This window comes from Vulpes lagopus, chromosome 3 (assembly GCF_018345385.1).
Source record: "Vulpes lagopus strain Blue_001 chromosome 3, ASM1834538v1, whole genome shotgun sequence".
Lineage (NCBI taxonomy): Eukaryota > Metazoa > Chordata > Mammalia > Carnivora > Canidae > Vulpes > Vulpes lagopus.
In genome coordinates, this window is record NC_054826.1 from 53760555 (window position 1) to 54044301 (window position 283747).

Here is a 283747-nt window from a genome sequence, read left to right on the forward strand (position 1 = left end):
CGCCAGAGCGCAGGCAGCGGGGCAGCTGCTTAGTTCCGAATAGTCGCCCTTCTCCTCTGGAGACCATAGGGAGGAGAAGGAGGAGGAGGAGGTTGAAGGCCACTGCCAGCCCCACACACATCCAAGCCAGGAGCCAGGACACAAGCAGGGGAGCCTGGCGGGAGCAAGGAGGGAAGGCAAGGAAGTGCGGTGGGTGCGGGGACAGGCCTGCAGCTCTGGGACTAGACGGCCCTCCAGCCAGAGCTCCTTGAACTGAGGACATGGAGAAAGAAGGAAGGTGAGGCCCAGGACCTGGGGGGGGGGGGGGACTGCGGAGGAGCCCCGCGTTCCCAGAGAAAACTCGCCCCTGAGAGGGCAGGGGCTGAAGCCTGGAGGCTGGGACTCCTCGAGGCCGGCTTGGCTCTAAGAGGCCGCGGGGCCAGGGCTGCACACGTGGGTCCAACTCTGCGGGGAGGAGCGTGGGGACCTCGGGCCCTAGCCCCCTCCCAGACAATATCCCACCAATACTTCAGATGTGGACTTGGGATTCCCAACAGCCTCCCACGTCGGGAAGACAGGGGCTTCCCGATGAACGCCGCGGGTTCCCTCTTCCTCCTCAGTGCCTGCCGGGCTGCAGAGGGCTACCGCGTCACCCTGCCCCGGCAGCCGGCCCTCTGTCTCTATAGTGAATAAATCATTAAAGAGAGAAAGTGGAAAACAGAAAATCCTGCTCCTTGTCTCTTATATACTTTGTAATTTGACAATAATCAGAGCTGAGAAGTCAAGGGGAACTGAAATGTAATGTTTTGTTTTTCAAGAAGACTTTATTTATTCCTGAGAGACACAGAGAGAGGCAGAGCTCCAGGCCGAGGGAGAAGCAGGCTCCTGGCGGGGAGCCTGATACAGGACTCGATCCCAGGACCCCAGGGTCACGCCCTGGGCCCAAGGCAGCTGCTCAACCTCTGAGGCACCCAGGCACCCCCCACAACGTAATGTTAGTGACCCTGTGTTTGGCTCCATGAGGGACTGGAATCTGGAGAATCAGGAATTATTTGGGGGAATCGCTAATGGAAGGGTTGATCAAGACCAGGTGCAGTGGCAGCAGCCTTCTCCCCCGCAGCAGTCCTCCGGGGGGAGGGAGCTGCACGCGCCAAGTCCTGGGGGGCAGGAGCAGGGTCAGGCCCAGGCCCAGGGGGCAGGGGGCAGGGAAGCAGGGGGCAGGGGGCGGGGAGTGAGAGGAAGCTTCAGGGCTGAACACGGGGGAACCACATCCTCTTGTGGGTGCAAGGATGTGCCCCGGGACTGACTGAAGGAATTGCCCCCCCCCCCCTTCCTTTCCCTTCCCGCTCTGCGCTCCCAGCACCTTGGCTTGTCCTGGGGCTTGTTCCCTGGTTACAAGTGGCCGCCAAGGTTGCAAGCATCACCTCCAGCCACAGAAATTCTCTTTTTTTTTTTTGGATGGAAAGCTCTTTCCTGAGGCACCCTGGCCCCCAGGTGCGCTCCCCCCCCCCCCGTCTCCTTGGTCGCAGCTGGGCCCCCCCAAACCTGGGGCAGTTTTCAAGGAGCCCTGGGTCAGGAGGGATCTGGGTCACCAGGGGAGGGACGCCCCCGGAGCGATGCCACCCAGCCCCCCTCGTGGCCCCAGGACCTCTCCCGACCCTGCACCACCGGGGGCGGGCCCCGCAGGCGCTGGACGGGCCCCAGCCTCGCAGACCCGCGGCCTCCCCGTGGGCCGCGGGGAGCAGCCTCGGGAGCACACTAGGCGGGGAGCAGGGACCCAGGGGTGGGGCCGGGCTGGCCCTGGGGGAGACCTGGGCAGGCTGCCTCGCCGATGGGGACCCGCCACCGCCTGGGGTCCCGGGAGCGGGGACGGGGGCCCGCAGAGCAGGGCTGCGGCCGAGGGCGGCCACCGGGCAGCCCCGAGCCAGGGGGGCGGGCGCCCCGGGCCGGCGTCGCCTGCGTGGGCAGGTGCTGCGGGGGGACCAACCTGAGGGGCCGAGGCCCCAGGGCGCTGCGGGACCCACGGAGGGCCTGGCGGCGTCGGGCAGGGGCGCTGGGCCCGGGTCGCGCCCCGCGGACCTCTCCCGCTGTGGGGACCGCGGCCCCTCCCCAAGGCGTGTGGTGGGCGGGGCTACGGGGTTGTGGGCGGGGCTCCAGAGGGCTCCCGGGGCGTGTCACGGGCGGGGCTACGGGTTTGTGGGCGGGGCTCTAGTGGGCCTCCCTGGGGCGTGTGGTGGGCGGGGCTCCGGGGTTGTGGGCGGGCCCGGGTGTAATGGGCGGGGCTCCGGGTCGTGTCGTAGGCGGGGCTCCGGAGGCCCCTCCCCAGGGCGTGTCGTGGGCGGGGCTCCCTCATCCTGTTCCCCCCACCGGGGCGCGGCTGCTCGGGCGGGCGCAGCTTCCCGGCCTGGCGGTGACTCACCGCCGGGTGGGGTCGGCGCGTAAACACCCCGCGGGGTGTGGGGGGTGAAGTCCTGCTCCTGGGACTCCGCGTCGTCCCCAGGGCCCCGCCACCGGAGGTCCTCCCAGCCTGTGCTCCCAGCCTCCAGGCCCAGGTCCGGGGAGCAGTTCCCGAAGCCCCTGCCCTTGCAGCCCCTCGCCCCCCTCCCCCCTGAGCTGAGCCCTTCGAGCCCGGGGGGCCCTGGTGTCCCCTCCTAGGAGGGTGGGGTTCCCGGAGTGGGGGGAGCCGTTGGGGAATGGGGGACAGGGTGGCCCCGAATGGCAGCGGGACGCACGCCTACCTCTGGATTTGCAGTTGAGACCTTGGGCAAAGACCCTTGGACACTGTCGGCCTGAACTCTGGCTGTCCGGTCGGGGTTTCTGGATATGGGGGCTCAGCTCTAGGCACAGAGGGCTGGGCCCAGCTTGTGGAGAGGCATGAAGCGGACACAAGGTAGGAACCAGGGCTTTAATAGGGCAGCAGGCCAAAGGCTCACTGCAGCTCAGGGCCTGGAGGCCAGTCATCCATGTCTCCCTCTGGCATTACTTGAAGCCTAATTTTTTCCCAAAACCTGAGAAAGTCTCAGAGGCCTGGTTAGCAGTCTTGTCGATGGTTTCCTGGGTGGACTTGGCCACCTGGTCCATGGCTGGGGAAGGATAGGAGAAAGCAGATGAGAGCCAGGCCCTGGGAACCAGAGCCCTGGAGGGTTGGGCTGGCCTTGGTCACCATCCCCAGGAAGCAGTGTGGGCAGAGGGCCTTCAGGGCAGAGGGGTGTCCGGGCGAGGGCTGCACAGGGTGGGGATTGTGCTGGGGCGCCCACCCTCCTGCCCACCAGCCCACCAGACCTTTCTGTCCTGCTTCTGTGGCCTGATCCACCACTTGCTGGGCCGACGCTCCTGCCGCAGTCACTGGAACAGAGAGATGAGGCCTTTAGCCCCTGTCGCTGACCACAGGGCCCCACCCCTGCTCCCCCACATCTGTTCTTTCTCTAGAGTAGCCTGTCCTACAGGCCCAAGGGTCCGATGCCATCGAAGTAAAGTCCTTTGACTAAGGCTATCCAGCCCGTGAGGCACAGGCACCCTTTCCATTGCCTCTGGGGTGTTGGTGGTTATTTATAACTCTGGGCTCCTCCCCTCTGCCCTGCTTCTCTTCCCAAATCCAGGACTGCAGAGAAAAGTATCCCAAGGGAGGCTGGAGCTGGAATCTGGGCTGGCGCTGCTCCTGGGCATGGCGCAGGAAGGACCCTGTCCCCTTTTCCACAGTTTCTCCCCAGAAGTCTAATGCAGATGCCTCAGTTGCCACCTTCCGTGCTTGGGGACTTGACTTCTGCGAGGCCCTCTCCCCCTGTCTCTGTGCCTTGCCCCAGAGGGCACACAAGCAATGATGCTAGTGCCTCGGTGGGCAGGCAACTGGAGGCATTAGGAGATGAAGTCCGGAGAAGAGGTGACGCTTCCAAGGTCAGGCCATCTCCTCCGAGTTCCTGCCTGTGGTGAACAGGGTTTCCAGGGGCTCAAGTGGGTCCCACCTGCTGGGTGAGCAGACAAGTGACTCCGGCCTCCAGAGCTCTGACTCATCCTTTTTGCTGAACAGGAAAGAACCTGCTTTACTCAGACTCTGGGCCAGGGGGGGGGGGCGGGGTTGCGTCAGGCAGGCCCTGGGTCTGGCTCCCAAAGCCTCCCCACCTGGCCTATGTGACAGAACCAGTCTGGGCCACAGATGGGGAAGGTGAGGCTGGGAAGGAAGGGCCTTGTACACAGGCTTCCTGGTAGCACTTTGGTTCCAGGGGAGCGACTGTGGGGTTCCCTCAGTGCTGAGGTGGCCCCTCAGCGACTGGGGCCCTGGTGAAGGAGGGAGTTAGTTTGGGTGTCGTCTGTTGACTGGGACATGGGCCGGACACACTGGGAGCTGGAGTCCAGAGGGAGGCTGACCTGGGACTGGAAGAGCAGCTGGGGGGGGGGCGCTCCTCACCTTCCCTACCCCCAGCCTGCCCCCCCCATCCACCTGCAGCCGTGGAACCTCAGGCCTGAGGAGGAAAGAGCTGGAGGTGGAGAAACAAGGCTGGGGACCTGCCCTCTGGGGCGAGGGGAGGAAGGCTCTCGGGGTGAGGACATGGAAGGAAACGGGTGGGGGACAGGACAAGGCTGGGGTTGGGCCCCTTCCACCACCCCATCAGGTCCAGTGCGCCTCGCAGAGCCCAGGGCAGAGATGGTTCTGGGGTGTCGGGCGCTCTCCCCGGGCCTTCGCCCTCCCCTAGGGATGGGGGGCTGCTCCGGATGGGGTGGGCCAGTGCCCCGTGCAGCCTCCACCGCTGCTCCGGGCGATGCCCGGTCCCCCGAACTCCTGGGGCACCCTGTTTCCCCAGGAAGGCACCCCGTCCCGCCCGGGCCCCTGGGCAGGACCGCCTTGGGCCCGCAGCCGGGCATCCTCACCCGCCTCCTGGGCCGCCCCCTGCACGTGCTGCTTCAGGTCCTGCAGGCCCTTGCCGGCCATGGCCAGGGCTCCGCTCCGGGAGGGCGCTGGGTGCTGGAGCCAGTTGCCCTGGGCCCCGCTCAGTGCCGCTTTATAAGGTGCTCGAGGGCCCGCCCCGCGCGGGGGGGCGGTAGTGGGGGGGCAGGGGGGAGCAGGGGTACGGGGCGGTTCCCAGCAGACCCGCCCTGGACGACTGGGCCGCGCTCCAGCCCCCCCCAACCCCCCCCCTGCGCATCCTGCCGGGCGGCGGCCCCACCGGGTCTGGAGGGGCCGAGGGGTGCAGGGGTGGGGCGGGGGTGCAGAGAGGGGCTGGGGTAGCGGGGCGCCCGCGGCCTGACCCCCAGGATGCGGTGGCCGCAGCCTCGAGGCTGGGATCCCGCAGGAGCGGCTGCTGAGCGCGGCCCCGGCTCCACGGCAACCTCGGGGAAGTGGGCGGCGCTGGTGTGTAGGGAGAAACTGAGGCACGGGGGCGAGCGCGGCCCCACCCAACGTCCCAAGGCGGGGCCTGGAATCTGGTCGCTGGGTGTGGACCCAAAGCCGGGCAGCGGCCCAGCCGCGATGCGCACAGCCCGCAGGGACCCCGCAGCGCCGCCCGGAGACACCCCCCCACCCGCCCGCAGACCTCCCCCCCGCAGACACCCCCGCAGACCCGCCGCAGCAGGCAGGGCGGGGAGGGGGCAGGTCCCGGTGGCGCCCGGAGCCCTGGCCGGGGCCTCCATCGCGGGTCCCCAGGGGCCTGCCAGCTGGACGGGACGGAGCCTCGGGCACCTGAGGTCCCCTCCCCCGGGCACGCTGCAGAAGCGGTGACCCCCCTGTGCGGAAGCCGCAGAGCCCCGCGGAGCTCGCTCCCGACGCTCCCCCCGCCTCCGCCCCCCCCCCCCCCCCCGTCTGCAGGCCCCGCCTACCGTCGGCTCCCGAGGGCTCTAACGCGGGGGAGGAGGGGGCGGGAATAGGGCCGGCCCAGCGGCTCTCAGGCGATAGGCACCTTAGTCACACTACTTGGGTTCACATACCCCCCACGGCAAGTCCCTCTCTCCCAGCCTCAGTGTACCCCATCCTGGATGGGCAGACAGGGGAGACAGTCTCCCCAAAGTGCTACTGGGAGGGTTAAAGGGGCGGTGGGGGGGGTCCTTCCACTGGGGCCATTCACCTCGGGCTTCTCATGTAAGAAGAGGGGTACGGGGAGACCAGGTGTTCCTCGAGGAAAGTCGGGCACAGCCCCAGGAGCCCACAGCACATAGTAGGGGTCCTTTTTTTTTTAAACGTAGGCTCCATGCCCATGGTGGAAGCCAACCCATGGCTCAACCACTGAGGCACCCAGGCCCCACACCTACGGGTTTTTAAAGGCTAAGAGTACTGCAGGTGCCATGGGGTGGGTTACAGGCTTCCAAGACGGTGCACACCTAGATGGTTGGCATTTGAGCCCAGGAACGGGCCCTGAGTAGGTGTGCAGGGGAGGAGTCAATCATCACCAGGCACCCTTCTAGGTTCCTTCAGCAGAGGCAGATGGCCCTGGGAGCCTAGTGGTGCACTGTCCACAGGGACTGGGTCTAGGTGTCCCCCCCCCCCCACCAGTCTTCTGGTCTTGCCTCTCCTCTCTTCTTCTTACAGTCCAAAGAACTCTCAGGCACACCCAGGCCCCAGGTGGACGCTCCCAGGCATGCATGGGCCTGCTTGTGTGCTCACCTAGGAGCAGTAACCACCCCGACTGCCCTGAACCTCTTCCAGACCCTTCACTCCTCCCACGGTGGGATTTGGGGGCCTGGGGGGGCAGCAGCCCTCTGCTCCTTTCTGCCTCCTCAGCCGCAGGTGCCTGTGGCCAGCAGGCTGGGAGACAACCCTGCTCAGCTGTGCTTGCCTGGCTTCTAGCCACCAGAGCTGGCCTTGACCCCTGCTTGCCACCACTGAGGCAGGATGACAAAGGGGTGGTCTCCCTAGTGGCTGAATGCAGGCGTGAATTCAGCTCTGGCTGGAGGCTTGGGGCAAGTCACCCAGATGAGCCCAGAGCATCTGGGTGCCAAAGGGGAAGGAGCCCCTCGGCTGCCTCTGAACAGGACCCCGGGCACGATGCCCATAGCACTTCATATAGGGCACCTGCCAGCCTGGTCCCCAGGTTGTTTTGAAACCCTGGCAGGGGTGGCATCTGCCATAAGCACACCAGTCCACACCGTCGGGGTGGCTGTAGCAGAGCATGGAGTTAACTGGGCAGCTCTGGAAGCAGGCAACCTTGGCGTCTGCCCAGGCCCAGGCTGCCTCGCTCTGTGCTCTCAAACAAGTTATTTAACCTCTCTGTTCCTCCGTTCCTCAGTTCATTCTTGGGGAAATTGGGGTCATACCAACAGTTTGTCCTGAGGATTAAATTAGGTGAAGTGCTCAGACCTGGGAGGGGCTCATTTTTACTACTTTCAAGGTGGAGGCTTGCGCTCCTGCATCCCAGAGGTCCTCTCTTCTAATGATCCTGGACACGACTTCTGGTGACGGATGAGGAAGCCCAGCTCAGGCTGGCTGGGGCCCGGCAGGAGGAGCCATGGGGTCACGCGTGCGCCAGGAGCGCTCAGAGGCCTTGCCACGGGCCTAGCGGAGCAGCTCTGGTTACCGTGGGCTCCGGGCACGGCGCTGGGCTGTCTGCGGGAGCCACAGGGGGCCACTCCCTCCACGTAAAAACACAACTGTGTGGGCATCCCGTTGTCTCTAGGGTGCCTATTCTCAGGAGGTTCCCGAAATGCCCAGGGTCTGCCTGCGGGGCACCTGGCCCCAGGCCTGCTTTCCAGAGCCCCGGCAGGCTGCCCAGCTCCCGATCCGGGTGCGGCCGCACCGAGGGGGCCCGGGCCCGGGAGGCCGGCGCGGAGGGCTTGAGTTCTAGTTGGAATTTATTTGAATTCACAGCAGCATCTGTGGGGTCCGAGGGGCCGGGGGTCGGAGGCCTCGAGGGAGGGAGGGGGCGGAGGGGAAGGCGTCAGAGGCAGCTTGGGCGGACAGGCCTGTGGGGCGCTGGGTGTGGGCGCAGGGACACGGGCACCCAGGTCTCGCTCCAGGGCTGGGCGCTCCGAGGGAGGTTGGCCCGAGGCGGAGGCCTGCTCCCTGGGGCCTCCACGGCTGACTTGCGTGCCTTAGTCTCCTCCACTCTTGGCCTGGGGGGAAAAAGTGACCCTCACACACAGCCCGACGTGGCCACCCCGCATGGACAGGGCCAGGGGTCATTCCTGGGGGGACCTCACGCGGCTGCCCTGAGCGCTCTGGGGCCCGGCGGGGAAGCAGGCCCAGGGCCCTCTGGGAGCCCAGCACTTGCCTCCTCAACCACTTCCTCTTGCACTCTGGCTGCCTTGTCCTCCTGGGGGGCCGCGGGTTGTTCTAGGTCCTCCTGCGGGGGGCAAAGGGGAGCATGTGGGCTGTGCGGAGGCCGGCCACAACCAGGGCTCGAACCCCGCAGCTAGTGGAGGGCGGGAGGTGACGGAGTGTGAGACCCGTCTGACCCCGGGAGCGACAGCGCCTCATGGAGGGCCTCCGCAGGGGCGCCAGGTGCCCTGCAGCCCAGCTTCGCTCCCCGCAGGCTCCTGGGCAGCGCACGGTCCTGTGGAGTGGGTGCGGTGGGGTGGGGTGTGGTGCAGTGGGGTGCGGTGGGCGGGCATAGCCCTGAAACCCTAGCTCGGCCTGCCTGGCCCCATCCTCAGCATCGCTGAGTCACAGGATCGTACACCCTTGTCTGACTGCCCCCTAAGTGACCCTCGGAGGAGGGGTATGTCATCTCTGTTCATGGGGCCAGGGAGGCTGAGCACCTGGCTCAAGGCCTTGGAGCCCAGACGATGGGGCCGGCAGGGATCAGGTTTGGCTTGCTCCAGGCGCATCCCTAGCCCGACAGCACCCTTCTCTCTCCCTGCCTCCTAGATGGGCTCTGGGTTCAGCAGGGCCGCAGGGGGCCAGCTGGGGTTACCCAGTCCTCCCACTGCCTGCGTCCTGCTCCCTTGCCCCAGCCCCATACTCACCTAAGGTGGGCTGCCCCGGGGGGCGGTAGAGCACAGCTGCACCCAGCGCCAGCCGGGGTAATCAGCCTGGATCCCAGTCTTAGCCCCCAAGGGGCTTTAAAGGGCACCAGACTGTGCCAGCCGTGGGGCAGGCCTTTGGGCAAAGGGTGGCGGCCACCTGCCTTGTCCCGCTGTCCCGCGGCACCTGAGGCCGGCCGGTGGAGAGCTGTCAGGCGGTGCTGCACCCCCGAGGCTCACTGGGTGGGCATCCGACTGGTTTTTAGGTGTCACCAGGGAATGTCTCCCTCGGGGCGCCCCCCAGTGCTCACCAGCCCTCGTTCCAGGCCCTTGCCACACTCCAGGGCCTCCCTAGCTTGGGGCTGGGGGTCGGACAGGCCTGGGTCCCAGAGCACCTTTGGGTGGTGCCCAGAGGCACAGATGATGGTCACCAGCCCGCTGGGTGCTCAGGGCCATCCAGGAGGAAGTTTCCTGGGGGGCGCTCCCACCCCCCATGTAGGCACAGGGTCACCGGGGCCATGGGGGTCACCAGGGTGCAAGGGGCGGGCCACTCAGAGGACATGGGGCCCTGGGCTGGTCCTGAGGGTGGGCGCCCAGGGCCCCGCACTCCCCGAAGCGGGGGTCGCCAATGCTCGGTCACTGGAGCTCCCCGCCCCGCACCCAGGCCCTCGCCCGCCTCACTGCCACGCCCTGTCCCCGGGGATTTTTTTGGATTAAACGAGTTAATAAGTGTAAAGTGCTCCAAGCTGAGCCTGCTTGGCCAGCTGGCCACCCACCCCAGGCTGCCCTGCACCGCCCCCACCCCCGCCCCCACAGTGCCCCTGTGCACCTGTGCAGGGTGGGGTCCCCAGGGGGCGCTCCCCCCTCCCCCCTGCAGCCTGGTGGCCTGGGAAGTGCCGCCCAGGAGGCCGGGGGACCTTGCTTGCCCTGGTGAGCTGTGCCCCATCACCCCATCGAGGAGGCCAGGAGCATGTGGGAGGAGCCTCACTTTGCAGCAGCCACACCCAGGGGCCTGGAGGTCCCGTGGTGCCCCCACCCGCGCTTCCCTGGAGGTGGTGGGGGGGTGCTGTGGGGCTGCTCCTGAGCCTCCCGGGAGGGGCCCGCTGGGGCGGGGACCCACCTTTCGCACCACGCCAGAGGTGATGGCGATGTTCTCCGCTTCCTCCACCGTCTTGACGGCCACCGTGTTGACGCTGGTGACCACGGCCTCACTCACAGCGTTGGCCTGCTCCTTGGTCTTCTCAGCCACTGCAAGGGGACGTGGCTGCGGCTGGGCCCCGTCCTCCTGTGCCCCCCCCTTCCCCCAGTTGGGCCTGGCCAGCTAAGTGCTCAGAACTGGAGGCCCTGGGCCACCCCCGCTGACCCCAGAGAAACCCTGAGGCAGCAGGAGGCCCTGCAGGGCTCTGGGTCCCAGCTGCGGGTAAGGACCCTGGGCCGGGGGCTTCAGGACCAGCCGGGGCCCCTGGAGGTCCTGGCCCTGCGGCCCCTGTCCCAGGCTCCTCACCTGAGGTCACGCTCTGCACCACATTCTCCTTGGTCTTGGCTCCTGGGGAGGAAACGGGGGCGTCAGGGCAAACAGAACAGCTGGGCAAGCTGTGGGGTCAGCGGCAGTCCCTTCAAAGGCTGCTTCCTGCCGCATCTGGAGGAAGGGGATGGATGGGAAGTGGCCGCCGGGCAGGGGCGACGGGCAGGGGGCTGCCAGAGGCCAAGCTTGCCAGGAAGTGGCGCAGGACAGAGCTGAGTCACCGGCTTCCGAGTGGCTGGGGGGCTGCCCAGGACCCCGGGGCTCGGGCTCCTCCCCCTGCCCTCCCACAGGGTGGGTCCCTGGGTGCTGAGCACCTGCTGGCTCAGCCCATGGAGGCTTCTCATGGAGCCTGAAGGGGGTGCTGGGGTGGGGACCTGGGTTGCATCCGTGCCCCCTTGCACGTGTGGGTGTACAGACAGGCATGTCTGCGGGCTGCCTGCCCTCTCGCTGTCCTGCCCCAGGGACCCTGGGGGGCAGAGGGGCAGAGCAGAGACGGGGGACACTAGGGCTGGGGTACAGGGGACGGGGGCTCCAGGGCCTGGCACCCTGCTTCAACAGCCGGGTCCCCCCCATGCCTCCCTGGGGCTGGGGGCTCAGGCTGGGCCCCAGGGCTGGCCTGCCACGCCTTGCCTCGGCCGCACTCACCCACATACAGGACCCCCTCCTTGGTCTTCTCGGCCGCCTCCGTCACCCCCTGCTTGGTCTTCTCCACGGCGCCCACCACGCCCTCCTTGGCGATGGAGAAGCCTTTCTTGAAGACGTCCATGGTGTGGGCAGGGCAGGAGGCTGAGTGTCGCGGGGAGCGGTGGCCGGAGCTGGTGCCAGCACTGCTGCAGCCGCCTCCCCGCCACCGCCTCTTATTGACGCCCGTGAAATATTGATGATGCAGCGGCGGCGGGGCTGCTGGGAGCAGGGGGGGAGGGGGAGGGGGGCTGGGCGGCTCGTCCCTCACCAGCCCTTATGCATCCCCCACCCACCCCCCTGCCTGGAGCTGGCAGGCCCGGGGCCAGTGTCTGCCCCCCAGGGACAGAGGCGCTCAGAGGGGAGGTGGCTTTGCTACCAGTGTCCCAGGTAGGGCGGGGTCAGGGTCCTCGGGCCGGTCAGGCAACACTGGTCAACCTCCCGCAGGACCAGCCTGGGCTGCCCGGTGAGTCACCAGCGCCGGGGTCACCCCCCACAGGATCCAGCAGAGGGTGCAAGGAGGGCTCCCCGTGGCCCAGCCTCCAGCCCCCAGTGCCACCCCCGACGCCCACCCCGGACACCCCATCCCTGTCTGTCTCCACCACCTGCTGGCTCCCACAGCCCGGGGCAAAGGGCACGGAGTAGGCCTGAGGTGCCCCCCGTATCCCGGCCACCAGCGGGGACGGGCAGCAGGCTCCCGGGCACGGACCCCCTTCCTGTGGCCCCGCTCTGCCCCGCACTCCTCTCCTGGCTCCCGGGGACGCACGTGCTGTAGCCGCCTCCTGCGCCCCACACCTCCCGTGTCCCTGACCCGAGTCCTGTCGAGGCACAGGAACCAGCCTGGGTAGTTGGCTGCCGTGGGGGGGCGGGGGGGGGGCCGGACGGGGCTCGCCTGGTGGGCCGGCCCAGGCCACTTCCTCTCTTTGTTGTCTCTCTGCTTTCTTTTCCTTCTGAGACTTAAGTCGAAGACGACGTCACCGTCAGCAGCAGTTGGTGCAACTGCCGCCGCCCGGATGATCCTGACGCTGCTGCTCGGCCTCGGGGGGCCCCTGGGCTGGGGGCTGCTGGGGGCCTCGGCGCAGGCCGCAGGGAGCCGGGGCTCAGATCCGCCCAGCCCTCGGCCGCCTGGGGCCTGGACGGCAGAGGCTGAGGACCCCGGCGGGGACCCTGGCAGACGGTAAGGGCCACCTGACCTCGGGGCGGTCACGTGCGGGAGCCGAGTCCCAGCCCCGCCGGACAGGGTCTCCTGGGACCCTGGTCGCCCATCCACAGCATCCTCCCACGTCCTCACCTGCTGGGCCGCCAGTGAGGCTCAACAGGACCACATGCCAGGCTCCCTCGGGAGCCCCTCCCCCCCAGCCCGGACCGGGCGCCGCAGGACGCTCCGGGCCTGGCCCGTGGCAGGCGGGAGACCCGGGGCTTGGCAGGAGCATTTCTTGCCATCGACCCCTTAGCATGAGAGGGGCGATAGGGGCAGTCCTTTCGGAAGTTTCCCGCCGGCCCAGCAGTGGCTGCAGTTCTTGGGAGCAGGTGAACTGACAGTGGAGCCTACGTGAGGCTGACCTGGCCCAAGTCACAGAAGACGGACGCCCCTGGGCCTGGACTCTCGCCTGAGGGGGGCCGGTGCTGGTCCTCAGGCTGGCCCTGGGGTAGGCGGCCAGCACGCAGGGCGCCCTGCTCCGGTCCGAGCCCAGGGGGCCCGCGGCAGCCAGGGAGCACCCCTCCGGGGCCCCGCTGGACACGGGCGGTGGCGTCAGAACCGGACCCCCAGTCTGGGCCCAGGGCCGGAGCTGGAGGTCCCTCCCCGGGCCCATCTCAGCTGTCCCCTTCCCAATGTTGGCGACGCTCCCGACAGCCCGCGTGGCGGAGGAGCCCGAGGCTCAGCAGCTGCCCCCTCACACAGCCGAGGGCACACAGAGCCACCCCCATGGCTCCTGGCGTTCATACGGATCTGGAGTGAGCGGCGTGACCTACCCCCCACCCAGTGTCCGTCAGGCCCGCTCAGGGTCACACCGGCTCAGTGCAGGGCGGGGGTGGGGAGTGGGATGGGTTGGGGACGGGGGCAGGTGGCCGGTGGGCTGGGGACACAGGTGACTCAGGTCTGCTCTCAGGCCGCCAAGCCCAGTCCCCCCAGCCCTGTCTCCTCCGACTGGGCTCCGACCCCCCAGCCCTCGTGGGCACTGCGGGACGGGGTGCGAGGAGGGCGCGGGCCAGGACGGCCGCTCCCAGGGGCCGAGGGGCTGGCGTGAAAGGAAGGAAATGCTGCTCAGCTTCCCACCGATTGCTTCCTCTGTGAAGGGAGAGGCGGAAGGGCCTTCGGCCTCCTCCTGTCCCAGGGCCGTGGGGAGGTTGTCAGGGACCAGGCCTCCGCGTTCCCCCCACCTGTTCCTCGTACGCACTGGGGGCCCTGGACACGGGCCCAGGTCACACTATTTGCAAGGACAGGTTCAAAGGGAACAAGTGGGTGCTGGGTGCCGGGTGCGGGGTGCCGGGCCGCAGGGTGGGGGCGGGACGTAGCTGTGTGCTTCCCACAGCCCGGGCCCCCGGCGCCGGGTGCATCTGGACTCTTGCGATGCTCTGTGGTTCCGGTGGGAGTGGGACCGGGCAGCAGTTAGGATGGGGGCCCGTCAGTGCCTGCGTGGGGGCCCAGCAAGCCCAGGGCAGGGTGCTCCCCTCCAGGTGCTCGGGGCTGCGCTGCCCTCTCCACGGGCCGTGAGGCTCAGAGGGATGGGGACGCCACCCCGGGCCACCAGCTCTTGGGGAGGTCCGAGCGGGGCCCACACCCAGGTGGGGGTAGCGCAGGGCAGGGCCCTGATGGCCGGCATCCGTCTGGCCCCACGCAGGCAGCACCTGCGATGCTCTGCGGCTGAGAACTCGGGCCCGGAGGCGTCAGGCCGGAGGCAGGGGTGGCACTGGAGCGCAGGCCACAGCCACCTCCAGGGCTGCAGCTCCTGCCCGGGGCCACCGGGAAGCAGGGCCAGGCACCCCCATGGGATCCCGGCCCATGGAGGGCCGCAGGCCCCTGCCCCAGCCCCTTCCCAACCCACAGACAGAGCCGGTGAAGTGCTGTGACCAGGGCTGTGCTGTGTGGGCGCTCGGCGTCCACCGCCCCCCCAGACGGTGGCACCTGCACGTCCACCCACGACACTTTCCCTGGAGCTGGAGCTCGCTCCCCCTGGCCTCCGTCCCCTCCCTCTGCCCCCATGGAGGCCGGAAGTGGGAATCATCTCACATATCCTGGGGGGTGGGGCGGCCTTGCTCAAGGCCACCCTGGGTCCAGGAAGGGGGACAGGAAGGGCTCCGGCAGATGCTCTCCTGATGGGGCGCAGCCTGGGGGGGCTGCAGGGGGCCCCAGAAAATGAGGGCACACGGGGGTGGGAGGGTGGGGGGGGAGTGCACTGAGAACAATGGGGCTCAGGCTCTGGGGCCATCGCGAAGCTGCCAGGAGCCAGAGGAAACCAAAGCAAAGGTCAGGAATGTTCCCAGGGCCCATGGGCCAGCAGCCTGCATGGTGCCAAGGGGACGGGCTGCCAAGGGAGGGGGAGCGCGGGCGGGTCGACAGTTGGAGCTCGAGGTTTGGGCAGGTCAGGAGAGAAAGTTCCTGGGCAGGAAGGGTGGGCGGCACCGCCTCCGGTCCCAGGAGCCTGGGGTGGAAAGTCCCAGCGCCCCCCCCAGGGCAGGCTGGCACGCACCCACGGTCCGGCAGGGCCTCCTGCAACCTGCGCCCCGGGAGGGGGAGCCCAGAACGTGGCCTGGTTGCCCGCGGGTATTTCTCAGCAGGCATCCTGGCCTTCGGACTGCGGGGGGCCGGCTGCTACCATCCTTGGCCTGCGGCCCCTACGCACAGGTCGCACACTCCCCCAGAACCACTGGCCCCGGCCCCGGCCCCGCACGTCCCCGGCACCTGGGCGGGAGTTTTGGGTCCTGGACTGGCCTGTGCAGGGGGCCGCCCCGCCTGTGGCCCCGAAGCTGTGGGTCCAGCTCCTGACGTGCTGAGTAAACATTCTTTGCCTGAAGTCCGGCGGGTTCCATGGGCATGTGACCCGAGCGGCTGCAGAGGGCACCCACGGAAGGGCCCCCCACTGGGTTTGACACCTGTTGTCCACAGTCTCGCCTGGCGCTGGGCGCTGCAGGTTATACAGTCAGCCTCGTGTGAGGTGTTTGCTCTCTGCCCCTTTATGGAAGAACTGCGCTGACATCAGGGTCAGGGTCAGCTGTGGCTAGGGGCTAAGTTGACACAGTCAGAAGCCCCTGTCCTCACGGGTCCCCAGAGGCAGGACCTTTGGCTCCCCAGGTGAATCCTTTGCCGTTGACCTGCGTCTCTAACTGTCGTGTTTAGATTGCTGCTTCTTGGGAAGTAGCAGCCCCCATGATTCAGCTTTCATTCCCATCCCACACCCAAACCCCATTGTGCACACGTAGGTATGCAAGGACACGTGCATGTGCGTAAGTGCATGCACACACGCACCACCTGCCCCTCCTCCTCCCATACTGTCATTTTGAGTATCTACATCTACGTGACTGTTCGCTCCTCCAAGTGGAGACTTGAGAAGAAACACCCCGCGAGTCCTCCCAGCACCCCCGCAGCTTCCTACCTTCTGTCTTCCCTGGAATAAACAACTACCTCCATTGGTTTTTGTTTCTTTGGCTTAGTGTCTCTGTCACTACACAGCCCCAAATTCTTGGCCCATTCGTTGTCCACACCTGCTCTCCCCCTTCGTCCGTGTCAGGTGCTTGACCGCCAGGGTCTCTCGGTGGCGTGGCTCTCGGAGCCCTAGCTGTGCTCCGGTCTGGACACTGGCCTACACCGCCTGCCCGTGGCTGCACGGGGCGCTCCCTGTGCCATCTTCCTGGGGACTCCCTTCCCCTCTATTCCCTGCTGGAGCTCCTGTCTCCTGACACCCTGCTTTCCTCTGTCTGGGTGCTCTGGCTTGTGCAGCTGGGGCACCTCTGGCAAAGTGGAGCACCTCCTGGGCTCTGACTTGGAACTCTCAGGCCGCTTGAGAACGCTGAGGCCCAGCTCCAGCCCCAGACACTTGCCCCACTGACCTACTGCAGCCCAGAGACTCTTCTTTATGAAGTGCCACACGGTGGCTTTGACGCGAAGATCTGACGGCAAGATTCCAAAGCACTGCTCTAGTAGCTCCCTGATGACGAAGGGCCCTGGGGTGGGCGGTGTTGTGAGACCCGATCGGTTGAAAATGTGTTTATTCTGCTCCCTTGACTTTGATAGTTAGGCTGGGTATAGGATTCTAAATTGGAGATATTTTCCTTTCAGATTTTTATTTTTATCTTTTTTTTATTATTTTTTTCAGAGCAGAACAAAATAAACTTTAATGGTCTTAAATGCAAAAGTAAAAACAAACAAAAAACACAAAAAAGCAAAAGAAAATTAACAGAACAACCCAAAATGTCAAGGCAGTTATGCAGAGAACTTGGGAGGGTTAATCTTTAAAACTACAAATCAAAAAAATTTTTTTTTTTTGTTAATAGATAACTGGCAAGAAGTGAGTACTTTTCTGCTGAGTGTTCAAATGAAAGCAAAGTTTCAAAACAAAATCTGACTAAAATGGAAACAAGTCTAGCGCTCACGAGAAGGGATGTAAGAAATACAATGCTCTAATGTTTCTGTGTTTTTTTTAAAATATTTTATTTATTGATTAATGAGAGACACACACACAGAGAGGCAGAGACACAGGCAGAGGGAGAAGCAGGCTTCCTGCAGGGAGCCCGACGTGGGACTCGATCCCGGGTCCCCAGGATCAGGCCCTGGGCTGAAGGCGGCGCTAAACCGCTGAGCTACCTGGGCTGCCCTGTTTCTGTATTCTTAAAATATAGAGCAATCTTAGGCATTCGAGCTATGTGAACTGCTCTTGGAAAGTGGAGAAATGGTTGGGAACACCAGCACCTGGTGTGCGGGGCACCGTGCATGCAACGTGTGCACAGAAATCCGGGATGTCAGAGAAGCAGCATGTCTTCAGGCATGCCCTGGAGTTAGATCTGACTCTGGAATATACTGGAGTTTCCCTGAAACTCTTTGGTCCGTTCCCACTGGCGCCTGAGCTTATGAAACCCGTGCGTGCCCTTCTCTGGAGGGCCTGGCATACAGCCCCCCTCCCTGGTGGCAGCCCCCCGTTGGACGGCCTTCTGCCACTGCCAGGACCCCTGCAGAGCCCCGGGGCTGAGTGAGCAGGAGGTGGCAATGGCACCTGCTTGGGAAAGCAATTTCCTGTCAACCAAAGCTGAAATCGCTTAAAATGTTGAAGCGGTTGAGAAAACGCACACTCAGCATCTAACATCTTTCGTTTGAAAACTAAAACTAAAAGGTCATGCCTTTTTTGTTGTTTTTTTTTTTGTTGTTGTTTGTTTTTTTTTGTGTTTTTTATCCAGTGTGTGGAAACACCAAATGAAACGAGTGTTAGTCTTAGAAGTTAAAGCATGCTTCAGGTTCACCACCGTCCCGAGGGACTGGTTAGTCAATGCGGTCTACTTAGATTTCTGTTTAATATATATTTTAAAGGAAATAACGTAAGAAACTTACATTGGTTTAACATGGTGGGATTTCAAACATTTGAACATGTCGGTTGCATCCCCGAGTATAAAAACCTTTTCACTTCTCATTTAAACTAAGATAAACACTTGTGAAAATTGGTGCAAAATGAGTTGCACACTAACAAAAAAGTTTCAACTTCTTCACTCTTAATTATCTATTCCATACAAAAAAAAAAAAAAAGCATGAGCAAGTTATTGTGGGACTTGTTGGTTTTGCAGGAAAGCTATAGGATTTTGTCTCCCAGGTGGGAGCTGTTCAGACTTGCTATGGCCATGGCAGCTTCTTCATGGTTTGTCATGGTCACAAAGCCAAAGCCTTTGTGCTTGTTGGTGTTGAAGTCGCGAATCACTTTCACATTGGTGACCGCCCCAAAGGGGCCAAAATCTGCCAGAGGATCCCCTCATCAGCATCCCGCCCGAGGTTGTAAATGAAGATGCACCAGCCTGAAGACGCATCGCCTGGGACACTGACACCAGAAAGCCCACTCGTGATCTACACCCACAGGGGAGAACCTGAATCTCTGCACCTGGCGGCGAACCGGGCCTCCGAACCGCCTGGCGGGCGAGCAGTACCGCTGGGAGAGCAGCGCCACGGGTTGGTTCCCATTGGGGTTGGCCCAAACCTCACTGTAGTGGGCTCAGAGGAACCTGGGAGTTTATGACCATTGAGACTGGTAATTGCCCCTTCCGCCTCCAACCGTGTGTCGAACCGGATAAACGCAACCCCTCTGGACAAACCTGTGGTCTGATCCGCAAGGCCCCGGGAGTTGGTGGCTCCCCCGAAATGAGAGAGCACGCCCTCCCCGTCCGGGTCACGGTCTGCGGGAGCCCACCGCTGCGCAGGTTGGCGTCTTTGATGACTTCTGAGCTTGGGGTACGGACGACACCTTGATGGCTTTCGGCTGGAGCCGCAGGCCATTCGCGTGTGGTTGCTCTCGGCCCCTTCGGTCACGTGGCTCATGGCGCGGTGGCCTGGCTGTGCCCTCTGCCTTACCCCGAGTGGGTTCTGCAGGGTCATGTCACCAATGCTGCTGAACAGACTCCGTGCTTCATCCTGGGTCACGCCTCGAGGGCAGTAGTTGACGGTTAAATTCGTTCTCCCGATATCATCCCCGTGGGGTTTGGCCACGTGGTCTTCATAACCATTAGACGTTGGATTTTTTAAAAATCTGGACGTGGGTGGGCGGGCCCGGGGCTGCTCCGGGGCGGGTGGCAGCTCCTCCTCAGCGCACTCCCCTTTCAGATTTTTAAAAGCATTTTATTTATTTATTCATGAGAGACCCAGAGACAGAGGCAGAGACACAGGAGGAGGGAGAAGCAGGCTCCACGCAGGCAGTCCGACGTGGGACTCGATCCCGGGACCCCAGGGTCATGCCCTGGGCCGACGGCAGACGCTCCACCATGGAGCCCCTGGGTGCCCCAGTAGCTTCCTATTCTTGTTTCTTGGATGCAGTCATTTCCTTTATCGATCTGGGGCTATCAGTACACATTTGGGGGATTTCTCTGCGCAGTGCTGGCTTTTTCCAAGTTCATTCTTCCCCCCAGTTGCTTTTTCCAACCTCCCCCCTTTTGTACGGAGATCTTTCTCAGGAGTCGTCTCAGATGTCTGCCCCCTTGAGAGCAGACTACGAAGCTGGTTGGACCTGGGCGTGCGGATGCGGCTTCCTGACCTCCTTCGTCACACTATGCCCTGCTGGGCCATTGCACGGGGAGCCCCTGATGTTGTCGTGTTTTCGGTCCGTCCTCTTGAGTGGGGTCATTTTCCTAACATGCTTTTTCAGTCTGCTGCCAGGGGGGGAAGGCTGGCTGCCAGGCTTTGAGAACCGAGTGGGAACTCAGGCTGGGGGCCCAGGCCTCGTAACGGGTGCCGTCACTCGGTCCCCCTCACTCCTTCCCCGCTCCACCCCCGTAGAATCCCTGTGCGGTGGCACCCGGTGGCCCCAGGTCGGAGGCCGGCCCCAGAGAATACACCCCCAGCCCGAGAGCCGTGCCGCTCCACCTGCAAGGCCCCCGACACTGCCTCCTGATATCTGACAAGTGTGCCCCTTCTCTCTGCGTCCGCCGCTGTCACCCATGGGACCTGCCAACATCTCCCACCTACATCCCTGACACAGCCGCCTATAGCTCGCCCCTTCCTGTCTGTTCTGTCCCCAGGAGCCAGGGTGGCTTTTTCACAGCACTTCCCTGCTCAGACCCCTTCATAGCTTTCCGTGCTCTAGGACACGTGCCGGGTCCCCAGCGGGCACTCAAGGACCCCACGGCCTGGCCTCTCAGCATCTCTGGGCCCCTTGCCTGCCCAACCCCTGCACTGCAGGCGGTACGCCTGTCACAGCTCCTGGTTCTTGGTTACCACCTCCCGGATGGCTCCCTGGGTCCTAGCAGCTTCCACGCCACCTGCGATTGCCTGCTTCCCCTTGGGACCCTGCAGGGAAGGTCTGTGTGTCTGTATTGGCACTGGGTGCTGCTCAGCTCAGTGGCCATGAGCTGAGCGATGCGGGTCGTTGCCTCTTGCAACCCCGGAGAGCCCTGGGAGCTGATTACCAGGCGAAGGAGCCTGGTGAAGGGGTGAAGGGCAGAGACCAAGAGGCTGCACGCGACCTCCAGCCCTGCAGAACTTCCTGGAGTGGGGACTACTCTCAGCTGTCCACTTCCATGACTCTTTGCAAGTCCGTTTCCATGACACGGGGAATGGCCAGGGTGCAGGCGCCCTCCCCACAGCCCGGTCTGCAGTCAGGAAAGAGGTGGCAGTGACGGGGCAGCAGTGTTGTCAGGAGCCAGGCCCCGGGTCCTCACCTGCACGCTTGGAGGAGCGGAGCAGCGCCTCCATCCGAGACATGGGCGAGGGGGAAAGTCCTAAGTGCCTCGCTCCAGCTCACATGGACTGGGCAGCAAGGATTTGAACTCAGGCCTCTTTCCAGCCCCAGCAGCACTGTGCTGCCTCCCTGGCCCCAAGAGAAACCCCCGAGAGCACATCCTGGCCCCATGGGTAATTCTGCTGTGTGATTTTGGGGGTGCTCTCAAGCCTCTCTGGGTTGGCCGCTGGTTCAGGGGCCGTGGTCAGATGCTCCTGCAGGGTGAGTTTCCTGGAGCTTTTGTCCTGAGTGGAAGGAGGGATGAATAATGCAAGAGTGCTCTCTTCTCAGGCTAATGGGTTCTGGAATCCCAGGCATCGGGTGTGGGTGGGCGGGGAGGCAGGGGTGGGGCTGGCACCACTGCTGACCTCCAGGCCAGATCGCAGGGCGGGGGAGGGGGGGGCTGGGGTGCTCAGGAGGCCTCTCTCCTGGCTTGTCTTCCAGTAACTGGTGCCCTTACCAGGAGTCCAGGCTGGTGACCTTTGTAGCCGCTTGCAAAACAGAGAAATTCCTCGTCCACTCGCAGCAGCCATGCCCGCAGGGGGCTCCGGACTGCCAGAGAGTCCGAGTCATGTGAGTGGGGGCCGGATGGGGCAGGGCGGGCCACCCTCTCGCGTCCCCGCTGGCTGCCCTGGCGTCACCGAGCTGGCCGTTTCTCCCCAGGTATCGCGTGGCCCACAAGCCGGTGTACCAGGTCAAGCAGAAGGTGCTGGCTTCCGTGGCCTGGAAGTGCTGCCCTGGCTTTGCGGGCCCTGACTGCCAGCACCATGGTAGGGCTCCCCGGGGCTCCCCACCCAAGTCCGGTGGGTGCTCTGACCTGTGGGCTCACCGTCGGCCGCCTCCCGTCTGCAGATCCCACGGCCACCCCTGAGCCCGAGGACCCAGGTGACGGCCTGCAGGAGCCTTGGGACGGGCCCGTCGCCTTGGAACCTGGTATGCTGCTTGCCTAGAAGGTGCAGGAGGGGTAGGCAGGCGCGGAGAAGCGCTCCCAGGCCCTTTCTCCTGGGCTAGGGCAGGGCCAGCTCGGGAAGTCTCTGTGCCCCGAGCGGCAGAGGCCCTTCTGTGGCTCTGGGGCAGCTTGCCCCCACACCGAGCAGGCCAGAGTTACAGGGGCCTCGGTTGCCACCCACTGCCTAAGCACATGCACCCCCTTCCCTGACTCCCTGTCCTGGGAAGGACAGTTTCCTCTGGCATCTTCCTTGGCCCTTGAACAGTGCGAGATCCCATGGCCTGCAGGATGCTTTCCCACACGCGCCCTCCCAGGACCAGGAAGTCATGCCACCCTTGGTGTAGAGTCCGCACAGAACCACCCAGAGGCACCACTCGTGAGGCCTCTCCAGGCTGGGCCACGTCTGGGATGGTGAGCGAGTCTCGTCATGCGGTGAACGCCTATCTCTTGGCAAGGGCTGCCCGAGTGGCGCAGAGAGGCCGCGTCCACACAGCCAAGGAGCAAAGTGTGCCGAGATCAATTAGTCATGTCTGCTGCGGGTCCTGGGTGAGGGTGACGGTGAGGGCTCGTGGGTGGGCATTCCCCCCTCTGGAGCTGAGCTGCTGAGCTCCTGCTCAGAGGACATCACCATTCCCCTACCGCCCCCCCGGAGATTTCCGTCTGAACCTGGAACTTTCCTTCTGTGTACCCCGTGGTCTGGCCAGGCCCGGGGAGGCAGGCCTGGACGCTTGTCTCCATGTCTCCAGGCCAGCGGGCTGCAGAGCTGAGCCACGTCCTGGGGCGGCAGGGGCGCCTGCTGGAGGACCTCCAGAATGACCTTCACCAGGTGGCAGACGGCCTCCCAGGCCTGTGGAAGGCCCTGGAAAGCAACCTCACAGCCGCCGCGATGGAGGCGAATCAGACGGAGCCCGGTGAGGCCCGAGGGCAAGAGAGGAGGGAGGCCAGAGGGCCCGGATCTCAGAGGACGCACCCTGGTCCCTGCTGGGGGAGGGCAGCATGGGTAAGAGCGGGTCTCTGTTGCAGAGGTTCCCGGCACATCCTTGGAGCAGGTGCTGCCGCTGCACCTGGACACCTTCCTGCAGATGCATTTCAGCCCCACCTGGAGGAGCCTCAACCAGAGCCTGCACGGCCTCTCCCAAGCCCTGAGAAACCTGTCCCTGGACGTGGAGGCCAACCGACAGGCCATTAGGGGAGTCCGGGAGAGCGCGGTGGCTAGGGCTGACTTCCAGGAGCTCGGCGCAAAATTTGAGAGCAAGGTCCAGGAGAATGCGCAGAGGGTGGCGCAGCTGCGGCAGGACGTGGAGGAGCGGATGCACGCCCAGCAGCTCTCCCTGCAGCAGTCGCTCTCCGAGGTCCAGGCAGATGTGGACGCCAAGGTCAAGAGGGCCCTCAGGGCCCAGGAGCCCATGGGGGCAGCGGCCAGGCCCGAGCCCGAGAGCCTGCAGGCCAGGCTGGGCCAGCTGCAGAGGAACGTGTCGGCGCTGCACGCGGCGGCTGGCCGCAGGGATGCAGAGCTGCAGGCCACCCTGGCGGACATGGGGGCCACCCTGGCACAGCATGCCGACGAGATCAAGGAGCTGTACTCCGAGTCCGACGAGACCTTCGAGCAGATCAGCAGGGTGGAGCGGCGGCTCGGGGAGCTGCAGGTGAACCACACGGCGCTGCGTGAGCTGCGCATCGCCCTCATGGAGAAGTCGCTGATCCTGGAGGAGAACAGGGAGGAGGTGGAACGGCAGCTGCTGGAGCTCAACCTCACCGTCCAGCAGCTGCAGGGCGGCCACGCCGACCTCGCCAGGTATGCCAAGGACTGCACCTGCCAGGAGCTCCCCACGGGCCTGGACGGCATCCCCGACGACCTGGGCGAGCGGCCCCAGCCCGACGGCTCGGAGCTGCGGGCCCTGAGCAGCTCGGTGGCGGCGCTGGCCCGCGCGGTGGCCGTGCAGCAGGAGGAGGGTGAGCGAGCGCGGGCAGATGGGGCGCGGCTGCGGAGCGCGCTGCGGGCCCTGGACGGCGAGGTGCGGGCGCTGCAGGAGGCGCAGGCTGAGGCGCGGCAGGAGCTGGGCCGGCTGCGCAGCCACTTCGCGGCCCTGCTGGACGACGCGCTGCGCCATGAGGCCGCGCTGGCCGCGCTCCTGGGGGACGACATGGCCGAGCGGCTGGCCGAGGACCCGGCTGCGCTGCCCCTGCGCTACGAGCATATCGTGGCCGCCCTGCGCGACGCCGCCGCCGGGCTGCAGGAGCAGGCGCTGGCCTGGGGCGCCCTGGCCGCGCGGGTGGATGCGCTGGAGGCCGTTGGGGCGGCGGGGCTGGCGCGAGAGCTGCAGCGCCTGGACGCCGACCTGGGCCGCGTGGCCGGCTGCTGCGGGCCCGCCGGAAACACCAGCCTCCGTGCCACCGTTGACGGCCTGGGCCAGGCGCTGGCCGCCACCGGGAGTGACCTGCAGCGGCACCAGCGCCTCTTCCACGGCCTCTTTGGCAACTTCCAAGGGCTCCTGGCGGCCAACGTCAGCCTGGACCTGGGGCAGCTGCAGGCCATGCTGAGCCGGAAGGGGAAGAGGCAGAAAGGGCTGGACAGCACCCGCAGGAGGGACAGGAAGCAAGTGGAGCCCGGGACAGACGAGCCCGCCAGAGGGCCGGTGCTGGGGCAGGCAGGTGAGTGCACGAGGTCGGGGCGTCGGGGAGGCCAGGGGGACCCGGGGGACTGGGGGGACCAGGGGGGCTGGGGGGACCGGGAAGGCATATGAGTGCACAAAGTTGGAGCATCGGGGAGGCCGGGGGGACCCGGGGAACCAGGGAGGCCGGGAGGCCAAGGAGGCAGGTGAGTGCCTGAGGCCAGGGGTCGGGGATGCTGGGGGACCAGGGGGACGGGGGGGAACCCGGGGGACCAGGGGACCAGGGAGGCCGGGAGGCTGGGGAGGCAGGTAAGTGCCCAAGGCTGGGGCCTTGGAGAGGCTGGGGAGGCTGGGGCATCAGGGAGGCCAGGGAGGCAGGGAGGCAAGTGAGTGCCCGAGGCCAGGGCATCAGGGAGGCTGGGGGGACCAAGGAGGCCGGGAGGCCAGGGTGTTGGGGAGGCCGGGGCGTCAGGGCACAGGGCTGCCTGCGTGGGAGAGGTTGGGGAGGCTGCGCCCCAGGAGCACTGAGGGCCAGCTTGGCCCTGACCCGTTTGCTCAGGCCGGGGCCTCTCATGCTGCCTCACGGGCAGGAGGCAGAGGTCGCGGGGCGGAGGCTGGGGAGCCCGCGGGGGCCCCCACTAAATGTTTGAGGCTCGTGTCCACACTGCTGGCCAACCGTCATTGGAGCTGGGGTAGCCCCAGGCCCGGCCTCAGATCCTCCCGCCTCCCCGCCATGCCCCGCAGTCTCTAACCTGCTCCCCTACAGACACATGCACAGGGGCTGGGGTCACCTGCCGCGGCAGCCCCCTAGGAGGGGCTGGGAGGCCTTGTGGCCCTGTGGTTGGCGCTTCCCGCTGCCCCGCCGGGTCCCCGTGCGTGGCCATATGGAGTCGCTAACGGTCAGGGCCCAGGGCCTGGTCACACGGCCGTAGGTGGCACAGGGAGCCCTGCACCCTGCCCGGCGGTCTCTAGGGTGCTGGCCCTTCCTGTGCGACAGGCCCTTGACGACTGGTCCCTGCAGGGCCCCAGGGCCTGGGTCGCCAGCTCGGAGGCTGATGTGCGTGCTGCCCCCCTTCCTGGCCCCCCCATTCCTGCGTGTGGCCTTGGGAAGGGGACCCTAGACACAGGTGACCGTCCCCTGCCCAGGGAGGCTGGCCCCGGGGCTGTGGCCACTCCTCCTCCGGACACAGGACTGGGGACAGGGCCGCCTTCGGGCTGTCTACACTGCGGGTAGCCCGGTGTGTGGGAAGTAGCGGCCTGGCTGCGGGGCCCGTCCCAAGGTCGCCTGCCCTGTGGACAGCGCACAGCCCCTCGCGGCCAGTGCACCTGCCGGCCTCAGTTTCCTGCTGCCTGCAGGCGGCTGTGGAGGGCTCGGGCGGGGGCCCTGTGGGGTCCCTGTGGCCGGGCGAGCGCCCAGCTCCTGTTGGGGTGCTGCAGGGCTGCCCCCTGCCCGCTCCGGAGCCTTCCAGGATGAGGCGCGCGGTCCCCACCACGGGCCTGCTGCTGGGCTGGGAGCCAGGCACTGGGGCTGTGGGGGGCCAGGTCTCTACACACTTGGCGGGGCCCTCCCATGGCAGAGCTTGGCTTCATCCCCTTGGGCACTCGGAGTTTGGTCTCAGCGAGGAGACGGACAGACAGCGGGGGGAGTGCCCAGGGGACGTGGCTCATCGGTGCCAAGGCCAGGGTCATGGCCAGAGCCCGGGGTACGGCACTTCCCCTCCCGTGGCCCTGTCCTGCCCCCCGTCGGCCCAGGCAGCCGGGAGGCTGTGGCTCAACGAACACTCGCCCCACGAGGTCCCGGTGATGGCCTGCGTGCTTGGGGGCGCAGGCTCGCCCTCTGGGCCCGTCTGGGTCCCTCAGCCCAGGCTCCGGGTGGGTGCCCCAGCGTGGGGGGCCGGCCGTCTCGCCCTGGCAAAGCCGTGCAGCTTCAGGCAGCCGTCGAGCGCCCGCGGCCCCGGTTTCCCCAGAGGAGGGAGGCCTGGCTCTCGGGGCGTCAGGAGGGGAAGGGGGTGCTCAGGGGGCAGAGACCAGGCGCTGGTGTTCCCGTCTTGCTGGCCTGGCGGGGGCTCTGCGGCCCGAGGGTGCCACTGGGGCATGGGCCGTCAGCCAGGGTGTCCGGTGCCCCTGCTGGCAGGGGATGGGCAGGCATGGGGGTGCGATGTGCAGGTGGGGAGGCGGGCACTGAGCGGCACCCTGCGTTCCAGGCTCCCCCGCGGCCTTCTACGCCAGCTGCTCAGGAGGCACCGCGGCCCCGCAGACCGTCAAGTTCAACACCACACACGTCAACGTGGGCGGCAGCTACTTCCCGGATCACGGCTACTTCCTGGCCCCCGAGCGCGGTGTCTACCTGTTCGCCGTGAGCGTGGAGTTCGGCCCCGGGCCGGGCAGCGGGCAGCTGGTGTTTGGGGGCCGCCGCCAGACCCCTGTGGGCTCCCCGGAGGACGGCAGGGCAGCTGGCACGGCGACGGCCTTCGCGCTGGCTGAGCTGCAGCGCGGCGAGAGGGTGTGGTTCGAGCTGACCCGGGGGTCGCTGAGGAGCAGGAGCCCCGCGGCCTCGGCCTTTGGGGGGCTCCTGGTGCTCAGGACCTGAAGGCTGCCCGCCCAGGGCGCCGCATGGGGCCTGCTGAGCTGCAGGGCCTGGAGGTGACTGTGCGGAGAGGAGCCCGAGCGCTTGCCCGGCGGCCCCGGGTGCGGGGAGCATGGACCCGCGCGACGCCCACTCGGGGGGTCCTGCCCGCCCTCGGCTGCTCTCCTGTGGCTGCGACCTCTAAACCCCCTGCCGCCGCCTCCCCCTCATCCTCCCCAGGAGAAGTACGTTATGCTGGAGGTGACACTGGGGACGACGCCAGGAGCCCGTCCCCCCACCTCGGAGCAGCGGGGCAGCGGGGCAGCGGCCAGCGGCGCCTCTGCTGGGAACGGGCCTGAGGCCTGCTCGAGTTACCAGGGAAGAGAATCCCCCCGTTCCCCTTAGTTCTGGTCCTTCCCTAGTTTCTCTGTGACCTTTGCTTCCCGTCTTGTCCTCCCTGGTCCACAGGGTGGAGGCTGCCACCTGCCCAGCATGACCCGGAGCAAGCACAGCCGTGCCCTGGTGGCCCTCCCGAGCCTCGTGAGCGCCTGTCACCGGGAGGGGGGCCGAGGGGGGAAGTGAAGGCCGCGTGTCCAGATCTCCCCGTCACGACCCGCCTAGAATAAAGCACTGCCCTCCGAATGCCTGCCTGCTGACCTTGCGGAGAGCAAAGGGACCCGGGAAAGGGGGTGCACACGCAGGACACAAAGCAGCTATTTGGGGCAAACGCGACTCCCCTAATTCCGGCCGCTCTTGGTCTAGGGAGTTCCCCGTAGAGGCCTCGTGGGGCAGTGGCGGGAGCACTGGGAGCTGCACCGGCCCCGTAGCATCGGGCCCTGTGAGCGACAAACAGGCTGGAGAAGCCAGCCCGGCCCCAGGGGCGTCCGCGCTCTGGCAGTGGGCGTGGGGCACGGCTCAGCAGACCCTTCTTGGGCCGGCAGCTGCTGCTCAGCCCTCCTCCCGGTTTTCTAAGGCCCATGGTTCAAGCACGTGTCCCTGGAATGGACCGGCCACGCTTCGTGCGCTGCACTGGCGGGAACACGGGTGCTAAGGGGACGGAGGGCCTGGCCACCGGCCCCGACCTCAGATCCCCCCTTGGGAGCTTCCCCGTCGGAGCGAGGTGCCTGGTGCCCGTCGGCCGACTTCATTGTGGATTTCAGGGCTTTATGATGTGCGTACCAGGTCACACTGCCTCCTGCCACTCCCCCTGGCCACGGCCTCTGGCCCAGCGTGGCCCTCAGTGGCCAAGGCCAGTCCCAACCTGAGGCGTGACCTGCCGGGGCCATTCCTGGCCCATGACTGGACTGCTGCTCGCAGGGCGTCCGCCCCCCCCCCGAGGGACCCTCTGCACCACCTCTGCGCCTCATGCCCATCACCCCGGGCCAGGCTGGCTGACCACCGGGGAGGCCCCAGCGTGGTGCGCTCTCAGCATCTAAGATTTCATCGGGGGTGTTCTGCCCCCCAGCAGGGCCACTTGACCCCCCAAGGGTTCACGGGGCTGGCCCCCTGCATCCGGGTTACAGGTGCAGGCGCTACTGCTGAATCGGGCCCGTGGGTCACTCCGGAAGCTTCTGGGACGAGAACTTGAGAGGCAATGGCTGTGACATAGGAAGCTTTCTAGTAAACGAGACCTTAACCACCAGGCGAAGTGCACATTTCCTGTTAAACACATCTATAGGGCCGCCTGGGGGGCCAGCGGCGCAGCGCCTGCCTTCAGGCCCGGCCGTGACCCCGGGGCCTGAGATCGAGTCCCGTGTCAGGCTCCCTGCGTGGAGCCTGCTTCTCCCTCGGCCTGGGTCTCTGCCTCTCTCCCTGTGTCTCATGAGTAAATAAATAAAATCTTAAAAACAAAAAAAACCTTCTGTAATGAGGACACCAGATTGACACGAATTCTAAGGTTCAGTTGACAGGTTCATATCTCCACTACGGCATTCAATAGCTCTGGGTGCAGATTCCTTCCCGGGGCTCCCCAGGTTCCCCCTGCTGGGTGCAGACTCCTTCTTAGGGATCCCCAGACCCCCCCAGGGTGCAGGCTCCTTCTTGGGGCTCCCCAGCCCCCCTGGATGCAGACTCCTTCCCGGGGCTCCCCAGACCCCCCAGGGTGCAGACTCCTTCCCGGGTCTCCCCAGCCCCCCAGGGTTAGCGCCCTTCCCTGAAGCTGCAGCGCAGGCCCCGGGCTGAGCACGAAGCTCCGCAGCTCAGATCTGGCGGGGAAGCGTCTTCAAGGGTCATATTGACCAACAAGGTGCAGGAAGCGGATCTGAGGAGTTCCGCGGTTTCTGAAAAACGGGAGGTAGGAAGATTGGAGGACGGGAAGCGGCAGAGGGACCGAAGCCCAGACCTTGGGGGACGCGGAACCAGGGGCGGTTTTGGGGGTGCGGAGGGTGCAGTGCAGCGGGGGCCAGCGCCTGGCCGGGCGGGGAGCTTGGCGCAGCGGTATGGGGAGCAGCGGTGGGTCCCCCAACTGGCGACGGCCCGACTAGGAGCACAAGGACACCTGACCTCCCACACTTCAGACACAACTGTCCCTGGATTTCCGGTCCTTGAAGAATGTTTTTGAAACATTTCGGAAACTGCCAATGTCCCTGGGACGTTCATCTCAAAAACGTCGGAAACTGCAGGCCACGTGTCGCCTGAGTGCCCCCCCCCCCGGTCCCCCCCCCCCCCGTCCCTCCCATCCCCCCCGGCCCGACCACGGGCGGCGATGGGTGGAAAGGAGGTGAGTGGGAAAGGCCAGACCAGGCAAGAAGGAAGGAGCACTTTTTTTTTTTATAAAGATCTTATTTATTCATGAGACAGAGAGAGGCAGAGACCCAGGCAGAGGGAGGAGCAGGCTCCACGCGGGGAGCCCGACGCAGGACTCGATCCCAGGACCCGGAGTCACGGCCTGGGCTGAAGGTGGTGCTGAACCGCTGGGCCCCCGGGGACCCGGCAGGAGCGCGTCCTAACGTTCGGCTGTTGCCTCGTCGCTTCTTGATAAAAACAGGCAGGCGAGGAGCAGGGCCTCACGGGTGCCAAGAGGGGCACCCATGCCGCGGCCTGTGGAAACCACGGTTGCGCTTGACAGGACCCAACACTCAAAACACTGAAGGTTTTGGAATATACAGGTGTCTAGATAGAAACGACACGGGAAAGTGGAAATCTTTTTTTTTTTTTTTAAGATTTTTTTATTTGAGAGAGAGCGACAGAGACAGAGACAGAGGGACAGAGACAGACAGAGAGACAGAGACAGAGGGACAGAGAGAGACACAGAGAGACAGAGCATGCATGAGCAGAGGCAGAGGCAGAGGCAGAGCCTCCGCTGAGCCGGGAGCCCACGCGGGACCACGCGGGATCTGACCCCGGGACCCCGAGATTGTGAGCTGAGCCGCAGGCAGACGCTCGACCAGCGAGGCCCCCAAGGCCCCGGGGAGCTGGAAATCTTGTTTGTCGCCCAGGTGCCGGCCTCCGATCGGCGTCCTCCACGAGGGTGTTGGGTCCTTGGCGACGTGGCCGGGACACGCAAAGTACTGGTGACCGGGGAGCGTGTCGCAAGCGCCGACAGGTACAACGAGCCAAGAAAGGCTGGCACGTGGCCCGAGGGCTCCAGGGCCAGTGGCCCAACCACCAGGGCTCAAGTCTGGATCCATCTGAGCATCAAAACCCACGATGGCCTGAGACTAGAACTTGCGGAGTTGGAGGGGAGCCTGCGGGCTCCTCCGACCAGGACTCAGGGCTCCATAGTCAGCAGCGCGGCTGTGCCAATGCCAGCAGGGTCCCCGCCATCGCCACGGCCGCACTGCGTGCCCATCGGCACAGCAAGGCTCCAAGTGTCTCCTCACACGTCACCACGAAGGGAAAACCAGCACCCGACGGTGAAGCAGCCAGGTCTCACCCCAACGGGGGTCGACAGTCCCCTCAGGAACGGGACCCATGGTGCGGTCTCCCGCTGGGACGCCCTGGCAGGGACAGACGTACGTGCGCAGAGATGCTGGCCTCTGGCTCTGGAACATGTATCACAGAGGACAGACCCCAGCTCTCCAGACCTGCTTCCAGATTAAAGAGACGAGGGGCCCCGGGTGGCTCAGAGGTTAGGGTCTGCCTCTGGCCCAGGCCGTGGCCCCGGGGTCCCAGGATTGAGTCCCCCATAGGGTCCCCGCAGGGAGCCTGCTTCTCCCTCTGCCTGTGTCTCTGCCTCTCTCTGGGTCTCTCACGGATAAATAAAATCTTTTAAAAAAAATAAAGAGACGTGACACTTAGTAACGCAGGACTCTAGACAGACTCCAGCCCTGGGAAATGTGCTCAAGGGACCATAGCAGGAGCGGCAAAGGTCTGCAGGTTGTGGTTCTGCTGAGAATTACGAGGGTGTCGGTGTCCACTTGCCCGATTTCGGGAGTTGCACGTAAGTGGTTTTGTAATAGAACAGAGAGGGCACAAGCTCTTGATCTGACCCAAGCGGCTCAGCAAGGGTCACGGGCGACTGTGCGTGTGTGCATGAACATCCCAGCACGGGCCGGTACCATCCTGTACCCACACACTAGCAAGGCCGTTGTAGCAAAATGTGGGGGTTGACGAGTCCGGTTGATGTGTAAATGCCATTCCTCATATTCCCAACTTTTCGGGAATTTTGGAATTATTTCCAAATAAAAAAAATTTGGTTGAAATAAAAAAAAATGTAGGGACACCTGGGTGGCTCAGTGGGTTAGGCGTCTGCCTTCGGTTCAGGTCATGACCCTGGGGCCCTTGGATAGAGCCTATCAGGCCCCTGCTCATCGGGGACCTTCTCCTCCCCACTGGTTCTGTCACTCTCTCTCTCTCAAATAAATAAAATCTTTAAAAAATTTAGATGGGCTGCAAAGTGGAAGGTAAGATGGGTCATGTGACAGACACGTTAAGAAAAGTGGAAGAAACATCCAGGGGACCTGACATCTGTCAACAGGAGTCCCAGAAAGAGCAGAATAAAAGGAGGGAAATAAAAGGTGGAAGCTCCACGGTGTGAGGAAAGGTCGAAAGCACCACATCAGTACTCACACAACCAAGGTACCTACACAAGTTCAAACTTCAAAACATCAAAAAAGAAAAAAAAAGAAAAAGAAAATTCTGTTTAAGAAAGTATTTATTTTAGAGACACGGGGAGGGGTGGAGAGAGAGGGAGAGGGTCTCACGCAAAGTCTATGCTTAGCATGGAGCCCATGGGGGGCTCGATCACACAACCTGAGCTGAAACTAAGGCGGATGCTCAACCGACTATGCCATCCAGGTGCCCAAAAATTCTGTTTCTTGAATGGAAAACTAAATTACAAAGGCCTGAATTAGACACATCAGACTTACTGACAATGGGGATGCTGGAAATGTTGTCGGTTAGGTCCCATCTCCCGCCAGTGCTAGCCAAGGATGAGGACAGAATCCAGTTATTATACATCTTGGTTTTTTATTTTATTCATTTATTATTATTTTTTTATTTTTATTTTTTAAAAGATTTTTATTTATTCATGAGAGACAGAGAGGCAGAAACACAGGTAGAGGGAGAAGCAGGCTCCATGCAGGGAGCCCGACGCGGAACTTGATTCCAGGACCTTGGGATCAGGCCCTGAGCTGAACGAAGGCCGACGCTCAGCCGCTGAGCCCCCTGGGCCCCCCCTGAAAGGATTTTCGGCGGGAGCATTTATACTGATGTTGGACTTTCGACAAGGCAGCACTTCAGGGTTCCTATATAAAACTTCGGCTGAGAAGTGAGGAGGAGGATGCAGCCCCGGGGATCTGGAATCGCCCTGAACGACACTGAGCCACTGAGCACACAGGACAAAGTGCAAGCAACTGGACAAGGACCGGCCCAGGAGGGGTGCGGGGGAGCAGGTGGGCGTGCACACACCTGCCACCCAGAGGACAACTCCCACTTCAGAGGGTGACTGTGGCCCCACCTCCCGGCCTCCTGTGCTCTCTGCGCCTGGACCAAGCCTCCGAGGTCCAGCGGCGACTGGCCCGTCCTGCTCTTGCCCGGAGCTCACGCACGGACCCTGCGGGACCAGGGCAGTGCCACTGCCCTCCCCACCCAGCGGGCCTGCTCCCGGGCCCAAGCCAGGCTCCTTAGGGCCTTGCCTCTGGGTTCGCTGCCAGAAGGGCGCAAGCATGAGCCCCAAGGAGCGAACCAGTCCCCCGAGTGAATGAAGACCTAGTGTCTGCTTGGGGCACCCGGGGGCTCACGGTGCAGCATCTGCCTCCAGCTCAGGGCGTGACCCCGGGGTCCCGGGATCGAGTCCCCATTGGGTCCCCGCAGGGAGCCTGCTTCTCTCTGTCTGGGTCTCTGCCTCTCTCTGTCTCTCCTGAATAAATAAATACAATTTAAAAAAAAAAGAATTACTTAAAAAAAAAACATTTTTTTTTGAATTAGCATCTGCTTGATGTTACCTGCCAGGGTTGTATTATTCTGGAAGAACAGGGTCCTCATTTCCTACCCTCTTCTCCACTAGGGCTGCTGCTAATGGTACAGAAACCCTGGAAGCTGTCACTGTTGCAAGTCCTCCCTCCGTGAGAGTGAGATTAGGGGGCAGGGAATCGAGCGTAGTGGACCGGGGTGCAGGCCACGCGCAGCATCGGGCGGCTCGGGAAGCCCGGGTGCCCGGGCCGCAGGGCCACGCGGTTGTTCCAAGAAAGCATCGCACAGGGACAGCAAGCGGGGCTCCCAGGAGGGCCCTGCAATAAGCGACCCCAACACACACTTCTGGGGCGACGCCACCTAGTCCCAGATCCCTCCTGAGCCACCACCACCCGGGGTGGGGGTGGGGGGCCAGGAACAGCGCTGTTCAGGGTCCCTGGGTCCTGGGAAGCCGCCCACCAGTGCTACGGCAACACTGACCAAGACCCTTAGATGCATGGGCATTTCTCCCATCTTACGCAATCCTTTCAAAGTTCGTTACCACTAGTCCCACTTTCAGGAATCTAAGAATTAATGTATGATTTAAAAGATTTATGAACAAGGATGTTCAATACATTTGTTATATTTTTGAAAACAATGGAAATAACCCAAGTATTCAACAGGGAATTACAAAAATAAATTATTCCATCTACTTGTTAGAATCTTATGTAGTCAATTTTTTTAAGGTTACATTTTCAACGCGTATTAATGACATACTATGATCTCAATTTTGTAAAAAAAAATATGCAGCAGAAAAAAAAAGACTGAAAAGCAACATTCAAGTGTAAATAGGGTCACATGTGGCAATAGGGTTGTGGGCGATTTTATTTGCTTCTTTATTCTTTTTGTTTCCCAAAATTTCTGCGATGAGTACATACTTTGAGTTAGAATTTTTTTTTTTTTTAAAGCGAAGCGACCCTTCCGTGTAGCAGGTTTATAACTGCTCAATGTACACCAGGGAGAGAGTGCGGCCACCTACCTGCCATGCACTCGACACCAGATTCCTGGTAGCCGAGGCGGACACCTCAGGGACGCGTGTATGAACATCCTGACTTCCATCAGAAAGGCTCACCAAATGCGTGACCTCTGATACACAATACAGTCCGAGTTACCACAAAACACATCACTAAAGTATACTAAAATAAGGTTATTTACTTAAAAATGATACACTGGATGTAATCTATATATAGAACAAAGCAATTAATGGTAAACTTAATAAGGCACCTTTTAAACCAGATGCTGTACAAAATACATTTAGTGTGTTACATATCAAAGATGAATCTGTATTTTTGGTGTTTTACAATTGCATAATAAAACCGTTTTTAACCCTTCTTTCAATGTCTATGTACAACTTCCCTAATGAAGCTATAATGGTATTTTCATTTTATACAATATATACTACATTTTAGTTTCTTAATGGGCAAGGACAACGGTCACTAAAAGGGCTTAAATGATTCCACGGAAAGCATAGTACAGAACACGAGCTAAAATTACAATAATACATTTAATCCTTTGCAAAAGCAGCATTCACATAGTTTCCTTATGGGATTGATCATTGCATGTGGCTTCCTTCGCAGGCTGCTGCCCGAGACTTAACTCAGCTTTTACGAACATGTCAGCTTTCTGCAGTTTCCACTGTGACTCTCCTAAGAGCACTGAGGTTGCTGAACTGCTCCCCTATGTTAACAGCTGACCCAAGCAAATAGTAAATACCACTCCTTTAAGCAGAATAAGAGCTGCAACAGTCTTTAAGAAAAAAAATCAATTAGTATTTCTGTTGGGATTATTTTAAGTATCTGTAACATTTCCAAACAACGTGTATGAAAAGAAACTCAAGAGATTTAGTTTATAAAATCTTGCCTGGAATAAATTATTCAATATCAAATTTGATCTTGGGCCAGTTTAAGAGATACAGTATTCTTTCAACGTTATATTACATTTTTGTTCTAAATAGAAGCACAGCATATGAAAGAACACGGTACTGAGTAGTTTAGAGTGAACAAATAAAAGATCCGGCCCATTCTAGGAAAACGTAATTTTCAGAAACCATAGGCTGCTTTCTAACTTTAGGGACACTTCTAGACGATCGGAAATGCAACATAAAAGGTTGACCGAAAGATCTTTCGTGAAAACATTTCCAGAGAAATTGGATTCAAATTCTGTACTTCAGAAACTTGCTTTGGGTTTTTGCTTGTTCTTATGTTTTACTCATTTAAAAGGATGACAGACAGAAGCCACACATTTTTAAAATACTAAATTGTGAGTGGGGCCCAATAATGCCTTCTAGGGTTTTATAAAGTATTAACTACATGGTATCAGGTAATACTTCCTCTTAGTCTCTAAGTGTTTCCCTTATTGGATGAACTTAGAAATTTAACAGTGAGAGTAAAGAGAGAAGAAAGTAAGTTTCGAGCATATTTTTTGGACTTTAGGATTTCAAACATGGCATCATTTGCTTTTTAAATAACATGCTACCTTAGAAAATATTTTTATTGAACAAGTTGCTGAGGTTAATTCTTGATACCACTTTTAATAGATCAATTTATTTTAAAAAATCAACATAGTGACCTTGTACGTATATACTATCAGTAATGGTCTGCTTCTACACGCTATTTCAACATTTGTAAGAGAGCTTGCCTTTCTTTACATACGTTCTTTGTTATTAAGATGACAAATAATGTTCAAGATTTATAGGTTAGCCCATAAAAAATAAACCACGATTAACCTTAGATTAAGGTCAGAGCTCACAAGTGTTCTTAAATCACAAGGCAACATGGGTCAGAATCTCTCTCAGTATAGGGGAGAACATTCTGGAAGAGCACGTTATTCGGTACTATCTACACGTACATTTACTCATCTTCATCAACACTTCAAACTTCAATGATGTTAGATGAAAATTACTAAACTTGGTTAAAACGGTTAAAGCAGATTCCAAATTTATGAAGTCTGACGTACGTATAGATAAATACGTAAGAGTTTCATCCTTAAATGCCAGTCATATTTTTGGTAATGGACGGATTCATGCTCTGATTCCTCCCCTTTAAAGATTTTTAACTGGATTGTGATATAATTGTGTTTATTTTGTTACATTCAAAGAAAATGATTTCACTTTATGCCCCCATGAGTGGTTTGCTCAGGATAAGACAGTATTTAAAAAGGCATTGCAGAAGTGTAAGTTTAAGTAAAGCAGAATTATTCCTTGCGATAACAAGGCATCCATAAAATACGTAGCATTTTATTGAATAACAGCTATATGGTATAGATACAGGTAATGAGTAGATATTGAACTTTTGCCTGACTCTTCATTGTCTTCACAAGTTATGGAACAGAAATCATAAAACCAAAAATCTCAAATGATTCAAATGCCCAAAATAGTCGTTAAGTTTATATCAGCTCTGAAATAGAAAATTCTAATTGGAGGATCCTTTCATAAAGAAAAATTGAGATGACAGCATCTTGATAAAAGTCTATGCCGGAATAACAAAGTCCTAGATTTTGAATGCATGAATTCTGAAAATTTATATGTAGTTCTACTTTATAACATTTTTTTTTTCCTGATGATCTTTTAATTTTCTTCCCTTAAGGATGGGATCTGAGGTACACATGAGAGCTGGTTTCTACAGTCTGAATGTATGTACATATATAAAATATTGTCGTAAAGGAGGTGTTTTGCAAATAAAGCATATTACACACAAAATATAAATAACTTCCCTTTTAAAAGTTACTGAGAATAAAGAATATAGAACAAGGTTATAGGCACTTACATTGCTATCAAATGCAGTAATTAGTAATTCACTTCAAAAAGAAGTGTTTTATTTAGAAGTTTCATGGCATTGGAAGTTCCAACTTTGGAGAAGATGCTTTTCATGACAAAAGTGAGGATTACCAAAAAGAAAGAAAGAGAAGAAAGGAAGGAGGGAAGGAAGGAGGGGAGGGGAGGGGAGGGAGGAAAAGATGGTGATGAAAGGAAAATAGTCCAAATCTATAGACACTTTAAACTTCTTTTGGCTTTTATATCAACTTTTATGTTAAAAAATAAAGTTGGCAGAGAAGCTAGCTCACTTGCAAGGTAAATAAATGGCTTTTGTGTGATTGGAGAATCTTGGTCAGATAATGCATTTTTTTTTTAAAGCACAAAACCAACAGCCACCAACATCTTCCTGTGCATTCATAAATTATTTTCTTCTAATCCAAATGGCAGCAGAGGAATCCTGGTGTGTGCGGTGTGTATACACACACACCAATATCAAAGCATGACACACTATCCTAAACTAAGTAGTGTCCCAAACAGATCGTAACCCATAGGCTGTTTACAAAGGTGGAATACAAATAGATTAATTTTCCTCAGGTAGAAGGCAAAAGTGTATATTTCTCCATCTCTGCTGAATTCCTTTATCTTCTTAGTAAGGCTTTCACAGAAAGCACCATTTTATGAACAGAGAATTCAGTACCCAGAGTCTGACTGGAGACTTATTAAATCAGGATTGAAGTCTCGATGCAGTTCATAAAAACCCAATAAAAAAAAAAGTCATCAAAAACCACATTTAAAATAAAGCTGTCCATATATAAAGAACGAAGTGTTTCGAAGTTCCCAGCTTGTATTCTACAGAGTACTGAAAGGTTTAATATTAGCAGCCTGTGAAGGTGTAGTGAGGAGAGGGTCTGAGAACCAAGTCAGCATCCTTACTCTAGCCTAACGCCACCTGTCCCTTGGGTGAAAACAGTTCCTGCAGTCCAGAGTTCGTCCTCATGACTGTTTCACCGTCAAATCTTGACATCCTGGGACTCAACCATCTTGGCGAGGGTCTTCTTGATCCTCAGAGCCGTGAGTCTGGAGGCCGGGTTGTGCGCCCAGCATTCCGACATGAGCTTCAGAACTGCTCGGAGACACTGAAAAGCAAAGAGAATGGAGTGAGCACATACAGGTCTCTGACGACAGTTACCAATCACCTCCTCAGGGCACGGAGCTCCACTTACTTCATCGCTGTTCCATCTATTGGACACAATTGGCCGCAAACGTTTGACACACACGACCTCACGCATATCTTCATATGATGGATCGTTGGGCACCATATTGTAATATGGCAACTGGTACTCTTCCACGATCCCTGCAGGCAGAGAGGAAACGCAGTGAGCACAAAAGTGACTCAACAGAATAGATCAACCTACTCAGCACCTCTCTCTGGACTTTGGGAGTAAAAATGGATTCCTACATGAAGAAAAGAATTATAGGCTGAGTGATTCACTTTTAATGGTAAATGTGTGTTCTCTTTTCCTATGCCTCCATGTTTCCTCAATCTCCATCAGTCCCCGTCATACCTGTGGACATACCGATATCCCTTAAGAAAGTAAGGTGAAGCACTCATTTACCTTTAATTTTTTATTTTATTGAGAGAGAGACCGAGCGAGCTGCAAGTGCTCGCCAGGGAGGGGCAGAGGGAAAGGGAGACTCCATGCTCAGCGTGGAACCCAACGAGGGGCTTGATCTCCCAACCCTGAGATCATGACCTGAGCACCAACCAAGAGTCGGCTGCTTACGTGACTGAGCCACCCAAGTAAGTGCACCTTCAATTTTTAATTTAATTATTTATATACGTGATTGTTCTTACTGACGAATGTGGTTTTTGTTTTACAGTTTGCCTTGTTTCCTCCTGCAGTAGAAAGACAACGTGATACACGGAAAAGAGTTAACACAGCAGGCCCGAGACTGCTAGCCTTCGAAAAGGCCTGCTTGCAGGGCTGGCGCGGGGCCGCTGTCTGGGAACTGGTTGCATAAACGATTCCCTCCACACTCATACAAAACTTTCCCTAAATGATAAGGGCCACTTACCGTGTGTCTAGACTGTCTGTACAAACAATATGGTTTACACTGAATACCTGCTCTCTTTCTAGGAGTCTGGAATTCTGGTACGTGCTAGGCGCAGGGTACCCACATGACCAGCCTCCAAAAATATCTTTGGCTACTAGGTCTCTAATGAACTTTCCTAGATGACAATATTTCACATGTTGTCATTAACTCACTGCTGGAGGAATTAGGCACATCCTGTGTGACTCCACTGGGGGAGGCCTTCTGGAAGCTTGTGCCTGACTTCCTTTGAACTTTGCACCATGCACCGTTTCCCTCGGCTGATTTTATCTGTATCCTTGCACTGTAATAAATCCCAGCTATGTGGACAACTATATGCGGAGTCCTGTGTGTCCTGGTTGTGAAATCACAGACCTGGGAGTGGCCTTGGGATCCCGGACATATATGACACCTAAACTATATGAATGGAGCTGTTACTACTAACATAACCAGAAGCCCACACCTGAGGTCTTACCTCCTGTGATACAACGACGAGCCATTTCCCAAATGATCAGGCCAAAGCTGTAGATGTCGGCCATTATGTAGGGCTGGAAATGGTTTTTATTCAAGCTCTCATCCAGCACTTCTGGAGCCATATAGCGTTTGGTACCCACCCGGGTATTCAGGGGCACATCAACTTCATTTGTGTCGCTGAAACAGAAGACAGTGTTCAGGTTGAGGGCCAGGAACAAAATCGCTCATCTTACATTTTTGTCGCGTTTTGTAAGTCAGCCTCTTCCTCTGCACGCGCACACACACACACACACACTCCACATAAATATATTAAAATAATGAAATTAAAAAAAAATCTACCTATTTACCTATCAACCAATCTACTATCTCCACATTCCCTTAATAGGAGTCCTTGGGACCAGATAAGATTTTAAAATTTAGCATTTTCTAGAGTTTAGAAAAGTAACAGATCCTGTAACTGTATGTTACACGTTACACAACACCCCGGGGTTAAGAGGGCCCGGCGGTGGGGGGACACCATTCAGAATCATTATTGTCCCCAGTGAAAAGCTAAGTATGAATATTCATATTATCTTGGATAAAGACAATAAATACCTCACATCAGTTCAAGTTTTGCCACCAAACAAGTTTGTGCCTAAGAAAAAGGACGGTACTGAATATACAAAAAAGCAGTAGATAATTATGTCCTGGAACAAGCGAATGTGAAAATAAATTGAGAGGAATCATTAGCTTTTTTTGTTCTCATGTGATAAACTCAGCCTCTGTGACATAGGATTACATTTTCTTTTTAGGTCCAACCAACTTAATTCTGTTGTAAGTAATGTTTACATAATCATACCGGCAATCAGTAACAAATGAGGTTTACTGGTTTTTCAATATTTGAACTAAATTTTAGAGTTAGAAGACACGAAAGCTTTGTTGCTTAGGCCCTCAATTCTGGTGGGTTCTGGAAACTACTCTGAAGCCGAGATTGATATAATGTATTTTAGATTTTCTTTTTCTTTTTTCTTTTTTTTTTTTTTAAAGATTTTACTTCTTTGCTCATGAGAGACACAGAGACAGAGGCAGAGACACAGGCAGAGGGAGAAGCAGGCTCCCTGCGGGGAGCCCTATGTGGGACTCAATCCCAATCCCAATCCTGGTCTCCAGGATCACGCCCTGGGCTGAAGGCAGCGCTGAGCCACCCGGGCTGCCCATATTTTAGATTTTCTTAAAGAGTTCCTGATGAGTATTTGAGCCAACGAACACTACAAAGATACAGAACGACAGGGTCAGAGCACCGTAACAACTAGGGAAGATGATTTATGTTAATATTAATGTTAATTAATATTGTTAATGTTAATATTTGCTTTATTATAGACCTGTACTTTTATTTTATAACCTGAAATGAATTCTGAAATGTAAATTGGCTGCTGTATCTTAGAGTTGTAACAATTTTAAAAGTTTCAATGGTTTCCTAAAAATTGATAATTCTGTTTAAAAAATATTGACAATTTCAAGCGGTGATGGAGAAGTGGCATGCCTGTGACCCTGTTTCTGGGAGTGTTTACTGACGCACGCTTCCCAAAGGGGTAGCTCGCAATTATGCTATACTTTATTTAACAGGCACACACTCTGTTCAGTCCCTTCTCTAGGAATCCACCACGAACAAATACTTACACAAGTAGCCAAGGATATTACATAATGGCTAAAATACAATTAAAGCATTTTTTAAAATAATAAAATAATAAAGTAGGGACTTAGTTGGGTCACAAATGAAATAAATTATAGCCTATCCACATAATGATGGAAAACTGCATCAATCTTGTTAAAGAGAATGAAGTAGACCTACATAAATTACAACAGAATGATGTCTAAGACAATAAAATGCAGGAAATCAAGAATTATGTGGAATAGGATGTAATTTTTATTAAAAAAAAAACAACAAACCTAAAACAGAAAAACAAAGCACCAAGACAAAAAAACCCAACTATTGATATCACCAGTTAAGCCAAATACGTGTTTGGGGTTGCGCTGTCCTGAATCCAAAGAGGCAAGTACCTGCGGGAGAGGACAATGTCACCAAGACAGCAGGCAGGGAACTGCTTACCTATTGAATTTAACAGCAAGACCCAGGTCAGCAATACAGCAACTTCCATTTCTCTTAATGAGGATGTTTTTGCTTTTTAGGTCTCGATGAGCAATTGCAGGCTTTCCTTGGGTGCCATAAATTTCTGTGTGGAGATGGCACAGACCACAGGCAGCTGAATAAGCCAACTTGAGCAGGGCTCTGGTGTCCAGCGTAGCGCATTTCAGGAAATCATACAGAGATCCGTTTTCATGGTAATCAGTAATCAAATAGAGCTGAGTCCAGGAGCCTGTCCCTTTAATGTCTGCTGCTATGAAACCTGTTCAATTAATGAGTTTAAAGGGTTATTATCAGAGATGGTAGGAAGGATAACGTCTGCTCATTCAGGATACTGAGAATAACTCAGGTATATTGTATATAGATAATAAAAAAAGTTAATTTTCCTAACAAAATCTCTCGAGTGTGTACCATTTTCCCTGCCATTTACAAAGACAGCTCCACGCTTCCGCAGTATATTTAAAATGATCTTAACGATCAGCATGAGAAAGACCATCGCGTAACTAAGGGGAAGATCTCAGGTCAGAAAATAACCTGAGGAAATAAGATCCATCAACAGGATTCTCTAAGCATGAAGAACTTTAAGAAGAAATGTGGAAAAGGTCTGTTTCAAGTTGAAAGGTGGACACGTTAAAATAATAAAGTAAAAGTTCAACCAAGAGTGTGCTGCTACCTGAGCTAGCTCCCATTTGCCCACCAAGCCTCAGCGCAGGTGCCTCCCTGACTGGCTCCTGATCAGCAGGCCTGTGTTGCGGCCTCTTTCCCGTTAGGTCCGGGGGTGCTGGGCTGAATGGCAGGCACCCCCATCCCCAGCAATTCGTGGCTGCTTGGAACCTGTATGTGACCTGATATGGAAGAGGGTCTTTGCAGACACAACCGAGTTCAGGGGAGGTGGGCCCCGATTCAACGACCGGTATCCCTACAAGAAGAGGGGAGTGTGGACCTGTCTCCAAACCAAGTAATCTCAGAAAGTGCTGGAAATCACCAGAAGCTGGGAAGAGGTAAGGAGGGGGCCTCTCCTAGAGCCTTGGTCCTGCTGACACCCTCGTTTTACACTTCTGGCTTCCACAACTCTGGGAAAATAAATTTCTGTTGTTTCAAGCCACCCAGGTCGCGGTGCTCTGTTGTGACAGCCCTTAGGAGGCTGAGAGTCACGTGTCTGGAGCACTTGGGGCAACGTGTGACGCAGTCTCTAAATTAAAGGGCGGGGAAATGGTAGCTGAGAGGCCAGGAGAGCTGGAGGGCAGGCGGCCACCTGACTGATCAGGACAAACCCAAGTTTGTTTTCTGTTTTGTAAGTGGAGGCGGGGAGAGGCGAGGGCACATGCGGTCGTCACACCTCAAAGTCACTTAAACCTCCTTTAAAAAACCTGGGCTGTGACTGTACGAGGAAGCCTAACAAGGCAGCCCTGCTTCCGAGCTGAAACTGCCTTTTGTTGTCCCAGGCGGATGGGCAGGAACGGGGTCTGGGCGTTCGGGGCCCGTATTGAGCTGATCCTCCCTCGGGTCTCCTCCAGCTGTATTGTGGGCTGCGGCCGCAGGCGTGCGTGTACCCACCAAGAATGTTCTCGTGGCGCATCAGCACAGTCTGGTAGATTTCCGTCTCCCGAAACCAGCTGGCCTCCTCCGTGGTGAAGAATACCTTGACCGCCACCTTCTCCCCACGCCATTTACCCATCCACACTTCTCCATACCGGCCTTTCCCCACTTGCCGAACCATCTGAATCTGCTTGGCGATAGTTCGCTGAACCTGCACGGAAGAAAGCGAAAGGTTTGTGGAAAAGCAGTGGCCGAGGGATGCAGGGGCCTGTCCCCGCCCACGGCACCGCCCGCCCCAGGCCCAGTTTCCGACGTGAAACCACACGCGGCCCGGCCAGGTGGCGGGCTGTCTGCGCCCACCCGGGGCGAGCACCTGGGCAGGCCCGGTGCCCACGGCGCTCCGCACCTGCCCTCCCTCTGTTCTGCGGCTGTGGCAGCATCGTCCTGCAGCAAAACCAGGTGACAGTGACGTCTTCTCTGCAGTCACTGTGCCATCGCACGCTGGCCGCCCGCCTCTCCAGCCTCCTTTGCTATCGTGACCCACCGCGGCCCTCTTGGCCACCCGGAGTCAGCTGCTGGAGCTCAGTGGCGCACGTCCCCGTCCCAGCTTCTCTGCACGTGCAGTCCCTGCGGAGGCCTGTTTCTCTGAGACCCCTTCAGGGCGCATGCACACCTCTCCGCTGCTGCTCTTACAATTATGATTTTATTATTTTTCTACATGTATTGCTTGGATTCTACTTCCTACTCCAGAACACAGACATCGTTTAGGGGGACAACTGAGATAGAAATGCTCTCATTCATTTTTATTGAACCGAAGATGCACGGTTGTTATCGCCACCTGTCATTCTCAGAAGCGCTCGTGGCCATTCCAAATTTCAAAGAACCCCAAGGTTCAGGTTGGAAACACAGTTAAAGTGGACTAGATTTTGTGCATACCTAAACTGACTGGCTTTATGTATCATTTGTTTCAGAATTCTTTTGTAATTTTTAAAGAAAGTCAGGATTATTGAGGTACGGAGCCACAAGCAATAAAATCCACTCTTGGAGAACTGTGTTCCCTCTTGCCTCCTGGAAAGTCAGTTCCCCTTCCTGCCTGCCCCCAGGCCCTTGCTTCACTGATCTGTTTTCTTCCCCCAGTTTTCTCTTTTCTAGAATATCACATAAATGAAGACATGCAGTATGCAGTCTTGTGTCTAGCGTCTTCCACTCAGCAGGACACACTCTGAAAGCCGCCTGTATGGCTGCTGCCTGGATCAGCATCTGTTTACCGAGCACTCACGTTCCACCGTATGACCCAACCACGATCTGTTTCCCATCTACCCACGGGTGGCCTTTTGAGTTGACGACGATTTACGTCTTATGAGTAGAGCTGCTGTGCATGCTCCCATTTGAGCCTCTACGTGGGCACGTCTGCACACCCTTCTGTGGTAAATATGTCGTGGAACAACTGCTTCATGGTAGGAAAGCACAGGTTTCACTTTTCTGTCAACTGTCACCTTGCTTCCCAAAGTGCCTGAAACGTTTTCGCTTCAATCAGCTACGTATGTATGAGATTTCTAGTTCATCCAGATTCTTCCCAGCACTTAATATTCTCGGTCTTAGCCACACTAGCGGATGTGTAGTATCTTGCTTTCATGCTTAATTTGCACGACCCTGCCTTTTCACGTGCTTATTTGCCATTCCTTTCTCTTCTTTTGGGAAGTACCTGTTCGAATCTTTCGTCTTTTTTTTTTTTTTCTTTCGTCTTTTTTTAAAAATTGGGTGTCTTATTACTGAATTGTAAATGTTCTTTATATATTGTCCAACTCACTCTTTCAGATCTGTGTTGCCAGGCTGACTTATTTTTTCCTTTGCTTAAGTGTCTTCTGAATAGGAAAAGCTTTACATTTTGAGAAAGTCTAATTTATCATTTTAAAAAATGATTTCTGTCTTTTGTGTCTTAAGAAACTTTTGCTTAACCCAAGGTGACAATGATTATCTAAAACATTTTCTTATAAAGATTTTTAGACTTTAAGTTTTACATTCAGGTCTATGGATCATTTCAAGGTAATTTCTTATTTGGAGATAAGGGTCAAGATACACGTTTTGGGAAATGGATGCTCAATCTTCCTTGCACCATTTGTGGAACAGACTGTCTTCTCCCCACTGAATTACTCGGGCACCCAAATCAAGTGATATTTGTGTCCATTTCTATACTCTTTATTCTCTTCCACTGATACACATATCTATCCTTAACCTTAAAGATCACATTATATAGGGGCACCTGGGGGGCTCGGCTCAGTGGTTGAGCGTCTGCCTTCAGCTCAGGGCATCATCCCGGAGTCCTGGGATCGAGTCCCTCCTCGGTCTCCCCGCATGGAGCCTGCTTCTCCCTCTGCCTGTGTTTCTGCCTCTCTCTGTGTCTCTCCAGAATAAATAATGAAATCTTAAAAAAAAAAAAAAAAAAGACCACACTACGTTGATTATTGTAGCCTTACACTAGGTCCAGAAATCAGGAAGTGAACCCTCTTTGTTCTTTCTCAAAATTGCTTGGCTCTTCTAGGTCCTTTGAATCTCCATATAAATGTCATATCCGTTTATCAATTTCTACAAAAGTTTGCTCTGATTTTGGATTGAATGGAAATATAAGAATATAAGAAACTAGGTATCAACTTAGGAATAAATAAAATCTTAAAAATTTTTTTTTGTTAAGCTTATTCTTAAATATTTAATGTTTTTTTGAGGCTATTTTAAATTTTTTTTAAATTTTTATTTATTTATGATAGTCACACACAGAGAGAGAGAGAGAGGCAGACATAGGCAGAGGGAGAAGCAGGCTCCATGCACCGGGAGCCCGATGTGGGATTCGATCCCGGGTCTCCAGGATCGCGCCCTGGGCCAAAGGCAGGTGCCAAACCGCTGCACCACCGAGGCTTCCCTTAATGATACTGCTTTTCTAATTCCTAACTGCTCATTGCCAGTGTACCTAAATTCAATGATTTCTGTGCAGTGACCTTATATTCTGCAACCCTGACAAACTCACTTATTGGTTGTTGTAGCTTTATGGTATCACCCTTGAAATTTTTCTGTGTAATCATGTTGTCTGCACATGAAGACAGTTTTACCTTTCCAATTCAATTACAAAATTATTTAATTCAAGAAGTTTAAAAAGATCAATGGATTTACTTTTTTTTTTTTTAAGGTTTTATTTATTTATTCATGAGAGACACAGAGAGAGAGATACAGGCAGAGACACAGGCAGAGGGAGAAGCAGGCTCCATGCAGGGAGCCTGATGCGGGACTCGATCCCGGGACCTCAGGATCATGCCCTGGGCCAAAGGCAGCCGCTTAACCCCCTGAGCCACCCAGGGATCCCAATGGATTTACTTTAAATCAGTGCAACCAAACAACTAAAAATATGTCTGGGTATCTAGTATATGTTAAGTTGAAATAGTTATACTTCTCCCAACCAATGAGTGTAACCTTAGCTGCAAGGAAGTTATACCAGATTCCTCTTCAGGTTGGCTGTTAAAAGCAAAACTTGGGAGCTAACTCTAGCACTGACACAGCACTTCATGATCACATTTTCTTTCCTAACTTTGCCTATGGCTCTTCTTACTACTGTCTATTCTATTTCTTTTGTTTCATATTTCTTATTTTTAACTGATTTCTCCTTTCATGACTGCAGCCATCTTTCTAAATAAGAAGGAAAAAATGTATCTAGTAATGTTCCCTAATCTGTAACAGTTACGCTATCTACCATCATCTAAGGACACATTCTGCACCAGTAAACCATTCATGTTTGTATGGCATTTTATCTTACCAATAAAGGTAGTCCGGATCCACTACCAGAGCTCTGTGACTGGTCAATGAGGTCTTTTAATGATTCTCCAACTGGAATAAATGCTTCATCTTGTTCCAAATCACGATTGTAACGACGTCTGCTTGAGATGCTCTTACAATAATGTCTTTTAAAAAAAGAAGAAAATAGCCTACATTAACATTCCAAAAACTATAAAATTCTAGGATAAGAAAAATCTTGAGGTTGTTACCATCATCTTTCCTTCAGACAGGATCACATCCAAATTAGTCTTATAGGATAATAGCTCCTCTATTAAAATAATGTCCAAAAATAGAGTTTATGAGGTAGAGTTCTATGTACATGTTAAAATGGAAAGATGTCCACGGTGCATTGGTGAGTGAAAAAAAAAAAAAACAGATTAAAAAACAGCATGTAGAGTGTGATTCTAACTAATAAATTAAAAAAATTATATATATATCTTTCTATCTACATACGCCTAAAAAGATCAGAGGAGGGGATCCCTGGGTGGCTCAGTGGTTTAGAGCTACCTTCGGCCCAGGGCGTGATCCTGGAGACCAAAATCGAGTCCCATGTCGGGCTCCCTGCATGGAGCCTGCTTCTCCCTCTGACTGTGTCTCTGCATCTCTCTCTCTCTTTCTGTGGGTCTCTCATGAATAAATACATAAAATCTTAAAAAAAAAATCAGAGGAGATATATAACAAGTTATAAATAACAGCTATTTCCAGGGATGTTGGAGTACTCATTTCCATTGGAATTTGTATTTTGAATTGTATCAAAATTAACAATGAATATAGTTCCCTTTTTAAAAAGGGAAAAGAATTTCATGCAAAAGAAATCAAACAAGTTCTCTGAACTCACTCTGACAGGTCTGAAGTTTTTACAATTTTAAATTATGAAATATTTCAAACATACAAGGTAGAGATTTAACTGCCACCCACATGTAGGCCACTTAAAGACATGTTTATTTTAAATAAATAAATGTTTGAAATATCTGAAGCTCCTGTCATTTCCCTGATAATTCCATTTCCTTCCTTTACTCCTCAGAAAGAAACACTATCCTGAAAGGTGGTTATATCCTTCCTATTTGTTCATCCTTCTACCACGATGTCTATATTCATAAACAACACTGTTTCTCTGGATACAAGTGGACACAAATAACGTAAGTTGTGTTATTACTTGACATCTTGCTTGAAAAAATCTTCCATACGCTTTATGTATTTACCCAGGCCCATACATGTTTACAAACAATAGTTCATATTTATGGATGCAGAGTGGGTCAGACATTGTTCTATGACTCACTGCATCTTTATACAACTCCTAAGAGGTGAATACTATTGCTCCTATTCTACAGATGAGGAAACCATGCCCAGAGGTCCATGATTTGTCCCAAGTTAGACACCACCAAGTAGTGACTCTGGGTCTGGGAGCCACAGCCTCAGTCACTACTTTCTGTCAAGGAAATGATTTAAATGATACCTAGGGTTCTTGTTAGGAATTTACCAAATGAGCTATTTGATAATTCCAAAAGTCTGTTAGTACAAATAGTAATGCAAAAAATATTTGTGTGCCAGCCTCTTGTGCAGAAGTGTAAGAATTTCCTGAAGGTACAAACACTTTCAATTTTAGTGATATCACTAAATTCCTCTCCAAAATGTAATAAATTTATAAAGTATAATAATATTAGTAATAATATTACACTATAAAATATTTATATATTATTATACTTTGTAATACATCACAAAATATTATAATATTAAATGTGCCTTTCTCCGTATTCTAGTGCAAACTTGTAACTGGCACATTTTTAGGCTGTTATCAACCTGATGGACATGAAATAGACTCATTTTCCCCTGACTTCTGAGGAAGTTCATATTTTTTCCTATAGCTCATTTTTTTTTTTCCGTAAACTGCCCCTTGTATTTTTTTTTTTTTTAAATTTTTTATTTATTTATGATAGTCACAGAGAGAGAGAAAGAGGCAGAGACACAGGCGGAGGGAGAAGCAGGCTCCATGCAGCGGGAGCCTGATGTGGGATTCGATCCCGGGTCTCCAGGATCGCGCCCTGGGCCAAAGGCAGGCGCCAAACCGCTGCGCCACCCAGGGATCCCTACCCCTTGTATTTTTTGCCTATTCTGTGACGTGCCTGTTCATGCTATTCAACAAGGATGTTTTATCTTTTTTCTTCATTGATTCATTAGGAGTTCCTTATATAATCTGGATGCTAAACCTTTGATAATTATGCTGTTAAGAGTTTTCCCTCCATCTGTCAGTATCCTGTTGTTCCACTTATAGTGTTTTACATTAGTTTTTAATTTTAATGTTGTTGAATTAAACATCAATGTCCTCCCTTTTTGACACACACTTTTGTGCTTGAAGACTGTCCTCTCAACCCTAATGTCATTAGCACATTTTAAAGGTGTTAAAATTTTGATTCTCTCATTTAGCCCTTTAATCCATTTGGCATTTAGAGTAAAGGATGGAAATTATAGAAAACATCAAGTCAGATTTGTTTTCTCTGTGGACAGCCCAATATACTTATCTATTTTTGAATTTTACTTTTAAAACTTCATATGGGTAATTGACTCAAATGGTTTAAAATTCAAAAGGCAGGGATCCCTGGGTGGCGCAGCGGTTTGGCACCTGCCTTTGGCCCAGGGCGTGATCCTGGAGACCCGGGATCGAGTCCCACATTGGGCTTCCGGTGCATGGAGCCTGCTTCTCCCTCTGCCTGTGTCTCTGCCTCTCTCTCTGTGTGTGACTATCATAAATAAATAAAAATTAAAAATAAAATAAAATAAAATAAAATTCAAAAGGCACAAAAGGATGTGCAGTGAAAAATTTCCTCCTGCCCCATCCCTACACCAACAAGGAGAACTGGAACTCTCTCTAGTAACCTTCAAGAAAGCATTTATGTCTATTTAGATTAAAATATATACATTGTTGTTCACCTCCTCTGCTTTTTTCTCCCCCCCACCTTCCAGAAATAGTAGTAAACCATACACACTGTCCTGCATCTTGCTTTTTCACTTAGCAATACATCTGGGTGGTTATTCCACAATAGTCCATAAAAAGCCTCCTTTTTCCTTTCATGGCTGAACAGTATTCCATTGTATGGCCGTTAACTATTCCTTCACCAGTAACGTTTACATTGTTTCTAGTCTTACTTCATACAAGGCTGAAATGAAAACAGTTTCGGGCATATCTGTATACAAATTGCTAGAAGTTAGAATTGAATTTGGAATTTTGATGTAATGCTCTACTGGTCTCCTTAAAGGTTATACCACTCACAAACCTTCCACCATTGTAGGACAGCCCATCTTCCCCCCACTCTCACCCACACCCTTGTGTTATAACACTTTTAGAACTTTGTTTTTAATTTTATCCAAGCTCTATATTCTTTTTTCAAAAAGTATAATGTTCCTCGTGGCTTAGTAACAAAACAGCAGGTCCCACCTCTCCTCCTTATCTATTTTGCATTTCTTAGAACTGAACACTTTCAACCCCTGTAATCTGATTTAAGGCTGTTAAACAAGTTTCCTTGTTCCTTTGAAGATTTTATTTTTTTAGTAATCTCTATGCCCAACGTGGGGCTCGAACTCACAACCCAGAGATCAAGAGTCGCGTGTTCTTCTCACTGAGCCAGCCAGGTGCCCCAGCTGATAACCTCATTATTTCTAAATAACGTGCTTAGGTTGACATTTTCAGGTTTTCAATCTTAAGCTTTAACTATTGTCTTCACATCATGGAAGATAGCAATTTTAACTCATCATTTAATATCCCTGCCCCTTCCCCAAACAGAAATATTGTCTTCACATCCTCTTAACAAGGTATTTGTTTAGATCAATATTTAGAGTCTGCATTATTCTGACTATGTAAACTCTATCCACACGTGGATCTCACTGTATGTCATGATCTTTTTCTTTCCTACAAACCCTCTCACCCTCCAGGCCATGGGCAAAGGTCCATTACTTCTGAGTTAAAAAGCAGAAGCAGATCTCTGTGCCTCTGGGTCATGTGTAGGAAACACTTCCCTTGCCCCCACTAGGGAAAGATTCACCGATGAAAGAAGTTGTGCAAATCAAAAGACAATGAAGTGACATTTCTTTTTTTTTTAATTTTTATTTATTTATGATAGTCACACACACACACACACACACACACAGAGAGAGAGAGAGAGAGAGAGAGAGAGAGAGAGAGAGAGAGATTGAGGAAGAGACATAGGCAGAGAGAGAAGCAGGCTCCATGCACCGGGAGCCCGACGTGGGATTCGATCCCGGGTCTCCAGGATCGCGCTCTGGGCCAAAGGCAGGCGCTAAACCGCTGCGCCACCCAGGGATCCCTGAAGTGACATTTCTAAAGAAAAAAAGTCAACCCAGAATTCCATATCTAGTGAAAATACCTTTGGAAAATGAAGGCAAAGGTTTTCAAACAAACTAAAGCTGAGAAAACTTATAGCCGGTAAGCCTGTACTCCGAGAAATTGAGTTAAAGGAAGTTCTCAGGCAGAAGGAATATAAAGAATGAAAACTTGGGAAAAATGGATAGTGATGAAAATGGCAAAAATAAATATGAATATAAAATACATTTTTTATTTTCAATCTCTTTTTTTAAAGATTTTATTTATTTATTCATGAGACACAGAGAGAGAGGCAGAGACACAGGCAGAGGAAGAAGCAGGCTCTATGCAGGGAGCCCAACATGGGACTTGATCCCAGGTCTCCAGGATCACCCTCCAGGCCAACGGCAGGCGCTCAACCACTGAGCCACCAGGAGTCCCTGTTTTCAATCTCTTTAAAGCAAACTGGCAGATCTTTTTAAAAGATGTACAATAAAAGTTTATTTTTGTTATCAAATGAATCATTATTTGGCAACATTTTTTGCTACTATTGCTTTAATTTTAAAATCATCTATTTCTTATATTTAACTACTGTGGGACTGGGAGTCCCCTAACAATGGGATGATGGACCAATTAAAAAAATCCAGAAGTAAGTTTTATGTCTGGTAAATCAATCTGTGATTCTGTTTTGCAAGCAGATATTCTGGGCCAAGGGGAGGTTGGTAAACAACAACAAAATTTAATGAGTATCTGTACGCCAAGCCTGAGGGACGCACCAATTCACAATGTTTATTCTAATTAATTCAAGAGAACAGTGGTAATTTATCAGCTGGCCATCATCAATATTAATGGACAAGTAATCTCTGCTACCATTGAGATTCCTGTCCAATGGGAGAGACAGACTTTTAGGCAAATGATTATGAGTAAGTCAACAAATGACTACAAATGTAAATTAACTAAGATGAAAGTGGTAAATGCTTGGGGGGGGCGTGCGTAGATCATGCGATCTAACGATTTTTTTAAATGCCAAAGAAATCACTTACAAAAGAGTTCAGAAATTCCATGTCAGAGGAAAGTACCGGGAACCAGCAAAAAGGTACAGAATTGATCACTAATCTAGAGTGAAGGGAGGCCAGAGAGGAGGTTTTGGAGAAGGTACTGATGTTGAGGGCCATGTTATCATGAATATAAATCAGATTCAAAAAGAATAAATTTGCAAATTTATCCAGACTAGAAGAAAACAGTCATCAGAATAAAAGTAAAGCAAAATATTAATGAGATACATAAAAGAGACTAACCCTACCAAGTCGAAATATATATCCCTCTTTAACATTCATCTTACCCTTTTAGGGTTGCTGTAGATAGTAGCTGCTGTAGAACTTTAAAGTCAAGTTCTAAAATAGCCCAAATTGCTAATTTTGTAAAGCTGATCAACTGAGTCTTTAAGTCAATAAAACTAGTACATAAAATTCAAAAGCTAAATAAATTGGCAGTCATGTGGTTCTCTGTAGTTTTAGTTTAAAATGAAATGAACAGTTGGCAGTATCTGTGTTGTTTTTTTTTTTTTTTAAACAGATTGTGTTTATTTATTCATGAGAGACACATACAGAGAGAGAGAGGCAGAGACACAGGCAGAGGGAGAAGCAGGCTCCATGCAGGGAGCCCGATGTGGGACTCAATCCCAGGTCTCCAGGATCATGCCAAGGGCCAAAGGCAGGTATCAAACCGCTGAGCCACCCGGGCTGCCCACCCTGGTCCTTTTTGTTAATCCTTCCTCACTGTTAGCTTGTGTCAGGGTTAATACCTTGACCTCCGCTGCCAGTGCTCTTCACACTTTTGTGTGACTTTGTGCTTCCACCTGGCATAATTTTCTCTCTACCTGAAGAGTGTCCTTAAACATACTTTGTGGTGCAGATCTGCTGCTGATGAGGTCTTTCAAGCTTCTGTATGTGTGAAAGTCTTTAGTTCTTCATTTTTGAAAATTATTTGCTCTGCATAGAGAATTCTAGGTTCATGACTTTCTTTCCTGGAGTAATTTATTATTTTTATTTTTAATTTTTAAAAATATTTTATTTATTTATTCATAGAGACACAGAGAGACAGAGAGAGAGGCAGAGGGAGAAGCAGGCTCCATGCAGGAAGCCCGATGTGGGACTCGATCCCAGGACTCCAGGATCACACCCTGGGCTGAAGGCAGGCGCTAAACCGCTGAGCCACCCAAGGATCCACTCCCCCGGAGTACTTTATTTAAATAATTTTAAAAAATTATTTATTTATCTGAGAGAGCGAGTGGGGGCAGGGGCAGAGGGTGAGAGAATCATGACCACCACCACCATCCTCCACCCTACCCCCTCCCCGCCCCCTGCACGGAGCCTGCCGGGAAGCTCGATCCCAGTACCCCGAGATCATGACCTGAGCCAAATCAAGAGTCAGTCCCTTAGCCGACTGAGCCCCCCAGAAGCCCCCTTCCTTGAATACTTTAACATGCTGCTCTGCTCTAAGCATGGTTTTTCCTGAAAAGTCGGCTATCATCTTTACCTCTCTTCCTCTATACTTAATCTGCCTTTCTTCTCTGGTCACATTTAAGATATTTTTCTTTATCACTGGTTTTGAGCAATCTGATAATGATGGACCTTGGTGTCATTTTGTTTGTGTTTCTTGTACTTTGGTTCTATGGGTTTACAATTCAATTAAATCAGGAAAAAAATTTGGTCATTATTTAAAAAAATATTTTGCTCTCTCTCCTCTCCTTTGGGAACTCCAATTATATATATAGGGCTGACCCTTAAACAACATGGGTTTGAACCGCACAGGTCTATTTATATGCAGATTTTTTCAATACAGCATAATACCATAAATGTATTTTCTTTTCCTCATTATTTTCTTAATATATTTTCTTTTCTCTAAGAGCTTAGTCTATTTTAAGAATATAGCGTACAGTACACACCACACAAAAAATATGTGTTAATCAAGTGTTTATATTATTGACAAGGCTTCCAATCAATGGTAGGCTATTCATAGGTAAGTTTTTAGGGAGTCAGTTCTACACAGATTTTTGACTGCACAGGGGTTGGGGTCCCCAAACCCTATACTATTCAACACACACACACACACACACACACACACATCCCAGGCTTGAAGTTCCACAGCTCACTGGTACTCAACTCATTTATTTTCAATGGCTTAGTTTATTTAGTGTCTATTGCAATGTCTTCACTCCTCCTCCTATTTTCCTCTACAGTACCGAACTGCCATTAATCTCATCCAGTTTACATTTCATCTCAGATAATACAGATTTCATTGCCTGGAGTTTGATTTGGGTCTTTTTTGTATCTTCCATGTCTCTGTTTCACTTTTTTTTTTCTGTTTCACTTTTTTGAAAATATAAAATACAGTTAAAGAATTATTTTAATGCCCTGTCAGCTCATTCTAAATTCTAGATCAATTCTGGGTTGGTGTTTTTGATTCCTCATTATTGATTCTTTTGGCTGTATTTCTGCACGCCTGCCTGGTGGTTATTGATTGGATGGCAGACATTGTGAATTTTACCTTGTTGGGCGCTGAATATTTTTGTATTTCTCTAAATATTCTTGAATTTTGTTGTAGGATGCAGCTATCTGGAAACAGGACAGTCCTTCTAAGGTGGGACCAGTGTCCTGTTTAGCCTAGGGCTAATTATTCCCCAGACTGAAGCAAGACCCTTCTGAGTACTCTCACCAAAGCCCTGTGAATTATGAGGTTTTCAAGTCCCACAGCTGGTGGGAACAGACACTATTCCCAGGCTTGTGTGAGCATCAAACACTGTTTTCTCCAATCTCTTCAGGCACCCTTTCCCAGCCTTGGGTAGCTTCCTCACTTGTATGTGCTGATTAAGATTCAGCTTGATTGATAGGAACCTTCTGCAGGTATCCAGCCCTCCTTCCCGTGAAGCACTTTCCTCTCCAGTACCCTGTCCTGTGAACTACGGCTGCTATTCCTGCCCAGACTCAACCACATGTCTTGGAGTCAGAGTCCTGTGGGCTACACCTGAGTTCCTCCTGTGTTCTACAGCTAGAAACTCTCTCCAGGCATAAGGTGGTCCATCATAAAGCTCACTTCATTTGTCTCCTAATTTTTAGGGATTAGTATCCTTCAATGCCTGACCAGCACTATTAGTATGTGAGTAGGGTTTACTGATTGTAGGCTTCACCGTAAGATAACTGCCTGGGCCATCCTACTGCGCACACTGGGGCCAGTATGTCTAGGTCTTTTCTCTTGGGCTAGATGGATTTCCCCTGGAAGATTCTTCCTATCTGTATTTTGAACAAGCCCAGCTGGCGGGGTTCTAGGATAGTTGAGGGGCCCACCAATTGGTAAGCAGATGGTCGCTTGACCTCCATGTTTTCACTGTAATACCACACCCTAAGAATCTTTGTTCTTTCCAGAAGATACACTTCTAGCCTTCTGTCAGAGAGATGGTACAGAAGAAAAGGAGTAAGGAATCTCAGCCTCTGTGGTACTGGCCTTATAATGAACCTCGCCTCCTGATATGCACGTCTTTATTTGGTTCCGTTCCATCATATGGTATGGCTGACCTGCGTGACCAGGAGAATGAGGCAGGAGCAATGGGGACCTCTGAGTCTAGATTGTAAATGGCTTTGCAGTCTCCACCTTGATCTCTTGGATCACTCAATCTAGGAGGAAAAAGCCAGGCTTCATGCTGCAAGGACTGTCACTCAGGCAGCTCTGCAGAGGCTCACGTCATAGAACTACAGTTTCCCACCAACCTGTGAGCCTCAGAAGTGAGCGACCTTTATCTGGGAAGGTGAGCTACGAGCTCCAGCCAAGCCTGCAGACGAGCACAGCCTCTTGCTACGTCTGGCTGGATGTCAGGAAAGGTTCTGACACCCCATCAGTTACTCCTGAATTTCTGACCCACAGTGAGAGGTGATAATTGCTGTTTTCAGCCACTATGTTTGGGAATGATTTCTTAATGCAGCATTGCATAACTAACACAGCATCCGACTTTCTAACTGCAGACTTTCAAGCAACCTCTTGGTTTTACTGCCACTCTCAACTCTACTTCCAGAGATAACTGGTACCGCCAATTCTTGAGCTTCTTGGAGAATTCTATGATATAAACTGGTTGCTTTTTTACTTTCTCAAAATTCAGCCTAGGAGTCTGAATTTCTAGGTCTGCAAAGTCACTTGCTACTCATCCAAAAGCTTCACAAGTTCCAAAGTTTTTTGCTGTTATCTCCTGTTGTCCTTGTCCTAGTTGGACAAAAAAGTTAAAAACTCCTTATTGAGTTTTTACTGGAGGCAGCAAAAGTAAGTATGCACAACCTGCCTCTTTATCTAAGAACCTTTGCCAGTTTAACAAGTGAAAAACATTTCAATATGTTTTAATTTATATTTTCCATATTGTGAGTATTCTTGAGTCATCTTATAAATTTTCTTTCAAGAGTTGTATTTCCTTTTAGGTAAGTATGTGTTCATTTTTGGGGGGAGCAGGACTATTTTCCCTCTAAACTGCTAGGTCTTTTTCTTCTTGATTTAAAAAAAGCTCTCCATATTTGAGAAATCAGCTTTCTCTAATACAAGATGCTGATATGTTTCACTGTTTGTATTTTGTTATGGTGGTTTCTGCTACATGGTAAAGTTTTATTTCTATGTAGCTGACACAATTACTTTATTTTATTTTATTGTTTTGTTTTCTTGGGTGTGGCTTTTTTTTTTTTGGCTTCCCAGTTTTGTGTCAGACTCAGAAAGGGCTTCCACACCCAGGGATTTTTTAAAAAAAAATCTTCCATGGTTTGTTCCAGTGCTTTAATCACTTCATTTTACATGTCAAGCTCCAATATAGGTAAAATGTATTACAACGTAGGTAACTGATGAAACTTCATCTTTTTTTTTTTTTAAAGAAAACTTTACTTTTTCTATATAGTTATCTACTACCAAATCCATTTATCGAATCATCCGTCTTTTCCCCAGTGATCTGAAATGTTACCTTTCCATATACTAAATTTCTTTTTTTTTTTAAGATTTTTTTTTTTTTTAAATTTACTCATGAGAGACACACAGAGAGAGAGGCAGAGACACAGGCGGGAGAACCAGGATCCCTGCAGGGAGCCCGATGCAGGACTGGATCCCAGGACTCCGGGCTCACACCCCAAGCCAAAGGCAGACATTCAACCACTGAGCCACCCAGGCATCCCCTAAATTTCTTTATATACTTGGATCTATTTATGGGTCTAGTAACCTGTTTTACTGATCTCTCAGTCTATTCGTACGCCATTAAGACAATGCTTTATTACTGAAGTTTATCCCCTTCTCTAATTATTGTTTTCTTTTGGCAAATGTCTTCTGAAATCATGATTAAACACAAACAGTTCTGAAGCCCCAAATAACTAAAGAATGATAATGTGGTTGGCTTCTTGGGACAGATGTTCAATATTCAGATATAAGAAGTTCAATATGCTATAAATAAGAAAAATCAGAAATACTCATGAACAAAAACAAGAAGTATAGAGTTGGGTTCAATTAACTGATTAGTAGGAAGGTCCTCTTTTCCATTAAGAAAAATATAATCTAGGGGCACCTGGGTGGCTCAGTGGTTAAGTGTCTGCCTCTTGCTCAGGTTATGATCCCTGGTCCTAGGATAGAGCCTTATGTCAGGCTCCCTGCTCAGTGGGGAGTCTACTTCCCCCTCTTCCTCTGCCCCTCCCCTCCGCTTGTGCTCTCTCTCTCTTAAATAAATACAATCTTAAAAAAAAAAAGAAGATTATAATCTAGTTAGTTAAAGGAGACAGAACCAGAGAATACAAGTTAATGGTGTCTGAATTGCATTCAGCGGTCAGTAATTGCTGCATACTGGCTTTTAAAGAGCAACTGCTCATATCTAATATTCAACAAAATATTTTGTATCAAAATAATTATCTTTTTTTTATCAAAATAATTATCTTACTTGTAACAAAAGCAGCTGGAGAAGATGATCATAGCAATTATGCAGACAGCCATAGAAATGAGCACGACCAGCCATCGAATGCTGCCATCAAAAAATGGACCTGACAAGGGAAGTAAACAATGAAGTATACATATTATCTTTCTTTTACATATTAAAAGGGAAAAAGAATTTTTAGTATTAAATTCTAAAAACCCTGCTTGTTATTAAAACCAGAGAAAATATTTCACTGAAAATCACGATCACATTCTTCTTGGCTAACCTACCTATAACAACAGGGGGCAGTGTAGGTTGTAAATACTGGTTACATAAATTGGTCCGACAACATTCTATCGTCCGGCGTAGCTGGGCTTTTGGTGAATCCTAGAGGAAGAGTATTGATAAAATTAAAAATGGCTTGACAGTTTAAGTTGATAATGAGTTTTTAAAAATATTCACAAATACAATTTTAATTCAGTTGAGAGAATAGGACCTCCAAATTTTATGTATAAAAAAAATTGAAAAATTAGAATTTGTGCTCAGTGAAGACTGTGAAATGATTTTTCCTAAGGAAAACATGTATATGGATGGTGTGTTGGAACACTGGACTATAACTAAATTACAAACAAAAGTTCAAAAGTATTTTTCACCAAAACTTTGGCATATCTTAATATATTACTATTCATTTGTTTTTAGTAAAAATGTAAGTCATGGGATCTTTTCCTTAAAAACACGGGTAAGACGTTTAATCACAATGACAAACAAGGAGAGCATACAGGATCTCATGGCAGGCAGTACTGAGACTACTTAAGTGGAGGGTGTCCCAGTTTAAAGAAAGGAGATGCCAGGAAAGGCAGTCAAGTAGAGAGAGAAGATATTGTCTTCTTAAAACAACTACGCTGAAACTAATGAGCCTCATGTAGAAGCCAGTTAAAGCAGATGTGGAGAGAACAAAGACAAAATATAGAAGCCATATTCCTGAGTTTCATAGAGTCCACCCACCAGATATGAGATGCATCCCCAATAGGTCAGAAAATGAGCACAGGAAAAGACTGTAGTCATGAGAACAGACATCAACAATTATGTGTGAAGTTTTACTTGATTGGTACAGTACTGGACAAGTTATTAACCTGAATGCTGACATTTAAGCACTGCCTGGGAAAGCTGCCATTCTGGACCAAAATAGTAACAGAAAGGAACTGCTTGTCATTATAAAAGTAGCAACAATATAAGCAGAAATTGGCCATGTTATTCTTAAATATCAGATGGCCAGAAAGGAAAAATTTCAGTATGATGAAGCGTAACTTTAAAAAGGTAAATAGGAGTCCATGACTGACTTGAGATTCCAACAGGGAAGATGGGTTAAGAATATTTGGAAACTTCTAAAAGCACCAAGTTTACACTTTAATGGAATTTTTAACATTAAAACAATTATTACTTTTAATTGATCATTAAAAAAAAGAAAGAAAGGAAAGATCTGTTAGGAGTTATACAGATGACTCTCAAATAATCCCAGATAGAGAACATTTACAGGAAGAAGGATAGAATGAAGTCTATAACCGAAGATGAATACAGGGACTATGAAGCATCCAAGAACAGTTGCAGGAGGGCTAACGATCCAAATGAGCTTAGTCCTGCAGAAGAGAAAATGTAAAGAAAAACCAAGAAAGAGTTTCTCTGGCAGTGCTAGAAGAAAGGCCACCAAGCAATGGACGTGTTACTGACAAAACAGCAGGTGACAGAAGACAAAGATCAGCACCATGTGGTGGGAGCCGCTCTTGCAGATGCAGGAAGAGATCCTCCAGGGCTTCTGTATTCTGCACGAGTGCCTGCCCTTGAAGCCGAGGCCGGGTGATCAGACCCCAGCAAGAGAAGAGCACCTGGGAGAGGGCTGGAAGGCAGGAGCGCCAGGAAGAGTTCAGGAAGGGCCAGTGTTGGACACTGAAGAGCTAAATGGGACACTATTTCTTTTTTTAAAAGATAAAGCACTTTCCCAACTATAGTTCGGAGGCAGCGTGGTTGTATGGAAAAAGCAAGGGTTCTGGAATCAAAAAGCCTATTAAATCCTAGCTTTGCCACTAATTTTGTGAACAATGAACTTCTCTCTGGGCTTTCCTTTCGTGTGCTGCAAAATGAAGGACAAAAATCCCTGCCTTATAGAGTAACTGAGAGAAAATGAGGTAGCATGTCCCAAGTATCTAGTTTATTACATGCAAACAGTAAATATTCAATAATTAATTATTCCTCCTCTAGTGAATGTGACATGATCCTAGTGGGGATTCTAGAATAAGCCCCAAATGCTTATGAACTCCTGGAAGAGTCCATGTGGCTTCACCAAGAAAAGCAACATGAGCCTCAGCTCTCACCTTTCTTAGATGGGTTAACTACAGGTCTGGGTAGGCAAAGAGCAGATGACCAAGCTGAGGGAAGGATCCTTCCTGTCCCTGCACCCCCCACGTCCATCCTCCACTCATGTCCACTTGTATGACTTGTCCAAGTTATGTGAGCTTAGGGACTTAGATTTGAATTACAACACTGTTTGGAAATGAGGTTTTCGGTCCCAGGCCTTTGATCTCTAAACCAGGAGAAGGGCGACTGTGCTAAGGGAGAAGGGAACAGAAGCTGCCTGGGGAGCCCTGTTCTCAGGCGGCCCAAGAGTAAGCGACAGGACTCAGGCTCTGAAAAGCAATTCCCCTAAACTATTCACGTGCCTATATGACTCTTGTGTAACAGTCTGTGTGAACCTAGGGATGCACATAATCACCTTAAGGACAGACCAGTTTTATCACCAACACGGTAAAAGCTAATGTTTACTAAGCCCTGTGTGCTAAACTCTTCACATATTTGTTATATCGTTTGATCCTTGCAACCTCTTTACAAAAGAGAAAACAACTCTAAAAAAGAAAATTTCAGGGATCTCTGGGTGGCGCAGCAGTTTAGCGCCTGCCTTTGGCCCAGGGCATGATCCTGGAGACCCAGGATCGAGTCCCACATCGGGCTCCCTGCATGGAGCCTGCTTCTCCCTCTGCCTGTGTCTCTGCCTCTCTCTCTCTGTATATCTCATGAATAAATAAAATCTTAAAATAAAATAAAATAAAATAAAATAAATAAAAAAGAAAATTTCCTTGCCCCAAAGTTCTGCAGCTAGTAAGCAGCAGTATTTGGATTTGAATACAGCCTGAGAAGTTTAACAACTAACTTATATTAGTGAATTCAATTTGCAATGCACCTAAGTTTAGGGGGCTTGCAGGATGCTGGTTTTACTGCTGAGCTTGGTGCTCTAACCAGAGTTCTTTCTTCAATATTTTTAGTGTTTAAAAAAATGTACATAATGTGTGGCTGATAAACGTCAAATGACATGAAACTGGGAGAAATAATCAAATTAGCATCCCCCCAATCCTGACAAATTACAGCAAGGACTAATTCTAACATGATAACATCTAACATAGGCAAGTATGTGACAACTGTTTAACAGAACTCATTCCATTCCCATCCTCCTATTTGCATCAAGAAACCTAAAGAACCAATAAAGAATTGGAGAGACATGGCTGAGTGCTGGCGGGAGGGCAAGATGGGATTTCAGCTGACAGGCAACTCGACAGGTTAAGAGTGCGCTATGACATTCCACCATCTAACACGACATTTGGCTGTACTTAGAAAAAAAGGGAAAGGAGCTACTTATTCTCTGTTTTTTTTTTTTCCTTCTGGTCAAAATACACTCAATTCTGTGTATTACACTGAGAAACCAGAGTAACTAAAGCTGATCAGACACGGAGCAGCTGCGGTGACGGTGAACTAGCATTTTCACCCGGCAAACACTAGGGGGTATGGGGAGGAATGCAGGATAACAGAAACACACTAAAAAGCTTTCTTCACACAGTAAAGGGCTGTCTTATTAAAGAGGCTTTAGATTTGTCTTCTGTGGTCCAAAGGGGCAGGAAGAGATTTGTAAGCCATTAGGAGGAAAAGCTTTCTAAAGATCGGGTCAGGCTGTTCGTAAGATGAAATGTGGAGGTGGTTTTGGAGGTGAGGAGTCCCGGTCACCAGAGGCGTCATACCTAGAAAACAGATGGGGTGCAACATGTGTCTATGTGGGGGAGGAAGTACAGAGGGGCCGTGTGGATCCCAAACTTTAGCAGAAGTTGGAACATACAACCTTTAAAGTTTCTATCAATCCTGAGAATTTCTTAATAATGGAAATAAACTTCCTAAAATAGTCGAACCTTAAATCTGTGAACAAACAGTTCTGTCTGAAGCTGTTTTTCAAAAACATTGGAAGGATTCCTGGGGCAAAATTACCATACAGGATTTTGAAGGGATTAGGTTTATATCCAAGAGCCATCGGGATGTTCATAAACTCTTTATGACCAGCCCTCTGATGCTTTGCTGCTGCTATTAAAATAGCTCCACTGAGATTTCCTTACAAGGACTTAACATTTCTAAGTTGTCTCAGTGACACAAAGGTTATTGCCCATCACCCTAAAGTCTTCCCAGTCAATTTTATGAGCCACGGGTGATACTGTGACAACATTTTTTTGCAGTCATGACAATTTAGAAACAGGATCATCAAAAACTTTTTTTGTAGGGCAAATAATCTGGAACCTCAATTACCGCAATCCTACTACCTTGGAGTAAGAGCCAAGCTTTGTCCAGTATCTCTGATTTACAAGAACATACACTGATGAGCAGATCAAGTACACTGCTCCTGGGAAGATGAATACTTTTTACGTGGCCCCCTCCCTTCTTCATTTCATAGGCCCCAAATTAGATCTTACCTTGCACTGAAAATCAGATCCTTCATATTTCATACACCCTGAAGCTAATGTGGTTTCTCCCTGGTCATCTTCTTCTATGATGGCAAAGCAATGCCCATTAGTTCTAAAAGAAAAGACCCAAAAAACCAAAACATGTAACTTCACATCAGAAAGTACCAATGAAATCTCAGTCTGAATGTGCCTGGATACTGATGACCTTCAGTACCTGGTTTTTTGAACTACAACTGCATTCACATGTTATTTTTTGGCACAATTCTATGGGTTCTCAGGCAAATGAAAGAGGTCATGCCTCAACTAAAACCTAAAGGTCCAAGGTGGAAAAAGATTTCTATTTTTTTTTTTGAAAAAGATTTCTATTAAAGCGGGTTCTCTAAATATGAATTAAGTAACTTCTCTTTGTAAATCACAGTCATGTGATCACAGAGAATTGATTCATAAAATTTTACAGAGTAAACAATTTTATGTTTTAAAAATATGCTTAAAAATGGCTGCGTCTCTCAGGCGCCTGGGTGATTCAGTGGGTTGAGCCTCTGACTCTTGGTTGCAGCTCAGGGAGGTCATGATCTCGGGATTGTGGGGTCAAGACCCACACTGGGCTCTGTGTTCAGTGGGGAGTGTACTTAGACTCTTGTTCCCTCTCCTTCTGTCCCTCCTCCCACTTGCATGTTCTCTCTCTCAAATAAATCAATAAATAAAATCTTTTTAAAAAATAAAAACTTTTTTTGGTGCTCCTACTTAGCATTCATATCAGTAAGTATATTGTTTCTGCTTAAAAGACTCTTGCAGAATTATTAATTTTTTTGTAAGGAAAAAATGCTAAGTCTGGGGCAAAATTTTGTTAAAATTAATGATTCAGTTTTATTCTGGGTTACTAAGCCACTAATCACAGGCTTATACTACAGACAAGAAGTTTGGCAAGAAATTACTTGGTGACATGGTGCGGAACACTTCCCTTTAACAGATCACCCCAGCTTTCACAATAAATTCAACCACCACCAGAGGACAAACAACAAATCTAAAACATGATCAACTGTCATATAATTTCAATATTTTACATGTACACTTTTTTGTTTTATATCTGCTGATATTCAAAGAGCATACAATTATTAGGAAAGTACAAAGTGGGACGCTATTACTTCATAACAGGGACAGAATTAATTAACTGATGGGACTGAGTTGTTCAGGAAATTTTTTTGGCTAGGAAGCCAATTCTTCAATGTCCCCAAATAATATGGAATAGAATTACACGATCATATATAAATGTATTGAATAGTTAACATAAAATTAAGTAGGAAAATTAAAATTGTCATATAAGCCAGATTTGGATTGGGAGCTCACTTGTAAGAAAGTAACATAAAATTAATTAAATATCACAATATCAACTCCTATCTTTCTGTAAAATATTTCAGCCAATTCAGAATTATAAGATTTGGGGTCAATTTCTATTTTTGGTAATCTCTAAATTTTCTACAGTAAGTATCAGTAAACTTTATGATAAGAATATTATTAAATAAACTCAAAATGTTAGACAAATACCAGATTCCTTTTACCTCCTTTAAAAAGGATATTATAATGTTACTGTAAGAAAAGAACCATCAATCATGCAACAGTACTAAATGTTCCCATATATACAACAAGAAGCTTTTTGGCTCTTTGGAAAGATACCATATAAAATGAAAGAAAAAAAAAACTTAGACAATGTAAATAATTTTTAAAATAGCACCAAATGCACTATTTTCATAACTTCAAGGAAGACTACAAAAAATACTCACATGCATGTGTTATTAATAGCATCATCCGGGCAGTGTCCTGAGCAATAGCACTTCAAAAAAGGCAAGGTATCCTCTGGTGCTAAGGTTACTCCATTTTCCGATTTTTTCTGGTCAGAGTCCGATTTCATCCCAGTACCGTGGAGCATACTGTCTAGGTTCTGCCCTGTGTTCAAATACGAAATCTGTGAATAAATCACTGCTGAAAGCTAATTCTTTCATTTCCATTTCCAAAGAGAGGTTCCTAGGCTTTCTTATTATAGTATGGCAGCTACTGTGCTTAATTAAAAATACATTTCATTCGTTCATTCGACATCTGATCATAACCTCTTATGCACAGAGTAACTGTCCCAGGTAATGTGAGACACACAGAGAGGACCATGTCACAACTCTTGCACCAGCAGAGGCAAACAACGTGGCAAATGTAGACTATGGCTATAACTTGTAGGACATATACGAGATGGGAAGCGATTTCAGGGAAGGCGGAGATTGTTTCCAATCATTCAACAGTACACAAATTATGGTTCTTAGACTCTTTGGCTCAAGACGTGGGAGCAGCTTAAAAAAAAAAATCCTTTATTTGTGCCTCTACATGGAAGTGGACTTACTAAGCATCTCGCTTTGGACTTTAATTGCTTAAGTAAGGGAACTGTGAGAGCAAAGGGACTAATCATATTATCTGGTGCCTTTTATCTCAAGGTCATTGGTTCAAATCCAGCCCATGCTGCCAGAAACTGAAGGTTACTGTAGGGCAGCAGTTAGCTTATGAAAATAGAACTGTGTTCTTGCATGAGAGTCAAGTAGCTTCAAATGACAGATACTGTCATATTTGGTACTGAATCTTTCAGACTGAAATGCAGAACAGAACTAAAAAAATGTTTTAGTAATTTCTCCCTCCTTCTGAATTGGCTGTACTTGGCTAGCCTGTTCCTTGTAGGATTGACCTCCAGGGAATAAAATGTAGAGCCAAACAGGTATAAAATATTAAAAGAATTGTGCCTAAGCAACATTTCATTATAAATGTTAAACAAGTGGTTCAAGTGTAACATGGACTTGACTTAAATTTAGCCATCCTGATGGGATGAACTACTGAAGAGAAAAAGTAACACACATACAAAATACACACACTGATAACAGGAAAAGAATGTGCTGCTAATTAAGTTTTGGCGATTCCATGCTTTGAATTTTAATGATTTTCATTTAACCCTTTAAATTGATAACGCTTAACGACCTCATTTATGTTAGGAATGTTAACTGTAAATATTAACAAAAGGGTGGGGTGGCCAGGAACAGAAGAAATCCACTGGGCTAAAAATGAGGAGAACTAGATTGTGGTCTACGATGGTCCTACAATGTTCCTACCAGGTTAGTTCTCTGGATGATCATGGACAAGCCATGTCACTTCTCCAGGCCCCAGTTACTCAGTAAGAACGCAGGAAGCATTACTTTAAATATGGAGAAGCTCAGGGCATAATCCTGGGGTCCCGGGATCGAGTCCCACATCGGGCTCCCCGCAGGGAGCCTGCGTCTCCCTCTGCTTGTGTCTCTGCCTCTCTCTGGGTCTCTCATGAATGAATAAATAAAATCTTTTAAAAATAATAATTCCTGCCCAATTCAAGAGGTTATAAATATAGATGAAGTGAACGTACAACAAAGGCCTTAATTACATATAAAATAGGGTACAAATGAAGATATTATTTAATAACAAAGATCACACTAAAAGATCACCAATACCTAGAATATTCAAAGTTATATCATGGTCAATACACATAATTTCCCAAAACGTGATCTGAATTTAGGAAATCAAAAATCCTAATTATAATAGTTTGCATCTGGGGTTTGTATTACCTCTTAATATTTTAACAGAACATTAATGAGAGGCCGGCTATGTGCAGGCAGGGTGCTGAGACTGACCTGGTCCTCGAGAAACTTGGAAGGAGACAAGGGAGAAATGCAATAAGCACATGAACACACTGTGAAGAGTGAGATAATACAAAGGCAAACAAAGGAAGGAGCCTGTAACTCAAACTCAGGCTAGGTGTCAAAAGCAATGAAATCTACGCTGAACCTTAAAGTTGTAGGATTTCTGTAAACGGAGGCACGGGTGCAGAGCAAAATACCCAGCAACAGGCTCTCTGCACTATCCCGCTAGGTGATGGCACTCATTCCCATGGTTTAAACCCATCTCTTTGTCGATGGTTCCTGGGTTCCCGTCCAGCCCTGAGCTGCTGAAGTAATCTCAGAATTAACCTGTCCAAAATGGAAGTCTTGATGTATCTCCTCAAACCTGCCTCCCCAAATCTTTTGGCTCAATCTCCAAAACAGATCTCAAGTTTTTCCATTTTTTTCCACCTCTGCTATCCCCCGGGCCCAGCACGCCATGCCACCGAGATAGGAATCTGCACACTGACCTCCCCCTCCTGTTTGTGGCCTCTCCCATCCATTGCCCACACAGGAGCCAGAGGTATCTTATAAACATAAATCTGATCCTGTCACTCCTCCGCTTAAAACCAATTAATGGCTCCAAATGGGCTCAGAGTGAACTGCAACCTCCTTCCCTGTGTCACCGCCAGCAGGACCCGGGCCCCGTGTGTCTCTCCAACATCACCTCACAGCACCCACCTCCACCACGCTCAGGCGCATGAGCCTTGTGTCAGCTCCCACAATATGCCAATGCCTTTCTACTCACGAGCCCTGTGCTGACAAGGCATAAAATGATGAGGTTTGGGGTGGGCCGAAGCTATAGGTCGTATTTCAAAACAGGTGCATGCAAAAATATTTCCAGCTCACACGCTCAGCAGAACAACTCAGAAAGAACCACAGATACAGATATAAATATGAAGATGAATAGCTCAAACGTGCAAGGGACTAGAGAACAAATTTATGCCACCTCCTTTGTCATCAGTGGCAATTTTTGGTATCAATGATTTTACATTTTTATTGCTGACTACATAATTTTTCTTACTTTCCCAGTAATCTATGGGCTTCCTTTGTATAAAGCAGAGAAAGTACTCCCCGTCCTCAAGGCGGAATGTCTAGAGCAGAAATCTGAAGGCAAAAGGTAGGAGAGCTGGAGAGACCACTGGGACATCGAAGCTTCGCATGTCCGAAGCAGTCAGGAACAGTTCTTCGTGTACATGCTGCGGAGCGCTGACCCCTCAAGGTGGCCTCCAAGCTGCCCCAAAGGGCAGTTTGTATCATCCATCTCCTATTCCTTCATCACCGAACGCTGCGAGGGCCGGGCACCGCCGCCCATGGAGAGGCCTTCGGGAAGCCGGCGGCCGGGGCTACATGGTACCCGAGTCCCGACGAGTGGCCGCGTCCACGCAGTGGCCAGGCCTCAGGTCACACACACACACACACACACACACACACACACACACACATACACACGCCCTATTATAAGTATTTGCGCCTCCATGTGATGCACAGCCCTACTCTCAGTAGAGACAACTGTTTCGTCTAATACAACAACTTCAGTTCCATGCCCCTTGCCACCGTTTACACAAGACAATAAATTTATTCTGGCCAACAAGGTTAGAAGGAAGTCTGCTGGGGAGGGGCAGGGGGTGGGAAAGGAGAGGTGCCTGGGAGATATCTTTACCAATTATTATTATTATTTTTTTAAAGGCTTTATTTATTTATTCATGAGAGACACAGAGAGAGAGGCAGAGACACAGGTGGAGGGAGAAGCAGGCTCCACACAGGGAGCCCGATGCGGGACTTGATCCCGGGTCTCCGGGATCACGCCCTGGGCCAAAGGCGGGCGCCAAACTGCTAAGCCACCCAGGGATCCCTATCTATCTTTACCAATTAAAAAGTGATGCAAGAGACATCCATTCTCCTTCTACCAAATTTGCCAGATCTACATGTGATATCTGGCCCCACAGCAGCCACATAGTGGCCATGAAGTGAGTTAACTGACGGCTAAATTAATAGGTGGAGAACACAGTTCAAGAAAAAGAACTTGATGAGCCAAGGAATTAACTTAAATTTAAGTCCCCCTACCTTAGACTTCTTATTTTGTGATATAACATTTTTCTTCTTGTTTAAGCTGTTTTGAGTTTTTTTTGTTGTTGTTGTTACTTATAGCTGAAGACACTTTAACTGACACAAGAGAAAAAGTGTGTACCAGACTCCTTAAGTTGTCCAAAGGGTATCTCTTTTCCCTACCTTCCTAATTGACCAAACTCTGAAATTGTCTGGTGGGACAAAGTGTCCAGTCAGAGTCAACAGACTTAGATTAATCTAAGCTGACTGTGACAATCCTGTCTCCCAGTTTTCCAGGAGCCCCAGAAACTGTCTCAGTTTATCAAACAAAACACAATAAAATCTGCCGGCAGAAGGTTAGTTTCTGGGGACATTTTGCTTTCCTGAAATAATGTCCAGCTGAGATCAGTGCTGACCCTTTCCCCATTTTTCCTTCCTCCAATGCAGATAACAGGACCCGTTTTGTAACCATTAGGGAAAAGCCAAGAAACTAGAGGTCAATCATGACACCACTCAACTACTGAATAAGCACCAGCAAACATCTACCATCTACATCAAAAAATAAATTTGTTTAAGTCACTGTTGGATAATCAGTTACTTAAGCTAAGATCCATTTCTAAAACTTGTGACCAAATCAAAAACAAGGACTAAATAGCGATTAGATGTTAATTATCAGGTGACTCATTCTTTGTTCCAATTTGAGTAACTTTATCTCAATGTAAAGGACTTCAATCTTTATCATAACATTTAATGTTCCAGAAATTCCTGTTTACATCTAGGATACATGTTATTGTTTCTATTTTATAACAAGGAAACCAATATATGGAGAAATTTACTTTCCCAAGACACAACTGAAGCTAAAATTGAAGCTAAAAGGCAAATTATTTCCACTAATGCCACTCTCTAATCCTTCTTAATAATCTCCAAGAAATAACATTTTCTTTTTTTTTTTTTAATAACATTTTCTTCTACATTGGCTTTAGCTCTTTTAAAGACTAAGTATTTTTATTTTATTTAAAGCAATTCTCAGGGACGCCTGGGTAGCTCAGCGGTTGAGCATATGCCTTTGGCTCAGGTTGTGACCCCAGGGTCCTGGGATCGAGTCCCACATCGGGCTCCCTGCATGAAGCCTGCTTCTCCCTCTGCCTGTGTCTTTGCCTCTCTCTCTGTGTCTCTGCCTCTCTCTGTGTGTCTCTCATGAATAAATAAAATCTTAAAAAAAAAAACAACCCAACTAGATGAAGGCTGGGCGCCAGGGTCAGTTAAGCGTCTCCCTTTCGCTCAGGTTGTGATCCTAGGGTCTTAGGATGGAGCCCTACATGGGGCTCCCTGCTCAGTGGGGAGCTTCTTCTCCTTTTTCCTCTGCTGCTCCCCTGCTTGTGCTCTCTGTCTGCCAAATAAATAAATAAAACCTTAAAAAAAAAGCAATTCTCAAACTAACCTTTTTGAAAGGAAGTGTAACAAATTTTGCTATTCATCACAGAAATGTAATTCTTACCGAGATTTTTCACTTATACCTGATAACTAACTGCCAACTTATTTAATCTAATAAAAGTTTATTATAGAACAACCTGAATCAGGGTGGGGGAAAGTATTTTGAATTATATTGCTTCTGTGAGATCTACATAGATTTTTTTTTTTTTAAATTGAACATCAAATACTGATTACCTGGGTGTGAGATGGCAAATATGCTACTATTAATTTAACTCATCTTTAAAACTATGACAGCTTTGGCTGATGGTGATCAAGACATACAGCTGTTAAAATAAAGGTGTTTTATTAAACAATTTGGCATTTCACCCATAAAAGTGGCTTTTAGAAGAGGGTTCTCTATACTCTGAGCAAGAAAATAATAAAAGGTATTAACTGCATCTAAGAGAAAATATGAAGCTACAGATTATATTTTTATCTTTAAAATGAAAATGTCAGGGGCACCTAGGTGGCTCAGTCAGTTAGGTGGCTGACTCTTGGTTTCGGCTCAGGCCATCATCTCAGGGTCGTGGGATCGAGCCCCACACTGGGCCCCGGGCTCAGCAGGGAGTGTGCCTGAGATTCTCTCTCTCTCTGCCTCTCTCCCTGCTAGTGCACACACACACACTCTCTCTAAAATAAATAAATACATCTTAAAAAAATGAAACTGTCAAAACACTTACGCTATTATTGTATTTCTTGCCAGTAGAAATTAATCTTTATCACCGTGAACGAAACATCATGAAAGAACAATCTGTGATGACATAAACTTAAGAGGATGAATATACCCAATATCTTTAATCTAGACTTCTTTTGTGAAATAGTATTATCTCTTCAGTTTGAAATAATGTCCTAATTAAAACACCTGGGAAAAAGCCCATGTGCAAATATAGCCCATCTGATCCTCAGAGTCATCACAATATTTTCTTGCTTGGGAGTTCCAAGCTGTGAAATTATAATGCTGTTCATAAACAAAACTTTGAGTATCCTATCAAGAAAATTTAGTGGTTAGCACATACAAGTGCAACTTACCTTTCTTTCTTTTTTTTTTTTTAAGATTTTATTTAGGGGATCCCTGGGAGGCGCAGCGGTTTAGCGCGCCTGCCTTTGGCCCAGGGCGCGATCCTGGAGACCCGGGATCAAATCCCACATCGGGCTCCCGGTGCATGGAGCCTGCTTCTCCCTCTGCCTGTGTCTCTGCCTCTCTCTCTCTCTCTCTCTGTGACTATCATAAATTAAAAAAAAAAAAGATTTTATTTATTTATTCATGAGACAGAAAGAGGCAGAGACATAGGCAGAGGGAGACACAGGCTCCATGCAGGAAGCCTGATGCGACACTCGATCCCGGGACTCCAGGATCACGCCCTGGCGGAAGGCAGGCGCCAAACCACTGAGCTACCCAGGGATCCCCTTTCTGAAGTTTTTTTTTTTTTTTTTAAGATTTTATTTATTTATGAGAGACAGAGAGAGAGAGAGGCAGAGACACAGGCAGAGGGAGAAGCAGGCTCCATGCAGGAAGCATGACATGGGACTCGAGGCGGTGCTAAACCACTGAGCCACTGGAGCTGCCCCCTTTCTGAAGTTTTTTAATGACAAAATGATTTAAAAATTATTTACATTTATTCCTTATTATATTTTAAAGGAGACAGGAATTTTAAAACTATGTCTTGAATACCTATTACCTTGTGTCTTAGTCTTATTAGGACAGGTACTTTATATTTTATCTCATTTAATCTTCATTAAGACTTAATTTGTATATCATAATGCCTATGTTATGGATAGGAGAACAGGTTCAGAAAGGCTGAGATTTTACAAACATTTGAAAATGTTTTTATCAGAGTCAAACACAAAATTATCTGGCATGTATCTGTTCTTTGCCTTTTTACTTAAAAGCTATGCAGGCATACTGAGCCTAACTATTCAAAAAGGGCCATGAGTGGAAAGGACAGTTTCAAGAATGAGTGTCTTAAACGTAGAAATAAGTTACTGAAAAAGACGGTAAGATTACTTAACACTGATTTACCTTGAACATAAGAAATGATGAACAGATAGGCTCCCAATAATTTGATGTAAATATACAGCTGAGTCATTGTTCAATTTTAATGTTTCCTGTACACTGTCACCTCTAATCACTGGTCTTGTTATATTACTAATTTAAATGATTTTTATTCAGAGATTTTCTTGTTAAAGGTCTCAATCTCTTGACAATGACTCCAATTTCCACTGTTTTCTCTTGACTCCTGAAAAATAAAAATATAAAAAAGGTAATGAATATAACTATATTCATAATTATAATAATTATAATTCTAGATAATTCTTCATAATTCTAGAAGTTTTCAAAACTGAGAAAAACAAATGCTCAAACATACCTTTAAATAATGAAACACATTGGTGGGGGGTGAGGGGGAGACAGAAAGAGAGTAGCGAGAGGGGCAAAGGGAGAAGGGGAGAGAGAATCCTAAGCAGGCTTCACACCTAGCACGGAGCCCGATGCGGGGCTCGATCTCACAACCCTGGGATCATGACCTGAGCCAAAATCAAGAGTTGGATGCTTAACTGAGCCACCTAGGTGCCCTAATAATGAAATATATTTTAAAAGATTAAACGTTTTTAAAAAGATTTTATTTATTTATTCACGAGAGACAGAGAGAGGCAGAGACACAGTCAGAGGGAGAAGCAGGCTCCCTGTGAGGAGCCTGATGCAGGACCCCGGACCCTGTGGTCATGCCCTGAGCTGAAGGCAGACGTTCCACCGCTGAGCCATCCAGGTGCCCCCATTTTTAAAGATTAAAGCTATCTTTATTTACAACAAAAAGGCACTGCAATTCAAAAGCTAAAATAATTCAGTAATAGGTTGCCACCTCTCCTGACCTTAGATTAAGCATATGTGAAACAAGTACACTAAATAATCTTTTTTTTAATTTTTTTTTTTTTAATTTATGATAGTCACAGAGAGAGAGAGAGAGAGAGAGAGAGAGAGAGGCAGAGACACAGGCAGAGGGAGAAGCAGGCTCCATGCACCGGGAGCCTGACATGGGATTCGATCCCGGGTCTCCAGGATCGCGCCCTGGGCCAAAGGCAGGCGCCAAACCGCTGCGCCACCCAGGGATCCCTACACTAAATAATCCTAATAGTCTTTTCTGGTTGCTCTAATTTAATTAGTAACAATTTCTAAATATACTAAGAATAAAGCAGGAAAAACTGAATTTGGAACTATTCATCAGTAATCTTTCAAATCCTAACAGATGTGATAGAAACACCTCAAATCTCTGTAATAGTTTATTCTATAGAAGAGAAAGCCTACCTAGATAATCACACATATTTAAACATGCAGTGTACTTAATCATTAAAGCAACAGAAATATATCTTAAAATTATTTTCCTAAAACATTACAAATCTGACTTTACTAGTATAAAATTGAGTTTTATTATGGGTGATGTGAAACGTAACCTCCCCCCCCCCCCCACATTAAGATTTGGCAATTATAAAATAGTTGAAATAGGTAACAAAAAAACCCCTCACTAGTTTGTATATAGATGAATATAATTCTGTTTTTCCTCCCATCCTATTGGTTCAGACAATCTGATTTTATTGATTTTAGTCTAAACTATTCCTGAATGAAAAAGATTTTATTTATTCATAACACAATTACTCCCGGCATGATTTGTATCATAAACAACCTGAGCGTTCTATTTTATCAATCTAAGAATTTTTCACTTTAATTAGCTCTCCAAAGGCACCGTATTGAGGAAATAAGGTTTATAGAATATAATTTATATTATGCATTTTAATACATGTTACTTCTAAAATCTCTGCAACTTCTCACTTCTCTAATATTAAACTGCTTCACAACTACACAATGCTGAGAGAGTAAGATGTAAAGTCTAAAATAATTACCGGACAACACTTATAATGTGGCTTAACGGCATTTCTTGGGAAAACTCTCTTTTTTGAAATTACACAATTGTGATTCTACGGATACTTGTTCCAGGTTTCATATTCAAAAGAAGTCTGCAGTATAATTCCAACCCTGCTGTCTCACCATATTTCTTTTTTTTTTTTTTAAGATTTTATTTATTCATGAGAGACCGGGGGGGGGGGGGCGGGGGGGCAGAGACAGAGGCAGAGGGAAAAGCAGGCTCCATGTAGGGAGCCCAAAGAGGGACTCGGACTAGGGACTAGGGACTCTTGGGACTGGATCCCAGGTCTCCAGGATCAAGCCCTGGGCTGAAGGCGGCGCTAAACTGCTGAGCCACCAGTGCTGCCCTCATCAATTTATTTAAAGCTATACCTCCACCTAAACTACTACACTGTCCTTCTCACTGGTCTGTTTCTGCTTTTGTCCCCTCCAGTCCATTACATAGAAATCAGATAATTGCTTTCCCATCCCTCTTAGATTTAAATCCCAGATCCTCCACTCTTGCCTGATCTGTTCCTTGGGTTTTTGTTTGTTTCTTCAAACTCACATCTCACCAACTTCCCCTTATTCTCACCATTTCAGAAACATCATTCTCCCATTGCTCTTTTCTGCCTCCAGATCCTTGTACAGGCTGTTCCCTATGCCTAGAGCTCACCTGTTTCTTTACCTGGCTAACTCTTCAGATCTGATTCTTCAGATCTCCGTGTATGTTGCTTTTTAGCATGGCTTCCCATAGTCTACTCAGATGAGATCAGGTCACCATCCCATGCCTCTCTTGGACCTGGCACTTTTCTTTCCTCACACTTAGGACAAGTTATGCTTACATATGATTTATACTGTCTTGTTCAGTGCCTGACTGTTTTAATTGTCTTGTTTAATGACTATGAACTTCTTGAAGGTTCATTCTGTTTTGCCTTCATCGGTATATTCTCAGTGTCCAGTACAGAATCATGTGTATATATAGGTACTTAATAAATACTTAGGAAATCAATTAATAGTCAGCAGCAGGAACACTGTTCCCACAGTACTTCAACTTTAGAGGGAATCCGATGATTCACTTAATTGGTCTAGGCTCCTTTCCATCACGTCTATCATGTCCTTGACAGAGGTGCATTCACACTTTGTTCCTTTGGTTCTCTGTGAGCAAAGGTCCCTGATCTCTGAGTTGTATCTCAAGTGTAGTCATTTCCCTATCCTTTGCATTCCGTTCATTCCTCTCTAAAGTGTTCAAGAGGCCTGACCAGGTGGGGTAAAGTAGGGTGATGACCCTCTTTGATTAGGGCACTGTGCCTCTATCCCTGCTTGATAAGATTCCCTTCATGTCTTAGCAGTTGTCATAAGCACTGATGCATATTGAGCTGGTCAGTCAGCTAAAACCTAACATTTTTCTTTTAGAGATTAAGGCTCTCCATTGTTGGGTTACAAATGAGGCAGTTAAAGCCATTTTACCTTTAAGCCTTCCGCTGACCAGTAAGCTGTTCTCTCTACAAGTTATTGCAGTTGTTTTTAGGTTATCAGAATTTCTTAAAGATGAGATTGTCACAGATCACACCTGTTACTTCCTGTGCCCTGTTATAAACATGTATGAGAGGAGACTATATTGAGCACCTATTCTGTACCAGGCTCTCCTACTTCCTAACATATAATTTACATTGTATAACATACATAAAATATCCAACAGGGCAGTCTAGGATAGTTAACACATGGACTCTGGAATAGATCTCCTTGATTAGAATTAGAGCCTTGCCACTTGCCAATAAATTCCTTAAACTGTGCTTGCCTCAGTGTCCTCATCTGTAAAATTAAAATAATAATAGCACTTACCTCATAAGGTGGCTGTGATGATTTGATAAATTAATGTTAATATATCCATAGTGTTTATAATGGTGCTGGTGCATAATTAGAGGTGAATATGTAGTAGCTATTACCTCATTTAGTTCTTAAAATAATTATGAGTTACTAATATAATTTCAGTTTTACAAATGAAGAAACTCATTCAGAGAGGTTAGGTTACTTATTTCAGGCAGATCAGGATTTGAACTTGAGCCCAGGATAGCAGTCACAGATGCTTATGTGAAAGAAACCAGACATAATCCCCTTCCTATGAAGGGGACTGTGACTGTGGCGGGTGCTTAGGGTCTCCTCGGCTGCTCTGCAGGATGCCTTAGTTTTCCTTCTGATGAGACTAGACCAAATAGTAAAATGGATGGATTCAATGGATCCAATGGATATATTTCATAAACAGACTCAATAGGACTTAGTATTGGATTAGATGTGGGGATAAGGGAGAGTGAGGGTCAAAGAAGACCTCTACATTTCTGGCATGAGCAATTACTGAAATGAGGACAGGTGGATTTTGAAAGGAGTGAGGGAAAGAGATCAAGGGTTCAATTTTACGCATTTGAGATTACCCAAAGGGAATGTCATGAAGCTTAAAGGACACATTTGGTACTGAAGATATAAAACTATTACGTCAACTGCATAGAGTATTTGAAGCTATAGCTCTGTATGGGATGGCCTTCTACGAATGAGAAGAGAAGAGGGCCCCAGAACACCAACATTCATTCCAAAACTAGATTAAGAAAAGCATTAACACCATGTGAATTTACTTGGCATTCACTGATAAAATCGGTTCACAGTCCAGGACCTATCATGTGTAACATTAATGTTGCTGGGATATACACTACTACTCACAAGTGATACTTTTTCACAGGTTAAAGAAAAAAACGATCTACCAAAAGATGATTGTGGTGATCTAAAGTATGTCCACAAATGCTCTGACAGTACCTTCAACAGGTGGAGCCCGCTGCCCTGCCTCGAGTTCCCACTGGTCTTAGTAAAATGATGGAGATGACAGTGTGACTTCCGAGGCTAGATCATAAAAGGCATTTCCAATTCCACCTTGCTCTTTTTTGAAACACCCACTTCGAGGGAAGCTAGCTGCCATGTCATAAGGACACGAGCCCCACAGAGAGGGCCACAGGGTGAGGAGCCGAGGCTTCCTGCACGCAGCATGAGAGTGAGCCACCTCGTACGTGGATCCCACAGCCCCAGGGAAGCTTTCAGGTGACCACAGCTTCTCCCGCACCATTCATGAGACCCCAAACTAGACCATCCAGCTAAGCCCCCAGTCGATTCCAGACCCTCAGAAAATGCAGGAGACCATAAATACTTGTTTTAAGCTGCTAGGTTTGGGGGTAACTTGTTGGGCAGCAACAGAAGACATTCATTACTATATAATACAGTCATTATGAGAAATTTGCTAAAATAATAAAAAGCCAAATCACGGTAAGCTATTGCACAGACACCAAAAAACAAAAGTCTGGAAAGCATGGTCAAATCAAAGCATGACAAGAGAAGTGTAAGACAGGCATAATGCCCAACGAACTAACTGCTAAATATTTCTTTCAAAGGAGTAACGAACAGTATGCTCTTTATTTTAAAATTATCTCAACCAGGAAGGTTCATTTTTGTAGGGAGAAAACAGTTCCTAGTTCTACTCTATATACTATTAAATAATTAAACATATGTCCCTTTAAACCACAAGTTCTGTAAAGATACATCAGTTTTATGTTCCAGGTAAAGGTATTTCTCATATAACACCTGGCAAAAAGAGTGAACTCTTTTTTTCTTTTTAAGATTTTATTTATTTATTCATGAGAAAGACACAGAGAGAGAGGCAGAGACCCAGGCAGAGGGAGAAGCAGGCTCCATGCAGGGAACCTGACGTGGGACTCGATCCCGGGTCTCCAGGATCGCGCCCTGGGCCGAAGGCAGCGCTAAACCACTGAGCCACCCGAGCTGCCCAAGAGTGAATTCTGATGTCAGTTCACTGGTTTCAAATATCAGTTCCGGTATTTATTTGTGATGTAATTTGGGAGAAGTTATTCAAGCTGTCTAGGTCTCCATCTCCTTAGCCACAAAAAGGGAATGATATCACTCACCCAAATGAGTTCACACTGTCCATCTTGGTATTAACCACTTAATGAGTAACAGCTGTCTTGTTCTTGTCGTGATTAGTTATTAATAACATAAATACTGATGACTTTCCCTTTATCTGTCTCATATTAACGGTTTCTGTAATCATGACACAGCAAAACAGTAACCACATTTTACAACCATTTTTTTTAAGATTTATTTATTTACTTATTTACTTATTCAGAGAGAGCAAGAGAGGGGTAGAGACCCAGGTAGAGGGAGAAGCAGGCTCCATGCAGGGAGCCTGATGTGGGGCTCAATCCTGGGTCTCCAGAATCACACCCTGGGCTGCAGGCAACGCTAAACCGTTGCACCACTGGGGCTGCCCTGGAACCATTCTTGAAATGGAGTATTTTATAATTCTAACATCTGAAGATAACATATTTTTTAAATTCCTAGAATAACTCATTGGAATTTTTATACTAGGGTATCTTGCAAAGTTAAGGATATAAGGAAATGTAGACATTTGAAATGCTACATGATTGAAATTTCAAAAATGATGCTGGTGTTTAAGAGTCATTTTTAAATATTTAGTACAAACAGGGGATCCCTGGGTGGCTCAGCAGTTTAGCACCTGCCTTTGGCCCAGGGCTGGATCCTGGAGTCCTGGGATCGAGTCCTGTGTCAGGCTCCCAGGAGGGAGCCTGCTTCTCCCTCTGCCTGTGTCTCTGCCTCTCTCTCTATGTCTATCATGAATAAATAAATAAAACCTTTTAAAAAAATAAAACATTAAATATTTAGTACAAACAGCTATCTAAGTAAATTTATCTTCTGTTGCTATATACATAGATTGGTGCTGCTTCTTCTTTGGGAAAATAAAACTAAGGCAAATCATTCAATAAAATATACATAATTTGGGGATCCCCGGGTGGCTCAGCGGTTTAGCGCCTGCTTTTGGCCTAGGGCGTGTGATCCTGGAGTCCCGGGATCCAGTCCCACGTCGGCCTCCCTGCATGGGACCTGCTTCTCCCTCCTCCTGTGTCTCTGCCTCTCTCTATGTCTATCATAAATAAATAAATCTTTAAAAAATAAAATATACATAATTTCTTTTCAAATAAAAAATTAGGAAGCTTAAACAGAAATAAGGCTGAACCAATAGTTCAATCAGAAAAGAAAGAAAGAAAGAAAGAAAGAAAGAAAGAAAGAAAGAAAGAAAGAAAAAAAGAAAGAAAACAGGAAAAGGCTGAAGTCAGCTGAAAAAACAAAGTCAAGTCATTCTTTCCTCTTCCCGTCAAGCCCCCCACCCTTGATTCGCACTTTCTAGGCTGAGGTTCGGGAACGCTGAAGCGGCTGGCGGGCTGCCGGCTCCGGCCCTGGCCCCCCTCCCCCCGCCGCAGGCGCCGGGCCCGACGGCTTTCCGAGCAGGCGGGCTCCCTGCAGACTTTCTGGCTCCACGGCCATTGTTCGCCAGGCTGCTCCGCTCCTCCTCGCTCCTCCTCCCGGCCGGTCTGTGCCCCCCAGGCGGCTCCTTCCCCGCCTCCCACCGCCCGGGGCTCGGCCCAGCGGCGCGCGGTCCTGCGAGCCTCCTGCGGACACGGCCGGGCGTCCCGAGCGAGCGCAGGCTCCCCTGCGCGGTCCAGGCTGAGGCCCCCGCGTATCGGCCTCTGCGTTTCTGCCCAGGCGGCCCGTCTCCACTCGGGGCCTTCGCTTCCTGTGACCGGCGGCCGGTGCCCGCGGGGCCGAGGCCTCGGGAGGAGACGGGAGACACGGGAGGGCGCCGGGGGCGTCCTCGGGGCATCTACGGGCTGTTTCCAAATCTGCCCTCCGCGTTCGGCCTGGCACCGCCGCCCCTAACCCAGGCGCTCCGCCGGCTTCCGAGCGGCTTCCCGAGCGCTTCATTCAGCTGAACCGACCGGCGCGGGCGGCCCTGCGGCCCAGGGCGTGACCCCGGGTCCCGGGATTGAGTCCCGCGTCGGGCTCCCGCGTTGGGCTCCTGCGTGGAGCCTGCTGCTCCCTCCGCCCGGGACCCGCCTCTCTCTCTCTCTCTCTTTCTTTCTCTCTCTGTGTCTCATGAATAAATAAAATCTTGAAAAAAGAATAAATAAACCAAACAGCTCGCAGATACTGAGGCGAGGCCGAGGCGGCGCTCGGCTGGGCCTGGCAGCTCCGGCTCCGGGGTGGGTCTCCGCCAGCCGGGCCTGCGGGCAGGTCTGGTGAGCGCCGGCGGCCGCAGGACAGCAGCCCAGGAGCTCCGCCTCCACGCGGCCGGCACCCCGCGGCTTCCCCAGACCGCGCAGCCCGGGGCACCCCACGGCACCCCCCCGCCCCCCGCCTGAGCCCACGCGGACGGCGCTGGGCCTGCTCCGGCCGCACAGCCAGCAGCGACCGCCCGCCACAGAGGCCGGAGGCCCGCGGCAGGTCCCCCCCACCCCCGTCACCCGGGTAAGGACGTCACGAAGGAAGCAGGCGGGGATTCTTTACTCCAGCTTCTCAACGCGGCGAGGAAAAGCGAAGCTCGGCTGCGTGAAGGCCTCGCCCGAGGCCCCACAGCCGCTACACGCAGGCCGCGGCCCAGCCCTGCTCCACCCGCCCCTCCAGGGTAACGGCGCCCCAGCGGGTACCCCTGCTGCCCTCAGGGGAGCCCGCTCCGCAGGGGTGACGTCTCTGCAGGGGTGACGTCTCCGCAGGGGTGACCTCTCCGCAGGGATGACCTCTCCACAGCGGTGACCTCTCCACAGCGGTGACCTCTCCACAGGGGTGACCTTTCCGCAGGGGAGCCCTCTCCACAGGGGTGATGTCTCCTCAGGGGTGACCTCTCCGCAGGGGTGACCTCTCCGCAGGTAGTCCCTCCGTAGGTGAGCCCTCTCCATGCTCTACCTCGGAGCCGCCCACCCCCAACCTGTCACAGGCTCTGCCCAGGGGCAGAGAGGAGGCGGGGGAGGGGGGGGTTTCCGCCTCAGGCCGGGCAGGTTCTAGAGGGTCCAGCTTCCAGGCTCCCGGCGGCAGCTGCCCCCACAGAGGGCCGCCCGTTGTCACAGCACCAGACCCTGACCCCGTCTCTGAGGCCTGGTAGCTGCCTCCACTCCATTTCGGCCCAACCCCAGGGCCCCTTGGCTCCCCAGTCCTCCACACCTGTGAAGTCAGTCACTGCGCTCTCCCGGTTCTTCCCACGGGAGCAGCCCCCGGGGTGCCCCCTGCCCGGGCCCTGGCAGGTCCCAGTACTGTCAGGAACAGGCCTCAGGGGAAGCCCCCGGACATGCCACACACAGATATTTATGTACATTCACTTCACCAAAGAGGAGCCCACAACACAGCTAACATTTCTGAAGTGCTTATCAACTGCACTCTAATATAGATTTAATGTAGCTTCAAAGTGTTCTAAGATATTCTGAGGAACGAATTCTTCTAGACTCCGCGTATTTCACTACTTCTCCCACAAGTAGCCACAACCCATCCAAGTAACTGGCCGGGCTTCCCATTCTAACCTATGAGACCCAAAGTCAAAATGCTTGAAAGAACACCAAAGTTTGGTCATCAGAACAGATTTCTCATTGCCTTAAACAGCACTACATGTAATCAAAGACTTTCTGGGTTAACTCAATAAATTCCTGTGGCCAAATAGTTAATTCAAATGCTAAATCAATCTTTAGTGGAGTATGTCCAACTTCTGGCACTAAGTAAAAAAAAAAAAAAAAAAATCAAAGCAGAACTTTGAAAATAACAAACAAAAAAACCCACCCATATTTCACCCAGGAAACCAGATCAAAATATATCTGTATCTATGTCCCCAGTATGAAAGAACAGCCTTTCAAAAACAGTCATGAGCTTTTGTGTGTCCCTCCTAAGAAGATCTGGAAATATGCAGGTGACTTTTTGGTTGGTGACAAAGGACCAAAATAGAAAATGCAATGCAGCGTGCAGGGACGATCCCTCAACACAAAGAACTGTCTCAACCAAATGTCAACAGTGCTCTCCTTGTTGAGAAATACTGATTGATTCTTGGCTAAATGACCTGTCGTTTTTCGGGTTCTAGATGTTCAGAAAGCAATAGCATTAGGCCTCTAGGAAGAAATATTATCTTGATCAAACTAATGTCTTATTTTACTTTTTTTTCTTCTCACCTGACCACTTTAAAAAAGAATCCTATTTTTGCTGTATTAGCCACAGTGCTTGCACAAGGCAAAAACATTGGAAAAAAGTCAACCATTTCTCTTCACTTTTTCTTTCTTTACAAATTTTTTTTTTTTAAATTCAGAGCACACACCAGGTTTCCCGGAAGCTGTGGGAGTAGAGGCTCTGTCCCAGACAGAGCCAGTGCGTGTGCTCCATGCTCCGCCACAGTGAGGAGCTCGGGGAAGGCCAGGAGACTACCCTCTCAGGACTGTGGCTGGGCCTGCAGAGCCGCGGCCCCTTTCAGACTGAATACGTGTAACAGCAGCCCCAGAGGCTTCTGGCAGTTGCCTGGGCACCTGAAGGGGAACCAGAGCTAGGAGAGTAAAAGACTCGAAGAAGCCAGGTCCTGGGAGCAGCAACCTTGCCTGAAGCCTGAAGAACGGAGGCATTTTTCAGTTTACAATCAATAAATTCCCTTTATTTTTTTAGGTTTATTTTAGGTCAGAGGGAGTCTGTTTTTCCGTTACAACAAAAAACATTCTAGTTGATAGGAAGGCTTAAGGGAAAAAAAAAAAAGGAAGGCTTAAGGGAAAGGCCAACTTGAGTATTCTGAGTGAGATTAGCATAAAATTAGTAATTCTGAATAAACTAAACAACAACAACATGGAAACACAGACAGGGTAGGGGGGGTCACTTTAAAGATAGCTCAAGTAGGTACAAATTTCCTTAATGCTGTGCCCCGCAGCTCCCACCCAGGCCCAGGTCCCTCCAGCTCAGCTAAGGACCGTCACTCTCCAGGTCTTGGCGGCCGTTCCTGACGCTCCCTCCTTCCCTCACCCCCACCTGGCCTCAGCCAGTCCGTGGGCTCCAGCTGCGGGACACCCGGGCCCACTGCTCCTGACCCTTCACCGCTTGTTCTGCCTGGGCCCCCGAGCAGCCTCCCGAGCGGTGCCCCCACTGCCCCCCGTCCACACAGCAGCCCAGGAGTGACTGGAGGCACATCAGGTCACAGCGCCCCGCTCGCTCACCATCTGCCCTCGGGACTCCAGCTCTCCGACGACAGCTGCCCTGGCCTCCGCGTGCCTGACGCGTGCCAGGCCTGGCCCTGCTGCAGGACCTCTGCCTAGAACATTCCTCCTCCAGACAGCTTGCTACCTTACCTCTTCCAGGGGCCTACCCAAACATCCCTCTTTTATTTAGTGTTCTTGCTCACCCTATTTAAAACTGCAATCCCATCTTCCCCCCGGCACCCCGAGCCTCCTTCCCTGATACACATCTATTTTTTCTCTTTAGCACTTGTCATCCCGTAATTTCATAGATGATTTACTATTTATTTTGTTTACTGCTTGCGACCTGCTGCAGAATGTATGCTCCGTAAGGGCAGGGGCGTCGCCCTATGTTCTCACTCTGTATTTCTAGCCCCAAGAAGACAGTCTGGCACACAGTTGGTACTAAATAAATATTTGCTGAGGGAAGGACTCGAAAATAGCAGAAGGAATTAAAATATCATGCCAATTTCTTTCACTTCTATATACAAAGGAGACCTTCCCGGGCGGGCTGTACTGGGGACAGACTATTCCATTTCCTTATCTCAACACAACTGAAATGATACAGAAACCATACTACTTCCTCCGCTCAATTCGAGCCCTGACTTGTGTCAAGATTCTGAGAGGAAAATTTTCCACTGTTTTCACTGCATATACTCGAGTCTGAGGTATAAATTAAAAGGTCTTAAGAAAATCTTGTTTAAGTAAACATAACTTCGCAAGATCTGAAATACTGCTGAAGGCAAACAATGGCTCGGGTTATACTCTGACGGTACCACATAGAGCAAGTTAAAGAACTGTGGAAATAATCACAGACAAAAAAAGAAAATACAGCCCTTTCTTTGGTACAAACCATGTGGTCTGACAAAGGGGACTTCAAAGGACCATCTAAAGTCAACTGCACTATATTTCAGTGAGTAGACGCAAGGAAAGGCTCAGAGGTAATATTTATATGTAAATGGTAGGTCGCCAAGGGCTCTGCATAGGAGGGTGTGTGTGTGTGTGTGTGTGTGTGTGTGTGTGTGTGTGTGTGTAATAATCTGATCATCAGTAATTCTTCCCCGGATTTAACCACGGACTATAGGAAACTAAACTTCGCAAACCCATAGGCCCATGAGAGAGCACCCTGGACATTACCAGTTCCCGCTGATTAAATGGGAAGCACCTGGAAACCCGGGAAGTGCTTCCGCTGGGGGAGGAAACATCTACTTTTTATGGTGTTACTCCGTCAGAGCGCTGGTCTAGAGCACTTTGCTGAACAAGGCCAGTGGCATGGGATGGACTTTCTGTTGCTTTTAATATCTTTCAGCTGCGATACCTAGTTTGAATACTTATCAACTTCTAATTTTACTTTAAAGAAAGGCCAAAAAATTAAATTAAATTTAAAAACAAAAATAAAAAGGGACCCCTGGGTGGCTCAGTCGGTTAGGTGACCGACTCTTGATTTCAGCTTTGGTCTTGATCTCAGGGTCATAAGTTCAAGCCCTTTTAATTTTTTTTATTTTTTATTTATTTATTTTTTTAAAGATTCTATTTATTTATGCATGAGACACACACACACACACACACACACACACACACACACACACACGGGGGGGGGGGGGGCAGAGACACAGGAGAGGGAGAAGCAGGCTCCCTGCAGGGAGCCCGATGTGGGACCTTGATCCTGGGTCTCCAGGATCAGGCCCTGGGCTGAAGGTGGCGCCAAACCACTGAGCCACCCGGGCTGCCCTCAAGCCTTTAAAAAAAAATTTTTTTTTTTTTATGATAGTCACAGAGAGAGAGAGAAAGAGAGAGAGAGAGAGGGGCAGAGACACAGGCAGAGGGAGAAGCAGGCTCCATGCACTGGGAGCCCGACGTGGGATTTGATCCTGGGTCTCCAGGATCGCGCCCTGGGCCAAAGGCAGGCGCTAAACCGCTGCGCCACCCAGGGACCCCCCTCAAGCCCTTTTTAAGTAAGGAAAGGACTGTGCATAGCAGAGTCATCAGGTCAGGGGACCTAAGAGTTAGTTCAAATTCTGCCTTAACTGACTAGCTGATCCTGGCCAGTTCACTTCCCTCTCCGGGCCTCAGTTTCTTCATCTGTAAAATAAACCTTCCACCTCTCAGTCCTGTGAGTCTGTGAACTCTGCTCACTGAACGCAGGGCTTCAAAGATTTCACCTAAGGATCACTTAGGTATTACTGTACACCCGAAAGTAATGTAACACTACATGTTAACTATTCTGGAATTAAAATAAAACGAAATGGGTTTACTACCACTGCTTTAAAAAAAAAAAAAAAGAATTACTTAGGTGCTGGGTAAAGCAGGGCAAACACCGTAAATTCCCACTTTCTTTCTCTGAAGTAACCACTATTCTGAATGTGGTATTTAACACTCATGTCTTATCCCAAACAATATACAGCATGGCTTTGCCTGTTTTTGAATTTTTTTGAGCTGTATGAAAACTGTATTGTTGTTCTAGATGCATATTTTTATATTTGCTTATTCTTTACTCAACATTGTGAATGATTTCCCTGAAAGATACATGTAGTTCTTTTTCATTAATTTTCATTGTTTTATAGAGCATCCTCTCCCATAAGTATCTTATAGCTAGATTTATCCCTTCTCCTGCTGTACATTGCCCCATATTTTGGTATAAGCAATGCTTACAATAAGCATAGGCACAATAAGCAAAGCAATACATAAACCTGAAGAGTTGCTTCTGTTGTTGCTGTTGTTGCCTGAGTAAATCAATCTGCAAGGCATATATCAGAAGTAGGATTCTGGGTCTAATGGTAGTTTTGGTAGATATTTTGGTAATTTGACTAGGATTGTACCATTTTGCACTTCCAAATACACAACACTGATATTAGGACAATTTTTAAATATCCCTGAAGGACACAGAATACACTTTAACACATGTAAAGACATACTGCAGGGGATCCCTGGGTGGCTCTGCAGTTTGGTGCCTGGCTTCAGCCCAGGGCCTGATCCTGAAGACCTGGGATCGAGTCCCACATCGGGCTCCCGGCATGGAGCCTGCTTCTTCCTCTGCTTGTGTCTCTGCCTCTCTCTTTCTCATTCTGTGTCTCTCATGAATAAATGAATAAAATCTTTAAAAAAAAAAAGACATACTGCATTATGTATAGAAGGGCTCAATACCATGTTTTCTTCCTATGTTCATTATAAATTTACTGATTTTTTTTTTTATCACATTCAAGTTCTCTTCTAAGTTTGGTAAGAATTTTCATCATAAATGGGATTGATTTTATTGTTTTATTTCCCCATCTATTGATATGATCATAGTGTTTTCCTCCTTCCATGTGTTAATGGATAAGTTAATTAGTAATAATCCATATTAAGAGCTTTCTTAAAGAGTAAACCATCTGTGGTAGTTTTTAAAGATGTCCACAAATTCTTTCGTATTCCTTTTTTCAAGAGGTGGAAGCTAATTACTTTGTGTGCTAGAGTGAGTAACTCCCCTTTAACAAACAGTAGAAAGTGAAAGTGACAAAGTGTTCTGAGAGTAGGCCTCCCAGAACAATGCAACTTTCTCTTTGCTCTTTCTTCAGTCATTCTCTCTAGGCTGAGGAACTCAGGCCTCCTGCCAATAGCCATGAGACTGCACTCACCCCAGTCAAGCTTTCAGATGAATGTAGCCCCTGCTGACATCCTAACTACAACCCCATGAGGTACCCTGGGCCTAAATCACCTAGGAAACTGTTCTTCAATTCCTGTGTTAACTTAAATTTTTGTTGTTTCAAGTCCCTAAACTTTGGGATAAATTATTATGCAGCAATAATTAACATACTATCCTTGAATTCCTGGGATACATTCAATTTTGTCGTTATTGAATAATAAATTGTCTGGGCTTTGTCCTTGGTTCCTAGAAGGGAACCCTTAAGGTAAATCCTTGGAATTTCCTGGATAATAGGAGTGTCTTTGTTATGCATGAGCCTCATAGATCATAGTCGAATGTATGACTCAGGTGGAGGCTGGTCACCAAAAAGGCCAACCATATGATCAGAGGGTTGGGGAGGGAACCGAACTCATTCTTCAGGGCTGAAGAATGAGTTCAATCATGTGGACAATTATTCAACTATGCCTACACAATCAAACACCAATAAAAACATTATACACTGTAGCTAAGTTTCCTGGTTGGTAAATATATAAATGTGCCATAAAGACAACATATCCTGATTCCTGGGGGAGAGGAGGCTCTGCACCTGGAACCCTCCTAGACCGCATTCTATGTCTCTTCATCTGGCTGGTCCCAATCTGTATCCCTTATAATAAAATGATCATTGTATGTATACCACTTTCTTGAATCCTATGAGTCACTTTAGTAAATTGTCAAAATCTGAGGGGATCATGGAATCCTCCTGGATTTGCAGCCGGTTAGTGAGAAGTCCAAACAGCCTGGAGACCCCCAAACTTGTTACTGGCATTTCAAGCAAAGTTAGTCTTGGGGACTATGCCCTTATACCCATGGAGTCTTAACACTAACTTTGAGTTGGTATCATCAGAATTATACTGCAGTACTGTAGATACAATTATGCTTAAATACACTCCTGGATTTGTTTTGCTAATGCCTTGTTAAGTTTTACATCTATGTTCCTAAGTTAAGACTGGCTTATTATCATTTTATCCATGTCTGGTTTTGGTATCAAAGTTTTACTAGCCACATAGAATAAGCTGATGACCTTTCCTATTTTGTGTTCTCTGGTACAATATGTATACCACTAGAACAGTTTGACAGGACTCAGTTTTAAAATCATCTGGGCTACAGGGTACATGGCTGGCTTAGACAGTGAAACATGTGACTCTTGATCTTGAGGTTGTGAGTCTGATCCCCATGTTGAGTGCAGAGATTACTTAAAAATAAAGTCTTTTGGGGTGCTAGGGTGGCTCAGTCGATTAGGCATCTGCTTTGGCTCAGGTCGTGATTCCAGAATCCTGGGATGGAGCCCTGCTTCCAGCTCCCTGCTCAGGAGTGAGCCTTCTTTTCCCCCTCCCCCTCCTCCTACTTGTGCTTGCTCTCACTCACTCTGTCTTCCCCTCTCAAATAAAAACTTAAATAGATAAATAAAATAAAATCTTTTATTTTTTTTAAAGATTTAATTTATCTATTAATGAGAGACACAGACAGGCAGAGACACAGGCAGAGAGAAAAGCAGTTTCCGCACAGGAAGCCCAACACAGGACTCAATCCTGGAACTCCGGGATCACGCCCTGAGCCAGAGACAGACCCTCAACCACTGAGACACCCAGGCATCCCAAAATAAAATCTTCTAAAAAAAATAATAAAATCATCTGGGCTAAAGGCTTATCTGTGAGTACATGGGAGGGAGCTGATCTTTCAGCATAAATTAAATTTCTTTAATAATTATAAAAATATCCAGGTTTTCAGGGTGCCTGAGTGGCTCTGTCAGTTAATTGTTTGCCTTCAGCTCAGGTCATGATCTCAGAGTCCTGGGATTGAGCCCCAAGTTGGGCTCCCTGCTCAGTGGAGTTTGCTTCTCTCTCTGCCTCTGCCCAGTTTGTGCTCTCTCTCTTACTCTCTAATAAATAAATAAAAGCTTAAAAAAATCCAGGTTTTTTTATTTTGTCAGAGTCAATTTATTAAGTTACTTTTTAAAAAAGAAAACTGTCAAAAAAAAGCTGTCGTTTTATTTATTTATTATTTATTTATTTATTTATTTATTTATTTATTTATTTATTTATTTATGATAGTCACAGAGAGAGAGAGAGAGAGGCAGAGACACAGGCAGAGGGAGAAGCAGGCTCCATGCACCGGGAACCCAACATGGGATTCGATCCCAGGTCTCCAGGATCGCGCCCTGGGTCAAAGGCAGGCGCCAAACCGCTGCGCCACCCAGGGATCCCTGTCATTTTATTTAAATTGTAAAATTTATTGACATAGAGTTACTCAAGGTATTCTCTTATTTTTCAGAAAAAAAAATCTCTCCTATATTTGAAGTCACACTCCTCCCTTTACATCCCCAATACTATTTGTGTTTTCTGGGTTTTTCTTGATTGTTCAAATGTTTTATCGGCTTTTTCAAGAAGCAGCTTTTGGGTTTTGTAATCCTCTCCTATGTATCTTATAAAAATATTTTTTTCCATTAATTTCCAATTCCAGTTCTATCATGTATTAGCTAGAAGCTTGTGTAAGTTTCTGTATGCATCAGTCCTCTCATCTATAATATAGGAATAATAACAGTACTCACCACACAAGGTTGTAAAGATTAAATAAAATAATCCCTGTAAAGCATATGGATCAATGCAAGGGCTAGATGGCAAGTGTTGGCTTTTTTAAAGATTTATTCATTTGAGAGAGAGTGCATGCACAAGGGAGAAGGGCAGTGGGAGAGGGAGAAACTCCAAGCAGATTCCCCACTGGGCACAGAGCACAACACGGGGCTCGATCCCATGACCCTGAGATCACGACCTGAGCTGAGCAGAAACTGAGAGTTGGACACTCAATGAATTGCACCACCCAGGTGCCCCACAAGTGCTGGCTTTTACCTCATCATCTACTTATTTGTCTTGAACTTATTGTTCTTTTCCTAATTTGTTAGATGCTTAGCTTATTAATATTTTTAATTTTTAATGAGCATTTAAGGCTTCAATGTGTCAGACAAATATTAATACCCAAATTTTCTTTATTGTTTAGTTCTAGGTGTTTTCTGATTATAGTGTCATTTTATTTTTGACCTGTGGGATTTATAGAAGTATGTTTTTAAATTTCTAACCATGGGTTTGTATATACTTTGTTATTCATTTTTAACTTCAGTGCATTTGTTGGCAGAAAACTTGGTTGATATCATTATTTGAAATGTAAAAGATTTATTTATATTTTTATATGTATTAGAATTTGCTGTAAATTGTCTAGTAAATGGCCATGTTTAATAAAATGCAAATGTCTAGAACAAATGAGCTTGTCATGCTCTCTGCTTAAAAATCTACGAATAAAAAAGAGAATAAAAAAATCTATGAATATTGTCATTTTAATAAGGTGCTATTAGCAAGACATAAGGAGAATTGTTAGAATGTGGCCTCCGTCAGGTTTTCTAACACCATCCTCCCACTCCTCCATTCCTTTACAATGCTCCAACTATACTGAAATCACTGTAGCTCTCTCTCTTTACAGGCATTCCCTTCAGACTTTCATTTCTTTGTGCAGCCTCGGGGCTTTACCAGGTTAACTCTATTTCATGCTTCAAGACGTGATCTATGAGTAATGTTGGCAGGCAATCCCTGATCCCTACTCATCAGGCTGAGGTGTCCCATGTCTGTACTTCTGGTACACCTGGAACATGTACCATAGCTGCTTCACAGCTCTTGGCTAACATTAATTTAAAAACTATTTATTAAACCTTAGTATGTGCTCTACACTGATTACACAATGGTAAATGAAGCTGACACGACTGCTCCCATGGAAAGACGTACATAGTCGATATTTGGATTTATCTTGCTGCATAGGTAATCTCCATTTTCTGGCACATCACTAAGCAAACAAATGTTCAATAAATGAATAAAAGAAAAAAAGATGTATTAATATCTTAAGGGAAACATAACTGAGGAGTTAAACCACATATACATATAGAAACCACATAATACATTCCAATATTCTTTATAAGTATGCCAGCATCTGAAAATGCATCTCCAAACCTTACAGTTCAAGCTAGTAACTAACAATCCAACAATCTGTATGTAAGTACTAGCTCATGAACTTAACTCCTATAATCACCTCTGATGATTTCTAGGTATCACAGAAAATAAATTTAGATCCAAGTCATGAAACAAGAATCTTAATACACTCAAAAGCCCTCTTCCTAAAATATTTCTGGCTTATTTCATATTTTGAATTACCTTAGTTCTAAGTTTAATAGCTTTTAAAAAAAATCTTTATTTTTAAAATACTATTTATTTATTTGACAGAGAGAACACATGCACAAGAAGCAGGGGAGAAGGAGAAACAGACTCCACACTGAGCAGGAAGCCTGACACAGGGCTAGATCCCAGGACCCTGGGACCATGATCTGAGCCAAAGGCAGATGCTTAACTAACTAAAAACAAGCTTTTTCTTACTGTACTTTTTAAATAGTATGATGTAAGAAATTTAATATATTCTACATACTTTACAAATATATTAACTCATTTAATCCTTTTACCAACTTTATGAGGCAAGTATTCTCATCATGAATAATTTTATAAAAATAAATCTGAAAATAAAGTACTGTATGATTTTTATTTTTAGAAAGATATTAACTACCAACATTAACTCCAGAGGAAGCAGAATACCTAAATACACCAAGAAAGTGACTGTACATGGAGGTCTGTGAACTGGACATGGGATAGAGGAGAGGGCTGTAGAGGGCAGCAGACAGGGGGCACTGAAGAGGAGCACAGGCTTTGGTGTAAACTGTTTAAGAGTTTATATAAGAAGAGCTCATCAGGGCAGCCCTGGTGGCTCAGCGGTTCAGTGCCACCTTCAGCCCAGAGTGTGATCCTGGAGACCTGGGATTGAGTCCCACATTGGGCTCCCTGCATGGAGCCTGCTCTGCCTGGGTCTCTGCCTCTCTCTCTCTCTCTCTGTCTCTCATGAATAAATAAATTAAAAAAAAAAAAAAAAGAGTTCATCAGACCTCCTGATTGGCCCTTACAAACAAAGAGCAGATGGGAGGGAGCAAGAGAACAGAAGAAAGGAAGAAAAGGGAGGAAACAGATGAGCTCAACAGTTAAACTAGAATTTCTGAGATACCTGGATTGGAAACCACCTTACAAATAGGCAAATGTTTTGTTTATAAGACACTAGAGCAGGAAGGAAGCACTTCAGATGGAGGATAAGGACAGAAATTGAAAAGTCACTACAGAATATGAAAAGATGCTCTGGACACCCTGTGGCATCGTCTCCCCACAGTATCCGATAGCTGCAGTAACACAAATGGCTACCTGAACCTGAAAGTATCCAGCATGGAGAATGATCAAATAAGTAAGCCAGGAGTGTTTCTACCAACTTGAATTAAGAATAATGGTATCTTAGGGGTGCTTGGGTGGCTCAGGCAGTTAAGTATCCGACTCCTAATCTCAGATCAGGTCTTGGTCTCAGGGTCATGAGTTCAAGCCCTGCACTGAGCTCTGAGCTGGGCATAGAGCCTACTTAAGAAAATAAATAAGAATAATGGCATCTTTGTTATGAGGAGGCAGTCCTCTTCATTGAAGACAATGTGAATAAAACTTTCTGTCTCTCTTGGGGGTAGTGGGTAGCATAATAACCCAAGAGGCTGGAGGCAAGGGCCACAGGATGCCTAACGGATGAGTTCTAGATTTCTCTACAGAAGGAGTAGGTGTGGGGCGCCTGGGTGGCTCAGTTGGTTAAGCGTCTGACTCTTGGTTCTGGCTCAGGTCATGATCTCAGGATCGTGAGATCGAGCTCTGTAATCAGCTCCCCACTCAGAGAGGAGTCTGCTGGAAAGTCTCTCTCGCCCTCTGCCTCCCCCCACTCCAAGCTCTCTCTCACTGGATGCTCTCTCTCTAAAATAAATCTTTTTAAAAAATGGAGGAGAGTAGGTAGGTATAAGACTAAGTTTTCAATGGTGTCCTGGATATACCAATAGAGAGGGCAGAACTCGTCTTTTTTTCGAGCCTGGAGCTATAACTGCTTTTCTACAATGCAGGGTTTTAAAAGGCTGCTAGATCTAACAGATCTGCTACTCTGCTCAAGAATCTTGCAGCTGCCAGTGCCCGAGACCCTGCAGAGACTCCTCTCTGAGCTCCAAGAAATCAGTAACAATTTGTTGGCTCCAACTTATCAGTCCAAGGGACAGAAACAACTCTGACTTCCATGCTGATTGGTTTGCCACTGAACAAGAGATGCCTACAGCCAGAACTCAAGGAGGGCTTAGGGAACCCAAGACCCCCAGAAGTGGGTGCAAACAAAATGCAATTCGCTTCAAGGGAACTCAGCAAGCAGGGGAAAAGCTAAGCTCATAAGAACAGGTGGCAAAAACAAAAACAAAAACAAAAACAAAAACAGGTGGCTTCTACTTGGGCACAAGAGAAGGGTCAACAGTGCACACATAGGACACCCAGAGGTGATAGTCTTAGTAAAGGAAACAACTCGTGGATGTCGAAGGACAAGAGCTGCCAAACAGGACATCTATGCAAGATTTCACCCCCAAAGACACCGTCAGAGCATCAGCGTGTCAATGTGAAGAAAGGGAGTATCTCTGGGTTTCCATGGCGCTGGCAGATGATGTGCTTTTCAGTGACTGCTTTTCTCCTAAGGAACTTAAACATGGATCGTTACACAACCACTGAAGAGCCACTGAAGAAGGCTCAGAGAGAAGGGTACATTCTGCATTCCTTACCATGACCTTTGCCCTGTACCTCCCCTTGATGAACTCAATTTTTGCTGAACCCTTTTATATCCTAATTGAGATTTAATGCTCAATGAAAGACGATTATACATTAAAAAAAAATTTTTTTTAATTTTGAGGGTGACTCAGAAGATTGATTAGGACCTACAGAAGTGGAGACTCTCAGCAGATTAAGTTCCAGTGCAAGCAGCCCTGATGCTCAGTCAACTCAATGGTACTAGAGATAATCTGTGGTAGACAGAGAGGTCATGTAGGTTCTCTGCCAAGTTCAAATAGTAGAGTTGGCACGTAGACTTCTAGATTTTCTGAGGCAGGGATATGACCTCTATAATGCTGTATAAAAAGTGTAGCTCCTGGCATGATATTGGGCCCCTATACAGAGAAAACCCAACCATGGAACATCAAGGATTTAGTGACCAGAGCTACCCATCATGATCTACCAAGTCACAAGGTCAGGTGCAGCAGCAACTTACTAAATGATGGAAGGAGCAAAACTGGGAAATAAGAGAGAAGGCATCTGGAGAAGAGGCATGTTGATGGTTCTACAAGAGTCAACCCAAAGTGCCAATCTTTATGTCTTATGGTAACGCCCACCACAGAGCACTAACAGAGAAGGTGCGTTTAACTACATTCCCGACTACAGAGGAAATGCCTTGTCAGTTGACTACAGCCAGCTTTTGCTCTCGGCCACCTCAATGCTTGACCACGAGGGCCACGAATGGAGGAGCCACAGTGACAGAGAGGAAGGCTTTACACAGGCCCAACAGCCTGGGCTCCTCCTTATGAAGGTGACCTAATTACTGCCACTGACACATGTGGGTGTAGCACTGACACTCCAGAAGCGGGTCTGTCTGCCTTGCCCACAGTATACCCTATTGCGGCACCACTATCCCAGGGTTTACAGATTAGCTCGTGGGGAGTATCAATTATGGCCTCAGGACCAGGTACGGTAGTGGGGCTTTCTAGTGTTGAACAAAACACTGGGGAAAAGGGGCCAACAATACACAGCAAAACCTAAGTCAATCAAATACACACATACCAGTAACACTACAAGTTTTATAAGGATACAGTCATTCAAGGATATAAAGCAAACAAATCAGAGTGGTTTCCTACCGCAGGAGAAGATGAAAAGGAGAGTGGAGATCAAGAAGAAAGGAGATTAAATAAATCAATTGAGGGACTTTATAAAGAATAAAATAGTTTTACTGCCATAAACGGAAGACATGATTAACTCAGGTTTCTGAAACATAGTCTGAACTTATTGTCACAACATTAAATGGAAAGTTGATATTACTTCTTATGAATCAGAGGTTATCAAAATATACAACTATGAAAATATTTTTTAAAATTCACCTGTTCACAACCAGACAGGCGAATGTGTAATAGTAGTGCACATTCCACACTTCGGCAAACACTGTTGTCACTATTCTGGGATAAGAATGATAGAGGGGCTCTTTTAAATATATACATATAAATGTAATACGGTACAAGTATTAACTACTTTGAGAGCTTAACTAGATTTACTTTATTTTATTTTTTTTTAAAGATTTTATTTTATTTATTCATAGAGACAGAGAGAGAGAGAGAGAGAGAGAGAGTGAGGCAGAGACACAGGCAGAGGGAGAAGCAGGCACCACACAGAGAGCCTGATGTGGGACTCGATCCCGGGTCTCCAGGATCACGCCCTGGGCTGCAGGCGGCGCTAAACCGCTGAGCCACCTGGGCTGCCCTAGATTTACTTTAAAGAGAAAACTTGATAGCAATTCACTCATAAAGCTTTCCTCAATAATGTAACATCTTCCAGTTCCACAATGTGTAATTACAAGAGTGACTACTTAATTTTCAATATAAAATGATGGAATATTTTTTTAAAGATTATTTATTTATTTATTCATGGGGGGCGGGCAGAGACCCAGGCAGAGGGAGAAGCAGGCTCCATGCAGGGAGCCTGACATGGGACTTGATCCCGGGTCTCCAGGATCAGGCCCTGGGCTGAAGGCGGCGCTAAACCGCTTGGCCACCTGGAGCTGCCCCGATGGAATGTTTCTAAATATTATGAAGTCCTAAATCAGTCATCAATTAAAAGCTGAAAAGAACTTTAATAAAAGCATCAAGACTAGCTAGTTTCACATCGTGAGGTAACGTAGTACCTCACTATCACGTATTTCTCTAAGGACGTTGCCACACTAATGCTGGTCTGTTCGTGGGAAACCAGTGAATTCTGCTTTATGAGTTTCTTCATAGATCCCAATTCACTGAGCAGTAATTCCATTAAAACAAGATACCACCCTTCAGTAAAAGTGTCAGGATTACACCTAAAGAAATATTTTAAACATTTTTTTTTTTTTTTACCAAATAGTACATAGCATTTAAAACTACAGCAAAGGAGAAAAATAATAGACAGTACTTCTTTCTTTAAAAATTGTTCTTTTAAAAAAGGCGATACATTTTTTTTTAAAGATTTTATTTATTTGAGAGAGAGTGAGAGAGAAAGAGAGATAACAAGTCAAGTGAGGGGTAGAGGGAGAAGCAAGCAGACTCCCTTCTGAGCAAGGAGCCCAATGCAGGGCTCAATCTCAGGACACTGGGACCACGACCTGAGCCGAAGGTAGATGCTTAATCGACTGAGCCACCCACATGCCCCAAAGGCAATACTTAAAAAAAATTAATTAAATAAGAACAAAAAAGGCAATACTTTACTTTTTTCAATTTATCTCCCTTACAATAAGCTAAGGCTCGAAATATAATGTACAAAAATATTTGTTGTATGTAAACAAATGAAGAAACCAATAACACAGTAGAATAGTAATTTTAATGTTTCTTTAAACTTAAAAAACTTAGGTCTGGGGAACCTGGATGGGTTCAGTCGGTTGGGTGTCTAGTCGGTTGGGTGTCTGCCTTTGGCTCAAGTCATAGTCCCAGGGCCCTGGGATCAAGCCCCACGTCGGGCTCCCTGCTCAGTAGGAGTCTGCTTCTCCCTCTCCCTCTGTGCTCTCTCCCTCTCAAGTCAATAAATATTTTTTTTTAAAGGAAAACTTAGGTCCAAACAGATTTGAAAAATTACCTATGTTTCTTCTCAGCGCTGCCCAACATGATCTGTTTTATCCAGATACAAGGCGTGGGCATCAGCACCTCTTTCCAACAACCAGTCAGAAATCAGAAATCACTGCTTCTTCTCCCCTGACATCTATTCCACATGGTCTTCCTTTTCCATTTCCACCCCTAATACCTGGATTAAATTCTGATTACCTCATACCTCACACCTCCTAAAACCTTCTGAGCCTCCTGACCCCTCACTCCATTTCTCTAATGACATATATTCACACATCACTGCTAGAGTGATTTTCCTAAAGGAAGATTTTCTTGATGTTACACTTCCTAGCCTAAGACCTCTACCATATTTATAGAGAAATACTCGTTTTCCATCAGCCAGCTTTTCTAGAAATACCTTTTAATTCTTTACCTATTCAAATCCTAACTCATCTTTCAAAGCCCAAATCAAACAATCCCTCCCATGCTCTGTCTATACTTAGCAGTTCTACAGAACTCTGATTAGGAAGTAATGACTTACTCTTCTGGCATTTATCATTTTTATCTGGCAGTGTTAGTGATCATTACTCATATTACTTATATACAGACCTTACTGGTATGACTGTAAATAGAAGATGGGGACCATGTTCTTTATTTTCTGACACTTCCATTGTGACTTGCTGCTACGCAGTTTAACAGAGACCAAAATAAGTAATATCCTACAGAACAAAAATAAGCGCTCTCGAGTCTTAAACTAGGAAGGAACATATCCTTAGAGTCAAAGAAATCAAGGGCGCCTGGGTGGCTCAGCCAGTTAAGCACCTGACTCCTGATTTCAGCTCAGGTCATGATCTCAGGGTCATGATATCAAGCCCTGCATCAGGCTCTGCACAGGGCAGGGAGCATGCTGGAGATTGTCTTTCCCTCTCTCTCTGTCCTTACACATTCCCTCCACTGCCAGCAGTTGTGCATGTGCACGCACACACACATCCAAAAAAAGAAATATAGATCAGAAAGGACCTCAGGGGTGAACTGGCACTTGAGATTTTTTTTTTTAAGATTTTATTTATTTATTTGTGAGAGACACGGAGAGAGGCAGAGACACAGGCAGAGGTAGAAGCAGGCTCCAGGCAGGAAGCCCAACGTGGGACTCGATCCCGGGTCTCCAGGATCACGCCCTGGGCCGAAGGCAGACACTAAACTGCTGAGCCACCCAGGCTGTCCGAGATGAGTTTTTAAAAGTTGACAGGGCTTCCACAAGAAAAAGTGGAAAAAGCATATCAGGAGAAAAGAATAATAGGAGCAGAGAGCAAAGAAATACAGGCAGCTTCAAATCACTGGCTGAGGAGTACCACACATACACGGAGGGGTACAGAGGAAGAAAACTGAATGTTTGCTAACAACCAATGCTTACAGGTTTTCATAATTTCAGGTAAGTTGATCCCTACCTAAATCAAGAGCCTCATCATTTCCTGCTTGAAACAATTAACAATTAAGAGCATCCTAATTGTCGCCTGCTTTTGGTGTCCCCCTCCCCCTTCCAAACTATCATCCATATCCCTGTAGGATTAATTTTAGCAAAACAAATTATGATTCTAAAATGCCTCTGTTAAAATTTTTCGGTGGCTGCCAACTATTCACAAAATAAAGCCTGAACTCCTGACCACAGCACTGAGTCCTTCACCATCAAGGTCTCTCCCCGCCTTGTCCCTCAAAGCTGCTCATATCCTGAATTCAAACCACACAAAATGATTTCTTCTGTCTGTTGTACAATCGATATACCTCAGGCTTCCCTTGCTTACGCTGAGTTCTTCGTGTGAAATTCTCTCGCCTCCCAAATTCCACTGGGCAATCTTCTCATCTTTCGAGACTCTACTCAAATATCACGTCCTATGTGCAAATATCACGTCCTATGTATGTCCTATGTGACTGTTCCCTCCTCTCACAGCAGTGAAGCGCCCAACCGCGAGGGCCCTGCGATATTTCAGGTGAAATGTAATGGAAGGGCCTAGCCTTGGATGGGGACGGGGGGACTGGAAGAGAAAGCACGGAAACATTCACGGCACACTCCGAGGCCACCGGGTGGGACTGGATCTCTGACTAGGGCGGGAAGGAAAAGGTGAGGAACCACATCCGGCACCGAGACTCTGAGTGTGGGTAACAGAGACATCCGCTAACAGACATGGGAACCCCGGTGCGACGTGAGCGGTTGGCCATACAGGCCGAAAGCTTAGAGAGAGGGACACAAGTGAGATGTAAGGTTGAGAGATCACTATAGAGGTAACTGCTGAAATGAGATCAGGAAAAACATAAGGAAGAAACAGAAAAATTTCAAAGATAAAACCTCGTGGAGGTCGTTACTTAAGAGTAGGAGGAGAAGAAAAATTATGAAGGAGTGATTAAAGAAGTAGAGCTAGAAGAACACAGGGTCATAGAAACCAAGAGAATTGCAAAAAAGGGAAAATAGCAACTACTACAGATCAAAAAGTATGAAACCTAATAAAAGGCAATTAAAAAGTTGTGTTTTTCAAAAGAGCAAAGACACCAGTGGGGCAGAGTGAGAAAAAAGAATGAGCACGCTATGGAAGCAGCAGCCAACTGCTGCAAAGCCAACTACCCTACGAGGAAAGAGTACAGACTACTTCATAGTATATGTCCTATTTATTTTTCTAAAATATAGATCCTAAAGAATTCAAACCTTTTACCTGATAATATGAGTCTGTAAATGGATCAAAATTAATGCACTTGACATCCCCTTTCTTAGAACGGCTTCTTTTCCCCTATCCTTGGTGTTACGACAGTTCCTAATTTTAAAACAAATTCTATCTCCAAAAACCTATTATTTTAAGACAAAATTTTTATTCTGAATTCTATAATGTGTGAAAGTTTCAAAATAATATAAGCATCCATAATCTTCCATTCTGAACTCTGGTTGTCTTTAGGGGGGATAAATACATCCTTATATATCATCTAATGCTTATTTTCTATAATTAGAGTGAAGAAAGTGATATCAGTAATAAATGAGTACTTTTTATTTTTGAAGACATTAAACATGAATAAGAAGGGGAAAATGTATTAGAACTACTTATGAACTCATAAAGGGTGTTTAAAGAAACTAAAGAGACTAAAATAAAGTTGCAGCAGTAATACATACACATGGACTATTTTCAATTCCTTCCTTCTTTCCTTCCAAGTTAGTTAATATACGGGATAGTATTGGTTTCAGGAGAATTCAGTGATTCATCACTACACACAACACCGCGTGCTTATCCCAGGATGCACTCTCCTTAATGCCCATCACCCAATTCAATTTAGCTCATTCCCCCACCCACCTTCCATGACTATTTTCAAATAGTTGATATGAAAATGTTCATATTATTCTAATTATTTTCTTAAGTCTTTTCCTTACCTCAGAGATGTGGCTAGATAAAACTGTACTTCCAATTTTCTCCAAACAGCTTTGACCTATGCTTCCATCTCATGAATTCCAAGACAGTATTAAACTGATGCATATTTTCATAAATCTGTTAAAAAAAAAAGAGAGAGAGCTTACTTAGACCAAAAGAAACACACAAAAGCAATACTAAAAATCTGTCATGTGTAAAATTATATATTTTCACATAAAGTCAATGAAATTCTAAAGTATTTTAACCTATCACTTTATCATTTTCCCAACCTCTGCCCAAAGATGTTTCCTATTTTGTATATTTTCAACTTCACAAAGGTAACAATAGTTCTGTGGAAGAAACTTCTTGCATGCAAAATTTCTGTATTAGCTTAGATTTCTGAAGGAAAAAAAAAATCACATCTTAAAACGAAAAAACAGGAACAGTTAGAAGCAGCACTAAAATCCACAATTCTACAGTATTGAAATTTCTACTTAGGCCAAAAATATATTTGGCCACCCAGCTAATACCCCTATTTTTCACTTTCTATCACAAAATCTCAGTAGGTAGTTCTAATTTCAGTCAATCTTCTACCTACAATATTAAAGAACTGGAGGGGTCAGGAATCAATGGCACTGCTTGGTCTAAGCCCAGGGGATAGGTTACAACTATGTTTCCACTGACATTTAGTTCCCTTGCTGCGTTAAGACACAAAGTTGATAAATCTAAAAGTGGGAAACAATGAAAAATTCTGATTTATTTAAAAAGCATGTTGCTTCCTTAGAGATCTTAAAAATAATTTCTATGAACATATCTTTTAAATGAAACTTCAAATAGCAAAGTATTGTTTCATATTTTAAAAGGAAAAATTTTAAGCTGTATGAACACTACCTATGTCCCATGGCAAGGTCAAAATGCCTTTGTCTTCAAGTCCATTTAGAGGTATCGTTTGTGTCACAGTGAGGTTTAGTAGTCTTGGCAATAATGACTGAATTCATGTAAACTGGGGCAACCTGAAACGGTCTAGCATATCAGATAGCAGCCTTTCTTAAAGACAAGAGTCTCCACTCAGCAGACGGGCTGCCATAGGACCATGCTAAATCTTTCATGGTCCAACTAAAGACAGACTGACCCTGAAAGCAATTAGTAATGCTTTGTCTGCATTTAGGAGCCTTAAACAGTCTTCTCAATGCACTGGTTACCCACAACTTAACTGGTCCCTAATATTTTTCAGGGTATTCACAGGACAATAAAACTCTTAGACTATCACTCAGAGAAATGAAGGCAGGAATGGAAGAGATACGGTGTTTAGGAATTTTTTTTTTCCTGAGAGGTTCATAGTCTTAAATAATTTCCCTTACGTAATCAAAAAATAAATGCATTATGTTTTCATTTTAGAAATGACAAATATCTACCTCCAAAGCCACTCTTTGTCAACAACTCCATTCTTCCCTAGTGGCGTAGGTGGAAGCAAAGAGGGAAGGCAATCACTGTATTACACAAAGCTAGAGATTAACCCATTCTCATAAGGGTTAAAACAATCCATCAAAATGACTATGTTTAAAAATATACGGCCTGATTCTAATTCTACCAGATATTTCCAGTGGATCAAATAAAATTAACATATAAAGCATTTACTAACCATTGCTTATCATAGCACTGCTTATTACAAAACTGTTTCCGGGCAGCCTGGGTGGCTCAGCGGTTTAGCGCTGTCTTCAGCTCAGGGTGTGATCCTGGAGACCAGGGATCGAGTCCCACATCAGGCTCCCTGCATGGAGCCTGCTTCTCCCTCTGCCTGTGTCTCTGCCTCTGTCTCTCTCTGTGCCTCTCATGAATAAATAAATAAAATCTTAAAAAAAAAAAAAAAAACCTGTTTCCTTGGTGTGAAAAAAAAAAAGCTTCAGGCTAAATCTAAAGTTAATAAAAAGAAATATGAATAATCAAAAGAATCTTCAAGTATGCCATCTTCAAAGTCTGAGACCCTGAATTGTCTATTCTCCATCCATCCTCTCACATGCACAAATAAATGACAAAATATAAATCGTCTAAAAATTGAATTTAAGACCAGCTAAGGAAAACCAAGTAAACATGACCTCATACTAAAAGATAAATTAAAAAAAAAAAATCAAAGGACAAGATGTGCTTCACCATACAGGTCTGCACATCACTTTTTTCAAACTAGAAATTGTGCAAATAAAGTAAAGCTTTCCTTAACCTTTGCAATACAGTGCTACAGTCCTAAAAGAAGAGATGCATAAATATGTGCATGTATATAAAAAGGATTTTACATGGGCAAAATGCCCCCAACAGCTTTAATCTTTTGACTTACAAGGTAACTGACCGCAGGCTTTTAGCACTAAGAACTTGTGTTTAACAACTAGAAAGATCTAGTCAAAACTGAACACTAAACAAGTATAATAATGTTTTCGTCAAAGATTTTGTGTCTGAAACTTTCAAGCCTCTTAGTTCTAGAAAACACATTAAGAAAAAGGTAATCCGGGGATCCCTGGGTGGCGCAGCGGTTTGGCGCCTTCCTTTGGCCCAGGGCGCGATCCTGGAGACCCGGGATCGAATCCCACATCAGGCTCCCGGCGCATGGAGCCTGCTTCTCCCTCTGCCTGTGTCTCTGCCTCTCTCTCTTTCTCTCTGTATGACTATCATAAATAAATAAAATTAAAAAAAAAAAAAAGAAAAAGGTAATCCTTTTAAAAACATATCAGGTCTTCTTAACGACAGAATAAGTGAAAAATTAAACATTTCTAGATATTTTCTTTCTAACATTTTATAATTCAGCAAACATTAGAATTTCCTCAAAGTTCATAAACTTTGTAAACAAATATGCAAAGTGTACTTTGATCCCACATCATCTATACAGAATACGTTTATTTACCATAAAAATGTACATCTCTCTCTTGGCTCTCAAAATCATTAAAGTCCTTAAACTTTAAACCGTCGGAGTACTTAAAACACCATTAACCATACAGAACCCATCAGTGACAAACATCAACTGTGGATATTATAGTCATCTCTGGCTCTGGTGGTATTAGGATACCACCCATTCACTCCTTTATTAGTAAGATTTGCCTCATAGAAAAGAACAGCATACATACTCTTTTGATAAATATAGTCAGTCTAAAACATTAAGATTACTTTTGAGTTTGTACAAGGTGTCAAAAATAGTCATTTCCTAGTATTCACAAATTCAGCAATACTGACTGTATACTTTTCCTTTTCACCACTCCAAATACTCTCCTCTTCCTTTCTCCTCTCTAAGCACCCATAGAAAGTACATTGTACAAATACTACTGTTAACACTATTGCTGCATCCATATAACCTTTTTTTTTTCATATAACCTTTTTTAAAAATCAGAACCATACTACAAAATATTTGACACAACATCCCAGCTGGGCTCTTAAACTAAAGGCATTATTACTGTTAAAAATTTTTGTAAATTAACTGGGAAATTCAAACATTATACTTCAGAAAAATATAATACAGTTTTTCCCATACATAATTCAAATGAACAGTCTATTTTGGTTTATCATGCCCTTCTATAATAAAGCAGGCAACCACATAACACAGAAAGGGAAAGTCAACTTATGGATGGGTTGTATTCTAAAAGATCACTTATAAATTGAATGTAAGCTTGAAACTGAAACTTGCAATGCTTTTCTTATAAAACCGAAGCTATAAACATTAGTATTAAACCTGTGATACAAACGGACTACAGTATACAATTCGATCATAGCACTCCTCTTTTTTTTTTTTTAGCACTCCTCTGCTTAAGCATATTTCCATACTAAACTCTAAGCTTTTATTCACTGTTATAATTCTAGAATCTACTAGCACAACTGATGACACAGAGAAGGATTTCAACAAATATTAGCTGATCTGAAGTATTGAAGCAACAACTTGATATGAAACTGGCTTGTCTAGAAAACCTTACCTATCTTAATTGTATCAGACAACCAAAAGACAAGGAGAAAAAACTTCTTCCAAAAGAGATATGTGAAAAAGATTAATACCAGGGTGAGAAATCTCTAATTTAAGCCAATTGTGGCCATTTCCATTCTCCTTGCCAATGAGATGGTTCAGTTATAAGCATCTGATGCAATTCCAGGCAGTACGACCAGAGACTAAGTTTGCTGGGGAGTTTCTGGGAAAGGTTTTCTCTGGCTGATGAAAATAAGATATGTAGGTTGGAAACGCCCCCGCTCCCACCCCCAAGCCTTTGTGTCCAGGCAACTCTGGGTTTGACTTTGTCAAGTGGAATAATGGCGGCCGACTTACTTAGGACCATGAGGAAGGTGACAGCCTAAGAGGACAATCTAACAGATACAGAACAGCTCATTAAAAAACAGTAAGAATCTGGGTCTTTAGTGTTATTGTTTGGCTTGAATAAATCCTAAAACCGTTTTATTATGTTGGATCTTTTTATTATATTAAATCTTTTTATTGTTTAATTTTCAAATACCAAAAGCAACCCAGCAAATACCATGATTCAGAAACCAATACATCATTTACTTCCATGAATTCAACTGTTACTTACACAATGATAACTCAGCTAAATTTACCTCTCAATCCAGATCCTTCTTTTGAATTAGATATGTATTTCCTAAGTACTAAATATTAAATAGCTACTCCAGTGGCACATCGAGAAAACAGGATTAATATAAAAGCCTTCATCTACCAGCACAAAAACTGTTCATGCACCATATTCACTTTCCTGGCTAATGGCAGTACCAGCCATGCAAATGTTAAAATTGGAAATCTGGGGAGCACGTCTTATCTTCCTCTGCTTCACCTATCATATTTAGGTAGTTACTAAATGCTGCCCATCCTAAGTCTGATACATCTCTAAAATTTCTCTCCTTTATATTTATACATATCTAGTGCAGGCTCTCCTCTTTCATTGCAACCTACCTCCTTTCTTACCTCGTTCACTGGACGTGTGTTTCTAAAATACAACTGTGCTTCTTGAAAAGATTATAAACATAACTCATTAAGAAAATAAAAATTTTAAACTATATTGAGTTTAAAACTATTTAAAGCTATACTCACCAGGGCAGCCCGGGTGGCTCAGTGGTTTAGCACCACCTTCAGCCCAGGGCCTGATCCTGGAGACCTGGGATCAAGTCCCACATTGGGCTCCCTGTGTGGAGCCTGCTTCTCCCTCTGCCTGTGTCTCTGCCTCTCTCTCTCTCTCTCTCTCTGGGTCTCTCATGAATAAATAAATAAAATCTTAAAAAAAAACAAAACAAAACTATACTCACCAGAATGGCCATAATTAAAAAGACAGACAATACAAGAGCTGGTAAGGACACAGAGAAACTGGAATTCTCACACATTGCCCTAAAATGATGCACCCATTTTGAAGAACAATTTGGCAATTTAAGTTAAATGTAAACATAAATGCACTATATGATCCCAAATTCCCTTTATAGGAACATACCCAAGAGAAATGAAAATGTGTCTATACAAAGACTTCTACACAAATGTTCTCAGCAGCATTATTCATGACAGCCAAAACTGAAAACAATCCAAAGGTCCATCAACTGGTGAACAGATAAACAAAGTGTGGCATAATCATACAATGGAAAACTATCAGGTAATAAGAAGAAACAAAATATTGGTACATGTTACAACATGAATGCACCTCAAAAACATACTAAATAAAGAAAGCTAGATGCAAAATACTAGATACTGGATGATTCCATGCATATTAAAAGTTAATAAAAGGCAAATTTAGACAATCAGAAAGCAAAGCAGTAGTAGCCCAAAGCAAGGAGTAGAACTGTGAAATCTGGGGCAGTGATGAAAATATTCTATTTTTTTTTAAGATTTTATTTATTTATTCATGAGAGAGAGAGAAAGGCATAAGCAGAGGGAGAGAAGTAGGCTCCCTGTGGAGCAAGGACTGGGATGCAGAATTCAATCCCAGGTCTCCAGGATCATGACCTGAGCCAAAGGCAGCCACTTAACCAACTGAGCCACATAGGTGTCCCAATGAAAATGTTCTAAAATATTTATAGCGCAACTCTAAAATTTTACTACTAATAAAAAAACACAAGTGTATTTTTTCAATAATTTCCAACTGTGTGTAAAATGAATTCCAAATTCTTTAGGAGGCCATCCACAGATTGCTATAATCTGCTTTCCACCTATTTAACCTCCTTTATCTTCTGCTACAATCTCAATCTCTGCCAAAAGCCTCCTGCTGGCCATATTAGACTATTTGCTATTTCCTAAATATGCCCACTTATTTTATGCCTCTACCTTTCTTCAAGCTCGATATTCTAATCAAAATGTATCTTCATCTTTTAGCCAAGTGAACTTCCATTTGTCCTCACAATGATCCATCTCAAATATCTCTTCTGTTGACTCCTCTTGTAGCGCTCAGCACATTGAGTTATGATGATCTATTTATAGATATATCTTACTTATTAAGATAACCCCTGTGTACAGCAATTGCATTTTACTAACGCTTGTTGTCACCGGTGTTTTGAGCACAGTCCACTGACCAGCACATAGGAGGTAATCTATATATTTTTGAATAAATGACTGACTGGTGAAGAGTGACAGGGAAAAAAAAAAAATTCCCAAAACAGGTAAAATGAGCTCTGCACCACAGAGACATTTGTGTAAGTATGGTTGCAGTTGATGTTATATAAGAAAGAAAAACAGGCAGGGGGCGGGGGTGAATGGGTGACGGGCACTGAGGGGGGCACTTGATGGGATGAGCACTGGGTGTTATTCTGTATGTTGGCAAATTGAACACCAATAAAAAATAAATTTATTATTTAAAAAAAATAAAAAATTAAAAAAGAAAGAAAAACAGGGCAGCCCAAGTGGTTCAGCGGTTTAGCGCTGCCTTCAGCCCAGGGCGTGATCCTGGAGACCCGGGATCGAGTCTCACATGGGGGTTCCTGCATGGGGCCTGCTTCTCCCTCTGCCTGTGTCTTTGCCTCTCTCTCTCTGTGTGTCTCTCATGAATAAATAAATAAAATCTTAAAAAAAAAAAGAAAGAAAAACAAAAGGTCATCCAATCTCATCTAAATATTTATCAGTGTGGGGTGTGCTAAATAGCCACAATAAACAATATATAGTCATTAAAAAAAATGAGATACATCTGTCCTATCTGAACTGATATGGAAAGATATTCCAAATATCCTTAAGTTTTAAAAACTATAAAATAAGTCACCCCTTCATTATTAAAAAGAGAACTATACACACAAAGAAGAATGTGTGTGTGTGTAAGTGCATACATACACATGCAACACGTGTGGCAAAGGTGATGAAAAGGTACACACCAACTCATCTGAGCATAGGCAAAAAAGTAGAAACAACCTAAATGTCTATCAACTGATGAATGGATGTGTATCCAAGGTGGTATATCCATCCAACGGAGTATTAATCATCCATAAAAAGAACCAATTCCAATATAAGAGAGATGAACACTGAAAATATTACACTAAATGAAAGAAGCCAGAACAAAAGGCCACATATTATATAATTCCATTTATACAAAATACCCAAAATATGCAATTCCACAGAGATAGAAAATATATGTGCTGCCAAACTAAGCACTCAGAGACAGAAAATAGACTAATGGCTGCCTAGGATTGGGGGTAGAGGGTGGGAATGGAGAAAGACACTAAAATGATCATCAAAATGACACTAAAAGAAAAAGAAAGGCAAGTTAGAATTCATCAAAATTAAAAATATTTCCTCTGCAAAAGATCCTGTTAAAAAGATGAAGAAACAAGATATAGAGTGGGAAAATATATTTACAAATTATATAATGTGACAAAGGACCCATCTAGAATATACTAAATCTCAAAACTCACCTTAAAAAAAAACATTCACCAAGAAACTGGGCAAAGAATATGAAGAGGGATTTCCTTGAAGAAGAAGATATCTGGATGGCAAATAAACACATGAAAAGATGCAATCAAGAACACCAGCCATCAGGGAAATGCAGATTAAGACCACTGAGATATCACTACACACCTACTGGAGTAACTAAAATAAAAAACAGTGATAACACCAAGTGCTGGCAAGAATATGAACAAAATGAATCTTTCTTCCTTTTTCCCCAAAGATTTTATTTATTTATTCATGAGAGACACAGAGAGAGGCAGAGACACAGGCAGGGGGAGGCGCAGGCTCTCCGCAGGGAGCCCAATGTGGGACTCGATCCCAGGACCCCGGGGTCACGACCTCAGACTGAGGCAGATGCTCAACTGCTGAGCCACCCAGGTGTCCTGAAAATGAATCTTTCATACATTGTCGTAAGAATGTAAAATGGCATCCTTACTTTGGAAAAAGGTTTGGAAGTTACTTTAAAAATGAAATACACACTTACATGTAACCAAACACACTCATGGTTGCAAAGAAACGAACAGGAATGTCACCAGCAATTTTATTTTTAACGGCCAAAAGCTGGAGAAAACAAAAACATCCTTCAAAAAGTGAATGGTTAAACAAACTCTGGTCCATCCATGCAACAGAATCCTACTCAGCAATAAAAAGGGATAAACCAGTGATACACAAAACAACTTGGGTAAATCTCGAAGGATTCGGCTGAGTGCAAAAAGGTCACCTACCGTATGATTCCATCTATAAAACACTGAAAATGATAAAATCACAGATAGAAAAAAAAAAAACCCTCGAGGTTGCCATGGTGGGTACAGCTGTGACCGATGTGGTGAGATTCCATGTCCCGATGGTGAGGTGGTTGCACGCAGCTACCGTAGAGGTTTAATTGGCACAATACTGTGCGTGTTCTGCTGGGAACTGGACATCACGCAGTATTAAGCAACCACTGGAGGAAGGTGAAGGGTACAAGGGACCTCTCCTTACTATTTTTGCAATTTCCTATGAATCTATAATTACTTTTAAGTAACTAAAATTTTTTAAAACCCTATTTTCTAAAAATGTTTTACCTCTGCTTCAAACTAGATTTTGAATAACAAAATAACTGTTCAAAGACTATTCAAGACACATTCTTCCTTTGAATCAGCTAGGAAACTTCAATTCTGCAGTGGTTTCCAGCATCCTGTGGAAATGAGAAGCCCCATAAGGGGAGTCTAATGAAACCAGCAGTTCCTACACCAAATTCTGAGCCTTTGGTCCTCCCTGTATCCCTCATCCTCTGAATGTGCAGAGCAGTTACCATTATCCGGGTGCCCATCTGTTCTAAGAGTAACAAACAGCAAGTTTGATGTAGCCACCTGCAGCAGACGAACCCCCAAATAATCTATCTATATATTCTTTCCAATTTATCCTTTCTGGCAAACAACATGAGAACCACTTCTATGTTTTCCATTTTAATTTTTCTCTACAATTCATTAGACAATTTACACAGTATACAGAGACATTTATATGACTTGATACATCTTCTTCCACTTACCAAGTAAACCTAATTCAGTCAGTGCAGAAATATCTATCACCCATTTATTTCCTATAAAATGGTAAGAAATTATCAAGAGAACATTTATTTTATTAGCTGATAAGTAAAAGTACCACAGGACAAGTTCCTCTGGATAGTTTCACTACATTATGTTAAAAGGAAAATTTCTAGTCACAACTCTGAGACCAAGACCTGGGCTGAGATCATGAGTCCAATCTCTAAACAACTGAGCCCCCGAGGCACCCCAGGAATTGATGTTAGATTGCTAAAGGTTCACCAATTCTTCTAATAACATGCATTATTTCTATTTCTCAATAAAGCAGTAATACTATTTAGAATTAACATCATGAACACCAATTACAGAGTTCTGCTACAACATAGAGAAATCCTTAGGGACTAATTAATACATAGTGCTATTTGTTCCAGTTCTGAATGCTCCCAGAAGACTGCCGTGTTTACTTGTTTATTTGCTAGTTTGCTTATTTATTTATTTTAGCTTGCATCTGAATTTTTAAAAGTTTTCTTCCTTTGCTAACAGCTACCTAGAATGCATATTGGCTAACAGAGTAACAGCCTCCTCTATCCACTTTTCATTTATTTCATCCCCAAGAACCAGAAAACTAGTTTAACATAGCTCTGTGTTTCAGTGTCTACAGAAATAAAAAGGCTGCATATTTCAGCCTGAAATTGATGGCATAAAAATTGAATACATCTTCTATATGATCAAATAATGTTTATGCTTTGATACATATTTTTTAGATGCTGTGATATTTTTAAAAACCCACTTAAAGAAAATGCAAAGATAAGACACCTCAATGAGTCAACTCAGGAATAAACAAAGATAGGAGGACCTAAGAGCTATAAATACCTCAACACTTCTAGTAAGATCCTCTCTCAAAACTGTTCCTTTTGAATTCCTTATCTGGCTTAACATACAGCTGTTAACAAAAAACAATTTTTTTGCCGCCACCTAGTAAAGGTGACAATGTATATACCCAAAGACCTAAAAATTCTAGCTGAGTATAACCCAGGGAACCTTTTGCATGTATCCACCAAAATGCACAAATAAGATTCACAGCAGCATTTTCTTAATAGTAAAAACCAGAGGAAACCCAAGTGTCCAAAAACAGTAAAATGCATAAATTATAGTATATTCATATAATGGGATTACCATATAGCAATGAAAAGAAATATATATCTCAGATGAGTAACAACATGAATGAAATCTCAAAATCAGGGATGCCTGGGTGGCTCAGCGGTTGAGCGTCTGCCTTCGGCTTAGGTCGTGACCCCAGGGTCCTGGGATCAAGTCCCACATCAGGCTCCCTGCATGGAGCCTGCTTCTCCCTCTGCCTGTGTCTCTGCCTCTCTCTCTTGTGTGTCTCTCATGAATAAATAAAATCTTTAAAAAAAAAATCTCAAAATCATAATGTTGAACAAAAAAGAATTCCAAGAAGAATACACATACACAGTGTGATTCCACTCATATAAAGCTCAAAAATAGGAAATATTTTTTAAAAAGCATATTAAAGGAAAAATACAAAAGAGGGAAAATGTAAGGAAAGGTCATGGAATAAAACCAAACTTAGGATGATAGTTTTATCTGGGAAGAGAGAAACTATTGTCCTGAAGCCTGGACAGGTTCAAAGGATGCCATTACAGTTCTTGAAACAGGAGGTTGGGATGGATATATTCATTTATTATTATTATTACTCTAGAATGTACATTTATATTATATATACACCCTTGTATATAGAATACATTTTAGAATAAAAATTTTAGGGCGCCCCGGTGGCGCAGCGGTTTAGCGCCGCCTTCAGCCTGGGGCGTGATCCTGGAGACACGGATTGAGTCCCAGGTCAGGCTCCCTGCATGGAGCCTGCTTCTTCCTCTGCCTGTGACTCTGCCTTTCTCTCTCTCTCTCTCTCTCTGAATAAATAAATAAAATCTTAAAAAAAAAAAGAATAAAAATTTTATCTTAATCCAAAGTAAATATGGGTAACTGCTAATATTTTGTAAATCTGGGTATTAAGCATACAGGTGTCACACCACTTCTTTTATTTTTGGAATGTATCATAACTTAATTTTTAAAAATTAAGAGTGAAGCACTATGAAATTATATTTTGAAATCTAAGGACAAAATATCATAAACCTTTCATAGCAATAAATCAAAGCAATACTAAGCTATTATTAAATGAAAAAAGTATGAAAAAATGGACTTCTCCTGATATAGTCCAATGGAAAATACACAATGGTATCAATATAGTATTCATCCCCCCAAATTTTAACTTTAATCTAGTCATGAAATATAAAAATATAAGCAAATTAAGAGGTATCCTATTTTTAAAAAACAACAAGATTTCATAAAAGACCATTGTTAGGAGGGATGGGGGAAATATGGACTTATTCTCAGTTAAAGGAAACTAAAGAAATACGACAACCAAATGCAAAATTATCCTTAATTGGTTCCGGGATCAAAAATCAAAAAAGGGGTGCCTGGTTACCTCAGTTGGTAGAACATGCAACTTTTGATCTCAGGGTTTTGAGTTCAAGCCCCATGCAAGGTGTGGAGCCTACTTAAAAAAAAAAAAAAAAAAAAAAACAAGTAGGGAGGGATGCCTGGGGGGCTCAGCGGTTGAGTGCTGCTTCAGCCTAGGGCATGACCCTGGGGTCCTGGGATCCAGTCCCAGATTGGGCTCCACGCAGGGAGCCCACTTCTCCCTCTGCCTGTGTCTCTGCCTCTCTCTGTGTGTCTCATGAATAAATAAAATCTTTTAAAATAATAATAATAATAATAAATAAGAATAGCTATAAAGAACACTTTTGGAAAGAAAACAGGAAATTTAAGTAAGGGCAGTATATTACATAATGTAATGTTGATATCAAATCTCCTATGATAACGTAGCCCTTAAGGAAAGCAAATTTGTTCTTAGGACACATTTGCTATAATATTTAGGGGTAAAGTGTCAAGATGTTTGCAGATTATCTGCAAATGGTGAGAAAAAAAGGATATGTGTTTTTATAAACAGAGAAAGCAGATGAAGCAAAAGGTTAGCAAGTAAACTGGTGAAATAGGTTTTTACTATCTGTTCAAATCTTATTTTATGTAGTTTTAAAGATTTTATTTATTTATTCATGAGGCACAGAGAGAGAGGCAGAGACACAGGCAGAGGGAGAAGCGGACTCCCCAATGCGGGACTCCATCCCAGGACCCCGGGGTCACGCCCTGGGCCAAAGGCAGATTTTCAACCACTGAGCCACCCAGGTGCCCTTCAAATTTTGTTTTAATTTAAAAGCTTGTAAGGTAAAAAAATTGGGAAAAAATATGTACTTTATCAGTCATAAGTTATAATTTCACATATGATTTTGGCCAACGATGTCAGTTTGACAGACTAAAATCAAGTATGAACAGATCTATAAGGAAGTCCCGAAGATCTTTTCTCCCTCAGCAAATTCTAAAACTTTTTCCCTAGGAATTGTAAACTATGATTGCTCAACAGGATGAAAAATTACATTTTGCTTAAATGGTCAAAAATTATAGCTGTGCTTCTGAAACAAAGCATCATACTCAGTCTGAAGGCATACAGGCTTTTAAAAAATTGTTCAGTAAATCAATTGTATTTTGTACAATTTACAAATGTTTTATTTGATACCAAAGTAGATATGATCATACTGCTATTAGAACATATTTTCAAATGTCCTATTTAGCAAACAGAAGGATGTTTTAAAATTTCCTAATCAAAACACATCTATTTCCTAATGATGCATATCCATATTTCTCAGGATTGCTAAAGCAAGGTAATAAGCATAGAATGAATTACTCTAAAACACAGGTAGTTTCCCCAAAAACTAATTATACTTCATGAAAATGGGTAACACTTATCACCTCAAGGACATACTAGTCGTATCAGACTTTAATTAATCTTATAAAATACTTGGCTTAATTATTATTTACTAAAAACAAAACCTCATTCATTACTCGATTGTCATTCATCCAAATGTGAATATCAGTGAGACTAAATAAATGGCATTCTAGAAACTATAGAAAATAATTTTCGATTAACAGCACCCATATAAAATCCATCAGTTGTACAGCAATATGCAAATGAACTATGTCCAACAGGAGGGGACACGGACTACAGATATTTCCTCCAAAGGCTGGGTGTGGGACAGTGTTGCTACATGCCCGCAGATGGGTAAACACACAGGGAAGAAAGTTTTAGCTGGGAAGCCTGCATTTAAGTTCTCATCTCTATGTAATGAGAGGCAGGTAGTTAGTTAATTACTGAACAGCACCGTCTTTTAAATCGGTGAGTCACAAGCCTAAGGGAGGAGCTTATAAGCAGGATGAGCAACAACCAAGGCAATCAAGTTAGATTTCAAAAAGAAGCAACAACAGGTTGTGAAGACTTTCAGACAGACAATTAGAAGCACTTATCCCAATATAATGCACATAATCCAACAGCCTGACTATGGACTAACCACCTTGTTGCAAAACACGTCATGTACATTTGGGACTAAGTTTGTCAAGTTAGGTATCTTTGAACTGCACCAAATAGCTCTATTATCATCAGGCAACAGAGACTGAAAGAGACAGGAAGAAAAGATCACTTGGTAATACTTGTGAGGGCACTATAGTATATTTTAAAACATTTAAGACAGTTTCCTGCTGACAAGCAACATTTAATCACCATAGGAGTCACATCATAAATATATTAAAGCTTCAACAACAGTACCAAGATGACAACACACCAAGATGTCATACCACCACACATGATTATCTGAGAAGTATCAAAGACTGTTGCTCCACAGGTAGAGAGATCACTGGGGGCTGAATTTAAATTAGCCTTCAAAGACTCGTGGGGTTTGGCAGTATGCAAGGAGGGAGCGGTGCAGGTCAAAATGGGCATTCTATCAGGGGGCCTAGGGAAGGTGCACTGTGCCTGGCCACCGTCCCACCTGAGGCCTGGATTCTAGAGTGCTGGAGCGGGATAATCCATGTATGGTTTGACCCAGATGATACATACACAGCCACCCTGAAGCTCATGTCTGTAGCAGACATCAATACTCATTTTAGTTCTCTCTCCAAGCAAGCACTGGAGACCTCACAGTCCTTTAAATATAGAACACCCAAAATGTCAAGATGTTTGAAATCCACCTACCATTCTTCTAGAAGGAAGGATAAAGAGAAGAATACAAGGTTACGAGCATGGCCTCTGCAGTCAGACTGAGTATCAAGGTTAGAATCCTGGCTCCACCCTTTCCTTACCTGTCCTAATTCTTTGACCCAAAGTTGCTTAACCTCATCCACGGTCAGTCTGTAAAATAGGGACAGTAAGCACATGTGTCTGAGAGGCGGAGATCAAAGGAGTTAATGTAGATATAGCACTTAGAACAGTGCCAAGTAAATACATTCTAATTGTAAGATACTATTATTAGTGTTAGGCTATATGTTGGCAAATCGAACTCCAATAAAAAAAATACAAAAAAAAGATACTATTATTATTATTCTCTATAAAAAAATCAGTTGTATCCTCAGAGTAATTAGAATTTTATAGGAGGGATAATATAAAATGTACAAAGATGTTGCTAAGTACAGAGAACATTCTGAATCACTGACAGAAACACCAGTCAATATTTAATAACAACGTCTAATAGCATCAAACACTTGCTAGTTGGCTTAAGAACTAAAGTACTGCAACAAAGACATCGTTCTCTATTTATTGAGCTTCGATTATTGAACATCTTCTATGTGCCAGCTACTGTACTAAATTTTATACATGTATTATGTTGCTTAATCCTCAAAACTAATTTATGTGGCAGGTACTTCTCCTAATTCCACATAATAGGTAAGAAACTGAGGCTGAGTGGTTAAGTAACCCCTCCAAAGTCTCGCAGTTTGTAGTAGGGCTGTGATTTTAATCCAGGTCAGTCAGACTCCGAAGACTGAGCTTTAATCCTAAACCACATGGTAGTCCCTCTTTTCCGCAGGGAATATATTCCAAGACCCCTCAGTAGATGCTTGATAGCATATATAGTACCAATTCCTACATATACTGTTTTTTTCTTTTATGTGTCTATCTATGATGAGGTTTATTTATAAATTAGGCACAGTAACCAGTTAATAACAATAACTAATAATAAATTAGGCACAGTAACCAGTTAATAACAATAACTAATAATAAAATAGAATAATTATAACAATGTACTGTATTAACAGTTATGTGAATGTGGTCTCTCTCAAAGGATCTTACTGTGTTGTACTTACCCTTCCTGTGATGGTGTGAGAGGATAAAAAGTCTACGTAATGAGATGAAGTGAGGTGGATAATGCAGGCAATGTGACGTAGTGTTAGGCTACGACCTGACATCTGCTTCCCAACCTCAGTTTACCGCAGGTGATGGAAATTGCAAAAACTCAAACTGTGGATAAGAGGGGAACTACTGTATTTTCTGTTTCCAAATTCTGGACCAACTGGCCATAATATAACAAGAGTATAAATATAAAATATTACATTAAAATAACAACTTATGGAGAGAGAAGTGATTGCTAAAGGGTACAAGGTTTCACTTTGAGGATATAAAAATGTTCTAAAATTGACTAGGGTGATGGTTGCACATATTTGTAAATGCATCCGACTTGGTTCCAGCTCAGGTCATGATCTCAGGGTCGTGAGTTGGAGCCCCACAACAGGCCCCTCACTCAGCAGGGTCAGCTTGGGATTCTCTCCCTTTCTCCCTCCCTCCCTCTCTGCCCTTCACTGAGCACACACACACACGCTCTCTCTTTAAATAAATAAATAAGTAAAATCTTAAAACATAAAAAAAGCAGATACAATATGAATTTGCTTTTGCTTAATACATTTTTTTTAAAAGATGGAACAGATATGGCCCCAAATTTAATAGTGGGTATCTCTGAGAGGTGGTATTATGATGGATAATTATCTTCTTTATACTTTTTCTGTATTTTTCATGTTTTGTATTGCAAGGCAACTTTAAGTGAAGTTCTTATTAAAAAAATAGGTAGAAAGATAGTAACAATTCCAAATACTTCAGAAGAGACAAATAATAAAACATGGAAGAAGCTGCTAAATTTGCTAAATGGGTCACTGGCAAATTCAAAGACAATGGCAAGGAAGATGTAAAAAAAAAAAAATTGGGGGAGGGGGGGTTGGGCAGCCCGGGTGGCTCAGCAGTTTGGCACCCGCATTCAGCCCAGGGAGTGATCCTGGAGACCCAGGACGGGATGGAGTCCCAAGCCCACCCCCTGCATGGAGCCTGCTTCTCCCTCTGCCTGTGTCTCCACCTCTGTGTGTGTGTGTGTGTGTGTGTGTGTGTGTGTGTGTGTGTCATGAATAAATAAAATCTTAAAAAAAAAAAGATAGGGCTATTCAGGTACAGACTGAGATTTTGAGGGGTTTGGAGATGAAAAAAATGGCACATTGCCTCGAGGTAATAGTGTCAAGGGAAGGTTTTGTTGGTTTGTTTTTAATTTGAAAGAAAGAATTTGATCAGGGCAGTAATTGAACTGAAAATAGTCTGTCAGGGATGGAAAGAGACAAGGAGAGGAAGGTCTCAAAAGATAAATAAAGATGCAGCCTTAGAAAAAAGGAAGCACTACTTGTGAAACAGAAGAGAAGAAAAAAAACTCATAAAAAGAGATCTTTAAGATGGAGAAAAGAAATCAGAACTTACATTTGGCCTTCAAACTTCTCTAGAAAATATAAAGTGAATTCATCTTCCAAAACTGAAAGGGTGGAGGTTAGGCACAGAGAGAGAGGTATGGGCCCCTGGCACAAAATGCTGGACAGCAACTAGATTCACTAATTTGCCAGAACGAGGAATAACAATCTAACGATCGCATGACCATAAGAGAAAGTACTGCAGGGAGCTGGGAAAATCACTTCTTCCCCACAGTTAGCATGCACATGAATCTGCACCACTCAAAAACGAGAGAATTCACGGTATGCCTGGAGATTATCCCCTTATTAGTAATCCCTAGGTTAACAACCACTGTAGTAGTCTATGAAACTGATATGCTTTCACTTCTAGATGACATGAATTGTCAAAAGAAGCACCAGAGTTCAACCATAAATTTCAAATTTGACAGTAAGAAGGTAGTTTTCTAGGAAAAATCAAGTTGCAAAGATTTTTGCACATATTGTTTATTTATGTATAAACTTTGTATAATTGAAAAGTTCTCCCTAAACAGGTAGATCATTATGAAACATGGTATTTTTAGTAATTGTACTAAATTTCTAAAGCAGCTTTAAAAAAATAAGTAGCATTAAGTGCTGCCCATGTAAGAGTGAAACACAAGGACCCTACTGGACAACCCTGTGGGTACAGGACGGATTTATTAGCTAGCAGTCTTCACCACTGTAACTGGGCAGTCACCTGGTTGTGCACATACGAAGACCTTCAAATGTCAGGCTCTGTGGCTCTCTTCTCTGGAGTCATTCAGTTTCGTAGAAAAGTCGGTCTCCTCTGACTGCCAGTGTTCGACAAACAGGTTAGGAAAGGGACATGGGACAGAAAGTAAGGACACATCTCCTGATCCATCAAGGAGACTTCTGCTTAACCCCATTTATAGTATATATACTCTTTTTCTGTATTTTCTCCAAATCTGGAGTCTCACCTGTGTAGTTTCTGTAGACAATCAAACACTCAACTTCTGCTAGGATACTGAATAAGTCCAGGAAGAGTCTAGCACTGTCCAAGAGAAATATAATGTTTTAAGTGCAACCACATGTAAAACTTTAAGTTTTCTAGTACCCTCATGAGAAGAGAAAGAGTGGAAATTAATTTTAATAAATTTTATTTAACCCAACAGATCTAAAATGGTATTTCAATATAATAAATAAAAAATTATTACTTTGACATTTTCTATGTTTTTCACACTTACAAATCTGGTGTGTACTCTAGATTTAGATTTATACTTGAGATTTAGCACAATCTCAGTTAGTACTAGCCACATGTTAATTGTTCAGCAGCTACATGTGGCTAGTGGCTACTATTCTAGATAGTACAGTCTAAGTCATACTAGGGTAGCAGACAACTCCGAATTTCAACAACTCAACATAACAGAAATTTACTTCTGTCTCATGTAAAATATCCAACACGGGGCAGGCAGTGTCTGCTTCACAGTCATCCAGGCTGATCATCTTGTTCTTGTATCAAATGAAAACATGGCTAGGTACTTCCTAAGTTTAAAAAAGAAAAAAAGACCAGAAAATCTTCATGGGCCTTTCACTATGTCAACTCAGAAGCGACACACACTTCCCCTAAAAGTCCACTGGCCAGATCAGTCACATGATACCCATCTAACTTCAAGGAAACAAAGGGATTAAATGTTCCCATATGCTTGGAATGAAAGGAGAAGTGGATGTGAAAGAGCACTAAGAAGTCATTACCACAGGCAGGCACCTGACTATGCGGACAAGCGTGAGACAGAAGATCTAAGCCCTAGATTCCAGAGCATAACTGTTTCTTATACAGAGTTTTAAACCAGTTTTTAGCCTGAAATCGTATCCCTGTTACATAGAACTAATACCTGCAATTCTGGGACATGGGCAGGGGTAAAATCCAGTTCGCTTGCTAGCATGTACCTCTACAGGCTAAACAGCAAGGAGGTATTCACTGGAGAGAACAGCAGGCAAATTTGAAAATACAAGGAAAACTGCGGAAGGTGTAAGAGTTGATGATCCAACTGCAGATAATGTCAAAGAGCCTGACAGCAAATGGTTTGAAGTTGACATGGTTGTCCAACCTGTCTGAACTTGGAAAATACCCACCAGGCCTCCCTCCTGTCCAGGACAGAGCCTTACTCTAAAGAAGAAACTGTTAGGAATAAAAACAAAACTGAACAGAAAAGCTGAGACAAAAGAAAGAGAGGGCTCAAGGAGAAGTAAGGGACAGCAGCAGAACCAGGATCAGTCATCTCCTCAAACACAATCGAAAACAATTCAGTCAAGTCAAAAATGCTTTCCTGCATCACTATTATTTCCTCTTAAACATCCAGAAAAACTAATTTCAAAATGACCCAGGAGAAAGTTTCCAGATTCAAGTCTCATACAAGTTATTATGAGGCTAACCAACATCCTTTATACACAACTAAAGCCAACCAGAAGAGCACCAACACAAAACTGATAAACTATAACCTACGAAAAAGGTAAAAGCATTAAGTAAATTATATAAGGCATAAAAAACCACATCAGAATTGGAGAAACTCAGAAATGTGAGAACATGACTCAAAAAAGAATTTTAAGAATTTTGTTTCAGACATAAAGACTAAAAACAAAAAGCACAAGAATAAATAAACACAACAGGTAATACAAAAAGTATTCTAATCCTAAAAATAATTTTTAAAAAAGATTTTATTTATTTATTAATGAGAGACAGAGAGAGAGAGAGAGAGAGAGAGAGAGAGGCAGAGACACAGGCAGAGGGAGAAGCAGGCTCCATGCAGGGAGCCTGACTTGGGACTCGATCCCGGGTCCCCAGGATCATGGCCTGGGCTGAAGGTGGCGCTAAACCCCTGAGCCACCCAGGCTACCCTAAAAAATAATTTTAAAATATTTTAATGAAGAAATAAAAGGATTCTAGGAAAAGTGACAAAAATTGTTCTTTTATATAAATAGTAATCACAGAAGAAAACCCAAGAAAGGGAACTAAACACTAAAAACTATACAAAAACATTAAAAACTAATTCAAAGAAATGTTTCTAAAGTAAGATTTAAAACCACATGTTTAAGGCACAGAATGAATACACTTGAGAATATGGACACAAAATAACACCAAGACATATTACAGTAAAATTACAGATCTTTTAAAAGAATTAAAAATTATTTGAACATCTGGGCCAATATGTCAAGTACCTTATAAGGAAGAGAAAATTACATTATCAACAGATTTTTCCAAAGCAACACTTTATGTCAGAAAAAAAGTTAAAATACTCAAGGAAACAAAATGAGAGTCAAGAATTTTACAGCCAGTAAGACTAATTTTCAAATATAAACAAAACATATTATTATCACACAAAAACTCAGGGAATAGTGTTCTCATTAGTCTTTCTAGAGAAATCAACTAAAGAATAAGCTTCAAAGAGTCAATATGATTAGAGGAACATTCACATGACTCTGGAGGTGAGCATTAAGTAGTAACTTGTAGATTAAAAGATGATGAAAAGGAAAAAAGTGATGGTACATAATAGTGATATGACCTGATGATATAGAGAGTATAATTATCAAGAAATGAAGACCATATGAAAAAAATGTTAACTCTTTTCAATAATATTGGTGATGGATATAGTAATTTTGTTACTGTGAAACTGTCAGATATAGAATGTGATAAATGAGTAATTACAGAGTAGTCTATCACTCCATGTCCCTGAAAACCACAATTCCCAATCTCTATTTCCTAGTACTATTCACTGAAAAGACCTAGAAACAAAAATCAAACAGTATCAATGAGCAACCCAAGAGTCCAGATCATAGTTTTGAAATACTTCTTCCCAATGAAGGAAATCAAGCTTCATGGAAATATTTCATGTTTGAGACAGAAAATTTTCAAGATGTTTGTGGAATGTCTTGCTTTATAAGGCAGAAAAAAAACCTAATCAACAATTATTTGAATGATGTCAAGAAGTCTCCGGAGCCAACCTGAAGAGACTCCTTATGGCCAAAGATGGGGTAGTTTTAGCTTTAGCAAGTTTAAGATTTGCAAAAGATTGAATCCCATCGAATGTGTTTAAATTTATGGTGAAAGATAAAAGAGAAGAACTAAGAGAAGAAGGTGAGGAGGAGGAAAGAGAAAAGAAGCGAATCAGTCACCTTCAGAGAAGATAGGGAGCCATTTCAACATTTTATTTTTATTATTTTTTATTTATTTATGATAGTCAGAGAGAGAGAGAGAGAGAGAGAGAGAGAGAGAGAGGCAGAGACACAGGCAGAGGGAGAAGCAGGCTCCATGCACCGGGAGCCCGACGTGGGACTCCCGGGTCTCCAGGATCGCGCCCTGGGCCAAAGGCAGGCGCTAGACCGCTGCGCCACCCAGGGATCCCCATTTCAACATTTTAAAAACTATAATGAGGGACTCAGTCATAGGGGGCCCCCAAACTTTATGAGTTTAACCTTCAGGACCTCTACCAGGCCATCACAGAGAATATCAAAGAAAAACCCCCTTGTGATTCTGCCAGAAAAAGGGGACAAAGTACTGTTTTGAAATACATCAGAACACTGTTATTCTTTTTTCTTTTTCCTCTTAAGTAGCTCCACACCCAACATGGGGCTTGAACTCATGATCCTGAGATCAAGAGTCAAATGCTCTAGAGACTGAGCCAGCCAGGCACCCCAGAAGCATTCTGTTAATCTTAAGGCCTTCCTTTTCAAGAAAAACTGTTTTAATAGAACCTAAATTATAAGGGTTCTTTCAAAGCCTAAGAAGCCTAGGTTAAGGGAAATGCCAAACTCTAGTCCAAGCTAGCCTTCCACGTGGGGGAGGGGAAAATAGCTAAGAAGCACCTAGGAGGTTCACAGTCCACAGGCACAGGCTCACTAAAAAAATGAGACCTTATCATGAGACTATAGAACACTTCCACTCCACCCCCCTACCATACCTTAATATCGCACTACTAAAGGCCTATTTATAGCAGTTTCTTTTTACCCAGTACATCGTGTATAGCCAACAGGAAAAAATGACAAGGCACACTAAAAGGCAAAAACCAGTCTAAAGAGACAGAGCAAACATGAGAACCAGACTCTGATATGGCAGAGATAACACAATTATCACACTGGGAATTTAAAACAACTACAATTAATGTGCTATGGACTCTGATGGGAACAGATACATAATATAAAGCCAGAGAGATGGACAGTCTAAGAAAGAAGCAAAATGAAATGGGTAACAAAAACAGAAGAGTGTGTTTGATGGGCTTACTAGACCAAACACGACTATGGAAAAAAATCTCTGAGCTTGAGGATTTATCTCAGTAAAAAATCTTCAAAACTGAAGAGCAAACCAAAAAAAAGGCTGAAAAAGATTTTTAAAAAGAATATCAAAGAACTGTGGGACAACTACAAAAAGTGTAACACACATATAACAGGAATATCAAAGAAATAATAGAAAAGGAAAAGGAAGGAAGAGGAAAGAAATATCTGAAACACTAATAACTGAAAAATTTTCCAAATTAATGTCAAAGACCAAACCTCAGATCCAGGAAGTTCAGAGAACTTCCAAGCAGGATAAATGCCAAAAAAAAAAAAAAACTACACCTAGAGAGCTCATTTTCAAACTACAGAAAGCCACAGATCAGAAATTAAAACTTTAAGGGAGACACAGGAAAAAAACCCACCTTATGTATATAGGAGCAAAAATGAGAATTACATCTAACTTCTCAGAAATCATGCAAACAAAAAGAGTAAGATGAAATGCTTTTTATAAATATTTTATTTATTTGAGAGACAGTGCATCCACAGGGTTGGGGTGGGGGTATAAGGGGCACAGAGGGAGAGGGAGACAGTTTAAGCAGATTCCAAGTTGCAGAGCCCTACACAGGGCTCCATCTCACAACCCTGAGATCATGACTCCTGAAACCAGGAGTCTCTTAACTGACTGCACCACCCAGGCACCCTGGAATGAAACACTTAAGATATCAAAACAACAACAACAACAAAAAAAACCACTGGGGCACCTGGATGGCTCAGTCAGTTAAGCATTCAACTCTTGATTTCAGTTCAGTTCTTGATCTCAGGGTTATCATTTCAAGCCCTGCACCAGGCTTCATGCTGGGTATGGAGACTACTTAAAAAACACAAAAACAAACAACCCACCAACTTTGAATTCCATAGCCTGTGAATTATTCTTCAAAAGTGAAGGAGAAATGGAGATTTTTATTAGCTGTACAAAAGTGAGGCAATCTGTCACCAGTAAACCTGCCTTGCTGATAATGTTAAAAAGAAGTTCTTTAGAGAGGAGGAAAATGATATAGTTCCAAAACCCAGATCAAAATAAAGAAAGGAAGAGGACTGGAGAAGGAATAAGTGAAGGGAAATTTAAAACTTCATTTTTCTAATTCTTAATTGATCTAACAGATAACAAGTTAGTCACAATAACAGCGACAATGCAATCAATTATGTATGCTCACATATATGTATGTGTATACTCATGTATGTGCTATATATAAATGAAATGAGTAAAAGCAATGATACAAAAGACGTAATGGAAGAATTAGGATTATATTTTGCTATTATAAGGTACCTGCACTATCTGTAAAGCAGAATGGTGTTATCTGAAATAGTCCTGGGGTAACTGTAAATATATATTAAAAACTCAAGGGAAACTACTAAAAAAAGTTAAAAAGAAAAAAGTATAACAGATACAGTAAGAAAGGAGAGAAAATGAAATCACATTATATGTGCTCAAATAAAACCACCAAAGAAAAATCTAAATATGAGACCTGAAACCATAAAACTCCTAAAAGAAAACATAGGTAGTAATCTCTTAGTGGCCTTAGCAACATATTTATGGATATATCTCCTCAAGCAAGGAAAACAAAAGCAAAAATAAACTACCGCAACTACTAAATAAACTACTAAAATAAAAAGCCTTTACATAGCAAAAGAAGGAATCAACAAAACAAAAAGGCATCCCTACCGAGTGGGAGAAGATATTTGCAAATGATATATACAATATGGGGTTAAGATCCAAAATATATGAAGAAGTTATACAACTTTACATCAAAAAGATAATCCAATTAAAAATGGGCAGAAGTTTTGAATAGACATTTTTCCAAAGAAGACATACAGAGCCCACAGACACATGAAAAGCTCAACATCACTAACCATCAGAAAAATGCAAATCAAAAGCACAACTAGATACAACCTACCAGTAATAATGCTACTATCAAAATCACCAGAAATAATGTGTTGGCAAAAACGCAGAGAAAAGAGAACCCTTGTGCACACCTGGTGGCAATGTATATTGGTGCAACCACTGTGGAAAACAGTATAGAGGTTCCTCAAAAAATTAAAAAGAGAAATATCATACAACCTAGTAATTCCACTACTATCTACCCAAAAAAGATGAAAACACTAATTTGAAAGATATATGCACCCTTATGTCCACTGTAGCATTATTTATAATAGACAAAGTATGGGAAAAAAAAGACAAAGTACGAAAGCAAGCCACATGTCTGTCAACAGATAAAGAAGATGTAATATATATGTATATACAATGGAGTATTACTCAGCCATATAAAAGAATGACATGCCATTTGTGCCAATACGGATGGATCTAGAGGGTATTAAGCTAAGTGTAATAAATCAGAGAAAGACAAAATATTATATGACTTTACTTAAATGTGGAATACAAAAAGCAAAACAAATGAACAAACAAAACAAAGAAACAGACTAAAAAATACAGAGAACAAACTGGTGGTTGTAAGAGGGTAGGGAGGTGGGGGCATGGGTAAAAATAAGTGAAGGGGATTAAGAGATAGAAACTTCCAATTATAAAATAAATAAGTCACACAGATTAAAAGTATAGCATAAGGAATATATACAATATTGTAATATCGTCTTACGGTGACACTATAGGGAGCAAAGGTAATGTATGGAACTGCTGAATCAGTATGTTGTACACCTAAAATTAATGTTAACACTGTATGTCAACTATACTTCAATAATTAATATTTTAAAAAAACCACAAAAGACAAAAAGAGGGAGACAAAAAGGGGCAATGAATAGAAAGCAGTAACATATATGGTAAATATTAATCACATCAATGTCACTTCAACATCAAAAGTCTAAAATACACAAATTACAAGACAGAGAGTGTCAGAATAAATCAAAAACCAAGATCCAATTATATGTGGCCTACAAGAAAACCACTTTTTAAAAGACTGATTTATTTTAAAGAGAGTGTGTGTGTGTGTGTGTGTGTGTGTGTGCTTGAGCAGGGGGAGGGACAAAGGGAGAGTAAGACAATCTCAAGCAGACTCCCCACTAAGCGCAGGGCCCAAAGCAGGGCTCTATCTCACGATCCTGAGATCATAACCTGAACCAAAACAAAGAGTTGGACTTGGGGATTCCTGGGGTGGCTCAGCGGTTTAGCGCCTGCCTTTGGCCCAGGGCGCGATCCTGGAGTCCCGGGATCGAGTCCCACATCGGGCTCCCCGCATGGAGCCTGCTTCTCCCTCCTCCTGTGTCTGCCTCTCTCTTTCTCTCTCTATCATAAATAAATAAATAAATCTTAAATGCTTAACCAACTGAGCTACCCAGGCACCCCAAGAAACCTACTTTAAATATAAATATATTTATATATAAATATAAATATGTATATTAAAAGTAAATGGATGGAGGAGTACCTGGGTGGTTGAGTGACTGACTCTCTTAGTTTCAGCTCAAGTCTGATCTCACGGTTGTGAGATCAAGTCCTGTGTTGGGCTCCATGCTTACTGTGGAATCTGCTTGAGTTTCTCTCTCCCTCTTCCTCTGCCCCTCCCCATTGTGCTCTCTCTCTCACTGAAATAAATCTTAAAAAAAAAAAAAAAAGTAAATGGATAGAGAAAAATACACCATGCTAACACTAATCAAAGAAAGTGGGAATAGCTATATTAATTTCAGACAGGGATCCGTGGGTGGCGCAGTGGTTTAGTGCCTGCCTTTGGCCCAGGGCATGATCCTGGAGACCTGGGATCGAATCCCACGTCGGGCTCCCTGCATGGGTCCTGCTTCTCCCTCTGCCTGTGTCTCTGCCTCTCTCTCTCTCTCTCTCTCTCTCTCTCTGCGACTATCATGAATGAATAAATAAAATCTTAAAAATAATAATAATAATTTCAGATATAGTAGATTTCAGAGCAATATAAGTTATCAGAGATAAACAGGAGAATTACATAATGATAAAGCAATCAACTCTCCAAGAAGACACAACAATCCTTAATGTAGATGCACCTAACAATAATGCATCAAAATACATGACACAGAAGCTGACAGAATTGCAAAGAAAAACTAATGAATCCACTATTACAAGTGGAGACTTCAATACCCCTCTATCACAGAAATGGACAGATAAGACAGAAAATAACAGTAAGAATATGGCTGAACTCAACAGCACCATTAATAAGCTGGATATAATTGATACCTATCAACTACTTTATCCAACATTGGTAGAAAACATATGATTCTCAAGTTCAGATGGAACATTCACCAACACAGACCACAAATTCTGAGCCATAAAATATACCTTAATGAATTTATCAGAATCCATAGGTCTCTTCTCAGACCACAATAAAATTAAACTAGGGAAAAAAAAAAAAACAGAAACATAGCTGGAAAATCTGAAAATACTTGCAGATTAAACAATGAACTTCTAAATTAAAATAGGCCAATGAAGAAATCTCAAGAGAAATTTAGAATAACTTGAACTAAATGAAAATGTAAATATAACTTTTCAAAATGTGTGGGATGCAGTAAAAGCAGTACTTAGAGGAAAAATGATAGCACTGAATGTATGTATATATCAGAAAAAAGATCTAAAATAAAAAATATAAGCTGCCACCTAAAAAAAAAAACTAAAAAAAGTAAATTAAGTCCAAATAAGCAAATGAAAAAAAAATTAGAGAAGAAAATGAAACTGAAGCAGGAAATAAACAGGAAAAAAAAAAATCAATGAAACCAAAAGCTGGTTCTTTGAAAAGACCAGTAAAATTGATAAAAAGATAAATAACACAAATTAATATCAGAAGTGAAAGAGGGGTTGGGTGTCTGAGTGGCTCATTGTCTGAGCATCCAACTCTTGACTTCCCTTAGGTCATGGCCTCAGGATCATAAGACTGATCCCTGCATCAGCCTGCGCTCAGAGTAGAATCTGCTTGTCCCTCTTCCTCTGTTCCTCCCTCAACTCATGCTCTCTCTCTCAAATAAATAGAAATATTTAAAAAATATATTTAAAAACATTTCCAAAAAAAAAAAAAGAATAAATGAAAGAAGGGGTATTACTACAGATCCCACAGTCATCAAAAGAATAATCAGGAAAAACCACGAACCTTTCTATGCCCACTAATTAGATAACTTAGATGAAATGGACCAATTCTTTGAAAGACACAATGTGTCAAAACTCACAAATGAAGAAACAGACAATCTGAATAGACATGTATCTACTAGAGAAACTGAATCATAATTAATAACCTTCTAAGACAGCAAACATCAGGTTCTGATGAGTTCTCTAGTGAATTCTAGCAAACATGAAGACATTTTACCAATTCTCTACAATCTTATCTAAAAAATAAAAGCAGAGGGAATACTTCTAATTCCAGCTATAGGCTAGCATTAATCTAATACCAAAACCAAAAAGATATTACAATAAAATTACACTAATATATTTTATAAACATATATACGAAGTCCTGAACAGAGTATTTTCCAACAATGTATAAAAAGAATTATATGCCACAATCACATGGGATGTATCCTAGATATGCAACGCTGGCTCAATATTTGAAAAATCAATTAACGTAATCCATCACATCAACAGACTTGTTAGATACAGCACCAAAGCACAATCCAGTAAAGAAATACTTGATAAGCTGGGCTTCACTAAAATTAAAAACTTTTGCTCTGTAAAATACATTGCCAAAAGAATGAGAAAACAAGCCACAGACCAAGAGAAAATATTTGCAAAAGATATATCGGAGGATTATTTTCTAAAATATATAAAGAACTGTTAAAAACTCAACAATAAGAAAGCAACCCAATTTAAAAATGGGCAGAAGACAAAAGCCATCAATAAAGTTGTACAGATGGCAAATAAGCAACTGAAAAGATGTTCAATATCTTACGTCACCAGGGATTTGCAAATTAAAACAATCATCAGAGAGATGTTCCTACACACTTTTAGAATAGCCAAAATACAAAACACTGACAGTACTAAACACTGGTACTGCCCACTAAGAATACGGAGCAAAGGAACTTGTTCATTACTGATGGGAATGCAAAATGGCACAGCCACACTCTAATAAGAGTGTTAACAATTTCTTACAAAACTAAACATGCTATTAGCATATAATCCAGAAATCATGCTGTTTGGTGTCCCAAATAAGTTAAAAAGTTATATCCACGCAAAAGCCTACAAAAGGATATTTATGGCAGCTTTATTCATAATTACCAAAAAGTAGAAGCAACCAAGACATCCTTCAGTAGATGAACGGATAAATAAGCTATGGTGCATCCAGACAATGGACTATTATTCAGCACTAGAAAGAAACGAGCTATCAAGCCATGAAAAGACATGGAGAAAACTTAAATGCATATTACTACGTAAATCTGAAAGACTACCTACTGTATGATTCCAATTAGGGGGCTTTCTGAAAAGGCAATGCTATGGAGTCATTAAAAAGATCAAAGGTTGTCAAGGTTAGGCAACAGGAATGAATTGGCAAAACACTGATTTTTAGGACAGTGAAAGTATTCTGTATGTTACTCTAATGCTAGATAGATGTCATTATACATTTGCCTAAACGCACAGAATGTGTAACACCAGGAGTGAACCGTAATGTAAACTATGGACTTAGGGTGATGACGTGTCAATACAGGCTCATGAATTATAACAAATGTGCCGCTCTGGTGGGGGCTACTGATAATGGGGGAGGCTATGGAGGAACAGGTGGTACACGGGAAATCTCTGTACCTTCTGCTCTATTTTGCTGTAAACTATTGTCTTTTAAGATTTTATTTATTTATTCATAAGAGACACACAAACACACAGAGAGAGAGACAGAGAGGCAGAGACACAGGCAGAGGGAGAAGCAGGTTCCCTGCGGGGAGCCTGATGTGGGACTCGATCCCAAGACCCTTGGGACGCCCTGAGCCCAAGGCAGATAGATACTCAACTGCTGAGCCTCGAGGGGCCCCAATTTTGCTGTAAACTTAAAACTGCTCTAAAAAAATCTATTTAAGGTATGTATGTCTTAATGGTGTATTTTTCTTACATTTTATTAATATAATGTAATTCATCAATCCTAGGACCAACATTTTCACATTTTACCAACTGTAAAATCATGGACGCCTGGGTGGCTCAGCAGTTGAGCATCTGCCTTTGGCCCAGGGTGTGATCCTGGGATGCTGGATCAAGTCCCTCACCGGGCTCCCTGCAGGGAGCCTGCTTCTCCCTCTGCCTGTGTCTCTACCTCTCTGTCTGTCTCTCATGAATAAATAAAATCTTAAAAAAAAAACCTATAAAACAGGATACATCCTAAAATATCATAGTATTATTTAATAGTTATCTTTTTTTTTCTTAATGCTTAGAATAACAGTATATCAATAGCTGCAGATTACACAGATATATGTACCATAGAATTAATCCATTCCAGATCATATAGCTTAACTTAAGGAAGAATTATAGATGAGTTTGTTAGTACTAATAACCAAATGCTTTTCATATACAAACCTTATCAAATGTAATGTAGTGGGTTTTCCACTAGCAGACTGACTTCTAATTAAGTCTTTGGTGGATTAATGACTTCAAGATCGTCAACTTTTATATTACTTTATATGATTAATCACCTCTACTTATTTCTCACTGTGCTACATTTTTCTTCCTAATCTAAACAATTTCTTCATTCAGATGCTAAGTCACTCAGATAACAAGAATCATCGTATGCACAATCCTTGGATGTGTTAAGATCTGCCTTCATTTCTTATGCTAAGCATGCTTTGAAAACTCATCCATTCTAACACCTTCCATCAGATTTGTAAAGCTATTAGTGTTATTTTTTTAGTATTTAACAGATAACTTGTTTTTGGAATCCTATAGGAAAAAGGCTGGCTTTTTATCTATTACTGGTCCTTCTACCATAATTATTACATTTTGCCAATTCTTTCCCCCTCACACCTTTCTGGCCATTTCTCTAGTCCTGCAAAATCTTACCCATCTGGTTTTATGGAGTCAGCTGAAAAAATTAATTCAAAGAACCAGATTTTACACTCTAAAATACCCTTTTTAAATCACACTTATGTATCCTCACTGAATATCAGTCAACTCAGTCTATTCCTGTTCCACCAGTTTAAAAAAAAAAAAAGGGATGCTGTTGAATGTTAGAAATTTCTGTGGACAATGCCACCAATTGACAGAAGGATTCTAAGAAACACTTGGCAAAACTCCAGAAACCACAACGTACTTCACTTACTCATAAGGAAATGCACACTTTGTTTTCTTCACCATCACAACTTGGAATTCAGAAAAATGTAGTGATATAATAATCCTTAAAGAAATTTCAATATTTCTGCAGCCCAATTCTAACAAGATAAAATGCAAATGACAGGTGAGAGACAATTATTTCTGTATTAAGCCACAGAATATGATCCTTTTTTATTTGTCTGTTTCACTAGCATAATACCAGTAAAATCACTTATGCTTATGCCTGTTCAATTAACATGCAAAGGAATTTGGGAATAAGTGCATTCAAAAATCAAGTATCTTAAAGTTAATGAGTATTATGCACAATGAATAACAGTCTAAAACATTACAGATCAGGGGTTCCTTGGTGGCTCAGTGGGTTAAGTATCTGCCTTTGTTGTGCTCAGGTCATGATCCCAGGGTCCTGGGACAGAGACCCTGAGTCAAGCTCCCTGCTCAGCTGGGAGCTGGCCCACTTCTTCCTCTCCTCCCCACCAGTGCGCTCTCTCTCTCAAATAAATAAATAATATCTATAAAAAAAATTATAGATCAGTATCTTGACAGGGGTGTGGGTTACAGTGATGTGTGCATTTTTCAAAACTGATTGGACTGTACAGATAAGACCTGCACATTTCCTTTTACATGTGTTGTCGTATACACACAACAGACATCAAGTTTTAAAACTTAATCAATTAATTAGAATATGGAGTGGAGAAAAAAAAAAATCCTGTGGGGATGGATTAGAATTGGTTATTTGTACAAACTAAAACTTTTTTAAAAATAATTTTAAAATGTATTTCCTAAATATGTTCACTGAAAGGGACTAGAAACAATGACACGCAGTACCAACAACTAATGCCTATATACATAATGTTCCTATATATTCTTTCCAGTTAACTCTAGGGGTGAGTTAACTGAGGATGACCATTTTTCCCCCTGTATCTTCACGTGTTTGTGTCCCAATTTCCCTTTTTTATTTTATTTTTTTAAAGATTTATTTACGAGAGACAGACAGCAGGGGGAGGGGCAGAAGGAGAGGGAAAGAATCCTCAAGCACACTACCTGCTGATCACAAAGCCCAACATGGGGCTTGATCCCATGACCCTGAGATCATGACCTGAGCTGAAATCAAGAGTCGATTGCTTAACCGACTGAGCCACCCAGGTGCCCCTCAATTTCTCTTTTTTATAAGGAACACATTGAATTAGAGGCCACTCTAATAGTATCATTTTAATTTGATGACCTGTGCAAAGACAGTATCTCCAAGTAAGGTCACATTCTGAGGCACTAGCAATATTTTATGAGGAAATAAATGGAATTTTATGGAGAAATTTAATGAGAAACAAGAAATTTGTATGGTCTTACAGTATGTCTCTATAGATTGTTTATTAGTTCTAATGGGGGAAAATAGTAACTATACAATGGAGAAAATGGACATCTTGACCAGGCAATCAAAATTCACATTACTAATGTAGGACAAGCATATTAGGCCTCTGAATATGAAACTCTGAAAAAGGACACATTATCATTTATGGAGAATTCTGGCCAGAGATGCACCACCTAAATCCAATAATGAAAACATGTCAGATAACTCCAAATGGTGGAATATAGCATAAAATAACTCATTTATATTCTTAAAAACTGTTAATGTCACACAAAATAAAAGACAAGTATGGACCTGTTTCAAAATGAGACATGGAGCTAAATACAGTATGTGATCCCACATTCAAACCTCTACTACAGGGAAAAAAAAATTCTAAAAAGGACTTAGTTGAGACAACTGACAACAGGGGAAGACAGATGTAGATTAAAGTACCATATCAATGTTGTATTTCCTGAATTTGATACCCTAAATATGATTACATATGAGAATATCCTTGTTCCTGTAAAAGAGAAAAATGCAGCAGAAATGGTAAAAAGCTATCATATATTTAAACATTACTCTCTAACAGTTCATCAAAAATTGAGTGTGAGTGTGAGTGTGTGTGTGTGTGTGTGTGTAGGCAGATGAAAGAAAGGGAGAATCAGAGAATGACACGAATTTGGAAAAGTGTCAAAAACATCTTAAAATTATTTTAAAATATAAAAAATACTAAATATTAAAATTAAAATATTTAAAAATCCTTTAGATAAATAAAAACAGGAAATTTGACACAGACATGTCCAGAAGAAACAGGGAGAAAACAGCCTTCTACAACCCCAGGAATGCTTGAGGCTACAAGAAGTTAAGCAAAGAAGTATGGAACAGAGCCTTCCCAAGTGCCTTCAGAGAAAGTATGGCCTAGGAACAACTTGATTTTGGATGTGAGCCTCCAGAACTGGGAGAAAATAGTTTTCTGCTATTCTAAGCAGAAACAACAACAACAACAAAAAAACCCCAAAAGAATTAGAACAGCAATAAAACCACTTACAGAGTATTATGCTAAAGTAAAATACTATTCAGATACCTGAGATACACTTTCACAAAATGAAGATTTTTAAGAACACAAATACTTGTATTCACTGTTGTTCACCAAAGTTCGAAGAATCATCAAACATCAAAAAAAAAAAAAAAAATCAAACACCAATCTTGCACTCTAAAACCAGAATTATAGGGATCCCTGGGTGGCGCAGCGGTTTGGCGCCTGCCTTTGGCCCGGGGCGCGATCCTGGAGACCCGGGATCGAATCCCACGTCGGGCTCCCGGTGCATGGAGCCTGCTTCTCCCTCTGCCTATGTCTCTGCTTCTCTCTCTCTCACTGTGTGCCTATCATAAATAAATAAAATTAAAAAAAAAAATTAAATAAAAAAAATAAATAAATAAATAAAACCAGAATTATAAAAAAAAAAGAATCAACCAAACCCAATGCGCTAGTCCTATTAAGTGCTTTAATACTAAACTCCAAACTGAGAATACATTAAAATTGATTTAGCAAGGTTATCATCATTTACAGATCACATTATATATATTTTAAATACTCCATTAGGATCAATGGAAAAAGTGTTTAAAAAAAAGAGTTGAATGGTTTAAATATACAATAATTAATAAGCTATTTTTAAGATTTTATTTATTATTCATGAGACACAGAAGCAGAGACACAGGCAGAGGGAGAAGCAGGCTCCAGGCAGGGAGCTCAATGCAGGACTTGATCCCAGGACCCCGGGGTCACGCTCTGAGCCAAAGGCAGATGCTCAGCCACTGACCCACCCAGGTGGCCTTAATAAGCTCTTCGTATATTAACAGAAGTTTACAAAATATAAAGGAAAAATAATCTCACAATGGCACTTAAAAATATACTCTAAAACTTCACTAAGATTCAAAAGACTAATAAAAAAGGAAAGTATGCCATTTTATGAGTTAGAAAACTATACACTGTAAAAATGTCAGTTCTCTCCAAATCAATGAATAAATGTTAACAGGGTTTTTAATGGAATCAGACAAAAGGACTCTGCAGACATTTGGAAAAATAAACTTCAGAATATCCCACACTTTTGGGAAAAAAGGATTTGCCTCACCAAGTTTTAAAATATAGTGAAAGCAACATCAATATAAACAGTGTGATTCTACTGTCAAGAGACCAATTATAACAGGAGACCAAGGGTAGAGACAGAGATGCAAAAGAATACAATAAAAGCAACATCTCAAATCAATAAAAGGTGTTGAGAGAACTTTGTAACCATTTGGGGAAAAACTTAAATTGGATCCTTGCCTCATGCCACAAGAGTAATTCCAGATAAATAAAAGGTTAAAATGTAAAACTATAAAAGAAGTTGAAAATAATACTGCAATGGGGAAGGAATTTCTAAGTTTGACATCAAAACTAGAAACCATAAAGGAAAGGCTGATGTAAATTGTTATTGGAGATAGCACTGAAAACAATTTTTCCTGTTTTATGCAGCAATCTTAATAAGCCTACAACAGTATTCCAACTACGGTGTGCTTTTAGGGTTGTGGCTAGGGCAGTAAGATCAGGGTGTTGTATTCTACGCATTTGACTTCATTTTAAAGAAAACAATTTTCCGCTTTGACAACTGGCTCTTCCTGTAACGGTCAGGAGGTTATTGGATAATCAAAAGTACTTACCTCCTTTTTTTCACATTTCTGTGATTGCTATCTTTGGTTGGAATGAAAAATTATCTAAAATTCAGGGAACTCCCATAAGTTGATACTGAGTTACTAAAATGGATATCAATTTTTATTTTTTAAAGATTTTATTTACTTATTTGAGACACAGAGCGCACGTGCAGGGGGAGGGGCAACGGGAGAGGGTCTCTCCGGCTGAACAGGGAGCCCGGCTCCCACCTGCTCCCAGGGCCCCAGGACCCGGACCTGGGCCGAAGGCAGGTGCTTAACCAACTGCGCCACCACACAGCCCAGATACCAGCTTTTAAAATTAGTATTCTAGGGGCCCCGGGCGCTCAGTGGTTAGCGCCGCCTCGGCCCAGGGCGTGACCCCGGGGTCCCGGGATCGAGTCCCACATCGGGCTCCCTGTAGGGAGCCTGCTTCTCCCTCTGCCTGGGTCTCTGCTTCTCTCTCTGTGTGTCTCATGAATAAATACATAAAATCTTTAAGAAAAATAAAATAAAATAAAATAATAATAAAATTAGTACTCTAAGTAAAAAAAGAAGTCCCTACACGACTTGGTTTTCTCCTCTAGCCCAGCGGGTACCAGTGACCCGAGTTGACCCCGTCACAGCAGGTGGCGCTGAGCAGGGCCAGAGGGGAAGAGCCACCGGGCTCCCGGCCCCGCCCCCGCCGCCGTGACGCAGCCCCGCCCGCTCTCTGCCGCGTCCTCGTGTCCCGACGTGTCACGTGTCACGTGCTCCCGACGCAGCGCGGGCCTCCCCACGTGGCCGCGCTCTCCGCCTCCTTGGTCCATCCGCGCGGCCCGGAGCGCGGCGCGCGAGGCTGCGGGGCCTGCGGCGTGGCGCCCACGGCGGCCGGGCCTACGGCGTCAGCACGGGGGCTTCGCCGCGGTGAGGTCGGCTGAGGCGGGACGGGGCCGCGCGGGGAGGGCCGAGGCCTGCTCTACGCCGTGCCCGGGGCCGCGACAGGGCTGAGGCGGGACGAGGCGGGACGGGGCCGCGCGGGGGCACGGAGCACGGAGGAGGGCGGCGGCGCACAGCCCGCGGTCCCCGCGGTCCCGTCCGCGCCCCACAGAGCAGCGGCGCTGGAGCAGGGCGGTCGGCGTGGGCGGTCGGCGGTCGGGGCACGGGCAGTCCTGGGCGCGCCACACCCGCAGGTCACGCACGAGAGACCTTCCGCCCAGGAATGCTCCCCACAGACGCCGGATCTCTTCCTCACGGCGGCATCGCTGACTTCATTCTCTTCATTCTCATGTTTTAAAGATTGCCGTTGATGTTCGAGTTTTCATTACGTCTTTTCCACACGTTGTGTTGACCATACTTCTCAGGATACGTTTTTTTTAAGTCCCAAACTGTGGTCTTTTGACAGACGCGTGTAAAAATGTGCTTTATTTCCACAGAAAATTATACACTCGTGTTGTTCCTAAAATACAAGCGGGTCCATCTTCGATTTCTCGCCTTTGACGGAGATTCGCGGGGTCAGCTCAGTGCGGAATCGCCGGGGAGGGCCAGTGAACAGGGCGCCCGCGCCCCACGCCTGCTGTGGGCTGGGAACAAAGGACCTGCACTGCCTATCATCCAGTTTTTCAAGAAGAATAAAAAATCTGGGCTTCCTTTTTGCAAAAATCTCCCAATTTTTAATCGTTTGCAACTAATTTTAAAAAAATACGGTATACGCCAAAAATAAAATGCCTGCAGGCCAAATTAACCTGACAGGGCTTTCTTTCTTTCTTTTTTTTTTTTTAACAACCTCTTGGGTAAAGGAATCATAGCAGATCTGTTTGTTTATTTCTCTTTCACTTTTTCTTGATTTTAGGTCACCCTTCCTTCCAAGCAGGGACAGCACAAGCTTTTACAATACTCAGAGATTGAAAGTGAGGTTAAAGACCTATCACCATCACCAAGTACCATTAAACAGTTCTCTTTTTTAACATAATACATCATATTTGCTTTTTGATACTAGTTTGGGGATAGGAATGGAATTCATTTTAAATTTACACTTGTTCTTGAGAAGTTTTCATACATCTATGTAAGTATGACAATTAGCATTTATAGAGCACCTTCAGTGTGCCAGGCACATTATTAAGCATTTTCACACTTTGGTATTTCATTAAAGCTGAAATTACCTTGTAAAGTACATTTTATTATCTCATTTTACAGACGACTTAAAATGGTTCACAAAGTTCTCAGTTTTTGTTTCTCTGCCCTCAGAATGCAGCAGAAATGGTTGGTTAGGCTTGCCTTTTTTTTTTTTTTTTTGACAGGTATCATCAATCAAGAATAATTACAACCATCTTAAATCACAGTAACAAAAATGCAAAGTAAAAGTATTGAAGGATGACAGCCTTTGGAAAAAAAAAAAAAAAGCTAAACCTTCATTCCAACTCCTTAAATTCCTTAGGTCCATTGATCTTCCAGGCACTGAGAGAGTCATAGTTATTTTCAAGACAAGTAAAATTGAAGTCAGCTCTTCTTTTTGGTTCATGTTTCTTTTCCAGGGCCTCTCAAAACACTGACCATTTTACAAAAATCAAAGCTTTTCATTAATTAAAGAGGACTACAAAAAGAGCACAGGCTGCTGCCACCACAGAATTCCTGGGCGTGTGTGCTAGGCCAGCCCGTGTGCTGGGCCCGGCGACACAGAAACACGCACGGTTCCCCACTCACGTGGAGCTCACGATTTCTAGGAAGGAAAACATATCTTATCCATACAAACAGCAATTTCATGACAGTCATGATAAGTGCCACCAAGGAAATTTAGAATGGGGTGCTGTGACAGCTCTGACAAAGTTGTGCAAATCTAAGTAAAACCTGGGCAGAAGCTCAGTACGATGAGGGAAGTGGAAAGACAACTGCTCTGATCCAGTCAAGTGGCTCCTTTAAGAACACTAGTCTGAAGGCTTACATTAAGTCTCTATAAATACCCAATTCTACTTATATTTTACATATCCTAGCGTAAGTTTCTGAAATTCAATTCTTCAAAGCCACTTACTCCCCTTATAAGACACACACACAAATAAACCTCAATATTTTAAAAAGAAAAACACCAGCATTTAAGTCCGAGACTCAATGAACATTTAAATACAATGTGCGTTACATATTTATATAAAATAAAAAATGAAACCAGTAACATTTATCAAATAATGTGGAAAGAATGGTTAAAATGCAACTTTTATTGAAATCAGGTGAAAAAACTTCATGTTAATTTTTTAAGTATATAGAAATTGTGATAAATGGGCCAATTACTTGGCTTTTGAAAAAAACGTAAGAATAACATGGGTTAGGAAGGTACAAAAGCAGCAAAGCGCTAACACTGGTCAGTCTTCCAGTAAGAAAACTGGCACCTAATAATATAAGGAATAAATATAAAAGCTTTTAAGATATGCTTAAGAAAATGTGTCCAAAATGTGTCTCAAATCTCTCTTGCAATTAATGATCTTATATAGTAACAAATGTACAAACTGTTCAAATATACAAATACATATACATGTAAATACATTAAAGATCTCGCATGAGATTTATTTCCATTTTCCTATTTTCTTCAAGGTTTACCTACATCTAATTTTTAAATACATATGCACGCACTTAATGGTTTAACATCCTAGAGCAGTGTACTCTATTCTCACTAGTCACTTTTAAACATCTTCTCTGCTTCATTCAGGCATAGATTTGTTAATAACATAGGGAACCACAGGTTAATCTTGCAACAAGGTCCATACATAGACATATGAAGTAGAGAAGGCCCATCTGGTCCTGACAATGCCATGTGACTTGAAGAAGTAAGAATTCACAAATGCTAACAAACTCAGCTTTTCTTGCCCCCTCCAAAAACTGCCTATAAAAGGATAGCTGAACCAAAACAGGAGTCATCTTATCATCCCATATTTATAAAAATCTAATACAGTTAAGGTACTCCACAGATATGATGTGACAGGAGCTAGAGGGAGGACACGTAACCTAGCTTTCAGTATAGTGTGGCTGGCTTTCACTTTCCTTGTAAAGTAATACCTACTCTACCACGTTACTTTAAAGATCCCCCATAATGGCACAGTGTTAGGCATTCTGTAGGTACACAAATGGTGGCTAGTATAATTATTTTAAATCAAATTAGAGACGGGAAACAAATACTGAGGAAGAAAATCAACAGGACAAACTGGCATTAGAAGCCCTACCAAAGCAGAGAAAAGGAAGAAATGCCCAGGAGCCTGGCTGCAATTAAAGCTTCATGGAGAAGGTAAGAGACAGGCTCTGCCTATCAAAAAGTCTTGGACTTTTCAGACAAGAGGGAAAAGGAGTGATTAACAGAGAAGCGGAGGTTAACACTACAGACTTAGGGATACAACATAGAAAGCCAAATCCAGTATCCTTATTAGTGGGCAAAAAAAAAAAAAGGAAATACATTCATGCACTAGAAAGAAGAAAAACATACCCAATGCCCAATCACAAATTTTTATCTTGGGTAACTTTTTTCTTTTAGAGAAAGGGGGTTGAGACAACAGTCTGTTTAGAAAATATGACACTTACTCTAGAAATACTAAAAAGACTGATATAAATGTGACTATCTTGACTACTGATGATAGTGACCCTGTTGAGAGAGTATCAAGCAAAATTGACGAACATTATTAATACTTAAAATGACCTAGAAATACAGGGGGGAACTCAATACTTTTTATTGGACTGATAATGTTTAACAGAGGTATGAGTAGTTTATAAATAATGCTTAAGCTTTTTAAACCCTCAGAAACGGGACAAGTTACATATAAAAGGTATTTATGAAATACAAGGATCCCTCACTTTTTGAAAAGCTCAAACTGGGCCACTTTGCTTTGATGACTATTTTCACTAACCAAAAGAAATCCAGGAAGGATTTTCACTTCTATGAAAAAAAGGCAAAAAGCAAAACCAGCGTTCAGTGCAGTGTGGCCGGGAGCCCCCCGCCAGGAGCTGCACCCAGCAGCCGGAGGGGCGCCCCGAGCACCCTCCCTGGAACGACCCTCCGCATCTCAGCCGCCAGTGCCCAGGCCTGGACTATCTGGGTAGACGAGAGCGCTTTACCTCCATTTACCTCATGCACTCATCAGCAAGATGTGTCCTTAAGGTATCAGAAACGCCTAAGAGAAGTTATTTTTGGGGACTGGGAATGCTCAAAAATTTTACATATAAATTAACAGTAGTTGCTTCCTCACTTCATGCCATTTTGTTTTTTTACCAGGAACATTCTCCTAGGAACACTATTTTCAAAGAGCAGGGGAAACATGCACGTTCATTAATAACCATTTTTTAAAAATGATTTCCTTAAAGGTTAAAAAAAAGTTTGTATTCTTAGTAAAACTAAACTCGGGAAAATTACTACGTAAATTGAATTAACATTCAGGATATGGCACTGGGATTATTATGACAGTTTTTATGTGAAAAATCTTTTTAAAGTCTTCACTTATCAAAGAGCAGCAAGGATACAGAACAAAAGAAATATTGTAACTGCTTTGGGGACTTTTTACCACCATGTTTCGAAAGCACACAAACAGTCCAATTCATGCCATTTTGTGCCAGGAAAGCTATTTTTTCCCCTCAAAATACAATTTAAAATACTCTCCAAATTTAACTCAATATTAATTTGATTTAAATTTAACTGCAATATAAAAATATAATGTGTTGGCCTTTCAAAGAAAATATCTTTTTTTAAAAAAATACCTCTAAATATATGAAGAAATAACCTAGGCTCACTTGGAAGCTAAACTATATAAAAGTAAAGCCTTTAATAGAAAAAAGTAGTGACTTTACAAATATTTAAGTTAAAATGGCTCTCTTTGGGGGCCTGTCAGAGAAAATATCTGTGTCTTGCTCCCTAAGTGGGGGCAGGGTTGGAGATAATGCAGCAAAAGCCAGCGTAGCCTCACCAGTGCCGCTCTAAACTTGAAGTGCACTGGTAGGCTCTGGAACAAAGAATGTGTAATTTGATCTCTTTTCCTTTTCTCCTCCTTCACAGCAACATTTAGAAAGTAATTTAACCTCTCAAAATGGCATCTTTGTGCTGCTTAGGGGAAAAATATCTATTCGCCAGTACAGTGTAAGGGGAAAAAATAAGAAATCAAATCACTTTTTAAAAAATGGTTTTTGCTTTATAGTGATATTTTTGTGTCAAACATCGAATATACAGACAAGCCAATTATAAACGAAGACTTTATTTTTGCTATGTGAAGGTCTGCTATGCAAGATTTAAAAATGCAGCTCAGGTTTTAAGAACAATTAGTCTTATTATCACGAGATGGATTTAGTATTTATTTTGCTTCTACAACACAGTAAATAGCTCCTTAGAAGTTTCCAAAAGAAAAAATAAGAATGCAAATAATCTGGGTAAATATGAATTTAAAATCTTAGTGTCTCAAAGAATTACGCAAGTTACATATATACTTTTAACTTTTATAAATCTCTTCATTTATCCTAATTTAATAAAGAAGACAAATCAGTTTGAAAATCCAGAAGAGAATAAAAACCTGAAAAAAAAATTGTCAGCCAGGTATCAAATGATACTGAACATTCTCAACACTGTCAAAAATGTTTAAAGGTAACCTAAAATATCAGCAAGATTTTATGACTCTTCCACATCTCAAAGCACTTCAACATTCATGACATAATTTGATCCTCACAACAACCTTGTGAGTTAGGTGGCCACGAATTTGCTTGAGACAGTCACAAAAAGGTTTGTGGAAGTCTCTCGACTCATCTATAGCCCCAAGCTATTTCTATTTCAGTGCATACTAGTAAATAGTAAACATTATTACTCCTTTTGCACCAGAGAGGAAACAGGCTCCGAAGTAAATAACTTGCATAAGGTCACAATGCTGATACACTTAACTGTAATCCTTACATCTATCAAAATACATAAATCTGACAATTTAATGCAATGTAACCGACAAAGAAGCCAACTGTGTAGAATTGTGGTCCCCTCAAAGACCATCCATGTCCTAACCCAGGGACCTGTGAATGTTACCTCGCATGCAAGGGACTTTGCAGAAAGTGAGATGAGATTATCCTGTTGGTCTCAATCTAATCATGGTCCTTAAAAGCAGAGAACCCTTCCCAGCTATGGTTTGAGAGAGACCGATGACAGAGGGTCAGAAAGATGAGACCATGTTGGCTTAGAAGATGAGGAGGCAGGAGGCCGTGAACTGAGGATTGTGGTCAACCTCTGGAAGCTGGAAAAGGCAAAGAATCAGATTTTCCCCTAAGAGGCCCTCCAGAAAGGAACACAGGCCTGCGGACACCTTGAGTTTAGCCTGGCGAGACTTGTGTTGGATTTTTGAGCTGCAGAACTGTAACCTAATAAATTTGTGCTATTTAAACCACTATGTTTGTGATGATTGTTATAGCAGCAACAGAAAACGAATGTACCAACTGTACTATATAACCAATTGTCACAGACTGAATGTTCATATCCCACAAAAATGCACGTTAAATCCTAAACACCCAAGGTGATTCGATCTGCTGGTGGAGGTAATGAGGTCTCCAAGGTAGAGACCTCAGGATGGGACTCCAGTCCTTATAAAAGGGAACCCAGAGAGCTCCCCTGCTCCCTCTGCCATGTGAAGATACAGAGAAGAGATGGCCATCTATGAACCAGGAAGTGGGCTCTCACCAGACAGCAGATGCCAGCGCCTTGAGCTTGGACTTCTCAGCCTCCAGACTGTAAGAAATAAATTTCTGTTGTTTGTAAGCCCCAAGTTTATGGTATCTCATAATAGCAGCCTAAACAGACTAAAACAATTGACTATTTTGTTTTTTAAAATCTTACAATTCTAAAAAGCAATCTGTCTATGAGCACACTGTCTAAGCAGAAATCCTGCCCTATGTACAGATGAAAGGAAAGTACAGGCATCCGTCACTACACAACTGGGTGTGGTTTTGCCACTAATGACATTCCAGCCCATTATACCTAGAAAGTCTATTATTAATCATTCAGTCATACATGTCTGCAGTTTAAGTGGAAATTTAAAAAAATTTTTCCTTTGACCACAAGTAAGCCTCTAAAAGCTTAAAAAATTATTTGGGATTCAATTATCATTAGTATAACATATACAATGGATTTAAACGACAAACATATTATAGATCTGATAAGAAATTAACAACATTAAAGGTAAAAATTTTACCAGAAATATATGTTAATGAGATGGATGGGGCTTTCATTTTTCAATTAGTTCATTCATCTGTTTGAATAATTATTGCTAAAATTAGGTGATTCAGCATATTGTTTTAGTTTTTATTTTTAAAAAATATTGTTTGAGAGAGAGAATGCACGTACACACACGCACACATGCGCGCACGCGCGCGAGAGAGATACAGAGAGCATGAGCAAGGGAAGGGGCATGGGGAGAAGCAAATTCCCAGCTCAGCAGGGAGCCCGATATGGGTTCTTGATCCCAGGATTCTGGGATCATGAACTGAGCCAAAGGCAGATGCTCAACCGTCTGAGCCACCCAGGTGGCCCTGTTTATTAATTTTTTTAAAGAAAGCACGGAGAAATTATGTTCATTTAAATAGGTGAATAGGAATGACAGGCATTTTGTCAGTAGTTACACAAGTTTTAAAATTCCTTCTGAGTTATTTGTTGAAAAATCCCATAGAGGTTTACCATCAAAAAGAGCAGCTGATTATTTCCAAAAACTGACATTGAAAAATCCATCAATTTCACTGGAAGCCATTAATGGATTTATTCCCCAAAGATTAAAGCTATTTACTTCCTCAATGCTAACACCAATATTTGGAATTGCCACTTTAGTGGTCCCCGAGGTTTTTGTTTAGTTTTGGGAGATATATTAACATACCATAAAATTCACTCTTTTAAAGTGTTCGATTTAGTGGCTATCAGCATATTCACAAACCTGTACGACCATCACCACTAACTCCAGAACATTTCATTACCCTAAAAAAGAACCTTATAGCTATTAACAAGCACACACATCTACCCCTCACCTAGTCCACTGAGCCATTTTCTGTCTTTCTGAATTTGCCTATTCTGGACATTTCACATAAATGGAATCACACAATATTTAGTCTTTTGTAACTGGCTTCTTTCACTTAGCATAACACTTTCAGGTTAATCCGTGATGTAGCATGAGTCAGAATTACACTTCCTTTCATGGATGAGTACTGCACAGCATAGACAGACCACATTTTATTATTTATCAGTTGGTGGATTTGGGTTGTTTCCTCTTCTTGGCTATTATGAATAATGCTATGAACTTTCATGTGAAAGTCTGTGTCAACATAACATTTCTAATTCTCTCAAGTATGTACCTAAAAGTGGAACTGCTGGATCATGTTAGTAACATTATGTCTAACCTTTGGAGAAACAGCAGGTCATTTTCCCAAAGCAGCAGTATCATTTCACATCCCTACAAGAAAGTATGAATGTTCCCATTTGTCCACATCCCTACCAACACTTGTTATTACCTGTCTGTCTATTCTCACCATCCTAATTAATGGGTGTGAAGTGGTATCTAACTGTGGTTTTGATTTCCATTTCTCTGATGACCAAAGATATTAAGTACCTATCTTTCTATCGTACTGGCCACCTGTACATCTTTGTTTTTCTTGTTGTTGCTGGGCCCCGCCCAGCTGGTCCAGCCGGTGGCACGCAGACCTACCAACCTGTACATCTTTGAAGGAGCATCTATTCAAATCCTTTGCCCATTTTAAAATTCAGGGTATTTTTTTTTTTTTAGTTGTAAGTGTTCCTTTCATATTCTGGACACAAGTCACTTATCAGACATATGATTTGCAAATATTTTCACCTACTCTGTGGGTTTTCTCACACTCTTGACAGTCCTTTGATGTATGCAAGTGTTTATAATTTTGATGACATCCAACTTACCCACATTTTTCTTTTGATTACTTGTGTTTTTGATGTCATATTGAAGAAACCAGTGCCTGATCCAAGACTACAAAGATTTATATCTACATATCCTTCTGAGAGTTTCATGGTTTAGCTCTTACATTTAGGTCTTTGATATGAGTTTCATGGTTTAGCTCTTACATTTAGGTCTTTGATATGAGGTAGGGATCCAACTCCCTTCTTTTTCAATTGAATACCCAGTTGTTCCAGCACCACTGTTTTGTCTTAGAATTATCTCGAGATCTTTTCTCCCCTGAAGTACTTCCACCACAAGGCAAATATATCATGGTAAAAGCAGGGACAGAGGAAGCCTTGTGCTATTCTTTTGTAAAATGAAAAAGGAGAACAGTGGAGAGGAATGTGGGGAAGAAGTAATTGCCTGAAAGACTGATTCACAGGAAGATCAATTTTAAGAAAGAGCACATGCAGTTTAAGGTCTGGAAAGTTATTAACTTAAAACTATTCATGAGCTTGAGTGCCTCTAGGAGTCTGTGTCTGGGTCTAGGTCCAAGACCAACTTTTGAATACTGTGCTACACTACTTATGATAACAAAGTTATCACTTGTGAACAATTTTTGTATTTCAATTGTGTAAGTAATAAAATAAGATGGGGCTTAGAATGAATCTAGTGATAAGAGGAAGTCTTTGAGTTTTTCACCCTATGACCACTCAGCCAAATAGAAAAATTCACTCCTGGGGCACCTGGGTTAAGTCGGTTAAGTGTCCACTCTTCAGCTCAGGTCATGATCTCAGGGTTGTGAGACTGGGCATGGAGCCTGCTTAACGATTCTCTTTCTTCCTCTGCCCATCCCTCCAAAAAAAAAGTTTAGGTCTATTCCCTGTTTTACATGAAACATATTTGGTTCAAAGCATGCATTAATGGAATGGAATTTTTTAAATCTTATTTTATTAACGTAAGAGTAATAAAAAAAGCACTAAGATATTCTACCTGAGTCTATGCGTTTACTTTGTGCCTAGGCTCCCTTGAAACAAACCCTACTAGGATAGGGACATAGTAGGCATCACTGAATAGAAATGGTATGGTCAAACCTTTAGCCTCACAGTACACCACTTCCCTTTCCCCTAAAATGTATGTTTAGTCAAATTCTTTTCCTCTGAGATCAGTCCAAATTACAATACTGGCAAAACAGATATGCTATCTATTTCCTTTTATCACATAACTCTGACAGTTTCATAGGTTTGTAGTGTAACCCTGGGTGATTTCATTTCTCATACCTTTACTTTAATTGGAATTAAGCACAGACAGTATTTTCACACGTGGTTATTTATTAAATATTTCTGCCCATGTTAACTAACTGTTCACCATCTTTGAATCCTAATCTAAGTACTTAACCAAGAAATCTGAAAATTTTATTTTGGATTAAAAGCTTCCATCTGTTGGTTAAATACTTCATACCCCACTGTTCTCTTCTTCCATTTTAAATTTTATTGGTTTTTACTGAGCAAAAATTATCTTTCAAGTATCTGAGGATTAATTAGTGGCCCTTTTCTCCATTGGTGTGTTGTTCCTGGTGCTCAATTTAAAACAGGACTGTTTCTGTACTCTTGTTCAATTTGTTTAATTATTCCATTTTTTAAACAGCTATCAGTGATTCTACTTCACATAGTGTGGTCTGAATTGAGATAACATGTTTGAAAAGAGTGTGAAATCTATAACGCAAACATTAAGTGGTATTGTTATGTGTAACTTCTAACTCTGATATCATTTGCAGAGTGATAGAGATGACATGTCAACCAGGTAAACACTGATTATTCAGTAGTGTTGAAAACCTAGCTGGCCGTCTGGTTTAAAAAAAAAAAGAGCCCTATTGCACTCCTTAAATCAAAAATAAATTGTAGATTAATAAGGTATTTGAAGTAGAAGAAACTAGTTTTGTTCTCAGTTTTCAATTATTCTCAGACAAGGGGATGCCATTCTAAGCATGACACACCAAGTCACTGAGGGAAAGAACGGTAAGCTCTCTTTTGGAAAAGTGACACTTCAGTTGCCTATTAGACACCCACGCAAAGTATAAGTCCATATTATTCAGGAGGGGTTCAGGCTGGAGATTAAAAGTTGGGAATCCTCAAACACAGACTGTTTCAGAGCCTGAAGGTTGGATGAGATCAAGGGAAGACTGTGGCAAGGTATAAGTACCATGTCCTGGGCTTGCTACATGAGAAACAAACAACCAAGAGGGAAACAATGAAGGTTACCAGTCCTGTAAAAAAGTGAAGAGACTGTTTGTGTGCAGAGAGAATAAGTGACCACCTGTGTCAAGGACTGTTAACGGGTATAAAAATTCAAGAGTAGGAAGAGAAGAGTCACAGGTAACCTTTGCAAGAGTAGTCTAGGCAGGGTGTTGGGAGGGAGAGTCTAACCAGAGAGGGCCCACTCAAAAGATAACAGGAGGAAAACACTGGAAACAAAGTATAGGCACATCTTTTGAAAAAAAAAAAAAAGGAGTGGGGGGACAGAGCAAGAGAAGGGAAAATGGGGTTGAGAGAGGCTGTGACATTTAGGATGAGAGAAAAGTATGCTGGCACGCTGATGAGAATGATCCTACCCCACGAGAGAGAAGAGGCGGAATTAGATGCAGCACAGCATGGGGCGCGGCCCTTACTACGAGGATGGTGAGTTCGTCCATGGTGACAGAGGAAGGCAGCACACGGGGTATCTTCTTAAGGCATCTACTTTCTCAGTGAGATGAACAGCGAAGTTGTGTACTGAGAGTAAAGAATGCGGAAAGTAATGTCAGAGATCTGAGGAGGAGGAGGAGGAGTCTGCCGGACCAGCTGGGCTGTGCTGGGGGAGTAAATGGACCATTGGCGAGCAACACAAAGGGTTCATCTGACTTAACAGTCATTAACTGGAAGTAAGACTAATCAGCAAAGGTAATTCTCCAGCCACTTGCAGCAGCAAAAGTGCAAGTGTACAAGCAAAGCACCCAAATGAAAAGCAGAACTAAAGGGAGAAATAAATAGTAACACAACATTAGTAGATTTCAATATCCCACTTTTAATCACAGATAGAATCAGACAGAAGATCAATAAGAAAACAAGATCTGAACAACACTTTGGACCAAATGGCTCTAACAGACATACAAAGAACACTCCACACAGCAGCAGCCAAACACACATTCTTAAGCACACATGGAACATTCTCCAGGAGAGATCACATGTTAGGCCACAAAACAAGTCTTGACAAAGTTAAGAATACTGAAATCATACCAAGTATCCTTTCCAACCACAAAGGAATGAAACTAGAAATCAAGTGTAGGAAAACTGGACAATTCACAAATATGTGAAAATTAAACAACACACTCTTCAACTAATGGAGTCAAAGAAGAACTAAGGGAAATTAGAAAATATCTTGAGACAAATGAAAACAAAAACACAACATACCAAAACTTCTGGGATGCAGCAAAAGCAGTTCTATGGGGGAAGTTTACAGCAGTAAATGTCTACAATTAATAAAGAGAGAGTCTCCAGTCAACAATCTAACTTTACACCTCAAAGAACCAAAAAAGAAAAGCAAACTAAACTCAAAGTTGTAGGAAGAAACCAATAAAGACTATAACAGAAATAAACAAAATAAAGGACAGAAGAACAAAAGAAAAAACTCAATAAAAGAGTTTATTTTCTGAAAAGATCAACAAAATTGACAGACCTAAGAAGGACTAAGAAGAGAGAAGGCTCAAATAACTAAAGTCAGACATGAAAGAAGAAACACGACAACTGATGTCACAGAAAGAAAAAAGATTTAAAAGACTATGATGAATAATTATACATCAACGATTTGGATTGCCTAGAAGAAATGAATAATTCCTAGAAATATATAACCTACCAAGACTGAATCATGAAGAAAAAGAAAACCTAAACAGATCTGTAACTAGTACGGAGATTGAATCACTCATAAAAAATCTTCAAAAAAAAAAAAAAAGCCCAAGACCAAATGGTTTCACAGGAGAATTTTACACAACAGTTAAAGAAGAATTAATGCAAATCCTTCTCAAAGTCTTCCAAAAAACTAAAGAGGAAGGAACACTTCCAAGCTCATTTTATGACCTCTGATACCAGAGCCAGACAAAGATACTTATTAGAAAACAACTTTAGACCAATATCCCTGAAAAATATAAATGCAAAATTCCTCCACAAAATACTAGCAAACCAAGTTCAACTGCACATTTAAAGTATTACACACCATGACCAACTGGGATTTATCCTTGAGATGTAAGGACTGTTCAGTATAAGAAAATCATTAAGTGTAATATACCACATCAACACAAGGAAGATAAAAAATAATATGATCATCTCAACTGGTACAGAAAAATCATTTGACAGAATTCAACATATAAAAACACTCAACAAACTAGAAAGTAATTACCTCAACATAATAAAGATCATATATGAAAAGCCCAATATCATACTCAATGATGAAAACTGAAAGCTTTTCCTCTAAGATCATGAACAAGACAAGGGTGACAGCTCTCACCACTTCTATTCAACGTACTTCTGGAAAGCCCCAGCCAGAGCAATTAGGTAGGAAAGAAAAAAGAAGGCGTTCAAATCAGAAAAGAAGAAGTAAAATTATCTCTATTTACAGAGGGCATGATATTATATGTAGAAATCCATAAAGATTCCACACGGGGGAAAAATAAAAACTTATTTGTTAGAATAAAGGAATTCAGCAAAGTTATAGGATGTGTACTCTACATTCAAAAACTAGCTGTGCTTCTGTATGCTAACAATAAATAATCCAAAAAGGAAATTTAAGAAAACAAACCCATTTTAAAAAAAAGAAAGAAAAAGCCATTTATAACAGAGTAGGGGGGATGGGCAAAATAAGTGAAGGGAAGTGGGAGCTACAGGCTTCCAGTTATGGAATAAGTAAATCACAAGAATACAAGGCACAACATAGGGAATCCATCAATGGTGTTGTACTAGCACTGTACTGTGATGGATGGTAGCTACACTTGTGGCGAGCACAGCATAATGTATAAATTGGTCCAATCACTATATTGTACACCTGAAACTAATGTAACTTTGTGTGTCAACTATACTTCAATAAAAATAAATACTAAAAAATAAAATGAAAAGAAAGAAAAAAGAAAAATGCTGAGATGGTTTTTTGTTTTGAAAGATGTATATTTACAAGTTTACCACCATAGAAGATGTTTCTAGTTTAGGACCATTTCAATGCTTTTTATAATAATTGACATGAAGCTGATCATATTAAAAAATATTGGCCTATTTAAAAAAAGAAAGAAAATACTTAGGAATAAAAAAAAATACTTAGGAATAAAGTTAACCAAGGAGATAAAAGACTTATGCACTAAAAACAACAAAACACATTGCTGAAAAAATTAAAGAAGACACAAACAGAAAGACAATGTCCATACTGCCCAAAGCAACCTACAGATTCAATGTAATCCTTATGAAAATCCCAAGAGCGTATTTTGCATAAACAGAAAAAACTATCTTAAAATTCATATAGAATCTCAAAGGTCCCTGAATAGCCAAAACAATCTTGAGAAAGAATAACAAAGCCAGAGGCAAAACATATTAAAAAGCTACAGTAATCAAAAAGTATGTTACAAACATAAAAACAAACATATAGGCCACAGAACAGAACAGAAACCCCAGAAATAAACATTCGCATATATGGTCAAATTATCGACAAAGGTGCCAAGACTACACAATGGGGAAAGGCTAGTAGTTGCTTCAACAAATGGTGCTGGGGAAACTGGATAACCACATACAAAAGAATGAAGATAGATCTTTACCCTTACACTATGTATAAAACTTAATGTAAAATGGGCTCAAGGGGGGTGCCTGGATGGCTCTGTCGGTTGAGTGTGTGACTCTTAGTTTCAGCTCAGGTCCTGATCTCAGGGTCATGGATCAAGCCCTGTGTTGGGCTCTGCACTCAGCAGGAAGTCTACTTAGGATTCTCTCTCTCCCCCTTCTTCCCCTCTGCCCCTTCCCTCATTCATTCTTGTGCTCTCTCTCTCTCTCAAATAAATAAAATGTTTTTTAAAAAAAAATGGATTAAAGACTTCAGCATAAGATCTAAAACTGTAAAACTCCTAGAAGAAAATATAGGGAAAAAGCTTCAGGACATTGGGATGGACAATGACTTCTTGAATCTGACACCAAAAGTACAGGCAAGCACCACAACAAAAATAGACAAATGGGACTAGGTCAAAACTTAAAAACCTTCACAGCAAAGGAAGTCCTAAAAAGGCAACCTATGAAATGGTAGTAACATTTCCAAACCACATACTGGATAGGGTATCAATATCCAGGATATACAAAGAATTCCCATTAGTAAGAAAAAATAATAGTAACCTAATTAAAAAATGGGCAAAGGACTTATTATATAGACATTTCTCCAAAGAAGATATACAAATGGCCAATGAGCATCTAAAAGATGTTTAACTCGCTAATAGTGAAATTCAAATCAAAACACAATGAGAAGTTATCTCATACCCATTAGTATGGCCCTTGTAAAAAACAAAAACTGAACAAAACAGAAAAAAACAAACCCAGAAAATAACACGTGTTGCAAGGATGTGGGGAAATCAGAACCCTTGTGCACTGCTGGTGGGAACGTATAATGGTGCAGTCGCTATGGACAACCAGTATGGAAGCTCTCCAGAAGTTAGAAACAGAACTATCATAGAATCCGGCAATTCCGTCTGTGGGTATATAATAGAGAAGAATTGAAAATAGGATCTCAAAGAGAGATCGGAACACCTGTGCTCGTGTGGCATTATTCACAAACCAAGAGGGGGAAACGACCTGAATGTCCATCAACAGATTCACAGGTTAAAAAAAAAAATGTGGCCTATACATGCAATGGAGTGTTGTTTGACCTTAAAAATCAAGGAAATCTCGTCCTAGGCTAAAAACACAGATGAACCATGAGGGCACTGTGCCAAGTGAAAAAAGGCCAATCCCAGAAGGACCTGAAGTGCATGACGTCTCGGCGGGCAGTGAGCCACTAAGTCGGGGCCAGCAGCAGGAGGCAGGAGGCTGGGCCGCTGCGGAGCTGGGCGAGGGCTGGCGGGGCTGCGAGGGGCCGGCAGCCGGACACCTGTGAGCCCCCGGAGCTCAGACTGGGGGACAGGGAGCCACGGGGGGTGCGGCCGGCAGTGCCACTGAGGCCACAGGACAGCCTGGCCTGGAAGCCGGGCTGGGACGGCCAGGGGCGGCGCTCAGGGAGTGGGAGTCCTGAAATTGGGGCTCCAGGTCACTGGGGTCACCGGGGCCATGGCCACTGCTCCGTCCCGCGGCAGAGCTCAGCGACGAGGGCGGCCGCGATAGGGAGGCAGGACCGGGATGGCAGCGAGGAGTGGCCGCGTGGGACACAGGCGGCCGAAGGCCCAGGCCACCTGGGCCCGGGGCAGCAGGAGGCAGGACTCAGGGCTCCCAGCGCGCCAGCCGCCGCCCTGATGGGCCAGATGGGGAAAAGTGACATCTTTCGTTTCATTCGCCTCTGAAATGTCATGATTTAACTAGGAGAGCAGGCAAAGGCCGCAGCAGCAGCAGCACCTGCAACTTTGTGACCTAAAAAACCGGGTATTCTCATCCAGTTACATTGCTGCAGATAACAGAAAATATTTATGCACCATTATTTAAAAATTAGGGTAGTTAAAACCCACCATGGGGTTATTTAATGGGTTAATAACAGAACGGCCGTACTACTATATGTAAAAAAGTTTAATTACTTTAATGGCTGCATTTCACTCCAATTGGTTTCCTCAGTAATCCAATGTGTCCTATTCGACACATTTAAAGACATCAGTCTGAAAAGGGGGACAGACTGCCCAAAAAACTTCAGAACGCTCGAGGTCAGTAAGATGAACAGAATGGCCAGAAATGAGATCAATGGGGAGGCTCCAGGGGCTGGAGGGAAGGGGAGAAGAGAGATTAAACGCAGGCGTAGGTCCCCGTAAGTTCAACGTGCCGCTAAACAGAATGAGGGAGGCGTAGAAAACGTTAAGGGAAAAAGGCAAGCAGCAACACAGACTGCATGATGCCATCTGTATAAAATTCAAAAAAACGGAAACAAACTTTTGTAAAGGGAGAGAAAATTTTAGAAGGACACCTGAGGTGACAACTGTGATTTAGAATGAGATGTAAACTGAGGAGGAGAGAGTGAGAGAGGAGGAAAGGGGGAAGCTCACTTTTCCATCTTGTTGGAACAGTTCGCTGCAAGGGTGTTACATTAAAAAAAGAAAACAAAACAAAAAAGTTATTTTTAGGGGAATCCTCTTCCTCTCTTCCTTAGTACACTCTCTTGTATTCTTACAGGACACTAAGGGCTATGCCTCTGGGCTCACCAGAGAACAACTCAGTGATGCATTCTTCCAGAGAATGCTGTCTAAAAACAATTTTTTTTTTATAGCAGGTGGGATGGGCATCACGGGGAATGCTTCTGGCTATGTGGGGCCGTCATGAAACAAACCGTCTCGTGCTGGGCCCTCAGCTATCTGACTCCTGTGTTAAGGCAAGCAGGAAACTGGGAAGCTTCATCTCCTGGAGCTTTCTCTTCACGCTTCAAAACATGTCTGGGACAGGAAAGTGCAAGGCAGGCATGCTTACCAGGTTCTTCCTTCCCTGAAGCCAACTCCTGCTGCTGGTCCCGTAAGGAACCTACCGATCTTTACTGCACCGTGTGCAGGCCACGGTACTGAATTGCTTATTAGTGTCCCAAGTTTGTCAGGTGATTCTCCTGCTTTCTCTAGGTAGGTTATGCACTCTGCAAAGAGCACATGCAGTGAGTACAAGTCTTGACTTTCCCTTTCAAATATTTATACCTTTTTGCTTTAGCCTCCCTTATTCCATTGGCGGGGGCCTCCAGTTAAATGCCTAACAGAAGCATTAAAATGAGCTTAGTGGGGCACGGGTGGCTCAGTCAGTTGAGCGTCGGACTCCTGGTTTCAGCTCAGGTTGTGATCTCGTGGGTCTGGGGTGGAGCCCCGTGGCCAGCTCCACGTTCAGTGGGTAGTCTGCTTGAGGAGTCTCCCCCTCTGCCCTCCCCCCACCCGCCGCTCACTCTCTCTCTAAAATGAATAAATCTTTTTTTAAAAATGAGCTTAGTGTTGTTCATTTTTTCATAGAAAATATTTTACCAGTTGGATTTACTACATGCTATAAAGATAATTTTTCCCTTATCAAGTTGAAGAAGTTTCCTTTTTTCCCTAGTGTATCAGAAGCGGTTACTGAATTCTATCTGGGATCTTTTGTCATCAATGGAAATGATCAAATTATTTTCCTTCTTTGATTTACCAATACAGTGTAAATGACAATAAAAGGTTGGCTTAGATCAGATCATCCTTGAATCCCAAGGTGAGTTCCTCCCTACACAGTTCTGACATTCGGCTGGATTCAGTTTCCTACTATCTTATTTTGGATCTTACAAGTAGGTGATAAAGGAAAATAGTCTATTGTTTTCTTTTCCTGTGCTGTGCTTCTTGCTAACAGAATCATGCTTGCTTCAAAGGGCATGTTCTCTTTTGTGTTTTTTTTCTTTCCTCTGGAAATTTGTGTAATATAGGGATCATCAATTATTATAAAGTCTTATAAAAATAACTGGCCCTTTTAAAGGGTTTAACAACAATTTTTCAATTTCTTCATTGGCTACTGATGATTGACCTTTTTTATTTCTTCTGAAAATTTTAGTAATTTATATTTTCCCCAGGAAATAATCTGTTTCATTAATTTCTAGGAACTATGGCATGAAGTTATGCACAATATCCTCTTCTGAGGCTCTCATGTCAATATTCAAAGAGACGTTCCTCACTTATTTGTAATGTTTGCCTCCAGCTTGTTTTTTTCTTAAGCAGGCTTGCCCAGAGTTGGCCAGCTTGATTCTACTGTCAAGGGCTCTTTCATTTTGGGGGCATCTGGCCGGCTCCGTTAGTGGAGCGTACAACTCTTGATCTCGGGGTTGTGACTGCATGCCCCACGCTGGGTGTAGAGATCACTTAAAAAATCAAATCTTAAAAAAAAAAAAAAAAGTTTCGTTTTTCATTAACTTGTAATTTTATATCTATTAATCCTTTCGTTCTATTTTATTTGGGTTTATTTTGCTTTTAATCAGTTTAAGCTGAATAGCTTGTTCATTCAGCTTTAATTCCTGTTTACTAATTTTTAACGATGAATTTTCCATAAAGTTTCACACTGGTGACATTGATATGTAGTGGTCTCACTGTAATTAACTTCTAAATTGTGTGATTTCAGTTATGATCATCCCTTTAAGCTATTCAAAAGGTGTGTCTCTCCCCTTGTCCTAAAGAAAGAAGATGTTTTCGTTTTGGAAAACATCTGACTTATGGGTCTGGTTTTTTGGGAGGAGGCATCTATTTCTTTTCATTTTTGTTGCATTATGGCCAGAAAATACAAACATAACCTTACCTTTATTTTTGCTTTCTGCAAATCTACTGATTTTCTTTATGGCACAAAACACGCTCACTTTTTGAGACTATCCCATGTGTTGGGAGAGCATACATATTCTTAAGAAATCTCTGCAGGAACTACAAGTCTTCATTAATCATCCAGAACTGAGAAATGTGAAGCCACTGAATACCAGGAGTTATTTTTCCTCCCAAAGCTACACAATACCTTATTTTGGCAACGTATCTGGTAGATCAACTTCTGATCACTGGGCTACTTGCATCCCACCCTTGAATCTGCGTCTAGTGACTTGAGCGCTCTAGTACTAACTCCGGTCAGTCTCTGGTGACCCAAAGCAAATCCCTAGGCCCAACGATCCAACTGGCCCCACGTGGATCAGGGTTCCATCCTCTCTCTACTCCACTACAGCCAGGGAAAGCAAGGTCATTGCTGAAACCCAAAGCTCACCCACAGCAGGCCTCCTCTACTTCCAGAAGCCTGGGAGAACTACACTCCTCTACTCTGCAGTGAGGTGAGCCAAATGCCTGGTTCTGACTGCTGAAGTTACATAATTGCTGGTTACGAGACCCTTCCATGTTTTCTTCCCTTCCATAGCAACCAGAAAAGCCATGAGGTCCAGCTACGGGAGCACAGAACCTCTGACAGGCTTTATCTCAGCTGCCTACTTCACTCAAGCTGTACATGGGGTGAGAAATAAACTTTCTGTTCTGTCTAGCCAATGAAATTCTAGGATTTTGTTCATTAATGAGGCATAATTTAGCCGATCCTAATTAATACCATCCTGCTGACCATTACCTACCAGAGCTGTGGGGAAGTCAGATTCTCCAATATATTCCCAATTTATAATATAGGACTGACATCTCTAGTACAAATGAAATTTGGGGGAAAGGGTCTTTCTTTTCTACAGTCTCCATATTTTTCTAAAGACAATATATATGGTTTTCATAATCAGAAGAAAAATACCCTTTAAAGTGCTGATACAAGTTTCAGTGGACTTAGCACTTTGGAACTAGAAACTTGGCCATGTGTAGTCTAGTCCTGGTCACTTTCCTTCTGTAGAATGGAGAACTGAGACCTGAAGCATGTCCTGAGTAAGACCATCCAACCAGTCAGTGCTGGACTAAGGACAATTACTCAGGCCTCTGGACTGCCGAATCGAAGTCAGTCACAGTAACACATTTTAAGATTTCTTCTCTTTTCCTTTTAAAATATACTTTCTGTGAATCTCCATAGTCTATCCCCCCACTTTATTATAATCAGTTTTGTACATTATCTCACCATTATTTTCAACATAAATAAGCTTAGGTCTTCTACAATCTACTCTTCTAGTCCTCTAGCCTTTTCTTTCCTAGCACAATATCACACTGTAGTCATATACCAGGGAGGGTTTGTGATTTTTTTAATTTAAATTCAATTTGCCAACATACAGAATAGCACCCGGTGCTCATCTCATTACATGCCCTCCTTAACGTGGTTTGTGATTTTTCTGATGCTGGTCGCCCCCACTAGAGCACAAGCTCCATGAAAGCAGAACTCGGGGCTATTTTATTCACTGTTATTAATAACCAAGTCTGGACAGTTTCGGGTCTGTAACAGGTGCTTGTTACACGCTTTACCAAGTTGAATTACACTTTCCAAGTCTTAAAGACTTAAAAATAATTAAAGACCAAAACGAATTACCTCAGAGTCCTCTCTGTTTCTTCAGAAAGCCTGTTCTTCTTAGAAAGGTTAAGGGTAAAAAAAAAAAAAAAAAGAAAAAAAAAGAAAGGTTAAGGGTTAGGGGCGCCTGGGGGGCTCAGTGGCTAAGCATCTGCCTTAGGTTCAGGGCATGATCCCGGGCCCCAGAATTGAGTTCCACATCAGGGTCCCCACAGGGAGCCTGCTTCTCCCTCTGCCTGTGTCTCTGCCTCTCTCTGTGTGTCTCTCATGAATACATAAAACTTTTTTTAAAAAGAGAAGAAAAGAAAAGGTAAGGGTTCTATGGAAGGGCCAAGAAAATGGAAGGTTTTCAGAAAGGATACTGCAATAAAGCCTCCTAGAAACCAAGAAAAGTGGGAATGAAGCTTTGGGACAGAGGAAGTTCAAACATACAGGAAGGGCACCTGGCTAGCTCAGCTGTAGAGCCTGCAATCTTGGGGTCACGAATTCAAACCCCACGGTGTACGCTTGCTTACATACATCCATATGTATTAAAACAATACTAATAGGAAAACAAAGCAAACCTATTTCTATTTAAATCATACCTTTCCCTCTTTCTTATTAAAAAAGGAATTTGATGTAAAATATAAAACTTTTCCCATACTCTCTCCATTCAAACTTAAGAGGAATTCACAATCATTTTAATTTCTTGAGATGGACATTTAAATAATTGATTTTTAGCCTGTTTTTCTGATACATGTTTTTAAAGCTGTAATATTTCCTCTAAGTACAGAATTAACTGTATCCCAAATTTGCTGACATGTATTTTCACTATTATTGAATCCTATTAATTTCTAATTCCTCCATAACTTTTTATTTAACCCATGGGTTTATTTTTTTTAACTTTTTTTTTTTAAGATTTTTTTTTTTTTAAATTCGTGAGAGACAGAGAGAGAGAGAGAGGCAGAGACACAGGCAGAGGGAGAAGCAGGCTCCCTGCAGGAAGCCTAACATGGGACTCAACCCCAGGTCTCCAGGATCACACCCTGGGCTGAAGGTGGCGCTAAACCGCTGAGCTACCGGGGCTGCCCTAACGCATGGGTTTAGAAGTACATTGCTTAATTTCAAATATTTTTCTTTGTAATTGATTTCTAATTTAATTCCACTGTGGTCAGAGGACACCATGAATGGTTTTAATCTTTTGACATCTGTTGAGGCTTGCTTTATGACTAAAAAAATGGGTCATATTCTATCCTCATTGAGTATGGTGCTCTATATTAAATTTTTCTTTGTATTGTTTGATTTTCTACATCCATGAGTTAAGGAGCATTACTGCTATCTTACAGATGAGGAAAGACACAGAGAGAATTGTCAAATCAATTTACCAAAATTGCTAGTTGCACAGCAAGGAAGAAGCATATCTGGGATTTAAACCCAAGAAGAGCTGGATTAATTTAAACCCAAGTGGAGTCCGTGCTCTTAACCACTGTGTAATAACATTAAATTTTATAGGGATGCCTGGGTGGCTCAGGCAGGTAAGCTTCTGCCTCTGGCTCAAGGTCGTGATCTTAAGGTCCTAGGATTGAGCCCAGCGTGGGGCTTCTCACTCAGCAAGGAGTCTGGTTCTCCCTCTCCTTCTGCCCCTCCCCCAGCTTGTGTGCCTGTGTGCTCTCTCTCTCTTTTTCAAATAAACAAAATCTTCAAAAAAATAGAGTATGGATATATCTGCATATACATATATATGTATGTTATAGATACACATAAAAACAATGATCCTAGGACAAATTGTTTTCCCTCAAATAGGGAAAAATTTTACTAAAACAGAGCCCCAAAAATAATGAAGAGCAATTTTTTATCAGAAGTGCTTAAGATGTGAATTTGAAGGGATACTAACACTGCATCCTCAGTATCAGCAAGCTATGCAAAAAATAAGAACAGAAAAAGAAAACTGGAAAGAATTATACTAGTATGATCAGTGGTTATTATGAAATGTTGGGGACTTCTATCCTTTATGTTTTACTTTTCCAGGATTCCTTAATCCCAACTACGCATCACCATTAGAGGAGGGGGAGAACACAAGAGCTTACTATAAGCCTTAACTGAACTGACAATTTTCTATTTTAATTCTCGAGTTAGGAGATAGTGTTACAAGAGAATGAAAATCACAGGAGATAATGGGTCTAGAAGTGCTGTGTAAACTATAAAACATACAAATGTTAATAATTACAAAGCATCCCAAAACTAAATAAAAGCTTTTTCATGCCTTTCCCCTTTTAAACTTAAGCTGCTTTAAAATGCCTAACTTTTTAAAAACATATTTGTTTAAACAAATTCAGAAGAGCTGAGTTTTGAAGAGCAGAACAGTAAACTGCCACATACCCTTGAATACTGGCAAAAAAGAAAGCAATGACAAATTTTACAAAAGCATCTCTCTCTCAGTATCACTGAAAATGCCCTGATCTGTAATTTAATAAAATGTTGATTCAGTGCTGACGATATAAATAGGAAATCTACATTTAACCCAAAAAAGTGGTGTTATTTCCGGGAAAGAATTTTTATAACTCCTAAAAAAAAGAGGAATATTTCATTTAAAGATGAATTAAATATACACTGTATAACCAAAAATGTACATATCATAATTAGTGATAAGAATATATGCTCAGTCTATTGAGGGTATGTTTTCCTTTCAAAGTTTCTTCTGCTTTTTCTGCACAGAATCTATGAATAAAGAATGCACAGCTGCCTAGCAGATGTATAATTTCAGTGTTTAGATTCCATTCTTTCTAGCTCCATTCTGCTGGAGGTTTTGGATTTTCTATTTCCATATGGTTTTTGACCTCCCTCCATTTAGGTTCTACCTCCCCACATCTTATTCTATTTTAGTCCATTATTACAGAAAAACACATTAAATTTGAAACATCTTAACTTTCTTTTTAAAGCTTAGAAGTTGCAAAGCTGAAAAAGAAAGGGAGAACATATAGGAAGAAAGATTATCAGGTAACGAGAACAAGACAGCCCATTTCCAAAACTTCCTATTTAGATAGCCCCCCTTCCCTGGAATTAAGCCCCACCTCAACCCCAAGTTTCTTATATTTCAGTTTAGACATTCATGCTTAATGCATGAAGAGAAATTCCAATTTTACTCACCTAATTTCCTCAAACTCTTAAGTTATAGTAAAAACATTCAGTTAAAAAAGAAAAGAAAGAAAGAAAAGAAACAAGAAACATGAAGCTTTCTTTTTTTTTTTTTAAACTTACACTGCACATACCGAAATGTTTACAGGTATCATATTTGTATAATATGAAATGAAGGTTTTTTCTTTTTTTTCTCGGAGCTTCTCTATGCTTTATATTTGTTCAGTGAGCAATACTTTTGTAATCAAGAGATTAAAAAGGCTTTTGTTTTGTTTTGAAGAAAAACCTAGAAGGGAAGTAGGGTTTTTTTTAAACGTCTACATGCCATAATCAATTATGTTTAATAATTGCTATGAAACAACCCAAACAATTTAATAATATTCCGGGGGACAGTCTCTGCATCATTAACGAGTAAAAATCAGGTTTCATTTCCCAACCTACTTGACTCCCAAAACTGTCCCATAGATGGGCTTATTCACTTTCATTTTCAAATGATGTGGCAATATTTTTTCTTTTTTTCCTCCTGTTCTCCCACAGGGTAGATTTTAAATATACTGTAAGAAGTGATACAGATCACATAATTATGTCAAGCAAATATCTGCCCGGTTTCAACTACTTTACAGTTACTGCCAAGGCAAAGCTGTGAAAAAAAGGCCTGTGTGATCATCAACAATTAAACTTGTATATATCTCAGAAGTGAGATACATAACATCAGTAATTTTTTAATGATATCTATGGGAGGCGTTCTGGATAAATGCTTTAAAAAGCAACTGCATTCCACCCGCTGGCCTTTGAATACTGTTTTCTCTATGATGCAAAACAAACATCAGGGAAGTCATGGAATACCAATCAACAAGTTATCCCTGGACAGTTTCTAACAAATTTTAAGTATTGAAAAGAAAAACAGGAGTTAACCGTCAAAAGTCAATCAAATTTGACCCATCACGTACATATATCGAGACCTCGGGTGAAGGGAATGTTTCACGGGGTACCTCCGTTCACACACCGGTAACAGAAGCTGGCACAACTGAAGTAAACCGTGTCAGTTGTGTAGGGTGCACATCCTCCTCTTAAAATTATCCCACTCTCTTTGGGAACGAGTATAATTGTGTGGTTACGCACACGTCCCTGGAGTCAGACCACCTGGGTTTGAGTCCTTAGCTCTCACCCCTCCCAGCCACAGGACCCTCGACAAGCTACTTCACCTCTGTGGCCTCACTCTCCTCTTGTGTTGAAGGAACAAGAGCCACACCACGTCCTAGACCCTTTGTAAGGATTAGATGACCTAGTATGTGTAAAGCATTTAAAACAGGGCCAGGGGCAGAGTCAGGACTGTATGTAAGGTATCATCTAGTCCCTTCTCATCTTTTATTTTATTGCTCTACAGGATTTAAACAAAAACCCACTCACCTCTTCTATGTGAACAACACTGAAAGTTCATTTAAGACTTCATGGATTCAAAACCTCCTATACTGAGTCATATATATTAAGCTAAGTCTTTTTACTGACTACTTTTTATTTTAATGTTTCCGAAGTTTGACAAACTCCAACAACTCCATAAAAACTAAGGAATAACATATTTTACTTAATGTCTCAATTAAAAAGGTCATTATACCCAGTCTATAAATGTGAAGCACACTAGTTAGAATTAAAATATGCTTAATGTTAAAATCATATTGTGCAGAACTGGAATGTACTGGAAACAGAACCATGAAGCTGAGCCCGTCCCGTGTACTACTCTAACAGCTTCAAACACAAGAGACCCGGGGCTGCCGACGGAGGGGCTGTGGCAGGAGTGGACACTGGGGGCTCTCAGGTCTGAGGCGGTGCAAACACAGCAAGAGCTTTTCTCTTCCTCCCACGTTTACCTCCAACTCTGGTTGGTGCAGATCCCGGTCCCACCCTCCAGTGACGTTGGGGACAATTCCTACAGCTTTCCAGGAGCCTTCAGTCATAAAAAAAAGTACAGCTCCCCGCTGTTTAAAACTTTCATCTGCAACCTTTCCGTCCTCTCCTTCCCTCCAAAAAAACAGTGACAGGGAATAAAGGGAAAAGGAGAAAAAATAAGTGGGAAATATCAGAAAGGGAGACAGAGCATGAGAGACTCCTAACTCTGGGACACGAACTAGGGGTGGTGGAAGGGGAGGTGGGGGGGGGGGGGTGACTGGGTGACGGGCACCGAGGAGGGCACTTGACAGGATGAGCACTGGGTGTTATGCTGTATGTTGGCAAATTGAACACCAATAAAAAATAATTTATTTTTAAAAAAAAGAAACAGGAAAAAAAAAAAACAAATTCAGGCGTGGCGGAGGCCCAAGAAGGTCACCTAGGAAGGGGTGGGGCTGGCCTGCGGGGGACCGGGCGGGGAGGAAGAGCACAGCACAGGCCACCTGGAGGGGCCCCTCAGCAGCGGCTACCACCACCCGCCACCATCCCAGCCCGCAGCCCAGGGATGCCTTTCCTCCGGGGTCAGGCCGGGGCTGAGGGGCAGGGGGCTCTGACCCGACCCCCAGGTGCCCCGCAGAGCCAGCCCAGACAGCTGCAGCCCGGTCACGTCCACACTACTCACTGTCCCTGTGTCCCCAGAGGTCTCCTTATCCCTTTTCTTTATCCCCTACTCAGGCCCGTGCACATAAGCCAACCAGTTCCCTAACAACCACCGTCCGGGTAACGACAGCTCTGGTTCTGCTCCCTTTCCCTGGTACCCCAGCCTCGAGACTGGTCTCTTGGCCCTCCCCACAGTAAGCTTCCAAGGAGAGGCCACCCCAAGGGAGCGAGAAGGGGACAGTACGCACAGTGCTCCCCGCCTAGGCCAACTAGCCCCTGTGGGGACGCCAGCTCTAAAAGGTCTCTATCACACCCCCGGTAAGCCCCAAAGGATTCAGGCCACTAAGTGCTGGGGATGTCTTTAGGATGTCGAATCCTTACTCTTTAGTCTGAGGTCCTACTCCCCATTCTGAGCTAATTAGGAAAGTCTGATGCTACTTACTTCTTAGTTTTTAGGGTTTTTTTTTTTTTTTAGATTTGTTTATTTATTTTGAGAGAGAGAAAAACAGAGCACAGGGGTGAGGGGCAGAGGGAGAGACACAACCTCAGGCAGACTTCCTGCTGAGCACAGAGCCCAACGTGGGTCTCGATCCCGACCATGAGATCATGACCCAAGCAGAAATCTAGAGTCATACATTCTACCAACTGAGCCACCCAGGTGCCCTAAAATTCCACACTTTTATTTTTTAAAAAGATTTATTTTAGAGAGAGAATGAGCAAGTATGGAGGGGGAGGGGGAGAGAATCTCCAGCAGACCCCCCACTGAGCACGGAGCCTACACTGATGGGGGGGGGGCTCCATCCCACAACTCTGAGATCCCGACCTGAGCCCTATTTACTTCTTATTCTTACTTGTTTGACCTTGGTGAAGCAATTAACCTTCATTAGCCTCCGATTCTGAACATATAAAACCAAAAAAAGCAACGAAATCTCCCATTATCAATTTGCCAGTACTGCTGACACACAAGAGTACTTTGCAAATTCAGATGTCCGTGTACCTAAACATAACACAAACTTCCAGAAGGCACCAGGATTACGTCCACTCTTCGAGGACCTAGACATACAAGCCGTCCTAACTGCTTCCGCCCCTTCTCCCACACAAATCCTCTCTCAAACGTTCATCCCCACTAACATCCATTAGCCATCACTACAGCAAAAATAGTGTTCAGTGCTTAACTGTATTAATTCATTTAGTCTTCACAGTAACTCCGACAGGAAACTATTATTATCCTCATTTTACATATGAGGAAATGAAGCTTAGAGAGGATTAACTACTTTGTGGAGCTCGGGTCACAAACCCAGTAAACAGAGAGCAGAAAGGAAGGAACACAGTAAATACAGAGATAGGTAACTAAGCACATAAATAATTCAAGGTTTAATGAACGTTTTAAGTTATTTGGAATCCAGATAAACAGAAAGTCCCTGTAATCATATCAAGATCCTTTTATCTTTTTAAGCAATTAGCAGCTTCTTTGTATAAAAATTTTACTTAACCTTAACTGTGTGACCTTTTCTTATTTCTTCTGAATGATGTGACCAGTAGAACCTGTCACAAACTGGTAAGATGCTAAGAAAGAATAGGAAACAGTGAATAACTTAGGAAGAACAAAAGCTTAGTGAACACCATTAGAGTAATGATGCCACTTGATTAAGAAACAGCATTATACAACTGTGGGACTATAATCAGGAAGGGGGGATGTCTATAATAGTACATTGCACTTCATTTCAGATATTTGTAGTTTTGAAGACTATATTTTTAAAAATGTAGTTTAAAGAAATTTGACTTATGTTCTTTATATTTGAAGTACTTGGGCAGCCCCAGTGCCCCAGCAGTTTAGCGCCGCCTTCAGCCCAGGACCTGATCCTGGAGACCCAGGATGGAGTCCCACATGGGGCTCCCTGCATGGAGCCTGCTTCTCCCTCTGCCTGTGTCTCTGCTTCTCTCTCTCTGTCTCCCTCTGTGTGTGTGTGTGTGTGTGTGTGTGTGTGTGTGTGTGTGTCTCATGAATAAATAAATAAAATCTTTAAAAAAAATAAAGTACTTAGTTTTGTTTTAAGACAGAAATTTCACTTGCTTATAATCCCTTGCCCTAGCAACCAGAAACAATCAACCTGGCCACTGCCAAGAAGGAAAAACTTTTCTTCTACCCTCTTAAGTTCTGTGTTGGGGAGGATCCCTGGGTGGCTCAGCGGATTGGCATCTCCCTTTGGCTCAGTTCATGATCCTGGAGACCCGGGATCAAGTCCCACGTCGGGCTCCCTGCATGGAGCCTTCTCCCTCTGCCTGTGTCTCTGCCTCTCTCTCTGTCTCTCATGAATAAATAAAATCTTAAAAAAAAAAAAAAAAGTTCTGTGTTGGGGGGCCTGCAAATTAAACTGACAAAAGGCAGATTAGCAAAAGAAAAGATAGATCTTTATTTACTCACCAGCTTTTACAGAAAAATGTGACTAGAGAGACAGAATTTGAGGCCCCAGTGTTAAGAGGGGAAGGAGAGGGGAGGAGGGCACCTATGGGAAGACAAATGACTTTTAGGATAAAAGACAGACGGGGGCCCTTGGGAGGATGGATAGGATATATATATATGTGACAATGCCAGTTTAGGTGTGGTGCTACTTTCTCTTTCTTCTCCCCTCTAGGGATGAGAGTCAATCTCCCCTGGTTTCAAAACTCTGTGGAGCAGCTTTGTGATGATTTCTTCTTCAAGGCTATGCTTTTAGGCAAATAAGGAAGTTCAGGAAAAAAAAGCCTATTCTCAAATACCTTCAACCCAAAATAATTTTTATGCCACAGTGATGTATTCTGGACCCCCTCACCACCAACATGTACATTATCTGAACACTCACTGTGTACAAAGCACTGAATTAGTACCCAGGACAAAACAAAATATTTTAGGACAAAATTCAGTCACCAAGGAGCTTATAAAATAAGTAGAGAGTATCAGACAACTTAAAGTTTTTATTTTTTTAATTTCTAAACGCTCCTACAACATCAAAGGAATTTTTTATATATCCTGAACAAAAATAAAAAACAAATGACAAAAGAACTGCAATATGCCAAGGGAAGAGTTAATATCCATACGCCCAAAAAGAATTTCTACAAAATGAGTAAGAAAAAAGATTAGGAAAATAAACAGAGGAGAGAAAAATGCAAAGAACCAACAAACATAAAACTCCGCTCAACCTTAATCAAAGGAACAGAAATTAAAACTATAATACTGTTTTTTCAGCTGGCAGGCTAGCAAAAAGATTAAAACAGACTGATGTCAATATGCGTTGGTGAGGGGTGGGGGCAAAATACTCCAACACTGTTGGCTGGAAAGTAAATCGTCACAAAGGTTTTGCAGCAGTTTGGCACCGTAGCAGACACGCATGGCTTCTCCTACAGTAAACATATTTCTAAGAATTCATCCTATAAAAGTAGTCTCACGGGACACGTACAAGCACACAACACCACTGACAATGTTTCTAAAAAACCCAAAACAAACTGGAAACAGTCTTAATAGTCACCAATAGAAGAATGGTAAATAAAATGAAGGTATATTCATAAAAGGAAATATTACTTGGCTACTAAAAAGAATGAGTAAATCAGCAGATCATGACACAGAAAGAGTCCTATTTATTTAGTGAAAACAAAGTTAAAGAAAGGAATGCACAGTATCACCTCGTTTTTTGGAAATGGGGAGAAGAAAAGAAAAAAATAAAGGCAGTCGGAAAGAAAGATTATACTCATCCCGGCGCCTGACTCAGTCCAAAGAGCACCGGACTCCTGGCTCCAGGGTGGTAACTGGGGCCCACGGTATAGACGCTACTTAACTAAATAAAACCTGACGGGAGGGTGGGGGGGCGCCTGTGTGGCCCAGCTGTTGGGCTCTGGCTCTTCATCTGGGCTCAGTCGCGATCTCGGGTGGGGAGACCCAGCCCACAGGGGCCCCTCGCATCCCCGGGGGAGCCGGAGTCCCTCTCCCTCCTCCCTCTGATCCTCCTCCTGCTCTCTCTTTCTAAAATGAATAAATAAACCTAAGGGGAAGAAAAGAAAGATGACATTTATCTCTACACCCTCGACAGTGGCAATGGGGGGGGGGCAGCGGGGGCAGATCACAGAAGACTTCCACGGTCTACTCCTGGTCTGAATCTCCATCAAGTACGTGTAACTTCTGGAAAGAGAAGAAACTAAGGGAAGCTCTGTGGCCATACAGTTCGGCAAAGCATCCTGAGGTTTGGCTACACTAAAAGCCGAGAGGGCCAAGGACAAACAAACCTAATGTATCAAAAAATGGTACGAGAAACCCCAAAACACTGCCCTTGAATAATGATGCAAACGAGCTTTGCGGCGGGAACCACTGAGGAAGGCTTCACAGAGCAGGTGGGGTCCTGACGCACTCAGGACCACTCAGGTCAGCAGACTAGAAGGAGGGAGCGTCAAGGCAGCACTGTCCCTAGAACGTGTGACTTTAAATCTTTTACTACCATATTAAAACCGCAAAAATAATCCGGTGAAATTAGTATTTCTCTTACTTAATCCAACATATTCAAAACAGCATCATATCAATATGTAATAGGGGGCAGCCCGGGGGGCTCAGTGGTTTAGCGCTGCCTTAGGCCCAGGGTGTGACCCTGGGGTCCCGGGATTGAGTCCCACGTCGGGCTCCCTGCATGGAGCCTGCTTCTCCCTCTGCCTGGGTCTCTGCCTCTCTCTCTGTGTCTCTCATGAATAAATAAATTAAAATCTTTAAAAAATATATATGTAATCAGTATTTTAAAAGCATAATGAGATATTTTACATTCCTTTTTTGTACTATTTTCAAAATGTTGTACATAATTCAGATCAGCCGCATTTCGAACGTTCAAGAGCCACCTGTGGTATTGGCTACTGTAGTGGACAGCAGAGGTCTAAGGACTCTGAACAGAAACTTAGAACTGAATATTTAGATGATATAGGCTAATAAAATAGTAGTAGGAAATTAATAAGGCAAAAATGCAAACTGGGCCAGAGCAAAAGGCCAATCTCAGATAATTTGAATTTCATATTGTAAGCAAATGAGAAACCAGAGGAAAATATTTAACAAGTAGGAATGATGACTAAAGTACTATTTCAGGAAGAGTAATAACTTCTTTTTCTTTACTCAGATACATACATAATGAATTCTACACGCAGTTTTTTCCCAACATTTTTTTTTAAGATTTATTTATTTATTTATTAATGAGAGAGAGAGAGAGAGAGAGGCAGAGACACAAGAGGAGGGAGAAGTAGGCTCCATGCAGGAAGCCCGACATGGGACTCTATCCCGGGACCCCAGGACCACACCCTGGGCCAAAGGCAGGCACTAAACCGCTGAGCCACCCAGGGATCCCCCCAACATTTTTATTACATGAAAAATTACTGAAAAGAATTGTAAACAATTATCTGCCATCAAGCAACTACATTTTGTTGATTTAAGATACAACTGAATAGTTACTGTTGAAATATTTTCATTTCCTGACACCTTTAAACAATTTTTTGAAAAATATGTTTTAAGAACTTTACCAAAGTTTAATGGCCTTTACCTTAACATTCCCTATCAAGAGTTTCTGTTAGCCAGAAATCTAAAATATTCTTTTCTTTTTTTATTTTTTTATTTATTTATGATAGTCACACAGAGAAAGAGAGAGAGGCAAAGACATAGGCAGAGGGGAAGCAGGCTCCATGCACTGGGAGCCCAACGTGGGATTCGATCCTGGGTCTCCAGGATCGCGCCCTGGGCCAAAGGCAGGCGCCAAACCACTGCGCCACCCAGGGATCCCTAAAATATTCTTAATTAAATGCAAATTTGAGATATTCAAGGGCTTAAACTGCTGGACTACAATACAAAAAATATTAATTGCTAATAGGAAAACTACTTGCAAATTTTCACATACATAAAATAGTATCACAACCATGCAAGTCTCCTCCAGACTTAACTTCAAAACTGAGAGCCTCTAACATTTCAGATAAATTGCGCAAAGGCTAAAGAAAAAAAAAATTCACGCTCAAGAAATCAGATAAGAAAGCGGGGCATGAAAGAACAGTACTGGCCACAAGCCATTCCCCTGGCCACTTACTACAACTGCCAGGGCAGGAAGAGGGACTCGACAGCCAAGAGTCAGAAACCCGGTGATGTCATCACAACCAAAAGCATTACATGACCTGCAATTTCAGCAAGAAACTGCTCTGCACTAAAGCCATGGAATTTTCTTTACTTTTTTTTTTTTTTAAGTAGAAAATTATCTGAAGGTTCATCAAGTACCCTTCACTTTTTAAAATAAGGAAACAGATTCAGATAGGCTTAGCGAACTACCCAAGACTGCACAGTTAACTTAGCAGTAAGATGTTCATTTATGAAAACTTGGAAGCCAAAACCTAAGTGCTCTGCTGTTTATTTATAATTTTTCATGTTTCCCATGTCATCCACGTGAGATGCACTCCTTTCAGAACTTCTAAAAGTAAAAAAATGTTTGCTTTAAAAACTATTGAATACTTCCAGAAACATCCTCCCTCTGCTTTCTGGTCTAGTCCTTCGCTACAGGCCACTTTCTCAGGAAAGCCTTCCCAAGCACCTGCACCTCCAACACCACGTCTCCCTACTGTACACCCTTATAAGCTCCCTGTACTTCCCTGTGTCCATCTTAATAATGACAACAATGAGGCAAGTATTTGTGAAATTATTTAAGGTCTACCTTCTCTACCTAGGTCTTAACCTGGAATTTCTCTGGGCCATTCTTGGCTGTTATACACCAGGACGATATAACCATGTAATTATACACAAAATTGTTGTTATGTGTGTATTTTTCTTCAAATACTCAAAAAGTGACCTTAAAAAAGAGCTAAGAGAGAGTGGATTTATGTTGTTCACCTGCCCAGAGCCATCCTTTCTTTGGGGGAAACCACCACTTTTCCCATCTCTCACGGCTCGAGGAAGGCGATCGGGGCCAGTGTCTAGCGGGCTCTCGGACTGCTCCGGGCCAGTAAACTAGGCTGGCCAGGGACGGCACCCCACGCCGGACCCCACGCAGTCCCAACAGAATCTCTCTGTGAGACAGAGTATATGCACCTGGGCAAGAGGCGCCCCTTTCACCTCTTGACTCCATAGCAGTAAGAGCCACATACGCCTGGAGTAGGCAGTGGCTGTCCGCTGCCAGATGACAGCACCTGCCTAAAAATCAAACCCCCAAAAATTTTTTTTAAAAATAAATAAATAAATAAAAATCAAACCCCAAGAGTGGAGAGCAGAGAAGACCCTTGATTGTATCATCTGAACACAAGGATCCAACACGGATCTAGAATACTAGAGTATTTCTAGTCCTTTTAAAAACGTGAAGGGGAGGGTGACAAGACTTCTTACCCTTTACAATAATGAGGCGAATTTGTCATCTGCAAGCAAAAGTCACTTGAGAGAGCCGTCCAGTTCTCCTTGATAGAATATACCCCCTACATGGCATTTGCTCCCAAACACCTGCCCACAGTCCTAACTTGTGTCGAACTCCAGCCCCATACAAGCAACTGCCAAGTGGAAATCTCTACTCGGTTGTTAAACTCTGTATTATCAAAACCAAACTGTTTTCCTCCACAAACCAGCTCTCATTTTCCTCTCTACCCTATCAGGTTTCCAGGCTAGAAATCTGCGAGTCGTTCCTGCGTGTCCCATTCCTTCTCTCGCCCATAGCTAATTACTAAGTCCTGTCCATTCTAGACCCTAATTATCTGCCACCATCCTAGTCTGGGCCAAGATGCTACAGGTTTCAGGGTTCCTACAAGATTCATCCTCAGTCTTCCCTTCTCCAATACGACTATTTTATCCCTACACCTGAGATACCCCATCCTCCTCCTTACTCAGTAGCCAGTAGTTGTACACAGTAGAGCAAAAGCCGAGCTCCACTGCTTCACACGTTAGCAGTAGTATAACAAATGTACACCATAAAAAAAAAAAAAGTTCATCAGCGCACTGGGATGGTGCAAGTTGGTTGAGCGTCGACTCTTGATTTTGACTTGATTTTGAGTCATGGTCTCAAGATTGTGAGATCCAGCCCCACCACTTCGGGCTCTGTGCTCAGTGGGTAGTCTGCTTCAGTCTTTCTCTCCTTCGGCCTTCTTGCCCCCCATGCTTTCTCGCTCTCTCTTAATAAATCTCTAAAAAAACCTTCATAAGAAACATAAAAGTATAAAAAAGGAACATCAGAGTAGCTCAAATTCACCTGTTTTTAACAAATGATACTCAAAAATAATTTCCTTATCTAGTCCAAGTCTGTATGAACTTGGTTTGAGGACCCACTGGGCCCACCGTGATCTCATCTCCTAAGGCCCTACTCTAACTACAAAACACACTGTTGAGCGTCTCTGGGCACATCATTTTGTTTCTATTTTAAAGAAGGAGAGGCTTTAAAATATTAGCTATAAAAACAGATATACAATGATTTAGTAAAACACCCAAACATTTGCAATTCTTTTTATATTTACTTTTTTAAAAACTAAGTATATGATTGTTAATGACGACTCATAGTTAACTAGACATTCTCTTTAAAATAGTCCATCGGGCAGCCCGGGTGGCTCTGCGGTTTAGCACCATCTTAGGCCAGGCCGTGATCCTGCAGTCCCGGATTCGAGTCCCATGTCAGGCTCCCTGCATGGAGCCTGCTTCTCCCTCTGCCTGTGTCTCTGCCTCTCATGAATAAATAAATAAATAAATCTTAAAAAAAAAATCCATAAAACTGGCTGTCACAACTCTCCCACACATGCCCCTTTACATTATCTGTGCTATTTTGTGAAAATTCAGTTCTCAGAGCACCTGTATGTTCAGAAAATGAATTCAGCAAAAGAAATTAAGGGGGGAAACTACTGAAAGCTGGAGGTCAAAGTGCCTCACAATCAGACGGACAGATCTAGTTGTAGGACACCCCATCCAAAAATAAATATTTCTCTACACTGCCTCAAATCCTTTACTTGTTAAAAAGGTTTAACAAGCATCCTCGTAAAAAAAAAAAATCTGTACTAAAGGAATGGGAGCTTTGAGTAGCTGACAAAAAAAAACCTATTTGTCAACTCTAAGGCACATATATTTTTCATATTTTAGCATCTCTGAAATTAGGGTGCCTCTTACAATAGATGACTTCTTAAAATTAACTAGAAGTAGATTTTCCTTATGAGTGGCCCATAAAAACATGATGCATCTTGTAACTGATACAATTCACTACAACTTAGCATTTGATCTTTTAAGTAACTCACCTGGTAGTATGGACTCTGAGATATTTTTTTTTAAAGATTTTATTTATTTATTCATGAGAGATACAGAGAGAGAGAGGCAGAGACACAGGCAGAGGGAGAAGCAGGCTCCATGCAAGGAGCCCGACATGGGACACGATCCCAGGAATCCAGGATCACTTGCCCTAGGCCAAAGGCAGGCACTAAACCACTGAGCCACCCAGGGATCCCCGGACTCTGAAATATTAAAAAGACATCCTAAAAATATAAACACCAATAAAAGGTAGAAGAGGAAAGAAAGAAAGACTTTCTAGTTCAAAATTTAGCCTAAGAGGAAACCTATTTTCCCTTCTCTCCCTGACCCTCTCTCTGCTCCCTAAATCTGAAAATCAGATCAGCAGCACTAGAACCGATGTCTAGCCACTGCTAGGCTATACAGGGGTCTTTCTCCATTTATTCATTTTAATAGGCAACAGAGGCCGTTACAGTCTGCAGTCTAGTAGTAGAACTAATACTTGTATACACATCACCATCCAAGCAACTCGCGGAACTGCATTCTTAACATACGCGTTTCACTATGTATATATGATACCTCACAAGTTGATTTTTAAAGCAGAATTTATTTTTACGTAATCTCTATGCCCAATGTGGGGCTTGAACTCACCACCCCTAGATCAAGAGTCACATGCTCCACCGACTAAGCCACCCAGGCACTCCAATAAAGATGATTTAAAAAAAAAAAAAGACAAATTAAGAGCAGCCCCGATGGCCCAGCGGTTTAGTGCCGCCTTCAGCCCAGGACATGATCCTGGAGACCTGGGATCGCGTCTCACATTGGGCTCCCTGCATGGAGCCTGCTTCTCCCTCTGCCTGTGTCTCTCTCTCTCTCTCTCTCTCACTCTGTGCCTCTCATGAATAAATGAAATAAAATCTTTAAAAAAAAAAAAAAAGACAAACTAAGTGAAGAAAATATTAGATAAAAAATGGCCTAAAAAAAATCCCCAAAAAAAAAAAAAAAAAAAAAATCCCTTCCTTCAGAAGGAATTCTTTCAGAAGGGATTTCATCCAGAAGAAAATGGGAAAGACCTCAGAAAGGGTTTTTGGAAAAGCACATGTACAGAAAGCAAAAATACTGGGAGATACAAATAAAGGAAATCTGAGGTAAGCCCAATGGAAAGGACTTCATTTAATAGAAGACACTGGAAACTTGAGTAGAGAAATGACAAACTGTGCTTCAAGATTAACTTAAGCACAACTACATAAGATAATCCAGATAAATATGGAAGTGGAGGCAAGATCAGCTCAGGAGCGATGAGAACCTGAGTCAGTTAGCCAAAAAAGGGGAAATCATCAAATACACAAATATATATGCAATATATAATGTTACATACAAGTATGTATCAAATCAAAGAAATTTAAAGCAAAAGAATTATGTGAAAACCAAATAACAGATTTGAAAATTCAAAAAATTAATCTCTGGAAAAAATACTGAACACTAAAACTCACGCAAGAAATAGAAAACCTACACAGATCAACAGCTATTAAATAAACTGATATTCAAAGTCCTCTACAGAGGGAAAAAAAAAAAAAACGAAGCCTGAATGGAGTTATAGGTGAGGTCTACCAAACGCTCAAGATAATTCCAGTCTAAAACGCTCCTAAGGGGCGCCTGTCAGTTGAGGGCCTGACTCTTGGTTTCAGCTCAGGTCATGATCTTGAGGTCAAGGGACAGAGCCCCATATCAGCTCAGCGGGAAGTCGGCTTGAGAGTCTCTCTCTCCACCCTCCTCCCCCCACGCTCATTCTCTCTGTAAAATAAATAAATAGAGGGATGGGGTAATTTGGTGATGAGCCCTGGGTGTTGTAGAGCAACTGATAAATTATCGAACACTACATCTGAAGCTAAGTATGCACTACATGTTGGCTAACTAAATCTAAATTAAAAGTAATAATAAAAATGAAATAAATACATCTTTAAAAAAATAAAAAGCTCTCAAATGAGAATAAGGAAAGTCGCCCAATTCATTTGATGAGACTGTTACAACCTTCATACCAACAGGTATCAAGATTTGTACCCGCATCACCAGGAATAAGGAGGAACAATACCACGAAAGTAAAAACAATAGATGCTGGCCTCAGATAGGATGTGACGGAATGGGGAAAGGTTTGGGTTTGGTATGACATCAACAGATATAAGGAGCACCAGGGAAACAAGTTTGGTAAGGAAGAGGAGTTCAGCCGGAACCAGAACAACCGGGTAGAGGCATGCATACAGCAGCTGGGAAAAACAAGGATTTGCCTGCAGAGGAGAAACAGAGAACAGAGACCTGAGAATTAATTCAGACCGAAGGGTGTGAACAGCACTAACACCAAGGGACTAGTGACAGATAGAAAAGTGATCTCCAAAGTGAAACCCGGAAAACACACATTATATGAGGAGAATAGAAAGAGGCAAAGAGGAACCCCGTCATCTGTCACTGGGTCCTCTGTCCAGCTAGCTGAATTCCTCTTTATCCTTCAGAATCGTTCCAAAGTGATGTTTTTAAGGCCTTCCCCGATTGTCCCTGCACCACCAGCACCAGGTCAGGTTCCATTTTAAGCTCTTCTAACACTGTGCACTTTCATTATAATTAGTTGTGATTAATTATAGAATTCATTCTCCAATCTACATCTCCTCCACTAGACTTGAAGCTCGGTGAACGCAAGGACAGTGTCTGTGGTCGCATCTGACGACCTTGCAGGGCGTGTTAGAATAGGGCTAAGTGTTTGTTGAATAAAGTGGATGGGGGGGGGGGAAGCCAAGGAAAGGCATTTCAAGGATGAGAAGTTGATGTTAAATATCACAGAAAGCTCAAGGAGCTGATTTAGAAGAGGGGCTTAGGTGAGTTACTTAGGTTACGGGTGACCCTCGGGAAAGTGAACTGCAGTAAACAAGGGGTTAAGAAGGGAATGGACGGCCAGGAAGTAAATGCAGGAAAAGTAAACTACTCTTGGCAATCTTCAGAGATGGCATTATGAAGGACTGAACTTTCATTTCATTTCAATTCTGCTGTTATTTTACAATTTTTCTTTAATGAACACATACTACTTTTACAAGGAGACAACTTTTTTCAACGTTAATAGGATCTTTAAAGGAGAAAGCAGCAACGTGACAGCTTGAGGGAGCAGCATGCTCAAGGGAAGGCTTTTGCAAATTGAAAAATTCTGAAGCGCGTTTGTACTTTCAAGGACCCTAAGACAAAGGAGAATAACTCCCACTAGTTAAGGAGAGGGGAGAAAAAAAAACGAAATAAGGTGTTAACTAGTAGGAAGGAGAAAAAACATTGCAGTGAGATGGAAGGAAAGCGATGACAGAGGCAGCCCAGTAATTGTGGAAGGAGCTCCCACTGAATGCCTCGAGCTTTTCAGTAAAAGGGTGTGGGGAAATGAGAAAAAGCTTGAAATCAGTTCCACGAATACTGTGCGCCATGGCGGGGGAGGGGACAGGGCCCCGAAAACCCGGGTGGCATTCCGGTTCCATGAAAAGAGTATTCTGAATTTCAATCACCCTTTTGTAGATGCGACCTCTTTCTGGCTCACAACTGCCCTTTTCTTTTCTTTCTTTCTTTCTTTTTTTTTTTTTTTCTTTTTTTTAGCTAGGAGTTTAGATACTTAAATAATTCTGGTTCACAAACTTTTTTATGTCAACAACCGAAAACAGCGATAAGCACCAAGTCCCATCCGAGCTGAAGTCTCCTTCTAAGTAAATACGGTGCAGAAGCCGCTCTGCAACTCGAGCCACCACACAGCGAGCATTTCCAGGAGGAGGGGCTGCCCCGGACGTGGGGCTCTGCAAGGGGAGGCTCGGCGGGTGCTGGGGGCTCCTGGCCCGGCGGCCCCCGGCGGCTCCCGACTGCAGGGAGGCCCTGCTGCCCACCGGCTCGCGCGGAGGGGGGAACCCGGCGGCCGGGGGCGGGGGGGCTGGGTGACGTCACGCAGGTGGACGTCCCAGGTCGCCCCGGGCACCCAGGGGCTGGAGGCCGCCGGGGCCAGCAGAGCTGCGGCGCTCGGGGCGGGCGGGGGCGCGGCGCCAGGACCCCGCCGGGTGCTCCCCGGGCCTGCAGGGGCGCGCGGGGCCGGCCCGGGAGGGGAGCGCAGGGGAGGGGCGCCCCGCTCAGGTTCCCGGGGCCGCGGCGCGGAGCCCCAGGCCCGGGCAGGGAGGCCGCGCGGGGCGACAGGTGAGGCTCGGGGACCCCGAGACCCTGTGCCCCCCGGGCCCCCCGCGCCCCCGCGCCCGCACCACGGCCCGCGCGCTCCGGGCCAGAGGCGAGCGCCTTTCCATTTAAGGACCCGAGACGCGTCCCTGCGGGCGGCCTCCGCGCACGCCGCCTCCCCACGCCGGCCCGACCCGGGGCGGGAGCACAGGGGGCCGGGGGGGGCGCCGGGGCCGGGGGACGCGGCCTGACACTGCCCCGGGCGCCGGGACCCCGCCGGGCCGCCCGCCCCGCCGCCGCCCTGCGCCCCCGCGCCCCCGCCCTCCCGCCGCCCCCCTGCGCCCCCGCGCCCCCGCGCCCTCGCCCCCCCGCCGCCCCCCTCCGACCCGCCAACTCACCCGGCCCCCGGGGAACTCATCGTCCGGCCCTCGGCGCGGAGCGGGGGGCGCGGCGGGGCCCGGTCGGCCTCCGCCCTCGGCGTGCAGCGGCCCCGGCCCGGTCGCCCCTCGCGCGGCCCTGCGGTCGTCGTCTCGCGCGGACGGACGCGCCGGAGTCCCAGCCCCCCTGCCCGCCTCCTCCCTGCGCCCTCCGCCCTCCGCCCTCCGCCCTCCGCCCTCCGCCCTCGCCGAGCGCCAGCGGGCGGATTCCAATCTCGGCAGCCGCCGCCGCCGACACTCGCCGCGGTGGGGGAGGGGCGGGCCGGGGGGGGCGGGGGCGGGCCTCGCGGGTCTCGGCCGCGCGCGCGCACTGGAGGCGCCGCCCCGCCCCGGGCGCGAAGGGAGCCGAGCGCGCGGCGGAAGCGCCCGAAGGGGCCGCGAGGTCCGGCGCCCCGCTGCCGGGGAGGAGGGCGGGCGGGCGGCACCGGGGCGCCGCGCGGCCGCGGGGGGGGGTCTCCGCCGCCGCCCCCCGCCGCCCTGGCGAGCCGGCCTCCGCGCCGCCCGGGCCCGGCCTCCCCCCTGCACCCGGCGGTGGGCCCGGGACCCCCGGTCCCTCCCCCGCCCCGCACCTGGTCGTGGCCCCCGGACCTCCCAGCCCCTCCCCCCCGCACCCCGTCGTGGCCCCGGGAGCCCCCGCACCCACACCCCGCGGCGCAGCGGCCCCGGGCTGGTGGGCGGGCGCAGGGCGGGAGCGGGATCCCGAGGGGGCCGGTGACCTGGGGGCGCTAGGCCCGGGGGCGGCCGTGCGGGGCTCAAGGCCGCGGACTGCGGATCCTGCGGGGCCCCGCGTGCCCTCCGCCTGGAAGACGCGGGGAGCTGTCACCGCCTCCCTAGCCGCCCTCGGGGCCGGCGCGGGCACAGGTAGTCGGTCCCGGGGTCCCGGGGGAGGCCGTACCTTTTAACGGCCCGAAGTGGCCCGAGTCCCCTTGGTAAATGTTGCGACTTTGTAGCGCGGTAAATGAAGTCGCTACAAAAGCTGACTCCTCTAAAGGCCCTTTTATAAAGTCCCTTTTGCAGCTAGGGAAAAGGAAAGAGGGGAGAAAAAGAATGTGCCAGGCACTGCTATTTGTTTTTATACATTCTCCCCTAAAGAGATGTTTAGATTCCAGAGTATTCCCTTTTAATCTTGTTTAAATGTCTAAATTCTTTTACATTCTTGTTTAAAGACTTTTTTTTTTTCTTTTCCTCCTCCCTTTTTCAAACCACCATTGTCCTTGTTGCTTCAGATACCTTCTATAATTCCAAGTGTTTGTTTGTTTTCAACTCTGGTTATTCTCTTAAATTTTTTTTTTTTAATGAACTCTTGGGGTGTCTCAAGTTTGAGAGTCACGGGTTGTAGTGTCTTGCTGGGCAGGGAGGATGTGCGATAAGAGTTTTCATGCATCAATTAAAACATCACTTTCGAGTTTTTGATATTTCTGCTTTAATTTCAGGGGAAAGAGTGGACCTTTTGCTTAAGGAGATTCAGACTCATTGGCCAAAGAACTCACTGACGTATGCTGAGCAATGTGTCATGGCAGATAAAATCATGACAAGTGTGTTAATATACCCTCTGAAGCCTACTTTGATTTGGGGGCATATGAATCAGTCCATAAAATAGACAAGAATCTCAGGCTAAAACTTCAGTACATCAGATTTCTGAAACGTAGAAATTGGTGTTGCCCGGTTTTGTTATGTGTAGAAATGGCAGCAAAACAGAGGCCCCACGTTGCAAGTCATGACGCCCTTGCCTCTCCTCTGTTCAAGTTTTTCAGACTTTACTCAACATCCTTTTGTTCTCCGTAGAGAAAGCCCACCCGGTGACCAAGCTTAAAACCTTAGCATTTTCGTGGCCGGCAACCTGCCTGCCTACACCTGAGCCGGGCACAGCGTGCCCTCTAGTTCCTGGCATGTGCATGCACGCCAGCCTGTTTCTCCAGTTTGCCCACTAAATGAGCAGAGCAGCCAGGAAGCCCAAGGAGACATCTGGACACCTATTATCTGACCCCCAGATTCAGGCAACACTTCAAGGTCCAAGTTTAACAGATCTAACACATTGAACATTCTCTAACGTGACAGCTTTCTGTTAAGCATGTTAATAGGGTAGCTGGACATGGGATTTTTTTCTCTGCACAGTTTGAGGTATAAGGTCCCAACAGTCGAGGCTGTGTGCTCCAATCACCGAGCCTTAGTTGGGAATGTAAAATGACCCTTCTACAGCCCCCATGTGCTCAAAGACACCTTCCCTGATCACTTGTCTTAAATTAGCACCCAACCCGGCCCAATTTTGTTTTCTTTATACCATTTTTTACTAATTGAGATGACCTTGTTTGGTTGGTTATCAGTTTATGGTCTGAGTTTCTCTGCCCTCCCCGCCCCCCCCCCACCCCCCAGAAGGTAAACTCCATGAGAGCAAAGACCTTGTCCATCTCGTTCTCAGCTGCTTCCTCAGAGCCTAGCTCCTGGCACACAAGTGCTCATATCTCTCAAACAAATGGGCGAGATAAGGATAGAATTTCCTCTAAGCATTTCTGAACCTTGTCATTAAGGACCTAGCTTTTAAGGGTTGGCATGGACTATGTTGAAAAGGATAAGGGTGGGTCAGGGCAACTGGGTTATACCATTTTCAGGGAAGGCAGTAGTTCTAGATTGATCCAAGTTAATCTATCCAAAGTCATTTTCCTATTGTAAAGATTGTGTGAGGCAAAGGCAGCGCTAAGGCTGTGGCTACGGGGAGAAGTCAGAGCCCGGCAAGGAGGAGCGAGGGCAGCAATGCCCTGGGCACGGTGAGACTTGAGGTTCGCTTAAAACCCAGTGTTAGATGGACAAAAGCATCGCAAAGAAAGGAAACAGCTACATTTTTCAGCGTGGACGCTGACAAGTTCTTGTACTGGTTAGTAACGCCTGTCATGGTTTAGAAGGAACAAGTCGAAACAGAAGTTGTGTTTAAGAACAAGGTGGTAAAAAAAAAAAAAAAAAGAACAAGGTGGTCATCTACAAATCAGTGCCCAAAGTACAGTTCAAAAATCTCAAGCTTTTCTTGGTAACGGACTTCTTTACTTTTCCTCCTATTTTGACTTCTCAATCACTTGCTCCTCTTTCCATTTCCACTCCTGTTTGCTTCAAAGTACTTGTGTACAGGGATTAAAAGATGGTTCACCGAGGCTCTTGCTGCAGAGTAGCCACCCCTCGATCCCACCCAGCCGCAGTCACAGTCCTCCTGTCCATGCTCTGGGTGCACCCCTGTCCACAGACCCTCGTCGTCCCCTGGCCCTGTGGCAGGAAGGCTTCCCAGAGCCCCAGGCCCAAAGCCAGGACCCAGACGTGCTTGGGGAGCCCCGACCGTGGCACCTTTCTTAGAACTGACTTTCTTAGGCCTTTCCTTGTGCTTGAAGCCCTGGCCTCCCAACCCATGTGGAACTTGAAGTTTCTCTGCCTGCCTGGACTCTGCTCTCTCGAGTCGGCCCCAGCCCTGCAATGCACTCTGCTGTGCATGGTTTCCCTTGGTGGCAACACTTAGTGACCTCCGGCTGTTTGTTCCAGATTCCCTCTGCCCGTATTCTGCCCATGTGCTAGGCCTCCTCTCCCCATTACCTCGGGCTGGACGTCCTGATGCCTGCTGCTCTCCCGGACTACCACCTGTTGTTTGCTCAGCTCTCTGGCTATCAGGCTAGAGGCCTGGAGTTCCTCTCACCCGGCACCTGGAGCTGGGGCCTCCCCACCCCAGCCCCGCAGTAAATCTTTTCCTTCTCCATTTTTAGCAGTCCCTCACCCTGCCTTTCCCTTTCCCGAGAGCAGTGGGTTTATGACTTACTGTACTTTGGTTATTTGTTAACCAGATAAAACCCAAACACAACTGGGGCGCCTGGGTGCCTCCTTTGATTGTCTGCCTTGGGCTCAGGTCATGATCCCAGGGTCCTGGGATCCTCCCCCACATGGCGCTCCCTGCTCAGTGGGGTGTCTGCTTCTCCTCCCTCCCCACCCCTTTCTCCACTCACCCCTGCTCATGCTCTTTCTCTTGCTCTCTGTCTCTCAAATAAATAAAATCTTTAAAAACAAAGACAGCAACAAAAAACAACTATATATATTATGTGTGTGTGTGTTTGCTTTTATCTGGCTAACAAAGTATAGGAGGTGTGTGTGTAAAAACCCATATCTGATTCTACTTGCTGCTCCTAAACACCGGTTCTACTCAAGTATTTCTTTGGGACCAGAAGCACAGAAACCCCTGCCTCTGGAGCTGAGGGTGATTACCTTGTGAATGGCTAGTCAAAGGAAGACAAGGTGTCTTGGTAAAGATCCGGGCTGAGATAATGGGGGAAGTGCAGTCCTGGATCAGGAGTGCTGAGTCATGAGCAGCTGTACTGCACCTGCTCTCTGTGGCCTGCATGGTTACCCAGATGTGTCCCAGGTGTGGGGGGTGCCACCGATGCGACCAGGCATTCTGGTTTATCCACCACACACGTTGGGGGTGCCTGTCCTTCTGCTGAACACAAAGTTCTAGGGGATAGAGACCATCTTATTTTCACTCCCCTGTATCCCCAGGATCTAGCATATGGCCTGGCATGCCAGTAGGTGGTTAGTGAATACTTAGTGGATGAATGACTGAATGCACTGGCATTTTATTGGACTCCTATTTTCTAAAGGTTTAAAATCTAGTAAAAAAAAAAAAAAAAAAAAGACCTGCAGATAACTCCTTCATTTGATATTTGCTTCTGAGTCAAGGTTTATTGCCCTGAAGATTGTTGATACTTCATTTTGTTCTCTACTGCTAGTTTCCCCTTACTCATTTATTTTGTTTTTATCAACTAAGGCAGGGTTGTATCATTAACTTTGAATTCCAACAGCTGGTTTTCAATAAATACAACTTGAGTTTTAGAGTTCTATATGCTCTTTAAGACAACTTCCTCACTTTTTTCACGGGGAAGCATAATCATACAGATATTCAACCAGCAGCCAATACCTGTCAGTGTTTCTATAAAAATGTAGATTATTTTACATGTAGTTTGCTGCCCGCCTTGACACCTGTCTTCCTCACTGTCTACCTGAATTGTACGCGCTGTCCTCCGACTTGGTCATTTCCTCTTTAACTGCTCTTGCTCAGTTTTTCCAGCTTTCTCTTAATGAAACAATACTGTGATCAAACATCTGGGAGCCACAGATGTGTGGCAATATTCTGTTAGGCTGGTCTCTCTGACCCTGCAACATGGGCCACATTCATTCTTTTGATGTGATTCCTGCCTGCGATGCCCAAGTACCACCTCTTGTGGGAGTCATCCTCGATGGCTCCATCCTAAACCCCTTAGGCTTTTCTCTCTATATCATTGACATTTTTCATAGTCAACTCTTTTTTTTTCATAGTTTCCTAGGTGTCTCTCCTAAATAAGATTTTATACCTTGATTCTCTTACATGTGAGTAGGGGCTTCTGAGCCCCCCAGCCTGGGGAAGGATAGGTAAAGACTGTCAGCATGCAGGGGGTCTCAAAACAGTAGCCCCATGCTGGGGCCTACCATTGTAATTACGAAAGTCTTGCCTTTGCCAATCCTTTGTTTTCAAAGTCCAACCAGGGTCAGAGGTGGTCCCAAACTCCTCAGCGCATCTGCCGGGCTGCCTCAAGGTCAGAGAGGGCATTCCTCCCTCCTCTCTGCCCTCCCTTCCCTGGCTCTTAGCACGGTTGCCGTGGTCACTGCACTGAGCATCAGGGTGCTTACCTCGCAGGACTTGACACCATTTGGATCCTGCTCCGTAGGAAAGGTGCTCCTTGGGGTTATGCAGCCTAATACCTCCACCTGGCCCTGCTGAATCCCAGAAAGCTACCACCCCAATTGCAGGCAGGGAGCCTCATCCCAGGCTTGCTTGAAGAACCAGCTTTTTAATTAACATTATACATTTTACATAATGTTAACATATAATAATACGTACATGTACTATATACGTGTAACGTATCTTATTGTATAACATTAAATACCTTATACCTGGGCCGCCTGGGTGGCCCAGCGGTTTAGCGCCTGCCTTAGGCCCAGGGCATGATCCTGGAGACCCAGGGTCGAGTCCCACGTCGGGCTCCCTGCATGGAGCCTGCTTCTCCCTCTGCCTCTCTCTCTCTGTGTGTCTCTCATGAATAAATAAATAAAATCTTTTTTTAAAAAAATGCCTTATACCTTTCAGGGCATTCGGGGGAAATGAAAATGGCAGGATGCGTATTTGTCAGAATTAAGTCAGTGAGAATCCCATGTGAGATGTATGATTAATCAAAAATTTTATTTATTTGATCAAAGTGGATGTTCTTAATAACAAAAGTTGTTTTGGGTTGCCTGGGGGGCTCAGCAGTTAAGCGCATCTGCCTTTGGCTCAGGGCGTGACCCCGGGGTCCCGGGATCAAGTCCCGCATCGGGCTCCCTGCATGGAGCCTGCTTCTACCTCCGCCTGTGTCTCTGCCTCTCTCTCTGAGTCTCATGAATAAATAAATAAAATATTTAAAAACTATATTTAAAAAATAACAAAAGCTGTTTCATTGTTATACTTACAAAAATACACCCTTCTAATAAAAATTTAACCATATACACACCATATTTCATCAAAACTACGATGTTACCGGTTGTAAGAAGCATTATTTCATGTACAACTAGGAAAGAAAGACACTGCCAATTAAATTAAACTCTTGACACATTATCTGTTTTAAGACATTTGAATTTCAAAGATGATGGAATGTCTAAAAATGTGCATCTAAGAATTGATGAAATACAGTGTGTTTTAAGGCATCTACAAGGCAAAGCAACACCATACAGGCCAATAGTTTGAAATGCTGAGTTTCTAGGTTTTGACATATAATCTTATTTGTTTGTTATGCACAATCCTCGAATAGCCACACTATGAATGTTAACCACAAAAGCAGAAACAGCACAGTTCAACTGTATATAAACATGTAAAACAAAAGTGAATATCTTGGGATTCAGTCACAAAGTTCAGAAGAAACGCCAGCATCGCGTCACAGGCATGGGTTATATTACAAATAAAAAAGTAACTTTTTGACAGCTGCTTATACTGAAAACATGCAACGACCAGAAGAATTGTAACGTGGATGTTACCCAGGTTTTTGTCTTTGGAAAAGTCAAACCAAACAATCAGAAAAATCTCGGCGGCGCAGTAGAATGACTTTACATCTATCCCGGAAGCTGAACAATAGTGCTCGTAGCTTATGGGGCCATCAGGAAAAGCCAGCTGTGGATTTCTTTCTAGTACAATTAATTGCTTCCGCTGTATATAAAATTGAAAGAATTGGGTGCTTTAGTGCGGAGAAAGGATATCCTGCTACACTGCTCCTATTTCCTCACAGAGGCTATTAGGAAGCCTTTTGCCATTAATTCACATGCATTGGATTATCCTGTGATGAAAGACCGAAAGGCTTTTCATTTTTATAGTTTCTTATCTCTTATTTATTTGGCACCTCTCTGGAGATACCTGCTCTTCTCCCAGGACTGGCTAATTGCTAGGATGTCAGAAGGTGGCTAATGACTGACTTCCTTTCCAGAGACTAATTGTGAGCCTGTCTCCGTATTTTTCTTTCTTGGAGTGGCCCTTGTCATCGCTGAGGAGTATTCTGAGCTACGTCATTATGGGAGATGACGGATGTGGCCTGCTGGTGCCAAGTGTCAGTCCCTGCCCGTCGCCCGCTTTGGGACCAGCAAGCGACCCATCTCTAAGCGCCTGCGGGGGCCTAAACTGCAGGGGGTGCGATAGTCACAGGCCGTGTGTCACTGTGTACATTTTAACTCCGTTCGAAGTAAATAAAATTAAAATTCAGTCTCTCAGCCTAGGCCCCCTAGTGCTCAATCGCCACGTGAGGTTAGTGGTGACCGTCGTGGAAGAGTGTGGCTAGAGGACATTTCCAACCTCACGGAAAGTTCTGTTGGCCCTGGTGGTAGCGCCTGTGACCTGATCGGCTCGGGCCTCCTGAACCTTATCTGAGCCCGTCTCCCGAACTCACTCTTCTCTGTTCCTATTCTCACCATGCAAAACAAAGGGCAGACAGACGGCTATCAGGCATCACTGCTATAGTTTGCTACCAGCGAAGTCTTGGTGGACGTGTCAAAGTGCCAGAAATAGAGGGTTGCTGTTCACGAGGTATAACATTACAGTTACGTGGTAAGTGTTCTCACCACAGTAAAATAAATAATAAAGTTTTTAAAGAGTAGAAAATAAAAATAAAATAAAACCCTAGAAAATAAGCCAAAATACTAATAGTGGTTGTCTCCAGGTAGTGGGACTAGGATTGCTTTTTTCTTCTTCCTGTTTATACGTGTTTTTTTGGATTTTATTAAATACGTATTGCTTTCTTAATTAAAAAATTACATCTGTTAAGCTTCAGGCTAAGGTGGTTTTATCCAGTCCCTTAGTCTGAGACAGAAGGTAGTCATTCTGAGCCACTGCTTCTTTAAAAACGACTCCCAGCCAGCAGCTTTTAATTGAGAGATCAGTATTCCCGTTTGATCGTTGATCATAGCATGAAAACCGTCAGAACCAGCCAACGGGGTGCCCTCGAGCCCTGCTAAATAGAACCGCGGACCATCCCTCTGGAAGAGAGGACTCAGGGTCACTAGCAGCCCCCCCCCCCCCCCCCCCCCCCCCCCCCCCTCCCCGATCTGTTGATCTGTTGAGCACCTAGCCCTTCTAGAGTGCGGGGCAGTCTCCGGATCAAGACCTCGCAGGTTACGGAGGCTCGTCGAGCTGAAGAGGGCTCTGGTTTTACCGCTGAGAAGAGAACCATAAAAAGGAGCCCTAGTTTCCTAAAAGTTCAGGCATGATCGTACAGGTTTAATTAGGAACAGCAAGGCTGTTTACAGCAAATTATAAACTGTATAAAGCAGACCTCAGAGGACACGCCCAGAGGATGTCCCATGAACCCTTACTTCTCCAAGTCCAGATTCAGCAGATCTGGCCTGGCGAGGTCGGGTGCTGCAGTGCCAGCCAGAGGAGTATCCCAGAAGTCCCTTTCCAGAACTTTCCATGACCAAAGGAGATGGCCAAATCGCTCGTGGAAAACGTATGTTTTTCTTTCCTTTTGTCCTCAAAACTTGAAGCCAATCCACCGTTTTCTGGCCTGCTACTGCCCTCACCCAGCAGAGAGACACTTCAGAACGAGCTAAGCAGTACGATATGGTGCGCAGAACACCAACTTTGGAGTCAGCATTCTGGCTGAACTTCTTGATTTTTGACCTTGTGTGGACTTGGTCAACCTCTCTGAATCCCAGTCTCTTCCTCTGTAACACGGGGACAAGTAACTAATATCAAACCTAATGAGACTGATGTGAAGATGACCTGAGAATATATGGAAATCAGTTGGCATAGAGTCAACACTCAATTAATTCTTGATACCTTTGTTTTTCCTTCTAGAAAGTGATCGGTCCATCAGTGTTTATGTTGAAGGGGAAAGAAAACAAACTGTAAAACTCTTAATGAGACTTACTTCAAATACAGCCCAGCACAGTTCAGTAATTAGTATAGAAGCTCTGATGCAGCTTGGGCTGGGCTCCAATTCTCCATTCCAGCGTTCACTCAGGAATTTCCTTCCCTAAGAAGCCTTCGCTGCCCACCCCAGGCTGAACTATGTCCCTCCTGACTGGCCCCGTGGCACCTCAAGCTTATTTCTGGCCTATCATTTACCTCGCATTCTGCTTCTCAGTCCAGAGTACCTAGCATTGGGCATGGAGTACATGATGTTATGGGGCATCTTCTCCAGGGCATCAGTTTACCTAATAATAAATGACTTAAAGCAAAGGGTGTAAAAACAAAAAAACAAAAAACAAAAGCAAAGGGCGTACCTTCTTTTTTTTTTAAGCTAAAACATTAGATTATAAAAGAAATTTCAGAATTCCATAGGGTCCCTGGAGTGTTGGTTTTTTTGTATGTTGGTGGCCCTTTGCTTATAAGTCTGCTTTGCAGAAAAGCTGGAGAAGCATTTATTACCATAGGATAGTGAAATCACAGGGAAACTTGTGAGCTTCTTCCACCAGACTGTGAGCTCTTTAGGGCAGGAACTGTGCCTCATCAACCTCTGAACTCACAATATATAGCTACTTAGCCTGAGGCCAGGCTCCAAGTAGAGGCTCCATGAATGTGGACCTGAACTCAACTGTCTTCTCCCAGGACTTTGAGGAGAATATCGTATTTCCACTCAAGACAGGAACTTTGAAACTGTATAACGGATAGGACTTCACATTGAGTCCCTAATGGGAAGAATACAATTCAAGCTGTACTTTTTGGGGAGAGTATTTAACCTATCTGACCTCTGGCTTCCCGACCTGCCAGGGTCATGAAGATTCAGTGAAAAAAGATTCATAAGTGCCAAACACTGTCCTTGATACAGAGAAGGTGCATGGAAAAAAAAAAAAAAAAAAGAAAAAGAAAAAGCTTCTTTACTTTCCCCTGAAGTCACATTCTGGTTGTTAATCTACAAGCTTAGAGATGATTCTTACCATTTTAATGATTCCAAGCATCTCAAAAAGGACCTGATATCCATGGTTCGGGCTGAGCCAGTGCCTGGGGCTTCTTGTGTGACACTCTGGTCCTTCCTCCTAAACCTCCGACCTAATATTATATTGCCATTCCACAGCTTACTTACTGCCTCAGTTACTTTTCCATCAAATCTGGGCTTATCAGCTGGGAATAATTTAAGAAGAGGGTAGAAAGATACAACCACCTGTTAGGAGCTACAGGCTGCGAGTCAGGGCCCATTTCAAGCCTTACCTCACTCAGTAATCTGATTTACTCTCCCCACTTTGAGGCATGTCTCTGTCCTGGTTCTGGAGACAGCCCTGGACAAATATTGCCAATTCCTACCAGAGCATGAGCCAGGCAATCATGATCCCCAGATGGCTTCATTCTATTGGCCTGGGTCCAGGCTAGCTTTACCAGGAAACTAGTGAAGCTTAAGCGTCAGGGTCCCTCACTTTCAAAGGCCCCTGTGAATGCTGAGGGGCTGGAATGTTCTAGATTGAGAGAGGGAAGTCAGGTTACAACTGGGGAGCCTTCCTCCTTTTTTTTTTTTTTTTTTAATAAGATTTTATTTATTTGTGAGAGAGACACAGAGAGAGGCAGAAACACAGGCAGAGGGAGAAGCAGGCTCCCTGCAGGGAACCCGCTGTGGGACTCGATCCTGGAACCCCCGGGTCACGGCCTGAACTGAAGGAAGACGCTCCACTGCTGAGCCCCCGGGCACCCCAGGGAGCAGTCATATGTACACTTTCCTGACAATCTGCTTGTAGAGCTTTCAGAAGAAAGAGACCTAGCGATCCCATGGTTCTAATCATTTGTTCTGATTCTTTCTTCTCATTTTATTTTTATTTTTTTTAAAATTTTTTAATTTATTTATGATAGTCACACACACACACACAGAGAGAGAGAGAGAGAGAGAGAGAGGCAGAGACATAGGCAGAGGGAGAAGCAGGCTCCATGCACCGGGAGCGCGATGTGGGATTCGATCCCGGGTCTCCAGGATCACGCCCTGGGCCAAAGGCAGGCGCTAAACCGCTGCACCACCCAGGGATCCCCTTTCTTCTCATTTTAAATGACTGTTTGGTTTTAGAATTAATTTGGTGTTTGGAATTTTATTATAGTCTTTTTCTTAAAGATGGACCCGTAAAACCTAGATCCCAAACCAGATCAGGTCCTTACCCAACCTTTGCCTACTTTTCTTCAGTGCCTCCTTAGCCGAAGAGTCACAAGCGTGGAAGGGGACCCTGCAGGGGTGTCTGTAGTGATGACGACACGCAGAACGGACGTGCCCTCACTGCTGGCTGTCTAGCTTGGGCCGCAGGCACACACTGGAGGCCTTTCACCAATTCTGCAAATGCAAGGACCCTTTGGCATTCAAAGTGCTTCATTAGAAGTGAAAGATAAGACTCTGGTAACTGGATTCTCCCCCTGAATCTGCAAACTCTTTTGAAATAGTCTCTTTATACCTACTTTTATGCATCAATGAGACTTTGAGATGGGCTCAGGGAAGAGGACAGCTGACGTGCAAAAGGAATTGCAGCCCTCAGAATTTACTTAATGAAATGTTTTGGTTTTTTAAATGGGATTTCTTTGTGAAAGAAGGAACTCGGCTCCCAGTTAAGCCGCATCAACGGTGCCATGCTTTTGCCATTTCAGTCCTAAATCTCCCCAGCGCACTGCCAAGCTGTAGATGGGGGTGGGGGTGGGGATGGTGACCAATGCTTACCCTGCTGTGGAAAAGCGTTCAGTTTTCACAGTTTGGCTAACCCATAAAGGTGCTCCAAATGGCTGTTGCTTCTAGCTGCTTCTTGTGTAAACAGGTGAGAAAGACTTGGATAAACAGTCCGTTATTAAGTAATGGGAAAGTGCAAGAAGACTGTGGAAGTACTGAGGGCAGAACGCTGGCCCCCAGCGAGGCCGGGACCAGAGGGTAAGGCCATGACAGGGCGACAGGCAGGGAAAGCAACGGGGCTGGCATGTGGGGTCTCGTGTGCAGGCCACTTTGGGCTTCACTGAGGGGTGGTGGGCAGCCGTCTGTTGGGGGAAGCAGGAGGTCGCATGGCCAGATTTATGAAGAACTCACTATGGGTGATGGGAGGGAGGGGGCTGCAGGGGGCCCAGGTCCGTGAGCTGGGGAGCTGACTGCGAGGGAGCCATTTGGAGCCAGGAGGGTCCTGAACTCTCCAAGACAGGTGAGGACATAAACCAGGCAGTGTGTGGGAGAGCGACCCGGTGACTCCCAGATTTTCGGGCACAGTGTTGGGGTGCCATCCCCTGCGGGGAGCAACGCGGTGGTGACTCGGCCAGGCAGGCCCGGGACTCCTGGGGGAAGAGGTGCCGGCAGCAGGACGGGGACTGGTCCTAGGCTACGTGCGCAAGACCAAGCACCAAGCACCCCGACTCTTCAGACGGACGGCAGGGGTGAGGAGTGGCAGACAGGTTACGGGGGCTGAGTTCACCCTGAACTAGTTGGGGGGCTCCTGGTTGCAAGTGACAGAAACCCAATGTAAACAAGCTCGAGGGGCGAGGGGACAGGCCTTGAATCAAGAAAGAGTTGCAGGCCCCGGCCCCAGGCTCCGTGCTGCTCACGTCTAACCTCGGTTCTCGGTGCGTTGGCTCTGTGCCCTCCTGCCTTGGCACTAGCGGCCTCGCAGCTCAGCCGCCAGCCAGGGTGAAGCCCATCTCCCTCCAAGCTCCGGGTTCAAGCAAACCTCAGGGGAAGGTTCTGGTAGTTCGCTGTGGTTCGCAGACCTGCTTCCTGAACCCAGCACCTGCCTGAAGGGAACCCGGGGAAGAGAAGGCAGGACTACAGCCACGGCCACTCCTCCGGCCTCGGCCTCGGGGGAGGCTTTCAGGTGGGCCAGGAGGCTGACCCCGGACATGCGGGTCCGAGGGTCTGAGGGGGCGCCCGAAGATGCAGATGTTTACCCATCAGAAAAGCAGCTCCCGGCCTTGTCAAAATTCATGGCTCAACCTATTCCCACAAGCTCAATAAGTAGATTAATTTAGGATCATTATTATTGAGATATCTCTTAATATGGATTTTATGGGGTTTCTTAATCTATTTTTTTAAATAATCTCTAGGGATCCCTGGGGGGCTCAGTGGTTCAGCGTCTGCCTTGGGCCCAGGCCATGACCCCGGGGTCCCAGGATTGAGTCCTGCGTCGGGCTCCCCGCATGGAGCCTGCTTCTCCCTCTGCCTGGGTCTCTGCCTCTCTCTGTGTCTCTCATGAATGAATGAATGAATGAATGAATGAATGAATGAATAATAAAATAAATAAAAAATAACCTGTACACCCATCTTGGGGCTTGAGTGATGACACTGCGCTCAAGAGCCACATGCTCGGCACTGAGCCAGCTGGCGCCCGTCGGGGTTTAAGCAGGACCCGACTGTGAAGCTCGTAGTTGAAACGTGAACGGTTCCCAGAAGATAGCGGGTCTCCGGGCAGTACGTGTGGTAGGACTCCAGTCAAGCAGGACACAACGCGTGTGCGGTTGGCGCGGCCGCGTGCACAGCGTGGGGCTGTTTGCCACGTTTCGGAGGCCGGCGTGGGCCGTGTGCACAGAGCGGCCTCCCACCCTTCACACAACCGCGCAGAGCCAGCTTTGCCATATGCAGCCAGAACTGCTGATGGACAGTCTCGATGTTTTTTTTCAAGTGAAAAGTATTGCAGGAAAAGTTAAAAAAAAATTTTTTTGCTTTTTGAGCGAGGGAGCGAGCGGGGTGGGGACAGGGCCGGAGCGGAGGGAGGACCCTGAGGGGAGCCCACCCCGGATCGGCCTCGCGCCCCGACATCACGGCCTGAGCTGCATCAAGAGTCGGGGCTTGCAGCCCACGAGCCGGCAGGTGCCCCGGGACGAGCCGAATGTATTCTTCTCTGCAAGTGGGAGTTCTCGCCTTCCCCCGACGGCCCTGGCCACCTTCCTGCCCCCCCGACCCGGGCCCCCCAGGCCGTCAGCCCCACCTCAGCCCAGGTGTCACCTGCCCAGCTAGGTCTTCCCCGTGCGGCCCAAGTGGCGCCTTGCAGGCCTGGCTGCTGGGTGTCCCCGCATGTCTCGGGTCACAGCGTCATCCGCTTATCGCTCGTCCCCCGTCCCCACAGCAGGCCTGGCCGCGGGCTGAAAGGCCGCCGCCGCCTGGACACGTTGCCCGGCTGGAGCTCTGCGCTGTTAGGAGCTGTGAGAGGCGGCCACCCGCTGTCACGGGCCCGGGACGCCCGAGCAAGGCCCGGGCGGGTGCTGTGTGGTGCAGGAGCAAGGCACCTGGGGAGCCTCACCGTGAGCCTGAGGCCGCTCTGAAAACTAAATCTGCTTTTTAGCAACAACAGCAACCACATACGGTGGCCCAGGTGTTGAGAGGCTCTCGGGGAGGGACAGGAAGGCGCAGGGGCCGCCCCACGAGCTCGGCCGGGAAGCGGGGGGCCGGAAGCCCACGCCGGCCCTGCAGTGCTCTCCAGTGGGTCCCACCGGCTGCACCCAGGCAATAGGCGACAGGTGAGGGCCGGCCGCGGGAGCTGAAGCCCTGGGGGGCCAGCAGATGCAGCCACGTCCCAGGGCCCACCCAGAACCCCTTCTACGTGCCAGGTCTGTATCATTAAGGAGCCTAAGTGCAGGGCAGCCCAGGGGCGTGGGGGCCCAGCGGTTGAGCACCGCTGTCAGCCCAGGGCGTGACCCCAGGGTCCCGGGATGGAGTCCCACTTCGGGCTCCCTGTGTGGAGCCTGCTTCTCCCTCTGCCTGTGTCTCTGCCTCTCTCTCTCTTTCTGTGTCTGTCATGAATAAATACATAAAATCTTTAAAAAAAAAAAAAAGACTAAGTCCCGCTGAATGCCAGCGGCTACCCCTGGAGCAGCTTTAAATGATCATGTATTTCTCTTTAGAACCAACCCAACAGCAGTCAGTTATCATCCTGTTTTGCTGATCCAAACTGCTGGAACCTAAGTTCCGGGAGAATAGTGGTTTTTGTCTCTTTTATTTACTATTATGTTCCCGGGGTCCAGAGCAGCGTTTGGCATATAGCAGGTGCTCAGGAAATATCTGTCGAAAGAATGAATGAATGTACCAATAAACAATTCTGTGAAAAGGGCAGAAATTTAAAAAAAAAAAAAGAAAGAAAGAAAAAGAAAAGGGCAGAAATTCTGGTACAAGGTAATTATACCAAACTCTGATCTGGGTGGTTCATATTTCTGGGCTATTTGTGTAACATTTCTCTTTTTTAAAGATTTTAATTAACTTATTTGACAGAGAGAGAGAGAGAGAGGGAGGGAGGGAGGGAGCCCAAGCAGGGGGAGCAGCAGAGGTGCAGGGAGAAGCAGGCTCCCTGCCGCTCAGAGAGCCCATGGTGGGGCTCGAGCCCAGGCCCCTGGGATCATGAGCTGAGCCGAAGGCCGACGCTTAACCCACTGAGCCCCGGTGCCCCGTGTGATAGGCATTCTTGCTGCCCGCTTCCCCCAAGCATTACTTTCTGAAGGGACATGTGGAAGGACTTAAGGAATCCAAGGATGGGACCACCCCATTGCTGGTAACGCTGACAATCCTATTGGTATTTCCAACAAAAGTCATTGCATTTGGCTCTCGAAACACCTGTGAGGCAAGTGTCATTACCTCCACTTTGCAGAGGGATGAGAGACACTCTCCCAGTGTCACTGCAGTGATGCTAGATCAGCCTTGACCTGAGCCCTGGTCTTAACATGTCAAAGCCCCTGCTCATTCCGGGGCCCCGCTCCCACATCTGGAAAATGCCCAGGGGCTCTTAGAGGCCCTCCAGCTTTACAGTCTGTGACTCTAGGAGCCTGGGGGCGGGGTGTCTGCATCTAAATTGCTACAGCTTTAAAAAGTGCTAAAATAGCATCTTGTTCCTTCTTGCAATTGCACAGCTCTTCCAAAATCTGATTGAGGTGCTAAAAAACTCAAGTAAATTGTGAAAAATTTCTCTTTTTATGTAATGCCTGGAAACAGAATACCTTAACAAAGAATGAATTGGTTTTGTGGAGCATGATATCCTCTGAAAGGTCTTCCTTTTTAAAAAAAAAGAAAAAATTGCCTTGAGAGGGTTTCTCGGAGCTTATCTCAAAACAAAAGACATGGAAGAAAATACAGCAACTTTTCTAGAAATGAAGCCATTTAGAATAAAAATAAATAAATCTGAAATATTTCATCACCTAGTAGCCAAATAAAAAAACCTTTCCAGAAAGAAAAAAGCAAAGCTTGGTCTTCACTTTATTATTTACGTGGTAAATTCCCTTTGTATGCAAGATATTTGTATTATTCGCATATCCCTGTCTGTTGAAACGAGTCAATTAAACTGCTTGTTGGGCCAGACAGCCAACAGAGCAAGTGAGTTTTATGTGCGTTCATACTCCACAGGACATTTTGTTTTGTCTCAAACTTTTTTTTTTTTTTTTTTTGCAGCCACACAGAAATAATCTGCTTTTGGTGTCATGTGAAAAAAAAAAAAAAAAAACCTTAACACAGAAAAATCTGTATTTGCACATTCTTTTTAGGTTTTATTGTGCTAAAAAGTAGATTCACACAAGCAAAAAAACAAAACAAAACAAAGAAACATGCAAAACATTTTTGTGCACACGTCTAACACACTTTCTACTTTTGAAATCTGAAAATTAAAAAAAAAAAAAATCCCAAAGCAAGAGTACTTGGGTTGAAACGCTAACATTATAAAAGCTACATTCCTGACACGAACACTGCAGACACAAGTCACTCCGTTGCAAAAAGTTAAGGTTTCTAAGTGTTACATAAACGTCAACAATGAGGAGACAAGAACTGTAGATCCAACTTGTACTCCCCAGAGGAACTATTAGAAATTGCCTGGCGTCCTAGGACACCCTGATGTTACCTTGCAGTAGATCCCACCTTAACCCCAAAGCTATACCCACCCTGCAAACACTGAGGGAACCCCGTAATCAGAACTACCTCCTTCTCCTGTTGCCTTTAAGATGGTTTTGCCCTTCTTTTGTGTTTTGGTGAATGAGAGTCCCTCGGATCGACACTCGGCTCTGAGATGTGGAAAATCCAAATCAGTTAGTGACCCGACGAAGTCCTCCAGGAGGCCTCCTTTCTCGTTCCATCCATCAGGTACTTCGAAATGATCGTACGTGCACGCGGGCACGGCCGTGTGTGCATGAGGCCTTTTAAAAGATATTTTTGGAGACTTAACTCTCAGGAACTTTTCTTTCTTTTCTCGAGACCAGTCCCTGAAAATGTGTTTTTGTTTGTGCTTGAAGAGAAAACCTTTTTTTTTTCTTTTTTCCTAGAGCTTTTCTGTACAGCCAGCGACCTCCTTATCCCCGTATATTTGAACTTTCCAAAATTAACAGAATGCTCCAAGGTACTTGTTTGCAAGTCCTGAAAAATCTCAGTCACTCCCAGCAGGTTTTACTGTGTGGTCCTGGAGATGGACTTTCTTACCGTGCTGCAGGTGGAGAAGGGCCCTGTGATAGGAACACATTTAAGGCCCTCCTGGTGCTCCCTCGGGGACGGCTCCCCCCTTGGGAGAAAGGCCAGGGCCTCCTGCCGCTTCTTAGGGACGCATCCTGCGGCTTCTTTCTCCCCGGGGAGAGGGGACACACTCGGTAGGAAGGCAAGCCCTTGGAAGCCTCAGTTCTCAGAAGAAAATATGTTCTAATGCATTCTCAGAAAACATGCAAAGAGAAAACCCAAAGCAGGAGCGAGGAGAGGGGCGGGGCGTTGCAGGGGCCCGGGGCAATCGCCTGGCACCCCTGGAAGGCCTGCATCCCGTGGGCTCCGTGGGCCCGGGGCTTCCCAGAGGGAGAGGCTGTGCCCCAGCGGCTCCGCCCCAGCTGGGCCCTGGGGACGATGCCGCGACAATCTCATGATCTCGACTCTCAGCCCCAGCGGTGGGCAGGTACGTGGGCCCTGTTCCCTCCCTGTTCCCTCCCCGTTCCCTCCCGACAGTCAAGGCCATGGCCCGGGGAGGCCAAGCAGGCACCGGCGACACCTGCCTCTAGGGACACGGGAGTGCGCTCCCCTTCCCAGCCTGGCTTGGGCTGGAGGGCGGGTGGGGGGGGGGGCGGAGGGGCATTCTGCAGGGCATGGGGGTGCTGGAGGGCAGGGGGTGCGGGGGTGTGCTGGAGGGAAGGGGGGGTTGGAGGACAGAGGGGGGCTGGAGGGCAGGGGGCTGGAGGGTGCGGGGGGGGGGGTTGCTGGAGGGCAGGGGGTGCTGGAGGGCACAGGAGGGGGCTGGAGGGCACGGGGGCTGGAGGGCGTGGGGGGGGCTGCTGGAGGATGGGGGTGCTGGAGGGCAGAGGGGGGCTGGAGGGCACAGGGGTCCTGGAGGGCAGGGGGGTGGGGCTGGAGGGCGGGGTGCTGGAGGGCACGGGGCGGCTGGAGGGCGCGGGGTGGGGGCTGGAGGGCGGGCGGGGGGGGGGGGGTTGGGGGGGGGAGGGAAGGGCAGCCCAGGGCTGGGGGCGCAGTAGGAGCGCGGCCCCACGGGAGGCAAGACGCCCGCCGAGTCGCCTTGAGATCTCCTCTCAGGCAGCAAAGCAAAACTGGAGAAGCGCAGCTCCACCTCCCCGCGCACGTCAGGAAGGAGCTAAGCCTTCCAGGGACACGGGATGTGGGAGACGGAAGTGCAGTGGCGCAGGGCCCAGGCTGTGTGGGGTGTGGGTGGCAGCCCCCCAGCCCCCTCCCCGGCCCCCCTCCCCGCCCCCGGGGACACCTGCTGGGCCCCAGCCCTGCCTGAGGTCTCCCTCCGGAGGGACAAGGGACTGACGAGGAACATGCTTCCTTTTTAGGCGCCGAGAGCCACCCTCAGCCTTGGCTCTAAATATAGCCAACGGGCGGGTGGCCCTGCAGTGGCGGCCTTGCGGGGGTGGCCTGCGGGGATGGCCCTGCGGTGGCGGCCTTGGGGGGGGTGGCCTGCAGTGGCCTCGGGTTGGCTCCCCCGCCCGGGAGCGCGGTGCCCCGCAGGGTGACCATCGAGTGTCCCTGCAGTCCTCGAAGCCTGCCCCAGCCCAGTGGGGACCTACAGCTGCAGCCGCGGACTCCCTGGAACTCGGTCAGGCATCTTCGTTTGGCTTCTAGACTCAGCTATGCAAGTACGCACTCTGCGTGCAGAAGAAGGACTAAAATCTTACTTCAAAGGGCTCAGTAGCTTCCTGTCTCCCCCTTTACCCCCAGAAACACCAGCCTCCTTGCTCCTCTGTCGCCAGCAGCAGGCGGCCGGCCTGTCGGCGTCAGGCGCTCCGGGCTCCCTACACGTTGATGGAGTGCGCGTGCTTCTTGCACAGGGGCTTGTCCTTCTTGGAGTAGAACGGCTGTCCCTCCAGATTCACATGGCACACCTGCGAGAGAGCGTGGCATGAGGCACGGCCTACCTCTCCCCGCCCCAAGCCCTGGCGGGCTTTCTTTAGATTGTGTTTATTTATTCCTGAGAGACACAGAGAGAGGCAGGGACACAGGCAGGGGGAGGAGCAGGCTCCCTGCGGGGACCCCAGGCAGTCACGACTGGAGCGGATGGCAGATGCTCCCCCGCTGAGCCCCCCAGGCGCCCCTCACCACTCCAAAGTCTTAATGCCTTAAGCAGAGTAGAGGGTCGAACTACAAAAAATTTAAGACTTCCAAAGAGGAGCTGGGAACTAAATTCAAATGAAATTAAATGGAATACACAAAATACAAAAGATGAAGATGATCCATCGATGCTCTCCAAAAGGTACAAGAAACCAATACAAACTCGTGAGTCACTACCCGCAGAGGCGATTAACATCCAAAAAAAAAAAAAAAAAATACCGTGAGTAAATGAACAAACCCATCAGAAAAAATTATCCTCACTAATAATTAAAGGAAAAATAAATCAAAATCTCCGTGAGAGACCACTGGGTACCTGTTAATCTAACAAAATCAAACAAACAAAAACCCTCAATCTTTTGTTACCTTTAATGTTACAAAACCGCAGCCAAAGTAAAAGAGAAAAAAAAAAATACAAGCAACAGTAAACAATGCCAAGAGGGTCAGGCCTCCTTGCGCCCTGCTAGGGACACAGCCCAGGGAATCGCCCCAATCTCCTGCGGGGGATGAGGCAGCCCGAGGGAGCCCTACCGCACAGGAGGGGTTTATCTTGCCAAACCTACTGCATGGGACAAGGTAGGCTCAAGCGCAAAACCGAAAACCACTAAAACGTCTCTCTGCAGGGAGAGGACGACGTAAATTCCCTCCGTACGTTGTCCAGTGGGATGCGGTCACGGGAAAGGTCAGTCCAACATGGGAAATGGCATGCGAGGAGATACTACAGGAAACGAAGAGGCAAAGTTATATGTCCCCGTGATGACAACATATGAGGGCAGTTTGAAGATGGCGACATCACAGAAAGAAGAAAACCAAGTAATATTTGTTGAGGTTACGGCAGGTCAGGCGGGAGGCCAGACCCTCTGTCTGCATGATCCCATTAATTCTCACGAAGACGTATGGGAAGGTATGACTTTCCCCCATCTCACAACTGAAAACTGCAGCTCCGAGAGCCAAGTGTCTCGCTGAAGCCGCAGACCAGGCAAGTTGGGGAGCTGGGTCTCCAGCTCCAGCTCGATTTCCCCATGCCCCCCAGCAAGAGGGGCTACACTTACTTGAAATTGTTCTGGGCGTACGGACGTGCACGGAGGTAGCCCACCACGTTTGCTGGACTACGGGTGTGTAGGCCAGCCCTGGGTGCGGGATAGGCCAAGGTGTCGGCGTCCACTGGGAAGTCACAGTGGCTGGGATGCGGCCCAGTGTCATAGAGGACACGGAATACACCAAACAGGGAGCACAGCTGGGGACCACATCCCAGACACTGACATCAGAACAGGTGCAGGAAGGGCCGCTCTTGTGGCTCAGCGTATGCCCTTGGGCTCAGGGCGTGACCCCAGGTTCCCAGGATCGAGTCCCGCATCAGGCTCCCTGAAGGGAGTCTCCTCCCTCTGCCTGGGTCTCTGCCTCTCTCTGTGTGTCTCTCATGAATAAATAGATTAAAAAAAAGAAGAAGAAAAAAAAGATTCTCTCTCCCTCTCCCTCTGTCCCTCCTCCCCTCTTTGAAAGAGGCGGCAGGGAGAGTTCTCACATACAGAGGCACGAGGATAGACAAATCAGCCTCTTGAGAGGATCTCAGGTCTGCACGTGTGACGGCTCCGAGACAGCTGGAAAGAAAAGTGGTGCCATAGTGGGCCCCTGAGCCAGTGAGAATGTTATGCCTGGGATTACTCAGGACAGCCGACGGGCCCTGGAAACCAATGACCTAAAACAAGTGACTGAGCGGCGCCTGGGTGGCCTGGTCAGTTAGGTGTCTGCCTTTGGCTCAGGTCGGGATCTTGGGGCCCAGGGATCAAGTCCCACATCAGGCTCCTCGCTCAGCAGGGAGGAGCTCCTCCTCGTCCTCCCCCATCCCTGCTCCTGTGCGCTCTCTCTCTCTCTCTCTCTCTCTCAAATAAAGAAATAAAATCTTTAAAACACAGAAGTGGCTGAAAGCATCGCAGGTGGGCGCGGTGATGTTGAGTGTAACCAGGCTCTCGTGGGCTTCAAGCTGCTGGTGGAAACATGAAGTTGAGCCCAAGGTCCGACCGTGAGGATGGGCCAGATGGAGACAGGCGGCTCTGGAGCCAGTCATCAAGGAGCTGCCTGAGGACATCTGGGGCTCGGCTGCGAGACCCCACCTTGTCTGGGACAAGGCTGCCCACTTGTGAGACCTCTGGGGTGAGCTGGAGAGCTACCGGGAGGCTAAAGACCAAGAAGGGAGGACGGGCCAGAGCCTTGGGGGTGGCCCATTGATAAGATGGAGCTGAGGGCAGAAAACATCATAGAAAGGTCCGGCTCAGTGTCCTGGGCTGGGAGACTGGGGGATGCACGGTGGCTTCCTAGTGGAGACCCCCAAACTACTCAGCAGAAGGTCCAACCCGCGGGCTCTGTGGTCTAGTGACATCAGGACCTGGTAGGAAGGAGTAGTGGTCATGGCCAGTGTTGGAAGGCAACGAAACAGAGCAGCGGTCGCGGCCTGTGGCACCGCCTGCAGGTCCTCCGCTGCCCTCCTCCCCGATGCCCACACCAGTGGGGATGGGCTGGAGGCCGGGAAGACTCCCGGGAAGAGAGGAGCCCCAGGAAGACACCTCTGACCCGCTGAGATGGGCCCCACATCCCTTCCGTTGGAACTCAAGTTCCAAAGCCAGGCAGGAGCTTAATCCCTCACCCCACTTGACACAGCCCTTCTCAGCCATCATTTTATTTTTTTACTTTTATTGTTGTTTTTCTTATTGAGAGAGAAGGACAGAGAGAGAGAGAGGGTGAGCAGGGAAGGGGAGAGGGAGAGGGAGAAAGAATCTTCAGCAGGCTCCAGGCTCAGCACAGAGCCTCATGCGAGGCTCAATCTTGCAACCCTGAAATCGTGAGCTGAGCCGAAATCAAGAGTCGGACGCTGAACTGACCGAGCCCCCAGGGGCCCCATCTCAGCCATCATTTTATATGCCTGAGGCTTTGGAGGGGCTGTCTTGTTCTGTAATTGCTTGTATGTGCCAACTTTGTTTTCCTTTCAAGATCCAAACTCCTTGAAGGTGGAGATTTGTATTTCCCCAAACTCAAGCAATATTTGGTAAATTGAAGTAGCCTCAAGTTATCTGCTCTCCTGAGATCTGACTGATGGAAAAACAGCTTATCAGCTGGAAGAGCCAGTTTTGATCTTCCTAAGTCTGTTTGTTTTAGTTATAAGAAAACATATGTTCATCAAAGATGAGTTAGAAATATAAAGTGATGGAAAAGGACTCCCCTTGCCCCCCCCCCAAAATAATCCTCAGAGTTTTGCCATCAAAAGATTGCCTTCCAAAAATCAAAACCAAAACCATGTTCCTCTTCGGTACATCTCAGCAGGGCAGTGAGTGGCCCAGAGGCCCATCCTGGTGGAAGACGCAGGATTCACCAGGCTGAGTCTCCAAAGGACAGGATCTGCCTGGCTTCCCGGGTAGACCCTTTGGCAGCGCGACGGGTCTCTCAGGCCTTTACTGGAACTTGCTTGTAATCGTGGCCTGAACAACCCTATGCTCTCCTGCTCCTTCTGGTTTCTCTCTGGGGTTTGTGCCACTGTCAAGCTCAGCCAGACTCAGTGGCTCAAGGGAGCAGCCTCAGGCTCACCCTTTGCCATGGTGCCTTCTGCATGTGACATCAGCCTGCCCTGAGAGCACAGACCTTCTGTGCCACGGCCTGCCCTGGACCTTCTCCAAAGTCTCTTGGATCCTTCTAGAAGTTGGGCCACCAGGCTTGCAGGCGGTGTCTTAGCCTCAGACAAGCCGCGGCTTGAACGTAGGGGTCGGAGGGCCCTGTGGGCCTCGCTGAGCCGCGGCTCTGTAGGGGCAACCCAAAAGCTCGTAATTTTTTTTTTTTTAAAGTCCGTAAATTAACATTGTTGTTCCTCTTCGGTGGGGAGGGCCTGATGTAGGTAAAGGACCCTAAAAGGCCATTAGAAACAAATTTTCCAAAAGCTGGAAAATCAGAGTGTTTTGACTGAATTGTGTTGTTTCCTCCCCCAAATTCACATGCTGAAGTCCTGACTCCCGGGACTGTCAATCGACTCAGCACGGGGACACACCGGTGACCTTATCCAGAAGCAGGATCTTTGCAGATATAATTAAGCTGTGAGTTAAGTAAGATGAGCCCTTAATCCAACACGACCAGCGTCCTTATAAGAGGAGAAGCATATAGAGACGGACGCACGGAGAACGCCGCGTAAGGACACACGCGCAGCGGGCAGGCTGCCGGGTGACCCCGGGGCCAGAGACTGGGGTCCTGCGGCTGTGACTCAAGGAACATGAGGACTGCTGGCAACGGCTGGAACCTAGGCCCTGCCGACACCCGAAGCTGGACTTCCAGCCTCCAGAACCACTGAGAGCAGCAGCGTTTAGTCGCTGAAGCCATCAGGCTGTGGTCGTGTAACCCCAGCCCTGGCAAGTGAAGGCTTGGAGTCAACACGGGGCACCCACCCCATCACCCCCTAAAAGGTGGAGTGTGGCTGTAGCGTGGAGCCCGGAGTGCAGCAGACTTTCTGGCGAGGGTGGTCCTCTACCGGAAGTCTATAAAATTGTCCGGTCTAAACCACGTGGATGCCTTAGACATTGCCACACTTCACCTCGAGCAGCTCTGCTAAAACAAACAGGACAGTCGTCATCGCAGCTCGCTGGTTTTCCCAAGTAAAGTCCAACCGATCGCAGACTCACATTACAGGCCTTTCCCAGGGAGGAATAATTCTCGGATCTAAGCAGAGTCTCCACGTCAGTGAACTGACTTCCGTGTCCCCTCTCCAACCCCACCCCTCGCAGGGAAATGCATCTCACGGGGAAATGACCCGGCCGTTGAGTAGACCTTGACGGCACATGGGTAAGAGTTCATCCTGGGCCCATGTCAAGGCAGCTGCCTGTCATGTCAGGAACTCACACTACTTAGGAAAATAAAGGGATGCAGGTTCTATCAAAGGAGCCTTCTCTCAGCTTTTCATAGAATGAGTCAACAGGCTCCAATCCAGTGTTTCAGGGTGAAAATCTGGGGGAAAAATGCTCGAATCGCTTCATCATATCCACAGCAACTGCTAGGAAACCAGCCTGCTTGGCTCTGACCCAAGCATCATTTGCTGCTTCCAACTATGAGGGCCATGCTGGTGAGGAAGCTGCTGGCTTGAAGATCCTGAGAGGACACCCTGTTTTCCTTAATGGAATGGGGAGCCACAAGGCCACGTTGGTTCCTAAGTAACTATCAGTAATAAAACTCCGCTAGACTGTGACGTACGGAGGCGCCACGGTACCTGCCGGCTCTTAAAAACCATCAGAATATCAGAATGTCACACTGAAAGGATGTGGAGAGCTGACCGCGCGGCCCCACTAGGCCCCTCCTGCCCCTCCTCGGAGAGTGAGAACCCCGGCCAAACACATACTGCGCAGATGAAGCAGGTGTCGTGCCAGGTATGCCCCAGGGCTTCGATGAACTTGTCGCCGGCCTCCACAGGGAAATCACAGCCATGACACTTGGTGCTGAACAGGTTGACGTAGTCTGAAATGAAAGGCAGAGTGAGGACCGGGCCTCCGGGCAGGCTGGGAGAAGCATGCTGGCCACGCTGACCCGCTGCCACAGCAATGACGCAGCCCCCCGGGTCACCGAGCTGGGGTAGCGTGTGGGACCTGCTTGGTTCCTCGTCATCATGCAGACAAAATGCTCAGCTACAGGGCTGTGTTCTTTTCCTTGCAATAATTGGCCCTGGGGTCGTATGGATTCACGCTTAGTTGCTACTCTGTGCTGGTTTGATTTGCAAACACTTTCCAGATCTCTCATTAACTTTCTACAGGGTGATTTTCTCCTCTTTTCTCTGTCACCCAAACAGACCAATCCCCCCAAAAAAGAAAAAAAAAAAAAGATGTTTCCCGATAGCTATGCTTAATTTGGAAGAAGGAGAGCCCTTAACATTTTTAGCTGTTAGACAGTATGTTCTTTGCCTAGCGGTTCTTTGGTCATTGGGCATTTGGGTTAATAACAAACTTCCGCTCCTGGAAACAATATTTGAGCTACTGCGTGAAGACGTGCCTCCCCGCCCCACATCACCGAAGCGGTAACAGTACCAAGTACTGTTTGTATGATGCTCTACAGTTCGCCAAGCGTTCCCGCACACATAGCCTCCTCCACCGGCATCTCGATGTCCTGATCCGTGGGTTAGTCAGTCCTAGTTTTCTTCCCACCCTCGACACGGTGCCTGGCACACAAGTCAGTACCCGACACATACGGCCCGAGAGCGTGAATGGATGAACCAGTGAGTCAACAAGCCCATGAATGAACTTAATCTTCTAAAAAAGTCCCTCAGACATTGAACTTTCATTGTTTTTCTGTTTTGTCTTGTGGATGAGGAAGCCGAGGCTTGCCAGAGTCACGGAGCTGAGATGCGGTGGGCCGGGTCCCAACTCCAATGCAAGGGCTGTGTTCTCTGGGCCCGGGGGCAAGCGGCCGACCACTCGGTGCAGAACCTTCCAGATTCCTTCGGAGCAGCCGGACGCCTCTCACAAAGCCTTCATTCCCCTCCAGGTGCCCTCACCTCTCCTTGGCTCTGCCGCCCATGTCCTCCCCTTACGGCTTCCCGTCTCTGCTCCAACCTCCTGTGGGCGGCGTGTGCGCTCGCCACCCCTGCCCGCGAGCCAAGAGGCAGTGTGCCACGGGGACGGTGGGTTTGGGTTCTGAAGAACCAAAGCTCTGAGCTCAAGTCCTGGCTCTGTTCAGGAACCGGTCCTTCCAGGGGGAGTTGCCTAACCTCAGCGCCTGTTTCGGCGTCTGCAGAACGGGAGCACGAAGCGGTACTCGGGTCCCCGGGCCCTGAGCCGTGGGCTTGCTGTGCGGGCTCGGGAAGGTCACGTATGTGGAGGGACTTGGCACAGGACTCAAAAACGTGGCTCTTACTGTGAATGTCTTTATAAATGACGAAAGAAGGGGAAGAAACGTGGTTCCGGGGCCTACTCGGCCCCAGCCCCATACTAATGCTTTTCTAGGTTTCCCGTTTCATCTTCACTGTGCAAAGATGCATTATTCCCATTTTACAGACGAGGCAACTGGCCGCAGAGGTTCTATCCCACGGGCAGCACGGGGCCAGCTCCCTCCTCTTTCCAGGACTTCATATGGGGCCGAGGTCTCTCCTCTTTCCAGGACTTCCCATGGTCTCTAGCTCTCTGTCTGCCTTTGAGCTCTGATACCTTCCATCTCTCGCCTACTTTTCCCGATGCATGGTTTCCCGGTCCATGTCTGACTGGCATTTGCCACGTGCAAATGCTGTCACAAAGTCAGAGCAGGTTTACGACTCCTCTGTGCTCTGCAGGAGCCAGCATGGGTGAGAAGCGGGGCCCCGGCCTGCCCCATCTCCGTGGGGGTGGAGCCCCGCGCCCCTCCTCGGCCTTCTCGAGCCTCACTCCGGGCCCAGGTGCCCTGGGCTCTCTCCTCTACCTCAGGCCTATGCAGGAACCAGGCCCGGGCCTGGAAAGCCCTCCCTGCCTTGCCTACCTGGATCTCCCAGCCCTTTGGGCCAGGTCTTGCTTCCAGAAAGTCCTCGTCCCCCACCCCACCCAGGACGGCTGAGCTGGCCTTCCTGAGGGCTTCTCTGGGGTTTCCCTGCCTTCTCACCAGATTCGTTCATTCATTCAATCATTATCTCTTGACTATCCATTTATGGGCCAGCATATCGCAGGATAAGGTATCCGCTTGAGGTTTTTGAGGGCAGAGACCCACTCCTAATGCTCAGCGTCTTTCACAGTAACTGGCACACATTTGACGGACACGTGATGAATGGACAAATAAATGATTCGGGAAACCTTATTAATGATTCCTTCTCTCGTTGTGCAGCCTAATAGTAAAGCTCTTACAATGGAACGTCCAGTCTTGCCTGCCGATAGGTTTTTCTGCCTTGTACTTGATTCCGTATGGTCTGGAGAACTGTCACTTTGCTTTAAAATCTGGTAGCACAGGTCTTGATCCTAAAAATTTTTTTTTAAAGGTCACATATTTCATCATTTACCCCACCCCCTAAAAAATCTGAGAATATAATTGGAATTAAGTTTGTGCCTGTGGCTTCCCCACCATGAGCAAAATCTAGTTCCTCATGTATTTATTTCTTTATTTCTCCTATTCGGTCTTTGTAATTTTCTTTGACTAACTCACTTATGCCCCAAGTTGAATTCATACCCTGTAGTTAATGGATTTTATTGCTATTGTAAAAGGGTTTCCATCCATCAAATCACAGGTGCTCTCTCTGTTGAAAAAGGGCTTAGTGCTTTCCGAGAGCGGTGGTTCTCCAACGTTAGGATCACTCCAAGGGTTCACTAAAACACAGATTGCTGGGCCCCACTCCTCAGAGTTTCTGATTCAGCAGATCTGGGGTGGGGCCCAAAGATCTGCATTTCTGTGATCCTGATACCGCTGGTCTTGGGATCATACTTTGATTCTCAAACTTAACTGAGTATAGAATCATCTGGGTGGAGGTAGGAGGGTGATGAAATTCTGCATCTGTAGGTCTGGGAATTGACCTTCTATACTTTAAAGCTTCCCAGGTGACCATGATGCCCCATCAGGTCTGGGTGCTGCTCAGGGACAGGCCCATCCGTGAGGGGGGCTGACCTTCCTAGCTCTCTCATTCATGCACAAGGGATCATATGTGACAGTGTCAGCTCATCGTGGCAGTTGACAAAATCTTTTTGAGTCTAGATCCTATCATTCTGGCATTCTCCCTTCTGTCTTTTCTTCCAAGTTGTTGATAAAAATGATGACAAGGTACCACAACAAGACACCACCTCACCCTCATTAGGATGGCTGCTATCAAAAACCCAGTAAAATAGCAAGTGTAGGCAAAGATGGAGCAAAATCGGAACCCCGTGCATGGTTGGTAGGATCGTAAAATGGTGTGAGGCTGTTATGAGCATAGTATGGAGGTTCCTGAAAAACTCAAAAATAGAAATACCATGTGACCCAGCAATCTTACCTTGTGGCATATACCCCCAAAGAACTGCAAGCAGTTCACAGCAGCATTATTCACGATAGCCCAGAAGTGAAGCAACCAAAACGTCCATCAGATTGGGGGGGGGGCGGGTGTTACTATGGAGAGGGGCAGTGATCATAGTAGAAATCTATCATTCTTCTGCAAGCCTCAGACACGAATTCTAGAAGTTGTAATGCTTTTAGTCAATTAATAATAGCAATCCAGGTTTTTGTGGGTTTTTTAAAAGGTCTTATTTATTTATTTATTTAGAGAAAGAGCATGAGCAGGGAGGAGGGGCAAAGGAAGGGGGAGAGAGAGAGAATCCCAAGCAGACTGTGCACTGAGCGCGGAGCCCAACATGAGGCTCCATCCCATGACCCTGAGATCACGACCTGAGCTGAAACCAAGAGTCGGATGCTTAACTGACTGAGCCGCCCAGGTGCCCCAGTAACAGAGTCTGTACTGGCATGACGACACAGCTACTAATTATCTACTAATTATCTAACAATTATCACCACACACTCCCAATAAGGGAAAAGACATTCTTATGTTCTCCCTTTTACAGATATGGAAACTGAGGCACTGAGTGACCAAGTAGCTAAGTCATTCAATGGGTGAGACCTACAAAGAGATCTCAGCCAAGAAGCTTTTTGTCCTACAATCTGTTGCCAGGGGAGAATAGTGTTGCTGCTCTGCTTGCCCCCTGGAGGGGCTGCGGTGTTCTCTCCCTCCTGACTCTCAAGTCTGCGAACTCCCTGTGTTTCTTTCTGCCCTCAGCTTTGCTGCGCAGGCGCCGTTGCTCTGTTTCCCTTCAGCAGCAGCACGCTGGCTTCTCCCTCTTTTACTTGGTGCTGATTTTTTAGTTCGATCGTCTTAACTCCATGTCTAGGCACCTCTGCTGGAATCAGCCTCGCATCCTCTTCCGAGAGAGGCAGTCTAAGGGGCGCCTGGGCGGCCCAGTCGGTTGAGCTCCTGACTCTGGATTTCGGCGCAGGTCATAATCTCAGAATAGTGCCATCAAGCCTGGTGTCCAGCTCCCCCGGGGGAGTCTGCTTTTCTCTCTCTCTCCCCCTGCTCCTGCCCCTTCCCCACCCCACCCCCGACTCAGGCGCTCTTTCTCTCCAAAATAAATAAATAAGTCTTAAAAAAAAAATAGGCCGTCTATGAATAAATGAATAAATAAATGAGAAAGTGGCTCATCAGCCAGGACAGCTAATTCTCTAATGGAGTGCTCCCTCTACAATAACTTATTCCAAGTTTTAAGGTAAAATGTAGCATTTTGGGGAACATAGAAACTCTGAATTCAGGCAGGGAGATTACGAGACTCTGAAGGAACATCGGAGGAGCAGGGAAAGGGATTTTCACGGGCTCCTGCTTGAGGGTTGCCCACTTCCTGGGGTTAGTTCTCACCACGCCACGTGGGGCAGGTGTTTCACAGGCCCCTTTGTACAGATGCGGGCAGTAAGGCTCAGACAAGCTGAGTAACTCGTCCAGGGTCACAGAGACAGCCCAAGGTGGAGCCTGAACAGAACCTAAAACAAAGTCCAGAGCCACAGCCTTTTCAAACTCCAGATCAAAATCATCTGGAAGGTTTCCCAGGTGGTTGCAAGATGCCAATGCGTGACCCACATATTTGGTGCAGAGAAGGGAACGGAGATCGAGCGTGCAAAAAAAGAGAGAGAAGATGAAGAAGGTGGCGCTACGGGCCTGGCCCCCGCCCAGCAAAGCCCGATTTGGCTGCTGGGAGCCTCCTAAGGGTGCCCCGGAGTGCGTGCAGGCAGGGGTCCCCGTGCTGCCGCCCCCCCACGTGGGGCCTCCCCCAGGCACCGCGGTCCTACCTTTCTCACAGTAGGGCTCCCCGTCTTCCATGTGGAAGAGGCTGTTCCCGAAGGGCTTTTTGCAAGCTGCGCAGACGAAGCAGGTGGTGTGCCAAGTCTGCCGCAGGGCGTGCATCACTTCCTGGGGGAGAGCCTCAGCTCAGGCTGGGAGGGCCGGGGGCAGCGGGAGCTGGGCGCCCTCGGCCTCCGCGGGCGCATCCCGTCGGGGAGCAGGGCAGGTGAGCCCGGGAAGGGGGCCCTGGACGTGCGGAGCCCAGGCCCGGAGGGCAGGGAGCTCACACTCGCGTAGCGCTTGCTGGGGGCCAGGTTCTGTGACCAAAGCACCCTCGAGGCGGTTAGGGAAGCTGTGGTTCTCCCAGCTTTGCCTAGAGGGAGCGGCTGCCAATGGGGGCCGGGCCACCTGGGCACGGCGGGGTCACCGAAGGCAGCCTGTAAATGGACTACTTGCTTTGCAGCAAGGGCCCCGGCACCCAGTCACCTCTGCCCCTGCGCTCCTGGGGCACAGCACACACCCCCCCCCCCCCCCCCCCCCGCCCAGGACAGCAAGCGGCTCTCGCTGTCAGCCACCTCCTCCTCCTAGCTTCCCAATGGGGCCCCATGGAGGGGGTGGACGGGCAAAGACAAGGGTCGGGGGAGAGGTGCCGCCCACTTACCCCCATGATTTTGGTGTTGCACTTGGCGCAGATCGGAGCAAAGAACTGCTCATAACAGCGCTCGCAGTAAACGTTGCTCTGCTCCTCCACGAAGCACACGTCCGCCAGGGAGGTCTTGCAGTAGGCGCAGTTGAACTCCTCCGGGTGCCAGGAACGGCCCATGGCTACCAGAAAGGGGCCCCTGGGGGAGCGGTGAATGGCATCTGTCAGGCACCCCGAAAGCCTGGGGCCAGAGATTCTGGACCCCCAGCAGCGTGCAGACTTTGGCCCGATGACCCTGACTTTGTGATCGTTCTAATGAGCAAATGTGAAGTTCGGAAAAAGCTCTATGCAAACCGAGATTCATCGTAGCATCAATAACAATAAAGAGACAGCGGGGAGGGACTCTGGTATCTGCCGGTGGGGGGCAGGAGGCACGGGTACCCCGTCCTTCAGTGGACAGCCGATGACCGATGATCCACCGAGGAGGGCTCCCCTGCCCCGTGCGGCTTAAGAAGAAACGCGCCTTTGCCAGCTTGTTTAGGCCTCACAACAACCCTAACAGGTAGGACTGTGGTCCCCACTTTCAGATAAGGAGGCTGAGGCACAGAGAGGCGAGGCCAGCTGTTCAAGGCTGCAGACCCCGGGCACAGCCTGGGCAGCCTGGCTCCAGCCTAGCAGCAGAGCAGTGAGACTACGGGACGTTTTGCATTTTATGTTTTACTTTTCTGAACTCTCTACGTCCGTGAAAGGACTGGGCTTCCTTCCAGGGTGGCTGCTGCCCGCCTCAGGCCTGAGCGGCCCTGGCCTGTCCGGGAAAGACCCAGGGTCAACCCTAAGGGAAAGCTGGGTCAAGGCCAGCACCACCCGCCGGCTTGCAGCATGCCCACCAGACCCACCAACAGCAAGACCCGGGGTCCCCGAACCCGGCGCCCAGCAGCCTGCTGGGAGCTTCCCCCACTTACCTCACGCAGTCATCCTGACTCCCCAGGGACATGGGTGTCCCACGGGTGTGGAAGCTGGAGCCCCAACGGGGCCAGACAAGCTGGTGAGCCGGGGGAGGCTGAGGCCACCAGCGGGCAGCCTTCGTGTCCCCCCCCCCCCCCCCCCCAGGCTCAGGGCACAGCTGACCATACCTGATGACGTTGTTGCAGTGGCCGCAGAGCGGGGTCCTGCTGCTGGCTGGGAAGCGCTCCGCCCGCTGCACGATGCCCCTGGCCAGGGGGGACACTTGGGGCCCGGGGGGGCCGTAGGCGGGGGCCCCTCGCGGCAGGGTCTGTCTGCTGGCCGAGCTGCTGCTCTTGCCAGGGGCAAACTTCTGAGAGAAGCTGTCATCCGCCACCCATGGGGGACGGCTGGCTGACTCCACGGGGCCGCCACCGTAGGCCGCGGACGGCGTGGGGCTGTATCCCGGGCCCGGGGCCGGCGAGGGGGTGTAGGGAGCTGGGCTGTAGCTGGGCCCTGGGGAGGGGCTGTAGGTCGCCGCGGGCACTGCCAAGCCAAAAACAGCCCAAGAAAAGCGCATCAGGAATTCCTTTCCCCCACGCCCACCCCGGCCAGGGCCCCGGAACGGAGGCCTGTGACCTGCCGCCTAATCCCCGTATTTGTGGAGGACGCAGTCCTCAACCTCCGGACGCCCAGTGCTGGACCCGGGAGCCCGCATGGGCTGGGAAGGGACGTCAAGTCTCCGGAGGCGCCACCAGAGGCCTGCAGGTGGCGGGGAGCGGGCCCAGCGCGCCTAGGTCCCCCCGCTGGGCCGGGCCTGGAGCCGGGCAGCGTGGCCTTGACCCCAAGTGCTCTCAGTTGCACTCTGACCGGCGGCGGGACACTTGAAGTGCCTCAGGCCCGTGCACTTGCTGAACTGGGACCTAGTCCAGACCTTGGGACAAAGGGGCGGTTGGATTTTCGGGTTCAGGTTTCACGTTTAGCCATTAATCATCAGCTCAATTTGTACTGGGGGGAGCATTTCACCTTGGTTTGATCAGGATGGGGGGTCTGAACCATTCAGAGGGAGCCTGCACACAGGGGCTGGGGTGACACAGATTGTCTGGCTGCCTCTGGGAGCCCCTGCTCCCCAACATGGCTTTGGGGGGCACAGAGTAGGCCTGGGCAGCTGCGAGGACATCACCGTGAAGTCAGAGCACAGGACAATGTGCTGCGTCTCTTCTGGAACCCCTTCCTGCAGCTTTCCCAGAGCTGAAAATTCTTTTGGGGTGACGACACAGAGGAGCACTGCAGCTGCTCACCCGAGGCCCTCCGAGGCCCGGGCCCTCAAAACACAGGCTTTGAGGTTCTGCTTCCTCCCACGTGGAGCCTGCACGCACATTCCAGCCAGGGAGGTTCCAGAAGCCTCACCTGCCGTCCTGGGGAAGCGTGTTGGGGCAGCCTCCCTCCATTCCCTAGCCTGCCCCTGTGGCTGCATATGCCGAGTGGTGCTGAGACAGACCCGTCGGTGTCCAGCTGGGAAGGAAGGTCTTGCTCAGGGGCTCATGTCCCCCCTGCCTCTGTCTCTCCCACCTGGCCCTCCTGACCACCTGGGGTGGCCTGTGGCCAAATGCTCTCCTCCCAGATGACTGGGAGGTAACACAGGTAACCAGTGCTGTGGGTGGGTGGATGGTGGGTGGGTGGGTGGGGAGCGGGAGGGGTAAGTCCTCCAGGCCCCGCACTGGGGCCATCCTGGGAGCGATGCTGGCCTCGGAAGGCACACCCTGTCTGTGAGGAATCCATCTTCTTCCCACTTACTAAGGGAGTGGCTGGGCTCCTACCAGGTCACCGGGCTAGTCTCCTGAACCATGAGGTCACTGGGGTACAGACAGAGCCAGTAAATGGCAGAGTGAGTCTCCAAAACCATTCCTTTGCCCCAAGCTGCCTCTGTAAAGATGAGTCTAATTTCCAGAAAATCTTGCCGCACCATGTCATTGAAGAGTAACGACCGACTTGGAGGACATCCTACCCACTGGCATCTGCGCAGCACAGCCCTAGGTCGGGGCCCAGTGCTACTATGCCCTGGCTGTGTGTCCTCGGGGAAGTCCCTTACCCTCTCTGGGCCAGAATGTCCTTCTTTAAAAATGGCATTAATCATTCTTAGTACCTTGCGGGGTTATCATAAGGATTCGAGGGGACAAGGAATATAAAGTGCTTAGCCCAGTGCCTGGCACAGTGCATCACTTCACGTTAGTGAGGACAGTGACTCTGGGTCACCGGGTCTCTGGGCCTGGGTGGACTGTGAGCTCATCTAACTGCCTGATGGGCACCTGAGGGAACCGGTCCAGGGAGACTGAGGGGTGTTGGGGGTGGGGATGGGAGATGTGACATCCTGAACTCAGATAACCTGGGACTGAGTCTGTGGCCAGAGGTAGGAAGCATGATGCCCCTGCCTGCCTCAAAGGGAGTGGCAGGGACCTCCTGGAAGGACATGATGCATGCACTCTGCAAATATGGGAGGCCTAAAGTCGAAGCATCAACACGCTTCCTAACAACCTTGTGTAGCACTCAAGTACCCAGAGTAGGGGGTCTCAAAGTGCTAGCAGCAGGGGTGATGAGGGGAATGCCAGCAGGGAGATGCTGTGGGGATAGCTGATCTAGTAGAATTTCAGTGCGGCTTCATTCCTCTCTTTTACACATAATGGGGTCCTAAGCAAGATTTTGTCCCCCACTCCTTTGCTTTGTAAAGTGGGGGATCTCGGTGGAAAGGGATTAAGAACAAAGCCCCAATCCTGTGCCACTGCACAGCCCTCTGTGGCCAGTAAACTCTTGAGATGTGGCGAGTCCAAATGGAGACGTGCTACAAACATAAAATACACACCAGATTTCAGGGTTTGGCTAGCGTAACGCTACAAAATGCCTCATTAATAATTATTTTATATTGATCATATATTAAAATGATGCTTTAAAGATACTGAGTTAAATAAATGTCAACATTATTTTCACCTGCTTCCTTTTCCCTTAAAAATGTGGCTCACCAGGAAATCTGTTTTTACTGGGGCTGCCGCCCTCATCAGCACAGCGGCCACCTGGTCTCGCTGCACGCAATGCTTGCTGCGACCGGTGAGGCCCGGGGTGCTTTCCATCCCGTTCTGCAGCCGGAGGAGCGGAGCTGGGTGAGGAGCCTGGGTGACACCACAAGGTTTGGGGCTCCGATGTCCTGCTTAACCGCGGAACAGGCCAAGCGTGCCCCTTCCAAATCGGGCCCTTGCCCACTTTCCTGCTTCCCTCCAGCAACGCGAGCCTGTTCCCTCCGCAGGGCAGACTGTCCGCCCCCTCCGGAAGGCCTTCTGGGCTCCCTGGGCCAGCCTGGTCTGCACCCCGCCCCCCCCAGGGCTCGGCGGGTTGGAGGCCTGCGGACTTGGGCCCTGCTGGGGCAGCGCTAGGGACCTCGGGTCCCGCTGGGCTGTGCTAGGGGCCTTGGGTCCTGCTGGGGCTGCGGGTAGAGACCTCGGGTCCTGCTGGGCTGCAGGTAGAGTCCTCGGGCTGTGCTGGGCCGCACTAGGGACCTCGGGTCCTGCTGGGCTGCAGGTAGAGTCCTCGGGCTGTGCTGGGCCGCACTAGGGACCTCGGGTCCTGCTGGGCTGCAGGTAGAGTCCTCGGGCTGTGCTGGGCCGCACTAGGGACCTCGGGTCCCGCTGGGCTGTGCTAGGGGCCTTGGGTCCTGCTGGGGCTGCGGGTAGGGGCCTTGGGTCCTGCTGGGCCGCGCTAGGGTCCTGGGCCCCCGCCGGGCTGCGGGTAGGGCCGGAGGAGGGTAGGGCCGGAGCAGCCCCCCCCCCCCCCCACCGTGGCCTCCGCGCCCTCCGCGCCCTTCCCGCCCCTGCCCGCGCCAGCAGCCGCTCCGCATCCCACCTCCCATCATCTCCCACCTCCCATCTCCGGGCCGGGGCTGTTGCTATTTCTACCCGACGGGCTGAGGCCCGGCTAAATTAGAAGGTGCGGGTCCATCTCTAATTGGCAAGTTCAAAAGGCCCCTATCGCACTCGGGGGCCGCGGGGATGTGTAATTAAACAAGGTGATTTCCGACTCCTTCCAGGTCGGGCCTGCCCCTCCCCCCGCCCCTCCCCCCGCCCCTCCCCCTACTCCCGCGCCCCAGGTGCTCCGCCGGGCGCCGCGCAGGCGCGGAGGAGGCCGGCGGGGTCGGCGGAGGGCGGGAGCGGCCCGGCCCGCGTCCCCGCGTCTCCCCGGGCCGCCTGCCAGCCGCCGGGCTCTCGGGACAGGGGACAGGGGCGGCGGCCGGGCGCCTCCTCCCCCGCGGGCGGGCGTGAGTTCACGTCTGCGCGGCCCGGGAGCCGCGGAGGGAGGGGCCGCCTGCGCCCGGCCCGGGGAGCTGGGGCTGCGCGGGCCGCGCGTCTTCGGAGCCCTGCCGCCCCCTGGCGGATCCGCCGCCGACAGCCCGCGCCCGGGGCCGCCCCAAGGTGTCCCGGAGGCCTCGCCTGCGCGGGGAGCCGCGCCCCGAAACGCTCCTGCTCCTGCGCGGGCGGGGGGCCGGCGGGGGGGATGCAGAGCCTCACCTGCACGGGGGGGGGGGTGCAGAGCCTCACCTGCAGGGGGGGGGGCGCAGCCTCACCTGCATGGGTGTGTGTGTGTGTGTGTGTGTGTGCAGAGCCTCACCTGCACCTGGGGGGGGGGGTGCAGAGCCTCACTTGCACGGGGTGTGTGTGTGTGCAGAGCCTCACCTGCACCGGGGTGTGTGTGTGCAGAGCCTCACCTGCACCCGGGCTGGGGGCCGCAACCTCACCTGCACCCACTGGGCTCACCTGAACTCCTCTCCACCCTCTGTCCCCTGGCCCCAGCCTCAAAGGGCAGCCGTGTCCTCCGGCTCCCTGGATCCCTGGGAGATTGTCCCCCATCACAGCCAGCTCCGAATTGCTCCCTAATCCTGTGGATTTGGAACCTCAGAACTCGGAGTCCCTGCCTCCCCAAGGACAGGGGAGGACACCTCCCGGGTGCCAGGTGCTGGGCCGCATGCTTCATTTCATCCCCAGAACACGAGGTCTACATAGCTTCCTGCCCATTTTTCCAGAGCAGGGAATTCAGGCGGCGGGGATGAGGTGCTCCGCCCGGGTGGGTGTGGGTGTGAGGCCCACTCAGGAGCCGGTGTGATGCTGAAGTGGCCCCTCCACCCTGCCTTCTGGGTGAGGGCCCCCGCGGCCCCCCGCAAACACCCAGGCAAGCTATCCACAGTTGAGGCCCTTGCTGCCCAGTCCCCAGCTGCCCCCCACATCAGCTCTCCAGCTCCCCTGAGGTCTCTCATTGTCCCTAAGAACTCCCGTCTGCCTCTGCTGTTTCCTTTACCTCATCACTTCTTGATCAACTCTCCCTCTCTTGCAAGACACAGAGAAGCCCCGTCCCTGTCCCCATTCTTCCCCAAACGAGTCATCAGCGTCCTCACCCCACCACTGTTACCATAGGTAAGCAGAGTGCGTGTGTAATAATTTGGGAGGGGGCGGAGAACAGTGGGAACACTACTGCAGGAGGAAGACACCACCGTGCCCTTGTATTCAGGGTGGCCCTAAGAGAAAGTGTAATGCTCTCCACGAGAAGTGTGCGCGCACCTCAAATCCTATCTCAGCCACCCATGGAACTCGTACCAGGGTCGCCCTGGGAGCCCTTGTGACCACGGCCCGTGTGTTTGGCCGCCAGAGGGCACGGTTCACAGCCTCTCCTCGTGCCACTCCTTCCCCCCCGACGTGGGTTCCTTGCCCGCATCCACACACTCATTTATACCTTCACTCACGACCTGTGCTGAGCAGGCCGAGTTCTAGGCCTGGGTCGGGTGCGGGGCGTACAGGGAAGAAAACCCGCCGCAGCCCTCCCTGCCTTCCTGGGAAGGAGGGGCCGGTGGGGTCCCCGGCGGCCGAGATGCCCACAGCCCTCCTGTGACACACCCATAGGCCAGGCATGCACGCCCCCCGCCAGCCAGGGACATACCAGCTACAGGGCTCTCAGCTGTGCTGCGGGGGACGGGGGCGGGGGTGTAAGCCACATTAGAATTGCCCTCGGGCTCTGGGGAGCCTGCCAGCCTGTGCCTAGGAAAGAGGGGCTCCAGGCCGAGTCCTCACGCCTATGAGGGGCTGGGCAGTGATGCAGTAGGGACCAGAGCAACAGAGCCGACAGCCGAGTGAGCTCGGCTGGCCCTGTGCTGGTCACCGCTGCTGCTGATGGCGCCTGCCCCCCCCCCCCCGCCCCGCGCCCCCAGCACCCTGCCTCAGCGCAGGAAACCAGCACCAGGCGGGATGCGCATCAGGGCTGCCAAATCCCGCAGCATTTTCACTGCACCTGCAGCTGCACCTTGCAGCTCTCGCCCGCCCCACACTCCTGGAGGAGCTAGCTCCTGCCCTGAACCCTGGCGTCCTTCATCTTGAGCCTGGAGATGCCCAACCAGGAACCCTACCGTCCTAGAGCTGGGCGGCTCCGTCCCTGGCTGCCACCTCCTCCCCAGGACCAGAGGCAGGCTCCACAGGACTCTGGCCCACACTGGGGGCAGGGGTGGGTGGGTGGGGCGGCTCGGAGTCTCATTAGCAGGGCGCCTGTGGCCACAAACGCTCTGGGATGTGGCCGAGCAGCCACGTCCAGCCTGACCGCACGGCCTCCCCTCTCTTCTGCCTCTCACCTGGCTGGTAGACAGAAGGCCGGATGCTGGCGGTGGTGACAACCCGGGGCTTGGGCGCAGGGGCAGCTGAGGCCTCACTGTATGTATGAGAGGCGGGTGCCGGAGAGGTCGCCTTGGCCGGGCTGTAGGCAGAGGCCTGGGGCCTGGAACCAAGGGGGGAGGAGTTAGCAGCCAGAAGGACAGCCCCACCCAGGCCCTGGGGCCTGCAGCCCTGGCCTAGCTCCTCCATCTTCAGGAGCCCCTGCGAGGAGGAAGCCTGACAGAGGTCACTGGGGAGCTACCCGAGATCGTGAAAGAAAGACCCTGGTGGCCTTGGAGGAGCTCCTTGGAGGAGCTGCTTGCGAGTCTGGTTAGAACATACAGCCCCCTGCTGGTGCCGCCACCTGGGGAGGAGTCACCAGCCACACGGGGCGGGGGGGGGGGGGGGGGGGTGTGTGTGACATATGGAGGAAGCCCCTGACTCCCTGGGGAGTCAGGTGGGGCTGGGCCGAGCAGGAGCGGGCGAGGGGGGCAGAAGGGGGTAGCTGCCCCCATCCCTGAGCCTTTGGACCTTCTGGGGCACAGCCGCTGACCCCCCCATTCCCCTTCCTGCTGTTGCTGGAGGGAGCCAGCAGGCCTCAGGTCTGGGTGCTCCAGGGAGGGCTCCTGGGAAGCCGGGGACCCCCATCCCCAACACACACACACAAGTACATGCAGAGGCTTCTCTGCAGAGTTCCTGTTGGCCTCTTCCCACGGAGTTGGCGGCCAAAGGCTCTGAGCAGCCTCTTGCCCCTTATGACCCAGGAACCATGGGATCTCAGGGCTGGGGTGGGGGTGGGGGGGAATGTGCCCCCGTTCGTTGCCCGCCCTCAGGAAATGCAGTACTGGGCCCCTCCCCCCGGAGAGCTAAAGGCTGCAAGAACTGGGGTGAAGCAGCGTGTCCAACTTGGTCTCATTCCCAGTTCCACTCATCATTGAACAAGCCCCCCCCAACCCGCCCTTTTTAAAATTTAAAACAGAAGGACACCTTATAAGCATACCCTTGGTCTCTCCCTACATCTTTCAGATCCCGTTGGGGACCACAGGTGCACACCCTGGGCAAACGGGGCCTTGATGGGGATGCTAGTGACCCCCCACCCCTGCCGCCAGCCCATGGCTTCCCGCCTTCCTTCCAACTGCTCCCCACGGGCTGGGGCGCTGGGCAGAGTCAGTGGGTCAGGAGCCACCTTCTTCCCCAGGAGGGGTGGCCCTGGGTTAGATCCCACTGCCAAGCTCCTGAGTGGATCCATAAGGGCGTGCGGTGCCCCCGATGGTACGGAGTAGAAGCAGCCCTGAGGCCCGTGTCCCAGGCTGTGGGGAGCACACTTACCGTGCCCAGTTACCTCTCCTGGTGGGGCCGGGCCGTTGTCTCCCCTCCCCGAGCCTGCCTGCCTGCTCTGCCCAACCAAGTGCAGGAGGGGCCTTACTGGAGGGGGCAGCACCAAGGGGTGCTCAGCTCCCATGGCGGCAGGAGGCTGGGGGTCAGGGGGCTTAGCCACTCTCCGTCGTGGAGGAAGCTTTGCCAGCACCCCGGCAGCCACAGGTCCTGTGTCAGGGGTTGGCGCTGGGGGAGGAGGCAAGGATGGAGGCGAGTCCCCATGCCCCCCACGGGCTCCCGGGGCGTGGTCCCTTCTGCCCCACACAATGCTGGAGCTCCCCCCTGAGCCGGGCTGGCGTCTGGAGCTTCTCCATCCGACTGGGGCGCATCTGCGCACCTGCCCACATAACAAGACATTCCTTACCCCTGCGAGCTTTCTTCCGTGTGTCCTTACCTGGAGAGATTCGTGTGCAGGGGGCAAGCGACGCACTAAGGGACCCCAGGAAGCTGGAATCCAACAGCCCCTGGAAGCCCAGACGGGCTCCCCCTGAGGCTGGAGTGGGGCTGGGCAGCACTGGGTCCTCGTGGAGCCGGGGGGGGGGGGGGGGGGCGTGGCACACAGGCCCATGGGCCACTCTGCCCACCCGCCGTCCTGCCTCCAGCTGCACCAGGGGCCTCTGAACCCCGCCCCAGGGAACCCTGGACCTTGGCAGCGAGACCCTGGGAGGGGAGCACAGGACACTGGGAAAGCAGCTTGACAGCTCGAGGTGCCCACAGAGGGTCGTCCGTCTGGCAGCGACCCCGCGACCCCCCCCCCATCCCACGCCCCAGCCTCGGCTGGGAACGCAGGAGGTCAGACTGAAATGTGGCAGCTCCCGACACTCAGGACGCGCTGCGGGCCAGGGGGTTTGTGCCCACTGTGTCCCCATCCTTAAACACAGATGTTGCGTCAATGTCTTAGCAGATGAGAAACTGAGCTTCAGAGAAAGTAAGTCATTTTCTGTAGATTAGAGGCGGTAAGTGGAGCAGAGATTTAAGTTGCATGACGTCAGGTGCCTCTGGTGTCACCCGCTCTCTATCAAGACAGCAGAGAGGGTGAAGGAAGAGGGCGCACCAGTCACTAAGTATCTGCCCAGACCTGACCCACTTTACATGGTCAGGTCAACACTGCCTCTGCTGCCTCCTCCAGGGAGCCTCCCTTGACTTCCGCAGGCCATAGGGACAGTTGCCATTCTTCCCTTTATCCGGGTGGTTCGGGGCCTCTCTTTGTTATCTAACTGTGTGTGTGTGTGTGTGTGTGTGTGTGTGTGTGTGTGTGTGTGTGTGAGAGAGAGAGAGAGAGAGAGAGAGAGATAGAAGGAGAGACAGAGGCAGAGGGAGAGAGGGGGAGACTTTGCTCCCGTCTTCAGAACACGTGCTGGACGCAGGGCAGCACGGCCCTGGCCCCGCGCTGAGCCCCGCAGTGACCCCCAGTCTCCCCTTCGCTCTCAGGACCAGCCGCGCTGGGTCTGGCCCCCCAAGGACCCCGGGGTCCTCGCCCCCTTGGACCCGGCGGCCAAGGGGTGGACGTGGGCAAGGCCTCTCCTGCCTCCCGGCAGAGGGCACAGCGGGCACTGTGGGCAGTTACCTCGGGCTGTCCGCAGGGCTGGAGGCGGGGGTGGCGGCGGCGGCACGGGCAGCGGCTGCGCTCGGGGGTGGCGAGGCTGCACTGCGGGGGGTGGCAGCGGGCGGCTGGGCAGAAGCGGGTGGCAGCGGGGTGGCAGCCTGGCTGGTGCACACTGGAGCATGCTCAGTGGGGGTGCTGATGAGGTGGGACCAAGAAAGACAACAGGTCAAGGGGGCCCCCGGCACGGGGGGGTTGGGGGGCTGCGGCAGAGACAGGCTGGGCGGAAGGCACCATCCACACTGCAAACGGAGTAGAATCTTCCGGAAGACGTGTTTCCGGCTCCAGGAGAAAGCTCCTGAGGGCCCAAGAAGGAAGGATGGCAAGCACTTGGGGGACCTCAGGACCGCCAGAAATGGTCTCCAGCCTGGCGAGTCCCCCCCCGCCCAGTTTCTGGGTACGTCCTAATTCGTCCTTCTCGGTCTATACTGTGAAGATACAGTGTGGTGGGAAAGCGGACTGCAGTGCCACCTGGGGCTCCGCGCCCATCCGTCTTCCTGCCCCTGCCCGTGTGGGCGCTACAGGCATGACGCGGGCCCGAATGCGCCCGGAGGTGGATGGACGCGGGCGGCCAGGTCGATGGCACCTGGACCAGAGGGGCGGCAGGGGGATTCCAGAGGGCAGGCAGCGGTGTCCCCGACTGGGAGAACCCCCGGGGTCTCCCACTCGCCCTGGCTACGGTCTGGCCAGCAGACCCAGGCAGCCCAAGGATCCCCGGGCCCTGGGAGGCTGCCCCACGCTCCCGAGGGATGGGCACATGCGGGCCCTGCAGTGGGGACAGAGAGGTCCTGTGCTGCCAGCGTGGATGGGCGGCCCGGGCGGGGGGGGGTGGAATGTCCCAGCAAAGGGCGGCAGCAGCCGGGGACCAGGTGCCCGCAGGCCCACCTGCTCCCGGGCTCCTGTAAGTGCCCGTCCCCCCGGCCAGGCCGGGCACAGGAGAGCGTCGGAGCCTATGGCGACGGGACTGGGCTCCTGCCATCCGCATGGCAGGGCACCATAAAGATGCAGTTATGGGAAAGCAAAGAAATGCACGTTCTCTGCTCACGAGAGTTTGCACGAAGACTTGTAGTCGCTGCAGTAGCAGCAGGACACACAGCTCCCGCAAGCGGACGAGACCGCCCAGGTGCCTGAGTCACTGGTCGGGCTCCTACCACCTGCCAGGCACACGCGCGTCCTTCGTCCTCACAACAACCCCCGGTTACGGACTGTTTCACCCGCGAGGGAGTGGAGGCTGAGGCAAGGCAATCGTGCAACCTGAGCCCGCACTGGTGCTGCCTGCAGGATCCGAGTGACGTGCAGGGGTCGGGGGCCTTACCCAGCGCCCCACGCGGAGCCTCAGGGAGAAAGAAACTTCTTGTGATTAGCGAAGCAGACTCTTTGCCCAACAAAACACACTCTTCCCCCTTGAGGACAAGCGGGATCCTAACCTCCCCTCTGGGGGTGCTTCCCGGGCCTGTGCTCAATGACTGAGCAAGGATCCCCCCGTTTGACCCCCGCCACCGCCCTGAGCGACGGGCATCGCCCTCCTGGCTTTAGGGGTAAAGAGCCCGAGGTCCGGAGAGACCGAATCTCCACTCCGCGGCACACAGAACCCTGGGAAGGGCTGGGGGGGGGGCTGGGGGGGCGTGAGCCCTAATCACCGCAAGCCTCAGCCTTGAGGAAGGCGGGCTGCCCGGGAATCTTGGTCGAGTGTGGCCTCAAGCTTAGCAGGTCTGGGGGCTGGGAGTCTACACTGCGATCGGCCCGCTCTGAGCTCGTGGCACCATGGAGGGCCACGGAGCGCCACGGAGGGCCACGGAGGACCATGGAGGGCCACGGAGGGTCGTCCTGTCCCTGGCAGAAGCGCGGCGTGAGAGAGGCAGGCGTAGGGAGTGTGACCGGGCCGGGGAGAAGGGCACAGCGGGGGCCATGGCAGGTGGCAGGCGCTGTCTGCGGGGGGGGGGGGGGGCGGGGGGGGAGCGTGCTTCGGCCCCGTGACTGTGCCGCAAGGATCCGGGGTGGACAAAGCAGTGGCTGCGTCCCATGCAGCCCTTTCGCAGCCTAGCAGCCGCGCTCTCAGGCCTGTGTCAGCGCCACGAGGCCACGAGGCCGCCCGCCATGGAAGACCCTGGTTTCTGGAAGCCGTGCCTGTGAAGTCCCTGCCTCAGAAGGCACAGGGAGCGGCCCCCAGGCCCCCCAGGCCCCTCCCCCCGGCATGGGCAGGTGTGTGGGAAGGCTCGGGCTGACACAGGGCAAGCGTTTCCCCTCTTTGCCCTCCTTCACCCCGTTGCCTGCTCCTAGTGGCTTCTGGGAACCGAGGACACCCGGCAGGGCAAGAGTGATGGCGTCGTGAATTCTGGGGGTGGGGGGGGGCGGCTGCAAGCGGGCCCCGGGAGGATTCATGGTCTTGCGTCCTGTGGTGGACACACCGAGCCGCTGGGGCCTGAGGAGGCAGGGGTGGCCCTGAGGCTGTCCCGCAGGATCTTGGGTTCTTGTTCAGATCCCTCTTGGCCTGAAGTTCCACAGGCCCCAGGATCCCGAGAGCAAGCGCCCAGGGAACGTCCCTGCCCCCACTGCAGGCTGAGGCCCAGGATTCGACCGCCACCCCAGACTCAGTCATCATCCACCTTAACCATCAAAGCAAAACCCAAGCCAAACCAGCAAACCCCATACATCCTCCGACGCTCACAGCCCCACGGGGAGGAAAAGCACAGTCTGGCTGCGGCCCGCGGCTCACGTCTCCCCGCAGCCTGGTTGGCACCAAGGAGAGCGTGGCCACCCCGCCCCTGCCGGGTGCGATGGCCCCCGATGGGGGGAACGGCTGGGCTTGGGTGACGTGCTGGCTCTCAGGATCTGGGGTCGGCGGGCCTGGGCTGGCACCATGGGGGCGGCAGTGCCATGGCTGAGCTGGGGCGTGGCTGCCCCCACGGAGGCCGTGATGCTTTTGCTCTTTGTTAGGAGAACGGAGCGTGAACGTCTCCACTGATTGGACGACGGCTGAACAGCCGTCCGGCGGCTGTTCTGGAAGTCGTTCACGCCACCAGCGACCTAGCTGGCATGCCATCCCACAGCCTCGTGCTGTTGCCCAGGCGGCCCTGGCCACATGGGAACAGTGGCGGGCGATCCCCGTGGGCTATAGTGTGAACCCTGAACCTCTGCTTGCTCCACGTGGCCTTCAGGGTGCCAAGTCCCCCGGCTCCGGACCACTGACTGTGATGTCCATCCCAGCCACGGGGGACTAGCTCATGGTTCCGGGACACCCCCCTTCTCGTCAGCACCCGTCGCCCCACTCAGCGCACCTGTCCACCCCCCGCTCCAACGGCACCTGCCCAATTCCTAAGTAGTCCTGCAGATGCCCTCCTCCAGGGGGCTTTCCTGGTCCCGTGCGGGGAGGTGTGCCCCCCGTCTCTGGGCCTCGCGCGACCGGCCCCGCGCCATGTTCAGCACCGTCCACAGCAGCCCTTCTCACTCTGTTGGCACCCAGGCCGTTAGGCTCGGTGCCTTGGCCAATGCCCACAGACGCTGAGCGTCCCGTTTACTCCAGGGGGCTTTATGCAGATCCCCGGCCCAGGGCCGCCCAGGGCGCTCGTGTAGGGGCCAGGGTGTTGGGAGACACCAGGCAGGCCGGAAGCTAAGGAGGGCCTTGGGGCAGGGGGCAGCGGGAGGGCTGAAGGCAGGCGGCTTCGAGCCCGGCAGCTCTGAACGGTTGGCCCAGGTCCTCTGCCAACCGCAGGATGCCCACGGCCTAGGACGTGTCTCCCTCCGGCAGCCCGAGGCCCCCGCCTGCCCCTGGGCCTTGGAAGTCCCACTAAAGTTCAGCTAAATATAGGAAGGATGCCCTGACATGAGCAGAGCCCGCACCTGCCCGCCCACCCTCCCCCTGCACCTGGCCTGGCCATGGCCCTACACTCAGTGCAGGAGCCAGGGAGGGGTGCGGGGCCCAGGCGCAGCAGGCTGGCGCGGCCTGGGGCACAGCTCCTGGTGGGCGGAGGGGCTCTCTCCGCGGCCAGCCCTCCGGTGGGTAGCCAGGTCCCTGGAGGCACAGAGGAAGCCCAGGCCCCGGTGAGGGGAGGGGAGCCACGGGGGCAGCTGGGGGGCCCTGGGGGACGGACCTTGGCATCTGCCTTTATTTCCAGCCTGTGGTTCCCTCAATCGGGGGTGGGCTGAGGGGTGGACGGGGGCAGGCAGGACAGGACCTGGCAGCCGGAACCCTCCTCAGTGCTCAGGGTGAGGAGGGGGGCTTCCACACCCGCCTGCCCGTCTCCCAGCTCCCCTCCTCTGAGTCCCGTCCGGGTCCCACCGAGGCCCCCAGCGGTTCCCTCGTGAACTCTTTAGTCGGGGGTGGGGGCTTCTCTGGCTTCCTGGACCCACCCGGGCTGGGCGTGACTCCTCGTCGGGGGAGCTCTGACCTGGGGGAGGACGGGCTCACCTGCTGCTTGCGCCTGGCTGTGGGAGGGCAGGCCGGGGCATTCCAGAACCACCCCCAGCCCCACCGCCCGCGGGGTCCCTGGGGTCGGGACGTCAGCAGCGGGGGGCACTGCTCTGGGCCCGCCCCCGCCCCGGGGAGCACGCCGTGCCCCTGTCCTGGTGGTGCCTGGCCTCGCCCGCCTCGGGGAGCCCTCGCCCCTTGAGCGGGGCGCGCACGGGCACAGCAAGACGGGGGCCGGTTCGGTTCATTTTAAATCCTCTTTATTTCAGAACAGGCCTGCATCTATGTACAGGGGGGAGCACTAGGGACACAGCACACAGCGCGGAGGAGCGCGGCCAGCGTCACTGCGGCCTGCGGGGCCTCAGCCGCCTGCCCCGGGGATGCATGCCCTCGGCAGAGCCTACTCCGGCCGTCCGGGCTGCTCCGTGGGCTTATTCCGGGATGGCCCGGGCCAGAGCGCCTCTCCCCAGGGCCAGGATGCTGGCACTGGGCCAGGGGCACATCCCACTTCCCTTGGGTCTGGGCTACTTGGCAGCAAGCCCTGCCCCGACCTCTGATCTACGGCGAAGGGCCTTGGCGCGGGGGGCAGAGGGGTGCGGCTGGGTGGGGCGGGCCGGGTGGGGGCCGGACCTCTGCTGTCGGCTCTGGGGCGGGCGGGCGGCTATCAGAGGTGCCCCCAGCACAGCCGCACATTCTCAAGCATCACCGTGGGGCTCACATGCCAGAGCTGTGTGGGGGGTGGAGGGTGGGAGTCCAGCCTGAGAGGAGTGGGGGGTTCCAGACAGCCTTTTAGCTTTTAACATTAAGGATTTGGGCCGAAAGGCCATGGTGCCAGTTGCGCAATTTGGCAAAACGTGGGCTGTTACGTTCCGTTTCAAACCTTTCCCTGTGGCACAGAGAGAGAGAGAGAGAGAGACAGAGACAGAGACAGAGACAGAGAGAAGAGGAGGAAAGAAAGGGGTTAGGGGATGTGTCCCGTCGCCCTGGTGACAGCTTGGGCAGGGGGCATGGGAGTGAGGGGGCTGGTCCGGAGAGGCTTTGCCACCCACAGAGCGCTTTCCGGGCTTGAGGCGGGACCAGAGTCCCGAGGACGGGATGGGGGTGAGTGGGAAGCTGTGGACAGGGGCCTGGCTGGTGGGCCTGGGGGCCGGGCAGGGCTGCTTTGGCCGTGGGCTCTGGGACTGCACCAACAGGCAGGTGGGCCTAGCGAGGTCCCTGTCCCCAAGCTGGGCATCAAGAAGGAGCAACGCCTGTTCCCGTGACGAGGAAGCCTCCGAACCACCACTGACTGTTCCCCCCGCCCAGGCCTGAGCACAGCCAGGCACACGAGAGCACACGCGCACTCACGAGGCCACCGGCACACGCACAGAGGACCCGGACGTCCCACCGCTTCCCCCCAGGGGGGCCTCTGGGCTCCCCACCCAGCCTGCTGGGCCCCGGGCGCAGGACAAGACCTGCAAGGCGCCCCCAGACACGTGGGGACCCAGGAGAGGGCGCGCCCAGGGGACGCCAGGGCTGCAGGTGCCGGAGTCCTAGGCCGTGCAGGTGGCAGGGCCCGCTGGCATCCTCCAGCCCAGGCGTGTAGCAGGCGGCCCAGGGGCCACGCGTGGCCACACACGCCACGTTTCCAGGCGTGTTTAACCCGCACAGTGTTTGAAACTCCTTTTGAAACGTGATGGCTACATCCAGACTGGGTGGTAGTTAGTATTCAGTCGCCAACAGACACAGATGACCAGCTGGCACGCCCAGTAACTTGGGCGAACCCCCAGGGAGTGAGGCTGACAGGAGGAAACCTGCCCCGCAGGTCGCGGGCTCAAGGATTCCACGTACAGGACGTGGAGACGGAGGACGGCAGCGGCTGCCTCAGGCTGTGGGGCGCGAGCATGGTGGGGAGGGGGCTGCACCTGCAGACGGGGGAGGCCCCTGGGGGTGATGGAAACACCCCACGAGCGACTTTTTGCCGCAGGTTTGCAGAGCCGTGACCTTGGGACCTCTCTGCAGGAGGTCTTAGGACATGCAACTCCCTCCTGACGCGAAGCTGACCCAACGAATTGCCAGCAGGGAGCCGGGAGAGGAGCTGGGTCCCCACGTGGGAGGCTGGGGCAGTGCTGGTCTTACGTTCCTCGCGCAGCCACCTTTCCACCCGCCCACGTCTGCCCAGCGGCCAGCTCGCCCTCCATGCCTCAGCCCTGCTCCGCGCCTCCATCTGCGATTCCTACATCAGCCGCCCGCGGCCCACGTGAACTGAAGCCTCCCCCGTGCCAACGGGAAGCCAAGGCCCAAAGCCCGTGGAAGCTCAGCCGCAGGGCTGCGCTCTACCTGGGATCTCGGGGCGGGGGGCAGCCCATGCGGGGGCCCTGCTGGTCGCACGGTGCACGGCAATGGTGGGCCGACCCATAGAGACGCCCGGGACACAGACCCGGCCGCCATCCTCGGTGCTCAGGGACAGCCCCGGACAGCGGGCGACTAGCGGGGCTCTTCTGCTCGCTGCTGTTGGTGAATCCCCAGGAGAGAAAGGACATGGGGACGTGCTGGGGCTTCTCAGGTGTGCCTGGCGGGGTCCTGGTTCCTCCAGGTGCAGTCGCCAAATGTTCTAGGCTGGCGAGCGCCAACAATGAGAAATCCCCGAAACGGACGTTCCCGTGGGGGAGGGCTGCAAGCTGGGCTGGCAACAAGGGATGGTCAGCCCCTGGCGCGGGGACACAGCGGCCTTCCCCGGGGGGGGGGGGGGCGTGGTGGGGAGAGGGCACTGAGGTGCCCAGAGGGGCCGCAGAGGGGACTGCGAAGACCCAGCCAGCCCCTGGGCTCTGTTGGGGGTGGGGCCCCGGATGGGGACCTGGAAGGGTTTTACGTGGTTTGTGGAGGACGGCGCGAGGCCACCCTCACCCTCGCTCCTCTGTGAACGCGTCACTTCCCACTTTGTTCCTTAACACTTGAGGCCTAAGGGAGGTGCCCAGGCAAGCACCAGGGAAATGCAGAAATCACTCCGGTAAGACATTTGAGCTACGAGCTGGGGGCCAGAGGATGTCCCTTGTGCACAGGTGACCTCCGGGAAGGTTCCCCCAGGCACCAACAGCCCTAACCCAGCCTGGGACAAGCAAGGCTCGCCTCCACGGCCACCCCTGCCAGGGCTGCCCAACGTGGGCCCACCTCCAAGCCAGCAGACCCCCGAGCACGGGGGCAGCTGTGGAGACCTCTCGGCGATAGGAGGCTCGCTTCCGGATGGAGGCACCGCGGGCGTTCTGCTGCTGCAGACGGAGGCCTGGCCCCGGTACCCCTGCCCCTGTGGGTTGCCGGCCTACACTTTCCTAAGGCACGGGGGCCTCTCCTAGGAGGGGAGCCAGGTCCGCGGCGGATGCCCGGGCTATCCAGGGGCCCACCCTGCCTCACCTGTAAGGACAGGGGCCCTGGAGGGTAGGCTCTGCCTTGGGCTGGCCGGCAGGTGGGCACCGGAGCCCCAGAGGGGAGCCACCTGCTACCAGGGGCCGCCCAGGAGGATGGCGGGGGGCTCCTGCGGGCCAGGGAGGGAGAGCATGTGGGGCCCTCTGACAGGTAGGGCGGCCCCGACCCCAGGCCACCAAGCTGCCGCCTGCTATGGACCCCTGCCACGGCTCATGCACTCCTGCCTGCGCCCACCACACAGCCAGTGGGGAGCAAGCACCTCTGCAACACGCAGGGCCCCTGTGGGCCATTAGCCGCCCCGGGCCAGCCTGGCAACCTCAGTGGAGTCAGCGACTGGAAGCCCCCCGGGGGAACCCTGAGGTTCCTTCCTGCCAGCGCGCCAAACCGGGAGAGAGAGGAGGCGGCGACCGCCCTTGGCCCAAAGACGGATCCACAGGGCCTGGGAGCGCGGCTTCTACCTTGGGCGTGCGGAAGTGTGGGCGTGGGGTTCGGGCCCTGGGGAGCAGGATCCCTGCCCCACCCAGACCCCGGCTGGGGACAAGTGTGCTGCGTCCTTCTCCCGGTGGCCCCTCGGGTGAGCCCAGGGCCCTGACAGTGAGCAGTGGCCACAGCCACTATGTCGGAGGCCGATCACAAGCTGAAGGGCATCGCCGCACCCGCTGTGAGCCTACTCTCAGGTCCTCGGGCTGCCGGGATGCAGGGAAGCGCCAGTGCCCACCCACCTCCTATGGCGGTGGGGAGAGTGCACATTTGGGGGAAGGCTTGGAGGTCGACTCCCCAGTAAGTAAAGTGAGGAAGAGGGAGAGGAGCGGGAGGCCTGTGCCCTCCAGGCCCGGGCGGGCAGGTCAGCAGGTGCCACAGGGCCCTCACTGCAGGGCCAGGGGCCCCGGGCTGACAGCAGGGCAGGGCCTGCGGGGGAAGCTGCTTTCTCGGGGTGGGGGCCCACACTGAGGGAGGAGTGGGACAGAGCCTCTTGCTGGGCCCTTTTTCCAGGTTTCCCTTCAGAAACTCCTGCAGCAGCAGCTGGCGGGAGAGGCTACAAGGCCTGCAACCGAGTTATCACACCCCAGGATCCCTTGCCTCCTGCTGGGGGCTGAGCCATGCCCCCCCCAGGGATCGGGCCCCTGGAGGAAGAACTAACTTGCCCACATATCCCCAGGACTAGGGACAGCCAGCCCCAGCAGATGCTTCTGGAAGGAGGGAACGGCCCACGAGGCCCGGAGGTGCCCCTTCATACCCCCTTCGGTGTTGTCACTCAGTAGCCCGGCAGGTGTCCCCGAGGAAACACGCAGGAGGGGAGTCCTGCCTCGTACACGGGGTCTGCTTAGGGTGACTGGCCCCCGAGGGACCCCCCAGGCAGGGCTCTGTGTTGTGGTAGGGACGGGACAGCCCGTGGGCCCCTGGCGGGGGCTGGGGAAGCCAGGGCGTTGTCAGGCCCTTCCATCGGGGCGCCCACTGGGGAAGGCAGCAAAGCCGACACAGCGTGGCAGCGACGGAGCAGAGCAGCAGGGCGGCCGCGGTGCCGTCCCACCCCACACGCTGCCAACTAGCTTTGGAGCGCAGCATCTCATCGTCCCGGTTCACGCCCTACAAGGTTAGGACCTATCTGCGCCTCATGAGCAGGCCCGGGGTACCGCGCCCCCAGCCGGGATGCCCCAGCCCAACAGCCGGAGTGGCCGAGATTGGCCAACATAAGGGCCCGGAAGCAAAAGCCACGTCAACTCTGAGCCGGCGCTGGAGCCCCACTCACCACGCAATCCTGGGGTCACTACGTGCAGGTGAGCCAGGGCCCAGGTCCAGGGGCACCTGAGGCCCCGCCCTGACAGGGAGGCCGCTGCACCGTGTGCCGGCCCCAGCCACTGGCCCTGGAAGAGCGCGCATGACCCCGGCCGCCCGACGTGGAGCTGCCTTGCAGAGCCCTGGCCTCACCAGGGAAGGCCCTAGCAGGTCCCGGCGGGCTCTGGGGTGGCGCGGCCCCTTGCGCCCAGGTCCATGAACACCCGGCGGGACGCAGGTGGAGGTTAGTGGTCGTGCCCCAGGCCGGCCACCGTGGGGGGATGTGCCTTGAGCCCCCAGCCCGGCAGTGGCGATCGTGCCTCGAGCAAGCCACAGAGCTCCTAGGCCAGCATACTGGTGTGCACGGCAGAGTCCCAAGGTCGGTGCCCATGCCCAGCACACCCTCGGCGGGCCTGCTGCCCAGCCTCCAGACTCATGGGGGACGGGCCCAGAGGGGAGTGGGCAGGCGAGGCGGCCGGCTCGGTGCCCTCGCAGGGAGAGGTGCCCTCGTTCTCAACAGCCCAGCATAGGCCAAAGCAGCCCTGCCCCCTGCCCCGGGGACAGAGCCAGGAGAGCCCACAGTCCTGATGCCTGCAGCCTGGGCCCGGGGGAGACGCTCGCTGACCCCCTCACTGGCCTGGGACCAAGGCCCCCAGCCAGCCTGTGCTGGAGCCCGTCAGGGGCCAGGACCTTCCAAATACGTAAACTTGAGAGGTTCCTTCCGTGACTCATGTGACCCGGGAGCTGCCTGGGGAGGGACTGGGTTACAGGAGGGACACGGCCACCGAGCCTGAGTCCAGGCACTTACCTTGACCTCCGCAGAGCTTCCTCATCAGGGTCTTGCACTGTGGGTAGAAAATTGCCAATGAGGAGGACATGCGGGGGACACAGGGGTCCCCACCGACGACTGAGCGGCGCTTGGCCCTGGCCCAGAAGCTGGCAGGGGAAGGCTAGGCCCAGGGTGGGGCTCAGCCGTGGGTGGCCCACCGCTGGGGTCAGGTGCTGGGCGCAGGACCCGTGTCACCCCGCAGCCCTCCCCGAGGCGCCATCTGTCCTGACAGCCCAGCCCCCGTGCCTCCCTGGCCGCCCCGTGCCCGCCTCACTTACTGTACTCTGTCCCGGTCATCTGGGCCAGGATGCGGAAGGAGCGAGACTGCAGGTTGGAGGAGCGGCGGGCCCACTCATCAGCCTCGTCTTCCGGCTTGTTCTGGTTCTTGATCACGGCCTGGTACACGGGAGACGCGCTGTCCACGGCCAGGTCCTTAATAGGGAGGCTCCTGTGGGGCGCAGGGGAGCCGTGAACGGGGGGGCCAGGCTGGAGGGGCTCCTGACCCCGCGCTCCGCCCCGAGCCACCCCCTGCCGCTCACCCGCTCGCACCCCACACCCTGCACGCCCAGCCCGCCGTGCCCTCCCCCCACTGCCCCCCGGGGGCCCGGACGGGGCTTGGCCTGGGTCCTCAGTGCTCAGGGTGGACGGCGAGACAGCGACTCCTCTCGGATCCCTCCTGCCACCCCCCAGCCCGCCCTGGGCTGACTGCACATACTGACCTGAAACCCCCTGCGTCCCAGCCGCCTCACCCCCCAGGGGGACGGCTGGGTCTCTTTTAAGGGAAGGAGGGGCAGGATAGGTCGTCTGAAATAATTTCCACCTCCCTGAGCAGCTCAAGTTTGGGGCTGGGGACAAAGGGCCTCCGGGGGCCTCAGAGGCTTCTTCAGGATCAGTCCTAGTCCTCCTCGCACTGTGGGACCCACACGGGGAGCCCCCAGGGCCGTGACCACCCTGGGAGGGGCTGGTGGGCTCCTGCTCAGCAGAGGCTCGGTGGGGCAGTGGCATGAGGAGCCAGGCAACAGGCTTGTGGGCCTGGCACTGCCTGCAGGGGGAGGGAGGGCCTTCTGGGCTGGGAGGGCGAGGGGCAGGGGGCCATCAGTCCTCTGCTCCAGGGCAGCATGGCCTTTGGAGGGGGACCCGATGACCTTCCCTTACACCCCCAGGGTCTGGCACACAGCAGGTGCTCCAAACGTATTTGAATGAATAACCTTAGCTCAGGGCCAGAAGAGACCCCAGAGCCCCTCGGGTCCAGTGCCTCCCAGCCTGAATCCAACTGCCCCGGCCAGTGAGAGCTGGGCGCCCCCCTCCCAGGAGTTAGGGTGAACCAGGCTCAAGCCTATAGCAATGAGGGCCTGGCTCCCCACCCTGCGGACCCGGGTAGAGGGGTCCAGCCTCTGCCTTACGGATGCCAACACTAAGGTCCCCGCAGGTCAGCCCATGAGCTCTCGGTGACGGCACCGAGGGGCCTGCTGATCACAGCCCAGGCTTCCCGGGTCCCACCCACTGTCTTCCCTCAAACTCGCTGCAGCAGCAACAGCTCAGAGAGGCGGTGTCTGCCCACCGGGGTCTCGCAAACCCTGGATGCTCACGCCTGGAGGCATGGCCCGGCCCAGGCGCTCGCTCAGCCTGGCGTCCCCTTGCTGCTGCTATGGTGGCCCCTCCCTGCCCGCCAGAGGGCCAGCTCCTAGGAAAGGGACCTCCCCGGGGCCCTCATCTTCTGGCCTCTCTGCAAGGAGCTGGAAGGAGGCACTCGCCTACTTTCCCAGGACTGGTCCCCGTGTCTGGCTCAGCGTGGGCTCTCAGCAGAGGTGCACAAAGGAGAGCAAGACTGCATGGAGCTGCCCCTGCTTCCCCGAGGGCCCTGCCCTGCCCCACAGAGCGACAGCTCCTGGCAGCCTCGGATCAGGTGGGGAAGACCAGCGGATCCTTGGGGCCCAGCCGGGAGAAGCCCGGGGACACACAGGGAGCAGCGGACATGGTAGGATCTCCCTGGGAAGGCCGCTTCTGGTACCGGCAGGAGTCCCAAGGGCTCCCAGGCAGCGGGGTCTGCTGCCCTTGAGGAAGGGGTGCAGTAGGGGGCACACGGGAAGGAGGAGGACCATGCCACGGGAGAGGGAAGGTGTCCACCCAGGCCCGGGCCTGCCCTGAGCCTGTCTACACAGCTCCGTGGTCCAGAAAGTGGCTGCAAGGTGGTGGCTGCCATTTCCCTGGAACGTGCCCTTGAGGTGACTACCCTGCTCCCTCCATAGCCCCGAGGGCTCCAGAAAGCTCCGCGGGTGAGTCCCTTAGGAGTCACACGGGCGGCTCCACTTCCTGCAAGGCTGTGCCAAGACCAGAGACTTGTGCTGCTGCTGTGACGGGCACCGGGACTCGAGGGAGGATGGGACGTGCCCCACGGTCCCGGGCCCTGGGTCCGAGGCTGCTCTGGAGCCACTCCCAGAGAGATGTGGCCTCCCAGAGGCCCCCGGCAGGGGCCTCTCGCCACCAAAAGCCTTCACAGTCACCACAACGTCAAGGTCACCCCGGACACTGATTCCCCTGCACACTGCCCCAAATCTGCCTCGTCTTTGGCCTCGCCTGGGTGCTACTGCAGGCACTGGCTCCTCCAGGTCCATCTCCGGTGAGGATCCCAGGGGGCCTCCAAAGCCCCCTTGCCCTCTTCCCCCCGCACAGTGGCCGGGCATGGATTGCGACATTGGTCTATGCCGTCCCAGAGCAGACAGGAAAGGCGGTGGGGAGCGCCCGCAAAGCACAGCAGAGATCCGTTCCCAGCCTTGGGTGCAAGGGGGCCCGTGTGATGTCGTGACTCTGATTTCCCCGTCCGCAGGGACCTTATTCGAGGCGACCCCCGAAAGCACTTGCCTGCACAGGCCGCTGAGCATGTCGTTTGGCTGTGAGGTGGGTGTGAGGAGGAACACGCACAGAAGCACCGTCCTCGGGCATTTCCCACCAAACCCACACGCCATCCCTCAACCAGACAGACGACGACGGGACAGACACCGCGGGATCTACTTACGCCAGCGGCGATGCCCTGCCAAGCAGAGGAAAGCCCAGCAGTGAGTGCGTGTCCATCAGGGGATGGCAGGGGCCGCGCACACACAAGGGAGCGGGGGTAGGGTCGCAAGTGAGTTACGGGAGTGCGGGGTAACGGAGGAAGAGAAAGAGACAAAAAGAAAACTGTCAGTGAGGAAGGAACTGCGGATTCACAGCAGAGAAGGAGCACCTTAGGGCGCAGGGGGCAGCGCCTCCCCTGCACCGTGGCAGCGACAGCCCCGCAGGGCCCAGTTAGAAGGGAGCGGCGGGCGCGTCGCTCCCCTGCACGGGGCGGGAGGACACGGGAGGGGACACTGGGGCAGACAGGAGAGGGACTCTGAGAAGCCCAGATTAGGTCCATGGTGCATCACCTTAAAAAAAAAAAAATCACGGGTGCCCCAGGGGTAAAACCACGTGATAATCATCTTTTTTTCCAAGGCACGGAAAATATAAAGTTAGCGAAGAGCCATTCTTCCATTATTTTCCACCGAACTTCCCTTTGGCGACGGTCACCACTCTTGAGAGCACACCAAGGACACACAGGGCCACCAACTGTTCGCAGGAAATCCCTGCAAGCCTCCTGGCTTAGTCTGGCAGCCTGGGTTTTCTGGGCGCACATGAGCTAACGGTTGTGTTTTTAAGCTGGCGGGGTCTTATTTTCTGCTTTGAACAGTGGGATTGAATAAATCAGCACTGTCTGGAGTTCTCCCAAGGGCTGCAGCTCCGAGCCTGGTGGGGGTGAGGCCCAGGGCTATGGGGGCAAGCAACCTCTGTCCCCCGGGGGCCCCAGGGAAATGGGTGAGGCTCAGAGGGGAGCCGGGGGACCGCACCACACTCCGTCCTGGGGCCGCTGGAGCCTCGGCCTGGGAGCGTGCATGTGGGTCCAGGCCACAGGGCCCGGGTTCTGCAGGGGCCCGATGCCGCAGGAGTTAGCCTGGACTCTGTACCCCTTTGTCCCCCCCACAACATCTGCTTTCTCTGCAGCTTCGGGAAGGAACACAACCATTGCTTAAGACTTCCTGCCTTGAGCATTTTTGAGATCCTGACTTGGGGATGAGAAGTTGTCCAAAGAGATAATCGGTCGATTCCTACAGTCAACGACGACATTGTCAAGTGGAAAACAGTGAGAGTGTGTGAGAGACAGAGAGACGGACAGGAAGGCAGAAGCACGGAGGTAGAGAGAGACAGAGACAGAGAGGAAGGCAGAGATAGAGAGACAGAGACACAGAAAGGGGGAGATACAGAGTGACAAAGAGAGACACAGAGAAAGAGAAAGAGACAGAGAGGAAGACAGAGCTAGACAGACACACACAGAGAGAGATACAGAGAGACAGAGTAAGAGACACAGAGAAAGAAACAGAGAGGAAGACAGAGATAGAGAGACAGAGACACAGAAAGAGAGAGATACAGAGAGACAGACTAAGAGAGACCCAGAGAGAGAGACAGAGAGGAAGACACAGAGACACACACAGAGAGATAGAGACAGACTAAGAGAGATGCAGAGAAAGAAAGAGACAGAGACAGAGAGGAAGACAGAGATAGAGAGACAGAGACACACAGAGAGAGACAGACTAAGAGAGACACAGAGAGAGAAAGGGAGAGCGGTCCCTATCAACCTTTGCACTATTAGCGTTTCTTTCCCGCAAGTGACTTCAGCCAGCCGATTCCCTATCCAATGCTCGCGTTCCTCAAGCAGAGCTAGGAGGCAGACCCGAGGAGGGAAGGACGTTCCAAACCCCAGTGTGCGGGGCCGGGGCGGCCCCGGAGCACCAGGAGCGGGGGCAGCTGTGCTGGCTGCTTCCCAGAGGGCTGACTGCTCAGCACCTTGGACGCCCACCCGGACGCCCCCCAACAGGACACCTGGTCACGCGTCGGAATCGCTCTCCTCATCGGAAGAACGCGGCCAACCCAAAGAATGGCTTAGTGTGTGAGAAGACTGGCTTATCCAGGACGTGACCCAGGGTTCCAGAAGTCTCTTTCTAAACCGACCCCCTCGTGGAGCCCGGGAAGACGCAGAAGCTGCAAGAAGCGCTTGGAGCAACCACCACGTTCTTCGACTCTCCACCCTTCTCCTAAAGCTGACTGTGAGACTGAATCTGGAGGGAGATCGCGGCGTTCCGGAAGGCCCTGGCAAAGCGGGCTCCCCTCCGATGGCTGTGCCCAGAGGCCCAGGGCGAGGGGGGAGAGCGGGTGGCGAAGCCTAAAGTCTCTGCTGGCGCCCGGCGGCCTGGTGCCTTGGCCTCCACGGGTGAGGAGGCCCAGCCAGCGGCGGAGGCTGCCCGAGGAGCGACGGCGAGGAGGGGAGGCGCTTACCCACTGAAGTCACTGCCCTGGGCCTGGGCCTGCCCAGCAATGGCGTCCATGATGGCGTCCTGGGAGTACATGCTGATGGGCGTGTTGTACTGCGCATGGATGATGGTGGCCTTGCCGCCCAGCCCCTTCACCTCGATGGGCTTGTGGGTGGACAGGGCCGAGTCCTTCAGGGCGCTGGGGTTGAACCGCTCCTGGTAGTCGGCGCTTGGGGGAGGGCGGCGGGGGCGCAGGAGGAGGGAGGGGGGGAGGCAGGAGGAGAAAAGGCAACAGGTGGTGTTACAGGAGGCCGGGCGGAGGGCGGGCGGCGGAGACACTCCCCAGGCCGGACCGGTGGCCCACCCGAGCCGCCCAGCTGTGGCCCGCTGGCTCTGGAAGGGAGAGCCCTCAGCACCCGAAGCGCTCCGCAGGCGGTCCTGCCCGCCCACTGCCCAGGGCAGCAGGGGGCGCCAGGCAGCGGAGCGCTCTCACCCCGCGGCGGGAAGCGGAGACACGCGGGCCGCGAGCTGGGCCTCGAGCAGGCAGCGGCGGCCCAAGCCCAAGCAGGGTCAGGAACCCCCCAAAGGCAAAAAGCAGCCGCACAGGGCGCCCTGGGGCTTCGGAGCATGTTCCTCCACCCAGGACCTCGTCCTGCTGGGCCTCCTGCTCGGTGGCGCGGGGCTCCGCTGCACCGGGGGCTCCGGGGCAGGTGCGTCTTCCTCCGGGCCGGACGCAAGGCTGCTCGGCCTCCCGCAAGTCCACCTGGCCGCGGCCTCCGGGGCCCGCCCAGCGCGCTCTCCCCGCCTAGGTGAGCACGCTCGGGTGAGAGGGGGCGCAGCCCGGCCGGGGCCGCCAAGACGCCGGCGTCTTCGGGCTCCCGGGGACCCGGTGGGGCACACCTGCGCAGCACACCTGCACCCGCCGCCCCCACAGCCGCCTGCCGGCCTCGAGCAGCCGCAGCAGGCAAGAGGGAAGGGAAGGCAATGAGACAGCGCTGGCGCCCTCCCCGGCGCCTCCACTCCGACCCTGCAGCTCCACACACATGCAGGCTCGCTCAGGGGCACGTAGGCACGCCCACGCACACATGCACACGCATGTACACATGCTGCCACGGCCGCGCTGTCCGGGTCTACGCACACGGACGCATGCGGGGATGTGCACACGAGCGCACGCACATGCTTTCCTTTGATACTAACTTGGCTGGAGAGTTGGCTACCACCTGGGGAGGAAAGAGCACAGAAGACAGAAGCATCAGTGAGGTCCTGCGGGCCAGGGCGCGGGGACCACCCCCAGGACCACCCCGCGTCCGCAGAGGACGGGGTGGGGGGGGCGGTGCGGGGAGCTCAGTCAGGGGCGGCCAGAGTTTGGGTCGGAGGTGCTGGCGGCGCTGTGTCCCCCTCAGTAGGCGCACAAATCCCCAAAGCTTTGCCGGGAATAAGGGGTCTCCAGTCCATGTTCACAGGCACCCCATGCACCCTGGCTGGAGACCCCAAGTCAGGAAGGCGCAGAGGGAGACGGGACGACGGCGGCTGCCCCGGGCGAACCAGAACCCGGGCTGCAGGTGCCCCCAGCTGGTCAGCGGCTCCGGGCCTCCCACTTACAACTTCCACATTTAACAGGGTCAGTTCTGGGGGCTCCTCTCCCGGAGCAGGACTGCCGCGGTGGCCGCGGTGCTGGGGTGCACGCTGGGGGTCACCCACCACCCCCTGACATACCCTCCCTCCCGGAGGAGGGCAGGCAGCCCTGGCAGCTCCTTCTGGGGCTCCAGGGTGGGTGCAGTCCCCAGTGACTGCCCCTAAGGGCCCCATGGAGGGTCAGGAGAGCTACTGGCTCCGGGACTTATTGCAGGAACGACCCCTGCCAAGGCAGCCCAGCTTGGACACAAGGGGACCCCACCCTCACTTTCGTCTGGAGTGAACCTCTGGGAACACTATGTCCTGGGGGACTCAGGGCCTGCGGGACGTTTCCTTAGATGCATATCCCTGGCAGGGCAGGCCCTGGCGGAAACCTGAGAGGAGAGTGCAGAAGGTGGCACCCCTGCCCCCAAACTGCCACTGTCCCAGCTCAGGCCGCTGTGGGCTCTGGCTGGGAGCCTGGGCCCCAACTGCCTGCCCCTGCCCCTCCCTGGGCCAGCACTGCGAGGAGCCGGGCCAGAGCCGGGGGGCGTCGAGCCCCAGGCCCTACGCTGCTTGGGAGCTGATATGGTTCCCTCTGTTCCAGGGCCTCTGGCTCCCACGGCGCCCAGCAGAGCTATATTAGGAAAGACGTTCCATCCCGTCTCCATTTCGGGCCAGCGCCGACAGCTGCAGGGTCAGCCCTCGCCCTGACCAGTAGGGAGGGCGGCGCCAGCCAGGGTGGGAGGGGTCCCGGCACCTGGCGGCCAGCACCTTCCTTGGCTTTGACTCTGGCTCCCTGCTCGGCTCCGCCTGAGGCCCTGGAGGCTGAGCGCCCGTGGGCCAAGGTGGATGGCTCGGGGCGGGGCCAGGGGACAAGAAGCTGAGGAGGTAGGACCCACCCAGCAGCCCGAGGGATTGGCCTCTCACGCCCTGTCACGGAGGAGGGAAGCGGGCTGCAGGGACGCTCTGCCACCTCGCCCCTGCTCGTCCCTCCCATCCCCCCGAGGGGACTCAAGCTGCCAAGCACCCGCGAGTCCAGAGAGGACCGGAGGGAGCTCCCTTCCGGAGCCAGGCTGGACAGAGTTCAAATCCCGACGCTGCGTCCTCCTGGGGACTCTGCGCAGGTCCCCGCCCGCCAGTCTCAGCCTCAGCTCCTCACTCATGGAGTCGGGATGGCGGTGCCCACGGCGCAGACGGGTCGTGCACCCTAAACAGAACGCTGAGCGTAAAGCCCTCTGCATGGCTTGAGCGTGTACCAGGCGGATGCGGGGATTGGCCTTTACCAACCCTGTCTCCCTGGAGCGCTTAGCCACTGGGCCACGGCGCAGCCTCGGCCAGCCCAGGTCAGGGGCTCCCCTCTCGGCCCACGTCACCTGGGGGCCGCAGCGCCAGCCTTGCCCGCGGGTGAAGCCCTGCGCCCCTGCCCGCGGCCCGCCTCCCCGCAGACACGCTTGGGCCCTGCTGCTCTGAGCGCCCAGTAATAATCAGACGTTCGCCAGCTTCCGGGAAGCCCCTGCAGCGGCAGGAAGGTGCCACTGGGGCCACAGGAGGCTGGGGCGGGGCTGGCCCTCGACCTCCCCGGGCAGCCCGTCAGGTAGGGAGGAGCCAGGCCTTCCCGGCGCCCAGCCTGTCTGCCCTTGCTAGCTGTGTGCCACCTTGAGCCACTCACCCACTCTGGGCGTCTAGGTCGTGCTAAGAGGAGGGAGAGACACGGCTGACCTCTGAAGCTGCGGGGAGCCAAAGGTCACGGAGCACGAGGACCGTTAGCTGGCTCCAAGCCTAGACTGCGGGCCCGTAACGGGACTGCCCCGTTCTTTGGGTTTTCTGGCGGAATGTCCTCACTAGGAAAAGCCCATGGCCCATGGCTCTGCCACTTAGGTCCAAGGGAGCGAAGGTCTGGGTGCTCGGGCTGCGGCGTGCACGAGGCCAGCTTCACTCGGGGTCCCAAAGAGCTGAGGGTCATGGGTGGCTGGCGGCAGGCGGGGGAGCAGCAAACTGTTGGGTGGCAGGCCCTCGCTGGAGCAAAGGCAACAGAAAGGCACGGACGCGGATTAAGATTGGACGCGGGGGCGCATCCGTGTGACCCAGGGAGCACACGGCAAGGGCGCCCGTAACACAGAGAGCCTGCACGGAGGGGAGCCCTGAAGCCCTGACCGCCGGGCTCAATAGCCTTGACTCCGTGTGCTCTGCCTCTGGAGCACACGGATCCTGGAATCGCGTGGGAGAAGCTAGAGGACCCACACAGGAAGGGCCTAGAAGCTGGTAGGGCTCGGGGGTCTGTCCCCTCAGCCCCCGCACGATGCCCAACCCAGGCTGTAGGTTCCTTTAGCTCCTGCGCTCGCAGAGCCCCACCAGCTGGCTCAGGGTGGGGGCGGGCCCCTTTCCCCTTGGGGTCCTGCTTCCTTGCTTCGTCCCTCCTCAAGGGTCAGTCCTACAAGCCCAGGACACCCACCCCATTGCTGCAACTTTCTGCACCCAGCTCAGGCGCCCCCTCCTGCAGGCAGCCTTCCCAGCCCACGCCCAGCCCCCAAATCCTGCCCTGCTCCTGCCTCACGGCTGCTGGGGGGACCAGCCTGACCCTCGGCCCAGTTCCTGGAGGCAGCAGGTGTCCCCCTACCCGGGGCGGCGGCCTGAGCCTGGGGAAGTCCGCATCTCTCGCATTCAGACCTCACTCAGCCCCTTAGCAGTGGGACAGCTGGGCCTCGACTAGACCTCCTCTGAGCCTCAGTTTCCCCCTCCGCAGGATCCAGCAGTCACCCCAGGCTGTGTAAAGCAATGACCCGTCGGCTCAACTACCTCAAGGCAAATCTACCCGTGGGGCTGTTGCTTATCTGGTTGGGGCCTGGCCACCTCCTGGGCCGTGGAGGGCCACTCCTGGGCCACCGCCTGCCAGGCCCCGGTGAGCACTGAGGACCCGGCCCGGACCAGCTGCAGGGAGCCGGGCGCTACCTACCCTCCTGGGAGTCCGGCCCCCCAGGCCTTCCCTCCGAGGCTCATCCGATACACCTGAGCCATCTCCCTCAGGGTCTCGGCCGAGTACAGGCCAATGGGGTTGTTGTACTGCACGGGCCTGCCCTGCCCTCTCGGTCCCAGGGCTCCCTCCGTGCCCGGGCCGCCCCTTGGGGGGCTCTGGGAGAAGAAGGGGCTGGGGCTGGGCCCGAGCTCCGGGGGGCCCGGGGGGCCGGGGCTGCGTGCCGTGGGGCTGCCGCTCGTGTCCCCAGCAGGGTCCTGGCCAGGGCAGCGCCGTGAGGGGAGAGAGGAGAGAGCAGTTAGAGGCCGCAGCGTCCCAGCACCCCTGCACCCCTGCGCTCACCTGAAACAGGGGCGGCTGGCGAGCACCCTGCGCCCCCCAGCCTGCACCCCGTGTTCTGCATGCACCCTGTGCCCCACACCCCACATCCTGCACCCCACAGCCTATTCCCCGTACCCACACCTGTGCCCCACATCCCACGTCCTGCACCCCACAGCCTGCACCCTGCACCCACACCTGCACCCCGTGCCCTGCGTCCTACACCCTGCGCCCCTCAGCCACTGCGCAGAGCTCAGGAGGACACAGGCCGACACCAGACACCTGGAAGGGAAGGGCTTTGTCGGCAGGTGGAGGGAGCCCTGTGTCCCTGGCCCTGAAGCTGACAAAGTGGGGGCCCCACCTGAAAAGTCAAGCCCTCCTACAGGGCTGGGCGGAAAGGGGCACGGATCTCAGGGAGTTGGGGAGCCCCTTCTATCCTCTCTCTGCCCCCCTTCCCCTGAGTGGCAGCTCCTGTGGCCCAGCCCCACCTCCTGCCCCCCCCCCCGACCCCACACTGAGATGCCCCCCCACCGCCCCCCGCTGGCAGGTGCAAGGTGGGGAGACTAGGGAATGACCTTTGGCTCACAGCCCACCTCTGCAACTTCTCCCTAGCAGCCCTCTGCCCCTTTGCCCAACCTGTCACCCACCCCAAGCCCGTCAGCCTCTTCCTGTCCCCTGCCCCCCCTGCCTATCCCCCCCACCCACTGGACAGACAGGGGGCAGTATGGGGTGGTGCAGGGAGGGGTGAGGCGAGCGCCCCCACTTTGGGTCAAGGCCTTCCGCCCACGGGCTGAACTGCTTACAGGGACCCGGGAGCGTGGCAGGTGTGCTGGGGAGGTGTGTCCCCCTGCACCTGCTGCCTGGCTACCACCCGCACCTCCAGTGGGGCTGACGGGTGGTCAGTCGGGAGGGAAAGTGGGAACTGCAGTGAGACCCGAAGTCAAAGGATAAACCCTGAGGCCCAGCGGGCCCCTCCCTGCCCGGGGTGGCCTCCGGCTTTCACACCCCCTCCCAGCACCCTGTAGGCGAATGAGGGTCAGAGCCCTCCGGATACCTGTGCCCTTCGCCCCCCAGGCTGGCAGGTTGGTCCCTCTCCTAAAAACACCACGGTCTAGGCTGGGTTCCCAACAGCCCAGCCGTGAGGCCCCGGGGGGCACGAGCACCCAGGCAGGCAGCCCACACCCGGTATTTCACGGGGGCTGCCCCGCAGCATCAGCAGGGGCAGGGTAGGGCTGCGCCAAGCCAGGACCAGGCAGGCCGACTCGGCGCTGTACCCCAGGAAGCGCAGCCAACCTCAGCACCTACCTTCTGGTGGGGGATCACCGGCAGAGGGGAGTGGACCGGGGGCGCTGTCGTGGAGATGGGGATGGGGCGCTTCGACCTGGAGAAACCAGAAAGAGGGCCAAGTGAGGACACTTGCCAGGAGGACTGGGATCTCCTGCGGGGGCAGGGCTGGTGACAGGAGAGCATCAGAGAGCTGGGGAGCCAGGCCAGGGACCCCGAGGCCCGCTGTCTACCGCACGGACTGGGGTGACCCCAGGAAGGCCCCGGGCCTGGTCAGGATGGAGGAGGCATGGCCCTTGTGCACTCCGCACTCATGGCCTCTGTTAGGTCCCTGGGAGGCTGTCTGGGGCAGTGAGGAGGCAGGGAAGACCCCGGCTGCCAGGCCCGCCTGCCAACACGCTGGCAGCACTGTGACCACCCCCCGCCCCCCGACCTCATCCATAAAGTGAGACTCAGGCGTGGCAGGCGTGGAAGGCCTGGTCTTCCTGTCCAGAGGCTGCCTCACCTCCCCGTGTGAGCCTGCAGCACGGGCCGGGCCCATGTGGCTGCTGCAGACACCCTGTCTTGGGCCCGATGCCCCCATCCCTCGACCCGTGCCCTGTAGAGCTCCACTCACTTCTGCAGCGTGAGACTCAGGTTGTAGCTGGCAGACTTGATCTTGTTCTGGGCTTCCAGGTGGGTCATGGTGTCTGTGTTGACTCCATCGATGGCCACCACGAGGTCACCCTGGCTGAGCTGGGACTGGGCGGCCTTGCTCCCCGGTGTGATCTGAGAGGATGGCAGATGGGGGGGGTGAGCGCACGAAGGGGATGCTGAGGATGGGCCAGTCGTTGGGGAAGAGTCCCCTGGGGTCATCCAGTAGAGGCCTGCCAGGTCCTCTTTCGTTCACCGTGGCCAGTGCCCGCTGCTCGCCACGTGTGACTCCCCATCCCGGCACACCGCCACCCCTGTGCCTAGAGTCCTGTGTCGAGTTCGACCACGAGACTAGCTCTGCCCAGGGGACAGGGGCGGGAGCAATGCCACCATCTGCAGGCCTGCCCCCAGCACCCGTCCTTACCACGCTGCGCTCCCTCTGCTTGTCGGCAGGCTGGGCACAGAGGGCCCAGAGGGGGACACTGAGCCACTAATGGAGGGACCCGAGCCCTATGGTCGCTGCCTGGAGGATGGATGATTAAGAAGCGCTGCATCAGATGTCGCACGAGTGAGAAATGAGCTTCTGCTAGGCTAAGCTGTTGAGGCCTGGGGGCTTTGTGACACCAGGTCCCCTAACCTGCAGTCTGTACGGTAGCACTATGATGTCTGCACCCCCAAACACCCACGGGGCACTTTCTGGGCTCCGGGAGAGAGGGTATGCGTACAAGCGGACACTCAGCACCACCACAGACTCGATCGGGCTAGCAGGCAGGACAGATGCACCGTCACAAAGCGTCCTGGTGCAGGTGCCTAGTGCCACCATGGCAGGTGGGGGAGCTGGGGAACCCTGCCTGGGGAAACCAGGTCCCCAGGGGCAGGCGGCAGGGCTCAGGGCTCTGGGGCTGGCTCTGTTCTTCCAGAAGGCGTGGGGACCATGTCCCAAATCCTTGCCAGCTAATGACATCACCGCTTGTTAGAGTCCGAGGGTCCCCCACCGTGTGATCACTCAGAACACTGTAGATGCGGCACCCCGAGAATACACGCACGTCAGGAAGGCCGCACTCCAGGGACATCATGTGGAATGTCATGGTGGCTCAGACCCTCTCCCGATGACGTCACGCACAAGGCCAGACCCTGCAAGCCTGGCCCCTGGTAGCGGCGGGCTGAATGCGGTGGTAGCCGCCCCCCTCCTTGGTGACGTCACTCGAAGCGCAAAATTCTGGAGGGCCTGGGTGATGTCACCTACAATGACTTGACGGCTGACCCCTAGTGACGTGATGGATGAAGCTCCGCTTCTAAAGGCGTCTCGTGGAATGCCACAGAGACTGGCCTTACCCCGCACCCCACATTGTGTCACCGCACAAAGTACCAGGCAAGCCCTACCCCCTACTGTAACATGCAGAATGACCTTATGACGCGACACCCAGGACATCACGGGGAGGCCCCCCTGGGACACCGCGGGGAATGCCGGCCAGGCCTCTGGGAGGCTGTAACTGGAGGACGGCCCTTGGCTCTTCGTGCCAGCACGCCCACCGGCCAGCTTCCTGGCTTCCCAGTCACCTTCCTGTCTACCCCAGGGACAAGGCTGGCTTCTCGAGCTGGCGGGAGCCATTTTCTGGCGCTGGCTCGAGGGACCATCCTAGAAGGAGTCCGAGGAGGACTCAGGGGAAGTCCCCTACCCTGGGCGCCAGGCCTGGGTGAGCCTCTGGCCGGCCTCCTGCCCCGCCTCCCTGCAGGACCTTCCCCAAGCAGGGCCACCGCGTCACCAGCCTCCAGTCCCCGTGGGCTCTACAAGGCGGGCCACGAGCCGCGAGTGCTAACCCGGGGACAGCAGCAAGAGAGGGGTCCTTGCGGTGGCAGCGCCCCGTTCACCCCGGGCCCACGCTAACTTCACAAGCACTGGCCCCTTGTGCCCAGACAGCCCCCCCCCGGCCCCGAATCTGCTGAGCGTGGTGGGGACAGCGAAGGCAGCACCCCTGGGCTCCGGGAAGCCAGGCCCAGCCCCCTCTCCTGCTCTTGTGGGCCCCTCCCAGGCTCGTGGCTGCGGGGCCTGCACGACCCACAGGAGCCGGTTATTTCCTCTGATTTCAGGGCTTGAACAAAGGGTAGAAACAGAGAAAAACAAAACACTTCCTGGCTGAGAGGGGACTCCTGAGGGCAAGCTGCCTGCCCAGAAAATCGCCTTTCCCGAATGTCAGACCCGTGTGATACCCGATGTCGGGCTATCCACATCCTCAAGCAGAGAAAACCCGGAGAGAATTCTACGGAGGGCCTGCACACGCCTCGGCGGGCGTCTACACCAACAGGATGGGTGTCTACTGTGGCGTGGTGGGTGTCTACCCTGGCATGGCAGTGGGTGTCTACCCCAGTGTGTGGCATCGTCTGCCCACCTCTCGCTGTGTCCCCCACCTTAGTCTACACGCATTGCCCAGAAACGGCAGATACCAGCTTGCTTCCTCAGGTGAGCTGTACAGCGCCTCTGCTGCCCTAGCAGGACACCCTAGGGGGGGTCCCACTGGACTCCCCCCACCGGGGTCACTCCCCAGGCCCCCCCACCGGGGTCACCCCCCGGGGCCCCCTACACGAGGGTCATCCTCTCAGGGCCCCCCGACCGGGGTCACCCCACCAGGCTCCCCACACCAGGGTCATCCTCTCAGGGCCACCCTACCGGGGTCACCCCCAGCTGCTTCTCACCATCTCCAGAGCAGTAAGGTGCTCCGAGGTGGGCCACCCCAGACCCCAGACAGAGTGGAGGCTGCCAGGGGTGGAGCATGTTGGGGGAGCACAGATGACCGTGGGAGCAAGGACACCAGGGTGGCGTCCAGGAGCTGCTGGGCCCGATGAGCTGGGGCCACGTGGGCCTGTGCTTGTCCCCCCCCCCCAGCGGCCCGCGACATCCGCCTCCTTAGGAACCAGCGTACCACACCTTCCCACCAGGCCACTGCCTCCCCCTTGCCCACTGCCTGGTCCTCGGGTGTAGGCTGGGCAATCCCCATTCCCGGGGTCCCAGCGGGCTCCTGCCTGCCCCGGCGCCCTCCTCCTGCACCTGTGGCTGCTCGTCAGGGCTCGGCTGGTAAGGGTGCCGGGGGCACTGCTGGGGCTCCAGGAGCACAGTCTGGTCTCAAGCCCCTTGGGACAGGCTCTCGGTGTTTGGAGGGCCAGGCCTGCCAGCAGGTCAAGGAGCCCTTCCTCCTCGCGGGGCCATGGTCGAAGGCACCTGAGAGGGGACCCAGGGCTAGTCGGGGTCAGGGTCAGGGCGCAACCATGGCCCCCGATACCATGGGCACCTGGTGCGAAGGCAGTAGAGCCGGGCCATGGCCGGAACCAGACCTGAGAGTACAGGGCGGCCTGCACAGCCCGCGTGAGGACAGCGGCAGCGCCCTCCTCCCACGAGGGCCGGGAGGGTTACATTTTTAAATGTGTTGCTCTGGAAGGAGGTGCAGAGCCGAGGTTTCCGGGGGGCTCCTGATGGGGGAGGTGCGGGCGCTGGCTGTGCCCCGGCCCCTGGAGGGTGCCCGGCTGGAGGCTGGGAAGCTGCGTCCCTGGCTCTGCAGGGAAACAAGATCTGGAGCTGGCGGGGGGCCCCTTCCTACTGGCCGGGCCCAAGCCAGCCTGCTGTCCCCAGAGGGGCCGAGCATCAGCCAGAGGGGAGGGTGCTGCCCAGGGTCCCAGGGAAGCAGGGCACTGGCCGGGCCCAGCTGCCAGGGGCCTCTGTTTCCCCAGGTCCCCGCAGCAGAGTGGGTGACGGGGCCCTCGACCATTCCCAGCCGTCATGCTCCGTGCTCAGAACCACAGGCCCCGGCCTTGCTGCCCCTCTGAGTGTGCGGCGTCGGTGGGGCAGGGCCCAGGTGGCATGGGGAGGTAGCAGGTGCCGTGGGCTGCGCAGTTTCCAGCTTCTCCTCCGCACCCGCCCACGTCGACCACCCCAGCACACTTGCCACAGAGCCCTAAGCGCATTCGGCTTTGTGTGATTAAGTTACCATCCCCTGTGCTCTGCTCTCTTCCCATCTGGCCTCCCCGGGGGCCTTGCTCCATCCCTCATGCTTTCACCGAAACCTTCTGTCTCTGATAAAGAAGCCAGGGTCGTGTCTAGGCTCCAGAAGCCCCTCCTTGCACAGAGGATTTCTGCGGCAGAGAGAACATCTTCTGTGATGCCATGTTGCGGGTCTGTGTCGTTGGCCCCAGCCCGTGGAGGGAACAACACGAGGAGTGGACCCACGTGTAAACTGTGGACCCTGGGTGATACTTGTGTGCCAGTGTAGGTTTAGGATTTATAATAAACATGTCACTCTTGATAACGAGGGGAGGGAGGCTGTGCACGTGTGGGGCGGGGGGCATCTGGGAACTCTGTACCTTCCACTCAATCTAGCTGGGAACCTAAAACTGCTCTTGAAAAACTAAGTCTTTGGGATGCCCAGGGGGCTCAGCGGTTGAGCGTCTGCTTTTGGCTCAGGGCGTGACCCCGGGGACCTGGAATCGAGTCCTGCGTCGGGTTCCCTGCATGGAGCCTGCTTCTCCCTCTGCCTGTGTCTCTGCCTCTCTCTCTCTCTCTCAGGAATAAATAAATAAAATCTTAAAAAAAAAAAAAAAAACCCACTAAGTCTTAAAAAAAAAAAGAAAAAAGGTCCTCCCTGCCTTAGCTCCTCCCACTGGCTCTTGTGGTCTCGTTTCTTCCCCCTGCTGGCTTCTCCAAGGACGAGGATGAGCAGCAGGCCCCGCTCCCCGCTGCCTCCCACCCCTCTAGCGCCCAGCCCCACCGCTTCACACATTCCAGTGACCTCCCTGTGCCCCAACCCGGGGACACGGGTCCCCTCTCCTGCTGGCCACACCATTCCCTGGCCTCCGAGCCTGTCTCCCCGGATCCCGCAGTGCCGTGTCCTGGTGCCAGTAGAAGGCTCCCATGGGCCCATCACTCCCAGTGGGCCCCAGTCAGCCCCAGGGGGGGCAACCCCTTCGTGCCTCGTGGGCTGCTTCCTGGCTCCAAGGAGGCGCCGAAGCTGTGTGCAAGCCGGCCTTGCTCAGCGCTGCCGTCCCCCCAGCGGCTTTAGCTCAGGAGCCCCGGGGCTGCCCCAGATGGGCCGGTCCTGTGTCCTGTGTCCTGTGTCCTGGCCATGGCTGGGAGGGTGCGCTCCTCAGGGCCCGGCCGCCTCCGCCACCGCCTTCGGAGCCCTCACGGGGTGCGCAGCGGCTCCGCACTCCCGAAGGAGGCAGGCCGGGCTGGGGCCTGGCAGGGACCTCCATGACGCGTCCCCGGCCGCGGCCCCTGTTGGGTTAGCCTCCCCACTCGCGGCCGGGGAAGGGCCCTGCCAGCCTCCCGGCAGCCTCCGGAGGCTTGCCTGACCTTCAGCGCGGCTATAAACAGCTCAGCCTGTCAACACCATGAGGCACTGCCCGAGAAACCGCGCTATGGCCTCAAAATTCCAGGAATGGCCGGCACAGTTAACCCGGAATAGTCCCGGCCTGCCCCGGGGGCCCTCCGTCCTCTGAATCCCCACGCCCCCCGCAGCTAGGAGATCTGATACAGACTGGAACAGAGAGGCGCGAAGGAGCAGAGGCCTCTGGGCTGGTGCCCCGGGGAGCCTGCAAGGCCCGAAGGATGAGGCCGTAGGGCCAGGGCCTTGGAGCAGGGAGCTGCCCCCCCGCCCCAGGGGGCTCCCCGGGCTCAGCCCACAGCTCCCCAGCCTCGCCGCCGCCCTGCCACAGGGGGAACCAGGAGGAACGACAGGTGCCCGCGGCTGCCCTGGTGGTGCTGGACGCACTGCCACGTGCACGTCCTAGAGGCCATGACAAGGTTGGGCAGGAAAACCCTCTTTTCTCAGGCGACACTGGGAGCAGAGGACCAGGGTGTGCCTCTTCTCCTGGCCAGGGGAGGCTGGCCTCTGCAGCCGCTCCTTGGGCCCCCCCCCCACCCCTGGAGAGCTGGCTGGGGCTGGGGGGCGGTGAGCGGAGCTCATGTTGCAGGCCCAGCCGCACCTGTCTGGGATAAATAAAGGCATTTCCCCTCCGCCCTCCCATTCTGCCTCCTGCGCCCCTTCTCTGCGGGTCCTCAGCCTGGGGGTGGGCAGGCCGCCCAGGGCTCTCCCGCTGATCCCTCGCCCAAGGGTGGAGGGCGGGCCAGGGACGAGGGGTGACTGAGGTCACGGAGCGCCTGAGTCTGGGTGAGCAGGCGCCCACCTCTCCCAGGACGCGCCCGGCCAGCCCCCGCGGCCCCGCCCCGCCCCCCCCCCCCCCCCCGGCAGATGCCACCCGCGCCCTGCCGCAAAGCCTCCAACAGCCCGGGCAGCCACTGCGGGAGAAGCCCCCCACCCAGCAGGACACGCCGCAGCCCAGCGGGACAGGGGCCCAGCGGCTGGGGCATCGGGGATCGGGGCCCCCAGGGAACCGGAGTGCCCAGCACAGCTGGCCCGTGGCCCTGACGACGGGGGTGCCCCTGAAGGAAGCCACCGGGCCCTGCACTTCCACCTGCTGCCCCCCCGGGGGCCACGGCTCCTGCTTATAAAATCCCTCAGGCGTGGGCTCCGTGCTGTCCCAGCGTGGCTTTCCCTGCGGTGGGGACAGTCTTCCTGCCGTCTAGCTTAAGGCCTCCCTGCTGCAGTACAAGCCCGGGCGGCCGAGGCCAGGTGGCACATAGATCCTGGGTGAGGTCATGGGCTATCCTGGTGCCACTGAGCCCGGAGGCTGGTTGCCACCCACTGGGGCAGGGGCACCAGCGTGAGGCCTTGAGGACTGTGGAGCTGGGGGACACATGGCTCGGGCCCAGGCCTGGGGGGCTGTGGACCCATGACAGGGAGGGGGACAGCTCCCGGGCTGCTGGGGTGCCATGTGGGGCCCTGGGGGCCGGCCACGTGCACAGGGCTCAGATGCCCACGCAGCACATCAGCAGGCGGGGGTGCCAGGCCCTGGGTGTCCTTGGGGCTGCACGCTGTGGTCCCCAGGGTGGAGGGCCTGCAGCCCAACCTCCAGTGGGTGATGAGCATGGCCCCTCTCTGAGCTGGAGCCAAGCCAGTGCCACCCCCCCACCCCGGGGAGCATGGCCTCTCTAGCTGTTACAGCAGCCCTGAGGGGGCTCCTCCTTCTTGGGATCCCCCCGAGGGCCACTGCTCCTGCACCGCCCCCTCTGCCGAGCCCTCCAGACCTCCCGCGGCTGCCCACCTGCCCGCCCCCACCCCAAGGCCCACGGCAAGTCTCTGTTGTCCTGGCCCATCCGTCCCCCCCCCCCAGTGACAGCCTGGAGCCTCAGCCCACGCCCTGGACCCCACAGCAGCAGGGAGCCCATGAGGCAGGGCTGGTCTCCACCCGCCCACACCTCACATCCCACCCTGAGCCCCGGGGTCTTCACCCCAGCTCTGCCAGACTTGCTGGGGGCTGCTCAATGAGGGTAACCAGAGTGCCCGCTGCGCTCTGGATGCTGGTGTAGGTCCTGGGGACCTGGCAGCGCTTGAGACCCGGAAAGCTTGGTCCCAAGCACATCGGGCTTCTCGCCTCTCTGGACCTGAATGTCTCTGGCCGGGCCAAACACGGACTGAGCTGTGACGCCCCAGCAGGCTGTTTCCTGACCACAGACGCCACAGAACTCATGCATGGGCCGTTCCCCCCAGGTGGGCAAGTGGAACGAGACGTCAGACAGGCAGTCAGGGCGGCTGAATGGGTGGGGGCTCGGCCAGGGGAGGAAGGAAGCTGCTGGAGGTCCCCAGCAGGCCCCGGAGGGTGGCAGGGGGCTGAGGTGACATGGTCACCCAGGTCCCATGGCGGCGTGGGGGCTGGGGCACAGTTACCGGCCAGCGCAGGCCCGGGCCCCAACAGTGGGCAGCCAAAGTCATCAGTCTACCTGCGTCCACCTGCGCTCTCCGTGCTAGGAGTGCTCTGGCCAGAAAGCAGCTGCCCAGGTCCCCCGAGACACTCCAGGCTTGGGGGCACCCTGGGCCCACCCTTCCTGGGGAGGCCTTAGGCTGGCACTACACCTGGCCACCTGCTGCCCATGCAGCAAGCGTGGCATTGCCTTCTTGGCTCAAAACACCCACCACCTGCCCGTCTTCCACACCCACGACGGGCTGGCGGGCTCAGGTAGACCGCAGCCACGGCCGAGACCAGGGCCCGTGGCCGGCATATCCCGTTGGAGCCCCAGACTGCCGATGGGCACGCACGGCTTTGCCGGAGCCTCCGGGAGGGTGGTGGAGGGATGGAGGGAGCCCACCGCCCCCTCTGGCTGTGCCCTGTCCCTGTGGGTGCCAGGCTGCGCGGGCGGCACACTCACCCGGGAGATAGTGAGCGGCATGTTGAAGTCCTTGCCCCCCTGGAGACGGAAGCCCCAGGGCCCGGGCCCGGTCAGGGTCACGCTGTATGACATGCTCGTGCTGACCACGGCGGCCTCTGCGGGTGAGACAGGAGGGGAGTGAGGGCCCGCGGCGCCCAGCTCCCGCCTGCAGCGCGCCCCACCCCGACCCAGCCTTGCCTGCTCCGTCCCTCGGTCTGGCGGCTGCGTGGAGCTCCCGAGACGCTCCTAAGAATAGCTGGAAACGAATGCCCTGGACACTGATATCTGCCCTCTGCTGCGCCCATAAATGGGCTGTAACCCTACACTCCGCCGCCCGCCGCCTCCCACCGTGACTCACCAGCTAATATTGCCCCTGGGGAGGGGAGTCCGGCACCCAGCACCCCCCGGGGGCAGGACGGGGGGCCGGCCGCACTGGCGATAACGCTGCCCCCGCCCTGGACAACCCAGATGTGTATGCTCCCCGCCGCGCTCAGTCCCCGCCCCTCCACCCAGGGATGCGGCAGGCTCCCCGGCGGGGGCTCTGACACGGGCATCTGTCCATCCTCGCTGCCTGCGGAGCCCCCCGAGGGTGCGGCATTTTCCCAGGACTGCCTGGGACCAGGCTGCGCCTCCAGCTGCTCTGGACAGAGTCTGCCCGGGAGGCCGGCGCCCGGTCCAGCTGTAAGAGTGACGGCGACGGTAACGGGAGCTCTGGGCTTGGCCCCGGGAGCCCGAGGGGCCACCCCACCTCCCTGCGCCACCCGGGCTCAGGGAGGTGACGTGATGTTTCCAAGGTCACACAGGGAGCGCTCCCAGGCCACCTGGAGCACCTGAGTGCTGCTCGTTCCTTCTGCTCTCGGGCCGGGTAGTGAGAGCCCTGCGGCCGTTGGCGGCTCCCGACGCCCACAGCAGGCACTGAGTGAAGGGTACAGGGGCCTGGCTCAGGGTCGGGAAGCGGGTTGGTGCCTGGCAGGCTCACACCCTCCAGACCCCCCAGGGGCCCGGAGGTTATTCATGGCTCTTCTGTCTCATTTGTGCTCTGGAAAACTTGACAGCAGCATGGAAAGCTCCAGCTGCCAAGGTCGCATGCCAGGTCCCCGTGCCCTTTGCACTGGAATGGCAGGGGGGCAGGGAGGAGGAGAGGAGATGCCATTTGCTCAGCTGCTGGGACGCAGAGCCAGCAGGCATAAGGACGGGGAAGTGCGTGCGGCGTGTCAGCCCGTAACCCAGAGACAGTGTGTTCTGGGCAGGGTGGGTCCCGGGCCCACAGGTCTCTAGCCAGGGAGGCCTTTGGGCCAAGATCCCTCCAGAAGCCCTTCCTCAGAAGAGACCTCAGGCCCTGTGAGGCCTGGAGATAGTTCAAGCCTTCCTGGCTCTAGGCTGGGGAAACTGAGGCTCACTGAAGGGGAAGGTGACTGGACTGGCTGCTCCGCGGCCCTGAGGACCCAGCGCATGGACTGCAGGCCTGGCAGGGGCCCCACACCACAGGGGCACCTGTAATCTGTTGAAGTCCACAAAGATACTGAGTGCAAGGAGCAAAGAGCAACGTGTACCCCTTGCCCACTGTGCCACCTCGCCTGCTGTGTGTCCCATAGCCCGACCTCCTACCCCAGTCACATCTGGCCCAGAAAGCCTGGCGGGGGCCAGCACCCCACACCCCCCCGCCCCAGGCCATCCCCTGCCCCAGCCCCAGCCCCATTCCATCCACCCCCACCTGCAGTTTTACCCCCTTTCCTGGGAGGGGCTGTTCCTGCCAAGCTGGAGAGGACCCAGCAACCAGTCAGACTAGGGTGGGGAAAGGATGGAACCCGAGCTGCCCCCACAGGGGGAGGGGAAGCGGGAGGTGGGGAACGGAGGGGGGCCTGTAGGCTCTGAGTCTTTGGTCAGGGTTAGGAGCCTCTGGGGATGGAGCGGGAAGGATGCTCTTAAAGGAGAAGGCCAGCCTCCCTCCATCTGCCTCCCCTGGGAGGCCAGAAGCCAGCCCAGCCAGAGAGCAGCTGGTCCCCACTGCAGGCACAAACTGCTTCCTGCTAACAGCAGCTCCTGGGGCAGTGGGGACGGCTGGTGGGCAGGGGGGATGGTTCCTGGGCAGTGGGGACGGTTCCTGGGGCAATGGGGATGGCTCCTGGGGCAGTGGGAATGGCTCCTGGGCAGTGGGGATGGCTCCTGGGCAGTGGGGATGGCTCCTGGGGCAGTGGGGACGGCTCCTGGACAGTGGGGACGGCTCCTGGGCAGTGGGGATGGCTGCTGGGGTAGTGGGGACAGCTCCTGGACAGTGGGGATGGCTCCTGGGGCAGTGGGGATGGTTCCTGGGGCAGTGGGGATGGCTCCTGGGCAGTGGGGATGGCTCCTGGGGAGTGGGGATGGCTCCTAGGGCAGTGGAGACGGCCCCTGGGGCAGTGGGGACGGCTGGTGGGGAGTGGGGACATGGGAGCCTGCTGTGTCCCTCCTCCCTCTGCCCCTCGCAGGTTGAGATGGAGGCCTCAGGAGTGAAATCTGTGGGGCGGGGGACAGAGAAAGAGGCGGCCCAGGGAGGCAGAGGCCAGGCCTGGGTCTCTCCCCGTCCGGGCACCACAGATGGAGACCATGCTCGTTGGGGAGAATTTGTCTGCTCTTTATTTCCCTCCGCCGATGGAGCCGTGCCCCCGGGGCGACTTGGACAATGGATTGGAGGCAAAGCGCAGGCGGGAGTGTGCACACTTGTGCGTGGTGTGGGTGCAGAGGCTCTTGTGTAGGGGAGCATGGGCCACGGGGGTGAGTGGAGGGGCAGCTCGGCTGCAGGCTTGTCCCCGTCACTGAAACGCCCAGCCCGGGTGCAAAGGCGGGTCCCACGCCGCCGTTGTCGTCATCACCACCTGGACAATCACAGCACACGGTGTCTGAGGACGGGTGGACAGCTCAGGGCGCAGGAGGGCCGGTGCTCCCACGCTTGGGGCTGAGCCAGGGGAACAGGCTGGGGAGACGAGAGGTGGGTGCAGAGAGAGCACCCGCAGGCAGGGGTCGTGTGGTGCGGGCTGTGGATCCAGCATGGCCTGGGGGACGAGCCACTTGCAATGCCTGCGGGCTCATGGGGTCACCCTGGGTCTGGGGACGGGGGGGGGGGGGGGGGGAGCCAATGGGCCCCCTCCCTGCTGGGGTCCAGGCTGGGGAGCCGCCCCTTGGTTGGCAGACGGCACACGTGTTCAGTCCAAGGAGCACCCCCTCCCCCGCAGCCGTGTCCCCGTAACCCTCCCTGGACAGGGTCACCGAGTGGTGGAGGGTGGCTGCTTGGAGGGGGCAGGCTGTGTCCTGCCATCTCCGACACACCACATGGCCGGATGGCCCAGGTCACCCACAGGACAGGACGTCTCCCAGGCTCTCAGGCTCCTGCAGTCAGTGGGGGGACCCCGGCTCGCCTCTCCCCCACTGCCGCCTCCCCTTTCCCTGCTGCCTTCAGGGCGTCCCACATGCCCCAGCTCCCGCAGGCTTCTCCCCACCTGCTCCCGGCCCCCGCAGGGAGGCCCCGGGCCCCTCAAGGCTGCCCCAGCCATCCCAGGGCCTCCGTGGAGTCCTCCCAGGGTCCCCTGTGCCCAGGCTCGCGGCTGGACGCGAGCTCCACACCTGATCCAGCCGCCCCCTCCCCCAGTTCCCGGCACCTCCAACCTTCTCTCCCTCACCTGTGTCCCCAGCGCCCGCTCCCAGAGTCCCTCTGGCTGCTCCCGGGCACACAGCAACCCTGTGTCCCAGGACACAGCTGGCCTCCCAGGCCCTGCCGCGTTCGCACAGCCTGGACCGCGCACCATGACCCCCCCAGGCAGCCTGGAATCTTTGCTTCACCCCCACCTTCGCTGGGGAGCCCTCGGGGACTGGCCTCTTCTTTCAGCACCCTGTGTGCTGATACCTCGATGGCAGGGCTTATCGCATGTGTTAGGTGACTGCTGTCATGTTGTCCCTCCTGCCCCGTGCCCCGACCCCGCCAGGACTCCCCGCAGGCCAGGCCCGGTGCCTTTCATCACTGCCGCCCGCCCTGTCCCAGCCCAGGGGGCACGCGTCTCTGTCCTCTGCCCAGTGCTGGGTTCAGGCTGGGGACTCGGTCCTCCCTGGGGCTGGAGCTTCAAGGGAGCGGCCAGGCGTCCCCCTCCCCGGGACCCCCAGGGACCAGCCTGGGGACACGTGCGGCAGGACGTGTGTGGGGCCCCTGGGGAGATCCCAGGAGCCGGGGTCCTGGGCGGGTGCCCGCGGAGGGGCGGGTGGGGAGCTGTGCGCTGGGGGTGGCCTCGGGCCTATGCACACGGCATTTGCAGCGTTCCAGAATATGGCCTTCTCTAATCGCCATCGACATTCCGTTCCATAGGCACTTGGGCTGACAGCTGGCCTTCTTTTAATAGCCACAAGTATTCTGGGTGACATCCTAATCTCAGGGCACTCAGAGCAAGCACACACACGGCTGGCGGCACCCGCCCCAGGTATGTGCTGCCTCCAGCCACACACAGAGAGGTACACGCCACCCACGCTGGGTCACTCGCACCTCAGACGTGGTGGGGCACACGCAGTCCTGGCCCCTGGGACACAGGGACGGAAACACAGGGGCACACTCCCTTACACACGTGCTGGACAGCTACCACCACGGGCTCCATGTGTGCAGAGTCAGGGTCACACAATCACACCGACACTCAGGGGCCATCACAGAGCACACCCGGGCCTGCTGGGGGCCTCTTGGACTCACAGAGACGCCCCGTGCCTCCCGCTCACCTCCCGCCCCGTACCCCAAGCAGGCAAGGGAAATCTGGGTGGGGAGGGAGGGACACCCAGAGAGCACTGGCCTGCCCAGGAGAACCGCTCCCTTTCCCGGGCCTCCCCTGGGTGACCAGCCCCCCGTCCCCACCCCTTTACGGATGGGCAGGGGCCAGGCCCAATCACCTTCCCAGGCGTCTCCACCGCCTGTCCCCGGGGCCTGAGAGGGGCCTTGGCCTCCGCGTCCTCCAGGCCCTGAGTGCAGAGGAAGCGCCCGCCCGCTGGCTGGGCAGCCCCCCACACAGCTGCTGCCTCCGTGTCCATCCAGCCCTGGGGAGGGTGGAGAGTCCCTGTGAGGCGCTCCTGCCCCCTCCCGGGCCAAGCCTGCCCACCCTGCACACAGGACCTCCCTGAAGCGAGTGAGGCCCATGACGGCGGAGGCTTGTAGTCAGCACATCCTCACGTACGGTGCGCCCATGTGCACGCGTGTGCGTGTGTCTGTGAGCACGTGTGTGTCTGTGAGTGCATGTGCGTGTCTGTGTGCACGTGTCCCTGGACACACGTGTCTCTGTGTGTACACGTGTGTGCATGTGTGCGTGTGTGTCTGTGCACGTGTGTGAGCACAGGTGCACATGTGTGGGTGGGTGTCTGTGCATGTGTGCACATATGTGTCCCTGAGTGTGTGCCCATGTGCAGGCCTGTGTGCATGTGTGCACATGTGCATGTGTGTCTGTGAGCGCATGTGCACACGTGTGGGTGTGCATGTGTGCACGTGTGCGCTTAGGCTCGTGCCCCATGTGCCTGTGGAGGCGTGTGGGATGGCTCCATGTCTGTGAGGGTCTAGGCCTCTGTTGACAGACAACATGCACCCCTTGCTGCTGTCTGCTGCGTGCACAGGGGAAGGGGTCCCGACAGCTGCCCCCGAGGCCCCTTGAGCCAGGCCCGGGAGGGAAGCAGTGGGGGGAGGTCGCAGGAGGCTCTGGGGGCCGCCCTGGCCCCCCGGTTACGGAGACGGAGGAGCCCCACTGAGGCTGGGTAGGGAGCACGGAGGGCTCCCCTGGGGCCCTGGGCTGGGCAGGCTGGCAGCTCCCAGAGCTCACGAGCACTATGCGGTCAGCACCTCCTCACTTGTGCCCTGGCCCGTCATGCACGGACAGACGACTGTTGTCCCTTTCAGAGAAGGACCCGGAGGCCCAGCACGGGTGAGTGACCTGCGCAAACTCGCGCGGTAAGGAGGCGGTAGGCGGAGGCTTGAAGCCGGTCCCCTGACTTCAGGGCCGGGACGCCTTCCGCTGCATGCTCTGGGGTCCCCACGGCCCCCTGGGGAGGGCATTAATGCTGAGAACAGGGGCCCCGAGCCAGCTCCTGCCTGTCTCTGGGAGGCCCCCCCGAGGGCTCTGGGCCCCCGGGGTCCTGCCGGCACGGAAGGCAGGTGCCATGGTGGGTGGGTGGGTCCTGGCCCCGCTACTGGGTGACCTTGGGCCCACCCCCTGCTGGCAGGGCGGAGGCCGGGGGGTGCGAGGGGCGGCCGTGCCCGGCTCTTCCTGCCAGCGTCCCAGGGTCCTGAGGTTAGAGTCCCAGAGGCAGCCCTGCCCCGGGCCTGAGGCTGGCGGCCGAGGGGAGGAGGCGTGGTGCCAGGCTCCAGAGGCCATCGCAACCTTACCACCTCGCTCTCGGAGCCCAGGGACGCCTGGCGCCTGCGTCCGGAGATCCAGCTGAGGTCCGAGGCCTGGCTGCTCAGGGTGGAGCGATGGGTGGAGCGGTAGCTGGCGTAGGGACCCGTGCGCTGGCCCGACACGCCCAGCAGCACCCCCAGGCAGGGCAGGTGCTGGGCAATGGCCATTCTGCAGGGGCAGGACATCTGGTTAGGGGGATGGACAGGCGGACACCAGGACACGATGGCGGATGGACAGACTGATATGGGGCTAATGGGGTGGACGGGATGGGGAAATGCGGTGGCCCAGACATGGGTCATGAGGACAGACAGACTGGCAGGCTCATAGCTGGGGAGGGACACACAGACCCTGGGGCCACGGGCACGGAGGGAGCGCCTTTGGGTGGCGGGTTGGGCAGGGGCTTGGTGTCGGTGCCCAGGTGGTTGGGCCAAGCCGTCTCCCACAGTGAGGACCAGGGACAGTCCCAGCAGCCTCCGGGGCTGCAGCCGGCCCCAGACGGGCAGCACATTGCTGACACCTCCAGGCAAACGGGAGCATCGACAGGCCTCTGGGGAGAGCGGGCAGGGCTGGGCTCCCGTCAGCCAGCAGAGCCCCCCACCCCAGGCCAGGCAGGGGGCTCCAGGGTACTGCTGCCTCGGGCCTTCGCTCTGTGGGGTACCACTGCCGAGCGGCCATCCTGGCTGGCCTGGATCATCCATCCAGGCAGGACTGGGCCCTCGTGTCACCCCAACCACCCCCCGGGAAACAGGAGCAGCAGAGGGGGGCACATCCGCTCCAGACCCCGCCCCGCATCACGGCTACGTGCTCAACAGGAGACTGGGAGGATGGCCTCGGCCCCCTGCACTCCTTCAGGCCCTCCACACCGGGGCGCACCTGTACTTGGGGTGCGTGATGGCATAAATGATGGGGTTGTGGATGGCGGAGGCCTTGGCAATGACGGCTGGCACGGAGTTCATGTAGGGCGTCAGGACGTGCGCGTACCTAGGACGGAGGTGCTGTGGTCCCCTGCCGGCTGGCCCTCCCCGACCCTCTGCAGCCCCCTGCCCTCTCAGGGGCCTTCTTCCTCTGGGCCAGGCCCTGAGGGGTGTGGCCTGGCCTGGCCCAAAGTCCCTGGCCCACGAGAGGGACTGCTCTGACACGGGGCGAGTGGGGACCTGGGGGGCGTTAAGGCAGGGTCGCCAGAGGACGGTGGGCCAGGCTGCGGGGTCTCCCAGGGCTGTGAACCCTGCCCACCCCCGGGGCCTCAGTGCTGAGACCCCTGCCCTCCCACTCTCTCAGACTGACTCCCCAGGCTCCCAGGGCCCAGGCCCTTCCTGCACAGGCAGGTGTCGCACCCAACCCCCCCCAGGTGGGTAACTCGGCCCGCGTCACAGCCGAAGCTGGCCGGTGTCCATGCCGCTGCAGCCATCGCAGTCTGCACCTTCCGGCCACGCAGGACCCGCGGCGGGAGGCCCGCAGCCCGGGGGAGGAGGGAACAGGGCTCGGGGACATCACGTGCTCCCATGGATGTGGCAGGTGTGGGAGCCCTCGGGGCCTCAGGCCCAATCCAGCGGGGCCCACAGGGAGACGGAAGAGGCGTGAGGCCCACGCGGCAGGGAGGCTGGCTGGGCTCCCGCTTGGGCCCTGCCATCCCCCCCGCACCCCCACCCGCCCCAGCCCCTGCGCACGCTCACCCAGCGAAAGCAGTCAGAGCCACGGTGGAGTAGGGAGCCCAGGAGAGCACAAAGAGTAGGATGACCAGCAGCTCCATCTTGGCCATCTTCCACTCTCTCTGTAGCCGCTGCCGCTGTCGGGGGGACCTGGCCCCGCCCTCGCAGGCCCTGAAGGTCTGGAGAGCCCTGGGGGGAGCCTGAGTCTGACCCGCCCTGTGGCCGTGAGCCGCCCTCCTTCGGGGCTTGCGGGGTGGTGGCCCAGGGAGCCCAGGCACCCCAAGGCTCCCCATCACGGCCCTGCAGCAGCCTCCCCGGGTCCCCCCATGGGCCTCCCCATCAAGCCTAAAGGCCCCGCCCCAGAAGCCCCCCCAATTCTCCAGGCTCCTCCCCCCAAGCGCATGTGCTCCTCTTGCCATGGCCTCGGAGCCCGGAATGTGGGGAGGGTGTCCTGGGAACCTTGGGCAGCGTAGCCCCCCCTTCCCCGCGCCCCGCGGCCGCCCTTACTGGCCTGTCTCCCGGATGGCCCTGAAGATGAACACGTAGCAGTAGACGATGACCAGCAGCGGCAGGAAGAACACGAAGCAGAAGAGCAGCATGGTGTAGGCACGGACCGACGGCGTGAAGCTCATGTAGTCCCAGGAACAGGAGGTCAGCAGCCCCTCGGGGACGTAGGCGCCTGGGGTAGCAGCAGGTGCTCAGCCAGGGGCCGCAGGCTTCCGGCTGCATCTGCCTGGGATCCCTGGACGCTCGTCCCAGCGCCCGCCCTCGGGAGCTCCATGGGAGCCCGGGCGCCTGGAGGAGAGCTTCCCGCCCGCCGCAGCCTGTTTCCCCCAGCTTGGAGCAGAGCCCTCACCAGAGCCCCCAGCATTTGCCCAGGGTTTTGATCCTGCCACTGAAAGGTGGGAGCCTAACTGCTACCTCTCCCCGCTGCGGGAGCCTCACACCCCGACGCCTGCCCCGCTGACGCTGTGGCTCCTATTAGATGCACCTGTGCCTTCCCACCAAAACTGGGGGCGGGAGCCCGGTTGTCCTCTGATTGCTGATGGTGTGAACTCAGTTTCCCCTACTGCAATCATATCCCCTCAGCGTCCACCTGCCTTGAGGCTCAGGTGCTCCCTCGGGCGTGCGGGCCAGCCCGTCTGCCCACTGGCCCCCTGAAAGCCCTTCCCAGCGTATCGTCCTCTCCCGGGGCCCTGCGCACTCACTCCAGCCGAAGAAGGGCGGCAGACTCCAGGCCAGGGCATAGAGCCAGACGCCCAGCAGCACGAGCGCCGCCCGCCTCTTGGACACCACCCCGATGGCGGCCAGGGGGTGCGTGATGACCAGGTAGCGGTCCAGAGCGATGGCCGTCAGGGTGATCATAGAGGTAATGCCGAACAGAGCCCCGCAGAAGGCATAGAACTCGCAGCCTGTGGGCATGCTCCCTGACCTCAGAGGGTGGCAGGAGCTGGGAGCTGCCCCGGGAGGGAGGGCCGGGGATGGCACAAGTTCTCCAGCAGCTCTCCGTGTGTGGCCCAGAAGCCGCGCCTCCCCTCTGGTGGGCCACCTGGTGTCCTGAGGCCTCCCGCGGCGGGGTGTCCCCTGCCACAACCCTCCCCCTCCCTCCAGCCGGGGGGTCCTTGGCCATCTACCTGCCTCCCCAAAGAGCCACCGCTTATGGAGGCTGCTGGCAAAGAAGACGGGCGCCTGGGTGAAGGACATGAAGAAGTCGCTGACGGCGAGGTTGATGATGAACATGTTGGAGGGTGTCCTGAGGCCTCTGGTCCTGTGAGGGCGAGGAGCAGAATCAGGAGGTGTGTGCGCCGGGGAGCTTCCCCAGGTTACACGCGCACGCACACGTGTGTCCCTGCTCCGGCCCTCCGGCCCCCTCTGCAGGACCCACATCCCCTTCTCAGGCACACCCCTCGTTCTTGGAACCCTCCAGGCTAATTCTCGCCGGGGGCTCCCCCTCCTGCGTGCTCAGCATTCCCCGAGCTCCTCACACCTCCTTCCTGCCCAGGTGCCCCTCCGCTCTTCTAGAATCTCTGCACTGTTCGTTCTCAGGGACGGCCCAGGGCGCAGAGGCCGGCGCTTGCACAAACGCCTCCCCCACACCCGCCGTCACCCGCCTTTGCTTCTATCCCTCCCTCTTTCCTAGAAGGGAGCACTGGGGCCCCCGCTTGTCCAGACAACAAATCCTACAAGCGGCATGGCCAGGACTCTAGTCATTTGATGGGCCCCGCAGACGTGGACTTGCACAATCCTACATCGACTCCGTGAAGCGGATCCCGCCGCATCTTGCAGACAGGAAAATGGACCCGCAGAGGATAAGTGACTTGCCCAAAGTCAGTTCGGCTAGTAGGTAGCAGGGTCAGGGGGTCCCTTTGTCACCTGCCTGTCAGCCATTCAGCCCGAGAAGGGGGGCGGCTGGGGAAGGGAGCTGGGGTGGTGGCCGGGGTGCTTGGGGATGCAAGGGCTGCCTGCCGATGCCGAGGGAGGATGCCCATGGGGGCAGGTGGCCTGGAGGTGAGCTGAGAGCAGGGTGCAGGGAGCAGAAGCGTGTGGGCCCTAGGGACCCTCGTCCTACCCAGAGGGTGTGCCTGGAGCCCAGCTGGCATTGCCACTCATGCTGCCCTGGACCACTCCTGGCCCCTTCCCTAAGCTAGAAGACAGAGGCCCGTCCTGAGAGCTCCAAGGGCTTGGCCGTGCCGTCCCCTCTGCGGCTCAGCAGTGTCCTGGCGGAGCTGGCCCCGCACGGCTGGCTGCCCTCGGTGCCCACGCCCGCCCCACCCACCAGGCACCTGCAGAATGTATAGATGACCATCAGGTTGCCCAACATCCCCGTGAGCCCCACCAGCAGGATCACGGTGCCCAGGACGTAGTGGGCGTGGTCTGGGACATCCACCGTTGGGAAGGGGGCCCAGGCCGCAGCCCGGGCCCTGGCTGCCTGCGGAGACACAGACCCCAGCTCGTCACCTCATCCCGCCATCTCCAGACAACTGACGAGGAACCGTTGGGGAGACCGAGGCTCAGCGTGGCACAGCTGCTTGCCCGCCATGCCCGGAGGTGGCTGAGCCCAGGTGGAAATGCAGGGCCCTCCCCAGTGAAGCCCGAGCACACCTGCAGCACGGCTCAGAGGGGACGCTGAGGGCTGCCGGCCACTCGGTCCACCACCCCTGGTGCAGACCCCGGGGCTTCCAGGGTCAGCTGCGGAGGCTGCACAGACACACGGACACATGTCAGACAAGCAAGGCCACGGCCGGGGTGAGACTATGGCTCCCTGGGGGGGGTGGGGAGCCATGCCCGGGCGCTTCCCCTACCCCCGTACGGCCCTGCCCCAGGCCCTCCAAGTGGTTAGGAGCGGTGCTCCCGGCCCTGTGGACCCCGGGGGGGGCGCCCTCCTACGGAGCCGACCCCCAGCCTCAAGGAAGGGCTTGGACCCCCATGACGGGGTAGTGCTAACCTGGACACCTGGCAGGAGGCACAGGACAAGAATTCCCCTTATAATAGGACGCTTAGGGGCGCCCGGGGGGCTCAGCGGTTTAGTGCTGCTTTCGGGCCCAGGGCGTGACCCCCGGGTCCCGGGATCGAGTCCCGTGTCGGGCTCCCTGCAGGGAGCCTGCTGCTCCCTCTGCCTCTCTCTCTCTGTGTCTCATAAACACATAAATAAATAAATAAATAAATAAATAAATAAATAAATAAATAAAATCTTTTAAAAAGAAAAGGAAGCTTAGGGGACCCTTTGCTGGCAGAGGCGCGGCTCTTGATCTTGGGCAGGGTGAAGGTCTGAGTCCCACGTTGGGTGCAGAGAGTACGTAAATAAAAACATAAACTTGGCCCCTTGGGTGGCTCGGTGGGTTAAGCATCCAGTGCTTGGTGTTGGCTCAGGTCATGATCTCGGGGTCATGAGGTCAAGCCTCGCGTTGGGCTTTATGCTCTGCAGGGGTTCTTAGGGTTCTCTCTCCCTCTTCCCCTACCCCCCATATATAAATAGATCTTAAATAAATAAATAGACGTAAAAAAGAAAAAAGAAAGCCTGGGTCCCCCAGGGTCCTGCAGGGAGGTCATGACCCTGTGAGGCCATGACCCTGTGAGGCCAACACAAGCAGCTTTAAGGAACCCTCAGGCTGGCTCCTTTCCTAGGAAGGAGGGCAATTGGGTCCCTGCCTTGCTCCCCGCAGCTACAGAGCCTTCCCCCCCCTCCAGGATGCAGGCCGGCATCCCAGGGCCTCGGGGGCCCCCTCAGCCTCCCCAGTTAACAGGGGGTTGGCGGGCTGTGACCCTGGGGCCCCGGCCAGACCATGGAGGCGGAACAAGGCACCCAACAGGGGACCCAGAGGCCCCTCCTCTCTGGAAGGCCCCTTGGGGTTTCAACCACCTTCAGAAAAGACCTGGTGCAGGTATGGGCTGTTCCTCCAGTCCTTTAGGGCCGGCTTTTCTGTTCCTCGGATGCTTTCCGTGGGGAAGGACATTGCCCGCACGCCCTCTCTTGGCCTCTTTGTGTAGGACAGGCTCCACAGGTCCCGTCACAGGCCCAAGGACCCCGCAGGGGCTCGGGCCTTTCCTGCCCCCCCCCATCAGAGCCCCTGTGTGTCCCCAGCGGGGAGGCCGGGCTGGGGAGGCTCTGGGCACGCCCACCTGGCCCGGGCTTACCGTGGGACCCGTGGGCAGTGCCTGGTCCAGGCCGACGGTGCTGCGCGGGGAGCCGTGCCACCTGCCAGGCGACGCTGCGGTGGCCACGCAGCCGGGCTCCTGGGCACTGGGCCCCAAAGGGGGGTTCATCCTGGGGGTGGTCCCTTCTGGAGCCCAGGAGAAGCCAAGGGCCCGGGAGCTCAGGGCATCAGCTGTGCCCACCCGCCCGCCGCCTGCCCTCTGCCGTGTGCAGCCGGCCCGGAGCTCTCCCCACTGACGCCGCTGCGCCCAGTGAAGCACGACGGATGAGTCATGGCAGCTGCGGGGTCGGCCCGGCCTTTAAGGAGGGCGCCAGGCGTGCACGTGCCCGGTGGCTCAGCGCCGCGGGCTCCCGGGTGTCTGTGCGCAAGGCCTGAGGACAGCGGCGTGCACGTGTGAAAGTGCGTGCGTGTATCAGGGGAGACGGCCCTGCTTGGGCCCGAGCTCATCTGAGCTGAGTGTCCTGCTCTCAGCCTCCGGCCGGCCAGGGCCACTCGCCCTCCGCCCGGCGCCCACAGCAGACGCAGAGTGAGGACCGTGGGATATCTCGGCAGAGGGCTGAGATCAGGTCACAAGGCCCTTGTTTGCTTGTTGCCTTTTGACAAGAAACTTCTATTGAAGCATAAAGATTTTTTCTTTAAAAAACCCACCAAATGCAGAGCTGGTGGGAAGTCCGGCCTGAGATGCGTGAACACCGGCAGTGGAGGGGCCCTGGCCGGCAGCCGGCAGCTCCATCCACCCTTACGGGAGGGATCAGGAGCTGGAGGGGATGGCAGCTGGGCCGTCCTTAGGGGGCCACTCCGCTGTGGAATGTTCTAGTTGGGGCGTGTCCTGAGACTCAGTGCGGAGGTTCGTGGAGCCCTGGAGCGCAGGCGGCACCATCTCTTGCTCCAGGATGCCCCCCCCCATCTTGGATCTTCACAAACAGTGGTCCTTGAGCCCCAGTGCTTGGCCGGGGTGGGAGCGCCCCCTCCTGCAGGGAGAAGCTAAATGCCCCACGGTGTCAGCTCGGGGCTTGGACGCTTCCTCCGGAGGCCTTTCTTGGCAGGTCCTAGCTCGCAGAGGCTCCCCCTGGGTGGAGGGGGAGCCTGGCCCCCGCTGTCCCCCGTGACACCCAGTGTGGCCTCCCCAGCCCTCGGCTCCCTGCTGCGGAGCCTTGCCTACTGGTCCCAGCTGGGAGCAACACCGAGCTGCCGGGGGCCCGGGGGACATCCTCGAGGGAAGCTGTGGCCCCAAGCCGTAGGGTTTGTTGGGTGGGCCAATGGGAGGGGCCCCAGGGCACCACAGGCCCAGGAAGCACCTCTCCCGCTGGGGAGCCTTCGGAAGCCCATGCTACACATGCTCATGTTCCCAGAGGGCTCCTCCCAGCCTTATTCCCCATTGTGGGGCCCCCCGAGTTGCCCCCTGTGTACCCCATGGCAGCCCAAAGTGGGGCCGCCCGGGGTATTGCTGTGGGGCAAGGTGGGCCCCTTTCCTATCCCTCAGGAGCACCACGGGGGCTCCTGGGCTTGCTGCCTCCCGGCCTGGTGTCCTGACCCGGGGCCTTCAGGACTTTCCGGTGCCTGTCGTGCCCGGGGCCACGCGTGTTCTCAGTAAGTCCCGTCGGGGTGTCCCAACCTCACTCTGTCCCAGGACCGCGCGTTTGTCAAACGACCACTGTGTGCTAGCGCCGGGCCCGCATCAGTTACGGCGGCCACCCTGGCACCTTCGCTGTGTCACCGGGAGGGGAACAACCCTCAGCCCTCCTCCCCCGACCGCAGAAACTAACCTCTTCCTGCCTGTAGCTGGAAGCTTCTGTCTAGGGCAGTCAGGGCAGGTTCACAGGTGCAAGAGAGGAGCAGGGACACAGAAGGTCAAGGAAATATGAGCAAGGCCAAAAGAACCTTTTTTTTTTTTTTAATTTTATTTATTTAGAGCAAAGCACATGGGTATGGGAGCTGGGCGAGGGGCAGAGGGAGCAGGAGAGGGAGGGTCCCAAGTGGACCCTCCTGAGCTCCGAGTCCGACCCGGGGCTCCATCCCACAGCCCAGGGCCCAAGTCAAACCGCTGAGCCACCCGGTGCCCTGGGAACAAACTTTTATCCTGAAAGCTGACCACATGCCCTGGGGAGGCGTGCGCCTTGGACGCCCCCGGGAGCCGGCGGTTGCAGGAGCTTGCCACCGGGTTCCAACCCCGGGCCTCACTGTCAGAGCCCTTGACGTTCTCGGGGCTTGCTGAGCGCCAGCCGGGGCACACACGTAGTCCTGGGCCATCTTGGGACTGTATACATATATTGTTTTGTTTTGACGTTTTGGTAACATGCTGGAGCCGCAGAGGAGTAGCCTTCCCCACACGATGCTCTGGCCTGCAAGGTGGCGCGCGGCTGGGGGAAGGGGCCCAGCGTCCCCGCGCTCTGTGACGCTTGGCTCCTGGCCAATCGAGGAGACAGGCGTGGGGAGGCTGCGAATCTCCAAGGACACGGAGGCGTGCTGGGTGCAGAGCAGCTCTGGGGGTTGCCTCAGGAGCCAGGGGCCCCATAAGGCCTGGGGTTCCCAAGCGTCCGCGTGCGGCCCTGGCGGAGCTGAGTGGGGCCCGTGGACCTCAGACGGCTTGTCTTCGGGTGTGACTGCAGCACTGTGAGCCTGGTGGGGGTTCCAGAGGCCCAACACGCTCGGTGCCCTCCCAAGCCAGCCCCGCGGTCGGCAGCCCTGGCGGCCCCCAGCTTGGCCCGGCTGCTGTCAGGACCTGGAGGATCAAGACCACGGAGGCTTGGTGTCCTCTGCAGGGCGACAGCGTGGACGCTTGGTCACAAGCCCCGCGGCCTCACCCAGAGGCAGCCCAAGGTTACAGGGCTTCACCCGGCTTCACCCCGGCTGTGATGCTGGCCCAGGACAAGTGCCGCAGGACCGTGCAGCCCGGGAGCTGCGGGACTTAGGAGCTGTCCCCAGCTTCAGGGAACTCTTCGTCACCCTCCGAGGGCCCCTCCCCATCTGCAGGATGGACATGGCTGCACTTCATCGGCGGCGGGGCTTCACTTGAGTCAGCGCCCTGGAGCCCAGTAGGCGGGAGCACCGCTGCCCGCAGTCCTTCTCCATGCCGCGGGGGACCGAGAGGACAAGCAGTCTGGGCAAGGGCAGGGGTGGTGGGGTGCAGGGCAGGCGTGGGGGGCGCAGCCCTGTTCCCCGAGTGGGGAGGCGAGCGAGCGTGAGCCCCTTGCCCCAGAACCCGGCCGCGTGTGCCCAGAGACCTGGCCACATGCAGGAACCTGGGGGCTGCTCTTTGGGGTGCCGGGGCTGGGGTGGGAGGTGCTTGTTCTCTGCTCTTAGAGGCCCCCCAACTAGGGAGCTGCCGGCAGTTTCCCACAGCAAAGCCAAGGGCAGGGGCATCTGGCACCCTCTGCTCCAGGCTCTCAAAGTGAGCAGAAAGCTTCAGAGCCCCCAGCCCCCCTGCAGCCCCCCACCCAGTCCCCTCCCCTCTCGGGCCGCTTGAGGCCCTGCCCTGAGGCGCCCGACCTGCTGGACGAACATCCCGCCCCCTCCCCGCCGCCGCCGGGTCCCCGGAGTCACCAGGGAGCCCGGAACACGGCGCGGAGCCCCCCACAGGGACTCTGGCTCCCTGGACCTGGGGTGCGGCCCAGGCACCGGGATTTTGCCAAACGCCGCCTGACACGAAGGCTCACGTCTCTGCTTGTGCCTCGTACACGCCCACCTGGACTCACCGTGAGCCAGCGCCCACCTGCAGTCCCTCCTCGCCGTGGCGGCCCCCCCCCCCCTCCGGGAACAAATACCACCCCCCACCCCCCCCCCCCCCCCCCCCCCCCCCCCCCGGCTTCTCCGACCTGGGCAGGGCCCCAAGTCAGGCTCCAGCGGCCCCGCCTGCGCCCTGCAACCTAGGAGAAGGGCTGGGCCCCAGGGGTCTGAGTGCCTGGCGCCCAAGGGTGGGGGGCTCAGGAGCGGTGACAGAGGCAGGGCCCCTAGCCTAACCCCTCCTAGTCTGCAGGTGAGGCCGGGCATCCACGAACTTGGCTGAGGAAAAAGTGGTGCTGTCTGCAGCGACCCGAGCTGGGACCGAGCGCTCTCCTCCATTAGCAGCGTGCACAGAACCCCCCGTAGTGTTGCCCGTGACTTTGTCACCCATGGAAATCACTGCGACTTTCACAGGCCGGTGGGACTGTTGCACATGGGCACAGTGCTGGCTTTGCTCACCACTGCTTCAAAATGACGGGCCTGCTTACACCTGCCAGCAGGCCTCGTTGATCTGTTAAAGAAGAAGCAGGTTACGCCACCACATATTTATTCAACATTTTAGTGATGACATTTCACCGGGATTGGTTTCCTCTTTTATTTATCATATGCATTTTATGCAACATTCCTGAAAAGGGCCCCATAGGCTGTGCAAGACTCCAGACGGGTCCCTGGTGCAAAGGTTAAGAACTGTGGCATAGGGGCACCAGCGTGGCTCAGCAGTTGAGCAGCTGCCTTCGGCCCAGAGCGTGACCCCGGGTCCCGGGATCGAGTCCTGCGTCGGGCTCCCCGTGTGGAGCCTACTTCTCTCTCTGCCTGGGTCTCTGTCTCTGTCTCTGTCTCTGTCTCTGTCTCTCTCTCTCTCTCTCTCTGTGTCTCTCATGAATAAATAAATAAAATCTTAAAAAAAAAAAAAAAAAAGAACTGTGGAGTAGAGGTTGAGGCAAGTATTCAGAGACCAGGGTGTAGAAGCCAGGATCGAGGGCGATCGGCCTCTCCTGAGGACACCAGGGAGAATCGAGGCTGCATGGCCTCCCCTGAGGACACCACAAAGGCTGCCTGGAGGTCTCAGGAACCGGGAGACACCTGCCTCGGACAAGGCCCTGGATCCTTCAGGGCTGATTATGTAGCTTGGCCTGGGCCCCCTGAGGCAGCCAGAGTCTGGCCAGAAGGGCCCGGCCTTGAAGCCCTACCAGCCACCCCAGTCCCTGAGCCCTGGCGCCTGGCTTTAAGTCCTGCCTCCCCCTTTTCTCAGATAAACCTCGATTCCTCGCAGTCACAGAGCTGACCGACAGCCCATGAGGACAGAGTCTGCAGGAGGCCTTGGCCACCCAGAGACAAGGGCACCCAGAGTGCAGCCGCCGCCCCCGAGACAGGCCCAGAGCAAGGGAGTGTGCCTGGAGCCTGCCTTGCTGGCAAGCCAGACGCAGCCTTTGGGGCAGACCCGGGAAGCTGCTGGGCCTCTTGGAGACTGCCAGCCGGAGAGCAGAGGTGCTGTGGAGAGGGGGCGGTGGGCACAGGTGCAGGGCCCGCTTGCAGAGCCCGGGGTCCCCCTCCACTGCCAGGGGGAGATGGGCACAGGTGCAGGGCCCACTTGCAGAGCCCGGGGTCCCCCTCCGCTGCCAGCCAGCCAGCGCACACGGGACGGAGGCCCCCACACGTGCCCCATAGCACGGACCCTGCAGCCAGGCCCCTTTGCTCTTCTCACTCTGAGAGGCTGTGGTCTCCACCAGGGACTCGGCCTTTCCCTCATCATCTAAAAGCTTCTCAGAATCCTGCTTCTGAGAGCAAAAGCTTCACAGCTTCTCCCTGAGGACCGGGAAGCCTCGCATCACGCAGCTGCTCTGGCCACCCCCGCGCACACAACCCCACTCGGGACCCTGTGCACCAGCCGCAGGGTGAGCAACCAGCTGACGGGTTTGAAGAGTGAGGGCTCCCCGGCCCCACAAATCCCTGAGGACGATGGGACAGAGCGAGGGAATTCCTGGAATTGTTTCCTAGTTTTTATCTGTGTGATCTAATGGATAATGGCACATCTTTTAAAAATGAAATCTTGCGGGCACCTGGGGGGCTCAGCCAGTTAAGTATCTGACTCTCGATCTCAGCTCACGTCTTGATCTCAGGGTCGTGAGCTCAGGCCCCGTGTTGGGCTCCACCCTGAGCATGGAGCCAAGTTCAAATAAAATAAAGTAGGACAAAATTAAATTAAAAAATAAAAGAAAAAAAATAAAATAAAATAAAATAAAATAAAATAAAATAAAATAAAATAAAATAAAATAAAAATGAAGTCATATTGAAAGGCTTATATGAGAAATAGTGCCCTGTCCATCCCTCCTTCTCCCTGGTTCCACCTCCCGGAAGCTACCTTCCACTAGCTGTCTCCATAGTTGTACACAAAAGGCTTAAGCTGCTGAATCTTGTTCAGAAGGATGTGGAAAGGGGTGCCTGGGGGGCTCAGCAGTTTAGTGCCACCTTCGGAAGCTCAGGGTATGACCCCGGGGTCCCGAGATGGAGTCCTGCCTCGGGCTCCCTGCATGGAGCCTGCTTCTCCCTCTGCCTGTGTCTCTGCCTCTCTCTCTTTCTGTCTCTCATGAATAAATTAAAAAAAAAAAAATAGAAAGATGTGGAAAGAGACTTTTTCTGTTGTTGGTACAGCCCCACAGCAGAAGCCGAGCGGCTTCAGGGCCCCCACATTGTAGGAAGAAGGTCACAGAGCTGCTTGCCAGCTGGGCAAGGTGGCCTCCGAGGAGCCGGACTGGCCCTGCCCCCTTCCCCAGCGAGCCAGCCTCCCCCAACCCCCCCCACCCCAGTGCTTGCTGGAAGCACCTGCTGTCTTCCCTCCCAAGAGGCTGGAGGCCCAGTGAGTCTCCTGCCCTCTACCCCTTCACAGGGGGCCCCGTGGGCTATTTCTTGGGGGATCCTGACTCCAGTTTCCCCGGAGAGGAGCACAGAGGACTGGGCTGCTGGGGAAGGGGCACCTCAGCATTCACTCAGCCCCCGCTCCGGTTCGGTGCCTGCGCCTGATGCCCCCGACCCGCGCAGACCCCCTGATTTGCTGCTCCGGAGGGGCCCTGGGCCTTCGCCGAGCCGGGAAACATCTGTGCGGGGTGGGCAGGGGGCTGATGGCTCCAGACATGGCGACCCCCCGTCGGCCCCGGTCGCCCTCACGGTGGCCAGGACGGCGGCCCCCACGAGGCGGAGGGACTGGGGTAGTTCCTGGGTGCCCCTTGCTGGCTCCGGCCCTGGCTTTCTCGGGCCACCTGCTCCGGGCTCCCTGGCTCCGCGCCCCGTCTTTGGGGGTTCGTGTTGGTGCAGTGGTTCCTGTGGAAGAGTCAGAGGGACAGGGCCAGCCCGCGTCCTGACCTGGAGGTCCCGTCTGTGCCCCGTGGGGCAGGAGGGGCTGGGTGCTCCCCGCCGCAGGGCCAGGGCCAGGGACCCGCCCTGCCTCTCCTCTGCCAGCGGTGACTGAGGACCTGAAGGGCCTGGCCCGTTCTGCTTTCTGCAGGCGCTTCCCTAGTCGCAGGGAGAGCAGCTGCTGCCAACTCTGTCTCGGAGGTGCCTGATCAGGTCCTGGGCCCGTCACTCCCCCCAGGCCCTGCATGCCCGCCCCCGGGGGCCAGCAGAGGAGAATAGGCTGCCTCAGTGTGGGGGCTGGGGGTGCCGGGGGCTCAGCCTTCAGCTCAGGTCCTGGCTGGGGTCCTGGGAGGGAGCCCGCTTCCCTCCTGCCCTCCCCCCTGCTCATGATCGCTCTCTCACTCTCTCTCTCTCAAATAAATAAAATCTTAAAGAAAAAAAAGAAAAACATTATTTGATTTTACAGAACCCTGAACCTAGAAATCTAAAAGTTCGTAATACATGCCCCCCCCACCCCCAACCCCAGGTCTATAACTGACAAGCATTAGGAGCCCTTCGAATCCCCTCCCTAACAGCCCAGCCCCGAGCTGCAGTGTCCCTGGGTCCGGCTTCCTGATCTCGAGACTTGCTGCACAGGACAGATGTGTCCCCAGGAGAAAGAATCTGGGCCCGCGGATCCCATCCCTCTGCTCTCAGCCCCATGGCAGACAGGCGGCCTGCATCTCTGTCTCTTACAGATTTTGCTGATCCTGTCTCTGGTTAGTGCCCCTAGAATTGGGGGTGGGGTGCTGGGTTTGAGACCTCCGGCACCTGTGAGCCCCACAGAGGGCACAGGGCTCCCTCCTGGCCCTCCAGGGCCCGGAACCTGCTGGGAACACAAAGACGGAAGTCTGCAGGAGCCGGGGCAGGGCTGGGCTTTGAAGAGCACACTGGTATCAGGAGAACAGAGCCTCCCGTCGGAGATGGGGTGGGGGTTCCTCCCCAAGCATGCACGTGCCTCCCCGAGGGTCACCAAGGGTTGCTAAGGGTCGCAGCCACAGGCCCTCTCTGGGAAGTCTGCTAAGGTCCTTGCCCCTCTGCCCTGGCCCCGGGCCTGGCCTCAGCCATCCTGTGCTGAGCTGGCTCCTTGCAGAGCCTTGCAACAGGGCTGACCCAGGCAGGGCCCCGGACGGGTCCCCCAACATTTCCTCCCTGGACCCCTGCAGCCTTACAAGAGGAAGGACTGTGGCTGGTGTCCTGTGGGCCCCCGGCTCACCGTGCCAGCCACTGGACCCCAGCCCCCAGCCCCCTGCAGAGCCTGGAGCAGGGGCCCTTCCGGCTGGCTCTTGAGGGCTCTTGAGCGTGAGCAGCGTGGGGAGCGGGAAAGTTGGCCAGAAGTGTCCTGTCCCCATCTCAGCCTCCGCCTGGTGCTCCTGGGAGCTCGGAGTGAGCGACCCTTGGGGCTTAATGGAACCTGTAGACGAGAGACGTGAGGCCGCTGTGCCATGCTGTGGGCTCCCCTGCAGGCACCCACACACCCAAGCACTTCCAGCTCACTCCAGGGGAAGAGCACCCAGGCCTGCGTAGTGGCGGCTGCAGGACCCAGGCAGGGCCCCCGAAATGCCCGCTGCGCTGAGCAAGTAACAGGGATGAGCTTCCCCAAAAGGCCTGTGCGCAGTGAGGCCCAGAATCCCAGAGCGGGAAGGAAGGCCGGCGGTCGCTACACGTGGATTCCCAGCTTCTGGTCCTGCTCTGTGGGGATGGGGGGCTCCTTCCTCCACTGGCTAATGTTGCATATTTGTCATCCTCTCCCGAGTCCACCAGAACATCCTGTCCTGCAGCCTGCGGGGTCAGGCTGGCCACTTGGCGACACAGAGCCTTGGCCAGCGTCTTCTCAGGTGATGGCCAGGACCCCAGGACCCCCTCACCTCGTAGGCTTTCAGGAAAGAGACCACCTGGCCGACAGGGTTTCTACTGCGTCGAGCCACAGCTCCCTTCCCCCTGCTTGGGGTTTTTGGAGTTGGCCGCCAATAGACATAAAGGCCTAAGTCTTCTAGAACTTTCCCTTCCTCCTCTTTCTATTTCTATTATACAGTGGGATGTTGGTCCTCTCATCTCCCTGGGCATGCCCCGCACCCCTAGGGCTTGGGGCGCGAGGACTGCACCTGCCGTGTTGGCCACCACGTCCCTGAGGCCTCTCCGGGTGCCCGGCAAGCAGGAGGCGGCGCTAAGTGACTTTGATCAGAAAGGATGTCACGGGGTTTCTGTGAAAACAAGTGTGAAGAGTGAGCCTTGTCTCAGCCTAAGCACCCTGGGAAACAGAATCTGAGGCCAGAGCTTAGATGCTGACGCTTTCTGAGGAGTGAAGCCCAGGGCAGCAGGAGTGAGGCAAGCAAAGGGGAGAGAGGGCCCGGGAGAGGGCTGACCCCAGAGCTGGGGCGGGCAGAGATGGCTCGCGTGAGCCTCCCTGACATCAGGAGGTCGGCCTCAGACGAGAAAGGGGCAAATACGCTCCTGTCCCCTCGCTGAGTTTCCTGGATGCCCCCCAGGGCCTCTGTACCCCTGCCCTTACTGCAGTGCCTCCCGGCCCCGTGGGACCTGGGAGCCCTGGCTCCCGGGGTGCAGGGGGACCCCTGGGGCAAGGCAGCCGGACCGAGGCCAGGGCACACCCTGACTGCTGGCTCGCAGCCCCAGCCCTGCAGGCCGTCATGCACGCACAGGTGCCAGGGGTCTGCAGGTGCCTGCGTCCCCGCAGGGACAGGCCCCAGGACGGAGGAGAGCCGAGCAGCAAGAGCGTGGGGCCGGGGAGCCACAAGGCGGGGCGGGGCGTAGGCTGTGCCCCGCTCAGCACACCCTGCCCGCTGAGGACCCACACCTTCCCCGTCCTCCGGGGTGGGCGGTGCCACCTGTATGCCAGGTGGACAGCGGCCAAGTAAACCCAGGGACACCGTGGACTGGGTCTGGCATAAGCGCTCCCAGCAGCTACAGGAGAAGACTGCGCCTGCCTCGGAGCTGCGGGGCTGGCCCCATGTCACTCAGGTCCCGTAACCCCGGTTCCCACAAGGAGCTTTTGGGAAGTGCCCTGAAAGCCTGAGACCTCGGCCAAGGAGGAGGGAGGCTGGGGCGTGGGGCAGCGCTGAGGAGCCCGAGCCCATGGCCCAGGGAGTGGGCACCCTGGAGACGAGAACTACACGGGTGGAACTTCGCCTCGTTTACGGGTGAGCGAGACAGGCTGAGGGACGCGAGGGTCACCTGCAGGACTAACGTCCCCGACGGGGAAGGTCCCAGGTGGGCGAGGACCGGCCGGAGGACTCCCCTGGGTTTGGATCTGCAGCGACGCGAAGGCGGCCTCGGGGTCCCAGGGCCATTAGCACGGGACGCCCCCCCGAGGGCCAGCAGCGCCGTGGGGCTGGTGGCCACCGTGGGCACGACACACGTGCTGGAGCCTTCGCAACGCTGAAGGAGGCCGAACAGGCTGGCGCTGCACCCCTAGGGTGGGCGGGAGGACAGTCCGGGGGAGTGGAGGCTGCGGTCACCCGGGAGGATGCGGCATGGGGGCTAGAGGAGCGGCGGGCCCATCCTTCAGAGGGTCAGTAGCCGGTGACCTGCAGTGCCCCCCACCCCGCATCAGGGCCCCACACGCGTTCCCGGCCGTTGTGCGGCAAAGCACAAGTGGCCCGTGGCCCCCCCGACCACGCGGGCAGACCGGAGCAGCACCGATGGCTCAGGGCCAAAGGCCAAGACCAGCTCCAGTGACAGTTGGAGGGTGTGTGATAACCTTGGACATGTTTAGCGGTTTCCTGGCCGTGAGCCTGGGGGCTGGGCGGGAGCCTCCCTGCTGCCGTGGGGGTGCAGACGGGGCGCGGGCTGCAGCAGAAACAAGGGTGCCCCGAGCCACGCAGGGGCAGGCCGGCCTGTCCCCACCCACGGCGCAGGGCGGTGGGAGTCTGGGAGCCCTGTCGCCCCTCCAGGCTGCCTGGGGCCTCCGTGGCAAGCACTACTGGCTGGGACGATGCCCTGCAGAGAGAAAGCCACCACCGGTCACGCACCCGCCGGGGGAGCAGAGGGGACTGCCGGCCTGCACCTTTGGCCTGAACGTTGCCAGGTGTGCCCGGGGAGGCTGGAAGCCCTGCTGGCCCCCCGGCCCCTCCGGTCCCTGCAGAGCCTCATTGGCTTAAGCCCGGGGCGTCCTCTAGGGATCAGCAGGTTGTCTGTGCGCTGTGACCAGAGAACCTCTGGGGGGTCCAGTCCGGGTGACAAGACCCTGACGTGGCAAGGCGTCTGTCCAGGGCACAGGAATGCCAGGCTGTCAGCCTCTGCCCTCGGTCTCCGGGGCCCTACCTAGGATTCCGAGACTAGCGCGGGCTCCAGGCACCAGCACGCTCACACCTGGCTCCCGGGGTACCTACTGTGCTTGCCTCGTCCCCCTCCTCCCCAGCCCTGGGCACCGGCCGTGCTCTTCATACCCCCCTCCCCATGCTCCACACCCAAACTCTACTGAAGTGCCTGGAATCTGACCCCGACTCCCCATCTCCCCCGCAGGCCACCAACCCAGCCCCAGGTAGCAGGACTCGAGGTGCGGAGAGACCAACGCACCCAGCAGCAGAGCCACAGAGGAGGTGCCCCCCCAGGAGACTGGGACGCCCCCCCTCCAGGACGGGAACCAAAGCAGACTCGGTTGGCATGAATGGGACTAGCAAAGGGAACCGGGTCAGCGGTGAACGCAAGTGCACGTCAAGGCAGGATGGCCTTCTTCCCACTTCACCTGAGGCTAGGGGCCGCACACACCGGTGCCTCCGGGGCAGGTCACGCGACTAGCCCGTGAGCCACTGCACAGACCGAGCTGGGCCCCAAGGCACAGCAAGCCTGGCTGAGGCCAGGGCCTCTCTCCTGGACCTTCTGGGTCCCCCGCCGAGGAGGACCTGCAGGTGGATAGACCGAGCACAGCCAGGCCATCAGCTGTGCCCCCTGCGTGGCCTGGCCAGGCCCGTGGAGCACCACTGGGTCCCTTGGGGCCCTCCCAGGTGCTTCCGACATCCAGGCTAGAGGCCTGCTCTGGGGCTGGGTGCCGGGGGGACCCGCACTGTGGAGCAGCCTCAGGAGCCTCTGAGACGGACTCACCCCGACCCGGCTTCAGCAAGGAGAACCAGTCGCGTGGGGAACCCAGGTAGCTCAGTCGGTCAAGCCTCTGACTCTTGGTTTCAGCTTAGGGCAGGATCTCGGGGCTGTGAGATCGAGCCCCGCATCAGGCTCCATGCTGGGTGTGTTAAGATTCTCTCTCTCTCCCTCCCCCACTAAAAACAAAAACAACAAAATCAAGATGCACGTCCCTTGCCAGGCAACTCTGTGCCCCCCTTTCTGTGTAGTTCGTGCAGGCATTTGTCACAGACCCGACCCCATTGTGTTGCTTCTCTCCCCCAACACGGGGCGGCTCTCCAGGTCACGCTTAGTCACGCTTCAGCTGTGGGGAGGGCAGAGGGCCCCACAGGCCACGGAGCAAGGACACCGGACGGCAGGTGTCCCCCCTTGCTGCCTCACTGGCTCGGCCAACATGGCCCATGGAACTGGAACTAAAGATGTTCCAGAAGCAAAGGTGGATGGTCCTTGTTGATTTTCTTTCAGACAGCTAGCTAGCACGCCAGCACTGCCCACGACGATGAACTACCTCCTGGGTTACGTGTTCTAGTCTCAGGGGGGCTGCAGTGATGTCTGGGCTCTCTCTCTCTTTTCTTTAAAGATTTTATTTATTTACTCATGAGAGACCCAGAGAGAGAGGCAGAGACACAGGCAGAAGGAGAAGCAGGCTCCCTGCAGGGAGCCCAACGTGGGACTCGATCCCAGGACCCCGGGGTCACGCCCTGGGATAAAGGCAGACGCTCAACCACTGGGCCACCTGGGTGCCCCTGGACAAAATATTTTTAAAAGCCAACTGTTTGAAAGCATTTGAGGACAAACAAAAGTAGGCAGAAACTAGAGGGCATATGATCCTTGAAAAAAAGGGAAAAACTTGGAGTGAGATCCCCATTTACTCAACTTTTCTCCCAGGTTTCTCAGTCTGCAGTGTGGGACCGGGTGGAGCAGGTGTGGGTGGAGTGGGGGTGGGGATAGATCTCAAGCAGAAGGAAGTCAACATACCTGCCTGAGGAATCACAGGTCAGGGCCTCAGGGCATCTAACATTGAGGGGGGGACCCCAGAAAGAAGGGCACGCTGGAGGGAGAACCCCAAGATCTGTGCACAGACTCCTCTGGAGTCCTTGGCTGACTCCTGTGCTGCGCACGTGCAGGGCAGGACTCTGAGGAATCCAGAGGAAGGCAAAAGCTAAGCGGAAATTTCAACTGCCATCCAATGCTAGAGAAACAGAAGTTTGGAGCTCAAATCCTGTCAAGTTAGAAAAGCCTGGTAAACATTCTACTTTCCACTGAAACCCCAGAAGGTCCACACCTTAAAAGGAAGGGTTTCACTTCCTGGAACCAAGGACTACACCCTAGGACTCGGGGCAAATTTTAAATTTAGATGAAAAAGTCTAAAACCAAGGCTTTGTAGGATCCAAATGATCTGCCTGTGGTTTAAATTCCTTCAAGAATAAAACCTGACATTTGCAAGTGGAGGATAATGAAATTTAGAGTCTCTAAACTGTATCAACCACAATGTTCAGAAGCCAATAAGAATGTGCTGGCCATGCTGAAAAGCGGGAAAATGTGACTCATAATACAGAGGGAAGTGGTCACGAGGACCATACAAACACGTGGTACAGATGTTGAAACTAGCAGACAAGGATTCTAAATACATTGAAGAATGTATGGGAAAGATAAACATAAAAAATAAAGAGATGGGGATTTCAGGAGAGGTGTAGAAATTCTAAGAAAGAAACCAAAGGCAAACTCTAAAACTAAGCACAATAAATAAATAAATAAATGAATAAATGAATAAATAAATAAATAAATAAATAAATAAAAACTAAGCACAAACAATATCCGAAAAACTATTATTATAGGATTTCAGCATCCTGATAGATTAAGTTTGCATATTATAATCTTTAAAGCAACTACTAAAATACAGTGCAAAGAGCTCTAGGAAAATGTCAAAAAGGAGATGACATACAGTACTAAAAAAAAGTGCTCCGTGGGGCGCCCGGGTAGCTCTTGGTTTCAGCTCAGGCCGTGACCTCAGGGTCCCAGGGTCAAGCCCCATGGTGGACTCTAAGTTTGGCTTGGGGTCGACTTGAGATTCTCGCCCTCCCCCTCCCCGTTCCCCAACTTGTGCACTGCATGCTTACTCTCTCAAATAAATAAATAGATTTAAAAATAATAATAAATAAAAATAAATAGATAAATAAATAAATAAATAAAATCTTAAAAACAAACAAACAAACTTGTTTGACCCAAAAGAAACCAAGACAGGTGATACAAAGCATAAATAAGACAAATAATAAATAGGAAGATGGAGTACTTAAGCTCAATCATATAAAAATCACACTAAATAGAAGTTATTAACTCAAATTAATTTAGAAGGCAAAAGGTAAGGGGTGCCTGGCTGGCTCAGGTAGTAAAGTGTATGACTCTTCATCTCAGGACCATGAATTCAAGCCCCACATAAAGGAGGCCTAGAGCCTACTTAAACAAATAAACAAGCAAACATAAATAAGCAAGGGTGCCTGGCGGCTCAGTTGGTTACGTGTCCCACTCTTGATTTTGGCTCATGTCATGATCTCAGGGTTGTGAGATCAAGTCCTATGTCGGGCTCCATGCTGGGCGTGAAGCCTGCTTAGGATTCTCTCTCTCTCCCTCCCTCTTCCCCTCTCTAATAAATAAATAAATGAATAATGAAAACAGTAATCATAAAAAATCTGATAGGGCTATACTATTATCAGATTAGACTTTAAGGCAAGGAGTCCTACCATGGGTAGGGAGCGACATTTCATTATCGTTCTAAACAATTTGATTCAATCCACTGTATTCGCAACAACGTACCCACAGCTCTTTCTTCTCAACTCCGTCTATCTCTTTAACTCAGGTACCTTGAACCCATCAGGCATGGTGGGGGAGTGTTGTGGGATGAACTGCACCACCCACCCCAAATCCGTATGTTCAAGTCCTGACCCCCAGGACCTCAGATGATTTGGAGACAGAATTATTTTTTTACATTTTGTTTATTTAAGTAATCTCTATATCCAGTATAGGGCTCAAACTCACAACCCTGACATCAAGAGTCCTATGCCTCTCTGACTGAGCCAGCCAGGCACCCTGCAGATGGGGTCTTGAAGAGATAATTGAGGGGCACACGTGGGTGGCTCAGTTGGTTAGGCCTCTGACTCTTGATGTAGGCTCAGGTCATGATCTCGGGATCATGAGACCAAGCCCCATGTGGAGCTCTGCGCTCAGCAGGGAGTCTGCTTGAGATTCGCTCTCTCTCTCCCTTTCTCTCTGTCCCTCCTCCTGCTGGCTCATGCTCTCTTTTTCTAAAATAAATATATATATTTTTTTATTTTTAAGAAGAGATGATTAAAGTAAATGAGGTCCTTGGGGTGGACTCTAATCCAATTTGACTGGTGTCTATATAGGAAGAGGCAATTAGGACACAGACACATACAGAAGAGAGGCCTCATGAAAACAGGGGGGAGAAGATGGCCCATCTAGAAGCCAAAGGGAGAGGCCTCGGGATGGAAGCAAGACCGCCACAACTCACTGCTCCCAGTCATTCCTGCTTAGGATAACGTAGTCCGTTCTTTCCTGAGAATGCCTCTTGACGTATCTTGTCTTATATAGTCAATGTCAACCAACACAAGCTACTAACGTTTGGTTTTTTAGAATCTTCTGGAGTTACAGGCTTACTGGTATCATGATCTACCTTCCAAGTAATTGTAGGTGATGGTTTTATCAATTGCATCAGTGAGAAACAGCTTCCAAAACCAGCCCCATCAGTGGACTCCTAAGTCAAGGCCACAAAAGTTAGGTTGTTTTTTTTTTTTTTTTTAGATTTAATTATTTATTCATGAGAGACCCAGAGAGAGAGACAGAGACACAGGCAGAGGGAGAAGCAGGCTCCATGCAGGGAGCCCCACGTGGGACTCGATCCCAGGATTGAGCCACCCAGGGATCCCAAAAGTTAGGGTTTTGTGAAGGCACACTTCATCTCTTGGCATCAGTTCCTTCTTCTTCTTTTTTTTTTAATTTAAATTCAATTAGCCAACATATGGTCCCTCATTGGTTCAGACGTGAGTTCAGTAATTCATCAGTTTTGTATAACATCCAGTGCTCATCCCATCACGTGCCCTCCTTCATGCCCGTCACCCAGTGACCCCATCCCCTCCACCCACCTCCCCTCCAGAGTCCCTCAGTTGTTTCCTACAGTTAGATAGGAGTCTCTCGTGGTTTTTCTCCCTCCCTGATGACTGCCATCCAGGTTTCCCTCCCTTCCCCTACGATCCTCTGTGCTGTTTCTTCTATTCCACACCTGAGTGAAACCATAAGATAATTGTCTTTCTCTGACTGACTTACGTCACTCAGCATAATGCCCTCCAGTTCCATCCACATTGATGCAAACGGTAGGTGTCCGTCCATTCTGATGGCTGAGGAATATTCCATTGTGTACGTGGATATCACACCCTCTTAGCCAGTCATCTGCTGATGGGCGTCTCGGCTCTTTCCACAGTTAGGCTATTGTGGGCATTCTCAGCTTCAGTTTCTGTGTCAATCAGAGTATGGCAACTGTCTTCTGGGGACAGCATTGTAGGCATTCAGAATGTTCCAGCGTTTGATGTACGGCCATAAGCTGTCCTACAAGACAGCCTCTAACAGACCTAGGCTGTGCTGAACCCCTGGTAATAGAATCGTTTACCTTTGTCCCAAGAAGATTGGGAAAGCACCAAAATCTGCCCATGCAAGTGCCCAGGCGGACCTCGAGGAGTTTGTGCTGGAGACCCCCAGTGCTCAGGAGCTTGTCTAAAATGAAAAAACAGGGATCCCTGGGTGGCGCAGCGGTTTGGCGCCTGCCTTTGGCCCAGGGCGCGATCCTGGAGACCCGGGATCGAGTCCCACGTCGGGCTCCCTGCATGGAGCCTGCTTCTCCCTCTGCCTGTGTCTCTGCCTCTCTCTCTCTCTGTGTGACTATTATAAATAAATTTTAAAAAAAAAAATGAAAAAACACATCAGCGGGGCCTGTAATGGTTCCTTGTGTGCTGAGTGTGTTTGTGACAGGGTCAAGCATGCCTTCCTTCCCAAGGAGCAGAAAACCGTTGTGAAAGTGTTGAAGGCGCAAGATCAGAGTCAGAAAGCTAAATTTAAAACTGAAGATTTTTTTGAGTAATAAAAAAGGCAAAAGAAAGAAAGAAAGAAAGAAAGAAAGAAAGAACGAAAAAACCCCAAACCAGCTATGCTAAATTATGTCAAAACCTTAATGTTATGAAACAACAAAGTTTGGGCAGCCCCGGTGGCTCAGCAGTTTGGTGCTGCCTTCGGCCCGGGATGTGATCCTGGAGTCCTGGGATCAAGTCCCACGTTGGGCTCCCTGCATGGAGCCTGCTTCTCCCTCTGCCTGTGTCTCCGCCCCTCTCTGTGTCTCTCATGAATAAGTAAATAAAATCTTTAAAAAACATAAACAAACAAAAGTTTTCTTTCTTGTTCATTCTGTATGTCTATTGCTGGTTGCTGGGTCCCTTGACTTTCTCACTCTGGGATTTAGGCTGATGGAGCCGTCACCATCTTGAACACTGCCAGACTCACAAGCAGACAGATTGTTCTGGAGGGTGACAAATTGGCAACTAGATGTTCTGGTCCTGAAGTGACACATCTCATCTGATCATAACTGATTGGCCAGAAGTGCCATGTAGCGCCCTACCCAAGCACAAGGAGACAAGAAGTGCAAACAACCAGGTGCCCTAAGGTAGACAGCAGGAGATATTTGACCAACACCATCAACCCCCCCCCAGATAAATACACAATAAAATAAATAGTTTTTTAAAAACCAGCATCACCCAAGCTGCATTTGAAATATATAATCCAATGTACTCTAGGTCTGGTGAGTAGAGGCCCAGCTTTACTAGAGTGGCAGCCCCAGGTGAGCCCACTTCCAGAGCGAAGAGGCCGCTGACCATGTTTAACAGCATGAGTGTGTCCTATACACTCTCCTCCTAGTCTTTTACCAGGAACGTGTGGTGATCGTGCCGGGGAACTGTGCGACGTAAAGAAAATCCCCCCAAACTCTCAGTTACAATTATCCTCACTCTAAGATGGAACTAATTCCTTGATACTCAGACCACCAACGTGGCCCACCAGCCACGGCCTTAGCAGCATCAGATGACAACTGAGGCTTTAACCAGAGTCAGCACCAAGCCCTACGAAGCAGTAATCATCCGGGGCATTCCCGGTTTCAGAGAGTATAGGTGGCGCAGATGGCCTGAGTGCTGCAGACTGCCGCGGACTTGAAGAGTATATCCATTGTAGGGACGCCTGGCTCAGGGTGTGATCCCAGGGTCCCAGAATCGAGTCCCACATCGGGTCCCCGCAGGGAGCCTCCTTCTCCCTCTGCCTGTGTCTCTGCTTCTCTCTCTGTGTCTCTCATGAATAAATAAATAAAATCTTTTTTTTTTTTTAAAAGAGCAAGTCTATTATAATAGGAAATACCAGGGAGAGGCCGCGGCATAGCCCTCCCGCGGAAGAGGGGCAACAGAAAGGAAATGAACTCCCTAAGGTCTGGGGTCCTTGCAGTTGTATTTGCCTCGCTCAGCACTTGACTAATTGCTCCCATGTACCATGAAGGGTGCATAAAGCTAGGGGAAGTGCATGGGGCGGGGGGGGGGAAGCCAGCAGAGCCTCACATAAAAGGGGGCACAGTGAGTGGTACCTCAGGATGGTCACAACCAGGGACCAAATCCAGAGCATGTTTAGAAAGTTCTCTGTGTGGTCCAATTGCGAAACCTAACCAAGAGCAATGGAAAGAGGAGTGACTTCCCAAAGTTCAAAAATAAATAAATTAATTAATTAATTAATTAATTAATTAAAAAAATGTGGAAGGACAAGGGAAGTCAGAGTCTTCTCTGGAAATGACTCTCCTTCTGTAACTGAAAAAGCACCTTATACGACCCAATGCGTGGCAGCTCCTGATCAAAACATCTCAGTTTTTCCAACTTTCGTTCATCGTGACCATGTAAGACTTTTGAGATGTAGGAGAAATAGTTATGTCTGTGTTTATCTAATTTACTAATTTAGCTAATCATATTTTTAAATGCGTATTTTATAAAGTAACATTTCAATCTACAAACTTTTGCTTGTTGGTTCCATGTGGCGTGAAACAGCCCCAGTGTTTTTATGGCCCTGAGAGCCTCTTGGGGAGTCACCCAACGGGTCTCTTTAAAAAACTCATTTCTTGAGAACAACAAAACCAGAAAGCTTTGAGAATTCCAATTCCCTGCTTACCATCAAAAAGGCCTCCAGGAAACAGGTTTTCATATGGTGCACTTATCATAGGTGGAAATGGGAGCCCCCTTGACAGCTCTGCGGAGGTGTGAAGCTGGCGTGACACCAAGGGAACGCCAGAGCACTGTCTCCTAAAGGGTGGGAAAAGCAAACAACCCTGTGGCTCGCGACACGGTCACATCAGATTAGGTTATGGACAAAGGGTCCATATGGCTGCCTAGGTGGGAAAAAACAAGAGGGGAACTTTGATAGATTCAAAGAAATATAACAGTCATGTCAAAAGAATGCAATGAGTGACTGAAACAAACATTTGGAGAAAATCAGGGAAATTTGATCCTCAACTGGCTATTAGATGTTTTAAACAAATGATTTTTTTTTTTTTTTTTGCAAAAATAAGATGATGGTATGGTGTTTGTGTTAAAAGAGTCCTTTTCTGGGCCACCTGGCTGGTTCCGCCAGAAGAGAATGTGACTCTTGATCTCAAGATGGTGAGCTCCAGCCCCATGTTGGGTGCAGAGATTACTTAGGTAAAAACGTTTTGTTAAAAAAATTCCTTTTTTTTTATAGGTATATAATGTATAGAACTTAATTTAAAATAATCCAGCAGCAGAGGTTGGGGAGGAAACAGGGAGGAAGTCTGCGTGTGTGTGTGTGTGTGTGTGTGTGTGTGTGCGCATGTGCATGTGTGTTGGGGGGGAGAGTAAAGAGGAAACAAGATTGGCCACAACTGATAATTGGTCAAGCTGCATGATGAGCACTTGAGGGGTGATTACACGAATCTATTTTTAAGTATGACATCCTCTAATATTAAAATATAGATTAAAATGTTTGCAAAAGTTTGTTTTTCTGATGTAATTTAGAGGGTGTCCTATAATATGAGAGGGTTTTAAGGACTAGACTACTATTTTTTCCAACTAGGCCATTATTCATTAGTTTCTTGAAGCTTCAGGTACGTATTATAAGTATGGAATGTGACATAGATATGGTCCCTTTCCCTCCCCTTCGAGCAATTTGCAAAGCTTCAAGAGGCTGGTTGACAGTTGAACAACTCTTTACATTTTCATAAGACCTTGCCAGAAGATGTTGTCATGTGTTATCAAAACCACCTGTCACCCCTTGCTAAAATGCTCTGCCACTTAAAATTGGAAATAAAAGTTGAACCTAATAATAATATTTCTTTCTTTCTTTCTCTCTCTCTTTTTTTTTTTTGGTAACTAGATTGAAATTTTAGCTCTAGAATTTTCTACATGTCTTCACAAGTTCCTCCAGGGGCACCGGGTGGCTCAGTCAGTTAGGCATCTGGTGTCAGCTCAGGTCGTGACCCTGGGTCCTGGGATCGAGCCCCACATCAGGCTCCCTGCTCGGTGGGGAGTCTGCTTCTCCCTCTGCCTCTGCCCCCCCATGCCCTCTCTCTGTCTCTCTGTCTCTGTCTCTCTGTCTCTCTATCACTCAAATAAATAAGATCTTTAAGAATAACTCCTCTAGCAGGAAAGAAGGCCTGCCACTCGTCCTGCTTGGGGACAGGGAGGAAGCCCTTTGGCCCCAGGCCAGGCAGCTTGAAAACTTCCCAGCTTCAGGCTGCGGCAGAGGAGCAGTGGGGCCCCCATCCCGGGCGCGGGTCACAGACATTGCAGGCGGCCCTTCCCCCTGAAGCAAATGAAGTTGTCTTGTGGGCAGGCAGCTCCGCAGCTGGGAGTCCGTCCCCTGCCTCGGGATCTAAGGGATCGTCCGCCTCCATCCTACAGGCCCCAGAGCTCCCTCGGCATTGCGCACACTCCATCTGGGATCGCTCTCCTTTCTCCAGCTTGGGGACACATCTAGGCACAGATCTTTCCCGTCTCAGGTCACGGTCAAAGGCCCCCATGGAGTAGGACAGGCTGCAGGATCGTAGAAGGGCCTGTGGTCCCGGGGCCAGTGCCAGCCGTCGGAGGGTCCTCCTGTCCAGGCAGCGGTCAGGACAGAGGAAGTGGAGGGACCTGTGCTGCCACTCCGGGCTATGGGGCCGTGTCCTCAGCCAGTGCCAGCAAAGTAGCTCTCAGCGGGACCCACCTTCCCATCGCGGCTTTTTTTTCTTGCCTTTATCTCCCATGGCCAGGACGACTGCTGACTGGTCTTCCCAGTTCAAAGCACAGAACTCTGTCCCAATGGTGGTGACACAGCCTCCTAACCGGCAAAGGGCCACCAGGCTGGTGGGGCCATACGCGGTCACTTGCTGTACACATTTGCTGGGCAAACCCCATTGGCAGACCTTTTTTGCAGGAATATCCACAAAGAGCAAGGAGCCCCATGCAGGACTCAATCCCAGGACCCTGGGTCATGACCTGAGCTGAAGGTAGATGCTTAGCCGACTAAGCCACCCAGAGGCCGAGCATCTGACTCTTGATTTCAGCTCAGGTCGTGATCGCAGGGTCATAAGATTGAGCCCCGCATTGGGTTCCATGCTGGGTACGGAGTCTGCTTAAGATCCTCTCTCCCTCTCCCTCTGCCCTTCCCTCCCACGCTCTCTCTCTCTCAAAAAAAAATTAATAAAATAATAAAACAAAATCTTTTTTAAAAAAAAGTACAGTTCAGTTAAGAGAGTTGCTATTGTATTTTTGAGGAAATAATGTATTAGTGAGCTCTGATGTGGTAACAAACAGTCCCCCACCCTAATCTCAGTGACTTGTGACAATGCACATTTCTCATTCACACTGCGTGTTGGTATCCGTGAGTCAGTGGGTGGCCCTGCTTCATGCGGTTTCTCATTCTGGAACCAACCTGAAGGATCAGCCCCAGTTTAGGATATGCCACCTTTATGGCCAAAGAAAA

At 50.5% G+C, this 283747-nt stretch overlaps 6 protein-coding genes, 1 long non-coding RNA gene and 2 pseudogenes across 24 annotated transcripts; 3 read left to right on the plus strand and 6 right to left on the minus strand.

Moving 5' to 3' along the window:
- Positions 1-2870: 2870 nt before the first annotated feature.
- On the minus strand, positions 2871-4999 carry ADIRF (adipogenesis regulatory factor). The gene is made up of 3 exons (XM_041747179.1): positions 4846-4999; positions 3262-3324; positions 2871-3062 (listed from the first exon to the last, which is right to left on the minus strand). Exons 1-3 carry the CDS (start codon positions 4904-4906, stop codon positions 2959-2961), a joined length of 228 nt encoding a protein of 75 aa, XP_041603113.1. The 5' UTR covers positions 4907-4999; the 3' UTR covers positions 2871-2958.
- Positions 5000-7737: 2738 nt separating this feature from the next.
- On the minus strand, positions 7738-11906 carry SNCG (synuclein gamma). 7 transcript variants are annotated; one of them, XR_005986600.1, is made up of 6 exons: positions 11677-11906; positions 11036-11290; positions 10370-10411; positions 9986-10113; positions 8869-9052; positions 8173-8246 (listed from the first exon to the last, which is right to left on the minus strand). XR_005986600.1 is itself a non-coding variant. In XM_041747177.1 (5 exons), exons 1-5 carry the CDS (start codon positions 11154-11156, stop codon positions 7996-7998), a joined length of 384 nt encoding a protein of 127 aa, XP_041603111.1. In that variant the 5' UTR covers positions 11157-11290; the 3' UTR covers positions 7738-7995. The 7 variants fall into 7 exon arrangements, 2 of the variants coding, with proteins under 2 accessions (XP_041603111.1, XP_041603112.1); XR_005986599.1 differs by having other exon boundaries at positions 11036-11293; XR_005986603.1 differs by having other exon boundaries at positions 11838-11899.
- Positions 11907-12011: 105 nt separating this feature from the next.
- On the plus strand, positions 12012-27244 carry MMRN2 (multimerin 2). 2 transcript variants are annotated; one of them, XM_041747173.1, is made up of 7 exons: positions 12012-12248; positions 20920-21048; positions 21139-21245; positions 21328-21408; positions 22129-22335; positions 22448-24076; positions 26241-27244. In XM_041747173.1, the coding sequence occupies exons 1-7, from the start codon at positions 12085-12087 to the stop codon at positions 26624-26626; spliced, it is 2703 nt and encodes a 900-aa protein (XP_041603107.1). In that variant the 5' UTR covers positions 12012-12084; the 3' UTR covers positions 26627-27244. The 2 variants fall into 2 exon arrangements, with proteins under 2 accessions (XP_041603107.1, XP_041603108.1); XM_041747174.1 differs by having other exon boundaries at positions 12013-12248; positions 22171-22335.
- On the minus strand, positions 12255-18872 carry LOC121486310 (annotated as a pseudogene).
- An 8207-nt stretch (positions 27245-35451) lies between the features above and the next one.
- Positions 35452-176192, minus strand: BMPR1A (bone morphogenetic protein receptor type 1A). The gene is made up of 13 exons (XM_041747176.1): positions 175909-176192; positions 99844-99958; positions 72065-72281; positions 64585-64747; positions 62813-62915; positions 58325-58421; positions 58062-58161; positions 46781-46925; positions 42997-43189; positions 41404-41701; positions 39316-39491; positions 37973-38103; positions 35452-37885 (listed from the first exon to the last, which is right to left on the minus strand). The coding sequence occupies exons 3-13, from the start codon at positions 72129-72131 to the stop codon at positions 37760-37762; spliced, it is 1599 nt and encodes a 532-aa protein (XP_041603110.1). The 5' UTR covers positions 72132-72281; positions 99844-99958; positions 175909-176192; the 3' UTR covers positions 35452-37759.
- Positions 176193-194734: 18542 nt separating this feature from the next.
- LDB3 (LIM domain binding 3) lies at positions 194735-261596 on the minus strand. 6 transcript variants are annotated; one of them, XM_041747264.1, is made up of 23 exons: positions 261453-261596; positions 259556-259746; positions 258452-258585; positions 258026-258229; positions 257325-257496; positions 256842-257006; positions 256042-256149; positions 255156-255336; positions 253679-253822; positions 248978-249035; positions 248780-248895; positions 240509-240660; positions 239914-239989; positions 238273-238547; positions 228660-228829; positions 228361-228397; positions 217931-218104; positions 214968-215110; positions 208504-208858; positions 207389-207569; positions 206736-206856; positions 201331-201446; positions 194735-195739 (listed from the first exon to the last, which is right to left on the minus strand). In XM_041747264.1, exons 1-23 carry the CDS (start codon positions 261579-261581, stop codon positions 195650-195652), a joined length of 3492 nt encoding a protein of 1163 aa, XP_041603198.1. In that variant the 5' UTR covers positions 261582-261596; the 3' UTR covers positions 194735-195649. The 6 variants fall into 6 exon arrangements, with proteins under 6 accessions (XP_041603198.1, XP_041603193.1, XP_041603195.1 ...); XM_041747259.1 differs by lacking the exons at positions 238273-238547; positions 253679-253822; positions 255156-255336; ... (5 more) ...; positions 259556-259746; positions 261453-261596 and adding exons at positions 233728-233931; positions 234900-234922 and having other exon boundaries at positions 194741-195739; XM_041747261.1 differs by lacking the exons at positions 217931-218104; positions 238273-238547; positions 253679-253822; ... (6 more) ...; positions 259556-259746; positions 261453-261596 and adding exons at positions 233728-233931; positions 234900-234922 and having other exon boundaries at positions 194742-195739.
- Positions 249611-253646, minus strand: LOC121486406 (splicing factor 3A subunit 2-like). 2 transcript variants are annotated; one of them, XM_041747266.1, is made up of 2 exons: positions 252436-253646; positions 249611-251732 (listed from the first exon to the last, which is right to left on the minus strand). In XM_041747266.1, exon 2 carries the CDS (start codon positions 251520-251522, stop codon positions 250560-250562), a length of 963 nt encoding a protein of 320 aa, XP_041603200.1. In that variant the 5' UTR covers positions 251523-251732; positions 252436-253646; the 3' UTR covers positions 249611-250559. The 2 variants fall into 2 exon arrangements, with proteins under 2 accessions (XP_041603200.1, XP_041603199.1); XM_041747265.1 differs by having other exon boundaries at positions 249611-251634; positions 252436-252802.
- On the plus strand, positions 253887-259561 carry LOC121486407. 5 transcript variants are annotated; one of them, XR_005986625.1, is made up of 4 exons: positions 253920-253960; positions 254670-254694; positions 255917-258613; positions 258958-259561. It is a non-coding gene; the product is annotated as an uncharacterized LOC121486407 (long non-coding RNA). The 5 variants fall into 5 exon arrangements; XR_005986621.1 differs by having other exon boundaries at positions 253887-253960; positions 254670-258613; XR_005986623.1 differs by lacking the exon at positions 253920-253960 and having other exon boundaries at positions 254158-255212.
- Positions 261597-278267: 16671 nt separating the features above from the next.
- LOC121487003 lies at positions 278268-278831 on the plus strand (annotated as a pseudogene).
- Positions 278832-283747: the final 4916 nt, after the last annotated feature.

Bases quoted from the DNA above. Each gene is read 5' to 3' on its own strand.
- ADIRF (XM_041747179.1), bottom strand. From the start codon at position 4,906: ATGGCCGGCAAGGGCCTGCAGGACCTGAAGCAGCACGTGCAGGGGGCG. The intron at 3,325-4,845 runs GTGAGGATGCCC...TCTCTGTTCCAG, and splicing joins GGGGGCGGCCCAGGAGGCGG to TGACTGCGGCAGGAGCGTCG. The intron at 3,063-3,261 runs GTCTGGTGGGCT...ATCCTTCCCCAG, and splicing joins CACAGAAGCAGGACAGAAAG to CCATGGACCAGGTGGCCAAG.
- SNCG (XM_041747177.1), bottom strand. From the start codon at position 11,156: ATGGACGTCTTCAAGAAAGGCTTCTCCATCGCCAAGGAGGGCGTGGTG. The intron at 8,247-9,985 runs GTGGGTCCCCGC...TGCCCCCCGCAG, and splicing joins CCTCTGGCGTGGTGCGAAAG to GAGGACCTAGAACAACCCGC. The intron at 8,017-8,174 runs GCAAGTGCTGGG...TTTTCCCCCCAG, and splicing joins AAGAGGAAGTGGTTGAGGAG to GCCAAGAGTGGAGGAGACTA.
- MMRN2 (XM_041747173.1), top strand. From the start codon at position 12,085: ATGATCCTGACGCTGCTGCTCGGCCTCGGGGGGCCCCTGGGCTGGGGG. The intron at 21,049-21,138 runs GTGAGTGGGGGC...GTTTCTCCCCAG, and splicing joins TGCCAGAGAGTCCGAGTCAT to GTATCGCGTGGCCCACAAGC. The intron at 24,077-26,240 runs GTGAGTGCACGA...CCTGCGTTCCAG, and splicing joins GCCGGTGCTGGGGCAGGCAG to GCTCCCCCGCGGCCTTCTAC.
- BMPR1A (XM_041747176.1), bottom strand. From the start codon at position 72,131: ATGACTCAGCTGTATATTTACATCAAATTATTGGGAGCCTATCTGTTC. The intron at 64,748-72,064 runs GTAAATCAGTGT...ATTTGAACACAG, and splicing joins CATCATTTCTTATGTTCAAG to GGCAGAACCTAGACAGTATG. The intron at 38,104-39,315 runs GTAAGACCTCAG...CTCTGCCTGCAG, and splicing joins TCGTCGTTGTATCACAGGAG to GGATCGTGGAAGAGTACCAG.
- LOC121486406 (XM_041747266.1), bottom strand. From the start codon at position 251,522: ATGCTCCCCTACACAAGAGCCTCTGCACCCACACCACGCACAAGTGTG.
- LDB3 (XM_041747264.1), bottom strand. From the start codon at position 261,581: ATGAACCCCCCTTTGGGGCCCAGTGCCCAGGAGCCCGGCTGCGTGGCC. The intron at 259,747-261,452 runs GTAAGCCCGGGC...GTGTCTCCGCAG, and splicing joins CACTGCCCACGGGTCCCACG to GCAGCCAGGGCCCGGGCTGC. The intron at 215,111-217,930 runs GTAACTGCCCAC...CCTTGGTTCCAG, and splicing joins AGCCCTGCGGACAGCCCGAG to GCCCCAGGCCTCTGCCTACA.